This window comes from Strix aluco, chromosome 17 (genome assembly GCF_031877795.1).
Source record: "Strix aluco isolate bStrAlu1 chromosome 17, bStrAlu1.hap1, whole genome shotgun sequence".
NCBI classification, from domain to species: Eukaryota; Metazoa; Chordata; class Aves; order Strigiformes; family Strigidae; genus Strix; species Strix aluco.
The window spans coordinates 12,348,843-12,637,200 of record NC_133947.1 but is presented as its reverse complement, the minus strand read 5'-3'; positions in this window follow the sequence as shown (position 1 = coordinate 12,637,200).

Below are 288,358 nucleotides of genomic sequence, written 5' to 3'. Positions count from 1 at the left end.
CTAGCATTAAAGTGCCTTAAAAAGCATGGGGATTTGGCAAATCCATTTGGATGCCACAATTAGAGCCTAAATTCAAGGTGTAGCTGTGCTAAGATGACTCTCTCCGTAGCAGACCCTGCCATACACCTCTTCGTTGGGCATTCAAAAGCCATCAGTGAATACCAGCCTGTGGGAAACGGCTAAAAGCAATGGCAATACGTGACCTACAGTATTTCAGAGCTGGGACTAATTGTAAATGGCATTTTAAACGTTTTTTTAATGTTCTTTTCCTTCCTGTATGGGAGTTTTTATATTCTCTCACTGCCTTCTCTCCATCTGCAGAAAGTAAAATTTAGAAAAGGTTATTATAGCTGCTTTGTCACAATATGTAGTACTTGCATGGGCAAGTTGCAGATAGGGATAACATGGCATTGTTTGCTTCTGCTGCCACTTTGCCTAAGTGTGACTTCAAGACATTACTCGTAATTTCTATTGGTATTATAAATAATAGATCAGGTCCACAATTTATTTGCTAAAGGTTTCAACAGATGCAGTGTAATTAACAGACTGTAATCATTAGGTTTTGGAGAGAGGGCGACATATCAATTTTTTAACTGCTTTTCCACTTAGAAATACATCCAAGTGGTGATGCCTCCAGAGGGATATGCACATGGATGAATGTACTTTGTGCATGCCATTTTATATACATTCTCACTTTGCTTTCCAAGTATTAACATGTGTAAATCCCTTTGGCATGTGTAGATATGTGCAAGTGGGTTGTGCATCTGTAGCATTTATTTGCATATGGAAGAAAGCATATGTGAAATTGTGTGCACGGAGTTATGCTTGCACCAAAGTCCTTTGAACGTTTGACTTGTGTAGTATCTCTCCAAATCTGCAACTCAGTGATTGAGTTCCTTTTGCCTTAAAAATAAAGGCAGAGGTGACTTTGGGTGGAGTAATAATGATATTATTTTAGGAAATAAACCTTTGAGGCATATTGCCCAGTTATGTCTCCTTTAATCTAGTAACATGAAAACCACAGAGAGAGAGAAACCAGTTTTGGTGGTCAAATACAGGTGTAGCTCAGTTGGTACGGGTATTGAGCTGATACTCAAGCCTCCAGTAAGCACAACCCATTACCGCCGGGAGATTGTTCTTTCTACCCACAAAAGCATAACCCTGTGGCTGCAGCCACAACGTCTTTACTGTTGTAGGTCCTATCTGTTCGACGGACTTCTCCAATGAGTTGTATTTAGCTCACAGGGTCTTAGAGCAGGAGGGAGACTGTGGTGCTGTGATGCCCATTCCCCAGTCTCGTGCAGGTGGTTCAAGACAGTAATTGTAATAGCTGCTGGTGTTGTTAATACATGCATTTGAGTTTTGAGGGTGGTTGAAATATGAAAAAAGAGTTCTAGGGAGAATTACTTTTCCTCTACATTTTGGGAGGGCTTCTAATGTTTTGTCCTAACTTCTGCCAGTAAATTCTATTCTTTGTTCATGGAAGTAAAGATGATGGCAATATTTGAAAGCATTTCCTTGCAATGCCAGTTAAAACCTAAGAAATTTTACCAGGGAAGCAAGTGAGATCCTTGTGGCAAACTGTGAGGTTGTCTACCTCTAAACAGCTACCCTTGATTATTATTTTTTTTTTTTTTAAACAATAAGTAAATGAGAGTACTCCTGATTTCCCCCATGCAGGCAATCGTGCCCACATGGATTCCTTTTCTTCTTTTGGAGAAATCAAAGTTTCATTTTGTGTCTTTTAGCTGCTCTCATCCAGGTTTCCTAATGTTATATCACTTTATTTAGGGACAGTTTGGAAGACAGGAATCTGAACTGACTGCCTGATGCTTAAGAAGGTGAATAATGACTTGGAGAAGACCTTGTGCGTATCTTTTGATCTTTGGGCTTCAGACACCCCTTCACCCATAATTAACTTGTGTGTTGACTGATCACCTGAGTGATCAAGGGAGACTCAGTATGTCACTGGAAACCAGGAAACTATTACTCTATGGCAAAACAGCAATCAAGCCAACTCGTCTATGATACAAATCAGATACCTGCAAGAACAAGTCACGTAATGGCAAGCTGTACTGGAGATGGATGATATCCTAAATCATTATCTTCCATAGCATCAATTATGTGTACAGGGTGAGTAAGACCATGGTATCTTCATGATAAGCGCTGCATCCAGATAGCAACAGCAGCAGCAACAACAAAAATTAAAATTACAGCATGAATTTCAGGAGGGGCAGTGCACTGTACATGACTGGCCAATAAATCAAGACCATTGGTGGATTAGATGGAGTGGAATGTTAATGGTTATCATTCTGTTGTATAAAATGCACAGCTTAGGGGGTATATATCATTTAAAATATATATGAATTTGAAATCAGCCAAAATATATATCAGACATTTTTCTTCTTAGAATTATGCTATGTTTTTAAAGCATAAGTGCTTTTCAGGACAAATTTTAGCATGTTTTGCATTCAAATGAAACATCTACTATACGTGTGAAGCCCTTGCATACACTGCCTGTGAAAGTAGATGGAATTACTGGATTTATGGGTTCTTTTGCACATTCTGTCAAAATCAGCCTTTCTGCCTTATGCAGCACATGGAATAGGAAAGGCTTTCATTGCACAACTTTCCATAAGAGAGATAGTGTTTACTGTCTGACACATCGCAACGTGTAAACAAAGGCTCAAAATAAGTCTGTATTAAAATAAGGAACTCCAACTGGGAAGGGATTAAGTTAATAACATTTTCTGTAATCTCTTTATCAGCATTTGTGTGGCCAGTTTATTATGATAAACAGGAAAAAAAAATCATGTTTGAGATGGAAGTAAATTTCAGTCTGATATGAGTGATGTACCTCATAGCCAGTTATAATTAGAAGGGAGGCTCCTTACAGCACTGTTCCTCTATAAATCAAAGCAGATATTACCCCAACTTGTACAACAACTATGAAATATGCTATGAAATGTGAAACTCATGAAATAGGTTCTTTTGTTGCAATTTCTTTCTTGGAAAAGATCTAATTTGACACAGGTTCATGCCTTTTTTTTTTTTTTTTTTTTTCCCCAGGGGTTACTCTCAAAATAGGGTGAACAGCCCCAGTTCCCTAGAAAACTGTATTAAAATTTCCATTTAGTAATGACTGTTTTGTTTTTTATAATCACAATTTGTGCAAACTGAAGCATTGCATATTTTGGTACACAGCATTCTTTCTTGGAAGAGTTGTAGCATCACAGAATGGTTTGGGTTGGAAGGGCCATGGGCAGGGACACCTTCTACTAGTCCAGGTTGCCCAAAGCCCCATTCAGCCTGGCCTTGAACCCTGCCAGGGAGCGGGCAGGGGGCAGCCACAGCTTCTCTGGGCAACCTGTTCCAGTGCTTCACCACCCTCACAGCAAAGAATTTCTTCCTTATATCTAATCTAAATCTACCCTCTTTCAGTTTAAAACCGTTACCCCTCATCCTATCCCTGCACTCCCTGATGCAGAGTCCCTCCCCATCTTTCCTGTAGCCCCTTTAAGTACTGGGAGGCCACTATAAGTGTCCTTGGAGCCTTCTCTTCTCCAGGCTGAACACCCCCAACTCTCTCAGCCTGTCCTCATAAGGGAGGTGCTCCAGCCCCCTCATCACCTTTGTGTCTGCTTCTGGACCTGCTCAAGCAGGCCCATGTCCTTCTTATGCTGGGGGCCTGAGGGCTGGACACAGCACTGCAGGGGGGGTCTCACAAGAGAGGAGTAGAAGGGGAGAATCACCTCTCTCAGCCTGGTGGCCACACTTCCCTTGATGCAGCCTGGGATACCGTTGACTTTCTGGGCTGCGAGCGCACATTGCTGGCTCACAGTCAGTTTTCCATCCACTAATACCCCCAAGTCTTCTCCACAGGGCTGCTCTCAATCCATTCATCACCCAGCCTGTAATGGTCAGTCAAAAAACCCCAAACAGAACTTGTCTATATCACAAGTTTCATATTGAGCAAACTTTTACACTGAACAAGAAGTCAGAAATACAGGATGGTAACTAAATAGATGCGTATTTTCTTACCTCTCCTGACGGAGTCAGCTTTGACCTGGCCTGGTGCCCACCCACTTTATTCCAGATACAACCATGGAAAGCCCATAGGGGAGGCAGCCATAGGGAAGAAGGCCTTGCTGGCTTGATGCCTAAAAACAAAACAAAAAACAAATAGTAATATTCCTTGAGTCTTTTTCTTGTATTAAGGTCTAAGTCTTTTTCCTATGATACTTTATTATATTTTAAATAGAAAATGGATGGGTTTATTTCAGAAGTGTATTCTCTGAAAACCTATGAGCCTCTCAGGATTGTTGGTATGATAGGACTGTAGCTACCTATATTGATCCTAATTTAAAGCTGTAATTGCAAATAAAAACATCATTATGTCCCCCAGCTGCCTTAATTGAAAGGATTGATTCACAGGAGCAAAGCATGATAAGAACTTCTGCATGGGCCAGGTGCTTATGGACATTTTAACACTTTAATTTCAGCATGGCCTGGGTTTGTTCTTGGATGGAAGGATGTCATAGGCATTGGGGAGAAATCTTCACTCTTCTAATATCTGACCTCGTTTCTTAGGCTCCACTTGAAATAAGGCAGGGGACCTACCTAGGATTCTGTAAGCAGCAGGAGGATCACTGGCTTGGTGTCCCAGATGGCACAATTGTCTAGAGAAGCCACATGTATATCAACATGTCAAGGATATGTGCTCTAGTTGTGTGAAAGTACTAACATAAGAGGTTCCTATACGCGTAGGACGAATAATATTATGAGTGAATCAACTTTCTAGTCTGAAGTGGATTAATTATTTACATCTTCACAAACTGTTTTTCTTTCAATCATCTCCCCATAAATAGAATTTGGGACTTTTTAACCTTACAGTATGGTTTTCTCATGGTATAATGTAGAGTAAGATAATGTCAGTTAATTTTCTTCACAGCATCAAACTGCTGTGTTCCAGAATTACTCATTATATTCTGTAACATTTCAGGTTCAGGCCTGAGACCCATATGGTCTGCGAGATCACTGTCTACACCTTTTAACTGTATGAGATGATCCTGTTAGTCCATATGTCAGCCCCTTAGCTCTGGCTTACCCACTATCTCATGTCAAAACTTTTTTAGTCTAAACTGATATTACAGTTCATTAAATAGGTCCTTATAAATTGATTATAAATTAGCATAAACAGGAAGAGTATTTTGCAAAGTCCATATCTGAACAAATATATAAATGAATTTAGGCAAACCTGACTGAGGTGAACATAGCCCTGATACAAATGGATCAAGTGAGGGATGTCATAGTGATGTAGTGAGCTCTATGCAGGCTGGTGCTACAGGTATTGCAGCTGCAGAGCTTAATCCCTCTGCCCCTTTTAAATCCCTTTCTAAATATCCAGGAAGACTGAGAAGACAACCATGTTTCCCCTCCTCTCAGGGCAGCTTTTGTGAATGAATGTGTTCAGAGGATCTGAGGAGGAATAAAAGTAGAAGATTGTTCCATTGTAGTTTCTCCTTGCATCTGCCCACATTACAGGATTAGGGCATGCAAAGCGTATTAAGTATGCCAAGGTCTTTTATCGTGACTGGTCCTCAGAGAAGATGAACAAACACCTTTTCCTTAAAGGAAACGGTGGAAGCTTAAGATACTGAATTACTCTTTCAGAGTAGGAACCTGAAATAGAACAGAGGGCGCTCCTTGCACTGGCATTCTCTCAACCCACAAGAACATGACTAACTATTTGATAACAGCTCAGGGAGGTGAACACCCAAGACCTTCAAGGTACCAGAATGCTTTCAGGAATCTCAGCCCACGAGATTAGCTCTTCTTTAGCAACTCAGATTATTTTAGCTTCAGAGCCAAATAACTCTACTTATGGTACAGTATAACAAGCCAGTCATGTTTGCTTGATGTACTCAACTTGGAGGAGTAAATCTGTAGGGCAATAAATATTTTTATGTCTTAGATTAAGATCAGTAGGGGGGGAAAAAAGGTTTACCACTATGATTGACTTGAAACAAGAGTGACATGTCATTACTCAAGGGAACATATTCTGTCAGGCAGCATTCAAGTACGTGGGACAAACTTAACTCCTTTAAAAATAAATCAGTATTCTTTAAGAATTAAACAAACCTCTTGTTTATTAGATGAAATTATCAACTGTTTTGTCTTCCAGAGGTAAACAAAAGAGCTGAGGGAGTCTCAATCACTCACTCAGTCTTATGACCCTATGGTCACTGTCCAAAATACCAGTGGTAACGTTTCACACTGTAGAACTAAGAAGAAGAAAAGCAGATACTCAGCAGGGTTAGCCCAGTGTCTTTCCAAGTAATCCCTTATTTTTGCAAAACATTTCCATATGGGAAACTCAATCACTGAGCAGAAGCACTGAAAATAATGTGGCCAGTTCTTGGTGTAGATACTGATATTGGCTGTTGAATACCTAAAACAGTTGACAGGCTTTAGCAGTGCTGCTCTGCATGTCTAAATGTAAAACTGATGCCTGGGGCTGAAAATAATTCTATATTGTTAAACTCCAACCATAAAATAAGGATCACCATTTGGAAGGAAAGCAGATAGCTGGTATTAGCTCATGTGGTGAAGATGAGTAGCTAGAAGGGCTCTGAAGAACCATTGTAGGTATGAAACACCCTGAACTTTGTGAAAAATTGGTTCACAAGACAAATTTGCAGCATATACTTATTTATGTAATGGGCCTGAGATGTAACCCTGAATCTAAATCCTTTTCTGCTGGGCAAAGTTGGGATCTGGGTCTTCACTGACACTGCAGACAAGCCTATCTACAGTTAACCAATCCTAGAAAGCAAACAGACTTATTCTTAAGAAAAAGTCTCTCTTTCTTTTTTTAAGAGAAAATGTGTTGCAATAATACAGAACCATCATGCTCTCTCTGGTTACAGCTGAGTGGCACTACATCAGCAACAGAATATGTACAAATTAAACTGTAACAACGTACCAAGGAGAGGCACAGCCATATCATAAAAATTATCCACAGTACAATATGACTAATGTTGTGTGAAATGCATTCATTGGCAAAATGATGTCTAGGTGTATCTTAAGGAGTTATGCTGATGGAGATAATGGCTATAGAAGAGAGATAAAGCAAGGAGAGGCGAGTGAAAGACAAAAGGTTGCAGCAAGGGCAGCATGGCTGAGGAGGATGCTCAAGTAGGTGTGTTTGAATGGGGAAAGCTGTGTCCCTGTGGAATAGAGAAGGGTGTGATAAGAACTCAGTTGCACCTTTCCTACTCGCATGCCTGGCATGGAGGTGTGCTCACTGTTTCAAGCATGCACAGGTGTTCCTGTGTTCCTTCTCACCTCCTTTCACGTTGACTTTTTGCAGTCAAACATTTATCTAGAAGCACAAGCTGCATATGTGTTAAACATTCTCCAGTAGTGTTACTTATAGAAATGTCTTTTGTGTTCCTTTTCGAAGTACAAAAGCAAACAAAAATCCCAAAGAGAATGGACTGATATTTTATTTAGCATGTCTAAAACCAAGAAATCAGTTCAAACTTACCCAGAGAGGGGATGACTAGAGCAAACACTTCATTAAGGTGCATTCAGAAGTCATCAGCTCCTTCCTTAGTCTGAGAGTCTTTTTGAAGTGAGTAGATGTTTTGCCTGAAAAGGAACTTGGGTGTTGGTAAATTAATTTGATTTTCCTCTCTCTCTGTTTAACATAGATTTGGAAGAAATCTGTCCAGTGACCCATTGTGCCATCATGCTTATCCACAGATGTTTATCTAGTACATGAACATTTTGTTTTCAAAGGAACTTAGGGATTACCCAAGTAAGTCTTTTTTTATAGCTAAAATTCCATTTTCCAAAACAGCTGAGGTACTCAAGAGCTCACAGCTCACTGAGTGTCTCTTAAAAACCTCTCTAAGACTTTTTAAAATTGGAGCCCTGGACAGCAAAGTAGACCTGCCCAGAATAAAATCAATCCTTGTGCAGTCTGCTGCTGGAGTGCAGGGCCTGGTCTCTTATACAGTCAGAAACTCTCAAATTACTAGAAAAAGGAAGCGTTTTTATGATGTTCTTGAATAGTTTGCTACCTCATTGGTTACAAAGAGAAAGCTTATGCCAAAATCATGCAATGGTTCTTGTTTCTGATGTGTTGGAGCCATGCTGGCTAGTTTTTTCCTCATTTATCGGTATGTACAAGAATGGGAGGTAGACCCAGCCAAAAATGTTGGGATCCAACTATTTTCAACGTCCTAAGATATCCAGAGGTGGGAGCTCGTTTTGTCTCCTAACGAAGAAAGGGTCCCCTAGGAACAGGCAAAGCTCTCCATAGCTGTCAGGTGTGCCAGACTGAGTGTTTCTGTTGTGCTCCAGAGGCAAAGGAGGAGAGAGGGATGAGACAAATCTGCATTTTCAGCCCTAAGTCTGACTTGGATCTGGGGGTTCTTTGTGAACCTCATAAAGTTTTTTCTCCAACTGACCACCTCCACTTACCACTGAGCACATGCCAGGAATTACCTACTGAAGGAAGCTGCCAAAACTCGTGCAGCTGTGATAAGCCTGTGCTATTGAACGGCATAAAGCTCCCCACCAGTGCTGCTGTTTCCCCCGTGCAGGCAGGGCCCTGGCATGGCCAAACTGCAATATCCTGAGCTTGTAGCTCAGGCTCAGTGATTTTGCTCGCTCTTTGTGCTACAGTTTCCTGTTTTTACAGGTCCGTGATGGCTCTATGCAGAAGAATTTCTGTCTGCCCCTCTTCATTTAGAAAATAAACTTCAGCCATTTACTCTCGGCATGGGAAAGCACACTTCTTTGCTTTGACAGGAGTGTGTGCAGTAATACAGCAAGCTCAACCTTGAGAAGGGGGAGAGGCACTCTGGGAGCTGGGCTGTTTTATATCTCAGCTGATTCTCTTCTTTCTCTCTTCCGTATCCCCTTAATAGCTTGACAGGAGAAATATAGGGAAGATACAGCCATCTGATTAACAGTGCCGGGGGCTGGGGGGGCTGGGGGTGGATGACAGGGAAAGGGAGCGCAGTGTGGCTACCAGCCAAGTTCCAGCAAGAAACAGAATATCTGGCTTCCTCTAATCTCTAGAGGAAAATTAAGTTACAAAAACCTTTAGTGGAAACTTCGCATACGTTCAGTACCATTGCCATGCCTGACAGAAAAAAACTGATATATTATTTAGTTTATAGTTATAGAATTAAAGGCATAAGCTTTCCCACCAGGAACGAAGAAAAAATCCTCTTGAAAACCAAAGACAGAACCCCTTAAAAACCCCCAAACGTTTCATGATATCAGAGTTCTTGAGAAATTCTCCTTTCCGTGTTGATGGATGGTCATGTGTGAATTGTGCATCTGAACGTCTTGTGCTATGAGTAAGATGAATTTTTGCACTCGTCCAGAGAGCTGCTCTTGTTTTCCCAGCCGTTTGTGCCGCCTTCTGTGGGAGTGCAGTAGGGCAGGTGAGGATGGAGGTGGGGAGGAGGCTCTGAATTGCCCCAGGCAGACACCACTGGCCAAAGAAGTGGCTTAGGCTGCTCATGCCGCCAGAGAGCCAAGGCCATGACCTCAGATGAGTGCTCCTCATCTTGGCATTCATCAGAAATGTGCGTGTTACACAGAGAGAGCAATTTCTCCCCCTCTCCCATGTCTGTCATCAACGTGTTGATGAAAAATAGTGGAGTTTGATTTTTAAAAAATAGCATACGTGTTAAGTGAGCAACAAGTTGGGGCCTACAAGTATGAGATAAATCCCTGATTAAAATCAAGTAGCATACTTATTGAATGTTACATCTAAAGCAGTGGCAGTAACCATGATGAAAGTATTACTTACATGTTACTCAGTTTTATGAAAGGAAGAAAAAGAAGCTAGATGGTCTGGTTAGATCTTTCCTTCATTTAGTCTTATGTCAGCTTCATATGATACGTGTGAAGTGAGATTTCTTTCATGTCTGAAACACGGGCTAAGGGTCTGAAGTGGCATTGCATGGTTCAGCAGCCTGCGTTCCCCTGGCTGGCTGTGCTCTCCTCTTGCTGGTTGCTCAGGCTGGTAGGAAACTGGCTCTGTTTGCTCAGAGAGGAGAGTACAGATGCATTTTGCAATATTTCCTTCCACCTTGTTGCAGGCAAGCTTGCTCCCAACCTGCACGCTAGCAGGCCCTTTCTCACATGATTCATTCACCAGCCTCGTCTGAAGGGAACATTTTCCATGCAGGCGAACATAAGAGCCATGTTTACATGCCATTTCCCCTCTGAGAGCTTTATTTCTCTTCTGCCTCAGGGACATCAACACCAGCCAAAACTCAATATGGGGCTGAAATCATACACTGGCCGTCCCCGTCCCCGTCCATCCCTGCAGCAGGCAGCGAGGGTTGTGTTTGTGTAAGCGTGCATGTGTGTGTGCGCGCACACAAAACCAGATGTGTGCTGTCCAGAATAAATGAGGCTATTCAGAATGTCACAAAATGGACAATTTATGGCCAGTTTCAGCAATTAGTCAGATGTGAGGTGGGTCAGTATTAAAACCTTGCTGTTTTGTTTACTTTAAAAAAGCAACAGGGAGTTCCATCTGATGAGTGAAGATACTGAGAGAGGGTAATTAAAGAGAAACAGTCTTTGATGTTTGTCTTATTACAGTTTCTCCTCATTTTGTTGTGTTCCCTTTACACAGTCTTGAGTAACAGAGCCGCTGCTTTCTTTTCAGGAGGGTGGTGCGTGGGTGGCTGCACGGGCAGTTCTGTTGCAGGAATTCGTTACTCGCTTCCTGCCAGGCTCTTGCACCTTGCAGTGAATTAAGGTCTTTTGTACAGAAGTGCTGGCACCTAGCAGAGCTTCTAGGTGTCAGGCTATAGGACCATCCATTTGTGTGACTATTTTTGTTGTGCTAATGGGGGAAAAAATTCTCCTGAAAAATACTGATAGCTTCTAAAATAACCCCCTAGCCCAAGAGTAACTTAAACTCTATAAGTTAAACCTTGAGAGTGACCCATGCCCCATAGTTAACCACCTTATTTTAGTATAAATATACTGTTCCATTTGGATTAACTATTTTGTCTACTCAGGTCCCAGTTCTTCTGCTTCCAGCACTTGATTTTGTGCCACAGTCATAAGTTTATGGATTTCAAATACATTCTTAAAAACTCCTGAGCAACCCAAAGCTTTGGGCTCTATGGAAGCAGGCTCTAGCCTTTTTAACTGCAGGTTGTATGTGTACAGTAAACTTATTTGCATGATTTCTTATGTTTCCTGGTCCACGGCAGCCTTGCCTTACTGGTTGGCTGCACAGCATGGATTGGGAAACCCACTTTTTGTTTGCCACTTACTAGTTCTTCATCTAGTATGTCTGGGATGTAGGAGGGGGGACAGTCTTTTTTTTTTTTGTGGGTCACCATGATGGGTGGACCTTCTGAAGCAATATAAAAATCAGGGAAGCTTTTTCTGATTTGTGCATCGTGGGTGTGCTTGGTGAGGGTGGCTCTTGCTCATGGATGCTCTCTCGTGTGGGGGTTAGAGATAGAAAGTGGAATGGAATAGTGGGAGTTATTTAATGAAAGTGTTTTAATGAAACAAAAGATATTTAAATATGTGGTTTGTTTCACTGCAAATTTTTGGCAGTAGATGGGGCCCTTACTGTAATAAAATTCCATCAGGTTGGGAAGCCTTTTGGAGATGGTGCCCAGATGCAGTGTATTGGCACTGACTCCTGGAAGATCAGCTCTGACTTGACTCAGGCACTTTGTTGTTTCCATGTAACTGCCCAGAATGAAAAAAAAAAAGGGAGGGGGGAACCAATGTGCATACACCTCTGTACCCCCGTCTTTTCACTCCACTTTGTCTTAATGCTTTCTTTTACTGTCTTTCCAGAAAGCTGCGAACCCACATCTTCAATTTGCCCAGGCTCCCCGACTCTGGTCCTGCTGGCTACGGTCAGGACTGTGGGTGTGATCAAGGATGAACAGGAGGGGAAGTGCACCCCTGAAACTGGATGGGGACAGAACCAGAACCTCGCCTTCTGCCGCGACGCTGTGGATTTAGTGTTTCATTCATGCAAATGCACATTTCCTGGCAGTGCTGGGGCTGGCCTGGAATCCAGACCTGGTCTGCTCGAGGTAGAGCCATTATCCTAAAGTGCTTTTATTGATCTGTTGACTTTCTGTCTCCCTCCTTCTCTTCCTCTCTTCACCCTGCCAGCCTCCTAAAGACTCATATCTTGTCTCATACAACCAAGGTATTTTAAGGAGCGAACAATGATTTTGAAGTCAGATTAGACAAACTGTACTTGACCAGTGAAACCAGATATCCCCTGAATGACGTCTGAAGAAGGATCTGTCTACATTTACAAACAGTCCCTCTTTCTCTTCCCCTCTTACTTTTTTTTCACCTCTATGTATGTCCTGGTGATCTTGAAAAATCTGGAAAATATCAACAATTAATTTCAAGGCCAAGTACGTGTTCTTTGTAGCAGCCTGTTCCCCAGAGTGGCAATGCCATATTGTCATGCTTTATTTTTGGTTGGTTAAAGAGAACTATAGTAGTAAATCTATATATGTGCTGTGATATCCAGCAGTATTAAAGGGTGAGATTTAAAGAGAGGCCTGAAAGACTTAGTAGTTGGTGCCTGTAGAAAGCCAAAAAGAGCTGCGTGCCTTACTGGAAATTTCAGGCGGAACGTGTTAGAGTGCAGTATATTACAGTGACCCGAGCTACAAATCCATTTCAGCTGGAGATAAAGGGGGAAAGAATAATACTGGAGAAAATGTTTACAATCCTGTGTATTAACAAATACTAAGAGAGGGGTTTGAAGCTGGTTGATTTATTTTGGTTTGTTATTTTAGTGTTCGCAGTTTCTCAGGTTTCTGGAAAATTGCATTTCTTTCCTAATAACATTGCTCATTAACTAATTGATTAACGCATGGGCATTTAGTTAATGAAAAATATACAAGTAGATCCAGAACAGTTAAAAAAGGCTAAATTTGGTTGTAAGAGTGCTTTTAATTTTTAAAAATCTAAACTGCAAGGTCTTTCATAAAGCTGAAAACATCGCTATTCAGGAATGCAGTATTTGACAAATTTACCAGTAGATTATAGTCAAGTAAACATAAATATGCATAAATGCTTTATCAGGGAATAGGTCTCTAATTTTTAAATGAGGAGACAATATAAATAAAAACATATTTGAGTAAAACCAAGAGATTTACATTGAACTCTCTTGTTAGGCTGGATAGTACTTTATCCTGTGAGGAATGCCAGCAGAAATAGTGTGAGTGTTTTCACCAGAAAATATTAATGAGATTAAGGATAAAAACTTCTATAGCCACATTTATTCCGTATCCGATTTATTCATATCACCATTAGTTTTAGTTTTTCTGGAAATTGTTGGTAAAGAAGATAAATTAATGGCACTACTAATGAAAATGGTTGCCTGTGCACTCCTGAAACCCTCCTTTCAAGTATGTGCTATCACCCTTGCAAGCCAGGACCAGAAGCAGTTCTCTGTGATTTACGTGAGCAGTCGTGCAGCGCAGGTCATGGATCACGACTGGCACTTTGGTCAATAATCAATGTGAAGACTTTGCAAGCAGTCTGTGGGCTGAAATACGTCCATGTAAAGCATTTATCTAAGAAATTTGAATATAATCAAATGTGGAAAAAAAGCATCACAGTCTGTTTCTATATTGCTGGGGAAATGAAAAAAATTTTGGTGCTAAGTTTCTCAGACTGTGGGATGCCCTGTTATGCACTGAAGAAAATGGACCTTGATTGATTTGGGACTTCGTGTAATGAAAAGCAGTTAACAGTTCACTGCATTGCAGATGATTTAGCTAAATCTAATACTATGTCAGTAACAGTAAACTTTATTTTTGAAATCACAGGGAGGGAGAAGGGAATGGGAGTCCTGGGGAAAGAGGATCTTGAAAGATCGAGGCTTGGCAAACACCCCTTAGTCATTTACTTTCTTGGAGAAACTACAGCAGGACCACAGTTACATTTTGATGTGTGCTGAACTGCATTGCTTGGGAGTAAACCGCATCAACTTCGTGTCGTGCAGTGAGCTAGTAGATAAGAGCCAGAACTGTCTCTCCTTCCAGACAATAGTTCACTTTGATGCTGCTGCTGAAAAAAACATAATTCAGTATATTCCAAGCTAGACCCAAATTTGCATTTCTTTGTCAAAACCTGCACTTACAGATTTTGAGACAATATGTTTGGCCAGTTCTGTAGAAATCTTGATCAAAGCACTGGCTCAGCCTGTGAGATGCTCCTAACTTCTGCTGTAAGTAGACCGAGAAGTTTGTTTCTGTGTTTTGAAAACCTAATTGCTAAGTGAAAGTACCTGAGTAAACAGGTTTCAGGACCAGAAAAGGTTCATAATCATGCTTGTCCGGTAAGAGATCTTACAAAGGTGATGCTGATGTTAATTCTAACAAGTAAATATGTCTTTATACAGAGCAAGGTGAATTTGTGGACTTCCTTCCTGCAAGATGCTATCAGGACAAGCTTTGAATTTGGATGTTGGAAACAGATCAAGATGATTTTCTGAACATCAGTACACAAGTAAGTGCTGTAGGTAATTTGCAAGCTAGGGAAAGTGAGACAAAAATCACATTTCAAGACATTAAACGATGCCTGAGCAGAATTATGTAAAACTCTGTCTCCTCAGACAGCAACGCTGAATATTGACAAGTGTGTTTTGTGATGTGGCACTACCGAGCGTGAGCCAGCGCAGAGGCAGAAGCTCAGGCAGCTGAGCTGATCCTCTGTGGGAAATCCTGTATCGACAGCAGTACTCTTGTTGTAGTCTCTAGGGCATTACATAAAAGAAGTTTCCTACATATTAGAATGCAGCGTTTGGTATTTCCAATTACACAGGATTAAAGGCAGTCCCAGTGAAAAGGATTATGAACTGAGAGCTGCCTTGCTATTTTCAGTGAATATCTGCCAGCCAGGTGAGGCAGACAGCTATACGCCTGGTCTGTGGGACATAAGATAAAATAAGAGGAAGAAGGAAGAGAAATATTCTCCAGTAATTTGGGGGAAGGAGAGAGGCAGAAGAAGCCCCATGCACCTTCAAGCTCACACTGAATCTGATTGCCAGTGGAGCAGTTGTGAGCTGCTAGGTGCGAATCCCGCAAGAGCCCACTGTAATTAAGCATCCTGTAAGGTGAGGAGGGGTGTGAGCGCTGCAATAAGCTCATCAGCAGCATCTGCATCAACTCCTCACCCCCCTTGGATACCCTTTGGAAATCTTCAGCGTGTTTTGTGTTTGTTTCAGAGCCAGGAACAAATGCTGGCAAATGCAAAGGTGTTAAACGTTGGCCAACCTATCCCAACATGCCCTACCAAGGCACTGAAGGGAATATTACTCTAAGTGGATGATGAGCTCAGTTCAGAGACTGTTAAGTTAAAGCTTATTACCCTCATTAAGAGATGTGTGTAATGTGGTTTCAGGCTTCTGATATGGGAAAAACAACATTTTCCAAGTGTTTTGTTGTCCTGTCTCTTTTGTTTCTTCACAAAGTTTGGAGTTTGGGATTGCCTTTGTGAAGGCAGAGGCTGAGTCTCATGCAGTGTGCTTCGTCAAAACCAGGAGGGCTTTCCCTGTGAACAGAGGGAATATAAGGAGCAGGGTACAGAGATGTTCACGTGCCTCTGTGGGGAACCAGTCCTGCACCAAGAGCACTGGGACTAAACTGCAGAGCCATGCAGGGGTCCCTGCCCCATGCTCCCTGGAGCTCTGCGTGCTGGAGATCAGGTTTTGTTGCTCCCAGCAGGGTGTAAATGCAGAAAGCCGGCTTGGGTTTAGCTTTCCATGCAATTTAATAGGCCCTGTAGAACCAGCAGTGCCAGGGTGGGCGGTGCAGGATCAGGAAACAGTTTAGATTCACCAGATATTATTAGCTTGAACTCAGGACTGGCCCTGCAGGACTGGGCTAGTTCACACAAGACGACTTGAGTGTCTCTGCCATGTGCTCCTCATCATCTACATTATCTGTGTTTTTCCTTTATCTGGGGTACCACAGCTCCTCCCAATGATGGAGCATTGGCTCTCTAGTGAGCTTTAATCTCTAGCTGTCTTTGGAGGGTCAGGTCAGGAAAGGTTTGAGGTCCTCAGCCCTGACGTGAAGCCCTCCCTGCTTCAGACAGGGCTGCAATTGAAACCAGCTGATCCCAAGTCCCTTGCAAACATTTCCATTTCAAACCACTGAAGTTTTATGTCTTCCTAGTAAATTTTTTTCTTAAACCTCATAAATCTCATAAAGATCTGGAACAGCTAGTAAATTTGGCCTTTCAGATACACGTTTTCCAGTAAAGAGGATAATGATTGCTGTTTCTGATGCCACCTCCCCACCCCCTCAGCTGTAGGAGTTCACCTCTTGCTGGCTGACTGCTGCTTGCACGCAAATTGGACCATGCTAAGAAAGGCAACACATACAGGTCCTGTTTGCCTGGAGGATCAAGCTGTTGCTGGACCTCTGCTAGCTTTACCACTGCCCCTAGAGGTGACCCGAGCAAAATAATTTGTCCTCTTCACATCTCAGATCAGAGGAAATAGGTCGATGCGCGCCTGCGCAGGGGGTTGGGAATCTAGCTCAGTTCAAGCTGGACAGCATGCATTCCCAATGGGAAGCTGCAAAACTCCATGCTAGGGATCCTCCTCCCAACATCCCCACTGAACTCAGAACGTGAGAGGTCTGCACAGTCAGCAGGGCCACAGCCTCAGTGTCTCCTGCTCCCTGCCCTCTGTGCAAGTGTGCAGTACCCAGGAGGGCTGCAGGGCTGTGGTTGTCTCTAGTCCCAGGGATAATCCAGAGAGGAAGCTTTCTGCATCCTCACCAATGCACCAAAAGGCAAGCCTAGCCAAGTCTCTTAGGGTTGGATTTCCAGATAGGCTTGAAAGAACATGAACCCAAGGACAATATAAACCCAAGGCTTCTCAGACTTCCATTGAAAATACCAGGCAAAAGTGCTGAACGTATTTAGAAAAACATGCTATACAAATAGAAAATTGCAAGCATATTTTCCCCTTTATTTGTTGTCTCCCAAATCCAAACAAGCTTACTTCCTTTCCTGCAATGCTGCTTTTGATAATCTTGTGCCAAAGGAACTGAATCTGTTCTTATTGCTGTCAATAGCGAGATGCCTGTTGCTTTTAATGGTTCAGCTATTAAAACACTGCATCCCAGTTGTCTGGCTGTGAGCAATCCCAAGCTATTGCAGTGACAATATGGAACCTTTTTCCTCTCTGAATGTTTCTCTGCAAAGTTTGACCATTTTGGCTGGGGTAAAACATGTGTCTATCTGGGATCCTTTCCAAGGATGAGATTTTGACAGCTGTGCTCATGTTGGCAGAAATCCTGACATCTTGTGCTTCGTTGAAATAGCAGATTCTTAGTGGAGAGGGGTGGGAATCCGATTTCATAGATGAACACTTATGAATTGAAGACTGTGAGCCTGGCTTAGCTCTTTTCACTTGGGGGAAGAGGTTGAACCCATCCTCTGGGAACAGGGTGGAGACTTTCTTTCTTCCCATCTCCACCTGTGGGCACAGATGGCTGATGGGCAGTGGGGCTGATGGGAGCCCTCTGTGCCTCTGCCAACTTCGTGCAGCAGTTTGGGACATGCCTTGGATTGTGCCCATGAAAGTGGGTGTCAGCCTGTTTGGAGTACGTGACTAACGATTTTCATTTACATATTAGATGTTTAGGCATGAATCGTGGGTGGTGTTAGCGCACTTTCAATGAAAATCCACCTTTGTGGCCATGATCAAAGCTTGGCCTATTATTTACACTAGATAGCTTATGGAAAAACAAAGCCTTGGTGTAGTTTGAAATAGCCTGTTTTGGGGTTTTTATTATTACTATTATGATTATGATGATTGAGTGGTTTTTTGTTTGTTTTTCGCTGGGATCTCCATCTTGAACTGGAGAAATATTTCCCACAAAAGCTATAATTATTCAAAGCTGATATATTTCTGCAGTAACCTTCAATCTGATGAACTGTAATTTTTCTAACGAAAAATCACTTTATTTGGAGACTAGAATTCCTATTATCTTGACAAGTAAGGAATAGTGGCACAGAGAATTGTGTCATAAGGTCACCCAGGAGCTCCACAACAGAGCCAAGGATAAACTGGAACAGTTCCGGTGGAAGGATATCAAAAAGTTTTTGGAAGGTACTTTGCAAATATTATATTTATTTCAAACTTTCCAGTGGCCAGATAGTTCCTTTATATTTTACCAAGAAAAATAAAAAAATCATGAGGTTTTAAAACCATGTCAACAATAATTTTCCATTTCTGGTATTTCGCTGAAAAACAAGGGAAAATATGTTTTAAAACACAAACAAGATAGTAGTCAAACAACAATCCCCCAAAACAAAGCATACCTCCTGATTAAAACAATTCAAACAGTTTTGCTCAGGAAAGATTGTAGCTTAGGGTTAGACATACAAAATCAGACATTCACGGCTTGCACCCGTGGCAATGTCAGGTCTTACTTTAACTTTCAAGGAAAAACAGCTAAACTGGCTCACATTAGTATTTGCTGTGCATTAAGTGATGTATATAGACATTTACCACACATCAGCAAGCACTTGTGTAGCCTTTTCATGTGCTTAAGCCCTCAAGCTTATTTTAAGAGTTTGGGAGGCTGTAGGTCCCTGTTATGTGATAGATGAGTCAGATTTGAAGTGGTTAAATTCGGGACAGTCTCAGAACAAGAAATCGTGTATGCGCGGGGTGACTGCACGCTGTGCTGTGATGGCAGTCAGGCACGCAGGCGAGCTAGAGGTGAGCTCTGAGCATATATTATTTATCTGCACGTAACCCAGCCATGTCAGCTGAGTGGCCGGAAAAGTGACCAGTAACTACAAAATTATATGGGAAAAACTGTACCCTGTATACTTCGCTTATGGGAGATGAGGTTGAAGAGTATAATAAAGGACACTCTGTATTACACGGGACGTTTGGTGAGTGTGGCACTGACCGATGGCCTTAGAGGCCCTTTCAAAGTCATGCCTTAATGACAAACTCTCCCTTCCTCTCCCACTCATTTCTTGAAAACTAGGGCAAATATTAGCACATCTGTGAGTGTTGGGCTGCTGTGTTTAGAGTGCTTCTAGCACCCGTGTTAGCTTGATTAAAACTAACATGATCATTTGTACACTGAGAAATGCCAGTGTCATGTCTACCATAAATTAAACTGAAATTCCAACTTTAAGTTGTCTTATAGTTCTACAGCAGATCTGTTTACTCTGGAATAGCATAAGGCAGATGTCTTCATCTTTGCTGATTCTTAACAGGTCACAGGCATTGACTTTAAATAACTAAAAGCCTTTAAAATAATTTTAGAACGTGCTTTCCCCTCCTCTACAGACCTTAACCTTTGGTTGGCCTTAACCAAAAACACCCAGGATAATGTGATTCTAAAACAGACCATCATAAACCAAGCAGCAGCTTTAAATATATAGCATGATCATTACCTGAAACCAGTGAAGAGGTTGGAATAATTATTGCTCATGTTTACGCTTCTGTATCTCAGTGGGTTATATTCAATCCCTTAATGACGATGATTAAAAACATACTGAAAACATGTAGTAATTAGAGAGAGCACCTACCATGATTCTGAGAGCACAGAGCTAGCTTTGAAGTGGAACTGGACACAGTGACTGATGCCAAAACTTTGCGAGTGTTGGGAGCACTATGCAGCAGGTCGTTGGTAATTGTATGATAACGTCTGCGTTGACACATGCGATGTCTGCCTTCAGTACCAACCTTGTAATCACTTCTTGTACATCAGTGAGACTTCTGCAGCTTGCAGAAGGAGCGAGTTGATGGTGGGTGAAGGATCATGTAAAATGCTCCGGTTTTTAATTTATGTAAAGCCAAAGCCAAACTTTGGTTTGCTTCTCCGTGGGGGACTTTTTGGAGGGTGAGGCAGTGTTTAGGAAGAGGGAAGGAGGAGGAAGTTTGGGGTGACAGCAGAGAGCAGGCACTGGTTCAGGAGCTTTGCCCTGCCAAGGTTTCAGTGTGGGTTCTGACATGAAAGGGAGTTGTTAAGCAGTGAGCTGTAAACCTCATGTTTTAGGAGTGTTTCTGTGGGCGAGGGATAGGGGCATGTATTACAGAATGTATTCCTTTGTTTGTTTTTCCCATTTAAGCAAACAAAATACTCTTATTATAATAAGAAGGAGGAGGAATGATGAGGCTTGGGCCATAAAATCATGTTTGCTGGAAAAGTTGTCCTATTTTCCATTGCTTAATTTCAGCTGAAAAGGGAGGGCATGAAGGTTGGAGAGAACACAGCTACTTTCTTGGAAGTACTTTTATGAGTGCTAGAGACGAGCCCTCTCAGGAGGGAGCAATTTAGCAGTATGTAAAGAAGGCAAAGGTAGAAACAGGCACTCCCCAGCATTCCTTAGTGTTCCTTTGAGGCTCAGGGGGACTCGCTTTTGGTCAGTGTCCTTTAATTTACTACATCATATCTGTTGGTAATTTTCTCTGCAAACCCAAACTCAGCTTCTGTCCCCATGCTGATGCCGTGGAGACCCACCTGCTTACACGTGTCTCTCCCATTTCAGTGGTGTTCCTGTCCTCCCAATGCCCCCTTGCAGGTGACCGGCTGGCAGCTAATACTCAACGCACCTAAACCAAGGCTATTCCCCATAGTTCTGCTCTTTCTTAAGCATCATGGACAATATTATGATCCTGCCTGTCACTCGGACCCATGAATGTTATTTTTGACTCAGATGTGTCTCTTAGTTCATGCCTCCAAGTGGTGTCAAACTCTTGCCACTTGTTTCTGCATAACATCTCTAAAATACTGATGCTTTTGTCCCTCTCATGGCTCACACGCTTGCTCAGGCTGTCATTATCATGCTCCTCAGTCACTATTACAACATTGCTAATTCTGGCCTTGGCAAATCCTATCTCACCCTGTTCACGCGTGTTCTTTATGCTGCAAAAAAAGATCATTTGCCTCGCCTGCCTGTCACCCCTCTCACTGCATCTCCTTGCAAGTCTCTGCTCTTGATCATATCAAGCATAATCTGCTTGTCTTTGCTCCCAAGGTCTTTCATGGCCTTTTTCCACTCAATAAAGTATTTTTCTTTTGTGGCTAATATGTCGGTTTGGCCTCTGATCAGCCCGCTGTGCCATGCTCTATTGCCCAGTTTTTAAAATTTGAAAGCACCCTCACATGTTTTCCTGTGCTATTAAGGCAGCTTCATTACTGTCTTCCCAGTTTCTCTTTAAAACTCCTTTTCTGAGCTATAAAACCTTCACAGCCATGAAGTTGGTGTGCTGAGCATTGTGATCACCCTGCGAACTTTGGTGGTTTCCATGGAATCCCCTTGTCTGTAACATCATCTGTCAGCTTTTGGCATGGAGTGAAGACTCCCTGGTTCAAGAACCATCTGTTTGTGGTGACTTTACATGGTGCCTGTCACTGTGGGTTACTGTCCCATTGAGGGAATCCACAGGTGCTGTGGTAATACAAAATCATGACAATAATTTAAAAATTAAGCATTAATAGCACCATGTGTCTCGTCACTGGTCTGTTGTTACCCCAGTGACACTGAACAAGCACTGATCCTGGAGAAAGTTGACGCGTTTTACATCCTTCTGGAAAAATTTGGAGGAAAGGATTCCCCTCCCTACTCCATGCCTTTTGCACAGGGCCCTTTTACTGCTCCATTGTCCGTTAAATTCACAGAATCACAGAATCATCAAGGTTGGAAAAGACCCTGAAGATCCTCCAGTCCAACCATGAACCTCACAGTGACCATTCTCAACTCCACCAGATCCCTCAGCGCTGTGTCAACCCGACTCTTAAACCCCTCCAGGGATGGGGACTCCACCCCTGCCCTGGGCAGCCCATTCCAACGCCCAACAACCCCTTCTGGAAAGAAATACTTCCTAATATCCAGTCTAAACCTTCCCGGGCGCAACTTGAGGCCATTCCCTCTTGTCCTGTCACTTGTTACTTGATTAAAGAGGCTCATCCCCAGCTCTCTGCAAGCTCCTTTCAGGTAGTTGTAGAGGGTGATGAGGTCTCCCCTCAGCCTCCTCTTCTCCAGACTAAACCCCCCCCAGTTCCCACAGCTGCTTCTCATAAGACCTGTGCTCCAGACCCTGCACCAGCTCCGTTGCCCTTCTCTGGACACGCTCGAGTCATTCAATGTCCTTTTTGTAGTGAGGGGCCCAAAACTGAACCCAGTAATCGATGTATTGAAATTGAAGGTAAAAGGCTTAAAAAGCAGGATGGCAAGAGGTCGGACCAGCATTATGCAATTCCACTTGTGGGTCTTCTGCCACTCTGCTCAGAAATCGTCGTCAGTTAGTAGATAGTCTGGGGGACTTGAAGAAAATGACCTGGAGTTTATTTATGAGAAGAGACAGAGCAATGTCATCCACATCCGATTCCACTCCTTTATTCTTGTTGGGGTGTTCATTGAAGAAGCCTGTCGTTGTACGTGGAATCCACAGTTCCTCTCTGGTCCTGGCCCGTGCAGGATACGATCAGAAACATACTGGTAGGGCTTTGTAGCAGTGCTCTGCAGCTATACTTCAGCCCACAGTCCCCTGAAGCTGCCAGCCGCGTGAAACCAGTATGAACAATGGGCTTAAATCTATTTTCTATATAGAGTTTTGCCTGGGAAAAAAAATTGGATGCCAAAATATCAGGCTGCAAACTCTAACTGCCAAGCAGTTCTTTTTCCTGTGAGAAGAACTCTGGTGAAAACCAAAAAAATAATAATGCAACCCTGTGTCAGGAGCAAAGGTCGCTGCCTCTGCAGCAGCCAAGTGTGTAGCCCAAGGCCAGTCAACATCTTGAGCCTTCTACCGTGGCTTTGGGACCTTTTACAAAAGCTGGGCACGTTTCCAGCGCTGAGCTGTAAGAAGGACAGTTGACCCATGTTGCACCTGGGGCATCTCGGCCTTATTTCAGTTTCACATAAGGCTTTGTCTAGGTTTATTTTATTTAATGGGCTTTTTTTTTTTTTTTTTTTCTGGTTATACTGTCACAGGAAATTCTCACTGTTCTATTACTTTTTTCCTGTTGGAACTAGCCTTAAAATAAAAAGAATAAATAAATATATATACATATATATAAAAATATGCAGACAGGAAAGCTATTCAGATCTGCAGAGGCCTTGATAACGCTGCTGATGAGGTTGCCAGCTTTCCCTGAGTCTGAGCTGAACAATTCCCCACCACCTCCCCAACCTCTGGGAACTTACGCAGTGGTAGTTGTGAAGCTTCTAATTCTGACTACAGGTGTTTGGTTTGAAAGACTCCACATGCCATGTTGTAATCTCATTTAGGAAAAAGGTAATTAAATAAAAACACAGATATGTTACAGTCACAGGTCCTGAACATCTGAAATGCCCGTTGGTTTACAAAAAAGTAAAGAATAAATCTCTCTAAAGGAGGACTATCCTCTTGTTGTTTTTTTTGTTGGTTTTTTTTTTTTTTTTTTTTAAATATTATCCAGTATTAGTATTTTAAATTAAAACAGAAGGAGAGAGTTTCAAATGTCCACATCTGCTCTTAACCATCTCTTTACAGCAGGAACATAGCGTTTAAGAACAAACAAGATAGGAATGCCTAAACTCCCCTTATTCTGCTGCTCAGCATATCCAAATATTCCTACTAGTAATTACATGTTGCACATTCTGCTCCATCACTTAGTGTTTAGCACCACTTTCTTAAGGTACTGTAGATTATCAAAAACATTCTTGGGGAGCAAAGTAGTAGCTAAACCTGCTTGGCTTTGTCATAACAAATTGGATAGTCACTGGTCTTGCTCTTTTAAATCGTTAACTTGAAGTGTGTAAATGCCAGTATATTCTGGATAAGTTGCATGAAAAGATTATTTTAAAAAAGGTTAGGCAGCTTTAAAACGGACTGTTCCCTGTTCAATAGTAATGATGATAGTAGTAACGATAACAGTAAACTAACTACGGAATTCATCTGGTCTCAGTCCAGCAAAATATTTAATCCCATGCTTAACCTTTTAAGCATGTGTGCATTCCTGTTCATTAGATTTAAGCATATGCTTTAGCTCTTTGCTCTACTGCTGCTTGATTTCAGCATGTGCCGCTCCTGTTATTTGTTTGGGATGTGCTATTTCTGGTTTTGACTGGCCAGAATAAACCTTTGGAATTAGCAAATGCTGAAGAATGGCTAATATATTAATTATCTAGTGTAATTTTGGGGGGTTGCAACAACAGCTGAGTGGTGTTAGCCTGCTCATTTACTACATATTTTACAAGCTTGTTGGTCTCTCCTTGCCACTGTTTAACCCTTTTTCTGTAGTGCTGCCGGAGGGAAGGAGATACTCATCTCCTTGTCTGACAGGCAACTGCCACACAAAGGGGAGACTTTTGGCCTTGGAGGAAGAGTATGAAGGTACCAAGCCTGGTAATGTTACTGTGAATCTTTCCAGTAATGCTTGGGGGTTCTCTTAAAGCCCAAGCTCTTGTAATGTTGAAATTTCTTTGAATTCTCACTTCCAATATACAAAAATTAAACCCCAGCACATTTCTTCTTTATAGAGGGCCAAACCCACACACTTCTAGTCTTCATGGTGTAGTGGAAGAGAGCTTGAAACGTAATGTGGTTATGATGTTCTAGGGTCCAGAATCAAAAAGCAAATAAAAATTCCCCTACAATTCTTACTATTTTTTTCATGATTTTCAAGACAATTTCAAGCCTTCCTGAGACCTGACAGGTTTTGAGCACTTAGTGCTGGCAATTCTGTGAGCCCCTGAAGCCTAGCTTATGCGGAATCAGATTTTTATTGAACTTTTTAGAAAATTCATCCTTCCTTTCTGTGCCGAGAATTATAGAAACACCACATGAGCGAAGGTTGGTGTTTTAAACTCTGTACCATCTAAAACGATTGGCAAAGTATAGGAACTGCAACAAGTTTCATCATCTCAGGCCCCGTTTTGCAGCACGCACGCAGGAGCAGACCCTAATGCAGCACTCAGCGATTTGCGTGCGTGGCTCAGTGGGGCTGCGGGTCTGAGCTTCAGGCTGCCAGGGGGTTTCTTTCTCGAGGCTGCTGCATTGTCGGAGGAGAGATGCCACACGTCTGCATGTGCAGCTGTTTGAAAGCACCGTTGAGCAGGGGGAGCACAGATTCCCAGCAGGCCCCTGAGAGTACTGGCTTTGCAGTTGGACTCATTGGGTTATTATTAAATGCCTACAAAATACATGAGAATCCTGTCATTGTCTCAATTGCTCTTTGAATCAGGGGCTCTTAAACAGAGGATATGCTATTCTTCTTTTGTTCCACATTCCCATAATGCTTTTAAAAGAAAAGAAAAAAAAAAAAAACACAAAACCCCAAACCTGAAACGTGATGTCAGTTTTACCCTGCAAGCCAGAGGTGGAAGGGATGGTTAGCTGAGATTAAAGTCCTAGGTTTTGCAATTTTTTAATGTAAGTTGTGGCTGTATGTCAGTAACAATAAGCAAAGCAAAATGCACTAGCTAGACTGGTGTTCTATTCAATTGCCTGGGGCCCCAACTGAAATTTAATAAGCAAATGTAAGATTTTAGTGCTTTGGAATGGAAACTTTATGGTAACTTCTTTCTGCAGCCCCTTTTTAAGTGATGTATCACATGTATGGTTTGTGCAGTGCACCTTGGATGCTGAATCCAGTTGTGCTGTTGTACTGTCAGTCCTACACTTTCTCCCTAGGCGTGGTACCGTGCCTGGTGCTGCAGCGAGGTGGCAGACCAGACTGTATAAAGCTGTGGCCTTCCTCTCACAGGTTGGAGCCAGGTGAATCTTCAGGTCACAGAGCAAGCTAGTGATGCATACAATTATGGCTGGGATGTCTTCCCTGCAGCTCCCATTCACATGGGTTCTGATGCTAATGGCTAAGGCATGCGGGGGAATCTCTACTGGTGATTTTTTTTTTTTTTTTTTTTTTTTTGAGTCAGAGGTTACCAAATCATGTTCAGGGATGGCTTACGGAGCATAGATCCTGGTTTGGGGGATGGGAGAAAACAGTCATGACTTCTTCCAGTGCTGTTTGCTCTTGTTCTTGTGGTCATTCTTCAGCTTTCAAAACACAGAGGTCTTATATGGGATCCTCTGATTATTTTTTTTTTCAAGACACAAATTCATTTATTGCTCAAGGAGTTGCCTGTCAGGGCATGTTTGACTTACCAGTGAGGATGTAAAACCCTCTCATGGGAAATGAGGAAAAAAGGTCCTAATTTTAAGTATCCAGCGCCTCTGTTCCCTGCACAACATTAGGTGAGGATTGCATGCTCTCCTCTGTTGCCAGCTTAGTTTTTGCTGTATCTGATATTTACAGTTTCTTCATTATGCTAGTTCATGGAGACTTGTTGTAAGCTGTTCCTCTTCTCTCTCCAAGCATGAAAATCTAGTCTTGAGGGTTGCATTTAGAATCAGATTGTATCAGTAGCTGTTGTCAGGAACGCACTGAGATGGCAAAGGAAGCTTTACTCTTTCCCCAGCTCTCTGCCCCTCTTTCCCATTAGTACCAGCTGGTACAGCCCATTTTTTCTGGGATTTTCTGCATGTTACTCAATACCTCCAACATCCATTGCTGTCCTCAGCAGATGAGGAGGCTGAAAAACTCTCAAGAAGTGTTTCGCATCTTGAATTCAGTCTGACCAGGAGAAAAAAAAGATCCTCTTTACCTTGCACAACTGACTATTCCAACTTTATGTCCTAACAGCACGTGCAGATGGTGTGCAAATGGCCAGTCAAACATGGAGACCCCTCTCTAGGGAAACACATAAAAGCCAGACGTGGTTCTTATGCCTCTTGGGCATTTCTTGTGTGCTTTTCCTGGGGTAGGGCCCAAGATGAAGCTGTCTCACTGTGCATATTCAGCCACAGTTACAGCGGAGAGAAATGACATATACTCTGTTTCAAAACCCACGTCTCTGTATCGGTAAAGTCTTTAGAGTTCAGCCAGTGAAAGGTCCCCCATGATAATAAACCACCGTTCATTCCTCTTGCCTTCTCACGCGTGTGTTTATTTCTGTTTGCTCCTTTCTTTTTTGCAGATGGCAGATAAATCTTGTCAGTGCTTTTTTGGCTTTGCAGCTTTTTCTCAATCATCTTTCCTTTTGTATCTCTAGCAATGTGCGAATCTGATGGTTTTCTATTTCTGCTAAGCATATTTCTTTTCCATTCTGTCTCATTGTCTAATTCCTGTGCTTTTTCGCTGGGTGAAAGAAGAGACAAATTTCCAGTAGGCAAAAGGAAATGAACCCTTTTTAATCACTGCTATAAAATGTAATAGTTTTGTGCGAGTTCCTTGTCAAGGTTGGAAGACTGACCAATAGGTCCCTGAGAAGCATCTTTTGATGTGTCTGTTGAATCAATTGGAATTGTATTGCACGCGAGGAGAACAATACTGCATGAGCCCTTGAAGTGGAGCAAACACAGATGACATTTTTATTCATTCTCAGCCAGATTGCTTGGTATTGTGTCCTTTCTGTGAAAAATGACACTCTGGCAACAGGCCACTGACTGCAAAACAACTTGGCATGGGCCTCCTGTTTGTCTCAGCCTGAGCTGAGCATCACCAGAGATGCCAGACTGCTAGCCACAAGCTGAGAGTGTTAAAGCACCGTCTTTCTTTAATCAGCACCTCTCTGCCATTTTTGTTGGAAAATACTCAAGGGAGGAGGGATAGTTCCGAACTGTTTAGATCTTTGGTGGCATCAGCGATGGCACTTCGCTTTCCCCTTGGTAACAGCATGAGCTCTTCTGGCTCAGAATGACCAGCAAGCTTGGCGCAGTCTAGCCAACCCTAAACAAATAATTTTTCAGAGCTTCTGATTCAGTGCTTCCCATCTCCTTTCTCTTTTCTTGCATCTTAAGTGGAATTTTTGAAAGCCTTCAAGTGATTAGGAAGACAAATCTGATTGACTTCCAGTGTCATCTGAGCCACTATAGTTACTGCAGCAGGTACTGACATAGCCAAAACCCCATGGGATTCCCTCGGACTTTTCAGAGAGCAGCTCCACAGTTTGTCTGTGACTGGGAGCTTTCATGAGATGACTGGGTATGCTGTGGACAAATGACACTGAGCTGTGGGTTTTATTGTAGCTGGGGTCTTGACATCAAAACTGGCTGCAATACTGGGGCATTTCCACCGTTATCCAATAGTCCGTATCATAAATCATCTTTCCAAGGTCCCTGTTGGGTCTTTTTTTTAATGGCTTCTAAGAAAGTAGTTTAAATGGAGAAAGTGGAGGAAGATTATTTTCTTGAAAGCACAACAGTTTAACTATTAATTTTGTAGGATGCCCAGATATTTTATTCAAATTAAATGGGTTTTGTTCCATCCAAGTAAGAGTGTGGTAAGATACACAACTGCCACCACTGTGCACTAGGAGATACTGGACTGGAAAAACTGGATGTGAATTTCTGTTCTGCCTCCTGGAACCCGGCTCTCTCTGTGCCTACTGCTGTGGAGTGGGTATTTCCCTAACTAAATAGTTGCGTTTTCCTGAAGTAAGGACAGTATCTTTGCTTTTAGCTCTGATGCAGAGTGACATGTACAGTAGGAACTGTCATAATTCATGAAGTCAGTTTTGTTTCAATGTTAATAAGTCCTTAATCAAGTCGTTTGTTTCATCCAGGATGTCACATTTAGCAGTGGATTGTGAAATGCTTGAAAACTGGAATCGTAGGAGCATTGTTTAATGCTAAGTGTTATCCGCATCGTATCTGAAGCTGGAACATGCAGGAAAACATCCTTCACATTCTGCAACTAATACATCCGAGCTTTCAGGATCAATCGTGAGTTGGCTGGTTGCATACACTATTTCTCTCCGTTTATGTGTGGCATAATAATTTATGCTATATTTGGTAACTCATTCTCACATTGCTTATCTGTTACCTATTTTCCATTGCTGGTTCTTCTGCTTTATAAAATAGTACTGTGCAATATTGGACCAGTCACTTTAAATCAAGATTGGCACTTCAAGTCCAACAGAAAATAGCTGATATTTAAAACTGGTAGTCCTCATTCTAGTCTGTTTGTGATATGTAAGGAAAAATAAGAGGTTTGAGCCAAACAGCTGCTGGTGGGATTAAGTGGGAAGCTATCCAGAGAGACCAGGTTTATGATTATCATCTCCTGTTCTTGATGTTGTCTTCAAGAGAAACAGAGCTAAGGGCTAAAATTGTATCTTTAATATCTAGTTCCTGTAAGTCTTTTCCACTTGCAGAGAAGAAAAGGAAGCCATAGTTAACTCATGGCAAATATTGTCCCAATTCATTTTCCTTCTTTATTTAAATTACATTTAATGTTGTGCTGTTTTTTCTTATGAGCTTGTTTCTGTCTGCAAATAGCTATGTTACATACTGTCAGCAGTAATAAAAACCATACCTGTATATGCGACATATGTTGTTATACAGCAATGTCATTATGTACAAAATTTCTGTAGAGTGAAACATTGAAAAGTCATTTTTTTGCCTTAGGGAACTGTTTGCATTTATATTGTAAATCTGTCTTACTGTTGCGTCCTTCTTGTGAACAAGACCCCTTGTGGTAGGTACTATGAAGACACAGAAGGAGGAGTCCTGGTCATATCTGTGAGGAAATATTTTGGTTTGGGGTTTTTCCCAGTTTCTGTCCTGAAATACTCAGTAAAAAATGGTGTAAAAAAAGAATTATAAAATATTTTTTCAGGTTTTGTGTTTCCACAGGCTTGATCAAAATGAATCCTTCCCAGTTCCAACCAGTTGATCAAAAATACTAAATATTTTAAGGATCCATGTTTTCTGTGAAAATTTTATGTTCTCCCAAAAGCTGTTTTTCACTATAAAACATTTTATTTGAATTTAGTCCAAGTCTTAATGAGTACTGGAGCAATTGAAGTATCAGCTAGTATAAGGAGCCTTGGGAGCACAGGAGAAAGATAGGATCAGGGCTTAAGCTACTGAAATACCTTTTATGAGAAATAAAGATTTCACAAAACTTAGTTTCAAACAAAATAGTTGACATATGCTAAGCTCAAACTACTAAACAACTTCTACTGTCCTCTCCCACTAAACAAATAAAGATCTATGAAATATTCAAACTTGATATCTGCAGGAAGAAAGAAAACACTTTATTTCTATTTTAAAGTTTTTGGAAGGTGCTCAGATATTTATGATAACAGGGTCATAAAATGACATGGAAAGGTTAGTGGGAAAGGTGTGGTGGGAATTTTGAGTATGACTTTGTAAACTGTCACATTTGTTAAATCTTAAACTTCAGATTCTAGCCAGGTTGTTTGTTCATCTACATGTGTCGTAGTGTAGATACTGTTGGTTAGGAAACTCTTAAATCAATAAAGTGTTTATGTGTATGTCTAGATCATGCCTTCATATGCTGCAATCAATTAAATTCCTTTTATTTAATTCTTGTAACCATTACCCTTTAAAAAAAAAGAAAGAAAAAGCCTTTTAAATATTTTTCATTAACACATACTATTAAGTGGATAAGTGCCCTAAGTATATTTTAATTTAATTTAGATTTAACAGCAACATTTTTCCCATACTAATTAAATGCCAGTTTGTTATTAAGAAAATATTTATTGAAGTTGAACTTGGTGATAGATACATATCTATCACATCACTGTTAAACCTCATTAAATAGTGTTTTAATTGCAATTTGTTTTTAATTACCATTCATTAAGCATATTATTAAATCTAAATTGCATGCTTATGAAAGACGGGTTTGCCAATACAAGTGACTGAGGCCCTTAACTACTGCCTTACTTCTAGGTTCCCACAATTTGAGGTGTGTAGGGTAAAAGTTTGATCTGTTTGCATTATTTCTAGCAGTGTGCCCTCCCTCCCTCACCGTCTGTGTCTCCCATCTTTATTAAATAGAATTACTAGCATCTGAGCCACTCCACAGATATAAAAGAAGAATAAAGTGTGAAAAGTGGTGACAAAGCAGCTCTTTGGGCAAGGAAGCAGGGAGCCAGCAGGGAGAGAGCTGAAGCAAAGTGGGAACACAGTCAGGGAAAACAGGTTAAACAGGGCATTGAAACCAATTATCTAAATTAGAAGAAGTAGAGGATGGGGACTGGATGACTGAAGGATGCAGAGAGATATGGCTAATGATCTGCAGAGCTTTTTCTCTTTGGCTTATCCTGGCAAGTCTGGCCAGGGTCAGTCACCATTACCATCTGATGACAGCCTGGTGGCTTTTCAGCAAAAGGAGTTGCTGGTCTTAGTCTACGTGGTGCACAGCTGCCAGCATGGGCAGGCCTCGTCCCCGGGGTCAGGACAGAACCGTGCTGCTTGGTGGTTGTGCAATATCAGTTCACAAATAATAGTTACAGAGAAAGCCCAGTGCCTTCCAATTTTACTATTTTTTTTTCCAGAGGCAGTGCTGCCCCTGTTTAGAAGTGCCACTCAAATGAACAGCCTTATGGGATGCGTGAACTTGCTTTACTTAGTCATGTTTGCCAGATTTCTTAGTAGTAGTCCATGAACCTAAGGCAAGCTGAAAAATCCTGAAATAGAAGATTTTGCTTTCTAAGGATATCAGTTCTTTCAACAAGAAGACCCTATTGAGTTGTGTTTTTAAAGGCTGGATGGTTTTTTTAAATCTTAAAAGGCGTCCTTTGGAGCCTTTCATCCAGGAATGATGCCAGAAAGGAGGAAAGGCTGGGGAGAAGGCTGTGAGGGTGCTCTTCTGATGGAGAACAGCTCCACATAACCAGTTAACAAACTGGAGAGCTGTTCCCAAGGCAGATGGAGGGGTGGTAACAGATAAAAGCCTTACGGGGTGCAGTGTTGGCATCCTCTAGGGTGCCAGTGTCTGACCCTGTCAGTACTCAGGGAGGAATTAATGAGAATGGGGGCTTTTGGGGAATGCCATAGGGGTGAAAAGGCTGGTGTGATGGAAATAGCTGAAGTAGCCTGAGGTATTGCAGCATTCTCTGTGGGCTGGATAAAGAAACGCAGTAAGGCTTTGTGCATTGACACTCTTTGGCTCTGGTTCTCCTTGCATTGAGGATGGTTTTGTGCCAGGTTATCTCCATTGACTCCAATGGATTATCTCCAATTCACAGTGCAGTTTAAATCATATGCAGGACTTCTTTTCTCCTCTTTCCAATTCATGAATCTCTTTCAAAACCTTCTGTACCAGATGTTACAATTGTAAACAAATCATCCTGGCAAACGAAAGTATCTTCTCATATGTCTGTGTCACAGTAGGCGAGGTCCTAGTATTGGTGTCTCTATCTGCCTCTGGATCTTCTGCTCATAAAACATTAGTTATACAACGTTTTTTTTGGCAGATGGGTATCTTCTATGAAAAAGCCATTTCCATTCCAATACAACGGTGCTTTTATATGGACTGTTTCAGTCTGTGTTGCACAACTCTTTTGCACAATGATTCATTATGCTTCTTGATATGCTGAATCATGGGATGACACTTTGCCAGCTTCTTTGTATGCCAACAATAACTTGCTCATGTTTCAAAGATAGAGAAGGCTGCAGAAATCACTACAGTGCAGGGAGCCCGAACATTTGGCTGAGGGAAGTTCTCAGCAGGCTTTAAACTCCTCCGCATGGGTGGGGAAGTTACCTTTCAGCTCCTGCTGTCTTAGGATGGCTGTAGGAAATTGCATATGGCTTCCACTTGTCTTTACAAAGCTGGAGAAAGCCCAGATTCCAGCTCCCTCTAAACCGATAGCAACCAGCCACCTCTGCGCTGTGGCCCCTAAACTGAGAGAACATAAATCAGTCCACCTATCCGTGGAGCACCATGTGCGTTCAAAGGCTTTGACCTAGCAGAAATGTGGAACTGTGGAGAAGACTTTGGAAATATCACACAGATCCATCAGGTGACTGCTGTGGGATTTCCTCACACCGTCTCCAGAATGTTGATGTGAGGAGGCAGCTAAATTAAATCCTTTCCTACTCCAGTAGCCACAACAGTATGCGCTTCTCCAGTGTTCTTCCGTGACTCCTGGGTACACTGAGTGCTGGGTTACAGTACAGCTGCTTACTTTCCATAATTCAGGGGTTTGGTAATGATTTCTAACTTCTATTTTAAAAATTAATTTACTTTTTGTCAGTTATGCACAGGATTCTTGCAGAGTCAAATGACGCTTTCCCTTGGCCATTCTGGAGTTCTTTCTGATTTGTTTTTGTTAAGAGTTTCTAACTGTAACTATCTGATCACAGAGAATTCAGAATCAACTGAGTATATTCACAGCTGTTCTGAGAAAAGGGACGAGATTTTGTTATGAAAGGAATACATTACACTGCTTGAAAACAGAGTTTTTAAAGGATATACTGTTGTATTTTTAAAATGTATTCTTATTTGAATACTGTATTGTATTTCCCAACATACTTAAGTTTGTAGCACAGCATAGTGCTATGTACTTTATGCATTTTGGACAATCGTTTGAAAAGCCATTGGTTTTCCTATGAAGAATCCCAATGAAAAATTCTAGATTATGAAGGTGGTGTCCTAATAGACCTTAAGGGTGCATTTGCAAATCTGATTTTTAAGTGTAATTATTACAGCAATTTCATATACAAAAGTATCCACTATTTTTAGCTATTATTACCTGACTGGGACTTCTATAAGACAGGCAGCTTTAATGCCTTTTTTTCCACCCTGTGCCTGTTGCATGCTCATATTCCATGAGAATCTCTCCACGTACAGTTAGTCTTTGATGTGAGATATAATAAATACCAGATTTTAAAGAGCAGTATGTACATATTTATCTGACGTGTATGTATAGAAAAGGTCAAGGGACTGTTAGTGTTTGGATTCTGGGTCGTGGGTATGTGAAACATTCTTCATATGAATGCTATATTTTCTATAATATTTGTAGCTCTGTTTTGGTATTTCTAGTTAAGTGTCTCAGCAATTCTTAAGTGTCCTGCGTTATTTTCCCATTTATTTATGTGTTTATTAGTTTATGTCCTCATTCCTTGTGTGTCACCTTCTTGTCTTCTCACCTTGTCTCATGCCCAAGTGATTTTGCAGGGATACCTTGCCACAGAAATGGGTCAGACAAGTTACAGGAGCTGTAGATTGGTTGGATGGGGATCCACCTAGCAACACCACCACACTAATGCTGGATTGGGAAATTTGCCCTACAGGAGTTTGTCTTGATTAAAGGCTTCAGTCTGTCTTTGCAACACAAACATAGGAGCCCCCATGCTGCTCTCTGAAATTTACAGCGTATTTTCTTTTTACTCAAGCATATTGAAGCAGAACAGAAGAAAGGATCAAAGGTACCGTAATGTTTCTATAAACAAGTACTACTTAGTTTGGTTTTTTTTATCTTGGGTTTATTTTTTTCCAAACAAATCTTCTAGGCACATTAGGCTCAGATTTCATTTTATTGCCAAATCACCAGCTGGCAACAAAATCACATATGTCTGTGTAAATAAAGTAGATGAGAAGCTGAACAGGAGATTGGGAGATGATTCAAGCAGTCATATTGGCTTCTACACCTTAAAATTTGACTGGTTTATCTGTCTATTCAGCAATGTCCTGTACAGACCCCTTTTCAGCATGAAATTACCCCAAGCTGAGATTTTAGTCTGTGGTTTTCCTCCCTTCTAGTGAATTTACAGGAAAACAGATAATTCTCTGGGACTATAACCCAAAAATTCATTTTTTGTTTGCTCATCAAGTGATGACTAATCCGTTCCCTGTTACTCAAATATAGGTGTAACTCTTGTGATGACTGATATTATTATGAAGCATTTTCACTTTGAGGGCCAGATGATCCTTCCTTTGAAGGTAATACAATTTTGCAATTGGCTTGAGGGCTCTATTACTGCCTTTTTGGTATGTTTGGATTCACATGGCAATGAAACCTCAAAACTGTTTAATTTATCTGTAAGGTCACAGAATCACAGAATCATCTAGGTTGGAAAGGACCTTGAAGATCATCCAGTCCAACCATTAACATAACACTGACAGTTCCCAACTACACCAGATCCCTCAGCGCTATGTCGACCCGACTCTTAAACCCCTCCAGGGATGGGGACTCCACCACCTCCCTGGGCAGCCCATTCCAATGTCAGCGTTGCTGTATAGACCTTCTCCATTTTTAGATAGACAATGGCATGCTCATGTCAATTTGTAATCTTAAATCAAGTTTATTCATGCCACCCCATAGTCCCCAGGAAAAAAAAAGCCTGACCATTATTATTAGACAAACATATAAAAAAGTTAGTAATTGTCGTCTTGCTTCTAAAAGCAGATGAACTAGAATGTCTTTTCAGACCTGAGTGATAATGAGACAGAGTTTTCTCTATGCAGTCCTGAAAAATGTGTTCCTTTTGGCTATACTTATGCTCCTTTTGGGTCCCTGGTGAAAGAAAATTTGAGGTTTGGATAACTACTGAAGAACTGGGATATTTGATCATACTGGTTTATTCAAATATCTCTCATCCAGGGCAGATGTTCCTTGATAGAGCTGCGTAACAGGATTCCCTTTGTCAGAGCAGTGGCACAGAAACGCTGCAACAACTATCAAGGATCTGTTTGCAGGGACAATTTTGCCCTCAGTCAATAAACTCTGAAAGAGCTTAATTAATGAGTGGGGAAAGAGCTCCATTATCTAGGAGGTGGAGGGCAGAAATGAAAGGGGTTACGCAGTACATAGACTTTTTTTCTTGCTAGAACTTTTTAATCCTTGCCTTTTCCCTAACAGTGTCCTCTTAGGAGATTTCAATCCCAACTGACTTCTTGAAGCTCTCATCCCTACTACAAGTTATGCTTTTTCTGTCAAGGGCTCCAATTCTGCTCTTTCTTCCTAGTGTTTCCCTTTAGTTTGTAATGCAACCTGGACTGTAATGTGGGGGAGAGGGGCTTCAGTTTGGGAAATATCAGTGCATACTCACTAGCTGACTTTTTTCCTAAATTGGAAAGAACAGAGGATACTTCCTGCCCCACTCAAAATCATCTGTGTAGAAAGATAAAATGGGAGTTAACAAGGGTCAGGTTTATGACAGGGAAAGAAGGCTGCTAATGACCATTATCTATGCCACAGGTTTAACTTCATTACTTTTGCATTAAGTTCTTAATGCCCAAAGCAATAAGCAAACTGAGTCCTGTTGAACTATAGTAACCTAATCTTCTCTCCAAATGAAATAGAGGGGAAAGCAGAGTCATTTGACATGGCCTTTATTTCATCTTCTCTTTTCCCATCCCCCATTCACATGTTGGACATGTTGTGAGTTTCCCTTCCTTCTCACACACTTTTTCTTTTTTCTCTTTCCTTCCTTCCTGAGTTTTTCTGGCTGTCCAAACTGGTATTTGGTGCAGGATTTACTCTGATGAGAGGGTTTAGGCCTTCCATAATAGTGGGTCCATGGTTTGTCACATGGAGGAGTCTATGTTGATAATCTTTTAAACTACAGAATTGCGCAAATTATGTCCAAAATCAAAAGCTTTGAATTTCAGAGGTAAAACAAACTTGATCTGGCTATGATACCATGGGTCTCAGTAAGTCAGATCTAGGAGAGCACATTTCCTGGGTGTTTTGAAGTGTGATCACACTTTTGCAAGGTGAGTTGAAGGTTTTGGATGATTACATCTGGATGTGACTTGTGGGCATATGCCAGCCTTGACTCTAACCATTAGTTCATCTTCTGCTCATTCTCCAGTTACGACCCCTGCTGACATTTATGGCTCTGAACTTGCTCCACTAGATGTTCGAACAGTTTAGGTTTAGTGAGCAATGAACAAACACCAACAGAGAATGAAATGTAATTCATGATTTAGAATGAGATCAGCATTTCCGTTGTTTCAGCTCTTTTCCTACCCACCCTCAACTTTGTCAACTGAAAAATAATTAATGACCCTCTTCTGGTGTGACCTGCAGAGTTTTGATCTGTAGCTGGAAAAGGAGAAGGCATTGAGTAAGAAGAGGGAGCACAAATGGATTTCCTAATACATGCAATTCCCAGATCAACAGCCTCAGCTTTTGGCAAAGGATGAATTCAACAGTGCATCTTTCTTGGGTTGCCCAACAGAAAGAACCAGTGCTGGCAGGTAACTGGTGAATCTGTCCGATGTGTAAGAAATACATTACTGCTTATAGAAAAAGTGATAGGTGCCTGAGAAACATGATAGATTAGGTAGATAGAAGAAAATAATATAAACTATGGAGAGTTAAGCAATGAACGTGAAAACCTATGAAAAACCCTATCAGCAATGCACTGTAATATATTACCATAATCCAATATTATATGGTAACTTCCATATGAGAACCTTGCACTCTGAGTAATAAGTGCCGAAGGCTGTACATTTATCTTATGACCTGTTCCCTATTCAGAACAATCAGGGTTACCAGGTAGTTGGGACTCTGAGAAAATTGTCGCTCCTCGGTAATGTTTCATGCTGTGCAGCACAAAGGATTTTAGTTTCCTTGCCCCTTTCTGTCTTGGAAAGGACATATTGATGTTTTTTTTCTGTAACCAGAAAAGGTCTGTGAGTATTACAGCAAGGCTTGATATCTCAGTCTCTCAGCCATCATCTCTTTTAAGAAGTGGTGTCTGCTCTCTACACACTTGTCTGCCTCCTGACTGCTTGGCTTGACTCTATGGCTGCTTTTTTGGCTTGTACTGGTCACAGATTCTTCTTCAAATTGCTAACACCATCATCACTTTTCTCCTAAATGAGGTATTTCTTGTATTTTTAAAATGAGAGAGTTGAGTGAATTACAGGGCATGTCAATTCAAGCTGCTGGGAAAGCCACAAGTAGGGAGTGAATGGTGGATCCCACCCCAGGTATCTGTAAACGCAAGTAAATTAAATGGTCTCTATTGTGTCTTTGGTACTGACTTGCTGAGCTTTGCTTCCCTTCTGGGGGAGGGAAGGGAGTGTATTTCATTCCTGCACTGGGCTTTTTAAGATTGCTGACTATCAAACTCAAATGTCTCCCACTTTGATGAGTTTCTGGCCTTTCTTACTTCTCACTTTCTTCATGCTTTTTCCCACTGGTAACATCTCTGGATGTTTTTCAGCTTGCCTGAGTTTCACAGAGAACCCAAGTTTATTAAGATACCATTATTGAGTTCTGCAAGAAACAAACAAAACCAAAAAGCCTTCTACTCCAGTAAAATAACCCACCCTTTCCGTAAAAGAATTGAGAAGAGATGCATGCTTTTAAATTTTGTTTGTGGTCTCCTTTTAGACATGGGGAACAACTTCACTGGATGCCAGATTGGGTATTTAGCCACTAAATGCCTATTTTTTGAACAAATAAGCTGCCACAGTTCTGAAGTTCAGGGTGAAGAGGGCTTAGGGAGAAGCAACAGTATTTTCCAGGAGTACAGAGCGGATCAAGGGCCCCTGTGCAGTGAACTACATCTGATTCAACACAGCCTGCAAAATTAAATTTTGTTCAGCTTAAGCATTTAATTACTGCAGATGTTCAGGAGATACTCTGTGAAGCATCACCTACTGGGGCCCTTTGGACAGATGCTGTTTGCTTTGACACTCCATCTGTCACTTCGAAATTATCACTGAAGCTTTAACTAGCATAACCCTGCAGGGCTGGCATCAAGGCATGGCACATAAGAGGTTAAAAATAAGGTCAAGGATAGGGCATGCCAAGCATGCTAGAAGGTCAGTGAATGATGATTGCTGCTTCTTGCTCTCCACAATTTTCAGTGGAGAGCACTGTATGTATCCTTACACAAAGGCTTTTGTTTTTCTTTCTGGAAGATCTTCTAATACTGATGATATTGGCCCCATAGCTTGCTAGATCCTTATATTCAGAGTGTATTTTGGAGATGAGCAAGATACGGCAGCAAATAATAGGTATGGCTTAAACCAAATGAAAAACTCGGTTGTTTTATACCAGCAAATGGAGATGTAGTATTGGTATGGGTTTGGAACAGCACTGGGATCTACCAAAAGACAGCATAGATATTAATTGGCCTCAGAGAAGTATAGTGCCTTTGGAAGGCATTTTTTTGTTCATATTACCATTCCTCAGGTGTTTGTCCATGTGTCAGGATGAGGAATTATGGAGACAATGAACTAGGCTAGTAAATATGCCTTACCATGTATGTAAAATCTTGCTAAGCCAAGACCATTCTTGCTCCTACCATGTCTGAAAACCGTATCCACACTGACGCTGTAAATAGCCTTGGTGGTTGTGGTGCTGTAATGGAAGCGGCAGGATGCCTTGCTCTGCACTCTCTTGTTGATGGTGGCAGTCAATTCTTCCCCTGTACTGCAGTTCCCAGCCCTGTTAGTACCACATATTATAAAGCCAAAGGGTACAATAGGCCTGTGCATTTTGATTCATTGTATAACCTTCAGTTCTATATAAATCTCATTTCAAATACCTCCTAGAAATCTGATCATAAGATATTGAATTTATTAGCTCCATTTATAATCTCATAAGAGAAACGAAATAGGTTTGGTAGGCTGTGGTTTCATTAAACTCATGTTGACTGCTCATAGGTTTGTCCATTTCTGTGTTTTGAGGTTCACATGATTCCTTTGGTTAGCTTGTTTTCATCAGTCTCAGAATCTGAGTAATGTATCTGTTCATTGTATTAAAACATTGGCATGACTTCAGGTTTATTTTCTAGAATATTCCTCCTTCCAAGGCATGCTGAAAGCATTTGCTTCCCAGTTTGGGATCTCTTAAAATGGAATTGCTCAGGTCTATTGTCTTGAAAAATGTCTTCCTCTGACAGTAGTCTTATACGTTTCAGTGTTAGCTCTAAGCACATATTCCATTTTAAGATTCCTAATAAACTTCAAATTTACTCTATTTTATGTATTATTCTACCGGCTATATAATTTTTCCTTGCTTTTGCTAGGTTTCTGCAATTTGTTAGTGTAGGTGAGTTATTTGACCAGTACCATCTTTTCTCTTGACTATTGGGTTGTGGCATCTGGGGCTTTTAGGGAGATGTTCATAAACAATTCCCAGTTATGTTTGCTCAGTGAGACTTTTTCCCTCAACTGAATTGCCCATAACAGTTTCACAAAGCTGAAAGCTTTTCAGGGCACCAAGTATGTATCATTACCAATTTAGATAGTTTGATCTTGTTGTCTGTAACAAGAGTGATTGACTCATAATTAATTGTACTTATGTTACCACTGTTTGTTGGGTGATCAGTTCCTGTGTTTGTCAAGAGTAAGCTGGCAGAGGTTTTCCCCAGCCTGGTGACTTCTCTGCCACCTTGACAGGTTACAGCTAGGATATTTAGCAGTTCTAAGAGGGGTTAGCATTGACCTCTCATATGGGAGATCTTGAGGTAAGTAGATTATCTTTTCATCCTACACCTCATAAACAAACCGGTTTTGTATTAGTCACCCTGCTTTCTAACATGATGCTAGGGGATGTCAGCTAATATGCCATCTTGTTGCTTTGTCAGGGTCGTTAAGTAGAAAGCATTCAGGATAGCTTTTTTGTTTTTTAATTGTTAGTGACTTGGTTATTGGTAATGCCATCTTTCCCACTCCTCATTTTTTTCTAAGGCCTGGGCCCTGTCTAAGTAGATTATAACCATTGATTTAAACATTCAGTCGTGCTGATCATTCTACGAGTTTTAGTAATAGCAGCTAGGTCAAATAAGTGCTCATAAATGACTAATTCTATTTCTTCTTGTTTATTATCTGGGCTTTTGTCATTGGCATATAGTTAATTAAATAAATTCTTCCCATCCTCTCTTTGTATTCAGTGCCTTCCATAGTCTCCAATGGAAACCCACCAAGGGCAGGGTTTACTGATGCCGCTGTTCGTAGATGATGGTTGGGTGCTCTCCTCGCCTCCCTGGGGTCCTTCCCAGTGAGAGCTAAGCATTACAGCACAAGAAGCTGTTACCTCTGCTATTTCTGTCTTGCATCTGAACTGAGAGCTGAGGGCTGGACGTCAAGGGCTCCCTTTATGGCTTTTGTTTTGTCTTATAACATACAGTCCTGTCTCTGTCTCTCCGCTGTCCTGAATTGGCAGATTATTGTGCTTTGTCATTTTTTGGTCCCTACCCCATATTGAAAGAGATGTCTGACTTCCAAGGGATGTGCCTTGTGTCAGAAGATCAATTAGGCTTTATCAGTGTCCCTTCTGGAGCTTCTTTTTTCTTACATTCTGACTTACACTTCCATGTCTGATTTGTTACTGCTTGTCCTTTATATAGATTTTATTCCCTTCTTCATCTAAAGGAGAATATTTTTTCCTATTAAGTGATGGCTGCTGCTGCTCCTTATCCCAGGATTTAAATAGTCTAACATTTTTTCCCTCGTTTTACCACCACTAAATTCACACAATATAACAGAAAACCAAACCCATATACTGTCAGAGACACTCTCACAGTGTGGTGACCCTCTTTCTGTCACCTGCCAAATTTTTCATGCTCAACCTACAGCTGTGAAACTTTTTTTTCTCTCTTCTCTTCAAACAACAAAGTCCAAAGAACACTCCTCAGTTTGATGCCTGTCTCAATTTACAGAATATCCTTGGACAGAAATGACATTGATAACAGTGAGAGAAGAGTCTTCGTGAAAGCAGCAGCAGCAGCTTTTCATTGCCAGCTCCTCCAGTGGGTCTGAGCTAATAACAGCCATGCTGCAAACTTTAATTTGTATGAGTCTGTTCCAGAGCCTTCCTACTGACTTCAGGGGCATTGGATCGGGCTGTATAGTAGCTGCAGCTTTGCTTTATGACTCAGTATCACTGTCTTGGAACGGTCTCTGCCAGATCAGTCAGATTTTCCATTAAAACAGTCTCTGAAGAGAGAAATTATTCAGCTAGCTGCCTGCTAGCAGAAATGTCTGATTTTTCACTTGTGTGTTTTTCCTAAATAACTTTCTCCTCCACCATGAGAAACTTCTGGGTTTCAGGTGGGACAATTCTGTAAGTGTCTTATAGGGAGCTGATAATATCTGCTTGAATATTTATTAACTAACCATGCTTATTGTGTTTGAACGTTCCTTTTGTCCTTTCAATACTGTTCCATGTTGTTACCTGAAATGAGAGAAAACTTCCAGTTAATCTTCTGTGATAGCTGTTGTTACTGTGTGACTAATTGACCTGTGACTAAATAACTATAATAGTAAGATAATTTTAGCCTAACACCATAAAGATCAAAACTAAAACTATGACTTTGTAAAGCAGTGTTTGTTACGAGCTGACCATACACTCATTAGAGAAAAGGAGACAGTTTGCATTACGAAGCTATAATATATACCTGCCTTTTCCTGCATAAGTGACTTCCAAAGGTTGCTTTTTTTTGTCTTGTATTTTTTCTGAGGAAGAACGAGACCTGAGTTTTGTAGTCTGTGTTTTATTTTGGTTGTTGCTGGAAATGATTAAGGGTGTGAAGCCAATCTGCCCATGTAACACACTTACTGCCACTCTGACTCGGTTCCTTATCTGCTCTGGGACTTTAGTTGCTGATCCATCCATGTTACACTCAAGACAGTTCAGCCCCAGGAAGGAAGGGGATTAATTTCTCTTTATACAAATCAGTGTGTTGGTCACAATTGCTTTCCAGTCTCTTTCTCTAACAGGCAGGGAGATGTGCAGAGCTATAGAATGACTTTAGCCAAGTGGAGAAAGTGTGCATATGTCTGTGAGAGCAGTGGCTGGAGATACACAAATGCATAGAGAAGTTGTAGAAGAAGGCAACTGCAGCTAGAAATTCATAAGTCATCTCCTGAAATCCATCTGACTATCTTGCCCCCTAATGATAGGGAAAGATAGAAGATTTCTTGACTGAGCAAATATAGGTAGTGATAGAAGTGGACATATCTTCATGGGAGTCAGGATAACCCCTACTTGTCACCCCACTTTCACTTCAGAGATGGAGTTGTATCTGAACAAAGAAAAGTTGAGATGGATGGACTGAAGTCACAGAGCAAACCATGGCACGTCATGTTGAAGTCAGGACATGAGTGGAAAGAACTTTCCACATCTCAGTGCTCAGAAGAAGAAAAAAAGAAGTAAACAAAAAGTTATTAGCGGTTTGCAGTTTTGCTGCTGTCTGCTCCTCTTGTTGGTTTTGTTCCTCTCTGTTCTAGGAATTCTATAGTAGTGCTATGAGGAATAATCAATTAATGCTTAGAAAGCAATTATAATGATTCCCAGTTTACACATGAATAAACAGAACGCAGCTTAGGTGACTGAGTCACAATCATTTTCTGAGTCTGTTAGGGCATGGGCAGCAACAAAGAGCCGGCTCAGCACTTGTGCTCTAATTGCTGTTTTGCCAGAAAAGTTGGGCGGGAGATCAAGCAGGCAGAAATGAGTTATAAAGCTCTCTGAATGTAAATTGCTGTGCACTGTTTAAGAAAAAAATAAATAAAATCACTACATGTGGTGATTTCACAAGTATGACATAGCTAAGGGAAGACTTGCTTGATGTCTCACAGGATGACCGTGGGTCATACCAAGGACAGGATCCAGGCGTCGTGACTCTGGTGCTGTGCTTAAGACCATCTTTCCTCCCTCTGCAAACTTGATATTTTATTATGGAGTACTTTATCATATGAGTCCATATGTGATACTTTCTGGTGTGTTCAGTCTGAAACAAGGTTAATATAAAGCTGTCCTTTTTATGTGCATCATAGCGCATAACGTCTTGCTTTTATTGGAAGATTCACAGCTTCAGTTCAGATGCGTGGCCTGGTACTGTGATCGCTCATTGATGTTATTCACGGTTCTGTATGTCCACTGAGTCAGTGCCTGTGGTACTACACGTTCAGATAGGAGAGGATATGTTATAAGGATCACTCTTCTCTCCTCCAGGGATGAAGGTGTTACCATGATGTACAACCAGGTCAGGATGGAGTTCCCTCTTCATGTCTGGGGACATAATTTTGTTATTTGAGAACCCACAAAGCCCATATAACTGGAGAAGAACCAGCACAAGCCTTGCTATCCTGCTTCATATACTATCAGCCAAACGAGCAAGTCAGCTATTGAGTCCTCTGCGGTCATTTTATTTTTAGGGCTGATGCAGGAAGAAAACAGCTTGATCTGTAGGTTCTGCTTTGAGCTTCCAGTGCTGGCAGCAAAATGCAACATCTTCTGACATGCAGGCCGAGTTTAACCAGTGGAAAAAGCTGTATGGGCCAGTGAGTTGCCATATTTTGAGTGTTGCTGTTCAGAAGCACAGCACAGTTCCTTGTCTGTCACAGAGCTGATTTACTTTTGATCTCTTCAGTCTGTAGTTAACATTCCAGCTGTTTTTCTGTCTATTTATTTAATATCAGGCTTTTTCTCTCCATGCTTTTTCAGGTTTTTCATTTTTTGTTGTTTGTCTGAAATCCATCTTGGAGACACTTGTTGCCCTGTTCTCTGATCTGTTTTGAGCCTCTGCCAGCTGCTGCTGCCAGTGGATAAAATGACTGAGTCACCACTTTGTGAATTTTGCATTTGCTTGTGGGGTGGCAGAGCCAAGGCCATCATGAACAAATCAAGCAACCACAACAAAGGCCCAAAACACAAACACTGGGACTTAACCTCAAAGCATATGCTAGAGCCCCATGAGGTGACAGCCAGCAAAATGCATACCGAAGGACCTCAGTGCATTACTCAATCTCAGTCCTACTTTAACCACATCAGAGGCATACACCTCACACAGCTCTGGATCAGGGGAGAGAGCGGAAGGGAAAGGTAGCAGTGACCAAAGGACCTTTTTCCTCCTTTTAGAATGAATATATCAGAGCAAAGCACCAGATTGGGGGGGGGGGGGGGGGGGGTGTGAATAATGTGCAGGGTTATTGAACACCGCAAAGCTGCAGTTGGAGAAAGCAGCACTAAATGCATGAGAGAAGACCCAGCTTGACAGACTGGCTCCTTCTCTGCACTATCTTGTGTGGCTGTGGGCCCAAATGACTGTTTTGCCTTGCTTCAGCTGGGTCGGGCTGGTCGGGCAGCTCGCTTCTCTGGACGAGCACCATTTCCCTACAGCAGTGGCAACGTCCTGTCATCACACTGCTTCTGCTGGCTTGGCTTTGGTCTGCACCTACTCCCATGAAATTGTCCCATTGCTGACTTAGTCTCAGTGGTTGTGTTTCCTTGTTTTCCATGCTTTCTAAACATCCTGCTTGTTAGCCTAAGAAACATTATATCAGGAAAAAAACTGTCTGGCTGACCTGAAGGGCTGGTGGGTGTTTGGGTTCTTCACACCTCTGTCTGCTGGGACTAGAGCTTGCCAAAGCTAATTTATACCCTATGAGCCAGTAGTGATTAACTAAACACAGGGTTAATCAGTACAGTGATGCTGAAGCCAGTGGAGGTTTTGTTACTGGATTTTAGCTTGATCACAGTCAGCCCTATGCTGCCAGCAAAGGCATAGGGGTATTTAATATAGGTCGTATCAGGGCTCTGTGGCTACCTCCAGGTTTGGTCACTTTTGTTGATGGCACATTTTATTAGGGATAGACAGGGGAAAGGCTGAAATGCACTCATCCAATCTGCAAACAGAGGATCGACTGTATCAGTGTGTCATTTAAAATATCCTGGCCTGTTTGGCTTGTAATAGCCTTATACTAAAAAGGCTTTTCATTCTTTAGCCCTGATGCAAAGGGGAAATGGGTTCCTATTTGCATTGTCCCCGCAGTGTTTGTGTAATTAATGTACATGGGGGTTCTCCCTCCCCCACCCTCTCCCAAGGTAAAAAATGACCTTGTCAAAACTTAGATTACAAAATCTTAGTTACTAAGCAATGGGTAGGGCCCCACTGGGATGGCATCCTGGCTCCTGAAATGGTATGTATAGTAAAAACTAATAAAAATGGTGTCAGAGGCTCTCAGGCTTCCAAGTCCCCTGCTGTGTGACCCCCTGATCCCAATTTATTAGCTGAACCCAGGGAAGCAGACAAACCTCACTGGCTCCAGACTGTAGGCTCCACGAAAGGAAATAACGTGAGCTCCAGAGCAGCGACTCCAGAGCGGGAGGGAAGGAAGGAGGGAGGGAAATCCTCATGGAAAACAGGGGTTTGAGAGTAGGGCTGGAGGGAGATGCTGACAAGAGCCATCTGAGTAGGATAGGGAAGGGAAACTTGCTCTGTGATATCTCAGTACCTTGACATTCAGATGGTTTAAAACATGTCGTAGAGGAAGGGGGTGGGGAGAGCGGGGCTTGTAAGGAGGCAACCAGCCAAAGTTGTTTCCTTTCATGTGTTAGCAGCGTGCTTCAGTCTGAGATCACCTTGTGCTGGTGACGGAGGATTTAGCAGCTGGGGGTGGCAGATGGAGTGGCAAAGAATGTGCCCTGTGGGTCAGAGGGGGATGTGCCTTCCCCCTTCCTGCTCCCCAACTGCAAGAATTTTCTCTTCAAAGCATTAAAGGTGATGCAGCTCATCACGTTACTGCAAACCCCCTGGATTTCCTCTTTGGTGTATGGTACACACAGCAATTAAAGCATGTTGCACAAGAGGAGTGTGATTTTTCTTTTTTTTTTTTTTTTCCTTTTTCTGTTTTTTTCCTCTTGAAAAGCTGCCAAAGCAAAGTGATATTGATGAGGATGGCTCGCTTCGATTAGCGGAGACCGGCTAAGGAACAGTCACCTCCAGCCTGTTTCCCTCCCCCTCGTCTGCCTTGGACAAGAAACCTCAGTATTTTCTCTGCTTTCAGCAGTTGTCTGTCTGTTCTGCACTTCTAATCTATGCCCAAATCGAGCTTAAGTAGGGATAAGACGCGTAACAATAACTCTCCTTGTTTAATGCCAACCATTGCATTTGAAGTGCTTTGGCTTCCCAAGGGTGATGTTATCAGGAGAAGGCATTGCACTCTTTTAAAGGCATGATTATGCAGTAAAACAGCTAATGATGAAAATGAACGGATGAAGGCTGTGTGGAAGGTAAGCATACGGCAGCAGAGCAGGCCTTTCCCATTTGCCAAATCTTTATACATGTGTAATTTGCTATTTGGAAATGTATCTGGGGTTTCCTGAGGAGGGACTGGCCCGGTGTTTCTCCTACTCAGTGACCTTAATGTTTGCTTCTGACAGCAAACAAAAGGGCAGGCCTGTGGCTTTGGCTGCGTTAGTGTCGTCTGGCTTGTACAAAAAAGGGTTGTGATTATATTCCCGCTTACCTTGAGGTATCTTGGAGAAATACCTCTGGATGTAAGACCAGTACAGATGACAAATTTGGGGGCTGGAAAAACATGTGTGTACAGGCCGGTTTTCTCCTCCATGCTATTAGGAAATAGGCTGCAGCTCTATAAATCTGGGTTTTCCTGGCTCTGTTTTGTTTCTTTTTAAATCACTGCCAGGGCGATCAGTCTAAACAACCACACCATTTGTGTTTTCCGTAGTCGAACACAGGAATTTTTGAAGTGTTGTCTAAAGGAAAGAAATGTAACATACTCCTCCTCTCTTCCTCCTTAGCTATAATCAGTGCGAGTCTGACAGCTAGCAGAGGTCCTTGGTAGAGGATCAAGATGTACTTTTTCCCCTGGATACACACTGCAACCAAAGAGGGCCTAAACCTTCCTCCAGACTTGGCTCACACATTGCTGTTGATACGTAAAGGAACCTGAAATGCTGTTGGAGGTCTGCAGCTTGGTGTTTGCCTCGCTGCTGTGCAGTGAAATAGGTGTGAACCTTTTGAGGGAAAGGTGGGTGATGAAGGCTGCTTCCCCAGGAGCAGAGGCTGGGGATAAAGAGGAGCATGGCTGGAAATGGTGCTGCTTCCTAGGGCTGGGAGGTTCTACTCTTCCCAGGGAGGCTATGGCCCTGGACACTGTAGCTCCTACATCCATGTACTGTGTCCATATGACTGACAATAGAGGAGGAATTGGTACTAAAATAGGTCCCAAATGGTGCCAAACAGGTAGGCTTCCCTCCTGCACGGGCTTCAGTAAGAAGCAGCCTCAAACCTGAACTAATAACGTAGTCACCCTGCTTTAGGGCATGTGTTAGGCTTTCTGCTGCACGTGGATGCTGGTCTGGGGGTAGCTGCACAGTGCAGCCCTGTCCTACAAGTGCTTCCTGAGGTTTGGGAAGGGAAAGGCGGCTCCCTTGGATGAGTGCTATTGTGCGGTTTGGTTGTGGTGGAGCCTCAGTATCCACAATTTAAGGGCAACAGTCCTCTTGCCTCACTTGTGTGCTGAAGCAGTGTAGGGATGGAGAGTCTGAGTTCTCCTTATTTTCTTCATAACCTTGGACGAGTTGTGTTTACTGCATGGCCCTCGCCGTTTGTGGCTGAGGTATCATTTTTCTCAAGATAAGCTGAAATTCTGTGCATTGTTGGATGACTTTTATCTTGCCATCACAGACAGTGTGCACTTTAAGTGTGAAAGGAACTGCTTTGCTTTATAACTTGGATGTGAGGAAGGATTATTTTGCAAGAGGTCGTGGGAGAGTGAGAGAAGTTATGATCATGTTGTGCCCTCTGGAATATGCTGCGGGATGAAGATGTGGAGAGTGATATCTGCATTTTTCTTCCTTTCCCTTCTCTGCTGATGATTCAGAGCAGAAATGACCTGGGTCGTTCTATGTCAGGAAAGATGCTGGGCTGATCTGAAACAAAAGGAGAAAAAGCAAGTCACTGTTTCAAGTGCATTTGTGGTTCAGTTGAATGAAAGCCCAGTCTTGCCAACTCATGATTTGATCATCAGTGCCGCAATGCATAGTCCTTTCTTATAGCTCCAGGTCTTGAGTTATGGAAGGTCTTAAAATATAGTCTACCCAACCCCTCCTCTTTCCCCGTAGGTTTTATGATTTCAAAGAAAATATAGGAAACGTGACCTCAGTGTACCCTCAGGACTGAGGTAGTGGAAGGCAATGGATTAAAAACTGGCTCAGATTGTGAACTGAGAAGATGGTGATATACAGTTCATATAAAAAGCTGAAGAAAAAATGGGTTTTCAGTATTGCTATCTCAAACTTTGAACAATACAAGAGAAGTTCCAGTATTTGGGCTCTGAAAAGGAGCTTCAAGTCACCTATTTGTAGCTCCATGGATTGAGCTAAATGGGTGGGAGTTGAGTTTGCAGAAGTGTCACGGAGGTCTGCATTGCAGATGTGAAGGCAGGAGAGCAGCTTTTGTGAATTTTTACCAGCACTGTGGTCTTGGTCACATTTGTGTAAATCCAGAGGAATATGGTTGTCCTGTGTAAACCGATGATTTCTTCCTATATTGTGGACCAAACCAAAAAATGTGAAAGAGATCCTCTTGTGCCTGCCTCTGACTCAAAGTGGCAATAAGTTTCGGGTTTTTTCTCTCTTTTCCTACTTTTCTTGAAACTAAGGTTTGATTAAGGGGAAAAACGTTTAAATCTCTCTTCATAGTGGGACACTGAAGTGTTTTTACTGGGACCAAAGTATGCATACATGTTGGATGTTGATGTGCAGGGTGAATATCCCCACATAGAAAATGCATTAATCAATACACCAGTTAGTACTTTAAGAGAGCTGAAAGTTGCATATGAATTTGGAAGTATGGCAAATGGAGTCTGTCATACGATGCCAATGAACAAACTAATACTCCAATGTGAATGAAAAATCTCCTACTCCCATTCCTGACCTTGAGAACAGGCTTGGGAGCATGAAAGGTATTTTGTCTCTTCCTGCCATATCAGTTGGTCAAATAAAGAGATTTCCTTGGAAAGGAAAAAGATGATGTATTCTGTAGTCAGTAACTTATGGGCTGGTTTCTGGATGGTAGTGAAGGGCAAGGTTAGGTTAGACGATAGCAGGGATATTTGCCAGGGTACATTTGCTGACAGTGATTGGAGCTGTCAATGAGAATGACACCAGGGAGCATCCACCTATATGTTTAAAACATGCTCTGTGAATTCAGATGTGAAACAGGCCAGAGAAGATATAAAAGATGTGAAATGAGTATTGGAGCTTCTCCCAAAGGTGAGATTTTGGACACAACAACCTGTTTCTGTCAGTCAGTGTTAAAGTAAATAGGTTAGTAACTGGTTTAGCTTTTACCATTAATCCTGACTCTGATTTCCACTTAGGCATATTTATAAGTTTGCCATATAGTTCCAGAGGGACTGGTCAGAGGTGAATTTAGCAAAGCAAAAAAGAAATAAAATCAGTCAATCCACCCTAATTTCAGTGTAACCTGATGGATTATGCAGAAATGGTGGTGCTACTACAAAGCAAAGTAGCGCTGATCCCTCCTGCCTCATCCACATGTAAGATGGTGATTTGGGGCATGGGAGCAGCCGGGTGTTGTGCTCCCGGGACCACAGTAGCTTCCAAACTGCTGTGTTCCTGCGAGCGCTACAGAGCACGTGCTGCCTCGTGGATGGCAAAATACCCTCTTTTCGCTTTGGTGTGTGAGGCACAAAGTTTGAAGGGCTCTACACGACTCTGTAGAGTTTGCTTCTGCTGCATTTTTAATTTTAAATATAAATTTATCTGTTTTGAGAGAGTAACTTTTTTGGTTTAGTTGGCCAGGTTTTCTTAAACTGAGCCTAATTTATGAGAAGATCGGGAACCCCTGACCTATTCTGTGTTTCCTCTAGTTCAAACATAAGGGATAAAACCAAAGGGCAAAGCTGAGCTTGGGGAAGAGAGAATAGTGATTTCAGTGTAATCATGTTATCTACACAAACACTGCACTTCAGAGTCCCATCCAGAACCCACCACCTTTCTAAAGAGAGTGTGTCTGGGATGTAGAGAGCTGGAAAGATGAGAGAGGTAGAAAAGCCAAAACCAGGGCAAGAATAAATACTGGTTACTCAAAGCTTGAAGGGGAGGGAGCATCTAGTAATCAGACTATCGAGCCTTGAATCTATAAATAAAGGTACCATGTTCATTCCCTCTGGGAGCCCAGTGTCAAAACCACTTCTTTCCCCCTTGTCAGCCGGAGAGAGATAGACATGGTTTGTCTGAGTGAGAACAAAGTATGTGTCCCTTTCCCAGGGCTTGCCATAGCCGTGGAGATGTGGGTATGACAGGGAAAGGTGCATTTCAAATGGACCTTTTCAGGAGGTGAACTCATTGTCACTTAAAAGAGTCAGATGATTTACAGTGTCTGTTTATGGGCAAAAAGTAACATTTTTCACTATCTTCCTGCAGTATACTTAGGAGAGACATAATAGCCTGGTCATGTGCTAGAAAGAAATGACTCATTTCATATTGGGGCTAAGTGAAACTAATGTATTACTCATTTTTATGCAACTCTAGTAAATTGTACTTATTAAAAAGGGGGGGCGGGGTGGAGGAGGGACAATTACCTAAAGTCTAACCAATACATACTAGAAAATTAATTTAGAAATATGGTTGACCTCAGCTTCCTCATAATGAAAATCTGCTGACAAATCTTGTGATTTTGTTTCTCTTTTAAAGCAGCCCTTGGGGTTGCTCGTAGTTCAGATGTCAGGACCAGCTACTGATTCAAACCCTGGCTGGATGATTTTGCTGTTGTTCTTCCAAAGAAAGACTCCAGATTCAGTTGTCTTCTGGGCTTTCTGCACTGCTTGTTGCTACAGCACCTGAGTCCGACCCCATTGCTGAGCTCTGCTGGTGGTGTGTGAAAGAGCTTTGCAGGCTGCTGAACTGTGAGCACGGCTTTACCGGCTCTGAACGTGCTGGTTGCTCATTCTTCTTCTGATACTAAAATCCCAGGAGGTGTCCATGCACCAAGATAGGATGATCTCTGTCTCAGAGCCCCTCGATTTTTTTGCTGACTATCTTCTGCTTAGAGCAAATAATCCAAACCCCATTCTCATTCCCAGCACTATTTATCATTGAATTCTGATTAACTGAAGCCCCATATCCAGAGGAGCTAAGAAAATGACAGCAATTTTCAATTAGAATATCCAGAACAACCTTGTCACCTCTTTCATAATCATTGCTTTTATTTTCAAAGGTTAAATAAGATCATGTTTAACAGCACTGAGTGCCATTTTTCTTCAGCCATGCTTGCAGTGCGTATGTGTAGAAGCCCTACGCACCACTAAGCTGCGATTAAGATTGCAGAGAGGGCTCTCTGTTCTCTGGTGTCCCATTTTTCCATCAGTGATTTCCATTCATATCTGCTGAGTTCACAGAAAGGAAAGTCTGTGCTACCTGGGAGAAGCACGCTGCTGGGCACCTTACCCTCTTCCTCCCTTCCTCTCTGTGAAGTTTATGGAGTTAGGACGGAGCTGGTGACTTGGTCGCTAGTGAATGAAATACTGAGGCATCTCCTTTGCTCTCCGGCAGCTGCACCACAGGGTCACTGCTCTGGGAGCAATCAGACTTTATCTGATGTGGATTTTGGTGAGAGTTTAACTCAGGAAGGAACTGCGGAGAATAGATATGATATATCATAAAAGGGGATTGTTTTTATTTGTGCTTTTTTATGGGTTTTGTGTGTGTATGTGTGTTTATTTTCTAAATCGCTCTTCTGGACATTTCTTTTCACAAATGGAAAGAACGGACCCTGGGAGAAAGCAAAGCTACTAAAGTAATTGGAGTGATTTTGGCTGGTTTAAGGGGTAGGCAGACACTTCTCTGAAACTGGAGAGATCTAATCCTTGCCCTTCAGTCAAGTAAGCTGTAAAAAGCACTTATGCCTCTGGAAACAGGGACTGAAAGCAAACCTAAGCAAAGCCCACAGAGTCCTTCAGCTCAAGGGGTTTCAATAGACTTGTCTTAGTGACTGTGTAAGAGAGACTGGTTAGGAAGCACCTGGAAACTTATCTAATTTTTCCAGCTATTCCGGTTCATCTAATGAAAGATCTTATTTCTGTCTACAAACACTGTTGTGCTGAGGTCCTTAGACCCTCAGTGCTGAAGCAAAGCACTGCAAGAAAAATATTTACGAGACAAAATGGGAATATGGTTTCCTCCTGTTGTCAGTCCCAACTTTACCCCAGTTCTCAGAGGGTTATGAAATGTTGTGCTTTATTAGTGCTCGGGTAAAGATGGAAAAAGCGTTATTTTCTTTTTCAGATTTTTGTATTCACTTTGTCAGTTAAAACAAAGAAGCTGAGGTTTGCTGATAGGCAAACTATGACATGTTTTCAAAGGCCTTGGTGCATAGCATTGCGCTTTTGCTATACATTAAAAAAAAGTCAGATTTTCATTGTTGCATTTCTAATTAAAAGTTCATTGAAACGTAGAAGGTTTTATAGCAGAAAAAAAAAAAAAGAAAAAAAAGGATTAATAACCTACATGGCTTATAGCCACAGAAAGTAGCTGTGGAGACCTAGGCAAAGTGAAATTGGAATTCAACAAATTCACTGCTGCTTTATGAAAGTCACATCTATGAGTCAGCAGAAAAAGCTTCTCTCTCATCTAAAAATGTTCATCTTGGAGATGTTTGCAGCTGCGGCGTTTCCAAGGCCCGGCGAGGCGTGGCTGGCGTGAGGATGGGGCACAGCTCTGTCTGGCGGCCCCCATGGCGGGACTGGGACCAAGCATGTGGCTCCTCTTGACGCTTGCGGTGGAGCAATGCCCGTCGTGGCTGCGGGAGCTGCGGATGGAGCGCTCTGCCTCGTGTGCTCAGTGATTCACCAGGAGCTGGTCTGCACCAGCCCGGGGTTGGGGCTCATTCAGATGCCTGGCACGGACCGCGCTTACCCCCTCCCTCGTACGCATGAAGAGGGGCAGCCCTGCGGTCAGAGCAGTGGGTGACTGGGGTTCACATCAGTGGGATTTTGTGTTCTGGTTGTGGCTAAAGTTGCACCAAGCCTTTGATAAAAAAAAAAAATTATTATTTTTTTTTTTTTTTACACTGTGGAATTACTCCAGGCATCTGACTTACTCTGTCAGCCTTTCCTTGGCAAAGTGGCCTCACCTCCCCAGCACAGTGACTCAGGATGCTCGTCTTGCTGGCTAAGGCTTTCTCTCCCTTCTTTCATGTCACTGTACACCCTTTCCCTCCCTCCTAGCTGCTGCTCCCTAGCATTTTTAGCAGTGGAGCTTGTTGAGAAACACCACCATCTTCTTCAGTGTTGATCTGTCTTTGACATTTTCTGACCCACTCTTCTGAGATACGCTTCACTGATCAGAATCTCAAACAAGCTCCTTCACCTGCTAATGCAGTGTTAAAATGATCAGCGCTCAAATCCCCAAGATCTTTCCTTCTCTACAGAGGTTAAAGGGAATCATTTTTGAAAACTTTAGCTTTCTGCCAAGTTAAAGGGGAGGATATCAATGGGATCTGTGCAGTCCTTACACAGTGCTCTGGAGGTTGCTTTCCCAGCCTGCTGATAGCATCCAGGCTGCTGAATGCTTCCAGTGCTGTCTGAATGTGTCCCATCTGGAAAGGTTCAGGAAAAACCACGTGGGTGGGAAATGCAGGACTGCCTCAGGTAGGAGGTTTTGCAGGAAATTTTTGGCAAAGAAGCTGCTAGGTAGCCTGGGATCATGCACAGCTCTAGCACCCCTGGGATCTATAGGGGTATTTGGCTGCTGCAACGCGAGACCATAATGATTTACACCAAACCATGACGAAGCAAACAGAAAGAAATGAAGTGTGTAAAATGTTACCCTGCTTGGCAGCAGTGGCTTGGTAGGTGAAGTGCTGTGAAGACGTGCACTAGCACTAGAAGAACCTGGGAGGAGCTGATGGTGTCATCAGCGACCATCTGCAGAAATGCTTCTCTGACATTGCTGTCCCATGGTGGCCATGTGTCCTCCTGCATTGCTTTCAAGTGCCCAGGAGCTGGCTGTACAAGCAGGATTTTGCATGCACCCAGGAACCTGGGAGTGGAGAATTCACATATTTATCTTGAGTTACCAAATCTAGAGAAGGCTAATCTCTATTCAGTTAGGCATTGGGTTGTCACAGAGGTCTGAATAAAAAATCAAAACAAAACAAAAGAAAACGCATGAAGATACTTTACAGCAGTGAATTTTGGCTGTTGTTTGCCAGTCTTTGTAAGTAAATGGTTTTCCTTTGTTCTTAGACGCATGATGGAGCAGGCAGACCCCTTGAGTGATGTTAAGTGGGTGCTGGATTTCTGGGGTTTCTTCTTTGCCAGTAGTTTCTTTGTGTGGCCAATTTATTCTGCTTTTATTTGATAGCAGGAAGAGGTTTTATGTGTTGACATCAGAGTCTTTTTGCACTTTACAATACATGTCTGTTCACTGATTACATTTCTGAGAACATCAGAAATGCAGGGTTAACCACAAGCCATGCAGGTCAGCCCCATGGGGCTGCAGATGCCTGAGAAACAATTTCATTGACATTACAGGTAGATGCTATGTATTTTGTCATGTGGTGGAAAGGAGATGTCTGCTTATCCCAAACTGCAGGTGCAGGAGCTCAGAGAAACACAGTTCATGGGGCTGTACTGCTAATGTGAGTGTGTGTGCATTGTCCTGAGTGATCAGCTGGATCCTGTAGACTGGCTATAATCCAGGGTTAGTTGCAGTCGTGCTGGATGGAAAAGCATGTCCTGTGTACAGCAGTGCCATGTATAGGAATGTTGTCCTAAATGCATTCTTCTTGTTCTGGACATCTTTGATAGTGACAGTGGTGCTTCATGTTGACATAGTTCTGGCAATGGTGAATTTGATGTCAAATTGCTGTGCCTTACAGCTAAAAATGTTCTGCTTTGATCAGCAGCTAGTTGGTGATACTCAGTTGCTTCTGGTCCGGGCTGGCTGTGTGGCTGCTCTCCAGAGTTGATGCCATCTGAAAATACCAGACATGAACTTCCTATCCTTTCCCGTTCGCTTATTAGCAGCCTGGTATTGGGCATGGAGGAGGTCAGCTGGGTCCTGACAGTGGGTGCTGTGAGCCATGGGCAGTGTCCTGGGCATGAGCTCAGCCAAGGGGTCCTCCAGCAGCTCGGCTGTGCTGGGCAGGGACTTACTGAAGCCTGGCTGGTGCATCCCATGGCCCTGGAGATGAGCGTGGCTGTGTGTCACCCTGGTGTAGGTTGTGGCCCTCAGTGAAATCTTCAGCACTTTCTCTCCCCTGGTACATCAGCTGGGTGTCAGGCTGTGGTAGGGTGCTGATGCAGCCAGCCCGGTCTGGGTGCTGGACATAGCTGTGGGAAGAAGATCCCAATACAGGGCTGTGTCCCAGGACTCTGAGGTGTGAGATGAGGAGGGGTGTGAAAAGGCTGCAGGGTGGTGGGTGGACATCCCAGAAGCTTGTGGTCTGGATATAAGAAGGGACCTTCACTGGGGCAACCCATGGGAATGAGACAGGGTGCAGCATGGGGGTGTAGCCTAGGAGACGATGAGCTCATGTGCCTCTGTTGTAAGCCTCTTAAGGGCGATCTCCGCTAATCACAAATAGGCTGTAAAAAAAGAAGACGAAGAGCAGAGACTACATGCAGTTTAAGCTAGTCAATGGCAACAAAAATAGGGGGATTTATTTAAATTGAACTGCATTTGAGAGTCTATTTTAATCTAGTCCCTGTGCTCCATTCATCATTTTGCTGTCTGGGCATCGTTTTCAGGGCTGTTGACCCCTGAGCATGTAGATGTGTATGCAGAGCTGGGACTGCATTTCCACCATGTCTGTGCAGGCATTCGTGTTAAAACCAGGGGGGAACTCCTTAGGGGAAGGGAGCGAGGGGGACCAAGGAGCCCCACCAGCTGTGTTTGGAGTAATTCGTGTGCTCTCTTGGTGTATGGTGGGGTTGTGCCTGACTCCCAAATCCTCTCTTCTGTTCAGATGAAGGCTAGGTCTGGTCAGTAGAAGGTAGAGCAGGACACTTGAAGGCAGAAATCTGGTTTCTATTTCAGGCGGTGCCACTGCAACATGCTTTTTAAGAGGGCTGGTGGATTATGCGTTTCCCACAACCAAAGGGAAATGTACTCAAAAGGGAGTGTTAAAAAGCAGCCAAGGGAAAGAGGAAAGGGGTGATGTGATCTGATACTAGCTGACCTCTCTTGTATAGGCATATCTCCCCTTCTCTTGGGTACCATGAGAAACACACAACTCTCCACAGAACGGATGTTCTCTGAATATTCTCCCTCACACCCTTTTTTCCCTTCCTTTAGCCCTTGATCTGTTTAGAAATTCCCATTTCTTTGTCTCTCTGGTTTCCATAACCTCACTGACACTGAAGCAAAGAGGAAAACTTAGCGTTAGTGGCTTAGCAGTGGAAGTTCAGCTCAGTCCAGCTGTGGGCAGTTCAGTGTTCACTTTTTTTGTTTGTTTTTGTTTTTTTTTTTTTTCTTTTTCCACTACCATGTCCATTTCTGTAGAAGCAGCTGACACCTTAGTCACAAGATCAGAGTCACAGATCTACCAGAGCTCTTAATATCTAGTTGTATGTTCATGTGTGCATTTTCTTTTTCAGGGTAAGTACATATTTTGAGGATGGAATAACAGTTTGTCCAAGAATCAACAGTCCACAAGGAGCCAACTAGTCTAGCAGCCAAGGCTTGTGTTGTTTCCTTGAGGTTTTGGGGATGGGTTGCTTGCCTGTCCTCTTACATAAAAGCACAGCAAATTGTCAGAATAAACACATTTTTAAATATATGACACTATCAGTCAGAGCTTAAGAGAAGCTCATTGGCTGGAAAAGAGATCAAGGCAACCGGGAATTTGGATGACCTGACTGAGGCGTTTGGACTGAAGGGTTCTTTTTCATTCACTGGAGCTAGTAATTTTTTTTTCTTTTTTTTTTCTTTAGGTAATCAGCCAGGAAAGAAATAGAATATCCTCCTCCTTCCTCCAGGCAGTGAATCTGGAATCAGAATCCTATTGCGTTATTTTATAATTTTTTTTTTTGCTAAGGACAGATTGCTACTGGGTATGAGTCCTTGCCTCAGAGCATGCTGGAGAAGGAGTCAGCATGCAGCTCTACTGTCTGGGGTGGTTCATTGCTCACGGATTCACAAGCCAGTCGTTAATTTAAGTTAACTATGGTCATCTGGGGATGATACCTCCAGTTTTACAGTCTGGGTTAGGTCAGCTTTAATCAGCCCTGACCAAGGAGTGGGCTCTGGCAGGAATTACACTGAGCAGAAGAACAGCCTGGTGCATTACTTTTTGGGTGAGCTGCACTTCTTTACAGTTGGTTGGCCGTGTGGGGCGGAGAGGTCTCTGCAGCTGTTCTTTTTCAGGAGGTGCCATTAAGACTCTTTCAGGACCAATTCCTGCTCCCTGGGCATTGCTAGGTTTGCAGGTTTCCCTGTGATTACACCAAGGCTGGGGGAGAGGCAAGGTGGGACAGTTTGTTGAGTCATCTTTCCTACATATCCTCAGAGCAGCAGGGCACTGTCTGCAACATAGAAAAGAGTTGTCTATGAAATTTCATTAAATATACAGGCAGCGATTGTTATTGCAGAGCAAGGAGAGGAGATGGAAAGAGGCTGAGGTCCAGCTAGGAATTGGCTAGACTAGTTCTTGGATTGTTTTCCACGCTGTGGTTATCCTTATCTGCATCTGGAAACTGGAGTGTGTTGTATGTGTTTGTAAGAGCAAGCGGATGTGTGAAGTATTCTGGCAAAGTCAGAAATCTCATTTTCCCTTCAATATAATGCAGCCTGATTAGATTGTTATTGACATGCTGAGAACCTGCTAGGGTTGTTACATCTCTGTGGAAAGACATCTGTCTGTTCCTCTCCTCCCTTCTGCCTGGAAGGATTGCAGAGCTGGAAATGGGAAGAACCTTTCAGACTGCAAATCCAGCTGTGAAATAAATCTGTTGGGAAAGCACAGTGTGCCTGCCAGCTGACCAGCAGTTTGACAATGTATGTGGAACTGTAAGCCAATTAACAGCAGTCTGGAACAATTAGTAATTCCCTAACGGGGGGTGGGGGGGGTGGGGGGGGGGACGGGGAGGGGGGAAGAAAAAAAGTAACCCACAATAAAAACCTCAAAACAAAACTGCTGCAGTTTGCTGGATGTTTTTCACCCTGTAGATCATTGCTAACAAGAGTTACCGGCAGTGTTTGGGTGACCAGACTTGCCTGGCTGGGTTGCACCATGTCAGAAATGTGCAGTGTTGCGTGACCTTTTCTGTCTTTGATTGTTCAGACTAAAGCGGGCCGGTGTGCAGTGCCGAGGGGAGACTGGGCAGTACTGGATGGAGGTACCTGACCAAGCTGCTCCCACTGCAGTGTCTGCACTTGTGCAGTGTGGAACTCCACATGATTAATTTGGGCAGCTTGCTAGGTTAGCATGTCTATACTGCTCTTGGTACTCAAGCTTGCTCATTCTGGATTAGTTTAGGTATTTCTGCGTAGTGTTGCACAGTGGCTTCTAGTAAAACCAAGAGAGGGTATGGACTAACTGGTTTTAGGAACATTCTCCTTCCAAAAGATGGCTCTTGCTAACTTTGCACTACGAGGTGATCAGATAATGGCAATTCTCACATTGAAAATTTGCCTTTGCAAAATGTGGAGAGTGTCAGTCAAAATATCTGGGATGTTGCTGTCTTTGATCACAGTTGACCCAACCTCAAAAATCCTCATCCTGAAAGCTCTCTGAAGACGAATTTGTCTCCGAGAATGATTTTGGGTTGAGTAAAATTGCATGTTTCAGTGAAATTATATTTCTTCTCGCCAGCTTATTTATATTCATCATAATTGTCTCACTGTGATGCCTCCTATTCATTTGCTGGATCCACTTGTCTTGCATCTTGTTCTGACTCTCAGTGCTTTTTAGCGTAAGCCCGCCTTTCAAGAATATGCATGATTGGTACCATAGGAATAGTTTTCATGTGCTTGCAAGAAGTGCATTGCTAAGCAAAGTAAGCAAGGAAGCTAGGAGAAATGAGTTGAAAATGACTACATGAAGAAGAGGAAAGAATTAGAATAGATGGCAAGGAGTTAATCAAATAAACAAAGGTCCTTTTCTTTAAATATCTTGCCTTTTTTTTTAAATAACCTCAATCTTATAATGATTGCAGTGGCCAACCCTTGGTGCTTGGTGCTTTCTGTCTGATTAGAGCTGGGTTGTAGTGGCTGTGATGAGTTACCACAATAGTCTATTATTGGCATTGTTAACTAGTGTCCCTCATTAAATTAAACTGAAAGGGGCAGGGAAGGGAAATCTTTTCAAGGTGTTCCTCCGCTTGTAATTATTTAAACTTATCTTAAAGGATAAATTTATTTTGATTTATCAGAATGTCCTTGTCCTGAAAATAAAAGCTTTTCAGTTTTGGTGGGCTTTTTTCCTTCTTATATCAATTCATGCTTTGAAGAGAGTTAATTTACTATGCAGAGAATTTTTGAAGGTCATATTCAGTGCCATTAGCATTGTACAGAGGACCTCTGAGAATAGCTGTTTGGCTGCACAGGTATTTCTGTGGCCCTGTGTTGCTCTATGTACCAGATGCCATTTATCTACCAAAACAGTATGCACCTTTCTGTCTACTGTGTCTAGATGACTAGCGATGAAATTACTGTATATAGAAATACAAAGATATCAGAAGGGAGCTGTCAGTTTCTTCAGTCCTGGCTTGCAGATCTGTAAAGGTGGACAATTAGATGTGGGTGGTGAAGGAGCTTCAGGAGGGCTGGATCTTTGAAGGAAGTAATGCTTTGGTGAGTTTAGTAGAAATATGATCTGCTGGGCTTGTTTTGTCTTTCAGTCTGTGAAAATCTAGTGAGAAATTAAGTGACGTGTTTCTGCATTTGTTATAGAGGTTGAGTTTTCTTGAGGACACAGACCCGTAAGGTGGCAGCTCTGTCCAGTGATGGGGAAAAATAGTTTGCTTCCACATAACACAGAAGTAGAAACTATGCAAAAAACCACTTAAGGACTCTGACAGGTTTCTCCCAGGGCAATAGCTCTTGTCCTGGGAATTCTGTAGACCTTTTAGTACTACGTAAGTTTCCCTTCATGACCACAGGTCCTATAAATTGCACAGGAGAACAATGCAAAAATCTGGTTTTCTTCACAGGAGAAAAACTGTTGGGGAGAACACTTAGGTCAGTTCCAGTCCCTTACACTTTTGGCTATTATATGTGACATGGTTAAACCAGAAAATTCCCAGATTATCTATAAGCATGTGATGTAGGCAACAGAAGGTGCCAAATACTTGCTCACACCCTTGAAAGAAAGGAGATGTGAAAAAGAAAAAACAGGCTACAACTATGAGTGTAGAGTTACATTTGTGCACCATTTGAGTAAGAAAGTGTGATATAAGATCATCTAGTTCCTTTTTTAAGTCTGTTCTGACTTAATTTTGTGTTGAGTGCAGGTTTTCCCCTTCCATCGGACAAACACTGTTACATGTGCTCCACACTGATGAATGCCAGTTCTGCCACATGTTTCATGGGAAATGGCACATTAAGTTACTCTTCCTTGTAACTTTCCTTAAAAGCAAGTACAAACTATGTATCAGTCACCATAAATAAATAGAGAAAGCTCCAAGACTGGAACCATTGGTGTTCTTTAGAGGAGAAAGATGTTCTCCCAAGGTATCCTGCATCTGCCCGTGCCCCTTTCACATCTTGTTTTTATTTACAATTGTAAATAGAAGAATAGTCTGGTGCCACGCGTTGTATCAGTTTATTCAGTCTTTTGGCAGGGAGAGTTGAGTTATAAAACTTTCTTGTAGCACTTTACTGACTCTCACCACATTAATCTGTGATTACATTTGGGTGGTCAAAGACCCAGCACTACCAGGGTAAGGATGAGGAAAGAGGTAAGGGAGATGGTCAATATGCGCCTTATTTATCTAGCGCACAGATTGTTGTTATACAATGGTAATATACCCATTGAAAGCTCTGGTACACCAGTCTGAGGTTCCAATGCGGTATACTGAAGTATAGCAACTCAGTATGAGGGTTGCAGAGGCTCCCTGAGCAGATAGATTTTTCAGAATGTCGCCACAGTATTGGCTGTGAGTAGAGTTTGAACAGAGCAGGGACAAGTAGTAACTAAAAGTCTACCTGATGGAGAAAGGTTGCCAGTAGCAAACTGTGTGTACTGCAAGTCATGTCCTCACAGCAAAACCTGGGACTTCTAGATCTCATAGAATTTCAGAGCTGTTTCTTTCATGGGGTCTACTTGGGTTGCATTCATCTGGTTGTCATTTCAGGTTCTTGTACCTGCTCACAGTTTGTCTGCTCTGTTCCTGCTTGAGGGTCCCAGGCAGCAGCTTGTGCTTGCTCCTCAGATCTGGAATTGCCATCCAGCACGTGGTTGTCTTCACCTGGCCCAATGCATATGTACACATCTGCAGTGTGATAAGTGCTTGCCCCTGATCTGAGATCACAGCTATGACCATCACCTATTGCATGGGAATCTACGATGTTGGAATTTAAAATAGATAGATATGGGAAGATAGAGATAGATATGGAAATATCTGCTTAATAGTAGAGAAACACTGCTGTGGCATCTTGCGTTGCTGTTTTCCAGTCTGTTAGAGTTGTGTGAGGAAGCAGAAAGCTTGTCATTCTGTGGAGCTGGCGGTTTGGTACGCATCACCAACCACTTAGCCTCTTAAAATATGAAATGCTGCAAATGCTCCATCTGCACAAGTCATAACGCGATTGATCGGCAGGGCTGTTCTGAAGATGTTGAATGGAGCCAGATGAAGGTAATCTGAGATCCTCACTGTAAGCCTTTTGATTCAGAACCACATTTGATCGATGTTTACAGTTGATGTGTGGTGGAAATAGGTTTGAGAGGAATGCCGTAACTCTCATCAGACTGTGCTGTTCCACTATTGGCATTAGGTTGTGTGGTTGAGACTTACAGTCTTCTTGCATCAGCTATGCTGCTTCTAAATTAGCTGAAGGAGAAATCCAAGGAGAGTCTCTCTGACATTGTTCTGTTTTAAACAATGCACTCAAAATTATAAATATTCTTGACTCTTCCTGTTGTTTGACATGAAAATGACACAAGCCGCAAATGTGACATCTTGCAGTCTGTTGGTGGTGGGAGAAGAATCCCACCTCTGCTTGGCATTTTGTTGGATGTGGGAGCAATGGTGTACTTGTAGTCTGAGTAGCTTTATTTTTTATTTTATTTTAGGATCAAAAGTAAAATACCTACAGGATAACTTCGCTGTTGCAGAAACAGATAACCACAAAAAATTACAGCAGTTCAGAAACTGAAACAGCAGTTGTTTCTTAATAGTTGTAAATACTTGGGCAATACGTAGAAAACAAATCATTAGAGTTTCTTGAACTAGTCTTCTGCCTCAGAAATGACTGTATTCCCAACTGCTTTTCTGTCTGTTAAAAGAAATAATGTGGGCATATAATTTGAGCCCTGAGACTTAAAGGATGTAAGCATGTACCTGAAATTAGGCATGTGTATGTGTTTTGCTGAGTAAGGGTGCCCTGGTCAGGTATTTAAATTTTAAATGCATTGGGGCCTTCACTCATAAAGTAAGCAAATTTCAACCTAGACAGCAGTGAGAGGAATAAACATTAAGCTCAAAACAAACTGTTATCAAAGTAGCTCTTCAGTCTGTGTAGAATTGCACTTTAAGATGGGCAGAGCATCTTTAAAACCCTTTTGCAGTAGCTAAGAGCTTATATATTAGCTTTCATGAGAGACATTACAGATGACTGTGAATATTATATAAACAGTGGCCTGTTTGCAACAGTTTATAAACCTAAATATTTTATAAGAATATACTGAACATTTAACTCTCCTTGTATTTTTTATACAGCAGTAAAAACACCATTTTTATCAAAAGATGCTGGAAAACCTGACTAATAATGTGACACTTTGTTATAACCTAGGAGGAAAGCTCACTGGTCTAGAATTAATAAGGTGTGTATTCTGTACAGGAATTTCAACACTACATGGGGAAACAATTAACTTTGTCTTTGCTTGCTTTTGCATAAAGATGCATGTAATATAAAGATATATCAGAGAACATTCTCACATATCTCCATGGCTAAAGAGGTTTCAGTGGTTTCCAACTGGACATTGCTTGGAAAAAGAAAATACCATCTCCACCCGTGGTGTGATACATGCATGGCATTGCATGCCTTTGCCAAGTAGCATTCCCGAAGGAGGCAGGAAACAGCAAGTTTTATACCCAAACATTTTCTCCCAAAATATATGTACCAATTCCAAGGAGACCCAAAGCATACTTTGAGGAAGCTACAATGAGTTGCTTTAATCCAAAATTCCCAGATGGATTCCGGGAGGAGTAATTCCCCCAATGACTTGGCTGTACTCCCAAAGGCATTTCATTCCCATTTTCACACACAATATGGGCACGTAGGGGTAACACCTCGAAGGATGTATGTGCCCTACTGTAGCAGACCTCAAAGGCTCATCATCTCCTTAGCAGAATTAACTGTTCTGAGAAATCACCCAACCTGAACACAGGGAGGAGAGTTAATTCCAAGAAGGGGGGGAGAATTATTTACCTTCTACAATGGAAAGTTCTCAGCTTCAGCGTAGGAAATTTAAGAGCCACCTGTGTTCCCTACAGCTTGTCAGGACACTCTGTGGTGGGGCTTTTTGGGGAGAGAGTTCATGTGTTTAACAGGGAGCTACATTCCCAAGGTGGAGAAGTGTAAATCCATGAGAGAGTGAGATGTAGGACATAACCCTTGTTTTCCACGGTTTGTCTTAACATTTCCAGCAGGAATGCAACAGCTTTATCCCCTCCAAGCAGAGCAATTATGTACTGTAAGTAAAGGACCATGTAGGCTTCTGGGGGAATTTTAACATAGCGGGCCACGATTTTTCAGAGCTATCAGGCTTAGCAGCAGCTGAATAGAAGTTTTGAAAATCACAACTTGAAGGACTAGTTAGGAGGAGGAAGAGTTTCAAAGACTTAAGTCTTTTCAAAGCTGTACTTGTAAGGTCATAGTTTTAATTTTTTATGACTCTGTTGCTGATTAATTGTTCTGATTTTACTGATTGATTTAATTATTTTTATTGTTTTTATTGCCTAAATATCTTTATCAAGCTTGACCTTTAATGCATTCACTTGGCTTTCAATGGAAATACAGCTTCTAATTGTGTAGATATTTAAAAGGTTGTTCCTATCTATACTAGAAGAGTTGCCCATGAGTGTTACTCCATTAAAGATGGCAATGCCTTAAGAAAAAGCCTTCATTGGCAAGTGCTATGAGCCAAGTTAGGATGACACAGTGGTAGAAATGCTTGGCCCTCTCTAATTGTCACTGCTGACGAAGTGAATGTGTGTAACAGCAGGAGAAATGTTGCAGTTCTCCATGATTAGTATACCTGAAAGGTCTGTAGGTAAGGTCTTTTATTCTTTGTTTTCTCCAGAACACAGCAACCCATCTATGGGGCAATTCCATTTGCAAGGCTGAGTGCTTAATTTTCCACTCCAAAATTTGCATAACATTTGGTCACTTAGAGCAGAAGAATGTACAACATCTGAGATTTCCATTTTGAATTATTTAGGAATTTACCTCTACTCACTGAGTCCATAAAGCTATCCCTAAGTGACCCACCTAGCTGTGAAAGTGTTATCTACTTGCCCCCTAAAAGGAGACCACAATATTAGCTGCAAGGATCCAGAGTTACAGGATACTTGTACCTCTTAATTTTTCCAGGAATCATGGAACTGGCTTTGCTTAATGGAAGATCATGTGTGATGAAGGGGAAATTCCTTTCAGATCTGCACAGACATCAGGTCAAAAGTTTGTACTGGCCGAAAATATTATGACTAGGGTAGGCTGAAAAATGGTGGCCAAGAAAATGCATGCTCTGGAATAAATGATATGGTTGATATGGCCGGATCTCACACACATGTATGTCAGGATTAATTTCTTGGTGGCCCACAGTTATTTCAGCTTCACATTGGCATAACCAATGTCAAAAATAAGGTTAGCATTTGTGCCAGCTCCAAGTTGTGCAATTTTTTTGTGTGTCTGTGGTTTTCCTATAGCTTGAACAGGAGCATGGCTTCCTTAAAACGCAGAAATGTCAGAAAATCTATCACCAGTCTTGTCCCTATAACTTTAAGTGTTTTGCAGTGAGTTCTTTCCTATAATTGTATTTCTGTATTTCTATTTTGAATAATTCAGGAAGCCATCCAGCCTCCTTTGTTCCATGAGTATTTCAGGCCACCTGTAAGTCATGAGGCTTCAAAGGGTAAGAGAATTCTTCACCTCCCCCCTGCGCAAAGATTTTTTTTTTTTTAGCAAGGTTTATTGTATCTCTGTTTGACAGGTTGGAAGCTGAGACACTAAATGACTTGGCCAATGTCACACAGGAAATTTGGGGTGGAGCACCAAACATATGATTGCTGCTGGCTTCCAAGCCAGCTCTCAAACCACTGGACATCCTTCTTAATTTCCAGTCTTTCTGGCTCTGCTACCAACTTTCTGGTCCAATTCCTCAACCACATTGCACCTCTTTTCCCTTCTTTTATAAATAAAGCCAACCTTGCAAGGTAATGTACCCAAAGCAATCAACAGATACATAGTAATTTCCTTAGCCAGTTTCACTTCTCTTTCAGTTCACAACTTGTCCACCAACAAATTTGTTTCTTGCTTGGAGCACTTTACTGAATCATTTCTATTCAAAAGTATCTGTTAGCACTTTGCTAAGCCTCAGACAGAACATCTTTGATCCACCCATTTCAAGATTAGACGGATGACAGAACCCAAACTCTAGATCCAAAACCATCCATGTTTTGGAGGTATATTCAAAGCCCAAGCCTGCATTTGGCTCTCAACACGGTTACTTTGACCTGAATACCGTGTCCTGGGACATCTCTGTTTCTGGTACAAAATCTGGTGTTCCTATCTGTGTGAGAGCTCTTAGCCTTGATGAGTGCCTCAGTGTGCCTTCTGTGGGAAATGACACCTACTGATCCTCTCAAACTTCATTCAGATGGTGTTCACGTGCAGTGGGTTTTTTAATGGTTGGTTATTTATTACTTACCTGGAGGTCTAAAGAATTTGATGCTTTGACAGAAGTAACTGTGCAAGAAATCCCGATGTTGCCTGTTGTCACTGTGCTCTCCCTCTTGCCTGTGTTTCCCCATGGGGTGTGCAACTGCTTCCCACTTCCTAGAAATCAAATCACCACCGCTCCTCCCCATTTCTCTCCTGTCCCCACATGATGAGAACATTGTATGTTTTTCCCCCATGGATGGGAAAGCCAGAGCAAGCTTGGTACTGTGGTCTTTTGCACTAACAGCACGTCGGTGGCAATTCACTCTTTCCAGGGAATTGTTCTAGATTTATTCACCACAAAGCATCCAACCATAACAACTCAGTAATTTTAAGGCCTAAGGAAAAAATGTAACAAGATGTTCAAAAATTTTGGTTTGGGATAATTGGGAGTTGTTTATATCCTTGTGCTGCTGATTATGTTGTCATATACCACCATTACTGGTGTCCTCAGGAACAGGATTATCTTTGCTTGGAAAGAAAGCCTCTATTTTAACCACTTAAATGCTGGTTAATGTAGCTTATAAATGGGAGGGAAAATACTCCTCTGCTGTTACTGGATCTATCAGATGCTCAGAAATCATAGCTGTGAGGATTGAATAAACAGCTAGATGGATAAATGAAACATACTCACTGTAAGTTTTATGCTAAAACTATCAGGGCACTGCAATTTTTCTTCAAAGCATTTAGGGCAGAGTCTCCCCACTGCACAGCAGAATACAGCTCTTGCTCTTTCTGGGTTTGAAAATAACTTTCTGTGCATTCAGATCATACCAAGCTTTCCAAGCTGTATCTTCCTTCAGTTTTATACCCTCCAATTATTTCTGTATGAATCTGGAATTCAAATCTCTGGCTCATGGTTTTTCCCCTGGCTCACTGAAATGCCAGGGCTACCCATGAAGTCCGATGGATGCTTCTTGTAATTAAAGTGTGTTGTGTAAGATATGGGGCTTCACAGTAGTGCTTCTGCTCAGATTCTCTGTGACATCTGGAGCTGGTATTTCCTACTATCCAACTGGAAAGGATTGTACTGACCGGGCTGAGGCTAAATGCTCTTTACAGTACTTTGACAGTTAAAAAGTTTAAGTATAAATTATATTTGCATTCATAAGATTTTTTTAGATTTCCAGGGTGGTATATGAAAGCTTTCATGTGAGTTTTTTGGGGTTTGTTGTTTTGTTTTCTTGGTTGTGGGGTGTTTGCCTTTTTTTTTTTTTTAAAGGCCTTGTCAATAATATGAATAATAAGTTCTAATGTTTTGTACAAGCTTCCAGCCTCTCTGAGGTTTTCAGCAGTAATTTCGCTTTGATTTCACGAGAACTGGGACCTGGGAGGCAGCAAGCTAGATGCACTTTGTCAAGAGAAAGCATTGTCTGCATCCAGAATTTTTGTAACATCTAATTTAAAGTGCATCTTGAATTTTTTTTGGAAAAAAATTCTCAACAACTGTAGAGAGGAAAATGAGCCATTTCCTTAGCTTGAACCTGCATGAATTAGTGGTAAAGTGTTGATCTCTAAACTTGCAGTTTCTGAACCATAAAATCTGTTTATTTCACCCTATAAAAGAACATTTTAACTTATATGGCTATTTAAGTTTAAAAGCTATTAGAGAAGTGGGTGGGGAAAGGAAAAGAAGAAGCCTGAATCAGTAATTCAAGCTTGCAATACAATCTTCATCTGCTGCATAGCTTGCATAGAAATCCCCTTCATTGTGGATTTTCTGTGCTTGTAGCAGTCCCACCATTCAGGAAATATACAGTATATATTTCCAACACTATCCATTATTGTAGTGAAGTTTACAAAGCAACCCATTCCTTGTGTATTCCTGGTGATTGACAATAACTGGATATTCTTAAGTATGCATTTAAAGAAGGAAAAACATAACAAGAGCTGTCAGAAACTAGCATCTGCTGTGACTTTCCAAAGGGTGTTGGGGGGAACATCTTTATTAATACGCTTTTACTGCAGGAAGAGCAACAGCTCTGATGGAAAACCTACCTACCTACCTACTGTGGTTTCTCTTACACTTGAATTTCAGGGTTTTTGTGTTTCCCTACAGATTGAGTGTTCTGGGTCTAAAATCGGTCAATCAAGTACCCCCTTGGGTGGGCAGAACAAAGTTGTGTTGCCTTCGGGAGAGACCTGGCATGTGACGAGGAAGGACCACTTTGTGCGGGAGGCAGGGCAGGGATGGAGGAAGCCTGGGTCCTGCTGCAGCACCCTCCCTGCTATGCTGTGGCTTGTTGCATCCTGAAGAAAGCAAAGAAGGGCTTGTGCTGCTCCAAGTGTAAGGTGGGTGTTTGTCCATCCAGGGTGGAGCACAGGGAGGGAGGGCTTCTTGCACAGGCTCTGATGCTCATTCACACACGCACACACACACACACGGCCATTTGCAAGCAGCAGCCTTGCTATAGCAGTCACCGTCAGTGAAATGGAAGAGAGATTTTGATTCTCTCTCTGCAAAATTGATAGAAAATTGTCAAGGCTGTCAAGGCTTTAAGAGGCTCTGCTTCACTTGAGCTGTGCAGGCCCTTTCTATACTAACTATCCCTGAACTTGCACTACCTTGCTAAAAATAGTTCAAAGTGTAACCATGAGTTCCCTGAACTGTGATCCTACCAGTTCTGTATTATTCAACTCACCATTCCTTTGAAAGTATTCATCCTTCCCCTCGTAAAACTTAAATCAGCTCATTCCTTGGTCCAAGAGTTGACATCATTATGATGTTACATCCTATGTAATGGTGTGAGACCTGGAAAAGCATTCACAGCAAAACCACGCGGTGAATTGAATTTGCAGTGCCTCAGCCCTTGCTTGCGGTCTGATCTCCTTCCCGCCCTCCATGTTTACTTGTGCTTTTAAAACCTGTGAGGTTCATTGGAAGTACCCCACAGTAACACAGCAGCATGCAGCTGAGGATCTATCAAGGGTCTTTTTAATGTTCCCATTTTTCTTTCCATGACCCCATTTTTTTTACAGTGTTTGTGAGAGCAAAAGTGATTGTTTTACCAAATTAAGCTAGTTTTCTTGCCAGGAACAGTGGCTAGGATCTTGTTGACAGATTTGGAAAAGATTATTTTTTCAATACATTTTGAGTGAATTTTTTAAGGATGTCTGCCATATACTATTTCCAAACTCAGACCACATTTAACTGTTTAATATTATACAGTGACAGGGACAAATTAGCACCTTTCATTTTCCTATCAAAATTAACACATCCCAAGAAGACATTTCAAGAGCTAGAGATCTCTTATTTAGAAATAAATGTAGGAAACTACTCAAATATGTTGAATTGAAAATTTTGGCCCAAATAAAGTTTGAGAGTTTTGTTACTGATTTCAGAGGCCTCAGAATTTTCCCATTTTGATAACATGTGTTTAGAGTTACCTTTTCTCTTGTGTGTCTTTTATATGATGATTTTTTCTTCCTGATGGAAAGCTCTCTTCACAGTCTGCTCCGAACCCCCTATCTCATCCCTTTGATCGAGGGCTTCCTCACGGGCATGAGAGGGGTTTTTTGTTTGGGTTCCCTCCACACATTTTCATGCATAACTTGGGCTCTGGGTTTGTTTGTTCTTCCATCTTCCTCTGAAGCATCTGGAATTAGCCACAGCTAGAAATGGGCTAACAGGCAGGGTGCATAGATGCTTCTGGTGGTAGTGAGAAGCTCCTCAAGCTCCTGGCTGGTGTGAATTGCCCCCGGTCACATTAGCAGGGATCACTGTGATTTGCTTTATTTTTGTGCCTCTTTCTAGTGAAGGACACAGCTTTCCCTCAAGGCACTGGTGGTATTCAAGGCTTTTAGTCTTTCGTGCTAAAAGTCTGAAGTTTGTTATAAGGTATTGGAGGTTCCTGGATGACTTGTGTTCAGGTCGGTGTTGCAGTTGAAGTTCTGAGTTTAGCATCACGATTGCTGTGATGGCAGGGGTGAGATGATCCAGACAGTGCTTCTAGCTGTATGTTGCTATGGCGTTGGGGGATGTGATGTTGTATAGGACCATTTTTGCTGTCACATGGAATGACTCTTTTGATCATTTGTGCTCATTGAAGCTGCTATGTAACGTAGGTACATGAAGATTCATATTCCTTCTTCCAGTTTTGGCCCATACAGATACCTTGAGTTAACAGAAGAGAGAATGCGAACCCAAGTCAATATGTCTGTGTATTTCACTTTTCTGTCTGAGAATATTAAGGCCAGATTCTCATTTATACTAAGCCCATTTGCAATATTCTGGCAACATAAAGATGCCTTAGCAGGAATGTAAATTAAAGTCTCTTTATACTTTTAATAGTGTTTGTAGTTTCACTTGGCTGCAGTACAGGAATGACACATATCTATACAAATGGCATTTGCCATCCTGTTGATGGCTGCTGATATTCTCCGTGCCTCTACCCCCTAACTAACTAAATCATCAGTCTGCTGCAGTCCCAGCTTTCCAGACACCTTAAAATTTGCTGCTTTCTTGAAACATCTAAAACAGGATTTAAGATTAAAGTAATTTTTCTGTCCTTCCTTCACCACACAATGACACTGTATGTGTCTGCATGAATCTCTACTAAATGCCCAGTTCTGCAATTCCCAGCCAGATTATTCTCCCCATATATGTTGCTTAAACTGGGGAGAAATGTTCTTCATCTTAGTATGCTTGTACAGTGCAGAGCACCCTTTTTCAGATTAAGAAAAAGAAAATGTCTTGGAAGAAAACCTATATTATGGGGTCTTGGAGCAAGACCTCACATATTTTAATCATCCAAGCTTTTATGTGATCAGGTCCATTTTCATTTCTAACTGTTAAGACCTTGTGTACCAGTGCCTCATCTTTCAAATGGGTAGCATTGCCCTACCTAATCTTACAGGGATGCTGCAAGAATGAAGAATGTTCAAAAACCCAACAGTTTAAAGAGCAAAGAAATGAGGAACCTGAAGTACAAGGCTTGTAGAGAAGCCACATGTGAACTATATAGACTTATGAAAAAAATGTCAATATGAGCATATACTTAATATATTTCAGAGAAAATAATGCTTTTGTAATGTCTGAAAGCATGTATATATATTTTATTAGGTCCATGGTTGTATTCTGACTGTAAGGTCTTGTGCTAAATTACCGCATTACAACAGTGCAGGGCTCAGAAGAGTCACAAAAAAAAGCCTCCAAGAAGAATCCAGAATGAGTTTTTGTTTATTTGGACATTTTGTTTTGTTTTTTAAATAAATGTTTGGTAAGTGATGACTGCAAAGTGCATAGCCTTGAGACTACCATACAAAAAAATGTAATGCTGTTCTCCATGGAAATCTGGAGGTCTCCAGTGGTTTAAGTCTCCCATTCCTTCCTTTTCAAGGTCATGAGAACTTAGTCCAAAACCTGTTTGTGGTCTAGGACTGACTGGTAGCTTGTCAGAGTCCCAGTCCCTATTGATTTTAAATAGAGAAAATTAAACACAGAGAGAATGGAAGGAAAAGAAATGTCTCTAGCAAACTAAAATGGCAGTATTTGGAGCTGCCTAAGAAGACTGAGATCTTAAAATAACTTATGTAGGGGAAAAGTTTAAGGGTCTCAGTGCAGGTGAAATGGCATAAGACTTATGAAATGCAAATATTTATAAGATTCTGTAATTTAGTAAATGGATTCTTAAAAACTAAGAGATGAATAGCCTCCCTATGTATAATAAAGATGTGATGGCACTCTGCAAACCTTCAGAGAGCATAACATGTAGTGCAATAGCATTTCTGCAGAAAGCTCTTATCTCCTTTATACTCTTAAGTCCTCCCTATGTTCTTCCCGTAGATGGTGTGAGTCTTCACTGCAACGCCTTCTATCCAGACCAGCTGTTCGTTACATTTCTCTTTCCAAATCTCATCTGAAAGTATATTTTTCTGCATTTCTAGATTAAATATTCTTCCTGTGTTGATAGGTGACTCTGGAGGAATTTGAGTGACTGATAAGATAAAGCTACCCTTTTTGGGAGCAGCTTGCACAAGGAGCATTGTACAGTTGAATGGGGCTGTTAGAATTTAATCTGTCTGGTTCTGTCACCGAAGCTCAGCTGTCACGGGTTGTTTATTTATCACACTGCATTGCTATTTTCTGAAGAATAAAATATTCCAAACCCAAACAGACTCATAATTCAAGAAGAAAGAAGACCTCTGCTGAGTATCAGTTGCCCTCCATGCAGAAGAGGGGAGCCGCTTGTAAGATAGAGGCTTCTCCTGAGCCCTCATTAGTTCCTTGCTTACTGTGGTCTGGCAGTGCCCGGGCTGCCGAGCTTGAAGCCGATGACAGGGGAGATGATAAAGTGTCTGCTGAAGCTGTACATGGCTGCGGGTCACTGCCTCGAAATGTGAGAACAAAATGGGTCCGAGCGCTAATGACTTTCAGGTGTGCACGCCAGGGCCTGTCAGGGCAGTCAAGGAATTAGTGCTTGGCACAAGGCGCAGACCTCTTGGCTGCCAAGTTAAACATAAATGGGGCCTCGTGTAAATAAACAAGGGCAAAGTGAGCTTTTACTCACACTAGATTGTATATCAAGCTCGTAGACACGCATCGAGCCCATCGCATGCATGCACACGCAATGACCCCCTCCTAGGGCAATAAGGCAAGAGGGGATGTTAAAGCTGTGAAAGGCAGGGCTGAGGGGAGCTCCCCAGCAGCATTTCTCATTTACAGGCAAAGGGGACAAGGCCCCTGCCTTGCTAGAAGCTGTTAAATCTGCTTGAGCATTGCTCTTTTCTTTGCTTCCTTTCTCATGCAGATGGACCAGTGCTTACCTTGTAGGATATTACCTTCCTTACCTTGGAAATATTTCCCTGATCTCTCAGGGTGAGTCCCCTTCCAGCCCACCACCTCTCCTTTTATATATTCCCAGCCCTCTCCAATACACACCAAGATTAAATTTCTGCTTTAGCCTGGATTATGTTTTCCAGACCGATATATTATGCCACCTTCACACTCCCCTCCCTGCCCCATCTGGCTTCCATCCTACCCCCATAAAGATTATTAATATAGCCTGTTTCCCGACGATTTATTAGCAGGGGCCAAACTGGTGCCATTTCCCATTTTAGTAGAGCACTGAAAATAATCCTGAGGAGTGTGCCCAGCTATAAAAATGTACTTATACTGTCATATTTGCAGTTTCAAACATGCACCACTTGATAGTCTCAAAAGTGCTGTTTAATTGGGTTTTATGGGTTCTAATTAATTATACCATGTAAAAAAATGACTTGTCCCATTACAGCTCTCTGTGGTTTACTCTGAAGAGCAATGTAATCTAGAGATAAATTGTCTTTCTCTATCCCCCTTCCCCCCCTTTTCCCAGCAAGTTTCAGAAAGGTTTTATTCTCCTTAAATCCATGAAAGAGAAGCTGAGAGAAAGCTACATTTTCTTCAGGGGACACAACTTTCCCCAGTATCCATAAACAGCTTTAAGTGTGACTCGAAATGGTTCCACGTTCCTTCTGCTGAATCAGGCTGGTGAAATTATGAATAATCCTGCAACTTTCAAAAGTTCAGGACTGTGGTGGCTGTGATTTTGCAAAGACTTGAACATGTTTGCAGCTTTATATGCTGTGGATTATTTCCTCTGATTATACAGAGGCAAAGGAAGCTGAGCATGTGTGCAGGTTTTTTTGCTGGATGAAGGTCTAGACTGAGATTTCTCTCCACGACCCTCTATGAAAACAGTGTGTTAAAGGATCTGGCTGCCTTTATGGCATTTTGGTCTTACTAGCAGCAGAGGAAACCTCACAAGTTAACTTTCTATCCTGTCTTGCAGAATTATCAAGCCTGGATTATTCAAACAAATTTTGGGGCAGTGTTCTGACTTCTAAATGCTTCCTGGAATGACTCCATGAAAAAAGAGCAGCCAAACAGGTACACTCATGGTTGTTTAAAATACACTCTTATATTACATTCATCACTGCAATAAATTTGGTCTCATGAGGCAAAACATGAAATAGAGTAGAACTGAAGTAGACAAACATTGTATCTTATGGTCTGTGGCTTTATCTGGAAATTAGGGTGTCAGAGTACCAATTAATAAGAAAAGACATGGCAAAGAAACATCTTTAATTTGCCTTTTATGGGTAAATGCTGCTTATTTCAGAAATATCATGTCACGCTTCAAACAATGTAAAGCTTTTGTTTGTGACACATACCTCCAAAACTACACGCCCAGCCCTAGGAAGGAAACTTGGTGACCTGTCCCAGGTCACCACTATTACTTTTAGCACTAAAAGGTTATGATTCTTAATGTGTCTGCACAGATGAGTGTTCACTGGATCACAAAGTTTGTTAGTCATGCTTCATTAATTTGCTTATTTTATAAAATAAATAACCAGCCTGTCAGTTGCTGGAAACTTGGACCATCCTGGGTGTCCAGATCAGTCTCATGCTCTGGAGCAGGAGCAGTAAGAGCTGCCAAAAAAAGAAAAAAAGAACCACCACAGTCACACACATTACTCATCAATCTGAAAAGTGACAAGATTAATACTAAGAACTGTTTTTATAAAGTAATCCTCTCCTGTAGTAAAATTAGTTACATTTTAGTACATATATCTAGTTAGTTATGTTAACAGTAACTAAAGCCTGCAATGTTTTTATGGAATGAGTTAGTAAAACAGCCCAAACCTGAATAAACCTGAAAATCTCCATGCAGTGTTTGGGTAAGCCCAAACCAACCTCTGAATATCTTGGTGTTTGTACAGTGTTGATGTTTGCTTTTACATGGTTTTTACTGCCTCAGAAAGCCATTTATGGAGAGGTAACAATGTGAAACCTGCTCTTCTCATGCGATTTTCATCATCCAGAGATTTAAATAAGTGGGATCTGCTCTTTTCATGCTATTCTGTCCCCATAAATTACTCCTGGAGGCATTAAAAGGGCTTGTGAAAAACACAGTAATAAATACCCAAAGCAGAAATAGAAATGTTGCAAACTGCTCACGCTGCTGTGGCAGCAGCTCTGTTGTTAATTTATTGAGCAAAACTGATGAGGGACCTCAATACCTGTTCTAGTGCTGCTGTGTGTGGAGCCTCATTTTACACTGCTGAAACCGATGCTAAAAATCCCATTGACTTGTACAACAGTATTGTGATTGCTCGGGAGCTGACCGAGTTACTCTGATTTTTCCAGAGCAGCAGCAGAATAAGGAAGATGAAGGGAGAGAAGAAATACCAGCTGCAAAAGGATCTTCTAGCTCGTGTCACCTGCAATGGCTGCCTGCCCTGGGTGGCCTGTGCCTCCGGGCAGGAACGGAGAGGTTGTGTAACAGAGGCGAGCTCTGCCAGGTCCTTTCTCCTGACACATCCCAGACCACAAGTATGGCCCCTACATCTGAGGGAGAGAAGCAGCAGGGGCACGCCTGAGTCATGGCCCTCATGACAGGGGAATTCCTCGCTGGCTGCTGGCAGCTGTGGGGCTGAGTGGTTTCTACTGCCTGAGCATTATGGAAAGAGCCATTCTCAGCTGAGTATTTAATTCCGATTTCTCACCTCCCTTCAAAATAGAAGATCCTGACATAGGGGTTTTTTTTGATCGAACAGTTCTCATGCAGTTCTTCTGACTGATCTTTTGTGAACTAGGAGAAACCCAGGTTCACAGCAAGCCCCAGGGTATCCTTCAAAGGCATCTGAGTCAAGTTACGTTTTGCACTCAACTCATCCCCTTGATAAGAAAACACCAAAGAAAAATTATTAATCAGTGAAACAGCCAAACTGTCCAGCTTTCCATGGCATTTAATGCCTGGTTAGCCCAAACCCTGGTTTGACTCTTAAAATTACCCTGTGTCTGCCCACAAGTGCTGTTACCTGTGCTGGGAGCTGCGGGAGTGCTGGCTCCGCACGGCTGTGCCTGCCTGTTGCTGCATCTGTACAGGAAGCTCCGAACTGCTGCTCCTTGTTTCACAGGTTAGTGATGGTTCCTTTAGACTAAAAGAGATTGGAATTGTGTCTTTTTTCACAACTGTATGAAATGAGGCAGGCCTGTGGATGAGGGGAGAACAGGGCTCCGCTCCTCGCTTTGCTGTGTCTAAGTGAGAGAGGCAGTAAAAGTATCTGGAAAACAAAGACACTTTCCCTGGCATCACTGCACTGAAAATAACACTTAGCACATTTAGTAAGTTTTTTATTACAAAATTTGTATTCTACAAATTGGCATTTTCGAAATATCTGGTGATGTACCTGTAACTAGGATTGCTAGAAATTTTCCAGGCTTATTTCCCTGTAACTCTGTCAAACTCTGAACACTCACACTGAAATTTCCCATGTTGGTATCAGCTCTGGTTGATTTATTTAGAACAATTTAAACCCAACACAAATAAAATTTTGAGAGGAATTTGAAAGTTTGAGGCAAGGGTGTTCTCCTGATTCAGAATGAAATGAAATTATGAAATAACTGAATTTCCTGCATACTGGAAATGTGGAGTACTGCCTCTATGTATTCCTTCAGCAGCGAACATTACAAAATAGAAGTGGTCCCGATTCACGCAAGCATGTATAGCCTGATTCACTGAAACAGAAAGGCACAGGCAAAGTGCTGAACTGAGACCTGTGGGCAGATTCTGATCACTTCTAATTTCAGCTTGAAAACAGTAATCATCTGGTGTTAGTATTCCATGCCAGGTACCTTTTCCATTTTTTTTTTTAAATTTCAGCTGATGAGACTCAGGAACAAGAATATAAATATATATAAATTTATATTATTACACTTATAACATTTTAATCCTATATATTACGTTTATATAAATATATATGTAGGTTATATATTAAAAATTTGTAATATTTTATATATATATATATATATAATGGAGACAGTGTTCTCCTTGAAAAGCTTATTATTTAGAAAAGGGTGTCGGGAAATCATGAAATTAAGGTTTCCTGGCTAGTGTTTATTTGGCTTCCTTTTGTACATGTGTTTGGCGTAGTCTTTAATTACATGACCAGGTACTGTATTTAGCGGAGGACCCTGGTCTCATTTAGTTCAGAAGGTGGAGCAGCTCAGGAGGTGAGTCACGACTGGTTAGAGGAGGAAGCTGGTATCTGATGGACTTTTCCAGTATTTGGTATGGAGGCTGGGAGAAGTGTAGTAAGAGGCAGAGGACTGAGAAGAAAATGGAGGATCTTATGCCTAAGGCATCTGAACACTGCAAAACCCTCATCCAGTCTTAGAGAAGTCTATTTAAACTAAATTCTTCCCAACTGGCTATTAATTTTACTTTGTTTTCTGTGTTCCCAGTTGCAGAATACGTTGTCGGTGATATTTCTCCTGACATATGATGCTGTACGATGTTAAACATTCTGAGAAATCAATTCCCAGACATCTCAGTTTGGGTACCCAACGTTAGCAGAATGTTTTGACCTGAATCTCTTTGTGTTTCGGTTTCCCATCTGTTAAACAGGAATAATAATATCTGCTCCTCTTACAGGGTGTTGTTAGAAGAAATTAACGTTGTGAAGCACTCATATGCCATACTGATAAGAGCCCTAGAAAAACTCACAAGAAAATTGGCAATTGTGTCTTCCAAGCAGGTTTTGAGTAGTATGTGGTAAATAAGTCCTCAAGCCACGCTAAATAATGACCCTGTAACAAAATATTGAATATCTGCACTGTCCATCCTGAGGTAGAATCTGGTGGAAAACAAGACATAATGCTATGTTTAAAGGGTGACTCATAATGCAGATGAATAAGCTTTTATTGTTAACTTTAGTTCTGACATTTTGCTCCCTTGGTTTTGCAGATATAAATGGTGCAAGTGCAAAAGGATACCTGTGCCTAAAAAGAAACAAAATCTGAGTTCCAGAATGCTTGTTGTTCGAACAAATATGAAGGATCTTAATTCTTTTCTCTGTAGTTGAGATGCTTCTTGGTGCCTGGTGGGTTTTGGAGAGCAAGAGACGTTGCAGCTTATACTATTTGGGAAACAGTTTTCAAGAAAATGTTAAACTGTTGCTTGTTGCCTCTCCTTTGTTTTAAAAGATGGGAAAACCTTTCCAGCTGGGAAAGCTGGTAGTGGAAATAGTTTTTAAAATAGTACATAGATTCTTGCACACACCTGGACGGGCTCCTGCAAAATTTGCATGGGTTATTACAGTACATTCTGTTATTAACACTTCTTCCTACGGCTTGTGGAAGAGGAAACTCCTAGGTTCTGTAGCAATCAAGTATATAGCTTTCACAGAGCTAGACAGACTACTTATTAAAGACAAAAGAATATTTTGGCACAAGAACAAATGGGTATTAATTGGCTATGAATAAGTTCAGTCTGGGAAATAAATGAAGTTTTTTAGCCACCACAGCAACAGGATTCTTGAGTGGCTTCCCAGTGGAGGAAACATGGAGTTTCCTCGTTTCCCTCACATGGTGTCTGATGAAAATAAAGAAGGGTGTTGCAGATCTGAAGATCTGTATGAGAGCAGATTTGGTTTAAGAACCTAGGAAGTTTGTTTTTAGTCCCATATCTGCCATTTTCTATTCCTAAAAACAGCCCTTACAAGGCTAACATTTACCTTCCTCATTTCACACATGGAGAAACTGACTCCTAGAGGGATGAAAGGATAAATCTCCTCAATTTTGTTAATGAGGACTCATTAGCAGGGCAAGGAATCAGAAAGGCATCTTTCCAAATGAGACAGACCCTAGTTAAGAAAAAGTAAAGCACTCTGCCTGCTTGCACCCCTCTACAAACCCTTCCCTGCCCTCTGAAGGGTGGAGGACATCTGTGGAACCCAGGTCTAGCATCATGCAGTGATGGGGAGTTGTCTGTACCCCCGGTGTTTCTTCTCCTTTTATTCTCTGCTGTTTGCAAAGTAGGGCTGCATTGGCTTTGCTGATAAAGGATCCTTTGCGGACACAATAAGAGAGGAACAATTCCAGGCCACTTTGTAAGTCTCTGGGAACAAAACATAGTTGCCCCTGTACCTTATGAGTGGTGTAAAGCATGTCTGATTGCTTGGCCATCAGCAGGAGGCAGCTTAGGGTGAACCATTCCTGCTGGTTTGCCACTATTAAGATCCAGCAGTACCTTGATGTTTCCTCACTGGCAATAATTTGCAGGATTAAATACTTCAAGCCACTCTAAAATTAGTTCCAGGAGGCATTTTGTGCTTTCATTTCAGAGCTCTCATGAGCCTTTCCTACTTTGTAAGTCTGCTACAGCTAATTACCTGATGGTTACAGCTCTCTAGAAGATTTCAAGTATCTGTCTTTTCCACTAGTCAAAAGACCCAGGTGGGGTTACAGAGTAGGACTTGTACCAGGAGTGTTTGCCAAACACTGTAACTAGCTCAGACAGCTTCATGAGATGGGCAAATAAACCACTGCAGACAAAATTACCTTTGTCCAGTGTCTCCATCCAGGATTCAAAGCAAACTGATTTTTGAGCCTTTAAAGACATCTCAGAAACACATTGAAAGAAATGCTTTTATCTATTGAGCCCTCTACATCTGTCTGATCTATTAGAGAGGCTGCAGAATCGTAGCAGATACTTTCAGTGGGACCGCCTTCAGTGCTGTGGTTTAAGCAGGAATATTTCTTTCTTTATTTTGAAAACACCTGTAGTGCATGATGCTACTGTCTGTTCTATACAGATGTGTAGCTAAGAGAGCCAGAGGTAGGATAATTTGGGGAGAAGTGAGAAATGTTATCACATCAGCAAAAAAGCACAGCTCGAAGAAGCCTGGGGGCCCCCAGTCTGCAGAAATCCACTGGCAGTGGTATCCCCCCCTTGAAGATATAGTTCACTCTGCTTGCTGTTTCTGGCCACCTTTATTGGCCTGTGCTGTCAATGGCCATGCCATGATCCTGTCTATTTTCTTCCCACCCTTTCCTGGCCCCTTTGAGATGATTCACTTTCTGAATATATGCATGTGTCATTTATAAAAAGTCTTACTCTCCTGACCACAGCAGAAATCCAGAGGGGTTTGTTTCCTTACTTGTGATTTCACAGGCTGATTTTTTTTTTCACCTGGCACCATGCCCAAAACAAATGATATCCCTCTCATACTTCCCAGGGTCATCATTGCTCTTAGCATCTTTTAAAACCTGCTTACTCATTTCTTCTGAGGCATCAAGGCAGGCGCAGCTTCACCCACAAGTTCCCAGCCATGCTTTTTTGGGTTTAGTATTCATGTTGTTAAACCCATGGCAATTTGACACCCGTTGCATGCATCCCAGTACCAGTAACAAATATTTTTACTTTTTAAGCCATTGCTGAACAAATTGAAATTGTTCTCTCATTTACTCTGAATGAAAGATATTCATTACCTTCAGCTGGATATTCAGTGAAGCTGTCCACCACTGTTGTCCAGTGTTTCTTCTAGAAAAAAAAAAAGCTCACCAGCCATTGTTGTGAACCTCCAGCACAGTGTCACTGTGTAGCTGTAGTCATGTTTTTCAAATCTAGTGACCTAACATGAAACATTTAAGTTCTAAGTGCCAAGACCCTGATCCTAGTCCAATAGCAGGACTTAGTTGCTTCAACATGATTTTCAGTGTTTACACTTGGGCGTGATGTTTGAAAACTCTGTTCTAAGTCTGAGACCCAACTTCCTTTGAAGTCAATGAGAGTTTCAGCTTTGACTTCCACAGCAGAATGGTTGGGCTCTTTGTTCTTTTGTCTAATGTAGTTTGTAATAATTGCTATGATCCAAGTGATGGGCTGGATTTTCTAGCTTGTTTCCAAACTGTGCTCCTTCTGAGACAAGACACCTCTTCTGCCTCTCCCAAAACAAAATGCCAAAGGGGTATGGATAGAGGAAATCCGTTCAAACTGAGTAAACAGCTCATGAGGGTAGGCCAGCAGGATTCATTCATGCTCATTCAGCCCAGGCTGGCTGGTTTGATTCCAGTTGGAGCACTCTCTTCATTACAGGCCCCCTGGGGAATGTTAATCTGTACAGTATAAACATTTATAAACATCTACTAAATCATTACACTTCAGCTGCCCCATAAACACTCCCAAATGCTTTCCTTAGGCAGCATTGGTTGGGTAACGTGTGGCTTTTTGGAATGAGTTTATGGGTGTTTGGCACTGGTAGAAATATGGGGAGAGGGCATGGGAGGTTAAATAACATTGTTTAAGCTCCATGACTTACTTAGGGTAAAGACAGAAGCTGTTTGTGAAGGATTAGAATGGGACTAGCTGGTAGATGTTGAAGGGTTAAGACAGGTTGTAGAGGGGTTAAGACAGTCTTCCAGCTTTGTACACTGGATCTTTAGTGGTACCATTGACATGAACATCACAAAATGCACTTACCACTAGTCCACTTGATGTTTCTGGACGCAGGCAATACATCATTATTCATCTAGGACTGCAACACTAACTGCCTCTGAAAGAACTGCCTGGTGCAAGGAAAAAATGTAGACTTAACTTCTGAAAACTGAGCCAGAACTAATATAACCCACAGAATTGTAATCAGCCGGGCCACAGGTCCGGGGCTTGCTTGTATGCACTTATAAGACATGCAAGCATGTATATATTGGCAAAAATAAGCATGTTTATGAACCAAAATGAACATGTATATATATTTGCATCTGTGAAGTGTAAGTAATCAGGTTTGAATGCACACCTAGAAAAGCAAAACTTGTGTTTTGTGAAGTTGAACGTCTCAATTCTTGGATGTGATCTGTCTCCTTGCCTGAAGGTGCCAGCATGAATGAGCATTACCAGGACTGGGGTCAGAGTAACTCCATACCCAGCTTTAGAAGATGTGAATATAGAAGTGGTAAGTAAAAAACAAACAAATCACCCAACCCTCATGACTTAGTCTCAGATGGGTAAAAGATAATTCCCTCATTATTAATATTTTTGTTTGTTTGCAGAGGTTTTGAAAAGCTGGGAACTGATAGAGGTGTCATTAATTACCACAAGAATTGCAAGTAAGTAATGTAACCAGAGCAGAAGTTAAGCATGTTGTATGTGAGAGAGATGTGTTTACTGACAGTCTGATGAATAGATAACTTGATTTCGAAAAAGCATCTTAGGAAAAATTATTTAATTGACTATAATTATATCGCATCCTACACTTGAGCAAATATGCCTGTGTACTTAAATCTCCACTTGTGCATATCATAGGTATGCGGCTGGACCTAACAGAGGCCTCCTTTTCCATCTCCTCTTTCTCTTATATTTATAGCACACAGCCACTGCCTTCCAGCTATGACCACACCTATTTGTGAAATGAGGGCAGAGAAAACAGAAGGTTTGTTACTAAGTGGATCTGGATGCACAATACAGACAAGCCAGAGGGCAGAAATCCTCCCTGATAGACACGGAGCCATGGCTGCAGCTCTCCCGGCCCAGCCTCTTGATGCTGTTGTTGCCAAATTAACAGCAGGAGTGAAAACTTGCAAGTGCTTTAAAATCCTGTGCAACATCTCACTGCCCATCCCCCTAGGGCAGTGGGCTGTGAGGTCTCCAGACCGTAGTCCAGTCTGACGTGCCCTGCTTGGACACCAGCATCAGGCCAAAAGGCCGGGACCGGTGCACCTTGACCCTTGGTACCTTGCAGGAAAAGGGAAGAATGAAGATTGGTTTTACTACTCATGTTTACCAAAACCTCCTAAAATGTGAAATCAAACCAGACCCATTGTAGGCTAAAGGTGGCTTTACTATATCTGTGCTTTCCAGCTTGCAACTCTCCCTGTGTGTGTGTGCGTGTGTATATATGTAATCAGTAGTAGGTGGTGAATTTTCCACAGCTTTTTTGTGGTGTGTAATGAGGTGGGTAATTTAAAATCTGTTCTGTATGGTCAAGGATCCAGCTCACAAAAAGCATTATACATTATTAACTTCAATTGGTCTTTTAACATCCTTCTTAAAGGGTCAATAAATGAGTTTGCCTAGAGGTAAACCAGTTGTTATCATGTGTAGGGTTACGGTCACAGCTGGAGGGCACCAGCAGGGACAGGCTGTCTGTCTGCCTGTGTAGGAGACTTCAGTCTCTAGGGTCGGTGTTCTATTAATTTTACAGTACCTTAAATTCATATTGTAATTATGAGAAATAAGCAGAGAGAGAGAAAGATCTCCTTTTAATAGAAAATAGGTTTAAAAAAATCTGGAGCCTATTACCCTGCCAAATTCTAATTATATTACAGCTGGACTTTTATCTTGGTACACTGCAAGTAAATTCAGACTGAGGTAGCTTGGATATATGTTTCCCAACTTGACAATGGGAACCTGTGGAAAGGAGAAAGAAGAGAGCAGAGCAACCAGCGTGAAGCCTTGGGAGTGTCAGAGTCTGAGTTTTAGTTTTTAATCTTTAAATGCCTAGGCTGAAATTTGGTGACTTAATTCAAAAGCAAAAGTAAATGTAGTGGTCTCATACAAGCCCCTAGTGGACATCATTTATCCAGTTGAAAAGATCGCCATATGTTTTAACATGATGAGGTCTTTGATTAGAAATTAAAGCTTGGAATATCCTTAGTTAGGAGGACTGGTAGACAGGGAAACCTGTAAAAGTGAAGGCTGACGTACATCATCCCAGAGCTGTCTGGGATGAAATGTGATGCAATACAGCAATTGCATAGATGTGGGGAGTCCAAAGCTACAAAAATGGTAGAATTTACCTGTTGACTTAATGAGCATTAACTGAAATGTGCTTAAAGCCTGTTATTTGGGTACTTCAACTCTGGTTCAAAGTGTGTAGTAAGGGAAACTCCCATGATGTTGTTAATATAGACACTTTACCATTTATTTAAAAAACATTAACACGAGAGGACTGCAAACATCACTTTATAGAGTAAGTGAAGGGGGAAGGAACAGTGGAGAATTGAGACTGTAACTTCTATCAGAGCTTTACGAGTAGGACAATTTGAAGCACTGTCCTTGCAAGGTTAAGAGCCAGCATGTGGCAAATCCCTGTACACTCCCGAACAGCAGCTGCCTGTGCCATACTCCCAGCTAGCACATCCAGGATCCTGGGACCTGGCTCATCTGAGCCTTCCTTCTGCCATCCGTGTCATTTTGTCTCTTTCCTTTTCATAGAATCAACTGCTCCTGAAAAGGCAGCAGCCCAAGAATTGACATTCATTAGTATCAGTCTCTCTCGCCTGTCGATGTGGGCACTGTCCATTTTGAGGAGGACTAAACAGCAACTGCTTAGGAACAGTGTGCATCGGGCCCCTGCTTCAGTATGGATGTGAGAAGGTGTTACATATAAACCTCATGATCTTTTCTTCCAGCTGTGAGGAAGAGGAGGGGCTGTACTGCAGCATCACCGATCTCCGATCAGGGATGGGACACCTTCTGTTCACTCAGCACTTCTCAAGAGCTGTCCCAGAGCAGTCTCACAGTCTCTGGGGGAAAATGTGTTTCCTTTTGAGCTGCCCCTGCCCTCTGCTTCTCTTTCTTTCCAGTCTTTTGGGTTTCCCTCCACCAGCCTTGTCCTTGTGAGCTTCCTTCCCTCCAGGCATTCCCAACCCAGTGGACTGTAACCTCAGTCACAGTTTCAGGCTGTGTCGGCACCACGGCAAACCTCGCTGCACCACGGCAAACCTCACTGCACCACGGCAAACCTCACTGCACCACGGCAAACCTCACTGCACCACGGCAAACCTCGCTGCACCACGGCAATCCTCGCTGCACCATGGCAAACCTCGCTGCACCACTCACAGCTCTGCTGCCAAGGGGTGCATGGACTTTGCTTCCCAGCAGTGCTCCAAGGAATGGATGTACAGGCAGGAGTATCTGGAGACAGAGTTTTTCCCTTCAATGTAAATATCAGAAAAATGTTCACAGAAAGCACTTTTGCAATCCCAGGGGAGCATCTTTGCCCGTATAGCTGATTCTCAAGTTTTCCCCATCTAATTAAGGAGCCAGAACATGAGCTTTTTATCCAGAAAAGCCAGCTCCATTTTGCCAATCCTCTTTTCTCCAATCTTGCCTGCAAAGTGGGGACTGGGAGTGCCTTTTTGACAAATCACTTGAAATAGTAAATAGGCATATGGAAAATTAAAGATCATTCATGAACAACTAGAAACTGGGAAAAGAGGCAAGGTCAGCTAAAGAAAGCCTTATAATTTTGTTCCTGCTGAGGCGATAGATAAGTTGTATGTAGTCCTTAGGTTGACCCGATGCATAAAAACAAATCCTGCAGCCAGCTTTAGAGATAAGCACAGCTTTCGGAGTTCCCTGGACAGTGTTTTCCAACACTAATGTAACACTCCAACCCAGTGAATTCAAACAAATGAGCAAACTTGGCTGTGGAAAACAGTTTTGCTTCCTCCTTTCCTTGCAGCGTAAGTTTGGGCAAAGGGAAAACTTTACTCTTAAAAGTTTAATGCTATTAGGGTGATTTTGGTAAGTTACTGTGGATCTCAGCCTTTAACAAATATTATGCAGCAAAACATGAGCATGAGACCTTGTCTAACTTTACCCCTGCTTTTTTATGCCACTGCTTTTAGAAGTAGCCAGAATCGTGTTTGGTATGGCCACGTGAAAGATGAAAGTCTCTCAAAATTAGTCCCTTACAGACTAAGCTTATACCCATCACAAAATCTGAGATGTGCTTAGCCCAGAGTAGGTGGAATACTTATTGCAGGGAAGGGAATAACTGTACAATCTTCTGGCTTCTAGAAAGCTCCTTTCTCATGGCTGCAGTGGATGTGTTTTGGAGAGAGGGACAAGAGGGAAGAGACTATGAACAATGCTTTTGCCAAAGTAATATACATGTTTTAGCTTTTTCTAAAGGTGTTAATTCAGAACCATTCCTTAACAAGAAATTAGTAAAGGATTTTATCCGAAGGCTGCTTGTCAGTAGGAGTCTTGCCCATTGCCTGTACTAGGGTTTGGATTGGGCCCTAAATTCTACAGCTGTGCCTATTAATAATTAAGTAAAAAGGGTTGGCAAAGTTTTTCATCCACTGTAAACAAACATGTTTCCACTGTGAAGCACATTTAATGGAGTTTTGCAGCATTGGTCTCCCGGGCAAGCATATTAGTCTCTGCTTTCCCTCCCTGTCCTAATGGCCACAGCCAGGAGGGGGGCTGGGGTGGGGGCTGGTTTTTATCCACATTGAGTGGAGAGGCATAAATTGGCATTCCATATCATCATAAAAAAAATTCCCAGCAATTATTAAAAGATTCTTATCTCTTGCTCCCTACATGGATAATGAGATCCCTCTCTGCTGGACTGAGACAGCCTGTCTCTCAGCTCACTTAATGAAATGGACCCAAGTTTGCAAATTAGCATAGCCCTGACTCCAAACGTAACCTCTTGTTGTCTAGTTGTACATCAAGGCCCCTGGCTTATGTCTTTTCTTATTAACACCCCGTAATCATGTCAACCCTCTTTAGTTTTCATTTCCTGTTTCCTTTTACAAATTCACTTTTGAGTTTTGAACACACTGTTGGATGCCTTTGGATGAGCTGGGATTTTATTTTTGTCTCATTTTTAACATTATTGAAGTATAAGTTTATCTGTGGGTACTGGTGTGGATCTAGGGAATCTGTTTTCTGTTTCATATTTTTGCTGGTTGTTTGCCATGTGGTCTTAAAGCAACTTCTTTCGTATGTCTGTGCTCATTTTCCTTCCACTTTTTTACTTTTATATTTTAGACTGTAAGATCTTAGGGGCAGAGATTTTGTCTTGCCATATCTTTGGTCAGTGCCTTGCAGAGTGCATTTTTGTTTCTGTGAGGGTGTCTGTGTAAGAGATTATTAATAGTAAGGTACAGCAATATTGTACTCTAACAAACACAATATGCTAAAGACTTTCTAAGAAGCCAAGAAAGATGAACCCTTTGAAACTCTTTTTCCTTCTCTCTCCCCTGATGTGAAACTTCATTGTTGGACCTTTATAGTAATAAATCAAAGCAGCCAAAATAAGTGAATCATGATTTCTTTTGCCCATGCGTAGATGACCCAATCTGTCTTTGATAAGGCAGTGCCCTTCCACTTTATCCACTACCCTACTAATTATCCTTCACTTTCATGAGCACTAAAATCCACTCACACATTAGAATAAAAAAAGAAACAGGGAAGTGATTAGTTGTGTACAGATAAGAAGCAGCCCACAGTGTTAGCTGGGTAATAACGTTTTTCTAAGATTTCTTTTTTTTCAGCAATTCATTTTCTCTCACTTACATCCATTGCAGTAAAAAATACTTAGAGTTTGTAACACAAAAGATAACTCTTCAATGCAAAGCTTTAGTGTATGTCTTTAAAAGATTTATTCCTTTATCAAGTATTAATTTAAGAAGGGGTGCCTTGTAGGTAAGGCAATGACATCAGTGGTAGGCTACAGGGCAGCAGATTTATTAATTTAATAGGTTTATCCATTTTACAGCTTGGATAATCATATTTCACTAAACTGGTACACAAGAAGGCCTCAGCCCATCTGACAGCTTTATTCTTGTGTAAGTTAACAAGCACATTTTGTACTCATGACCTTGTGAATTGTAAAAGTGCGAGGAACTAGAGAGGAATGACAGACCAAATCCAAGAAACGTGTTAGCATTTCAGTTTTCCTGAGTGAGATTTATAAAGGGAGCAGTGAGGAATCTCAGCTGCAAAGATAACTTAAACATTTGTTAATTTATTTGGTTTAAGAAAATATGCAGAATTAAAAAAAAAATAATGGAATGTTAACTTTAAAAATATGGATCTAAGTTGTTTATCAAAGACATCAGTTTAACAATAGAATTGCTCCCCTGACAATAGAGGAGTTGTTCTTGATCTGGGACAACTAGAAGAGAATTGGGCTGGTTTTGTCTAAGGTAAATGTGCTTGGTGCATACTCATGTTTACACCTTGTGACACTGTGCTTGCTGTGGCCACTAAATTTCCTCTATAACTGTTTAAAGTTCTTGAAGCAGGCTAAGAAATAATGATGTTAAGCAAAAAATGGAGCTAGGCTTTTAAAAATGCCTAGTTAAACACCATTTTATAATTAAAAACCTCATGTATTCATGTGTCATTTTAAAGCATTTATTGTTTACGATATAGAAAAGAAAGAAAGCCTGCACTCCTTTAGGGTTTGAGGTTTTTTTCCTTATTGAAATTGTTCAGAGAAAAAGAAAATATTTTCCTATTTGTGCAAAAGCTTGCACTTAAAGGTGGACTTTTTTTAAAGACCATGTTTCACTTTCTTGTTGAAAAGATGACATATTCAGGGAGAAGATATTTCCTGTGCAAAATAACATTCATCTGAAACCTAACTTCTCCTCAGAAAATTTAACATAAAAGTAGGGGCTAGTCCTACTCTGTTCTTTTAATAAAAACAAAAGCTGAGCTACTTTACTAACTGCAGCTCTTCCAATAAAAGAGCAAATACCTTGGACCTCATCATAAAATGGTACATTTGGCAACACTGAAAGAACTGAAAGAATTGTAGACCTCAGGGATTTATTTTCATTTATATTCAAGCTCCCTTACGCTGTTCTTGACATGTGAAAAGGAATATTTTGTGCAAATCAGAATTAGGCCGTGAAGACAGGAATTTCGAAAGCTTGGGTATTAGTTGAACATGACAGGCTAGTACTGAGATACAATGTGCTCTTAATTTACTTTCCTCTATCTGCCTCACTTTCTGCACGTCACTCATTTTTGACAGCAGGCGATGACTGTTTAGCTCTCCTTAGCAGGTGTCAAGCGCTGTCTGTCCCTTTTGAACACGAAGTCAAACGCTTGCTCTGCAAGGCCCAGTGCTTGAGTATGTGCAGGAAATGCCACGCTGGGATGTGCAGGCGGAGAGCTGCCCGAGCCCAGAAGTTACAGGCAGCTTGACACACTCCCTTGCACGACCCAAGTGGGTCGCAGTGTTTGGGGAGCCGCAGTTTTGTCTGTAGGGCTTGTTTGGAAAACTTCATGTCCTTCTCCAGTCACGTGTACTTTCTGGTTCCTACACAGCAATAGTTAGTGTTTGGGTTTAAAATGTGGTAGGAGGATATTTATGTTTGCAAGAGAATTCATTTTTAAAGAAAGTATTATAAATCATGTTACATTTTCAGCTGCTATATTTACAACAACGTCTGAACTTTCACCCTAAAGTATACAAACAATTGTCATACAGGAAAAACATTTCTCTTCTAACTTACTGCTAGAAATTGAATGCTATTGCTTGGTCTGCACTAGAAAAAAAGGCATCATGTGAACCTCCTGTTTGGACCTTTTTAAATTTGCGTGACCTGAAATTCTTATTTTATCACACTGTTACCTGTATTCCCTGCAGGTCTGGCAGGACTGCTCTGAGAGACGTTCCTTGGCTTGGCGAAGGTTGGTTTCGTTGGGATCCTGTGCTCCTAAGAATTGTTTTGTTTCCCAGGCTGGAAGACTGTAAATTGGGGTAATGTTTCCAAAGCATTCTCGTTGTAAATGAACACCCCATTTCATTTCCTACCATATGAGGGACACAAAGAAGGTGGCCAGTGTGTTAGAGGATTCCATAACCCATCTTACCATAAAAATGGCAAAAAAGGAACTTCTTGTTACATGTGATAGCATGGTCCCATCAGGCTCCGTCAGCTTTGATCTTCCCGTTTCTCTTCTTCAAAAGGGGAGAACTTTGTTCACAGGAACACGCTCAATCACAGGGATGTTTTATGGTTGGCTGTGGATGTGTTACCGGTTGGGATCCCTAATTATTACCAATTTGCAGATTGCCTTGAATGTCTTATTAACATTCCTGTGGAATGATTGATCATAATCAAAAAATTAATCACCAATCAGCCCTGGCAATTAACATTAGCAAGTCTATTTGCATATATCTGATAATTTATGCTGCTGCTGGAAGAAGGGACTTTTGCTGAATATTATTGATTAGGGGAGAAGAGCCAGATGCTTCTATCATAGGGACATTAGGCTTTATTAGGTAGGCTAGTAATATGTAAGAAATTGAAGGGCATCCCTGCGGTCTGCTGTAACGTGGGCATCTTCAAGTGCCTAAAAGGAATTACTTAAATACATCTACTGAAATTTCTTAAATATTGAAAAGTGGGATATTGTGCTTTAAAGAAGCTTTGACTTTTGGCTTTTACTTACTGCAGACACTTTAAATATCCATTATGAGAAAAACGCCTGATAATATCAGCCTAGATTGTGAAATTTACATTATAAGAAGTTACTTAATAGATATAATTATTTGCTGTTATGAATAAAGAATTTGCAGGCTTGTGATTAATTTGACTAATTGTACTATTTAAACTATGAAGAATTGTATGACAAAGTCCAAAAAGTGGTTGACAATAGTCTACACTTTTCAGCCAGTAGATTTTTTTTTAATGACTTTATAAGCTTTCTTTTTTCTTTTTAAACTGATATTTTTATTAATGCATTTGTAAAGATAGGTTTATCATCGAAATCATCAACACTGATTTTGTATTCAAATTGTCTTGAACTTGCTTATAGTATAGCGCATCTGTTTAAAATGTTATGAGTCTGGTCACATTTTCTGATATTCATAATCTTTTTTGCACCATAGCCTTTGGTTTTGCTTCAGCACCCTTCTGTGTCTCTCATACCTGGTGCTGTAACTGCAGCTACATGAAAATGCACAGTCTGCTATCATAAATTCAGATTTGGCTCTCATTTATAGCTGCTTAAAGATTAGGAACTAATTCATTTAAGCCAATACACAAAGTGATAACAGTTTATCCTCTTTAGCCATTGTGGCCCTAAATGATAGCAGAATTAAATCTGTTTCCACTAACCAGAGATGGTCAACATTTTAAGTGGCAGAATTGTATTGAAAACAAAGGCCAACAAAACCAGGATTTCTTTCCCTAGCTTCTGAATTAAAAAGGTGAAAGAATTCAAAAGATGTTTTCATTTTAAAAATTTACATTCTTTTGATCAATTTTAATTTTCAATTGTAGCTCTGTTGCAAGCTAGACATCTTTGTAGTTCATATAGGATTTTACAAGAACATCTTGTATTGAATCTCTAAAACTCTGTGCTGATTTTAAAACTCAAAAGTGCTGTCTTTAAAATACATGAGTAAATCATGGAAAACTATTCTTAACCTAGCTAGATTGGTTTATTCTGTGGTCAGCTCTGTGCTTCTCTCAGTCTTTCTTGAACAAAGACTTTTTTTACTTATCTGTCAGTATACACTAATCTGTTTTGCAGGATTTGAATTCCTGTGTCCTTAATCTCATTAATATATTTCTCTGGGTCTTTTGACTTAATTTTCCTCCCATTAATGAATTCTGCAGTTGATTTGAAACGGGAACAGAATCAGACCCAGACCAGCTACAATGCAATAATCAGATCCCAATTCCAACACAATAATAGTATTAAAGAAGTCTGAAATGTTATTCCTTTTTTCTTTCGGTGAGTGATCTGAAAAGAAGAGGCTATCATCAAATCCCAACTATACGCTATTTGAGATCTTGGATTAACCAGTTATAACATCTGTGTTTTGCTGAAGTTAGTTGGTAACCATGAGATCTTGTCACTGCAAAGTTCAGAGGTTAATTGAAATCAGAGAGGCATAACCCATTCAATTGTCCCGTTAATTACGCCCAGCTCCCGTCTCCCTCCTCCACCCTCCCATAAACATCGGCCGCTGACCACTCACTGCCGACGGAGGGAGAAAGCTGCCACTGGCCTGCTGTCATGCAGCTTGATGGCTGGGAGATGTTTAACGGCTGAGTCACTGAAGCCGATAAAAAATGCCTGCAGTAGGGGAAAGGGGTATGTGCGTGCAAAGAGGGAGTTGGTGACATCCCCATACATCATCCCCCAGCCATAATGTTACCAGTTTTTGCTGAAAGCTGGTAATGCTTTGAGATTTATGGCAGGTGTGCTTTGCTGAGTGCATAGCTTTGGTTGGGAAAATTGGGGAGGCGTTGACTGGGATCTTGCAAGACCGGTAGGGGTTTCTGGCAGTGGTTTACAAGGATGGTCTTTATGCTGCAGGAGTTTGTATTGCATTGAACAAGTAATATAGTACATTTAAAATGTATAAATTCCCCTTCTTCTTTCACCAAACTCATATGAATAGTGGAATTTTGCTAGTAACTATTAATTATCAGATGTTTATTCTGATGGTAACTTTCTCCAGGGTTTCTGTAGTCAGCAGTTACACACTATTTACCCTACAGTAACCAGACAAACACAGCAGATTTCAGAATTGAAGGGACATTAAAATATTAAAATAGATCTGAATCTTGTAAACTATCCTGGCCTTGGGGGAAAAAAAATATATCTCCATTGCCTTCAGTGGGTGCTGGCTTAGGTAAGGAGAAAAGTCTTCCCACTTGGGGTAGTTTTGAAGTTTTGAACTTAAGGATGGAAAATAACTTTGAGATATGTAACTTAGAGCTAGGTGTACTATGGGTGTCTTAAAAACTAGGATACTCAGGTAATGAATCTAAAAATTGCACCTCACATGTTTATCCAAATTTACTGGATCTAAACCTAATCTTAACAAATATTAAGCATAGGCCTGCAAAATCCTTTCCTCCCTTTTCTTCTCACAGCCTTCCTCTTCCAACAAAAGCCTGACTCTCCCGCGCATTCCAGTCACCCTGGAGAGGAGACCCTGGTCCTTGAGCAGTTTCTGCTGTTGTGCATCTGTACGATTGTCAGTGCTGTGTCCCTTGGGAAACGCAGTCTGGAGTCAGGACCCTGCTGTCATGTGCTGCACAAACTCGAGACAAAAAACCACCCCTCGTCTTGAAGCTTTATTCCTTGATTTAATCTCTGTTGTCTTTAACCTAGGTTCAAGTGACTGTTTTCACTACATCCACCTGTGGGTAATAGCTGAGTGTCACAGCCTGAAATGAGGGCCTTGTTCCAATCACAAGAAAGTATATAAATCACCCAAATGATTCTTATGATTAATTCTCCAATATCTTGTTACTCATCCCCCAGAAATAACAATGTAGCAGTGCTAGTAGAACATTTTTTCTGTAAACATGTTAAAATGAAAAATCTTTGTATCTTCTTTCAAAAAGGCAAAAGCAAAACCCAAACTGTTGAAATCTTGTTAATGACAACTGAAAACTTTTTTGAATTTCACAGCTCTTATTAGTTTTCAAAAAACAAATAAAAAACTCTTAAAGATTCACTTGTCTTTATAGCCAACAGCAGCATTTTCTGTTTGTTTCTTTGTTTGAATAAAAAAATGATCGAAGTTACTTGGTTCAACTTTAACTCAAAATTATTATTTTGAAATGTGACTTTATTTTTGTTGAGCAACTAAAAATGATCATTTCTATTCTGTGTACACTTAGAGCTAATACTTCATAAAAGCTTCTCCTGTGATGGGGTGACAACATATATATACACTATACACAACCATGAAAGGTGTTTTCTGTGTAATTTATGTGCCCAAGCCATATACTGAGCCCATACACTACTGAGGAGGAGAGGCTAAATCAATCAAGAGTGATTTCCAGTGAACAGCCATATCACATCTACCACCCATTTGCTCTTGGCTGGCTGAGAAATGAAGCAATTTAAACCTATTGGGTCATGCTGAAATGGGGGCCAAAATCCTATCAATGTGCTGCACACAACTGAGCCTCATTTCATCTTCATTTCCAGAGGTCCATGGGCTGCAGCAGTTCCCCCGTAGTGCAGCAGTGTTTCTGGCATTGCGCACTGGGTTTATGGCTGCTGAGCTGATGCCAGAGATGGTGAAAACAACTTTCTGGTATGAATGGGGAGACTCTGGATTTGAACTTTATTGATCTGCAGAAAAATATGGAGGAAAACACAATTAGTCTTAAGTTATAATGTGGATATGAAGATAAGCTTGAGAAATCCAAGTTTGCTGTGGGATATGAGATGGAAAAATAAATGTTTTCTGTTCACTTGCTTAATGTTTCATACAATTTTGGAAATGTTCCACTGCCTGACCCTCATGTTTTCAGATTATTTCCACATCTGTCTCAAAGCTGTACCCTCCTCAAATGGACTAAGCAGCTCTTTTCTTAGTTAAAATAACAATAATAAAGTGTAAGAGCACACCAAGTGTGCTGAACATCCCCACAGCTTGCTCTCAGTGCAGAAGAGAGCACCTGGAAAGGCTCAGACGCTGGCCCAAGCTCGCAGGCAGAAGTAACACACGGCATGTGTTCGCTGTTGGGTTTTCCTGTTTCTTGTTGCTTCATATTAAACATGAAATTCCATATGGACCTTTTAATGGTTGCTTGGAAATTGGATGTCTGTCACCCCAGAGGGACATATTGGCATTCTGCACCTGATTGCATTTCTCCCTTCTCCCCCACAGGACGAGTCAAAGGTTATGGTTCAGAGGACAAGGAGTTTGTCGACAGCAGGTTCTCCTCCAGCTGAGAGGAGGCTTTTTTTCTTTAATAGCATGGGTAAGTTATGTGTGGATGTAAATAGTTGTTTGAGTTTGCATATGTGAATTTAGGAATGTGATCCAAAATAAACTGACAAGAACAAGAAAGTTGAGACTGACCCCAAAATAAGTTGTTCTCATCTTAAACATCATCAAGAGGAGTAAAGCAAAGCAAACAGAAATAAAGAAGCAGTTCAGAGCTAGGCATGAATTTCCATCCACATCTCCTTTGTTTGCTGCACCTGCTTAAAGAAAGAAAGAAAGGGTTTTTCTGAACTGTAACACTTCTGAGTATCTTTTTGAAAACTTCAGAAACGGAAATATTTTCAATGTCTCTTGCAATTTTGTTCTCTCCAGCATGATGCTACCGCAGTGCTATGCCGTCACCTGGCTGCGACACACAGCACTGACTTACCCACATGATCTGCAGTGGAGCCAGCTCACGAGTGTAAGAGACCACGTAGCGCTTCTCCACCCTATTTTGGTCCAAGTTCTGGAGCTGGTACCTCTGCACCACGTTTTGCTCTGCATACACACAAGCTGTCCTAAGGTGAGCCCATACCAGCTTCCCCAATGTGGTGTTATGGTGCTCTGGACTCCGTTACATTAATTACACATTTGTTAGTCGTTTGCAGCTTAGCAATGCTACTTTCTCCATGTCACAGTTGGGGAATTTAAGCAGGAGATGTCAAAGTCCAGATCCCCATCATGTAATTCTCCTAAGGGGCCTGGGCTTATCTGTGTCAGCAGGGTCACATGGGATGGTTTATAGCTAAATCTCACCTGAATCTTCCAAAATACACCACAGTGCCCTGGGATGCTCGGCCTTTCAATGCCGTGATAGTTACACAGAAGAAGTGGGTAGGAGACCGAGTGCCAACATCTACTATTGAATCTAAGCTGCTGAAGTATGACTCTGCAAGTTATTTCAATTGATCTACTCGCTTAAATTTAGTTAGGGAGACAGAAATCTGTTCTTGCATCTGGGTGATGTTGTGTGAAACAATGATGAGCAGTTAGCAGCAGTGTTTCCAGTTCCAAGTATTTAGAAATCATGAGTCAGGTTTTCCAAATCTCAGAAATAATGAAATACGTTTTTAAAAAGAATATTTCAGGATACGTCTTGTTTCTTCTTTCTCAACTTTTTGGGTGCAGTTGGTTTACTTGTGAAATATTTCAACAGAAATACATGGTTTCTAAGGTTGCTTTAAAAATGACACTCAGATTCTGACATATTTCTGTGTTCTAGATCTGGGCTTTAACAGCAAGACCAAACATTGCTAGTAAATTTATATGTGCTAATAAATGCCATCTCCTTGCCAAATTCATATCCCCCACAATATGCAAGGAGCATCAGAAGTGAAAAGTAAATTAAGTCTGTGACTGTTTCCTAGTTCTGTACTAGAGGTTGCACAAATTTAAAGGAAATGTAGATTATAACTAAATTCTGTTACATGGGTTTCATTCAAGGCAACTTTGCTGCTATCTGCTAGCCAGTAATGTCTACTTTAGCCATCAAATGTGATCACTAAAAATTCAAGATAGGTAAGAAATAATTACTATGTTAAGCTTTTAAAATTTGTCTTCTGCATTTCTATAGGGTTTACCATACTTTTTTTTCCTCTTTCTTACTTCTAAGTTTTCATAGTTTATTTTTAATATTGCTTCTTTGAATGGTGACAGCTAAAACTTTAAGAAATGAAAGTTGAGATTCATAACAATCACCTAATGGCTGAGACCAAGGCTGTAATGAAAGCATCAGTCATCTTCAGACCTGTGATATATTCACTAGAATTAATAAAATTGCTACAATTGGCAACGAAAGAGAGTTTGCCTTGTAATCAAGTTGCTCTGGCTGTATGTGATTTTATTCTAAGACTGTTGTTGGGTTCCCAAGGTCTTTAAAGACTGGTACCAAATTCTGATAGACTTTATATGGTTTTCCTTTTAAAATGTGCTCTTTATAATATATTTGCATGGTTGTTTTCACGCAGACAGGCCTAATCCAGCTCAAGCCTGGTGTTATACACAGACTCAGTCTTCATCTTGGAGCTGGTCCTCATTTGCCCAGAGGATTCCCCCATCACTGCGCTGTCCTCCACCCTGTGACATTCGTGTCCTACTTTCCAGCACATATATGCAGATGGGGTTCACTCCTCAGTGAAGGCAGATTGCTCTAGCTCTGTTGATGGCAAAAATAAGCTTCACTTGACTTCAGCTGTAGTTATAAAACTTTCCAGATACTGAAGACTTAGCTGCTTTTTGGGTATATGAGCTTCATGGAGTTTGCAGGAGTATGCCTGCTCCAAGGATCCATGTCAGTGTTTTTAGGAAGGTTTTTAAAAAAATGTGTATTCCAATTGTTACCCATAATTGAGATAATATTGCAAAAATCTGTGTAGCTTATTGACCTGACAGAGTGTAAACAGCTTATTGGAAGCCTCCCGATATGAAATATTCTTGTACACAAAGTGCATGGAGGGAATAAGCAATAAAATACCAGATGGATTTCCTTTGAAACGTAATGACTATCCAGGTGCAGACCCCACTTTTCATAGTCGAAGATTTCCATCATTTTAATAGGATTCTTTTAAGTTATAGTATCAGCATCTCCTGACCTGAACTATCGGTCAGTGCACTGCACATGTGGTACCGGTGAGAAAAGAGAGGGGTTCACCTCTCAGTCCTCTTTGGCCACTGACTTTTTTTCCTGAGAATCATGGTTGAGATGCCAATTGGTGCCCACTCTGGCAGTGACTTTATGGAGGGGGAGGGAGCTGTACTGGAACTCATTTGGTCCTTGTAGAGAGCCAAGCAAGAATCTTTCTTTTCTTTTTTTCCTCCTCTTTTCCTTGCAAAGGAGCAGAGCAATAAAATAATAATAATGAAGATGATGATGATGATTAAAAAAGGCATGACAAGTCTCCCCTCCCATTCTGACATGTTGAGTGCCAAAACTCAGATCAAATCTTCAAGGTGAAGTGAGAACGCAATGAAAACAGGGGCTTTATTATAAAGGCAGGGCTGTGAACTTTTTGACTCTCGCAGTGCTCCCGGATGTGCCTCTTTACACTGTACACAGCTGCTGAAGGCTTCCAGGGACTGTGGGTGGTGGGTGAGGAAAGGGGAAGAGGTGGTTTAGCTATGCACAATATTTCCCATAAGAAATAAAGCAATAGAGTCTCACCTCACTGCCTGTTTTTCCACATATATTGAGACGGGAATGTATTTATATAACCCTATTAAAAGGGAACACTCAGTAGCAAACTCAGTCTTTAAATAGCTACTGTTCTGCATACTCCAGTCTCCGAACTCCTCAATTTCAACTCACACCCACTTACATTCTTTTGACATATTCCTCAGGTTTTTTTGTGACTTTGGGGTCAAATCCAAAACTTATTGAAAGCAGTGGAAAGACACTCAGTGAATTCAGTGGAATTTGGATAATACTCTTAGAGCTCAGATACCATGGTGATAAATGCAATAAATTACATAGACAAAAGTTGCCCATTTTGGGCTAGCTCTACTTCTACAGAAACAAATTAAACTGCTGCTATTGACTGCCACAGAAGTCAGTTCTTCCCCTTCCCTGGTGGCATTTAATCAGCTCTCAAAACATTTTACAAATAAGGGGAATACCTTTATCTCCCACTTACAGGTGAATAAACTGAGGCACAGAGCCATGATTAAACCTGTGAGTCAGGCAGTGTAAAAGAGCTACAATTAGACCCAGATACCAGTTGCTGGACCACCCAGTGAAAAAAGAGAGTCTATTAGCTGCTAGCAGTCTCTTAGACTCTCCCAGTGCTACCAGGTCCTGCTGATGCCAACAGGAGTGGAGGGCAACCAACGCCCTCCTGTAAATTGTTGAGCATTATTAAGCCGAGTAGCCCTTCAGAAGCAGTTTGTTTTTACCACTAAGATTCATTATTTCATCCTTCCCCCCAAATATTCATATTTTCCCTTTGACTTCTGTTATTTTGATTCCATTTAGCAAATACATTCTTTGGTTTTTTTCCCTTGTGTCCCTCCAACCACCTTAGTTTGCCTTTTTTTTCCTTCTTTCCCTTAAAAACTTTTTTCCTCATTCAGTTCACTAAGTGGATTTACGACCCATTTAGGCAGCTTACAGTGGCATTGCTTTTACAGTTCAGAGGCAGTAGGACCATAAAAAGATTTACAGTTAGAGCAAGAGTTGGTTGCATGGAAGTTCGAGATCCAAATTAGACAAAGGGAGCAGGGCTGTGTGAGTGGCCAGTAAAAGAAGCTTGGAAATAAAAACAAATGAAACTGCTGTTAGAGGAGGAGGTTGGGGTGGGGGCAGAGAAGGAGGAGGAAAAGTTGCCTGTTAACTTCACGTTACTATTGCAACAGCTCTGTTAATGCTGTTATATAAAGCCCTTTTTCCTCCTTTTTTTCCTCTCTCAGTGTTTTTGTTGGCCAGATTTCCTTTGCAAACACAAATCTCAAACTGGAAAGCAGCAACTTCACACAGTAGTTGAGATTCCAAGGCAGATATTCCCAGGATGTTGGCAGCTGTTTTTGCTGCTGCTGCTGGGACTCCAGGATACAAACTCCAGAGACTAAATCCAAGTGGCTGAAGGAATGGGACTGGTCAGAGTGGAGGACTTCAGGTTGCATTGCATGAGGATAATCTGGCATTTGAAAGAAGCAAGAGACTGGGAAATAGATTTTATCCTCTCCCCTACTAGATTTTTCCTGCTGACTTCAAAAGAAACAAGACCAGGCTTGACCAAATCCATAACAAGCTGAGGCAAATGGGAGATTTGCCACTGACATTAAAGGAACGTGTCTGGTCACACAGAGAGACTATAGCTGGAGCCTGCAGAAGGCTGGGGGCTGCACTTCTGTGAGACTCAGACCATGTGCCATTCTGTCAGAGCTGTGGACGGAACCCCTGTTGGGAGGCAACGTGTCCTTTACGGGCAGCCTGAAAAGATGCCACTTCTGTTTGAATCTACAGGTGTGTCCGGCTGGATGGGTGCAGCCCCGTCCGCTCTGCTGGTGGGATGAGTTGGTTTTCATGCAGGCCAGCGCCAGTCTAGGTTCCATATATTCTGTATCGTGACCCTGCACCTGTGCTAATAGGCCTTTTTAAGGGATCTGAGCTTAACAGTTCCAGGAAGATGCCATGCTAATACAGCAACAGGGCTTGAAACTGGTTGGAGTGCAGGTGGAGCGAGCGCAGACAGTCTGCACTTACCCACAGAGAGGCTCCGTGCGAGTGCAGCATGAGAATGGCTCCAATGAGCCCAGGCTTGACTGTTTACTCCACTTTGCTGGGTTTTTATTATACTTATGTAAGTATACAGCGTGGCAGCAATCATAAATAAGCTGTACACATAAGAAAGCCAATACTTCCTAGTTTTGCTCTAAATGCCAATATTTTTTTTTAGACAGTTGAAAAGCACACTATGCTTTTGTTTTCCTTCTCGTTGCCGTTGTATTTTTTCTGCTGCTCCCGTTTCTAACCAACTTCCTGTTCAAAATATCGCCTTTCATTTCACATAGATACAGCACTTCATTTCCTGAAGTCTGTCACACAGTGATGCTATCCGACTGCCTTCTGGGCACCACTCGATGCCTGCATTTCAGCAGTGGGTGATGTGTCTATTAATTGCCTTATTCTTATTTTCTGTTGTCTAGACAGCAACACTCCTGTTCATTGTTCAGAGTAGCAGCAGCACAAGAGTTTTTATTTCCTAATTTCTTGTGTATTTTTTTGTGAGCTTCACTGGTGAAACTGGTGAAGCTCTTGACATTGCTGGGTCCCTTGGACCTTGTTTTCTTGGTGTCTTGGCTATCCTTTACTTGCTATATGCTCATAGCTCTCCAGTGAAATTAGTGTTACTGGTGGTGTAGAGGACACCGGGATCTTCTGGATGAAAAAACACTTCATAAAGATAGACTTTTAATCCTTGTTCTTTGCTCCCACACATTCTCAAATGGATGTTAACAGTCAGGTTTCACATTATCTATAAGAGGAAAAAAGCAATCACAATGCTTTCCCTACATCCCTTTTAGATCTAGTTCTTTCTCCTTCAGAAGAAAAATCTCCTAATATGAAGAGTGGTAATATTTTAGAAAGGTTTGGCTGGCGTTCTGCTTTCTAGGGGAAGAAGCAGCCAGCCTCAGAGAGAGGCTTCAGTCTAAAGCAGAAACAAAATATCACTCAGGCCTCTATTAAAATTTAAAAGCTAATTGACAATAGCCAGACAGACCTCTCTTATGCCTTTTCCCCCCCTCCTCCCTATGGCAATTCATGTATGCAGCCATCCCCTTGCAAGCCTTGGACATGTGAAGCACATGGTGCCGTGTTCTCTTCACGCATGTTTGCAGGGCCGGGCTCTGCAGCTCTGCAATATTTGCTGTCCTGCCAGCTGGCTCCCGTTCTAATTGCTGTTCCGTGTGGTGCTGTATAAACCTCAAGTGACCAGTCATTTGGGACACTGATGGATTTCTGTGGCTCCCACTGGAGATTTTCAACAGGACACTGAACTGTTACCAATTCTGCTGTGTCAGGGCTGTTCCTGTCTCCTCCTTTTTGCATCCCCCCCCGGCATTCGCTCTTGCTTTTGTCTTGTTCCCCTCTTTCTTTTTCAGTGAGAAGGGCCTTGAACTTCTGGTAGAGACTTGACATATGAGAGAAAGCATTCAAAAGGAGAAAAGACTATACTTTACGAGCGACGGTTAAAATATATTCTTGAAGTACTATTTTTTTCAAGTTGAATGTAGTCATGTGGACAATACAGCAATTTCCATGAAAAATTCTTAGAGTGGTAAAAGGCTTCACTTTTTTTGTGGAAAAAAGATTGCAAATGAATACAGTCTTTTTACAGACTTATCAGGTCTGTATTTTCAATCGATTTTTCTTCTCATTCCCTCCTTTTATTCTTTTCCTTTTTCTTCTATATTTATACAAGAAATAAATAATTTTAAAAAACAGCACACCATTAACTTTTGGACTTTATTATGATTCTATTAATTTTAAAATCAAATCAGTGTTTTCAACAAGTTGGCAAAGTGAATCAAGTTGGCAAAAGCATGAAAAACATTTTGGAAATATTTTCACAAAATGTCTACTATTCTTTACAGAAACAAGTATGCATTTCCCCGGGGAGGCAGAGCGAGCTTCTTTCTCTATGAAAAAAATCAGGATTTTGAAAGCTAAATTTTAATGACCATCTATGTCACAGGTCAATACAGGCAGGATCCGACGCGGGGTCTGAGATCATCAGAAAAGGTAAGCTAATTTTTCTGTTGTTGGAATTGTTTTAAGTCCTTGCCCCTTCTACTTATCACCTCTTTCAGAACTGAAAATGGACCACACACCATTGCAAAGGACTCAGTCACCCTCCCCACCACCGTCCTCCATCCCCAGCAGGTGCCCCTGTGCTGAGGCACAGCTGTGGTGCGGGAGGTGCTGCCATCCCCTCCAGCCCCATGCACACACATGCACAGGGCAAGTCCCGTGTCTGCAGCAAAGCTCAGGCTGTCCAAGTGAGCTGCGTATCAGAAACGACTTTTACTTAACCTAGGAGGCCCCCACATCCCCTTTAAGCTGTTTTTGACTGTGTCTTCGAGTCTGTAATGCGCTCCGTAAACAAATAACCTGTGTTTTTTTAACTGGGTCATTATGAGTTGAGTTGTACTTCAAGCACGGGACGTGGGGAGGAAGTGGTGGGACCAGGAGCAGAAGGGGAGACAGCGGCAGCCTCAGACCCAGAGGACTGCAAGGAAGGAAAATATGGATGGCTGCCAGAACAAATGCAGAGCCTTTTGGGAAACCGTTTCGAGGCCTCATGAAAAAGTCAGAGAACAAAGAGGTTAAGGAAGGCACAAATAATGTGAGACCTCCAGGAGAGCTGTTCGCTATGGACAGGTAGCTCCGGCGGGCATTTGCCTGTGCTTCCAGATGGCACATTGCCATCTTGCTCTGTTTATCACACCTGTGATGAGGTTGTCTGTGGACACTGAGGCCAGAGCCTCTGGACTTTTGCAGTCCAGAAGCATGAAGCATTACCGAAATGAGTGAAAAAAAAGGGAAAAAATACCATGAAAATAGCAGCAACTTTCTAAATCTCCATATGTGGTCTACCTTTTGGGGCTGGAATGAGGATCCTCAAAGGCATTTATGTGGCTAAAAGTCTGCGAGGCCTCGTCAAAGCACAATGTTGTGTTAGAGAGAGCAACATCTGGGAAAGTTCCTGTGCATGTTTCCACCCAGGTTGATCTGCAGGAGTTTATGGCCCTCTGGCTTGTTTATTAAATTTTACCTTTTGGTTTGAAATCATCACAGAAACTCATTGTGAGAAAAAAATGCACATCTCTGCCTCTGTTTGCTCAAAACTGAATCAAAAAAGCTTGTATTTTTACTCCTTGATTTCTCTAGGAATTTTAGTGTAATAAGTCCCTTTTTTATTCCACAAATCACTATGTTCAATGTTGTTTTGGAATAGTTCTTAGTAAACTGCGGTTTCAAAACCTGCAGGCGGCACCCAAGAGCACTGAATATGACTTCTCCAAGCTTTCTATTTTTATTGGCCAGATTCTGATCTCAGTCACGTTACGAAGCTTTGCTGGCTGATGGAGATGAGGATGTGATCCCACGTTTTAGCAAAATGAGGCTTCCCTGATTTACAGCTGAAAAAAATATAATCTGTCACAGCTTCTTTCTCCCTAGGGTTGATGACTTCATTTTGCTGTGTAGTGGTGTGTGGAAGGCTTTTGGGGTGCTTGCTTTAGGGGCAGGTATGGTAACAGAGGCCACTCGTCATGAGCTGGAGAACTGCAGAGCCTCACCCTCATTGACAGGAGCAAGAGAAATGGCTCATGAACATACCAAAGCAAAATGTGCAGTTAGAGGGATACAACAGTGATACAGTAGATAGGATATCCTGCCAAAATGCTGTCTAAGTACCCATTAATGGACATCTGAGTTTGCTAAATAATTAATGTGTCTGTTGTATTTTTTTCTTATAGATCTTTCAAGGAATTTAGTTTCTGTTCCTTTGCATTTAGTTTCTGTTCCCTGAAATGCTGCTTTTGAGCCTGTCTTGTCAAGCATTTATAGACATTGTCTGTAAAGCAGTTTTCTAATAGTAGCTCATGTCTGTTACAGCCAAAAAGCATTTATCCCCAAGCGTGTAACAAGATAGATACCTCTCTTTTTTCTCATGGTATAGTTTGGAAACTGAGGTGTAGACCACTGAAGTGGACTTGCCAAAGGTCTGTATAATAGGCAAGGACAAGTCTTGTTCTTCGACCAACACAAAGAAAAAATTTAAGTGATCTTTAAAAACTACTAAATGAACTGTGTGAATCCTAGCACTCAAAGAGTTCTAAATAATACTCTTTTGTCCATCCCCACCCATGAAAAATGGCTATTCTGTTGTTGTCTATACTGAAAATATCTGCATGTCACCCTGGCTTTGTACTCTCACTTTGCAAACTCACACAGTGCAGAAATCTAGTATAAATGATGGGCTGTGAAAATGCTGGTAAGAACAAGGCCCCCCCTGAACATAACTGGTCCTTCTCCAATTTTTCCTTGGTGTCTCTGTGGTTGGGCTGGCTGCCCCAAATGACTGGAAGAGGTTTTGTTCTTTGTTTCTCACAGCGCCTGAATACCTGTGGAGTTTTGCCACCTTTGTCCAAAATCCTGGCTATTGGTGTGAGGAGGATGTTGGCTGCAATACAGCAATTCATGTTATCTTCTTATCACCAGTTATTTTCCCTGAGTGCCAGTTGACCACTTTGGCTTCAGCTTGCAGTTCTCAAAGGGAAAGAAACCAACATAATCATAGTATTAGTGGCTAGATCAAACATATCCCAATGACCAGGGGAGTAAGCAGGGCTGAGCTTTTGGTTTGGCCTTTGCTGGAGGTTGGAGATGTTCACTAACTTCAGTTGCACAAGTGACTGTGGATCCAGGCAGAGCAGGCTGCACGTGCAGGGAGTTTGGAAGCAGACGCTGGGTATGGACCACCCCAGCCCTCACAGCGGGGGTACGGCACTGAGTGCTCTGCTCATAAAAATAGCAGGTAGGTCACAAACTAAGGTGTGAGCTTAGCTCCAGATGATGGTCAGTTCTCTGAAACCAACGCAAGCCTTTCAGCATATCCGCTTAGAACAAGGTGTTCTTCCTCTTCTGAAGCACAAAGGAAGGAAATGTATCTTCAGGAAATGTTTAATTTACCCGTGGATTGTCTGAAGCAAGGTTCGACAATACCCGGAAAAAAAATCCCCACAAAAATTAATATTAAAATAGGAGGGGTTATTGACAAAATGCATGATTTTTATGAACTAGAGAAAAGAAAATGTGCTGTGATGCTTTACACCAGTGGCTAAGAGTGCAACTGGGCGACCGTGGGGCAGCTGACGTGTGACCTGTGGACCCTGCGGCCGGGTGAGTCAGGAGGCAGCTCCCTGTCCCCATCCTCTCACCTCTTTGTACGTCTTAAAACAACCATTAGAAAACAGAACAAATGAGATACTTAGCAATATAAATGTTTACATGTTGAAAGGAGATATGCTACTTAACACCTAACCCAGAGGGGTAATTTAAACCCCCAAACCTGTAGGAAGCCTCCTTCTTTCTTCAGACCCAGGAGATGTGTTAGACACATTTCTGCTGAATACTGTGGCTCAGCTCCCCCTCCTTCTTTTCCACCCTTATTTTTCCTAGCCTTGGAGAGCTGTAGAGGAAATCTTGAAGGCAGCTGGTCTCTGGAAAATAAACCTATGAGATTTAATGCCTTAACTAAGAATGAAGGAGTTAAAAATGAAATAAAAGAAATATTTAATTTAGTTCTCTCAAACAGAGCTCTGCCCAGTCCCCTCCTTCCATGTACACACCCATCGACACCCTACCACAGAAAACAAGCCCCTCGGTCATTGCATAAGCCTGACCAGCATGTCCCTGCAGTCTGCCGCAGACCTATAACCTCCTGCTCCTCCAGGCTGGCTCCAGCGTGCTACACTGTGAGTCTGAGCTGACTGAAATAAGCATGGAGAGAGGCTTCCACAGAAACCTCTAAATGGTTTTAATGTCTTCCCACCATAGGATTCCCGGAATTAATTTGTGTCTGGCTTTTGAAATCAGGGATGCTGTGTTAAAGAAGATGGATGCCCCTAAGAAATATTGAAAAGAATGAAGGGATGACAGTGGTGGTTTATATAGCAAGCCTGGCCATGGATGCAGACTAGTAAATGTGGTTGGATGATTGAGATCAGATTTTTTTATTTTTTCCAGTGGCAACGCCCATGTAGTTTATTTATCTATTTTTCCCCCTTCACTTCAAGGCACCTAACAACACTCTATTTTATAAATCCCTGTGATTATAAATCTAGAGGATGGCATTCTTGGTTTCCTCAGAGGCCAGGAGTCTATACCCACAGGAGACGGATGGGAGAAGTAGCCAGCAAGCTTTCTATATTATTCACAGAATTGCAGGAACTGGTTTTGGTTTACACCGCATGGGGGAACGCAAAGTCTGCACAGAGCATCTCCATTTACTGCTTCCTCTGTGTGCAGCCAAGGCAAGATTACTTACACTCCCTCTGCACAATTACTGGGGAGGGAATAATGTCGTGCCTGCCCTGCAAAAGATGCAAAGCCACTGCTTTGCATCAACTGTTTCCATTATCCTGCTGGTAGGATACAGCCCCAAAAGATTAGAAGTGCTTCACATAACTGTGCAAAGCTGGTGTGGAAGTCCAGACTGGTTCAGCTCCTTTCTCCACTTCCACGTCTGTGCCTCGTCCCATCAGAATGGCTCCAATAACTGCACAAAAAAAGTTCCCCTTACTTTCTCTTGCAGGGCAGCAGTGGCTGATGAGACTTTGAGTCCCCCAAGATGTGGATAGCAAATAGAGATCATTGCTGCAGGATCAGTCAGGTTGTGCTGCAAAGTTAGGAAGTGTTTATCTGTAGTTTAGAAGATAATTTTTCGAAGTAGGGGATTTAGTTTACATTTTTTCATGGGCCACAAGGTCAGCTATGGAGTAAGAGCTGGATTTAGATTTAGAGTCATCTCTGAGCCTTGAAGAAAAAGAAAACAAAAAACAAACGGGCATGTTTGATTTTGGTGCTTTGCTTCATCTTCTTGCTGCCTTGGTAATGGGGCTGTTTGTGGTGTTGTGGGGGCAGCCCCACAAGATCTCTGATCCTTCCCTCCTCTTCCTATCATTCACCTCCTCCCCAGCCCTACCAGAGTCAAATATAAACTTTCTTAAAATGAACACAAGATTCATTCCACTTGACCAAGCCTGACTTCCCAGAAAATAAACAACGAGAGCAGAGCCAGCCAGGCCCCCTCTCCTGGAGCTGCCAGCCTCCAGAGAGGCGACGGATGGACCCAGAGGAATTGTGAGCCTTTTGCAATGAGAAGGGGGTGCCAAGGGGAAGCATCCCACCTAAGGGACTTCCCAGGGTCCACTGTAAAATAGCAATATCGCTAAATGCCTTAATTTTCACAGTTTTGATTTCTTTTTTTAGTCTCAGTTGTACCCTGGTTAACTGGACACAACTGTTTCCCTGCCCCGATAACGGATCCAAAGGAACCAGGTCAGTAGCACATATTAGTGCTATTGATAGAAGAAGGCTCTTCAGTGCTCAACACTTAAACTAATCTGAACAGGGCATTAGCCAATTCCCTTTTATGATAATTTTTATGGCTGCCCTTTGTTTTCTTTCTATTTAAATGAAAAAAAGAAAAAAAAAAAAAAACAAAAAAACAAACTACCATCACCAAAATGCTGTATGTTCATTAAAGAATGAGTAAAAAATAAAGAATAAAATATGCTGAACAGTTTTCCAACCCAATTTTGCCTTCGGAGTGGATTAAATTCATTTCTGCTATGCAGAAGTCACCTAGTGCTACACTGACTGCAACGTGCTAGGACCGTACCAGCTGGCCACAAAGGTGGTCTAGTGAGGGGACATTGGAAGGGCTTCAGTTCCCGCTCTCCAGGGCAATTCTCCCCGACACTGGACATCCCCTGGCCGCTGTGCCAAGTCTCATCTGCTGGGACGCTTTGTCCTTGGATGTCTGGTAGCGTGCTCAAGGCAGCGAAGCTCTGTGGTGCAGCTGCCCTAAAACCACAGGATCAGCCGTGACCTTTTGGACTTAGTCCATGCTTTTTTCTTAGACTCCCAACCCCATGGGTGTTCCTGGTGTAATTCCCTGGGAACAGCTGTGTTCAGGTGTTGCCTATGGCCCTAAAATGATTCTCTCTGAAAGAGCATGGGAAAGAAACAGCTGTAGACAAAATAATAAATACACCTGTATAAGACTCCTTGTCCTTACCAGGCAGTAGATGTTCTGGGACTTGGGTCAGAGTTACCTGATATGTCCCGGATCCCCTCTTCCTGCGCTCGTCACCTTCTCTAACTCATGATGTTTATCTGCTTTTCCTTTCCCAGGACAGGTATCTTTGATCTCGGCTGCCCTCACTGTAAAACAGTCTCTCTTGCAATGAAAGCATGAGCTTCTGATCCTCTCTAATCCTAAAACATCCTGTATGATTGTGTGAGTTTCTCAACTTTCTTCATCCTACCAGCAATATCTGGCTTGTTATTTAAAAAAAAAAAAAAAAGAGAGAGAGAGAGCCTGCCTTTACACTGCACCAAACCTGCTCTTTATGGAAAAAAATCTTAAACTAAGACAGCTGAAATGTTCCCTCCTGATGGTTAAGTGCAGTAAGCAGCAGTAGTCACACAGTGCTGAACTCAAACACCTTCTTCTGTGGGTCTTCTTGCTTTGTCTGTGCTGATATTCACAGGCAGCCTTAACAAGGACAAATGTAGTTAATGAAGGTCGGCCAACACTTCTGCAAATTACGTATGGGCTGCTAAGAATAACATTAAAAGTTTAAAAAATAAAAAACAAAGAAAAAGATTTATTTTCATGTTAGGTTTCAATTTGCTGCTATTTTTTCTTTACTATCTGCTGTTTTCCACTATAAGCATTATCTATTCAAGCCAGAACAGATTAAAGCTAATTGTTAGGCCCCTCTGTTTTTCCTTCTTACTGTTTTATCTCCTAAGCAACTTTATTTGGTACAAGACAAATAATCTGAATTCCTGAAGTCAGAAACAAGGAGTGGGAGTCCGGGAAACTGGCTGCTGATCTAATGCAGTTTTTGCAAGTGTGGTTATGGTTAGAAACTCTAAATATGGCACCGTGTTACTGTATACACGGTAACTGCGCCCTGTGTCAATGTCTGAGTCACAGTAGTGTAGTTTACTGACAAAAACATGTTTTACTACTCTCAGATGCAAGGAGTCAATAGAGCTGGGAGTGAATGAGCTGAGCTTGCTGCATCGAGTGTTAGCAACTGAGTGAGAGGGCTCAGGGCACACCCAGGTTTTGCTGTTGGTGAGAAGATATAAGCAGCAGAAGGGGCAGGATTTGGCAAGCAGATATTGAGCCAAGTGTTGTTTAAGTGAAAGGGAATGGTTTGTTCGTGTCAGATGAAGATGCCAGCGAGTGGGGATTCCTGCCTGGCCCTCCCTGGGAAGGGGGCTGTGCTGGCAGGAGCACACTCAGGAGAGCTGTGTGATGTCCATGGGAATGAACTGATTCTCCTTCTGTGAAACTATTTTAAAAGTTTTGTTTCCAGCACCATGCAGAACAGAAGTGTCTTTCCAAGCCTTGATGCTGTGAAACAGAATTGTCTCCCTGTGGCTCCTTCTCCCCCCGCTGCAGGACAGCCTCCTTTTGCCAGCAAATGGCCTGGCAAAAGCTTAATTTTTTTGACTTTTGAACTGAACTGACTTGATCTGATTGTTACTGGCAGAAACTAAATTAATATAATGTTTTGCTTTTAAGGGAGCCCCCTTTTTTTAAGTATTTAAATAATAAGTATCCACCAAGGAGACCAGCTGGCATTCCCATACTGTACGCATTCATCCTAACCTTTACTATTGACTGACTCACACAGCATGCATCTGCAAGAGTTATTAATGGAAAGTATTAAATAAATTTGGTTTAATATTTGGTAAATAGGAGGTGTCTTTTCTTTGTGCTTGAATGGTGTTTCAAATGTCTATGTTTGTGTTATTTATATTAATATATTTCATAGGCTGCTTAATAATAGTAGCAATTAAGATAATAACAATAAATACTAATAATACTGAGCCCTTCTGCTTTTCATCAAAGGAGGTCAAGACTCAAGGGTATACCTCTGGGGCTGGTATAATGTAGCTCTGATCTCCTTATGGTATTTCTTTTTGTAGAAAGCTAAGAGTATCATGCAAAGATCAGATCACCTGTACTTTGGCCTCTGGAATGTCTCTTAGGCATTATAAATGCCAGTAAGAAACACAAAATTGGAAGGAAAACAAACACCAGGACATTGAAAAATATACCACAAATACTGACCTGTTTGGGTTTTTTCTGATTTAGCAGAATGCTATTAATATTATAATTAAAGCTATTTTGTAGCCGGGGGGCTTGAACACCTGGCTTTTATTAGAGCTAGATCTATGGTGTATGGTGAAAAAAAAAAAAAAGAGGACAAGAGAGGAGATGACCCAAAGGAGAACACAAGAGGGCACAGTGGCACCTGTGGTGCACTTTTTGTTCCCTGGGTTTTTGAAATGTTGAGGGTAGGGTGAATTTAGGTCTCTATTTGCATGACATAAACAATTACAGTAACGTGGTTAATTAGTTGGAACAGTAAAAATGTAATTTTATCAACTTGGAGTGGATTGTTTACTAGAATTATTTTTTGGTTAGTTATGAGGGTCAAAGGTAAGAAATGATTACTGTATCATATAAGGTTAATATGGCAATAAGCCCCACTATAATCTTAGCAGAATTAACCTGGGCAGTCAGTAGGGAAGGTACCTATTGTGTTAAATAAGGTACAAAACACACATTCCAGGCAGGTGTTTTCTGCAGCTTTCCTCATCTGTTCCACTATCCTTCTACTATATTGTGCTAATGGAAACTAGTTCTGTGATTTCAGAAGCAAAGGATACGAATGCTGCTTTTCATTTTCTTTTCAAGGAAGACAGATGTTTCTGCAAAGCCTTTTGCATGTGACTGGTCAGAAATGACCCAAGCAAAACCAAGAAGTGTTAGCTGAACCTTCAGCAACCTCACCCTGCTGGACACTGCTGAATTGAGAGATTAGTGGTGACAATTTTCTTCTGAAAGAATTAGTGCTGTAAATAGATATTTGGAAGGAAGCGACACAGAAATAAGCAGAATCCTATCCCGGATATTAATCTGGAGTTCAGAGATCACAGTTTTCCTTAGATGTCTCACACAGGGTGCTTGTTTGAGGACTAGCCAGCCTCCCTGTACCATGGTCACTTGCCTGTGTTGGCTTTTGTGGAGGGACAACTGGGGTCAGAACCAATCCACCAGAGCACAGCTAGCGAAGGGTTGCAAACGGTCTGGTTTAGATTTGTTCAGTCATTGTTTCTGACTTTCACAGGAGGTTGCAGACTCCTTTACTATGGGAATTGTGGTTGAAACCTCTGAATGCTGTAATCCATGACATGACATTATTTCACAATTAAAAATGAACAAGCTCCTTTTTTTTTGCAAAGAAGTGCTCTCCTCAGGTCTCCCATACATAGTATTTGTAAGACACAACTTCTCCTCCCACCCAAAACAGCCTCCAGTGGTTTCTTACCCTCCCAGGAGTCACTCAAGCTGTTACTGTATATGGAGATGCAAAAGGAAGATGCACTACTACACTGCATGCAAAAAAAGTAAAGAAACAAGATCATTAACATCTTAATATCCTGTCCTGACATCTCACAAATTATTTTAGACTTCATAGCCAATGTAAACAGGTTTGTTTTCAACTCCCCTAATTGCCTGCTAATTGAGAGCAGATGCAGACCTTAACTTTCGTCAGATAAAGAACAGCCTCTTCTCTAGGGTTTCGCATCTATCATGAGGTCTCTGATGTATGCCTGTGAGCTTCCCTGGTTAGTGATGCTGAGGCAGAGAGGGATTGGAGCTGCTCCTCTTGAATTGCGCTTGAAACCTCAGTGAGACAGAAGGGAAGACAGAGCTATGGGACTCATCAGTAACATCATCATCATTATTGTTTCATTTTGTACTTCAGTGCACTTTCTGCAACAGCATAGGTTTCCTTCTGGGGGGGAGTTCTCCGAATTATAGATGGGTTTCTCGTTATGATAGAAATCACTGGGTTTATGAAAAATGCATTGCTGTCATATTCCATTATCTACTTCCTCCCATGCTGCAATCCTGTAGCTTGCAAGTCATTAGATTCTTTTTCAGAGTTCCTTTGAAATAATCCTTTCAAAAAACACTATTCATTGGGTATGACCCCGGAGAGATACTGTCTGGTACTAAAGCTCTCTTTTAGTTCTGTGAGGGAGACCTGTAACAACAAGATAAGTGCATGTATATTCCAAGTAAAGTCTGGAGTTTGCTGCCTCCCATTAAATGCAATTGGAGCTCACAGTTCAAATGGTAGAATTTTGCTTTGTAAATGTAGGAGAAAATGTCGTTCAGATATATAGGTAAATTTGCATTTGGTAGTGATTTAATGTTCCATGGTCTGTTTTAGTTCCAACTTAAATATTACATTAAAACCAGCAATAAAAATAAAAAATAAAAAAAAAAAAGCAAAAGCGTGCTAACTGCTGGGTTCAGAAAGAGTGGATATGATTTTGTTCTTGCTGTCAGTGTAGCAGTGAGCTGCCTTTTACTTTCGCCTCTTCATTTAGCAAGTCAGCAGCAGTAGTTAAATGATAGCCCTCCGGTCTTTCTTCAGGACTGTTTTTGCAAATGAAAGCAGGAACTTCAAATCCTTGTGTTTTTCATATCACTTGCAAGGTGTTTTGTGAATTTTAACATTTTTGCATCTATCTGTGAAAAGGCACAGGGCGTGTGAGTAATTCTCAGCGAGAAGTGCCCTTTGTGCAGGGAGGCTTCATGGGTTTATACCACTGGGTTCAGGAGGTCATAAAAGGATATTTAAAATAGAAGAAAACAGCCAAAAAATAGAAGAAACAGTTTGGAGGTTTGCGAATGATAAACGGGTAGAAAAAGAGAGGGAAGAGTTCATATCTAACCAATGTCATTCAGAAATAACCTAACGCACCTGGCATCTGGATTATGAAACATTATTCAGTCCCAGAACCACAAAACCTTCAGGTTTTCACTGTGATTTCTCCACGAAGCCCTTTTCCTCTCCCAGGGCTAGGTCCAGGCCTCCCTGTGAACACAGAGTCACCCCTGCCGACATTATCCCTCTCTGGAAAGTTGCCACAAACCTTGCAGAATAAAGTCCTGATCTAACAGCGATGCGAGCGGTTTAATAGGAGGGCAGGGGGGCTTGAAGTCAGTAGCACGAGGCATAACAGACTAAAGCAGCGGTCCATTAAATCAGCGCACTGGGGCCTAGGCATTTACAGTCACACAGTCAGATGTTTCCAGTAATTATTTCCCCATAGCATTTTTATTAGGTGCTCCATAAATAATACTCACTGCTGTGCTCTTCTCATGGTCTGTTATAAAAAGAGGGGGAGGAGAGAAGAGAAGGGGAATTTGCTTTACCTTCAGCTGGATTTTGAGGTAATTCTGTCTTCCGGTCCTCTTGAAGCAGATATGAGCTTGGAAAACATGGGCAAATTAGTTCCTTGCAGACCAAACGTCGTTCCCTAAAACCATCACTGAACCAACTTAACACAAGGCAAGTTTCTATTTCAGATTTAGCTTTGTCTCCTCGTCATGGATCCCATACAGACCTAGGATGGACAGGAAAGCAAGTGCTGGGATTGGAGTGGGATTTTTTTTTCTACGTACCCTTTGTTGTTAACATTTTTTTCTTTTTGGCAGTATTTACGTAGGTCAAATCCAGGGTCATCACATCAGCAAACAGCACTGCCTTCTCCTCTCTGGAAAGACTTTCCCAAGGCTCAACACTGTCACTGTGTGTTTCAACTGGTCCGTACATGCCGCACCTATTGACAAACGCTGGCTTTTCGATTGAGGCTACTGTGCAAAGGTTTTTTCCAGAAAATATCACTGCGTTGCCTGGGTTATAGTATTAACATGAAGCAATACAGCTTATTTCCTGGCACTAGGACTTGTGTTTTGCAAAGGGCTTTTACTCAGGTATTTGATTTTCAACATCAATTTTCTAGCCAAAGTAAGATTCCCCAAATAAACTGAAGGATCTGGGGACTTATTTTTTTAGTTATTGTACTGCGATATTGCAACCAACCCCAAGCAGAACTCAGAGGACCAACAGTAAAAGGAGGTGGAGTAAATATCATGGTTCAGATTTGCTACTACAAGGGTCACAAACTCTTCCACCTGTGTGTGCAAAACCTCTAAGCAGCAGCAGATGTGTATTTATATAGATCTATGCACAAGTGCAATACTTCTGTCTGAGCTGAAAATCTGTGCATCAAGCGTAGATGAGTACAGGAGGCACCGAAATTGTTAATAGCGGGGCAGAAACTAGAGCTTTAAAGAAAGATGGTGGTTTTGCTTATAGGAACTGTCAGTGTCTGCTCAGGTTTGGTGGCCTTGCTCCTTGGTTGTCTCCATGTTAGTATATGAGGGTACAGTGCTACATGGCTGTATTTCAACAAGAATGGAGTATTTTCATGTAGCTAACTTCCAGTGGACTAGAGCTATCTTAGCAACCCCGATTGCTGGCTGAAATATGAAGTATGGTCATTTGACCCATGACCCAAGGCTGGGGTCAGACCTAACGCGGCCCCCACACCTTGTCTGGAAGAGCCATGTGAGAGAAGCTTCCTACAGCTCTATTGGGAGCAGGTTACTGAAGCCTGTCACAGCTGAAAGATGCTCTGCTATTGGCCATCACTTTAGCAATGCCAGGGGATGTCGTGTCAGTAGGAAAAGACGAATCATCTGTTTCTCAGAAAATATTGTCTCCAGATAATTTCTCAGTTCCTTTTGTTCTCTGTTTCATTTTTGGACAGCTCAGGCTGGGGAAGTTGCAGCCTGAAATTAAATATGAACTCATTCAAGGTATATAAAAGTATGTATCTAATTTTTTGTATAGGAAGACTCAGTTCACTGAACCCAGGCCATTGGCATTTTATAATTTCCTCTTGCTCCAGCAGGTAAGGAATTAACCCATTGTTATTCCTCTCTAAAGGAACAGAGAAAAAGATATACTCTGCAAAGACCCTGATTTTTTTTAAAAAAAATAATCCATTGGGGTTTTAAAGAAATATTTTATTGGAACCATAAGGTTTCTTTTTTTGGGAGAGAGAAAATTTGAAATCCGGAGTTTATTTTTCCTTCAGTGTCTCTCCTAAGAACCAACAGGAATTGAGATATTTTTTTTTCTCTCTTGTGTTTGTGCCTACTTATTAAACACACATGTGTCCTGGATTCCTTGCGTAGGTGCAAAGAGGTTTGGAAAAAAAAAAAGAAAAAAAGGTGTAACCCAGTCCATTGACCTGTCTCTTTGCCCTTAGGACTCTTTCGAACAGCTGTGAGAAAAAGAAAAAGTGGGGGGGAGAGAGAAAAAAGGAGGCAGTTTAACAAGCCAAATCCAGATGTTCATTTCATACACACACCCTGAACAGCTTTTGAATGGTTTATTTCGTTTTCTGAAACCATTTTTCACCAGCCTGTTTTCTCAGCTGGGAAACTTCTGGTGTAGTGTTTTCAAAAAAATATTGCATTTGGCATTACAAGAAAACAGAGCCTTTAAGACATTAAAAGGACAATATCCTTGTTTGACTTGGCTGAGGGAAGCAGGGCTATAGGAATTTTAGATTTTTGTACCACCCAAAGAATAGGTAAAAGAAATTTTCCACTCTTAAACCCAGTTTACATGGGAATTTGAGAGTTGATCTAACTTGATTTTTTTTTTTTTTTCTTTTAAAGGCTACTCCAAGGACTTTGTGTTAGTGTAGTGGGACTTTATTAGCATGAAGGAATAAGCGAAGTGATAGCAATCAGTTCACATCTGGATTCTGATGAACCATGGTTCAAAACTCAAACTGATGCTGAATGAACCTTACTTTTGTTTTGCAAGGACCAGATCCTGATATGTTCGTTCACACCAGCATCTATACAATGTAGACAGACAAATTTGAAATTATTTAATACTGGCACAGTTTCTTTTTATTTACAGTAGAGGCACACTAGATAGTATGAACCACAATTCATATTGGCTGTGTGAATAGCACTGACAGCAGTGAGGATGGTGATTAGCTGACAGGACGGTGTCTACACTGAGTTTAGAGGCAGCCCAACAGCTGGCAGGTCATGAATGAAATTAGGGAAGATCAAGTGCAAACAAGATCTATCCTGCTATCACTTGGCTGATCAAAGGATATATTGCCCTTCAGAAAGCTCAGTTTAAAACCCCAAGTTTACTGAAGCAAGTGGGTGATTTGCAGTTTGCTGACCTTCACAACTTAGGTAAAAAACTATGTTTTTCACCTGTGAGATCCTGCAATTATTTTATTGGAGAGAGACTTTATTCAAATATCTCCATGTAAAGAAGGGTCTATAACTTTGCAAAAAGTTTGAGTAATGCTTTGGTGCTTCTTTTGTTCGCCCATTCTAAAGTTAAAAAAATTGCAGATATTCTTATCAGAAATGTCACCATCCTGTACAGACCTCAGACCCCATCAGCTATGAAATAAAAGCAGATTATAAGAATTATTAGTGAGAATTTGAAGACATATACTGTGGTAAAATTAAATAGCTGACAAAAAAAACAGTATTAAAAGATCCTAATTTATAGAACTGCAGAATGACTTAAACAAGTAAATAGAAATGTTTAAGGTATTAAAACGTCCCATGTCATGTTTTCCTTTCACTTTGCTACTGCTAAAATAAGAACAATTCATCAGGTCACTCTTGGCATTACAGAGCATTCAAGGATGTGCTATGTGTGTGCCTGTTGACCTCATCGCCCTCTACAACTACCTGAAAGGAGGTTGCAGAGAGCTGGGGATGAGCCTCTTTAACCAAGTAATAAGCAATAGGACAAGAGGGAATGGCCTCAAGTTGCGCCAGGGAAGGTTTAGACTAGATATTAGGAAGCATTTCTTTACAGAACGGGTTGTTGGGCGTTGGAATGGGCTGCCCAGGGAGGTGGTGGAGTCCCCATCCCTGGAGGTGTTCAAGAGGCGGGTTGACATAGCACTTAGTGATATGGTGTAGTTGGGAACTGTCAGTGCTGGGTTAACGGTTGGACTAGATGATCTTCAAGGTCCTTTCCAACCTAGATGATTCTGTTCTGTTCTGTTCTGTTTGTGCATATGTATAGGTGTGTACATCCTTAAGCCTTGGCAGTGCCTGGTAGTGGGAATATTGGCATTTCAGTGTCAGAACACCACCAAGCGGGCCATAAATACTTGGTCCTTGTACTAATATTCTTTTCAGACAGAAGAAACAAAAAATGTAAGAAAAATCTAATTAAGACTTAAAATGCATTAGGCAGATTATTTGGCCAGTACAGAACTAGAGTGGAAAGCTGCCAAGCAGTACTAGTAAGTTCTGTTGAGCAAATGTGTAGTCTTTTTAAAGCCACTGACTTGGTACACAGATTGAATAATCCTAGAGAAAGCATATATTGTCTGTCCATTTCAGGAGGTTGCAAATCTGTAATGTAAAACAGTGCCCTGATGTGTTTTTCCCTTTCCCTTTATCTGGTAGTATGCATTACATATATGTGTGTGTGTGTCTCTTTATTTGCATGCATACTTACATGTACATTATTATACATATCTATACAAAAGCATATATTAATTAGTTGATTAAACAGGACAGTCTGTTTGGGTGGATATCAATCCTAGAACCCAGGCAGCTTCACGTATGAATTCAGGTACTAAGACCTCCTAATATCTAAGCTCAGAGATAGATAGATCCAGGAACTTCTGCACAGATATTGTCAAGACTCTGTATTTGGAAATATTCTGTCAGTCAATGTATATACAATGCACTTAGATATTTGCCTTGGGAAATGTAATTTTAGAGATATCAGGCTATCAGCATGTACACATACCATTATATGCATCTCTGCTGGAAGAAGAGTCTTTAAGGTACCGTGGAGCTGGTGTCAGAGTTTCATTCTGTGCTTGCACAGCACATGGCAGCCTTGGCCTGTGGATGCGGCAGTTACGTGCTGCTGTAAGACAAAGTCAGTAAAGTTGATTCAGGAGCTGAGAAAAAAATGAGGAGGTAATGGCATTGTATGGGGGAATTTGGAACAATTCTGTCTTGTACTGTCAGCCTGGACCCTTCCAGTCATGTAAAGGGAAAAGAGTAAGTCTGGTGAAGTGTGAGGGCTCTTATCTCATTCTGTCTTTCAGCAAAGCAATGACCCATGCCACATGGCCTCCCAAAAATGCCTTCTTTGTTTAGCCAAGAATTACACCCTGTAAACATTCCCAATCACTGCATTGAAATAGTTGTGTTTATTATAACAGCCTGCCATAAACTTTGGTTCAACACTGTGTTCTCAGAGGGGTTAATACGTGCTCTGGGAACACTGTTATCAGTGGTGAGGAATCCCAGCAGTAGTCTCTGTGATCTTATTTGGTGCCACACAACACAGGAGAAGCTCAGTGTTGCCCACTGCACTCCATGCTCCATCTCCCTTGGATTTCCCTACCACTTCAACCCAGGTTTGCCTAATACTTTGCAAAGTATGGGGAAATATTTCCCATCAAAAAGATTGAGGTCAGGGGGAAATCATGATATCCATCTTTGTCACACCCTGGTAAATTCATTTTGATACTGCTAATTGTCACTGCAGGAAAGTTCTGTGTCATCGTTTGTTGTCCTCTCTACAGACTCTCTACTGCTATGACTCTGCCAGTGAGAGCAGATACATCATGTTTTAAGGGAATTTCTTTTGTCAATATTGTTGCACTGTTTTCTGGAGACATGTGCACTAAGCTAACAAAGCTGGTTTTTGTCCACAGAGTGGATCCATGCCCCTGGCTTAGTGACAGCAAGGAAGGGAGTGAGATTTATTCACTTCCTGAGATGACAGAGCATGGGACAGTGCGGAACTGGTCCCAGTCACCCATAAATGATGCTGTGTGTTTGTGTAGCTTCTAGCTCAACACTGCCTTCTTCCACACAGGAGAGCTGTGGCCTGTTTGTCATAGATGGTAAAGATGATGATGCTCACAGAGAATCAAAAGTCCTGCCATGAAGGCACAAATGACAGGTGGTGCAGACATGCAACAACACTTTATACTCTCTTCTGGTTTGTAAGAGTAAAATAAAAAGTTTTCATTTAGAGGAGGACATTAGGGTTGTAGGAGGTGGGGATTTCTGAAAGTGATTTTCTACATCACTGCAAAAAATATAATTGGTATTCTCAGAGTCATGGACTAGTTAAGACTGGAACTGGCATTTGCAGATCATCTGGCCCCTGCTTAAAAGAGGGCCAACTTCAAAGATAGCTAAGGTTTCTCAGGGCCATGTTCTGTCAAGTTTTAAAAGTCTGAAAGGTTAGGTGTTTTACCATCTTTCTGTGCAACCTGTTCCAGAACTTAACTCTCCTCCTTTCAATTTATTTTTTAATGAAGTTGGAATTTGTCTTGCTGCAACATGTGATCACTGTCTCTTATCCTTTCACTGTGCGTGTCTGAGAAAAGTTGGACTCTATCTTCTTTGTAGCCATCTATCAGTTAGTAAAAAGCACCAATTAGATCCCCTTCTCTAACCTTTCTCTTCTCCAGGCTGAACAAATTCACCTCCCACAGCCTCTCCTTGTGTGTTCAGCTATCTTGGTATAGCCCACTGCTGGACTAGGTCTAGTTTGTTGATATCGTTCTTGCGCTGTGAGGAGAGAAAAAGGTCCAAAAGTGTAACTGGGTTTTAGTTGTGGTTAATATTTTGTATTAACTCTCTACTCTGTTGACATCGGATGCTCAAGCCTTGGCCATAACTGCAGTAGAATGGCGTACCTGCTCAGCCTTCTTGGAAGAGCCTGTTTCCTGAATACACTGTACCCAGGTCATCCTGTCCCATTCATTTGGCTCTCTGAGATAGCAATACAGTTAATTGCCTTTTTTCCCATTGCTGAACTGACTGGATCATCCTGGAGATGCTGAATATTTTTTCTTCTTTGACAAAGTGCATACGCTTCTATGGATTTTTACAAAGGAGCTAGAAACATCTAGGAAAAAGCAGAAGGAGTGGAAAGCCCTCCATTTCTTTTTCTATGAATAATTTAGTGCCAAGTTAACTGAAACAATTGAAAAGGAGATTTTTGGTGCCTAGCTTCATTAAACCCTCTATCCCCAAATGTATTCTCTGTCAGTGTCAGCATCCAGCACTTCATCTTGTCCCAGTCACAGCAAAGGCCTTGTGAAAATAAAATGCAGGGGAAGGGAGAGGAAAAGCAGATTATTGTTGCCATTATGCATGTCTCTGTATGCACATGTGCTCTATAAACTTACAGTGAGGGGAAAAATAAGGATCTATATGAAAAGAAGGAATGAAATCCCAAACCACATCAACCTTCCAAACCGTGTACTCCTTACGTGGGTACAAGCCATGCTCCATTGCATTGAAGAGCATTGTGCCACACTCCAACCCCCTTCTCTGGAGCATGGGTTTTAATCAGAGTATTATGTTCTTGTCCACTAAGCTTTTACTAGCACAATGATTGGGACCTCCTTCACTTGGCAGTGGTTTCTGTCAGCGATCTGTCTTCTGCAGCTATTTCCGTGGGAAGGCCCTCCATCTGGTGCTTGGCAGGGAGGGGAACTTTCCTCTCAAATGTTTTCTCTCTCTCTCTCTTGCCCTGTTTAAGGTATACCCTTTGGAAATCTTCAACTTCCAAGATTTATTTTTGCACAGGGTACATACTTTGTTTTACGTGGTCTGGCTTTCTTTTAACAAAACGCCACCCCCGTGCCCTGCTTATCCTGGCAGAGGGAGAAGAATGCTGTTTGCTTTAACATTACCTTCGGTCTCAGTATGCAACAGGTCAAAAGATGTGACAAGTACACATGCTAATCCCTTTCCCTTTCAGTTAATAGAATAACACAGATGGGAAAGTTTACATTGGGATCTGACACTCGCTCCAAGCTGAAGTTAAGAAGGAGACGGGGTTGGACATTGCTGTTCAGATCAGAGCGGTTACTACACAAACTCACCTTCCCGCTCAGCATCAAGTTGCTCCCGTCATCCTAAACCCCATTTGCTCTGCTAAGAATGTTCCTCTTTGCCTTTTACTCTCCTTTTGAGACTAGTAGGTAGAGTTGGATAAGACTTTTAAAGCTTTTGTAGAATGAAATATTCCCCCAAAATAAATGATGTTCAAGTGAAAAATGTCAGCATTTTCCAGTGAAACACCACCATTTGTTTTGAAATGGTGACTTTTTAAACATTTGGCATTTCTGAGCATTGAAATATCACATAAGAAAATAATTCATGCTAAAACCAGATACTTTCTTAGAAATATTAATTTGATTTCAGTAAAACCCCATACCAGTTTTGTCTTGTATAATCACTCTTTGTGTTTCATTTGATTCTGTTTTCTGTTTCTTTGTAGCCTCCAGAATATGTCCTCTGACATTCTGCATGAGACAGCCCATTTGTAAGCTTGCATGCCTGAAGATTTGCCACTTAGGTTATTCCTGCAGGAAACACACAGAAGATTAAGACCTAGGATTATGCCTATGAAGGGAAAAGCTGCAGTGATGACTAACTGAAAGGGCTGATCCATCACACACCAAACACTACTTTCTTCACACCAAGTATGTACCACTTCACAGCACCTTTCGTGAGAACCTTTAGCCAGCTCCCCATGAGGGACCAAGTTTCTGGTTACTGGGAACTCCTTAAAATTAAGATTTTGAGGGTATCTCTGTAATGAGATGAATATCTAAGATCTATTCTTAGATAGACATAAGCCTCAGAGTGTAAATCTAAACATGGAGAAATTGTATTTTTTGCAACTGTTTTTTTAAAAATCCTGATTCTGTAAACAAATATATATGTTAATGAAAATAAGATTAGAAATGCAATTTAAAACATAATAAGTTTTACTGAAAAAGACATGTATTTGCACTGAACTTACTAGCAATGAAAATACTTAATTTGTATTAGAAACTGTGCCTGTGAGGTTTGCATAACCACAATATATTGTTCATGGGAAGCACTCAGTTAGTGACCTGCTTTCTAATTTGAGAACTAACATTTGTGTTTGAGAATCACTGCCTATCTTTTTAATCTAGTTTCTTTCAAATGTGCAGTTTCAGAACTGCTTTTTCACATTGCTTCAGATGCTTCTCCATTAATTTCACAGCAGATAGAGTGTGTACCTCTTTCAGCCTGCTACCTACTGATACACATGATAACTCCCTAATGCTTGATTCAGAAATCAAGATCTCAGATTCAAAATTCAAGATCTCCATCTCCATCCAGGCAACAGCTGTTAGGCTCATTCATGCTGCACAGGCCATGCAGAGGAGAGAAAAGTGCTCAGTTCAAAGAACAAAGACAAAGGGTCCTTCTATAGCAATGCAGAGATGCTTCCCCAGAGGGAGCACGAGGAAGACCAGCTTAAACTAGATGCTTGTATTTTAGTGACTAGGATGAGGTGAGAGAGATCCTGCAATCGAGACTGGTCCACAGAGTGGCTTAGATACACAGGCCAAGATTCAGGACATCTCAGATTGGGCAGTTTTCTGAGGTTTTAACATTGGGAGTCATGTTGATCTTTCTGGTTGATGCATGAGATGGACATCTTCGGGGGAGCTGAGTGTCCCACAAAAGCTCTGATCTGACTTCTGGAGGTGCCTTTCTTCCTCCTTTGTAGAAAATCCTGAAACAGCATCATTTTGACTATCACTGTAGTGATTAAATGTTGGTCAGGTGAGTCCAGGTCATGATTCCTACATAGGGACCAACATTCCCATTGGTTCTGGTGGAAGTTCAGGCTCCTTATTTGGGGCACGGCACCTAAATGCTTTTGTCATCCTGACCTTTGCTTCCTGTTGTAATTTCACTTCTGACTTCTTGACTAAGGCTTCTAGCAAGGGAGAGCAATTAGCGCCCATCACAAGGAAAGCTTTTGCAACATGGGTGACTGCCCACAAGAAACACAGTTGAGACCACCAACTGCTTTATTTGTTTTTGTTCCAATTTCTGCTGATTGAGAAGCTCATGAGATACATCTCATTTTCCTGGAGGTCCCCAGGGAAGCAGTGGTCAGACAATCCTTTTCTAGACTGCTCTGGGCAATGCTGGTGGTATAGCACTGCTGGCACTGCACTTAGGTCGCTGTGCTGGTAGGTCTCTTAGCACATGCAGTTACATAAATATTAAAGTGTGCCTAAATGAGGTCTGATTCAATGCAACAGGCAACTTCTTTCAGCCACCAAACTATTGTTAGATAGTAAACACTTTAATTTACTGTTACTCAGAGTCTGATTTGAACAAGTTACCTAGAAGAAAATGGCTTAGTTTCTGAGCTACAAGTTGTGAAGGATTAAACAAAAATATTGCATAATGGGGATGGTGCTAGAGGTGCTCCATTATGGGTGTGAGACAGTGTCCTGGCCTTTTTCAAAATAGCTCCCTACACACTGTCATGCCAGAAGGAGGTTTTCAGATCTGTGTCTGTCTGCAGACCTATGTTTTAAAATTTCAGATGTCTTTCCATTTCTCTGCACTAGGTTATGCCCACAGGTATCGCCCAGTGCAGTAAGTAGCATCTAAACTGCATCATCCTTTGGCTAATTTGAGCAGGAAGTTCGATATCCCTTGGAATCACACTCCTCCCTGCTTCCTCCAGTTTGAGGGAGGCCAGTAATTTGCTCGTGGCCATTTAACCTCAGGAGGCCTTTTCGCCTTCCCGTCTCCTACCCCACACAGCCTAAGATGCTCTTGCCAGCAAGCTGAGCTGAGGCTTGCCTCATTTCCTCCTCTGTAATTCCACTCTTTACTTGGAAGAGAAAGGCGGTGAATAGATTAAACTTACTCCTTCCTCTGTGGCCAGTCTATCAGTCCTTCCTCTGTATGGGAACATAGACAAAGTCACACTGAGTTCTACTAGTAATTCAGACAGAGACAGGGCCTTCACTTGAACTGGACCTTGCATATGAATATCTGAAAGAATTCAAAAATTACACTTCTGCTGTGTAAATAAAATATGCCAGCACATCCATCTTACAAACCATCCGTGCTATACTTAGAACTTGCCTCTATTGATGTTATCTGGAGTATTCCCACCAAGTCTAGTTTGAGCTGGATGATCTTAGAAATAATTTTTTGACAGTCATTTATAGTTCTTTGTCAATTTCTTTAATTCAACCTACTTTCATATAAGAAAGACCTTTGCTTCCTACGGGAGTAGGTACAGCACAGACCTGATCCCTGTAAGCTCACAAGCCAGAAACAGTTACAAGATCATGTCCACAACAAGTAGTAAAATCTTGTTTTATAAAAATGCCTCATCTATCCAGAAGAAGTGTTTTCATAATGGGGCTAAGGCACAGCATGAATGCCAGTTCATTTAAAGCATACAATTAAATACGTGTGTGTGTGTGTGTAGATTATAAAACTGTTTGGGAAGAACAGCTAGAAGATAAATATCCAATGAGTTATTTGTATGTTAAGATAGCCTATGTATATTCTCATTCCAGAGATCATGTGACTGATCAAACCAAATTTATAACAAAACATTCAAAATATAGGTTATTTTTGGACCAAGAGAATCAAGTTTTCCCCTGTCATGATGTCTACAAAAGGAGCTGGCAATGCCAGGGAACATGATGTGCTGAGACTATTGCTTATCATAGTTGTTGCATAGATCTCTTTTATTTCTTGTTTGTCTCTGTCTCTCTCTTGTCCTACATTTAGATATTAGGCTTCTTGGGCAGAGCGTGATTTAGCATTCATTGTTACAACAGTCATTATTCCAAAGGAGCTCATAATTTGGGGCCGAATGATGATGATGACAGATGTTGAATGTAAGTCACAAAAGAAAGCTCCACAGCCGAGCTTGAATTTAAAAATGCAACATTATGAAAGGTTTATGAGAAAGCACAAATTTTGCAGAGTCATGTTTAGTTCCTCTTTCAGTCTCTGATGTGTGACAGCCTGAGGTGTTCCAGGGAAGAGGTGGCCACATGCATCTAGCAGAGTTTCCTCCTGGTGATACCTCCGAGTACTTAGCCATCTCTGGACATGGCAGAGAACATTAGGTCATGTTCATATTTCATGTGACTTGCCTATGAATCATATCTCATTCTGTCACCAGAGCATCCCATCTTATTACTTGCTTTCTGAGAGTTTAGTTGACTAAGGTTTTCTCTCCTAGGTTTCTTTTCCTAAGCGTACTTCTCTTTCCCCTCACCTCATGCCAGTCCTGCCTTACTCCTTGGCACCATTGTGATATGGATGTTCGTTTCAATGCCATTTGCAGAGTCTAAGTGTGCCGTTTGAACATAATCCTAGACGAAGGAGAGAAGGAGGTAGGTTAGAGTGGCACCATTCCTGGAAGACCAGCAGGAGATGGAAGATGTCCATAAATTCAAGGCTGGTTTTGGGCAGCCTAAATTCTACCTATGTTCTCGTGCCTAGCATTGTCCACAAGATATTCTGGACCTTCGGGGTTGCCAAACCAATAGGAAACCAAAGCTGAACTAGGAGAATTAGATGGAATACAGCTGTTGGAGGCCACATGAGTCTGTGTCCGTCACAGTCACGGAGCTTACTGGCAAAGCTATGTGAATAGTGGACTATTTTTGTTTTCTGACAATTCTGAAAACACACAGCAAAAATATTTGTAAAGAACTTCTGAGTGTATTCAAAACAATCTGTCCTTTAAAAAGTGTGTGAACTGAAAAGCTGTCAGCCTTCCTTCTTGGGTCAAATGAGAAGTTTCATTTCATTTTTGTTCATTTAATTGTTTTTGTTACTTTAATTTTCCTTAAGCTTTAAATAAAAGCCCCACAAAATGTGAAGTAAGTTTAAAATTATTAATGAAAAATGCAGATATTTCCTTTTGAAAATTTGAAAACTGAACATTTAAATGTTTTTGAACTGGTTTTATTGTTTGAGATGGTTATTTTAAACCACTAGATCTTGCAGAAGCTAGCACAGAGCTGCAGAATATTTTCGTTGATCAGAAAGTAGATTTTGGCAAAATCTTTGCTATAACACTTTGACCAGCTCTAGGCATCAATCTTGCTCCTTCTTCCTCACTGAATAAACTCTAAGACGCTACCAAAGACAGTACATGGCTTCACTTAAGGGAGTGGCTGTAATGTTGTTTGGTCCTAACATGACTACAAGTAGGAAAAAGGTATCATCTCTGTTGCTCAGACTTTTTGACTTTCTAAGGGTTTATAATCTAAAACTGTCCATACTACTGCCAGAAAGGCAGTCAGAAGGAAACACAGATGTCATTGAAAAGGGAGTCTGTATACTACAAATAACATAGGACTGTGTGCTTCATATTTCTGCATGGGAATGTTTTGTCTCAGGCAGCATTGACCAAATTGCTCATCTGTGGGTTTATACTGACTCAGGTGCTCTCTGCAGTAAGGAACACATATTTGCATGAAACAGAAAAAGGTGTCTGCCCATCCATTCCCAAAGAAAGAAATAAAAGTCCCTCCTACTTGCAGAATGTATATTCATCTGTTGATCCTCCTTGCAGATGGAGAAAGGCAGTTAAAGCGGTGGAAGCAAGGTTAATGCTTGGACCTTTACTTGGAAATAGGCCAGTAAAAAAGAAATAAATGACCACAAAGAGTGGAAGATGATAAATTAAAATTTCTTTAGAACATGGAGGCTGCTGGTACTTCTCCAGGAACTCAGGGTCAAGTCCAGGTTCATGCTCACTATCAGGTTGTACTTCACAGTGTAAGTCACAAACTCATATGGAGAAGTGATTCACTGAAATAATTTGCCATTTGCCTAGGATCACCTACAGATGTCACAGGACATCCAAGAATCCAAAATTATTTCTTTAATAAGAGGGCAGTGGCACTGAATCGCAATGAGACATGTTTTGTGCATGTGATTCTCATGTGCAGTTCATATGCTATTTGTTGAAACTATGAAATATGGTAAAAATGGACCTGTGAGTCTGGAAAGCAGAAAGTCAATACCTGACATAGCTCAGTTGTGCCTTTCACATGAGAGAACTTAAATGGTTGTGGTGCATCTGTGGTGCATCTTAGCACCCAATGCACTACTTATTTTTGCCACTTCACACAAAACTGTGGAGTTTTCCTTTTCCAGACTGTGGAAATCTTCTCTTGGAAAGTATGGTTCCAAGTAGTTTAAGGGTAGAGCTGCTTTAACACCTTTTCCACCCTTTTTTCCTGCCTAAGGTGTTTTATCTTACCTTGGTATCCTAAAGGTCCTGATACTATGATCTTTTCGCTTATACTTACCATAGGATGTAAACTTGCATCATGATGTGATAGTATTTGGCAAATGGTGACTTGTAATGGTGAAATTTGAGTAAATAAAAAAAAAAAATCTGGGCAAGATTCAGCTTTAGGAGAGCAGAGCTGTCTCTGCAGTGGTTATAGTGACAAATGTAAAACATTTGTACAAAGGGAATATATTAGTTACCAGCTGTTGTTAGAAGCCTTTCACATTATTTAATGACCAGAATAGGCTTTAGGCAGCCAAGCAGGGGACTGTATGGCCCCTAAGTGCCTCTTACAGCCTTGTAAAACCAGGGCATGATCTTACCCTCTCTTATCTCTAATGCTACTTACGAAACAAAACATACCGGTATTTGGCTTGCTAACCATACATGCAAACCACTGCAGAGCTTGAGGGTGTTTCATTAGAACTCCATTAAAAATGAACAATCAAAATTTTAAAAAAATAATCAGAATTGACAGAGCAAAGCATGACAATGTGAAACCTACCCAGTCTCTTTTGCCTTTCCTGCGAGTATGAGCGTACGTTGCTTTTAATTTGTGACTCTTGCAACTATTAGGAGTGGTAGAATACTTTTATTTATTTATCTATTTATTTAAACAGAGTTTTAAAACCCTGCACAAATCTGGGCACAGGCTTGTGAAAGAGAACTAGCAAAGCCTCAGCATGGTGGTGTTTTGTTCTGCTTTTAGATGCAATTTTATCCATTGCTGCAGCTGGCTGTTCCTCTTTTAACAGCCAGGCTCTTCAGACCATATGCTTAGGATAGCTTATAAATTGCCAGGCTAGATACAGATGATTGTGTCTGGCAGAATGTCTTTATGGTATTGGTGGTAAAGGAAAAGCATACGTAATGCTATTGAATGCTGGTGGCAATATGATACCTGGCTGGTGCCTTGTGCCATCTATGATCCAAGCTACCGTGTGTCTGAAGTGACAGTCTGCTTGATACTGGTTTTAAACTATTTTCCCTAAGAAGTGGCAAGCCTGATAGATATCTAAAACAAACTTTAAGAGAATTTAAGACAGATGAACTCTGCAGCATTTTTTTTGACTTGAGATAATTAGGGCTCGGGCTGATTAATCTGAAATCACCTCTGATCTGTGCTAGTACCAGTTGCTAGTGAGATATTTTACATGTAGCTGCCAAAGAAAGGTCAATAAAAGGGTGACAAAAAGGAAAATAGACAGTTGCTTAGCTGTATTGGAAGATCAACATGGAGTTTTGAGGGTCTATTCTCATCAGGAAGAAGGTGAAATGCAAGTGAGATATTCTACATGGTGTCATTCAGAGATCTCAGGGAAGCAAGTGGCAGTAAACTGAAGCCATGAGGGAACCAAGTTCAGAGCAATGGTTTGATACAGTATCCATGTTCATCACAGAGAACTTCAGCCTTGCTCATTCAACATCCTCAAACTAATAAAAAAGTTTCCTGACTCAATAACCACCACTTTCACACACCACTCTGTCTCAGCCACACGGAAAATCATAGTCAGACAGAAGGGCCAATATTCTGAAAACATTTAAAATTAGCTTTTTTCACCCAAGCTGTCTTTGGAAAGCAGGTAGCTATTAATGTTCATAAACATCTGAAGTGTTGGGATCTTAGCAGGGAGTGTCTGAAACCATTTTCTTTTTAGCCATCTTTCTTTTACCAAGAGGAGTTGAGAAGTCAAGATCTCAAAATACTTGGCAAACATCTTAAGCATCTTTTGGCATATTCTAATTTAATCACGTTGAAAAACTTTGTTTTATCTTTAGTCTCTAAGGTGTTACTTGTTTATGTATAAGTAAATTCCCATTTTGAAATGAAAAGTTGGTTGTACTAGGAAAAAAATCTAGGGATTATGGTGCCTAACTCTGTTAGTGCTGTATGTAACTGCACTTGGCCTTTTTAATTACTGCTTCCCTTGGTTAGGAGGCCTGTTGCTGGGGGAAGACGCAGAGTATGCCATGTGCTGTCACCTGTCTCCTCCGGTGGTGGGACAGGGACTCGTGCTGGTGACCAAACACGCCAGCTTTGTACAGCATTGGTGATGAAGTGAAGGGATCGTGTGCTGCTGGCTCCGAAGTGAAAACAATCACTCTGAAACTCAGAGCTTCCTTAGAAATGTAAAAAAATGGGGTGGGAGCATAAGTTAATTGTGCTTTTACACACTGTTATACTTGTCACTGTGCCAGACTCTACATTTCTTCCAAGGGTGAAATGAAAACTCCAAATTCATGTGGTTATGAAACAATTTCAGTATGAGTACTCAGCGAAGAATTATAAAGTGGGAAAGACACAGTCCTGTGTCACAGCTGGTTGAGAAGGGTCTGAATTGATCAAGGCTTCTTCCAGCTTGGAGGAGCCTTTTGGTGTGTATTGAAACCACTCTGCCTCTGTATGTTGAATGTATAGAACGTACTATAGAAAAGCTGATTTGTTATGACATTTCTTTGATTAGGAGATGAGGCAACTGGCAGAAGGCATCACCGTCATTTCAAGAAATCTCATTTTTCTGCAATTGGAGATTTAGGAAATTAATCTGGTTTGCCCTGATTTACACCAGAATAAATTCATACATTGGAAACTGGGCATGGCAAGAAATTATTGGCACTGCAGAGGACTCCTAGAGAAATAATGATCGCAGTGGGAGACTTGATGAACAAGGACCAAACACCATTTTCTGTCCTAGTAATGAAGCCTGAGGTACCTGAAGGCCTTTGTAAGCTAAGATGGGGTCAGCCCCACTTTGTTTTAGTCCTGAGACCGAGTGATTGCAACACCATTTTAAAATCATGTTATTAACCCTTGTGATTTCATCCTGGACCACATGTACTTCATAGAGACAGTAATTGCAGGTGAGTCCTGATTTGCATCACCGTGAAAGGAGAACCAGTCTCAAATGAGTATCTCATTTGACAAATAGCATTTTGCTTATTTTTGTTATTAGAGATGAGTCAAGGGGGAAAAAATGCAGAAGGAGAGGGTCAAAACACCCCGAGGCTAAATCTAAACTGGAGCAAATCCATATTAAAAACTTGAGTGTGCCTAAAATTAGCACATGCAAATCCACTCTTTAGATGCATAAACTCAAATCCTTAAAGACGTGTCGTAGCCTAACTCTCACTTGGGTGCTTAACTCCCATTGATAACACCATGTGCTAATTCAGGCACCCAGGTTTCCGTGTAATGTTCTTACTATGAAGAACAGTTGGTCTTGAGAGAAAACATTTACATAGATGACAGCTATTTTCAGGAAAATGAAAAGTACTGGGTGAAAAAGGAGGTTTTGACATTGTGTGAAATATGGGGTTTACACACAGTAGTTTTCGCTGTGTGTATATAAATGGGTGATTTACCATATATTGATTCACACACCATTTGTAAGCATGTAATTTATTTATTTATAGAGATGTATGGAAACCATGGTTTGAAAAGCAGTTTGCATAACATCTGGTATGTCAACAATGTAACCTTTCAATTTACTTGTTGGTGAAAATGTCAATATAATGAACCTGAACTCAGCATTGGTTTACACAAATTTCCTGGCAGACAAAGCAGTAATGATTTGCATGTCAGTGTAAGTGACATGTGCCCTCCAGTTTTGAGTAGTTTACACAGCTAAGAGGTATAAAAAGGGTAGAGCACATGGCTGGTTCCTTACGTACTTACGCTGGCAGTACAAATTGTGTGTATTTGTGCAGTGTGAAACATTTCGTCTCGTTCTGATTTCCAATTTTTCAAAAGTGGCCTTTGATTTTTCACTGAAACTGCTTTTTTTTTTTTTTTTTTTTTTTGATACATAGAAAAAAATATAAGAGTAAAATTGTAGACCTGAAGGTGATTTTAGATCCTGGTAGCACATAATCCATAAGCCTTCCCTGGGTGTACTTGTTTCAATTACTTTTACAAGTTATGTGTTTTCTACAAAGATATTTTACTGGGATGCGGTAGAGGAATCTAGTGGATTCTTGATGGCTCTTAATAATATGCCAGCAGGAATGACAACAATAATATGTTGTTTACACCTTTTATATTACTGCCCATACAAGATAGGTCACATAAATCACATAGCATTTTTTTCACTCTGTAACTCATTGCCTGACAGTTTTGAAGTAGGAAAGTAATAAATGTTGTTGATACTGAATAGCAAAAAACCTCATTTAAGCATAGAATCAAAGTCCATTGATGGCATCAGGTGTTCCTCCTTGATTTTAGGGAGTTCAGGCCTGCACAGAGAAGTCGTTGCCCAGTTCCTCTCACTAAACTGTGTGAAAAGGCAGGAGACCCGGTCTTAGGAAAGTGCCTTCAAACACATCTGTGAGCCTTGAGTTTCTGTACGTGCTGGGACCCAGGCGGTGGGCTGAGAGGCTGGACGGTGCCAGCGGGACACCGCCCGGGGCCCTACTTCGCTGCCCTGCCATCTGCCTTTGGAGGGGAAGGGCACAGGGCTGATAGGGCAGGTTATCTCCTTCCTCCTCTCTGCCTTCCTCTCCTCCCCTGGCTCCCCACCTCAAAAGATCTGCTTTGTGGTTTGGATTTTAATCAAGTTACCAAAAACAGGTGGAGGAGGGAAGGAGACAGTTACTTAACCACTTTGCGCGTGATTTTTTTTTCCCTTTTTTTTTCTTTTTTTTTTTTTTGTTTTGTTTTGTTTTAAAGAACCAGATGCTATCTGTTTCCCATTGTTCTGCCCACGCTATCCGGTTTGGATCTGATTTGGGTGGTGTATGTCTGTATGTGTGAAGGAGAGGATCACAGGGAAAGCTTTGTGCATCTGTTATAATCTGATAGTTTTAAAAAAATTAAAACTATATAAGACTCCACACTCACAGCTAAAAAAATGAAATTTCACCAGGTTTTCCAGATCTTTCATTTTTTGTGGATTTCTAGTATCTAGACTGAATACCCAGACTGAACCAATGCAAATCATTTTTAAGAGCTTCTGAATTTTTTTAATCATTCTATTCTACTCGTTACATATATTTTTCTACTTGTCCAGCATTAATATTTCTTTTATATGGTTGAAAAATTTTTGTAAGGTGATATTTTCCTTCTAATCCAGTTGTCCAAACTCCATCGTGGTAGTATGGAGCACAAGCAGTGGCCCTGGGTGAGGTGCATGCCCCAGCCCCACAGTTCCTGGGTGGGAGGAGATGCTGGAGCAGAGCTCCTCTGTGTCTCCCTCTAACCCTGTTTCCACTTAAGGGAAATACAGGCCAGAAACGATCTGCAGTGATATCCAACAGATCCTGACTGTGGTGCCCAGCATGCAAGACGCACAGTGAAGCACCCTTTCTCTGCAATCTAGGCAGATTCTGCGATACTTTCAGATTTCCCAGGATTTTTTAAAAATTTCTTCAAAAATAACATTAACTGTTTGTACAACACTTCTGATTATAACTCTATTTAAGCGAACTTTTTTTTTAATGCATGTCATGCTTTAAGGAAGTGCTTTTTTAGCCTGGACCTTTTTAGCAAAATGAACAAATTCAGTCTTGTCTGGCAGATAAGACATATCATGCACCTGAAACTGTGTATGAGAGAGCCTCTCTAAAGTTTATGGGCAAATAGCAGGTGGGATAAGGCAATGCAGGACAGGATAAGACTGATGAGAAATACATGTATTTGTAGAGAGGTAATACATAAAAATCACTGGTTGTGCAAAGGAAATCTATCTAAGGACCTTATTGGCTGATCTTTTGGGAGTTTATTTTAATGTACCTAAACAATAATATCAAGATATCTGAATGGCACAGAAGTTTATTTACTTATTTATTTACTGCTTAGCATGGGACTCTGGATGAGTTTTCCCTCCAGCTGTGTCGACTCAGCACCCCGTCTAACCGGGGCTCTGTGTGACATTACATACGACACAGAGCATTATTGAGAGTCCTGGGCACACTTCCCACCGCATTAAAATCAAATCGAGTTCTCACAGGTCATGTTGCTGGCCTAGCTGGTACAGTCCTATAAAGGTCTTTTCCCTTTTCCCTCTTTTGTTGGGCACTCGTTCTTTTTCTTCATCTGGATTTGAAAGTGAGGACAAGACTGAGTTGAAGCCTTAATCCCATTTAGTTTCTTTGCTGTGTAGCCAAAATCTGCTCGACTCTCTTTCCCTCTACTGTTATTTTTCGTGTAATGTTAACTTTCTCTGCTTTTTGTTTACACAGATGGAGGCAACACGGTTGACTGTGAAAACAAAAGTACATAACTGCATCTACAAGACTTCAGCACATACAAGCAACCTCTTTTCTGTGACTTCTGGTTTCTCAGCTTTAGACTAAATTTTAGCTTCTTGACTTCAGACTCCTGGAAGGATGTGAAGCCCTTGAGTACCCACTTGACCACTCTTCTTCAGATTAATGCTTGTTTATCTTTCCTGCTTTTTCATGCTCTGGACTATTAACAAAGCCAGAAAGTGCTTCTCAGGCTGCAAAACACCATCATATCGGCTAAGCCTCCTTCTAATGCGCAGACAGCAGTCATCTGTGTGTGCACACAAGTTGGCTTTTTGATGGATACTGAGCCCAGTATTCAGAGGCTGCAAAGAGCTCAGTAGCACATTCTCATCCGTGGAGAACAGAGCTCCCTGCTTTTATATTTTCAGAAATGCATGAGGGCTGAAAGCAGAGCTACTGATTAATGTGCATTTGGAGGGAAAGGCCTAGCAGCCACCTCCAAATGCCCTGGGAGGCTTCTTTCACTTGTGCTATGAATGAAAGAGCAGTGACTAGAGGAGAGTTTGACTTGACTGGAAATGAGTTGGGGAAGAGAATAACAAAAAAAAAAAAAAAAAGCACAGAGCAACAGTTAGTTCAGAGGAGGGGCTCATACAGGGTTGAGTTTCATTTTAAAGTTCTGATTTATCTGAGCTGAGCATGGCACCAGCTGAAATTCAGAACGAAACTAGGACACAAACTTAATTGCAAAACCAGCTGAAACCACAGGATGCAGTCACAGAAAATTCTCACTTGTTTGAGGCTGGCATACGGTTTCACTCTGAGCTTCAGCAGGAGGTTTTGGGGGCCCCAAAACAGACTTGAGGAGTTAAAATTCAGTTGCTTTCCCAAATTCAACCTGGATAGCAGAAGTATTGATGGGGGTGATTAGAGAGCACCTACAGGAGTAGGAGTGATGACTGGCTGGCACATTGCTGTTCCACCTAACAGTGAGATTTGTAGGGGATATGTTGTAACTGCTGGTGTAAACAGATATGGTCATCCTAAAATACCTCTATTCAATGCCATGACAATGAGTGACACAGAAAAGCCAAAGGTCAACAGCTGTTTCTCTTGCAAAAAAAATGAACCAGGGAGCTTAGACCTACTGAGACTGGCCAGCCGCAGCTCTTGTGCTGTTCTAATTGTCAAGTGTTGATGGCCGATTCCTGGAAATAACCAGGGAGAGAGAGAGGTCTGTGCCTAACATGAACAGACTTGTGGTTGCATTGAAAAAGCCAAAACAACAGCTTAAAGCGAGTCATTCCAGCAGTATCGCTCCCTCGCCTGTCACTGTCTTTCTGCTGCTCCCTAAGAGGATATCTTCTGCTACAGACATTTATCCCACTTTGGATTTCACTCCTCCTGCCACTATACTGGTTTTGACTGTAAAAGCAGACTTTGTCTGACTCACAGGAGCCTGAAGTGTACTTTTTCCTGTACTAGAAGCAGACAGGGATCCTGTGGGATGGGGTCAGGCTCAGGGAGGTGTTGCACAGAGGGACTCCTTGGCATGGGTGCTCACCCTGAGCTATTGGGGAGTCCCTCCACCTTGCTGCGACTCCCTCATTGTCTTAGGGGAAAAAACATGCAGGGGAGAAGCTGCAGAGTTTTTGTGTTTTCGTGGTATTTCGGAAAGTCAAAAATTTCTGAGGTTGAGAGACATATTGCCTTCAACTCTAAACTGTGCTTTCCTTCGGTATACTGAAGGGCATGTGATTTTCAGGAGGTCCAATCCTGTGCGCACTGGGGGAAGCTGAGGGTCTGATGCAAAGCCTGGTTATATCAGGAAAATGGTTGCTGCTGCGGTGAATGGGGTTTTGGGTCGCAGAGAGGTGAATCCTGCTGCTGGGATAGGCGAACTGTTGAAACATGCAGGTTTTTCTGGTGCCTTTGGCATTTGGAGTTAATGGGTGTGAAACCAGACTTTTCACTTCTGCTTTTCACATCCATGTTTAGTGTGATGCACGTATGGTGTGGAGTTTCGCAATCGATAGATTTCCCCATCAGTTTTGGTTTGGTTCTCTGATTTTTATAAGGGATGTATGGGATAGCACTTCTGGGCAAAACATACAGTAGTATATCAGGGGAGGGAAATCCAAGAAAAATAGTATCTGAATGCTATTTGTCTCACAAGCAAGCACATGTAGGCGTTTATTATTTCTGAAGGCTCTTTTGTCAATTGGACATTGAACAATCATGACATCTGTTGCAAGTTATTGTCCCCCAGAGTCGTTTCACACAGTTTGGAGTTTGCTTTTTTAAATCCACCACAAATAAAGCCCAGAATTATCTCCCTGTCCCCACAGAGGCAAGTGGGAACCTCCTGGGAAAATGCTGCAGATTCCAAGGAGGTGGAGAGGTTTAGCAGAAGGGGATGTTTGGGTCCTCTCTGCCCTACCATGGGTTGAGCAGTGAAAGCCCCAATTCACACTGTGAGAGGGAACCCCACTGAGGTCCACAGGAGATGAGACAGTGATCATGTCATTAAAACAAAAACAAAACTGAGCGCAAACACTGACCTGCAGCTCCAAACCTTCTGAACCATCATCCTGGGCTGCATCAGGGATCCTTGTGTTGGTGTTCACAGGTTTGCACATTGTTGACACCTCCCATACTGCTGCTGGGAGCTGGGGAGGCCACAGCCAAGTTGGCTTTCCCTTTCAGCCCGTCCGCCTTTATCAGGGAAGAAATACTGTCTGTTTGTTTAGGTGAGATATTAGTCTGCCCCTGGAGCTCCAGGTCACTGTAAATGTAACACAAGCCCTATTTCCTGTTAGAAAAGGGGAAAAAATATGCCTGTGAATTGTCTCTGATGTGCTGCCAATTGTCAGAGAAGATTCAATTTGGTGGAGAATTACTGTGCTCTTAAAGAGCTGCACTAGTGACAGAGATTTAGGGCAGCTACTCCTGCCAGAAATGGGAGATTTGTCTTTGATTTCCATAAAGCCAGAATTGCAACTGGTAGGAAGTTGCCCCTCCACTTTGCTCAAGGAAAAGTGAATGGCTTGGAGGGGAGGTTGAAGCAGTGGTTCAGGTTAATGGGACCATTGTGGGGCATGAAGGGGATGCCTGCACATGGCTGAAGGGCAGAGCCTTCAAGGAGGACTCTACAGCAATGTGGGGTAAGGCTGGTAGGTGCTGAGGCAAATCTTTCTGTCACCGTTCCACTGTGATAAAGGAGAAGTGACATTTTCTTGCCACCTAGCCAAAAAACCAGACCAAGAGATTCAAGAAATTGCTGTGTGTGTATGTGATGCACACATGTGTTGCCTGCTAATCCAATAAAGCAAATATGTGACCTGTGGAATGATCCAAAACTGCTACAATAAATAGTGCTATAGATCACTCATTTATTTTGCTTTCTTCTACATTTCCTATATCAAGGCCAATTTCAGCTGTTATCCAAGCAGAGTATGTCTTCCACAAATGCAGTGATGTATGGACACATAAACTAGATTCACCCATTTGGTCTCTCTTATGATAGAAAAAAACCCACAAAACCCCCCAAAACTGACAATGAAATGGCTTTCCCTTATTTTTCATTATGTTTATTGCAAAGAGTAATATTTCAACTTAGGCCTGGGTAAAGGTCCAATGCACTTAGGTAAAGCTGATGTTGACAGAGTAGGCCAAGTAACATCTTTATTTTCAGAAACATTCATCCTCCAAAGTTTTCTGTGGCAAAGAAATTTAAAAAAAAAATAAAATCTGTGTCCCATGAAATTGATAACTGGATATCAAACAGGCACTTCACAGCCTGGCATTCTCGGTGTGCCCATGTGCCAGTGCTGAACCTTCCACAAAAGAGACCATCTTTTTCATGTTAGCCTTAGTGGCAGAGTAATTTTTAAATAAAATCTGTATAATCCATAAAAAAACCCTAAAGAGATTTAATTTTTATTTAGCTTACTACTGCAACAAACAATAGCTTGCTCAACGGTTGGAAGGAGACCAGAAGAAATTCAGAAAAGCAATTTTGAAGAAGGCAGAGGATATAAGGCATGTTCTTTTGCTATTTGGTCTTCTCTTCCAGTTGTTATTACAGAGCTGGTGGGGTGTGATTCAGCCAGTGCCCAACACTTTTTTTTTCTCCCAGCACTTTCAGGTAGAAGGCACACTTTAAATGCTATCTCTCAATCTATGGGCATTCACCCTGGTAATGTCTGAGTATCTCTCTGAATCAGCTAGGGCACGCCTAGCATCAGCAAAATTATCCTCCCTGCGGTCCTTTGAAATAGGGTAAACTCCTCCTGCGCTACAGTCCAGGCTTCCAGGCAACGCCGTGGAGATGTAACATGTTCTCTGCAGCCGTTTTTAAAATTCATCAAGGTTTTTCCCAGAGCGCTGGAGCTCGGCAGTGGGTAAGTCTGAGCCAATCGGCCGCTGGATTGCAGTGTGGTGGTACAAAGTGCCCATGCACGCTTCCATGGCCACCCCGTGGGGATGTTCCTGGCCCTTCATCTTTGCCCAAAAGTGCCTTGTTCTGTAGAAAGCACAGAAACTGCTCCTAGTATAACTATGCATTTCTGTTCTTCCTCCACTGTGCCTCTGTGTTTCAGTAATGCTGTTGCAGAAAAAAAAAAAAAATCAAAATGCATCATCTTATTTCATCAAATGCTGCTTAACAGAGATGTGGGGTCGAAAGTCAGTGCTGCAACCTGAACTGTATGTCTGCAAGGCTTGTGGCTTCTCCATTAGCCTCTGCAATCACAGTGTTGTGCCAGTCTCCCTCCCTCACTGTCTCTGTCCCCCTCTCAAACATTTGCCATCCCCATCCTTGGCTTTTGACAGAGCTGATTAGCTGATGATTTCTCTCTTGTTCCTTAGTCTTTTGCTGGCTGCCTCCTGAACACCTGCTGCATTAGCTTCTTCATGCTTTCCCTTATTGCATCTCTGCTGCAGTGAAATATATATATGTGTGTGTATACATAGTTTATGTACTTAATACTAACATTGAAAGAAACAAGTGATTGAGCATCAGTTTTGCACTAAATGAAAGTAGGAGTGTATTAACAAGAAAGCAAAATGTTGGGAAAGGCTCTTCTTTCCACCTCCCTTTGCCTGTGTTCTGGAATCTCCTTTAGAGATGGCTCTTTCTTTCCAGTCACCCTAAACCCTATTAATCCCTTTTTTATTTTAGTCAGTTGAAAAATATGCCATTATTGTTCGAGGATGTTTGAGATCTGTTTTGAAAGGGTAAAATGGACTTAATCTGCTTCTTGTGTGATAAATACATTTTAAGCTTCCTGGTCTGTCTGTACTGAAGATGTCAAAATATAATGCTTTGAAATCAATGTAAGTGATAGGTCTTTTAATACACTTTCTAGCCTAACACTCTAAAATACTTCCTACATTTATAAATATATATTCACAGAAAACCAGTACTGTTTAGGACATAGGTGGGCGTATCTGAAATACCCAGGGAAAAAGTGTCTGCTACTACAGTGTCATGAACTGTTGGGAAAAATAACTGTTACTCACCAAATCTAGGATCCAGTTCCTGGGAAAAAGATAATTTCTCCTGAAAACACCTGCAGGGTAAAGTTTATTCCCCTTCTGTCAGTCTGAGTAACAAAGTAAGGATGCTATAATAAATGATGGCAGGGCTGAAAAAGATGTAAGAGGATGGAAAAGAAATCATTAATCCACAGCACCAACTCTGCTGTGTCTGACAATAGCCAGCAGATACCGGACTGCCAGCACATCACTTTTATCCACAGGTTTATCTCCTCATGTGCACTGTTTGTTTTGCTTGGGTTTTTTGTTTTGGTTTTGTTGTTTTTTTTTTTTTCCCCTCCAGCAGCTCTGAATCTTGTCCCTTTTGTGAAAAGACTAGTACACAGAAGTACCCATCTTGTCATCTGCTCTGATCTTGTCATCTTTATCTCTTGCAAAAGTGTTTCCTAAAACCCTGCCTCTGCTCCCTCCCCGATGGCGATCCACTGCAGCTCCATAGGTAGCCCATGGAAAACAGCTCAGCAAGGTTACCACAACGTCACACTGAAAGTAGCCAGCAATTCTTTTCAGTTTATTATTCGTGCTATTAAGTATGAGCTGGAAATTTGTATTGTTGTATAACCAGATGTCAGTTCCTTCGATTTCTACAAAGCAACTCTTTTTCTCCCCTTCCCCCTCTTTTGCTGGCTATCCAGAGAAATGAAAAGCCCACGACATCAATTCATGCTCCTGACAAGATGAGCATTGTCAGGAATATACAAGCTGTGGTTTTTCCTTTCTGCATCCTGAAAGTGAAGAAAAAAGACCTTTGATGTATCCAAAGTTCTGTTATTCTTTTTTCGTCTTTGAGCTAATAAAAGGTATCATTATATTATCACACTTGTGTCCCTTCCATGTTTATCCTGGCCCATATTCTGCTCTGCAACAACAAGAACATAAAACATCCCATGAGAAACCCTAGGTTAAGTTTATTTGACTTTTTTTTTTTTTTTTTTAACCTATGTTGTAATCAGGATTGTTTTGCTAACTTAGTTCACCGAGGTAGTTTTTGGTAAAGGCTAAGATTTGCTTAAGTGGCCAGAAAGAAAATACATATGACTGGTTTATGCCTTGCCACCCTGAATTGTAATGTTTTGTTTATTATGACTGTGGGCATGTTTTATTGGTGAGTGGAGAGGTCACAGCCTTGCATTTAGAACCTGTATTTGTGCTTTACGGGTTCTGGGATTTGAAACCACAAGCAGTCACTGAACTTTTTGGCTGCCTTAGGTAACTGTGACCAAGTGGCCAGACCAGGTCCTCTTCTCTGTGGTCAGTCTGCCGGGAGCAAAAGTGTGACATTGGCCTGTGACCAGAGGTCTCCGAAAGAGCAGATTAGAAAGATGAGGCTGAAATAGCCCCATCATAGTGTACTCTGCTCTCTTCTCGTCACATTCCCAGCCTCTTGCCCTTTTTAATGTTCTTAAATTCTGAGCTTTCTAGTCAATCTTTTCTTTTGGAAATAAATGTGTTTGGAAATAAATATATGTTCATACCCCACCTAGAAAATACTTCAAAGATACACCCAATTTCTGTAGTGGTGGATCCCATTAAACAACTCAATAGAAAAGAGTCTTAATTCTACAGATGGAAAAATGAGTTTGGGATGTGTCCAGTGCTTTGTATTTCCAACGAAATCAGTGGTGGAACAAAGGTGCCTTCACTTCTAGAGGCTTTTCTAGCCTCAGACTGCTCAGTGAGAACAGTAGCATTGCCAGGTAATACCTGGAGATGTGTCAAGCTTGGAAAGATTTGAGGCAGATTTGCTTTAAATCCGTTCAAACAAAGGGGTAAAATTTCTCATTTAAAGCATTCAGTGAAGTGAGGCATGTTAAGGTGTATGAAGAACAGCCATGCGCTAATTGTTGTGCTGTTTGATTTAAAAGCAGAGCAATTACAGTACAACACAAACATGTATTTAGTGCAATCAGTGGAATTGCAACATTCCACCCTGGTTGCTAAATGTTCAGGAGTTTTACTGCCATATATTTCATGTATGGCCTGTGTCAGGGGTATTCCAAATGAGCTTGGTGTGAAGTTCTTCACATACGTTGTGTGTCCATGGCAGATGCCAAATTCAAAGCAGCGTCTAAGGATAAATGAATCCTCATTAATCTAATGGCTTGTACCTATTTTACAGTGGGGAAAACTGAGGCTCAGATAATTCATTGGCCGCATTATGCTGCTCAACCCACAGCAGCTCCCAGGCTGATGATTTTCTGCCACTCGCTCCTAAATTCTATTTATCTGATGATATTTTATGTCACTAATACTAATGGTAACGATGCTGGTGTAGCCATTCCCTCCCAAAACAAACATTACAGTGAAGCTACTACAACAAACAATCCCTGTTGACCAACATTAACTGGTGAATCTCCTTTAAATATTTCTAAGTTCAGCAAGTTCAGTTTCATCCCTCTGTTGGAAGACTCTTTCTGTTAAACACATTTTTTTTCCAGGCCTTGGTGGGATGGGTAAAAGAACTTCATTAGTCTGTAAAATCACCCTGGGTAGATCCTGGTTCAGTTCTCACCTCCAGTTATTTTGTTCTAGGTAGTGTGGAATAAGCTACTGAGGATCAGCCCTTTGACCTCGGTCTTTTTTTTCTTGAAGAGAATAAACGAAGTGAAATTGTCCTGCCTAAACAAAATGATCTCTTCAAATTAATACATTGTAACTACAATGAAAATACACAATCTCTTGCCAAGATGTGTATTTTTTCTTCTATTCTCTGTGTTTTCTGATGTTATTTTTGTCATGGCCATTTACTAAATGTATATACATTCTTCCTATTTACTCCAGTATCCAGATTCAAAATTTCTTGTGGTTTCCCCAGAATTAAACAAATATTCATAGCTCAGCCCTCAGAGAAAAGATACAGCTGAAAGCCACCTGAGAGAAGAGATCACCCCCCCTGGCTCCATAAGGGCAGGTATTGACAGGCTGTCAGTGCTGGACTAACTGGAGAGGTGTGGGGACTGATGAGGAGAACAATGAGCCCTCCGAATGGTATTTACAGATTTTTGGTGCTAATAACTTTAGTACTGGTTTCACAAGTGCGTTAAAAATGAAAACCAAACGGTGTATAGTCATATGGAAAAGTAAGCAGCAACGTATAAATGAATGAAGCAAATATGGTTAAAGGCATGATGCTGGCCCAGTCTGTGGACTTCAGAGGAGGGAAGAGACTAACTAGAGGGGAGCAGGCATACAAGCTGTTATCTCCTGAAAAGATACTTGGGATGCAAAGGAAATATGGTGTAGTACTGTGTAACAGCGAAAGCTTTTTTTGTACAGATTGGAATATTTTTACATTTGCTCCAGTTCTCTCTGCTTGATAATGGTCGTTTGCCCATCAGCCCGCAATGGGAAAGCTCTTTCCACCAGTCAGTGTACATTGGCAGTGATTCTGCTTTCCGCTCTGAGAACAACCGACTCTGCTACCAGCAGAAGCTGTGAGAGTTTAGCTTTGTTTGTTTTCCTTACCCCCCTAAGAGGAGGTTGTTCCCGAAAATGCTTATAACCGATTCTCACTTCAGGTATACGTTCCTCCCGTGGGTTTGCAAGCTGTGGTCTGTGGAGTATGAATAGCACATGAAATCATTCCTGCTGATACCCACAATGAAACATTAGAAAATCATGCAACGACTGGCATCTCAGTGGAGAAGGGTAAATGTACAGCATTGCCCTTTCTTTATCAAACCAAGCCCTAGAGTTCAGCTCTGGCAATTGTGTGTTTGCAGACCAATCATCACTGGGGACTTTCCCCCCACTTATTTGTGAATATTTATTTATTCCATCTTTTGCTGATTCCATTTTGGGCCTGATCCTCAAGCGCCAGCTGGCATGGTTGTGCAATCAGTTCTGTCATGTCCAAAAGTGCGTGTGCTTCATGGCAAAGCAACCACTAACTCTGGTCTCAGCTGAACTCTCTTGTTTCTCCTTGCTGCAAGGCAATGCTCTCAGATGGGGCGGGGTGAGGGGTGGGGGGGGAGTGCAAGGGATGACAGTTTGCTGGTCTGGAAGGGGACCAAGCGCTCGTCCCCTTCGGTAAGCTGGCTTGCACATTAAGTGGAAACTTTCATTATTTACCAAGCGGTCAAAATGATTTTGCTATTGACAGAGGCTTCATTATGTCAGCCATTCCATTCTTTGAAAACATGGGCAAATCAGAGAAAGAGTGGTGGCAGGGAGGGGGAAATTCCATTTCTTCCTAAATTGAGTGGAAACATCTTCAGGAAAATTAAAGAAAAACCCGAGAGAAGGAGAAGAGCAAAAGAAATAACTGTAGCCAAAGCCACTTTCCTTTTTCTTTTTCAATCTCCCTTCCAACATGCTCCTGGTAAAATCATTACAAAGGCCGTTTATTTTTAAAATTGAAAGATTGGGGAGAGTCATAATGAGATATTATGTGTAAAAGTTGCACATAAATTTCCTTCTGTCATATTTTGGGCTTGCCTAACGCATCCCCTTGGCAGGCCTGAGGGAAGCTGATCACTTTAGTATAGATTGTGTGTGCTTCAATAATATTGCCCAAGGACAGAGCTACTGGGTGGCTGAGTTGGCTACATGCTGATTTAAAAATTAGCTGGGCTTTTATTGGCCACACTAAATTGCTCTCAAAAATAAAAAAAAAAAGAAAAGAAAATGAAAAAAGTTTTGTACCAGAATGAAGAAGCATGTTTGGAGCAAGACTCTTCTCCTCTCCTTTGTCTTTCAGGGAATGCAATGTTTTTACTCACTGGAGAGCTTTTCCTTCTTTCTCACCTTTATGGAGAGCCATGGAAGAAAGGCGATGTGATTGCGGTGTGTAATATAGAGAAAAGTCCTATGTTGAGTGTTTGGTGTCTGGAGTTTTTCCTTATGGGTCACCCTACACGGATCTGAAGGATGTGGAATTGAACAATACAATGTTATGCTACAGCCTGGTCTTGGTCTCAGGTCAGAGGGATTTGTCTTCCTTTTTTAAGTGTAAGGACACAGATGCCATGAATTTATTACAGAAGAGTCCTAAAATATTTTTGTTACTGTATTTGTGATTAGGTGAGTTTGAAATTTACTGTCAGTCTGGGATCTATGTCCGTTCTCTGAGTCGTGGACTTGTCCTGAAGGCCATGGGAATTTTGCCCATTTTTTCTGCTGAATTTGGTGGGCCATGCTTAAGATTTTATTTCTTTCTTCATATTTTGTCTTCACTGTCCCCAGTTCTCTCTTTCTGAGGTTTTAGTGCTTCCAGGATCTCAGCTGAGGGATCTCCACAGCTGCCAAGAGCTGGGACATTTCCTTTTCCTTTCCTTTCTTGGTCTAAACCAGAAACTGCTCTTCAAGGAGGCAAAGACCATCAAAGAGCATAAGAATAAATAGTAATTCATAGCAGTCTTTACTAATATGCTTAATTTAGAGCTCTGGAGTCCAAGTCCTAGCCACATCTCCTCTGTATTTCATTTTTTATGAAGGACTTGACCTATTTACTCACTTTTTGACCTAGCAGGCTAAGAAATATAAGATGGAAAAGACATGACCAAAATGAGAGGTTTAAATAAATAGTTTTTAGTGTGGGAGAAGGCCAAATTCATTGTAACTGTAAACATGTTTTTTTGACATGAGCCAAATCTGAGTACCCTTATACTTTGGGCAAACCTAAGTGAATCTGAGCTTCACATCTAGTCTGTGTCTCAGTCCTGTGCCAAACGAAAACTTGAAGTGGAACTTGGAAAGCCAATACTTTAGCTCAATTGATTTAGACAATCATGCTCCAAACCAAACCTCCCAAGCTTGTCCTATTGGGAGTTATAGTTAATTAAATTAAGATTTCAGTCTTCTTCACCGGTATCTTCATCTCTGGGTAGCAGCCCTGGGCAAGGTTGAAAGTGAAACTTGCTTCCTTTGCTTCGAGGCAGCTTTGTCTAAAATCAGCTCCAGAATCAAAAGCACCATGTGCAGCTATTAAACCTCTCACCACAAGCTGCTCTGCCAGCATTTCTGAATACCCAGTTCCTACAGGTAACCCGGCACGCTTTCATCTTGTGTGAATTGTAAAAGAAGGCATCAGGGTTTATTAAAGAGTTTGTGTTGCTAACGTGTCATACATCACGCCATTAATTAAGAGAAATTCCTTTTTCCCCAGTTGGGTGGCTACATAATGCTGCCAGCGTGTATATATTATCCGTGTCTCCCCACCCTGGCCTAACCCAAACGCTGCATGGCTGATTGTACCCCAGAGAAGCTCCAGCCTCTTCAGGTAATTTGATTGCTGAGTCTCCAAAACCAAGGAATTAAAGAAACCTCTGCGCTGGGCTCTGCTCCCCTTGTAATTAGTACCAGAGCGAGCGGAGCGAAGTGGGGTGCGGCGTGTACATGTGTTCCCAATCACAGCCCACACAATGAAAATGTTTTCTTTCTGGGACAATCTGCAGAAACCTCACAGGGCTCTGGGGCTTTTATATATATATGTGCATGTAATAATAATAATTATCCTCATTAGAAAGTTAACTCCAAAGCTCTGAGACGTGCTTGAAAAATTGGTGGGAGAGCTGGATGATGCGCCAAAGAATCCCAGCCCACGCACGACCTCTCGCATCGCCCCGGGTGCTGGGGCAGCTGAGCAGCGGGGCAGCGCTCCGGCCGGGGCCAGCCCGTGCCTCCGGCGCTGCTGTGTGCAGCACGAGGCCGACGTTTGCCTGCTGCAGCTGGGGCTGGATGGATAAGATGGGTACGTCCTTTGTCCATCTGTTTTCCCACTGTGCGCAGCACATGGAAACCGGTTGCTTTTGTAACATTTTTCCACCTAGCTTTGATCCCACAGCAGTCACAGAGGTTTTTATTTATCCAGGGTGGTCAAAGAAGCAGCTTGCATTCACCTCACAGCCCCCCAAATTTCTGTGCTTCTCACCAATGCTCCCCCTCCAAGTTCCTGAGGATCAGGGACACATAATGGGATGCTGGACTGTTATTTTACAGAGGGTAACAATATTATCCCTCAGACTGAGCTGTAGGGTATAATTAGAGCTGTTCAGGAATTTTGTCATTAAAAGTCTTTTGGTTGGAAAATGCCAATTCTTTGAAACAAACTTTTTGGAGTAAAGGGGAAGGTTTCTTGTGTCAAAGAGGGACAAACTCTGGAATAACCACTAGCCCTGGGTAAAGGAGAGCTGTGTTCAAGTCCCAGCTCAGTGAAAGTGCAGGTTATTTATATATAAAAAACCCAGCATTGTAAAACAGCAGTGAAGGATTCTGTCCTCACCCAGTACACAGGCAAACTGTAAAACAAGGATTTCAGAGATCTGCCCTGTCTGAGCAGGGATTCTTGATTTTTTCCTATTTCTCAGGAAGCATAACCAAGTTTAAGGACTTGTGTGTGGCTCTCAAAAATGGGAACATTTCTTTAAAAGGTAATATTGAAAAGCTGTGCAGGAAGGGATAACCTTCAGAGGTGCTCTTGCTGCAGTAACCTCACTGCTGGTGAGTGCAGGGCAGTTGTTAGGGGGACACCTGAATCTCTCCAGTCACAGGCAGACCTAGATACCAAAACCTTCTTATAAGTAATTAATTAACAGTCTTGCATTAGTAACTCAGTTAGTAATGACACTAACACAAATCCCACACACCACTAACTAACAATAACAATTTACTCCATCATGAAGATAAAACGGTTCCATTGGATGTGGGATGCCTGACCTAATAAGCCATTAGCCTACATCCCACAAATAATATCTCGCAGGCGAGCATCACTTCAGTACCCAGCACTCATTGCAATTACCCAATCCTGCCTGAATATGGCACTCCCAGGAGTAACTCCAGCATGCCAGGAACAGCATAGCTGCAGATAACCTATAGAAATATTACTCTCTAGGTCACAAAATATGTCCTGGGCTGGACAGGGAAGGAAGGTGCTCAGAAAGCTGTTTGGAAGGCAAGTCAGGTCTCCAACCTCTGTGCCTTATAGGATATAACAAATTAACCAGAGCAGGCAACCATGCAACATACTTCATTACATTTGCTGAGCTCACCTCCTGATCTATATATGAACAAAAAGGCTTTTTTTTTAATAAAGAATTTTGCTGCTGCTCAAGGACTTTGGTTTCTTACATGACTGCTGCTTCAGTGAAAACTACCCAATTCTCTGGGAAAGGCTGGCTTTGAGTACTCAGATTTGAAGGAATTCTGGAACAAATTACTGAAGTGGGACTTTTCAACATTTTCATAAAGAAAGCTGTGTTTCTCATTTGAAGGTGACTATGATTTGAAATTTGAATAGTGGGGTTTTTTTAGGTATTCTGAAATAGCAATGTTCTGAGTTTTTCAATATCTCTATTGACTTGATATCATTATGGTATGTATCATTTACAGTTATTATTCTAAAAGGAAAATATTTGAGATAATTCCTTTTAAAAAAAAAAATCTGTTGAGAGAAGTGAGTCAGAAATTTCAAAAAGTCTTGAATGTAAGCAAATCTTTTCTGTCTTTCAAGTACCATTTGCTTGAATGCCATTTAATGTTGGTTTTACATTTGTCTGAGTTTCCTCTGTTTTTAAGATTTTTAGTTTGCATTAAAAAAAAAAAAAAAAAAAAAAAAAAAAAGCTTGGATATCCATGTGGTGGCCACTGAGGACTTGCACTACTGGCAAACATTGCTAGGAGCTGCAGATCCAAGAAACCAAGCATAGGAAATCTAATCCTAGGAACTCAGTTTCAGGGGAAGTCCAGAAATTGGAAGAGAGGGAGGAGATCCATGAGTCACTATTGCTGGGGCCTGGGCATTTTGTGTCAAGGGGTATGGGAAATGAATGTCAGGGTTTAGGGCACTGTAGCAGAGAAAACAGCCACTAGTGATTACAGGAATGAGTGTACCAGCACAGAGAGAAGAAACAACAAGAAGGATGTTTTTTGTTATTGATAAGAGTTTGTGTTGGTGCTGTACTTCCCAGAGGAAAAGGAGGCTGGACTAACCCACCATGAGATCAAACAGCAATGCCTGCTTTAATGGTTTTTTTCCCTTCTAACGTCTGTTTATTAGGAACTCATTTAAAATAATGAAATATGGGATGTCAGTTTATTCAGGCTGAATTTTAGCATAGACTTCTGTGTATGAGGAGCATTGCTTCTGAGCTAAAATCATGTATGAACTCTGCAAACCCTTTGGCTTCTTTTTGTAAACTTTCCCGGATAAAAAAGGTTTCATTTTTAGGAATGGCCTCTTCTTTCTCTGTTCATTTTCAGGTACTCTTTGTGATCTGTTGCCAGGTCATTAGTTGACTAGTGTGGGAGTTTCCTTATGATGTTTAGGAAGCAAAGGACAGACCTTCTGAAAAGACACCCATAAACATACCAATTACCTACATGTCAGCTTTTAGAAAAGTTTTCACACTAAGCTTGTTTTGACTCACATAGATCTTTGCTCTAGATTTTAGTCAGAAACAAATTCAGTAGATTTGAGTTTAGCCTGAAATGAATACCTGAAGCAACACACAGGTTCTGACTCTGAATCTCAGTCTGTAGCTGATATTTGTGGCTGAGTCCACCATATCTCAAGAATAAATTGCAATTCAAACCTGAATATCCTCTTAGTATACACAAAGCTAGTACGAACTTTTTTGCAATAAACACTCAATTCTTGGTTTATTCTAATATTTTTTTAAACTTGGAAACAAAATCATCTTGAGTTGCATTTTCACAGACGTAAAAAATGAGACATTACATACATCCAACTATATTTTCAGAAGTGCTTGTGCGTTTGACCACCTTATTTTGTGAGGACTTTTGCAGGAAAGGCTGTGCAGATGGCCAGATCTGCAGTGCATAGACACTTTGGGAACATATTAACTGCTACTGAGCATGTGGATTAGGTGCACTTTTTGTGTGCACAATTAACCACTCCAAAATTTTGACGACAAAGGAATCATTATGTTCCTGAAAATGTTTATTGTATAAATATTGTCCTTTCTGGTTCAGTAGTGTATTATTCTCATTCCTTTTGTACAGCCATAAAACTATCCCTGCTCTTGCTTTTCCAAACTGGTGTAACTGGCATGTGGAATGCAACAGCTGGTTAACTCTGCAATGATCCAAGAGCAGCAGAAGACAGGGAGTGCAAAGGGGGCTGTCTTCTTCTGCCAAGTGTAGGACTAAGCAGCTGCTTTGTATTTTCACATGAACAAAAATGTTTTCTTAACTGCTTCACTGCCAAGGTGCAGGGTATATAATGGGGTATGGTTGTTGGTCCACAGGGTTACCCGGCTTCAAGAGGCTTAGAGATTCTCCTTTTGTTCGAAGTAGTGGCTGACAGCATCTAGAACAAATGCTCCTGTCACAGGAGGAATGATTGTAGGACAGTATTCAAACAACTTTATTTTCTCTCTACTGCATTAAGCATGCCCATATGTGCAAAAATCTCCCCTTAAAAGGACTTTCTTAGGATTGCAAATGCTGAAGAGCTGGGGCATGCCGATGGAAAAATATGCTTTCTGATCACCTTTAATTGTATAAAATAATAGAATTATAAAAGGATGTGGCGGAGGAGACCTTAAGATGTCATCTAGTTCTCCCTGACTCAAGGCAGGATTGGCTCTATCATCTAACAGTTGTCAAACCTGTTCTTTAATGTCTCAAGTTCTCCTGAATTTTTCAAAAGAATTGTGGCTTTTTGGGATCCTAGGGAGGGTGCATTAAACCTGTCCAGAACTGAAGATCTGCATCTTATTATGAAGATGGGAAGGTGAATGAGGAAACTACTGTTAATTAAAAGAAAAGTGAGATTCCTATGTTTAGAGTAAGAGTATCAGAAGTACTGAGAAGAGAGAATTTGACTCTTCAAAGGAAATACAGCCTGGAGAAACTGAGATAAGAATTACAAGGGCAGAAGTTGAACCCTGTGTAGTATATTTGCATCCAATGTTGCTCCTACTTTGCTGATGCAAGGGTAATTAGGAAGAGACTAATGAAGAGTCTTAAGATCTTGTGTCTGATGTGTACTCATGTACAAATAAAAGAGGTGGTGTAGAGGAGGTGCAGTTGCAATCTCAAAAAGAGGTTCTGGAGGAAGTGGAAAAGATGCACTGCAAATATTCATGCTCCAGGCTCCGACTAGAAATGGAACAAAGTTCATGGGACCGAGAAGTGCCAGAAACCAGCCCACGGGTAAGGTTCTGGAGAGCCAGCTTGTGTGGTCCGTGGGTGTGGTAGAAATGCTGACCTGTTGGCAACTCTCCTCCTTAGAAGCTGGAAAAGCTGGGACATGGGTCTCTGATGGGACACAGCACTGGCGCCTTGGATAGCATGGAGCACAAGCCCGTGGTCACTGTACTCGTGAAATTCAGTAGTAAATTAAATATGTCTAATTGGACTGTGAAATATCTTGTGTGTAACTTAGTGTGTCTGTGAGGTTGGGTGCTGACAGCAAGCTCTACAAAGTCAGAAGACTGCAGATGGGAAGGAAACATTTGCTTACAATATGATGTGAGGAAATGGGACAGCCTTCACCCCTGCGGGCATGCAGCAGGGAACCATGAAACACCAGGTTTCAAGCTGAGTATTTGCATTTATCTCCCAAACTTTGCTGTGTGCAGTCTGATGTGCAGGGCAAGACCTGCTGAATTCTGGACAGACAAGGCAATTAGAGAATGATCCAGTTGCAATGCTGAATGCCTGTGCCTTGTCTTCTGTTTATTCATAACCTTCTGTTTAAAGTAATCTTTGAGTTTAACTTGCTAAACAAACCTTTCTTATTCATAGGTCTTCTGTTTTGAAGGATGGAGGGGGAGTGAAACAAGGTGAGACTGACAAACAGGGTGAACTGTTTTGGGGAAGACAGTGACTCTCTTTATAGAGATAGCAGCTTCTTGAGGAATATGGACCCAGAAATATGTTTAGGGAAACCCAGGGATGGAGACCATTTGCAGCCAGACCGGAATGGGTCAGTGTGGGGACTAGCAAGGCCAAGTGCCAAGTCTAGGAAACAGCTACTTCCATCAGGCCTACACCAGAAGAAAAGAAAGCAGAGAGTAGAGGAATGCTCTCAGTGGACCAAAGCTTCACATCAGTGCCCAGTGAGTGGGCTACAGGGCATTGCCAAGAGCATCAGGGAGGACAAAACCATGGGACCCAGGCTCCTTTGCTTTGTTATGGTTGCAAAGCACTTAGTGAATGCGGGCGTGAACTGCAGGAGGTGAGAAGTGGGTCTCGTGGAGGAGGCAGCAGGATGCACTCCTGGACCTGCCTGTGCCATGGAGCCCTGGAGCAGGGCTGAGGAAATGGGCTGATCACAGCTTTCCCATGGCATAAGGCACCGTGGCTCCTAGTTTTCTGCAGGTCTAATAGGTGTGCTGTGGTCTGTGTCACAGGGGTGCTGGGCCCTCACATGCCTGGAGGTGTTGGAGCAGGGCCTTGAACCTAAGAACCGTCATGTAACTTCAACTCTGAAAACAATGTGTCTCCATTGTCTCATCTCGGGCACACCGAACTCACAGTGACTTATCCTAGTCTTCATGCCTCAGGATCTCATCTTTTCCCATCTTCATCAGACTGCTCTGAAGAAACATCCATGGGTATCTGAGAAGCGTTTGGATGCTGTCATGATGAGCCTATTGAAAAATCCATGAGGAAATGAATAATTCTGCACTTGATGAAGGGTTTGAAAGATGTGCCGTACAAAGTGTGTGGAGCCCTGTGTTTAGGCATGGGAAACAGAATATGGAGTAGCTGCTCCTTCAGAGAGCAGCATCTGACCTATATCCTGGAAGAGTTGAGAGGGCTTTGGAGAAAACCGGTGTATGACCAGGTAATGAATGCTGTGTTGCAGCTCACATGCACCAGCAGCCTGCTATGGCCAGCCAGGACCACTCCTCTGCTACCCACCTCCTCTTTACCTGCGACACCGAGGCTGCAGAGACTGGAGCAGCCGGTGTCTAGTCAAAGGGATTACCAGCAGAGCAAAAGCCGAGGCAACCTTGGCTTAATCAGGAAAAAGAAATTTCAAAAGGAAATTATTTTTTTTCATAACATTAAGTAAAAAATCCTAGTGGAGGGCCTGTTTGCTCTCTCATATTCTTTTCTTGCTGTGTCTTAGATGTGGAGATGTAACTCCAAAAGAGCCTGATCTTACAAACATTTGGAAATCCTGGACAATGTGATTTCCAGAAGTTGGTGTAGGGGTTTCTGTTGAAAACTGCAGGAGCTGTGTGTTCAAACACACCAGTTCTGGATCATTCAATTCTCACAGCTCTGTTATGCTCTGAGGAACAAAAATATTTTTTTTTTATATTACCCATAGAAGTTGAACTGCTTTCTCATCTCCTGACATGCCAATACTGCTGTCAGAAGTAGTACTCAGAATGTCCCAGTTTTCAGAAAAATGGTAAAGTATGTGTTTAGCTTTAGGTATACCAAGAAGCTTCTCTGAGATCTTCACTGCCATATACTTAAGGTTAAGCGCAAACTGAGCATCACCAAACAAGGGGAGTCAGCATGGGTTTGGGTAAACTTAAACAATTAGCTTTGAAGCTTTGGTGAATCTTAAGATGTTTGTTTGTTAGAATTTGGCCCTCAAATTAAATGACAGCTCCAAGCATCCCCCACAGTAGGGAGGACTTATCACATCCAGATCAGGTCCTGACTCGACTATGCTATAGAGCTTATATTTTAGAAATCTGATGGGTGGAAGAGCTAGCTTTTTAGACAGAGTTTTGGATAATCAGTGCAAATGAGTCTCAGTTATGTATCATGAACTTATTTTATGACATGGCTTCAGGAAAAAGAGGGGGGAAATGATACTTGAAACATAAATTTTTTAAAACAAATTTCAGTTTTAAGAAAACCTAGATAAATTATGAGTTGATTCTCCTTCAGCCATTATTTACTAGACATTTTTAGAGATTATCTATTTATTTATTGCCCTCTGAGACCACTAGAGAGGAAGGAAAATGCAGTTAGTCCATCACTTCCCCAGATAAAGAGAGATGCAAACTCTTAATAAAGTATCGATGGCACCCCAAGGGGACAAAAAGAGATTTGCATCCCAGTGGCCCAGCTGACAGACCACATAAGTTACTGCAGCAGCAGCGAGGTCCTGTCAGAGAAATGAGCATGATGAGAGAAGAGGGAGCAAAACATGATTTGTACTGGCATGCAGTGAACAAGCTAAGCTGTGTAAAAATGAATACATGAAATTAAAAGGATTAATGGGACAAGTTAGTGCAGGGTAGCAGGGAAAGTCCCCTGTCTAGGCACTTCTGCCAGGTTCCACCCAGACAGGTTATTTTTTTTAAATCTTCTTTCTTTTGTAAGTGAAATTTCATCTGGAGAGTGCCTCATGAACAAAATTCAATTCCTCCCCCCAGGTCCACCTGGATAAGTCCTTTGAGCTTTTAAAATTTTCTTTTATTTAAAAAATCATGATGGTTTTCACAAAAGCCTGAAATGCTGGCTTGGTATGAGGAAGGCTAATGGCATGTTAGCCATCAGAAATCATCCAGTGAGTTCATTTGCATCGAATGCTCCTCTTAACCTCATGTTGTAAATCACTTTTAAATAGCCGTGCCGCTTCACCCCAGGGCTGGCTGCTGTTCAGGACTGAGCAGAATAGTTTCTGCTTGTGCTGTGAAAGCCTTTGAAATCACTTCTGATAAAGATGTATAGATGTAAAGTTTTTACTATTTAATTCACAAAGCAGGGCCTAAATATTTTTCTACCATAACATTTTGTTATGGAGCATGGTCTGCTCTTTTCAAGCCTGTCCACTCCCACCTCTGAAGTGAACCAAAACTATGTGTATATCTGCAGCGTTTGTCCCATTAGGTGGTTGGGTTTTTTTTTTTTAGTACTATACCTGGTTTTCATCTTGCAAAAGGCAATTACAACATTCACAAGACGACAGTCATTTCATGCAACAGAAGGCTGACTAATTGAGGTAAAGGGATGATATTTGGGAATGAAAAACAAAGCTGTGACATGTAAAATTACATATAAAGTAAGCTTTTTTTTTTTTTCCCCTCATAAAATTCTCAACAAGTGAACTCCAGATGTCAGCATTTAAACATTGTCAGGTATTGCTTGTATTACTGTAGCATCTACAGAGCCACGGGGGAATCACAGGTGTTGCACGCTCCTAACCTGAGGGGTACAGTGTGCATTGAAGAGTTTATGGTTTTAGGTAGACAAGTCAGAAAAAGTGAAGACCAGGAAATGTTGGCACTATTTTGATTCAGTTTCTTTCTCCCTTTAACAATAACTGCATCAAGTTGCAGCTGATTTAGATTAATCAGAATTTAAGATGATGTAGAGATTGGTGCCATGGGAAAAAAAAAATAATAATGAAAAAGACAGAAAACAAACCTCGAAGTCTACAGATGCAATGACAATCTACTCATACTGACTCAGGCTTTCTACTGAGTAGGTAGATAGAGGCCAGAATAAGCCTGGGCAGCTTCAGTGGTCAGTTGTTGTCATTGTTTCTTGGTAGACTGAAGCTACATGGACAGGTCTGCACCTCAGTACTGCTGCTGTTGCACTAGTGGCTTCTTCCAGGAGAAACACCGTTGTCCTCCAGGTCACTTCTTAATCATATCAGCTGTATTCAGTCCTCAACAAGCTGTTGCTGCCTGTGTGTAGCTGTAATAGTTTGGGTTACATCGCCTTGAAAGGTGAAGTAGCTTCTCGGCTTATCTGGGGAAGAGGCCATGTCAAGGTGTTGCTGCTGGCCATGAGAAGGCGCTGACAAACACATTTGATCTTTTTGTGGATTATTTTGCATCTGTTAACCCTGACTTATCATTTTCCTTGTTCTAGAAGAAAACTTAAGTCTGATTTGGAGGTCTTACTGCTCCTTGTGTCTTCAAAACAGACCAGTTTGTATTACTAATTGAACAGCTTGAAGATTATAAGCCATTCCTTTTATTCCTGGAGTCTCGTCCCAGGAGGCATTAGCATGAAACCTTGGATAGATCCATTGGGAATGTTAGTTTTTTTCTACTTGATACGACGAGGTTTTGTTCAGTAATGCAAGGCCTTCCTCCCCCGCTTACCACTGCTTTTCTTCATGCCCGTATGTCCTGGTGGGGGCACATACAAGCAAGGCCTTATATACCACCACTGGAAAACAGGGTAGCCAACACTAATCCCTCACTTCTGTGAGAATAGAACCATTTGTCTGAATGCAAAAATATACCTGTAAGTGAGTTATCAAACATAGCAAATGTTAAACCAAGAGCCTTGCTGCTTAGAAGAATTAAAACTAAGTTGGACTTGGCCAAAAGGGTAATGAGAGTCAGAGCTGGAAGAGAAAAAGAAGTATACTTAAAAAATAGTGTTTTGCTTAGATTGTTGAATTGTGGGCAAGGGAATGAAAAAGGGGACAGGGTTGTTGCTAGGAGTTCTGCTGTGACAGGGAATGTATGTGTAGAAACATCTGGTATGTTTGGTCCTAACACTCCAGGTCTTTTACCATATCCTGCCCAGCACTGCTGAAGTAAACCAGGTGTAAGTGGTTTCAACAGAACAGCCAAAACCACATCTTACTCAGAGAAATTGTGTCTTGAACATGAAGGCTTTGTTCTCTAGGGCCAGAGCTCCTCTATCCCCACTGGTAGTCCGTGAAAGTGTTTACAGAGGCCAGCAGCCCAAAGAAATTGAATTCAGGATCTTGAAAGCTTCGGCCTTCGCAAAATAAACCTTCAAAGGAGATTCAGAACTATGAGCAACAAAATACTTTGTATTCTCATCCACGGCAGCCCCCTCCATTCCTGTCTCATGTTTATTTAACAATTTAAAAAATATATCCATTGCTTTGAGCTCAGGGGATTGATATTTTTAAGGTTTGTGGGGTTTTTTTTCATGTACATTTCCCATAATATTCTATATTTTCTTTTTTCTTTTGTTATTTTACTTTAACCATCATTTGCTCTTGTTGGCAATTACAGCTCTAGCTTTTTCCTTATGTTGGTAACACGATAGGTGAGGTGAGGAAATGCTGATGGCAAAAGCTCCTATACTCCTCCTCTTTACCTGAGTGATCCAGATTGATGCCTCTTCTCCACACGGGAGGTTTGGCTTAAAATAGATCCAAAAGGCCATATTTTCAAATATCAGCTCTTAACGTTGTTTCTGCAGTGTCTGTTCCCTGTGCTGTTAGCACTGATATGATATGAGCCTCACAGAGAGCATAGTCAGGAGGCTTTTTAAGTTTCATTACAAAAGAAATAAACCCCAAATCCCTAGGATCTACTTAATTGCCCCAAAAACTGGACAAACACCAGAGCTAATTTGAACTATTTGCTCAAAATGACTCTTGTGAGTTTAGTTCCTTGCTTGCTTACTGGGTAGTTCAGAAATCAAACCAAATAAATGGAGCAGACCTACAATTCTGGAAAAAATTGTGAGGATTTTTTGCTGCATCCAGGTAGTTGGATTTGATTATTGTTGTCTGATGAGACTGATTGCCAATATCGCATTATGTGGTTTCTATTCCCTCTTTGTGTGGCTGAAGCATTTCAAATGGGGGGAAAAAAGCAGAACCCAAAAGCAATTAAAAACAAACAAAAAAATCCGTAATGACCTTCTTACGCATATTTTTAAAGGGAGTTCAAGCCTGCTTTTCTAACTGTATCTCCTGTCTAACAAACTATATTATTTCTGCTATAGGCATTTTCTCTTTTTTTTAAATGAATACATAATAGAAAAGCCCTTGCCTCACTTGAGTTTTCTTCCATGCCCATGAATGCTTACAGTCAGCCATAAACACCAGACCAGAGCACCTGAAAAGTGGAAGCCAAGAGAAAAAAAAAAAGCCGATTCATATATTATCTAACTGCTTCTCATGTTCGGATGTCAGTCAGGCCACACTGGAGATGGTTCTCAGCAGCTTCCCAACTACATGTAAAGGACAATGAAGCTTTTAGCCAACATATCTTCAGCACTTAACCCACTTTTTTCATTCAACAAAAACTAGCTGCTGATCACGTGTTAATAATGTAGCTCTGTGTGTTAGCTATGCAGGTTTTCAATCTGTAACAGTCCCAGCAGGGGAGAGCATCTTCTGTACCTGAGAGCATCTTCTGGCATTTCTCAGTGCAGATGTTGTTGCCTTTGCCAAGGCAGCAGGTTTCACAGGAAGGCAAGGCAATGGTGAAAGACCACATCTCACCAACTGCTTCTTTTGGATGAGGACACAAAGGCCTCCAGTGGAGAATTAGCAAATAATTAGATAATTATTTGAGGGAGATGATGTACATTGCGTCAGCTGAGAGGGGACTAGTAACATTTGAAGCACTTGTGCACAAGGACACATGGGGACACATCAAGAGACTAACAACAGCCCTGTGCACAAGGCAGTGGTGTAGCCTGGACACGTGCTTGGCACACACACCCCCACCCACACACACACTCAAAAGGCTGGTGGATTCTGCAGGACCAAGCACTGCACACCTGAACTGTAGCAGAATTTATCCCTGCTGACTGGCAAGGAGGAGAAGCCCATGCCACAAAGGTCCTATTTTCAGATCTCACTCCATCTTTAATGGCCTGACAGTAGGAGGACCCACACAGATAAAACCCTCTGTGGCTTAACTTTACTTTTCTCAGCACAACTACTTTATCAGGACTACAAGACAAGACTACCTGAAAAAAAAAAAACCATGTTAGAAACACGTGAAGGGAAAAAAGAGAAAGACTCTCTACTCATCAACGTAGTTCTTATTGCTTACAATCCCCTTCTCTACCTCCTTGAAACTAACTTTACATGGAAACTGTGCAGGTTTGCCTCGTGAGGAGAAGACGTCATGCACCTTGCAGCTGAACATGTGGTTGGGAGGCTCCTTGCTACAGAATGTCCGGGGGTCTCCTGCAGGGCTGAATGTATCACACGGGGCAACTGATTTTCCAACCAGTTCAGCATGCCATTGCTTGTGCAAAACACGTGTCCAGCCACCAGGCTTGCATAAATTGGCTGTAAATAGTTAATTAAATGCATTTGTACCCCACCACCTGATTTGCATGCAGAATTGTCAAAACAGCGTGCTAAGATTAGATACAATGTACTCCCCGAACACAATTGTGCCACTGAAACAGTCTGAAAATCTGGCGCATTGAGTTAAATTTTCACATTGTGCCTTCTTGTGTAATAACAATAATCTCCTCTGCCTTGGAGTATAATCGCAATAAAGAGCTTTTTGTGATTCATTCAGTGTTTATTCACTCAGTAAACAGCCCTTTATTGCTTTTTATACTACAAAGCAAATGAGATTATTGCTTAAATTGTCCGGTAGCGACTAGCTTCTGTCCTCTGGCTTGCTTGTTCAGTTTGTTTTTGTGTTGTGGTTTTGGAAAAGAAAACTTGTTTAAAATTAGCTCCCCAATAAATCACAGTAACAATGAAGTGAGAGTTTCTGCAGTGTGACAGATTTGTAGCTTTTTATGTTTGTAATGATGATGATATGTTTTCTAGCTTATTTATTCCCTTCTGCCTTTATTCTCTCAAACTCTGAAGTCTGCTGCAGTGAAGAAAACCCTAAATGTTGGAATTTGAGAAAGGGGAACCTGCAGTCCTTGGACTGCACAGATGCCTCTATGGTATTCCCAGGATGGAAAGGTGCAGGAAAGAAGCAAAGAAAGTAAACAGGCAGGAGTCTGATGCTCAGAGTCGAGAGACATCAACTCTAATTCATGTCCTATGCTGCTCCTAAAAGCTTGAGTGATTTCCTTCCCTTGTCCATGCCTATATAATAAGGTGGTGATGTTATCTCCTCTGGAAAGTGCCCCAAGATCTTTGCATGGTTCGCAATAAACATTTTTGTTATTCAATGACTCTCCAAGTAGTTCCCAAGAGCAGCTGTTCTTAACACACCATCTCCCCATGAAGGTGTGTGGTGGAGCAGCTCTGCAAGTCTCAAAGTAGAAGGACTGGGAACACTGTAGTGTTCATTATGGAGAAGAACAAGCTAGATGTAGCCAACATTTGTACATTCACTCCTTTCCTGAGTGTGCAAATGGAGTGGCCCATAATTATTCCTCATCACAAGGCCAAGTGGTGTATCCACCAAGAGAACAGGAAAGACTATTTCTCTCAGGCCATAACAAGTAAATGGAATTTCTTATTTCAGTCCTGCCAACTTTCAGACGTTAGCAAAGCATTTCACTGATAATTATTGATCTTCTGCGTTTATAGAAAGCTAGGACCGAGTACAATTCAGTATTCAGGAGATGCCAATTTTCTATGAATACCTGAGAATGACTTGGTCATTTTCCATTTCTGTAATTGCCTCTGTATTGCTTGGGCATGAATTGCATTCTTTAAAATCCACCTAGAAATGGAACATGGGCAAGGAATTTATGCCTGAATTTCTTTCTTCTTACTGAAGCCAGGCACATTGCTTTCAGTTTGGGCACTTCAGGTATTAATGTCCAACTTCATTTACTCACATCTAGTGTCACTTTCCACACTCAAATGGATACCTTAAACTAATTGATCAAGAATTGCAAACTGGGGCTCTCGACCTGTTACATATGCAACTGGGTAGGTATTTTCTCTAATGGACTCTACATTTTCTGCAAGAGTCTTTGCATTTAGCTAGTCTTGACAGCTTTTGAGTGACCGTATTTGTCCTTTGGGTAATAGTGTTTCCTAGATTTAGCTCTTTTTCCTTTTCTGTGTTGTTACATTCAGTTGTCTTATTAGTTTATAACACCTATTTTTATCCTAACCTAGGCAGTGACATGGTTCTTGAAATCTGGAGATTTGTCTGAAAATCTCCAGGGGTTCCTCTTTGGGATGCTACAGTGTAAAAGCTATCCTGACCCTGGGCAAAAAAAAAAAAAAATCTTTAAACAACCCATATTTCTTTGATACTAAAATAATAATTAATAGTCAACCACTGCATAACATCATCTGCATGTATATTAAAGGGGAGATTTCAGAGTCAGTACTGACAATGAAGCAGTGTCCTCCCTTACGGAGCGAGGCAGGCAGACATCAACTTGTCAGGGAGGCCATTGAATATCTCCTCTCAGTTCATCTCATGCCAGTGGCTCTCGCAGAGATGATGACTCAGAGCAATGCTCCATGCTTTCCGGGTCTGCATTGAAAGTGCACTGGAAATAACGTGCTCCCTTGCAGGCAGTGTGTGCACCATCCCTGCCCCCCGTGCCTGCAGCAAGACATCTCCCTGTGAGACTTCTGCCAGTTCTGGCACTGGCTCCTGTATGGATTTGACATGTTTGGTTTCACTGGGTAGGAATACACCCTGCTTCATAGTTTCCATGCATAAGAAACTTGCTAAGTGCATGGCCTCATCTATGATTAGATTTTCGTTTCACAGGGCAAGAGTGATTTATGAAGCATATTTTCATGTGGTAACCAGAAAATGTTTCCATTTAATGATTGGACAGTGTACTTTCCTTTATCAAACCTGCTTGAAAACCTTTTATTGTTTTAAGAATACATTCTCACAGGAGATTTGTTGCTTTAACCACATTTCATTTTGAAGGGGCTCTGCTCTGGTTTGCTAAAGCTTTCAGGTTGCTGGATGAAACATGTGGTTTGTTGGAACAAGGTGAGGAAACATGAGCTGATGGTCAATGTGCCAAGCAAGAACTTTCAAGTGTTTCTTCAATTAGCAGCCCTGACAGTGGGTTTTGGGTGTCTTTGAGCAAGTCACTTTGCCTCCAAGCATGTCGGCTCCCCATCTAAAAAAGGACAACTGTCCTATTCATTTTCCCTTGCAGTCCCTCAGGTTGTCCATCTCTTTAGACTCTTCATCAGAGGCTCTGGTTCTCACTGACACTTGCTGGGTGCCCAGCACAGTGAGGGTATGCAATCCTGGCTGTCACAGAATATCAATTAAACATTCAAATAAATCATGTCATGGAAATATTAATTAATCATTGCTCCAGAAAAGAACTTGCCACTGATGTTCTCTGTGGGCCCTCGGTATAGCCTTGCAGCTGCTGGAAATGCACTGTCTTTTCGAACATGGCCCATGGACATGATTAAAAGAACTGCCTCAGATCATCCCAACTTTCTCACTATTAAACAGCAGCTACTGCTCCTTCTCTTTTTGATTTTCTTTTCTTATTCTTTTTTTTTGAACCTGGCAGCCTTAGTCAATAAGCCATAAGCGCCTAGCTAAGAAGAACTGCTGTCATCAGACAAAAAGGCCTCCAAGTCCACATCCCTAACAACCTATTTTAATAACAAGAGCAATAACGGGATTTATTATGCATGCGGCTTTCTGCAATCATTTCTGAAGAGAAAATTAGTTTGAAGCCTCAGGCGACAGTTGAACTCTCAGAGGCGCCTAAAATAAAATAAGGAGGGGGGGAAGGGAGGGGGCTGAAAAAATAATAACTGGGGAAAAAAAGTGTGATGGGAAAAGTTATTGGAGCAAGCGTGCTAGTAAACTTTATCTGTGACTTGCTCTTGTCCTCCGGAGGGAGAGCGTGGTGGCGGGGGGCCGTGCGGGTTTGGCGGGCTCCATGGCCAGGCTGCGGTGCCACAGGGGCTGGTGGAGCATGGCCCCGGCGCCTCGATGCACCCCACCAGCGGGGCGGTGATAAATTTCAGAGGGGCTCTGTGCCGAGGAGTAAATCTCAGCTCAGCCAGGGGGTTGAAAGGAAAATAAAAATAAATTAAAAAAAAAGAAAAAAGAACAATGGCCGGGTGAGTGGCTGGAGGCAGGAGGTGTAAGAGCTGCTGGCTGCAGGTGAGGGGCAGGAGCAATTCCAGCACTCACGTAATGTCCTGAACAGTGTGGGTGTCTGCCCCAGGGACCCACTGCCACTGCAGCCACACCTGCCCCTTCACAACCATAAAAAAATTGCCTCTCTTCCCAACCAGCTTCAGGTCTGCCTTGAAACAGAGTTTAGGTACTGGCACCAGCCTGCTCTGAGAGACCAGCAGCAACCTCTGCTGAATGCAGGGAGAGGGGATAAGTTTGGGAATGGGAGGAGGATACTGTTCCAATTCACACCAACGATCCTGTGCTTTTCTCTAACCAAGGGGAGGTCAAGCTACAAACACTGCTGAATGCCTCCCCCAGCTTGTGCCTGCAGAGTCTGTGCCCAGACCTCTCCTCCCTCCTTGGCCTGGTCCTGTGGCACACAAAGGGATGTGAAGAGCTGGAGGCAGATGATTTTTGATAACTGGGATAGGCTGAGATACCCAGAAATTACTTCATCAGCATGATGCTGGGAGCTGCCTCCCAAGGGGTGCCCCATGCAGCCCAGCATGAGCAGGGTGGTGTCTGTCTCCAGCAGGGATCCAGGGAAAATCGCAGTATTTCAGGGACAAGGCTGCCTTTTCACCTGCCCAGCAGATGACTTTCCTGTCACAGGGCAAACCAGCACTGATGGATTCAAGTGTTGCAGAAGACCCAGGGGCCAGGTGCCATGATACCAAACCATCCCCTCTCCCTCCTAACACCCAGGGTAGGTTTGCTTTCCCCTGCTCCTTCCTCTGCATTCCCATTTCAAACAAGCCCTTGACAGAGAAGCGGGACTTGAGGCTGATCAGTGCTCAACTGTTCCTTCTAAAATTAAAGCAACAGCAAGGGAAAAGAGTGTGTTTGTATATATGTGTGTCTGTCACCATCAGAGAAAGACAAAGCCAATTACTTCTGTATATGTAGAACTAAGTGCTGTCTTTTTTCTTTTAAATTTTCATGCTTTTTTTTTTCCCCTTCCTGAGGCAATGCATGAACTTAACTGCTGGAAATAGCGTGGACCCAGCTGACTGAGACCAATAATCTCAAACCTGCTATTAGATGCTCCTTGCTTTTTCGGCTCTGGTTTGAGGACACATTACTTTACTTCAGCTCTGGAGTTTGAGGCCGCCCCTTTTGAACTGTAAGGGGTGGCCAAAGAAAACAACATGTGGTTATTGTTTAAAAAGTCATCATACCAAAAAAGTATATGATCACTTAAAGACAACATCAGAGAGCAGGGTCTTCTGCTGGCTTCATCCAGGGCCTTGGCTAACCAAATAATTCCATAGTGATATTTATGGCTTGTATATAAAAAAGAAAATGGTCTGAAATCCTGTGGCTGTTTGGTACCCGCGTCTTTAATGTCTAACTGCTTATTCATTCTAAAAAGTGGGATTTAATAAGACAGTTATTGTATGTTATTTAAATACCGATTGATTATTAAAAACATATTTATTTATAACTACAAATTATAAAGTACTTGGGGAAGTGCAGCCAATCAAATCAGTAGACTGCCTGATGAATATCCTTTTCTAACCCCATCATTTTATATATAGAAAAGAGGTTGACTTATGCAGCGGGAATAAAACTAACTTAACTGCCTTTATGGGTCATTTCTTTCTTTGATGAATACTTGTAACTCCCTTTAACGGTAATAGGACCTTTGCTTTCCAACCGAGCAGAAAATAAACAGACCTCACTGTAGGGGCTCTATTGCCTTTTGGGGGGCTCTGAGCAAGGTTAAGCAGAGGCAGATGAAATGTTCTCTGCTTTAATAAAGCATGCCTAAAATATTCCTCAGTAAGATCCTCTTTTCCTATTTCCTGACAAATGCTGCCCAGAGGGTCCTGGTTGCACTGATGCCCGCCAGCAAAGCAAAACACTGTGCTGAGGAGTCAAACCCCATTTCACAGTGGCAGAATCCCACTTCTTGGAAGTCGCACCAGAAGGCTGGACTGGTAATGAATAGATCTTCTCTAAACTTTTTTCACAACAATCTTTTAAGATTTTTCTCTCTTTCATTCACACATACATTCCTGGTCTTCTTTGGTGGCTTTTGCATCTGAGAGAATAAAGGTGTGTTGAAAGCAAAAAGACATGAGGAGTGCTCATCCCATCCTTCCTTTCCCTTTTGGTTTGGTTCTTTTTTTCCCCAGTTTGTTTTATCTTTTTTTTCCCTCCCTGGTTAAATTATATGATTAATGAAGTCTTGGAAAAAAAAAGGTAGCTCTCCTGACTCCTTTTCCAAATGCAAAGTGCAGCTGCTGTTACAGATACAGGTTCTGCGACTCCAGCAAGCTTTCACAGCACAGCAGGCCTGACTCGCAGCCAAAAACCAGAAAATCTGATATGGTATTTATGTCTCTGTTTAGAGAAATTAACCCAAAACAAGGTGGTAGCTGAGAAAAAAGACAATGAGAGACGGGAGAGGAAAGCTGTCCTTTAGGAAAAAAAAGTAAAAAGGAAGACTATTAAGGTAGGCTCTCAAATAAATGACAAACACTTTAAAATCCTGTATCTTGGTGGCTTTACGAATTAACTTTGCAAAGAAAATGGCTTGCTTTTCCTTTGTGAGTCTCTTTGTCTGAGGGTTACACACTGAGGTGTCATATCACCAGTAGGTATCAATCAGCACGACTCCCTTGAAATCAATGTAACTACAGCCACTTACCCAAGATCCAGGTCCAGGAAAAACAGATACATCCCCGGGTGGTGTGTTAAAGCCAGGGAAAGCACCAGACCCTACTGCACCAACGTGCTTTTCTTTCCACAGGTCTCTCTTTTTAACTTATGTGTTCTTTTAACTTACTGATGTTATTTTCTAAAATATATTTTGATTCACTATTACAAATTATTTGCAATTAACAAATGTGTTGATTAAATCGCTGTTTAATTGTATCTTTCCCCCTTTCAATGTAGGAAAAAAAATCCATTCCTAAACAAGAGAAGATCTTTAAAAAGATCTTCATTATATTTCAATAGCAATCTTGCTTTTGTTGAAAGAAAATACTTCTGTTTATTAATTAAGAGGAATTTGCTTAACTTAGTTCCACTGAACAAACACTTTGTTTTGCCTCATGAGGCCAAATACTTTGAATTTTCATTTGCTACGGGGTGAAACCCTGCTGTTACTGAACTGAGTGCTGTATAACTCAAAGCAAAAGCAATAGTGGGCCAAGTCTTGCAGTTTTTACAGACACCTCTGTAACCCTCCAAGTATTTCTGAGATACACCAGTATCTGAACTCTGGATGAATCATTTATTATGAATATGTAGCCTTTTAAACGTCCTTTTCCCTGCCCACAGTTAGTGAAAAATAATCTGTTATCTTCTTGCCGTTTGCTCAAAATTTCATGCTAACAAATTTCAGTCTGGCCAAAACCCCATTTTTTTTCCCAAGTTGTTGATGTTTATAGAGCATAATATGAAATTGGCAGTATAGACCATTAATGTCATTTCCCACCTGTGCCACTGCACTGAAGTGCTACAAGGAAAGCTCTGAAGAGCCCTTTGCAGAGGTCTCACTGCAGGTCTAAACTTTTTTGGAGTGGGATGAGCCAGAGGATGTCAGCCCAAAAACTAGTTCAAGTATCAGCTTGGGATTTTCCCTGCAATGAAGAGAGTGGTTTCTGCCCAAGTCCGTGATGATTTGATTGCTTTTGTCCACATTTTGCTGAGAGAGGCTGGTGTAAGAGTGGGCTGGAGCAGAGGCTGGCTCCTCATCATGCTAGTAATGTTGTAGCTTTAACAGATCCCCTGAATAAAAATAGTTCACACTGTGCCAGGAAGCAGAGCCTTAGTTTCAGCAGGGCTGTTGCTCTTGAAATACAAGGTCCCAGTTTGAACGGGGTTTGGACCTTGACCCAGGCCCCTGAGTCTAGCGAGGCTGAACTTCAGCAGTGCTGGAGGAGGGCAGGATTTAGAGCTGGATCTGGATTTTATAATCTCTGGTTTAACTTCAGGCTTGCATGTGAAAGAGGGTCTAGACTGATTTATATTGTACCTCTGTGAGTCTCAGCATTGCGTTGTGGGGGGCTCTGCACAGGCACAGTGTGCACAGCCAGTTGATGCTCCAGACGGTTTGCAGTCCAGGCAAAGCCACCTGACTGCCAGGGCAGACATTCAGATGTGTGCTTTTGGACAACTACCCTGCACTTAAATACCATTTACACTTATTAATGGCATCACAGTGACATCTGGTACAGTAACTCTGGAGGATTATGTGAAATGAAGGGTGAAATAACTTCACCAAAAGGCAAACGCTGAAGCATTCCCTTTTGTGTATTGAACATTCCTGTAGGCTCTGTACTTGCTCTTTTCAGACAATGCTTTCTTGCCTGGCTGGATTATTGTATATCACCTCTCTAACCTGCTGTATTAATTTCCATTGACTGTGAAAAGAACTTGTCAAATAAGGAGGAAAAAGGAGGGGGAGTCTTTTAATCCATAAGGCACAGTTCTTAAAAGCACCTTGTTGTGTAGTAGCTGCACACAAGTGAAGAATTTGTCAAGAATACAGGGCTGCTGCTAATTGTCTGAATAAATTACAGCTTTGGAGCCTGGAAGCCACAAATCATGTCATTGTAGCACTAAGCCGTTCCTTTATGGAATTGGTCTTTTACAACCTGGAAAAAAACTTTTTAGAAGACTGCCCTGCGGGAAAAATTAGAGAGAGAGGGAGAGAGAGAAAATGCGTGTGTGCATGTGTGTGTGTGTGTGTGTACATGGGGATGTGAACACAGTAGCTCTGCAGGCTCCCAGCAGCTGTCTCTGAGAGCAGGGCTCCCAATCTGCTCGCCTTTTACGCCAATACCAGCCGAGTCATGTGAAGCGGCAAGACCACAGGTGAAGCACCTTGAAGTGATGGAGAAATGAGCAGGATTAAGAGAATTTTTCTTGCTGAGGAAGGGTGACTGGTGGTCACTTCTGCAGTACAGATGTCAGCTCATTCCTCCTTGGACAATTAGGGCAAGCCAGCCTTAAAAGAAAATACTAAATAGAAAGCACATAGTACAGATTCATGTGACATTCACTGTGTTGCAGAAGAATTGCACAAAGCACCTATTGATTATTTTACCCGTTAAGATATAGTTTTTTTTCACAACTGTGGAGCAACAGGTACATGTCACCCTCGTAGTTCAGGCACCTGTCCATTTCTGATTTTTCTTACCAACTTTAGCTATGGTAAAAGAAAAAGGAATACAGGATTTTTTTTTTTTCATTTTCTTCTGAAGTACCTGGTTTCAGACTGCGGGCTGAGTCCTGCTCTCGCTGTTGTCATTTGAAAGACTCCTACTGAGTTCAGCAGTCTTTGGATGGAGGTGAGTCCCTGTGCAGTAATCCAGTGTGGCACAATCTTTAAAGGGGAGCTTAGCTCTGTGTAGAGAATGACTCTTTGAGATAATTCCCATACTGTGAACTAGACAATAAAGTGGAAAGTGCTCTCCAGAATTTCCTTAAGGCAACCTGAAGCTGTGCTCAGGCTTTTTCCCAGTTTATTAGCAGTGTTTGGCAAAGTACTTCAGGCTTCTTTGCAGACCACAGTAATTGGTTACCAGACACTAGAGAACAAGCTGCCTGATAAAATTCAAAGTCTGTAATGAGGCAGACAGGCATGATAACACACTAATAAATCACAGCTGTTAGGGTATATTCCTGGGATGGCTGGCAGAGGGGTTTCAATCAGAAGTCAAGAAGAACCTGTAGCTCCATGCCATACTCCCCTTCATGGTCAAATCTCACCCTGGATCCTCTCCAAGTGTCAGCTCAAATGCAGCAGTGAGGCCCACGCTAAAGACAAGGTAACTACAGATGAAATGCCAGACAGGAGATGTGCTCTGACTTGTTCTTCAGAGGTTGCACTAGAAAAAAATAATAATTTTTATACACTTCAGGAAGTTTAGTTCCTAGACAAACTATCCATTGGTGCATTATGTGAATAATTAAGTGCAAGTCCTGGTAGCTGCCTGGGATCACTCTCTGATCACAACTCAAAAGTGACATGGATAAACACGTAACACTTATTCCATAAGTTGATAAAAAGCTCAGCAAAGATGATGAAAAAGTCTCAATGTCATCAGGGGCTCCAAATCCTGCAGCACCTGCTTGGGACAAGCAGTGTGGGGACAGACGTGTTTTGCATCAATAGGGGAAAGAGCTGCTTTCACCCACCACATGACCCCTTCCCTTTCTTAGTCATCTCCAGGGGCAGGCTAGTCCATGTGCCTAAGATAGTTAATGAGAAGAAAGCCTTTCTTCCACCAAAACTCCAGCAAATCAATAGCTTTAATGCATAACTACTTTTTTAGTCATTTATCTTTTAACTTGGACATGTCCTGTTCTTCAGGACATGCCCTGCTGTGCCAAAACTCTTTCTAAAGCATTAGCCCTGTCCCAAAATCTGTCACATCATACCAGATTACTCCATCATTGCTTGTTTATAAAGTTTTTTCCACCTTCCTTAGAAAAATTGGGTAGGCAAAATGCTGACATAAATGAGCTAGCATGAAGAGCAAGTGAGACAGTTTTGTCAGAGAGGCAGATGGCTGGATCCAAAAGTACCAGCCTCATATACAGGGGTCACAAATTCAAGCTCCGTATTTGGGTTCTGTGGCTTGCCTTTCAAAGTGTGGAAAATTCTCTATTTGAGAATGATCTGCAGGCACTTACAGACACGTTAGGATGTGCAGTGCAGAGCAGTCCCTGGAGAACTGGGGTGCCAATAGACTGGTTCACTGGAATTACAGGAGGAGTTGAGCCCAGACTCTGATGATGCCAATATTGTTTAATGTTCTGTATTATGGATTTACCAGAAGGTGAATGATAGTCTGTTCAATTTCTCATGTGTTTTCTTTGGTGTTCAATGTTTTCTTGATGCTTATCATCACAGTTGTAACACAAGGTATGGTAGACTAGATATAACCATGAATTTGAAGAAAAATGTACCAAGGGCTACACCGCCCTGTGACTAGGTGACTACATCCCCATCTTTATTCCTCCCCAGATTGCCACTGGATCTGGACTTGCTTCTTCTGCATGGAATTTTTGCTCTGGGATGTAACCATACCTTTATCTCTGGTTTCAGTTTGGTGCAAAGCAAATTAATTCTTTTGGCAGATTTTTCACCTGTCAGTGGGGGTTCTTATGGTACATTATCAATGCTCCTCACCCTGATGATGCATAACACTAATTCATCATTAGAGCAAGAGTGTGCTCTGATGATGGATTAAAATAATTTATCATAAGAGCAAGGGGCTATAATGTAACACCGTCAAAAGATGGCACCATGCGGAGACAAACAGATCAACGAGGAAATTCAGTAATGCTCATCGAATCAAGTGGATCTGCTGCCAAGAGGCTCTTCTGCAGCAAAAGTTTGGCAACCTGCAAAAATATCATTATTCTCCTTGCTGAAACAACTCCTTGCAGTAATGGCAGTGAACTAAGGATTTTCTTTTTTGAACAACAAAGGGAGCCTTCCACTGCTAGCCACCCCCTTTTTGGGACTAAATATTCCAAGTACAATTAAAGATCTTTTTTGCAATATGCAAGTCTTAATTTTTAAGGCCATTCACAAAATGAAATGCAAATATAACAGCTATTTAAACCATCAATCCAAAGTAGGTTTGCTGCAGCATGGTTAAGTGACTGAGAAAGAGGATTTAAAACTCAGGAGATGTGGTTATAGTCTTAGCTTTGTTTTGGAAGCACTACATCTGTAATTCAGCACTTCATTCCTGCCTAGTGCACATTTGCTTAACTGTAGCCATATGTTTACGTGGATTCTTCAGAACTCTGTTAAAATAAGGATTAACTGAAACACCTATTTAAATGCCTTCCTGGACATAAGTTTATGGAATCTGGACTAAAAGCAAACATTGTACAAAAGGCTTAAGAAAAATTTAAAAGTTTCTATTTCATTGTCCATGGACAACCATATTTTGAGTTGCCTCTAAGAAATGGATTGTCAAAGGTCCTCTGTCAGGTGAAATGCAATAGAAAATGGATCTGCTGAAAGAACACATCTGATAATTCAAAGAGTTATAGAATAAATCAGGTTGGAAGGGGCCTCAGGATGTCATTCACTATATTTCTGTCTGGAAACCAAATAGTATATGGAGAAATATATAAAAAAAAACCAAACCAAAAAAACCCAGAGTGATCTTAAATTTTCCCCATGATTCCAGAGTACATGCATCTAACGAAGGAGGCACTCCATAGGATGAATAAAAGTACCTCTGTGCAACATTGATTTTCCACAGCCTGACTGACAGTGGTTGCCAGTCTTCCTATTACTGTAATTGCTGGCTAAATGAACTATAATTGTATTAAGTGGTAACTCTGAAATATGTATGTACTGTAAAAAGGAGCTGAAGCATTGCAGGCATAAAAATTTGATTTGCAATATTTGGAATAGGTTTGGGGGGCTGGGGTTTGGCTATACAAAAACTGGTGCAAGAAAGTGCATTAACTCAGAGGGGTCTAGTTTTGTGAGGGGGTATGTGGAAGGGGAATGTCTTGCTGCGAGGATTACAGCCCTTGGGGTCTGAGTGCCTGCTGCAGCTGGTACAGTAAGTCTGGTGCCTGCATCACTGCTATGAATGTAGGGATGCCAGCAGGCACCAATTTAAGCAAGCCCACACTTCGTCACCTGTTTAATAAATAGAGGGGCAGGCTGCTCTGCAGGAGCAGTCGGGCAGGCTCAGCAAAGCATTTTCACTTGCAAATACCATAGCACAGTGTATGATGTGCGACTTGCCCTGGGTTTCATAAACAAAAATTACTGGCAGTATATCTTTAAGAAAACAGAGAAACCATCCATGGCAGTTTGTGTTACAGAAGCACATCTTGGTGCCCATCAAGAGCACTGTGTGGGCAGTGAAAGGAGGTGCCACAAGCAAGGCGGCTTCCATAGGAAATTCTTTGGGTCAATGCTGTTGTTGCATGCTATTTGCACAGAGCCCACGCTTTCTGGCCTCAGTTCACTGCTTCACTCACTAAAAATTGTTCCTTCCTTACGTAATATAGAACAAAATTATGGTGGATTACATCGTACTTAAGACTCTGCTGCCTTTTTCTGTTTCCTTTGACTGTTAGTTGTCACTCTTCTTAATAATGAAAGAATTACAGTAGTTTCAATATGACTTTTCATCTTGATATGAAAACTAATGATAGTAATATTTTTAAAAGTCAAACCAAACTGTTTTCACTTATCCAAACCAATTGCTGCAGCATTTTGGTTTGCTAAAATTTGACATTTCAGAATCATATTTTGTTCTAATTTCAGATAGGAAAATTGTTTCCTTCCTGGGCAATTTAGGATATATTTGGGAATATTTGTGGATGCTGCGCTTTGGAATGTGACTGAAAAGAGTATTAGCGAGGCTGAAAACATAACAGAAAATGATCAAAATGCTGCCCATGAAAATTCTGTTGTGAAACCCCATAAAATGGAAATAATATTCTCATGAAAAGTTTTCTGAGTAAAACCCCATAAAATGTCATCTCTCCTTTCTGTTAGCCTGATGCAATAGTGGGTAACCACATTCTTGCCCAGGAGGATTTGCTGCCAGTTTTTGCAACAATACTGCAACAATACGTGTTATTTCCAGGGTGGAAAGACAAATGGACCTTTGTGGAGAAATGCAGCAGAATTCCAGCGACCAAAGGGCAGCCTTGCCATTGTTTTCAGTGCTCTTGGCTGAGTCCTTAACACAGTTGCTGAAAATGTTACAGTAACATTATTGTAAGCAGCAGGGAAATAATCTACCCTCACAATCTTGCATGCAGTTCCTATTTCAGCAGCAGCAAGTTGATTGCTTGGCGGGGGAAATACCCTGCTCTTTCCCTGACTGGGGAAACTGGGAAGAGCTCTCTGCACCACTCAGTGCAAGAGGGTTCACCAGGTCTGCGCTGCCCGCGCAGGAGCATCCAGGACAGGGGCTGACCCGAGGCTGAGGCATGCTCGCTTTGCAGCCAAAGCATTCTTAAGACATGGCAGTGCTGTGCCTGGGAAACAGCCCATTATGACCACTGAAGCAAAGATGCCAATTAAAGCAGTCCTCGGGGCGACCTCAGCCTCCCTGGCAAATGTCAGCCCAGCGCCAGGAGCTGCTGGGCTAATGGAGAGAAAAATGGACCAGCCTGCTGACTTCGGTGTGAGTTGCACTTGGGTATTTGAAGGGTTTGCAGGAGCTGAGATTATCCCCAGAGGCTACTGTAATAAAGACATTTCCTCATTGTCTTAAAAACTCTGCTTTACCTGAATGTGGTAGAAAATTTATTTCACCATGCTCGTCTGCACTGGGACACTCAGGGATGTTAAAATGACTTTGCTAATCCACCGCAGGGATTGTGCAGGATCCAATGCTGATCCCTCAGCAGGAGAGAAGCTGGACATGCTTTCCCATTTGTACATCGAGTTTATTTATCCAAACTTCCTGCCCAGGCAATGGTACACATGCAACTTGCTTCGATGGATGGATGGATGGATGGATGGATGGATGGATGGATGGATGGATTTTCAAGAGGAACAAAATTCTCAAAATTAACTATAAGAAAGGATTTTAAGTGCTGTCCCTCCCTTCCTCCCTTCCCCCTACCTCCTCTTAGTGTTTAATTGAGTCATCTGTAAGCATTTTGGTAGGTCAGGAATGCAATTAAATAGCCTGTCTATCGTAAAATATTTGAGCAGTAATACCTGATAAAATCATCATTATCTTGGAGTAATTGACCACATCAGATAATTAAGGTTCCTGAGGCAAAGCTTCACCCCCAAAGGAAGTTCAGTGATATTAGAGCAGGGCTGTGGTAGTCAAGTCTATGTTAGTGTTTCCATTATAAATCTTGTATTTTAGAGCTGTGTAATTCTATCAGTAAAACGGCTGTAGTCTGAGAGTGTATTCATGATTTGATCTTTTTTTTTTAATAACAGAGTAAGGAATATACGAAGTATTTTGGTCTAAAAGACTGCAAAAATCCTGCTGAAAAATGAAGTTTGAATAAGACTTCACTTAAAAATAGAAAAAAAACCCCAGAATGACAAGATTACATTCTATCTACAGCCTGGTGAATCTGCAGCCTGAGAAGGGTAAAACAATTAGCTCAGCAGCTCTCCAGTGTTGTGAATGCTTTCATAGTTTGAGAGCAAAGATAATTCTGCCCTTGATTTCTTTGTAGTTCTAAGTATATACATTCAAGATATATTTTTCCCAAGCAAAATCAGAAGAAACTGTAAGAAGTAAAGCAGAACACAGCAGGAGCCTCTGTTGAAGTGGGACAAGTATTTCTGTGTCTCTTAGACATGATGTAAGCAATAGCTTTGTCACAGAATTAGTGACAAATGAGACATATCCTAAACTTCACTTTAAATCCAGAGGTGCCATGCTGGATCAAAGCAAGGTCCATCTACCCTAGTGTTTGCTTCTGACAGTGGTTCATACTGGATGCCTGGGAGAGACTTTATGAGGAGGGCACATGTGGAATGATAACTTCTTAGCCTCTGGTAATCAACAATTTAGGGGTTTCTTCTGCTATATGATACCTTTGGGTCAGAAGGTTTCTTGTAAATAACCACCACTTATGTCTCAGTCTCTGCTTTCAAACTCAAAGAGGTGGAAAAGCACAGAGTGCTGGAATTTGAAGACTGTCATGTCCTCTCCTTTGCACATCTGTACTGCTAAGTAAAAACATCAAGGAGTAAGCTCAAAGCCTGGGTCATCATGGTCCTCACAAGTTAGTTGCTATCTCACAGCCTGGCTTGCATTTGGCCCATTGCAAGACCAATAAGCTCTAACCTTCAGTGAGGGTATAAGACCAGCAGTTCCCCTTGGCCTCAGGATTAGGACTTTGCTCCCTGGCTCTTTTCTGTTTAGCAGGATAGTTAGAGCAGCCATGACCTCATTAACATCTGAGCTCTTCACTTTTAGTGATTGCATCTATTCTTTGACTTACTCTTAGAGGGTAAGGAAGGAATTTGTACCTCATTTAAAGGGAGGCAAGAATGATGCAGATACCAACATCTTTGACATATGTAGGGAGTTTGCTATTTAGTATTGCAGACTCCAGTTGACTTAGGAACTCCAGCTCTGATCAAATCAAGATCAGACTTAACTTTCTACATGAGTTAAGAAGAATAACGCCCAAGTATATTGAAAAGATGAGGGATGGGAGTAAGTAGCCTGTCCCAGGGCTTGCAGAGGGTTTGCTCAGGTCACGTGCCAAAGAGAAATCCCATTGACTGCTGAACCTTTTTTCATTCCCAATATCCATCTCTGTTTGCCCAGACAAAGGGCCAAGCCATTCCTCTGTGACTTAAAATAGCTTTCTATTACTAGATGTTGTGAGTGCAGAGCAGGATGTGTATATTGAAGCCTTTACATTTTCATGCAATCATTGGTGTTGTTGCTATTTTGTGCTTTGCGCAATTTCTTTTCTCTGGAGACACTCTCAAACCTCTTTGATTTTTTTATCTCAGTACCCTACAGGATTTTTTTTTTTTTTTGCTGCATTTGCATTCTGATTTTTTTTTCTGAAAAATGTCTTAATGAAAAATACATACCAGAATGCTCCATGTGAGTAGCCTCCAATGCTGAAGATCAATAACAGTTTATTTGATCACTGACAGCAAATGCTCTTTCAATTAAGCAGGTCACATAAATAACTTTCTGGTTCCAACATTATTTGGAAAGGTTGAGTGTGAAATAAATGTGATTGGGTTGGTGGTAGAAGTCCCTCCAAAGGATTGAAGTAAAAAGCCACCTAAGTACTGGGATGTTGATTCTTGCTTTATCAGGACAGTCCAAGACAGCTAAACTCAGTTTAGAAATCTCTTCAGAGTATACTTTTGTACAGATTTTTAGCACTTTGCTATTTTTAAGAAGGATGAAAGTTTCCTAAGAAAAACTCTTTATCTGGCATTTTTATTGGTTGTTCCAGATACAAACACAATATAACACACCCCAAAATTAAAATGTGTGTGTGTGCATGTGTCTTTACCCCACTTTCTTTACATATCTCCAAAAATATCCCATTGTGCCTCTGGACACTGTGTAATCCCTATGGGTTTCTCTCATTCTTATGGCCACACTCATCTGTGTCTCCTAGCATGGGAAAAGGTTTATACTTACAGCAACGTAACCTCTCTGCATTAACTATAGACACAAGCTGACGTTAAAAATGCCAGGCCAGGTCCAGGCATGGTATGAAGTCATAGTTCACTGAAATCAAACTGTCTTGTGATAAGTGAGGATAGCATCCTTATAACAAAAAGATACAGAACAACACATGGAAAATACACTGAAAAAGGTGGAAAGCTACAAACAACACTTCATCATTGAAAGCTTGGAAAAATAAAGTCTGCACACAAGAAAAATACAAAAAAATCTGTATTTCTCAGCAGGGACCTGAACCAAACAGTGGGGATTAATGATCTTTAGGAGTGTCCAATATTCAAATCAAAATCTAGAGTAAACTTTTGCAGTTATCCTTAATTCACAAATATTATAGGCCCAAAACTTGATCAAAGCCCTTTTGGATATTTGATTGTACACAAAGCAGTAGGAATGGTCCTTTCATTTGAGGCTGGCTCTGCAAATGGTGCTGTTGTCCTTTCCCCTTTAATTTTTTCAATACCTGGTTTCTGTGGAACAAGTTGTGGGGGGAGAAACAGATATTGCAGCTGCTGAGAAAAAGATCAGAGGCACCAACTTTGTTTAAAAATTCCACAATCAATTTAGGAAAAAAACAGTAAAACCCCAGGAAACTCCCCAACTTCACTAAGAAGTCCTCAGTTCAAAGATAGCTGTACCAGGAGGAATCCACAGGATCTGCCTGTCAATAGGTTTCTTAGAGGAAGAAACGTTGGGTGGTTTTTTTTTTTTTTTCTTTCTCTGCCATTGAGAAACAACTTTATAACTGCAGAACAAGGTAAAACTACTAACAGTGGCTGGTGGGAGAGCAAGATCAGGGAGGAAGGGAGTTCATGTCCTGAGGATGACTCATCTCTGTGAACTGCTGCTAAAGGTTAGATGAAAATAACAATATTCCATATCTTAGGGTTCATATCTGCAGGGTCTGAGCAACCCTCGGTTGCACAAGCCAGCTTACTGTGCTTTGGACCCTGAACTCTTGCTTGTTGTAAAATGACTTTAATGTCATCCCAATAAGTGTTAAATGGCCTTAAATCTTCAAAGTCAATACACTTACAGGTACAGAGCAGCAGATTTCCAAAGCAGTCCCTGAAAAAGCTCCATGAGATATCTGAACTGATAAATTCATGCGACTTGCTTTTATTTTCTTACTTCTTAAAAAAAGTACCCCTCAGTATTAGAGCATCTACAGATTTAAATTTCCTAAATCACTGTGCTGGGGCATGGAGCTTGGCTGCCTTAACCACAGGGACTAGGGCAAACTCCAGTCTGTGCAGCCTTATGCAGCCACACTAGGGTGAAGTGAAGGTCCAGCATGCCCAGTGCTCGCTCACACACTGCGGAGGAAAGGCTGCAAGAACAAAGCAATTGGTGAGTGTTCATCTCCTCAGCATATCCTCCCTGCTTCTAGTCATCTGCAGCTAGCAACAATAATGTTTAATAGTCCTTGCTGCTTTTGTCCTCCAGGATTTAAACTGCTTTCTGAACCAGTTGGTAGTTTTGGCTTGTGCAATGTCCTATGGACATGAGTTCCACCCTTCAATTATACACTGCATGAACCAAAACTTTTTTTTTTTTTTTCATTTTAGCTCTTACATTATGAGTAACAGTGAGTAATCCAGCTATGACTACGATTCATTACTATCTCAGGATTGCTTGGAATATGAGGAAACCAGCTTTGAATCCTCTTTGAGTGCCACTTATCCCAAAAGGCTTTTATTGTTCATGAAAAACCAATGCTGAATGGCAACGCACAGAGACAACACTTAACTTTCCGGCACAGAAGTGTGATCGTCTTTGCACAAATGCATGTGGGATGAGTGTTGAATAGAAGCAAAATGAGCATGCAAATAACCTCATGCACCAACTGGTGTTTCAATGCCTGCAGAGCTGGGTGTTCACACAGGATCTTGCTTGCATGCTTGTCTCTGGGTAGTCTGAACGCTGAAACTGGCTCAGTGCCAAAGTACATATTCACTTTTGCACATGCACTTAAGAAAAAAACCCTTCCCAAGGATCAGACTGATGTGTTGAATAGTGCACCTGGCCATGAGTCAAGAGGCACAAGATTGACTCAAAGCTCAGTTCCTTATGGAAGCTCTGTTCGCCTCAGTTTCCCTTCTTCCTATCTGCTATTTTTTTCTAGTTAGACTGTAAATTGTTTTGAGCTGGTGTAATGTCTCTTTATGTGTTCAGCACTACAGGGATGAGATCTCAGCAGGGAAAGAGACACACTATCCTAATCCAAATCATAATAATGACAATTGTATTCAATTGATGGCCTTTTCTGGAATTTCCCTATCACTAACTTTTATACTACCCATCACAGCTGCAAAATCCTAAAGTGACAGCACCTATTGCCCTGCCATTATTATGCATAATAATAATTTAACTAAAATAGCAACAGAAAATGTGCATTACACAAAATGAATTTAAATTGATTTTTCTTCTTTCTCAAAGCTTATTACTAATTGGTATTTTTAGAGCAGAGATTCATTTTCATACACTAAAATTAATGGGCCATATCAGCGGGTGTGAATCAGGATAGCTCCATTGAATTCAATGGGTCCTATATCATTTACTCCAGCAGAGAATCTCACCTACTATTCCAAAGAGCATTTTTTTTTTTGTAACTCACAAAGTAATTGCATTTTCAGTCTTACGTCCTGATCCTGCAAATAATTGTGCAAGACATTAACTTTATGTAGATAAGAAGCACTGTTGATGTCACTGCAGATACTCTTATGAAGGATGTTACGGTTTTGCAGGATCAGACCTTCAAATGCAAATGAAACCATTGCAAAATCTAATAGGTTCACAGTAATATTTTACAAATGGCAGCACCTAATATGTAGTTTGTCCTAATACCTAAAATTTCTGCAAATTATGTTGTACAGTAAAATGGCAGATATTAGATTATTTAGGTTGCTTAATACTTTTTATTAATTACAAAAGAATCTCCCATTTTTTTCTCCTGGAAAATCTGTATCCTACATTGTCTGCACCAAGTCTTTGAAAGTCAGCAGGGGGATAACCTTTGGATTAAAGATGTGCTTTCTTCCCTAGCCCTCAAGAAATTCCAACTATAGTTTTGCTGAGATAAAGTGTTTTGAAATAGCCAATTCGTTTCTTGCTAGAAAATTTGGCAATGAGTACTGATTGAAATAGGAATTTAGAAGACTTGCTTTCTTCTCCCCCCATTTCCAAGAAAAAAATCCTTTGCTGCTGGGTGTCCTGGATCTCAAATGTGATGTGTGTTAGCTGATGTGCAAACAGTGCAAGGTTAAATGCTGATGATGGTGCACAAAGGATGGGGTTCCCTCAAGTTCTTTACACAACAGGAAAACAACCCTTTTAAGAAATGAAAAGGAAAAATTTTAGGTTACAAAATTAAGCAACCAAGATTTAAGAATTATTATATTTTCAGGATCCTATATTACATGGTCAGTTTAACAACAACCCTACACACAGAGTCTTCAGTACCAGGATCACACACCCTCCTCCTTCTTACCACTGATGAAATACTGTGTGTGTACGATGCGCACAATTAACATGGTATGGGCTTGAGTTTACCATGGAGATAACACTTTTTTTTCCCAGTTTTTCTATGTAATATATACATTACCATGTACTTTGAGGTTTTTTCTGCTTTGAGGCAAATTGAGTTTGACATTTATACAAGAAGCAATAAAACTGATGCAGTCAAAGTATATTCCTAAAACAAGTTCAGTAATGTCTCTTCCAAACTACGTTTGAGTTAGTGGAATAAATGCCTTTTCATGTTTGCAGTTGAAGTACCGGCCAATTCTGCCAAATGGTTTTTGGAAAATTGCCTTCAGAATTGACTTTCCCTGGGGAAGATTTGCTTCTATGGAAAGCAGAGATACTGGGAGAATTTGAAAGAGAGAGAAAGCAAAAGGGAAGGCAGAGGGAATAGGTTAAAGGCTAACTTTAAACAGGTGGCTTTCATTTCTCTTTGCCCAAATTGTTCTATAATTTCTTACCCTAAAACTTTCTGGTTAACTACAGCAAATTTCATTTTAGTGAGAGCAGTTCCATGCTAATCCAGCGTTGCTATTACCTCAAGTCAGATTGGGTGTTTCTCTCTCTCTCTGGGCTTCCCATTTCCCAAGAGCAAACACAACTTTGGGAGTCTTGTATTTCTAATTCAGCTTATCCATCTGGGAGTCCTGCATAATTTTGGATCCCATGGATTTTCTCGCTCTCAGTTAAGAAGGGGAAAGGTGTGGACTTTTTTCATCAAGCAATTGGTGTTAGCTGATTTGAATAGAGATGCCAGTTTGGACTCCCCATTAGTCACCCTATTTCCCTCCCCCATCTAAAAATGTGCACAATGGGTGCCCTTTTCTTCAGTTTGCGTAATCTCTTTTGCTACCTGAAGAAGAATATCCACACAGGTTAATGCAATAGCTATTGAAGTATGGTTTAGTTCACATATAGCTCTTCTGGGCTACTTTACAAGTTGGCAAGCTTTGGGAATCGGCAAGCAGTCATCGCACAGGGAGGAATCTGCTCTATTTCGTATGTGTTAAATGATATTTCCTAGTCCATCTATGGATGACCTGACAGAAGGAAACATATTGCAAATGTATGTGTCATATATGATCAACCCCAATAAATATCTTTTGTAATACATAGCATTTTCCATCTTGCATTTTGGAGGTGACACGTAAGCAGAATAATTTTGCACATACTGCAACTTTCTGGTGCTCCAGTTTGGCTCTCTGAGGCACAGATCATCTATAGCAACATGAAGTCTTCAAGTCGATGGGCAGAGCTACAGAAAAAAAGGTTCCAGTGAGGATTTCTAATGTCAGTGTTTGCACCATAATTTCTGCTCTGTTGTACTGGGACCATCCCTGAACAGGCATGTTCATATTGCCCAGCTGTAGTATCTGCTCTGTATCGTTTGCCACTTGCTGTTCCTGAATACCCAGAGGCCTCTGTGACTTTAGCCCCAAACTCCTTGAGATTCCCTCCAAGGTGATGAGGCACAGCCACCTTCTGCCATTCAGACCATGTGAAGGGGACTGCACCCAACCTTGAGACTCTGACCTGTTACACTTGACATCTTGGGTTTGTGATGGCACCCATGAAACTGATATGAGCAGCTAGGAAAGGAGGAGGGAGTTTATTTTTAGGTTGCACCAGGAAAACAGCTGCGGCATTTTCTCTGTGGCAGAAGAGCTCTCATAGGACAGAAGGAGGCCTGTCTTACTGCCTCAAAATTTTTCCCTCTGAAGAGTTTTAACCTTTCAAGACTCCCCCTGTGCAAACCTCCAGCTCATGTGCGCTGATGAACGTAACTCTAGAGCGTCGTGGAGGAAACCAGAACTATTTTTATTTTTGGTTGAGTAAACCTTTAGCATTTAACAGTCAGGTGTTTATTTCACTTCCCAAACTGCCTCCGGCTCCAGTAATGCTTAGCATGATCCTTTTCTTAGGGAGGGGGAGAAACAAGCGGATTGAGTTAAATGTTCTCAAAATGGAGAGGCCTGAGGAATCACAAACTTGTATCCACTGCCACACATCCCACCTCGGCCCCCCTTCCTTGCTTCAGCCCTCCTTGGAAGGAACCTGACAGGAAATATTTTAGAGGTAGAGAATTTTCAATGAAAATATTATTTCTCCATCTGCCCACTTTTCCGCCCTCGCAGGTTGTATGGCTAAGTGACATTTAGGAATGTGTATCCTGCAGGCCTCTTGGTCGCTTGTCTTCTCACATGTTGCTTTCCCATCAGAAGCACATCAAGACACCAGGTCATCCTGCCTTCCGACTGTCACAGGAGACTTTTAACCTTTTGGAGCATGTCTGGGCTTTTCAGAGTCATTTCTAACCTCAATGGCTCCTGTAAATGAAGGAGGCTGACCCCCTTTCCATGAGCTTGCCCTCAGCCTTCCTGGGAGGCACAGGGAGGGTGGGGTCCACCACTGCTTCAGAGTTCTGGGATAAAAAACCAACAACCGTGAAACCTTCAGAAAGTTGGCTGATACTGCATGCACAGAGCTATTCAAACCAGATGCTTGCATGCCTTCCTGCCCACGCTACCTTACCCACATTGATCTGTTCCTAGCCTAACAGGAAGCTTCAGTTTTTTGTACCTTGAGCCATTTTCAACAAAAGCCATACCAGGAGAGGGACACACACGTGCTGCGATGACCTACAAGAGGCTGCAGTCAGAAAGAGACGTGCTCCTTCATCCAAAGGCTGCCATGTTGCACTTTTTCCTTGGGCGGGCTAAATTTATTCCAGCTGGTTAGGAAGTGTTAAGGCAACATGGCTTGACAACTAGCGTGTGTCTAAGAGGAAAGAGGAAAAAACACTGAGGTTAATTTGTGCTGGGGATTAACATTGGGGGAAAAATATCTGGACACATTTCAGCTGTCCCACCATTCCCTTTTTGAACTGATTTTTTAAAAAGTAATTTCTAGCCTGTGTCTGTCTTGTTCCTCCGTATGTTTCTCTGGTCAAAAGAACTCCATGTTCTGCCTTAAATCTCCTGCGTCTAAGTCCCTCATTCCTAAATCTTTGTTTTAAAACTACTGTTAATTTACTCCCACTCAAATCTCACCAGTGGTTCTAACTGGGACATTGTAATTCTAACTCATCCCGCCCATGACAACATAGGCTTCTTGGAGCAGCAGTCACAAGCAAAGGTGTAGCAGATGTGGGAGGAACTCCTTGACCAGAACCCAAGTGAGTCCATTTAGCCTTGGCAAGAGGAAGGTCAGGTCCAGAAGTATTATTTGCTTTGGTGTTATTGGAGTAAGGATGAAAGTCAAAGTCAGAGGTTTAAAAAGCGCTTCACTGCAGCAACCAGGTTTCTTCTGAAGCTGAACATCTCAACCCATACATCAGCAAGTGGGTTAATTTTTGAAGAGTTCTGAACATGCCCTGAAGTTAGTGAAATCTGCAGTGTTCAGCTATCAACTGTAAATCTGAAGCTCAGGGCCCAGCAAACCAAGCATGCCAAAGGATCCTAGTGAGGCAGAGAATCTGGGCTACCATTTTGATAGGCTCCAGGAAAGCAGGAACTATTCATCCTAGACTTGCTAAACAGTAATCACTTTGCCAATGTTTCTGTTTATTTTTACTTTAACTGTGATTGCACTTCTTAGCCATTTATTCCCACCTCTCCCCAGGTCCCTTGGCAATTACTGTCTTACAGATAGAGTCTGGTCATACTCACACTTGACAAAATCAAATGATGTGAAAACTGCTAATAGACAACATTGCAAAACATTTAAAAAGTTCCTATCCCCAAGTTCCCAAGTAATTATATATAAGGCTCAAATCCACAGCCTTATATTAACATAATTCCATGGGGTCTCATTGGTCAGATAAACCAGTAAGATCATAGTCAATCTTTCATACCCAGAGGTTATATTTCCGTGATACTTTTTCATCAGCAGTGAATCCAATGCTTCTTGTGCCTATCCTGGCTGTGTGATGCAGCTGCTGTGCTGTACACTGGACTACTGAAATTATTCTGGGTAGAAAGAGCTAAGGAAATGGTTGGTTGTTTGTACCCCACAGGCTGACGTAGCAGCACAAGGAAGCAGAAAGATCTGTGGCAGAGGGGTGGGACCAAACGAGGGGTCCTGGGGGAGCTTCTGATCCCACGTCATCCACATCTGTGCCATGGTACTTTGACATTGTGCCTGGCTCTTTCACACCCAGAATACATTAGCCAGTGCAATTAAAGATAGAGGAAAGACACATGCTAACAATTTTCTTATTGCAAACTTATCAGGTTTTTATTTATTACTTTCTATTCCCTGTGAAATGTGGTTACTCATTGGCAAAAGTTTGAAGCTTGGTGGCTTTTTATAATGAGTAAGGAGGAAAAAAAATCCTTTTGGTTTGTTACACAAGTTCATCAGAAAGGTGATCAACCACATTAGCACATACACCCCCCATCCCTTCCCATACCTATGCATTAGCTCACAGCTGTGTAGATATCGGCTTTGAGAGCTGAATAATCCATTAATCTCCATGTGGAAAATCAATAAATTGAAAATAATTAGCTGGGTATGAGAAGAAGCAAAGAATCAGACAGCTGTTATTTAAAGCATGACTTAGGCATGTAGAAACAAGGTATAACAAGACATGCAGGGAGCAGAGAAGGGAGGGGAAAAGGACGGGAAGATATGAAAGAAAGAAGAGAGTGGTGAAATCCAAAGGCGCTGAAATGTCTGTTTGTATATAACCCATTCTAAGTAACTCCATACAAGCGGTATTCTGCTGTGAGGACTGTGGAAGTATCTGAAAGGCTTTTGGAAAATGCAACTCACTGGATGAAACCGCTCACTGACAAGGCTGGAAGGGCTCCAACAGTCACCAGCAATGGAAAAAGGGAACAAAATTCCAGCCACAGTCACAGGCATTGTCAAGATTTTATTCATCTCCGAGTAGGTAGAGAGCAGGGTCTTCAATGAGAGTCAGAGAAACAGCAGCAGGACGGACACAGGAATGGGCCATAGTTACCCTGTACAGTCATGGCAATAGAAATGCCGAATAGGTCAGGCAGAATATGGCCCTCTCCTCCCTCCTGCTTCATGTCACACTGACTTGGTGACAACTGCTGAATAAAAACACTCTCTGAGAGAAACAAATGAAGTGAACGAGAAGAATGTGCCTCACCAGTGGGTAGACAAAAACAACTTAACAGCACGCTGAGACAGATCAGCAATGTACCAAACTGTTCATAGCTCAGCTATGACAGATGGTCTTATGAAGGGATATTCCAGCTGAGCTCAAGTGCATTATTTTTAGGCTGGGATTGAACACCCATGTCCCTGTCCAAACCAAGGATTCTAGGTTCAGTTTTGAGTTCTGAAGCACCAGAAATTTTGCATTTTATTTATGGTGGAAGCTTCATTATGACAACAAGTATACAGGATCTGAACTAGAAAACTGCTAGACAAGCTACAGATGCTAGAAGAAATCAACACAGAGAAAATTCCTTGTGGAGATAGAGACTGTTTACAGGGAGAGGGTAAAGCAGAAGCACTACAAGCTATGCCCAGGTGTACTGTTCTGGGAAGGATGCTTGTTAACTGCACTAAAACATTTCATTTGTTCAGAAGAAAAAAGTATCTCCCCTTCCTTGCAAGTTGCTGATCAAAGCATGAAGCAGCTGCCCAAGTCTGAAACAAGATCTTTGAGGGGCATTAAACACTTTATGTGCCTCATTAGCATTTAATCCAAACTTACCTTCCCTAGGAAAGCCTACCAAGACCTCTGCCAGTCCACCTGAGATAGTATAGTAGTGATGAAGCTCTGCCCCTTGCTAAGGAGATTCCTATAGCCACCCACCACCATTTCTGCGTGTGGAGAGGCATAACATGTAAGGGGATTCCTCATTTCTATGTTTAATTAAGTAGCAAATATGACAACTGGTGTAAAATTATAGAGAATGAAGGATGGAAGAGACATCTACTTACAAAGCTGCTCAAGACTCAGAATGCTTCTAGGTAGAAACTAGATACAAATAGGCCTTATACCTTTCCCTCCTTTTAGCTTTGAGCACTGATTAGCAAGTGCTATCACATGCAGTCTCATTAACCTGATTAGATTGTCAGAAAAGGATCCACCCAGCGCTGGGATAACCTTAGAACTGTGCTTGAGGAAAAGCACTAGAAACAATTATCTGAAAGCTAGTGGCTCTAGCCTAAACAGTGAAGGGAACCAAGTTTTCATGTCCCGGTGTTGACATATCCCTGATCGGTAGAGGAGGATGGACTTTAATGCAAATTTTCTTGTTAAGTAGGAGTTGCTTTATTTATCTACATGCTCTGCATTCTCTGCTTGTTCTTCTGTCTTAATCTCACTTTCACTAACTGCTCAAAGCCTGGCATTTTGCTTCCACAGAAGCTTCAATCCTCTGAAAATCAGTCTAATTCTTGTAGATCTCTACAAGCATCATAATAGCTAGGACTGTGAGGCAATCACAGAGGAGCTTAATTCCTTCTATTCAATCTAATGAAAAGCTTTCTAAATACAATTAGTAGCTTCTTGTTACTCTACACTATCAACTTCTCTTTCAAGACTTAATGACATATCTATGTCATTTCTCCTGATTTACAGGAATATTCTTGGAGCCTTATCAAAATGTGTTCACTATGGGGCAAAAGTCAGATTTACAATTCTTCAAGTGCAAAACTCATAACTTTACATGTAGCCTAATGATGGGGGAGAGAGAGGCTGCAGTGGCATAGTTCAGATCCAATTTCAAATTCAGAGATGTTGGGATGTTTGTTTTCAACCACTGCAGCCACCCAGACAAGGAAAGGATTTAAATTCCAGGTTGTGGGTTAATGCTTATTCTGGGACTGTTTGGGCTGTTTTAGCTAGTTAGTGAGAGGAAAGAAAGGTGTTTCATCTTTCCCACTTTCTAAAGACAGTGTTTCCCAGGATTTTTCATTTTATTAGGTAGGATGACAATTCCTTCTGCCTCTCTTTTGATATTCAAAGCTAATATATTTGCCCTTCTCAACTCAAAAGTCTGTATGTCTACACTTATGTTAAGAGAAGAGATAAAAAGTTGAATAGTTCTACTCTGAAAAGGCTGCTTTTAATAGTTTGGATAGAGCTATTTGACTAACTACAGAGAATGGGACAAAAAAAAAAGGGTTACAATAGGAAACAAAAGGAATTGTCAGGGAAGAAGAGGATAAAAAGGCCAGCTGAATTTTAAGGACCAAGGCTATGTTAGTTCTCCACTTGGATTCTGTGCTGTAGGAAATCAGTGAAAATGCAAAAAGAAATCCAACAGGCTCCAGAGAGTAAATAAACCCAACTGTGATATGTGAACCTCATCAAACATAAAAAACAAGGACTAAGAAAGAGGGGGTTGCAATAAGGACTAGGATGACTCAGACAAGTGTAAGAATGTCAGCAAAGGCTGTATCAGGTTGAGGAGGAATTCTAGCCAACTCCAGTCATCTAAAAAACTGTCTCTCAGCCCTCATCTCCACCTGAAGAGAGGCTGCTCTGGGGGCCAAAGCAAGTCTGGGGTTGGGAAGGGTTCAGCGTCTCTGCTTGGAGCAATAACTATGTTCAGGATTATCCTTTTCCTGTGTTTTTATTTCACTGTCACTTCAAGCCACTGAACACAAATAAAATACAATTAAACTACATGAAAAAATCCTGGGTAGGAGCAAAACACCAGACTTCTGCTTCTCAAAGCAGCAAACTCCCCCAATACAGTTTCATCTGGGTGACAAAGCCCAGGATGTGCTGAAAAGTGCTTCTTGGTAGTGCAAGTCCGGACAGCTTTGCCAAGCCTGGGGAGCATCAACCGCTCTCCCAGAGCAAGCCAAAGCCCAGCAGTTTCTCAAACAGCAGCCGGTGTCAAGCTGTTACTGAATGTACCCTTCTCCTGTGCTCCAGCCCCTGGGCAGCAGCACGGCTGCATGTAGAGTCTTGTGGTGGAGGGAAGAGAGAGACGAGAGAGCTCCCAGACTGACAAGCAGGTTTTGCGGTTTTGTTTAAGATGCTGAATCAGAGTTTCACCTGGAGGGGAGGCAGAGGGGGATGGATCATGGTTGGCAGGTGTCTGCAGGAATACTCCGATTCGCCTATCTCTGAGGCTGGCAGACAGCACTGCTTGGCTGGTGCGGTTGTTTCTGCCACTCCAAAGGCGGTTAACGTCATTGTCAGACGTGAACGTGCTGGTTCTTGTCGTGTGGCCCTACCAACAAGAGAAGGCTCCTTTGAATAAATCTGCAGCAATTTGAAGAGATAATGAAATTCAGCATCCACCCAGGCTGCTAAGCATACTGAATTATGAAAGGTTCAGAGTTGCCAGACTGTCCTCTTTGCCCCCAAGAGCAGCTTCTCACATTGACTGCACTTATTGCACAGTGTAGGCCCTAGCAATCACTTTGGGGGGGGTGAGCAGTTGCTCTGTATAACCACAAATGGTACAAACACAAGCAGCAGGTCTTGATCGTTGAACGTGCGGTTGAACACTCAAATCTGCTACCAGCTCAGAAACAGCTGTGCCACAATCACAGAAAATACTAAACATCCAAAATGGGGATGGGTCAGGTTTTCATCAGAAGTACATTGATATTCTCCCCACTGCAGTGAGCACCGGAAAACTTCTCAACATTTGGAAGCACATTGATTATTGACTCCAATGAGCTGTTCTGTAATTTTCTGCCTTTGCCACAGATCATTCTTGTCCATCCGGTCTTGTTGCACGGATGATGTACCTGTGCTTCCCAAGCTGCGCTGCTGGGCTGGAGCACTAGATGGTGTGCAACTGTGCTGGTGCAGAAGAAGTCAAATCAGGAACGGGCTGAGAAGAGGAAGTGGAAATAAGATGTTTTAGCTCAAGTAGAAGAAGCAGAACAGTAGCAATGCCTTCAGGTCAAGATTAGGTGCATAAGCAGAGCTGTTGGGGAAAGCTTTCATAGCTCCCAGTGACCATATTATGCCAAGTTTAAACCAATCTTTTTGTGCCCTCACTTCCCTGTTTATTAAAATTCACCAGGAAGATAAATAGTTACTTCATTACCATCTGTTTTTATTCTGCTAGATAATGTAATCAAGACTATTCCATACACAAGAAGTATTGCTAACTAAATATCATCCAAAACACAACCTACGTATTTTTGAAAGTCACCAGTATTTGTTGACATTCAAGACTGAAGCAGCTGGATCAAGACAGGGCAAGTTAAAAACCAGGCATTTCTCTGCCCCTTCACTACTGCCTGAAAAATTCCATGAAAGGGTTTTTTTTTATTAAAAAAAAAAAAAAAAAAAAAAAAAGTGGTTGCTGAAATGGAAATTTCTTTTCTGGATTTTCTTTGAGAAACTGCAGTTCTTGGTTTAAGGATAATTTATTTTCCATGTTTGGTTTCAGGAAACTAAAAAAGAAGAAAGGAAGAAAATAAATGTTTGCATGTGGGAGAAGACGCTTTTTTTAGTGTAATCTTTTCTCCCTTCAAAAAAGAAAGCATAAAAATATCGCTGCAAATCATTTTTACATTGGCTGAAATTTTCATTAGAAACTAACAAGCACATAAATGAACATGCTATCAATCAAGTTCAGTGACTTGCCCAAAGCCACAAGGACAAAACAACAAAGTGAAGCACCGAGTACTTAGATCCAAGCCCCATGCTATGCTCTGGCCACTGGGCCTTGCAGATTGCAATTAGCAACAAGAAGACAAGATCCACCAAAGATAAGTGGGCCCAGCCAGTCTCCTACTCTGCTAAGTTTGCCTCAAAGTGGTTATGTGGGTGGTGCAGAATTTGTCAAACAAGATGTTCACAAAGATCTCCCTAAGCACAGCCGAGAAAAAAATGAAGACAACCTTACCATGAAGTGACACATAATTCAGCTGAAGTGAAACATACTGATGCAACAGCAGAGAATAACTCATTCCCCTTAAGCAAAACTCATCCAAAAAGCTAATAATGAAAACTTGAGGACTCCAGACCATTATTTTTACTTTCCAGGCCAGCAGCAGGGATAGCTTATGTGGTTAGAAGCTAACTTCTGAGTTTTATTCTTGTTTCCACCACTAACTGTGTGATCTTGCAGCGTCACCATTCTGGGCCTCAGTTTACTTATCAGTGTAATGTGGATATAGGTTGATTACAGAATATTTAACTGATATGTGCAAAATATTCTGAATAAATATGAATGGGGATGGATGATGAGGTAGCTGCCAGTGAGCTTTTTGGAACCTGCTTTCTTTCTGTGGTTTAGAAGAGGGTAAAAGAGGGAAACATCCAACACGTGCATATTTAGACTGGGAGGAAAGGAAAGAAAGAAAAGAAAGGAGAGTGATTTATGCTGCCGTAAAAAGCCAGCTTTCTTTGTGCCTGGTGGCTGCAGCTCCTGGAGCAAGGCTTTCGGCAACACAAAGGGTTGTACCAGCACCAGTCAAGGAACTGGGTAGGCCTGGGGTGGAGCTGTTTGAACTTGCACTGCTGCCAAAAAATGGTGCTAAAACTACAAATGTAGCATGGTTACCTTCTCTAGCCAGGCCTCTGTGGATGTAAATCACACATTCTTAGGAAGCCAGGGCAATTTATACCCAGTGAGAGTGCATCCCTGGATGCCACATAAACTACCCTTCAGGGTAGTCCCTCAAGGACTGCATCATGTCATCTGATCAGTTCTCAGCTGATGGCTTCCATGGTAAAAACTTAAGAGCTCCCTCCATTCATTATAGGGAAACTGAACTGAACCCATGCTTCTCTATCTGTTGTCCAGAGAGATTCTTGAAATCATAAGGTATCACATATGCTTCAAGCTTCTGCAAGAAAAAAGAGAGAATACACCTGCAGATATATGGGATGCAGAGCTCATGTTTGCTGGTGACAGTGATTATGACTCAGAAATCATGGTAAAGAGGTCATTGTCTTAACAATGTCCCATTTTTACATGCACACTGGTCTGTAGTTTGGGAATGGAATACAAATGCAACTCTTTCTTGGAAGGTCATTGAATTGAGCTCTACTGACCCAACCAGCTACTACTGGCTTGTAGAAACACCGTGGACAGCAATATTTATGATGATTACCCTGACAGGCTGAGTAATTGCTTTGCAGTTAAAATGCTAAAAGCAATGGAGCTGGATTTTCAAAATAAGTATTTCATCAGAGCTTCCTAAATAAAATAATTGTGGGAAGTAACTGGAAAATGGAGCTGGTGGCTGGATTTGTGTTAATATATATGCATGTATATATATGTACACAGATAGTTCTGCATACTTGTAAAAGTAGTGTAGATCAGGAAAGGGAAGAAAGCAATCTCTTTAGACAGAAGGATTCCACAAATCTTCCTGAATGTGTCTATTGCTACTAATGCCACTACAACCATTATGTCAGTGGTAGTACTTATATACATAAACGTATTTTCAGGGACCTGAAATGTGAAAATCAGGAGTTATACATGGTATAGGGTACTCAGTGTAGTCTATAGCATGAACCTACAGCTTTGAATATTTACTTTTAGAGTTACATGAATAGCAAAAGTGAAGGAATTTGTTTCCTCAAACATTTGGGTCTACAGTAAGAATCCATACTTTTCAATCAGTCCTTATTGGGTATGTCGCACACATTATTGCTGCACTTTTTATCCTGAAAGAATTCTTACATCCAGTCTACTTCTACCAGTTACTAGAAGTTTGCATTGTGGAATTAAGCAGGTGAACTAGTACAGTGGCTCATCTCATAATCTTCTAAACACTTCTGTTGTGAGGACAAGACCTTGTAAGGACCATTTTTACACACTTGTGCTGTATATGAATCCCTACTTATGAGATACCAAGTTATCTTTGCTTCAGCTCCTAAGTGAGATTCAGATCTGCTCAGTTTTCAAATGAGCTGAGGCATTTAAAAAACAGAGAATGTAGGGCAAGTGTTGATTTGAAACCAATTCATGAAGTTGAATTCTTTGGTTAATGGATTTTCAAGATAGTTAGATACAGAAGTTTCTAAATTGGCATGGTCAGATAGACACAACTGCATGTGCAACAGTGGAAAAGGCATGAGTAAGTACTAAGATGTGGAAACTACTTTTAGGGCAGGTGTGTGGCCAATGCACATATGTGTTGACATGAATGCTTTCATGAAAATGTGATTCTCAAGACCCAGCCAGTTTGAATAATCAATAACCATCTTCATATTCGACCACCTCTTTAATGCAATGCCTAGGAATTTACCACAAGCTTTTATAATGCAAACCCATAGCTAAATCCTGTTCGATCATACTACACTGGAAACGGCCCTCCAAGGAGCACTTCTTTTTCATAAAGGGATTTCCTTCAGTGCTGGTTCATAGACCACTCTTCACTGTGCTTTAGAGTCACCATCCCGCCCCCCCCCCCCCCCCCCCTTCTCAGCTGCTACAGCATCATATATATAATCAGTGCACAGGAAATAAAACATTGTCTAAATTTCGGGACAAGCACTACTTTTGTGTATTCATGAATACCACAAAACCACTAAGTAGTCAAGTTAAACATAGATACTCTGGACACAAAAATGTGAGCTGGATTATATGTGTTTTGGGGGTTATTTTGGCAGGTTTTGGATTTGAGAGTAACCTAGGCTACTGAAGTCTGTTATGCCAAGTTCTTCTCTGATCCCTGGCTTCGAATGTCATGCCCAGCTTCCTGGGCACTTAAAGGACACAGAGGAGAAACATTCCTCTGATTTGGCAGAAACCTGTTTTATCAAAGCCAATAGAGGTGGGGGAGAAGGTAGAGTTTTCCAAATTTGGGTCCAGAGGGACCTGGCAAATCTGCTGTGCTCTCAGAGATGCAAATATAGAAACTTCCATGGGTGGTGAGTAAATGGGACAAGAGCTCAGGATGACTTCATCCTTTTTTCCCATTATTACAAGGTATTCTGTAATAGCACTTGCAGACTATAACCAAGACTGGGACCTGCTGTGCTAGCACTTGTATGGACAAGCAAATAGACACTGTGCTTGCCCCGAAAGGTTTAGTCTGAGATCTTGAAAGCAAGATGATTTCGGCCTTAAGGATGGTATGACAAAGAGCAGCAAAAGAGGGAAGCGAAGTGACTTGCTCAATGTCAGGAATGCTTTGGAAGTCTTCTTCTGCCTGTTCTGCCAGTTTAGACACTCATGGGCTGTCCCAGATAAACACCACTGCAAAGTGGAAGTCACTTAGTGGAGTTAGAAGCAGAAGCTGCTATGTTCATTTGTAGCCCACAGAGTTCCTAGATATCAGCTACAGTTCTTTATCATTCAGAATTTTAGCTCTTTGGGGTTTGATTTTATTTACTATCTCTCTGGTTTCCCACCACACCCCTGTGAAGGAATCAGACATTTGGAAAATTGTAAACTAAGCAGCAATAGTTGCTCCACATCCTGGAAGTGATTTTTGATGTATCTGCGTATTTTTCAGTTTCTCTCTCTGTCTGTATCATGATATCTGGGAGCATTTGCAAATCAGTTAAAAACATCATATCATATCAGATATGAATAAATACGTTCCTTCACACCCATCCCCATCCACGCTCCAGGCTTTCACTTCCCTAGGCAGATTTTTCAGGAGGAATCTGAGTGAATAGCTAGCCTTGCTGGATGCTTTGAAGGGCAATACAGATTAACCTTGCCAAACCATTAGGGAAAGCAAGGTGTTGCTTAAACTGAAGGTCCTGATTAGGAAACGCCTTCATCCACAAAGTTGTATGTCAACCCCACCCGCACACACAGAAAGTTCAGATCACTTAGATGCAAGATTGCAGTTGATCTTAACATCTGTAAAGATGAAAGGAGCTGCAGCATCCAAGCCATTCTGGGCTTCATTTGGAGAGATCCAAACTGTGAATTTGGATTCCATTGCAACTGGAAACAAACTGGTAACCAGTTCAGCCTGCCAAGCAATGCAGCAATTAATGAATGCTCCCATAACCTCCCTGCTAGGTTATTCCAGCAACACAGTTTGCTCTGTGTTTAGTTTGCTAGGGTTTCTTTCTGGAAACTTAAACAGCACCAGCTTGATGCAGCCCCAGTCCAGAGACCTGGGGAAAATAAATTACACCACTGAGCTGCCACTAACAGGTGATACTTCCTGAGTTGCAAACATCAACTTAATGTGTTTCAACCAGAAAAAAACTTTAGGTGCTAGAGAGTGGAGGGAGACACAGAAGAAGCCTTGGAAAACCATCCATTTATATATGACCCTTTTCTGTTATGTAGAACATCCCTTCTCTCCTTGCCTTGACCAGAAGCTGAAACCCAAGTGTCTCATGGTGGATAGAAGGGGCATCCCCAGACATACTGAGACAGAAACAGGACTTGGCCCCTTCTGCTCTTGGCTACTGGGTCCTGGCAAAGCACCTGCTCTGTCAAGGAGCTCTTCTTTGCCTGGAGCTCCCAGGCTGAGCTGGGAGTCACCTTTTTGCCATCACCACCACCAGGCTTCCTACACATAATTTATGCATCCAGACCAAGTGGGATTCTCAAATTCCCATTGACTGAGTTCCCAAATGGTCTACAGTGATTATTTCACTGAGATGAAACACTGCAGTTAAATTCCGTCTTATAATATTCTTTGTTCCTTTAATGTTCAGTCCACTTCTTGAATGACAACACTGTCTGGTCACCACGACATAATCTCTAGACTTCTCATGCCTGGACATCCCTTGACATTCCCTATAACATGTGACTCACATATATTCATCTTACTTACAGACTGTAGGACACGGTGTTCTCTCTAATCCTGAAATTCTTGACTCAGTACATGCTGAAGTTAGCAGCTAATTCTGGTTCGCACTTCTGAGGGACACTGAGAAATGAAAAGCCAAAATACTGAGGACCTCACTGCAGCGCACCAAGGGGGTTCCACTGACTGTAAATTTCTTAACAGAAAAATGTCTGTTGTTCTGGGCAGGCCATCAGGAAAGGAAAAGAAAAAACATCTCCTCCTCTTCTCATCCCACTCACTTCTATGAAGGGATTTGGTCTGTATTTTTTGAGGTCCTGAAGGATTTAGAAACCTTTTTCTTTATTATAGTTTTGGACTGAGAATTTCCCTTGATTCCTCTCTATTTGTTTCAACAGAATTCTTCCTGTTTACATAAATTAAAGATCTAGCCCCTGGTTTCCAACCCAACCAAGGAGGACTCAAGTACAGTGAGACAGATTGTCCTCTCAGGATTTCTAGCTGTGTAGAGAATCCAAAGTGCCAGAAATCTTGTGGGAAGGACTGTTTTCAGGGAAATTCCACCCCATAGTTTCCATACATGTCATATAAGTAATGTCACCCCAGACTATAAACCCTCTGAAATCAGCCTGCTGCATTCAACACTTCTGGTTATAAAATAATATTATATATTTTATATATCTTTTTCCTTCTGCTTTAAACTACTTCACTTAAAATTAAATTGTGACACCAGCATTTCTCATTCCCTCTGGAAGTGTGGAAGGACAGGGTTCATCTGAAATGTGCCATCCTTAGCTGGTGAAAAAAGTGCCACTGAAACCAGCTGTAGTGGTGTAGGTATAGCCAAACGACACATTAGGTGCTTAAAGGGCATGCTGTGGAGCTAAAGCCCTGACACATTAACTGATGCGGAGGAGCAGGAAGCTGAAGACTGAGATTCCTTTCTGGATCCATCCTCACTGCAAGCTCTGAGCAGTCGGTGGTAATTTTGATCAGATGAAATCCTCCTATCAGGAAGAAAGGCAACGTATGCCGGTACTTTAATTTCATTTCAATTTGCTTTAGCAGAGATTTATAATTATTATAAGGAACGATTTTATAATGTAATTCTGTGTTGTCAGAGTAGGTTAGCTTTATGACCTGCTTTAAAAAATAAATGCAGCTTTAATTAAAACAAAACCAAAGAGAGGAGTACAGTCTTGTACCAACATGTTGCTGTCAGCACCCTGCTAACTGTCTGAATTGAACTGTAAGCCTCTGTTCAAAGATACCAGTGCCAAAAACAAAGCTCATGGCACATTTAAAGGTACCTCTGGCTTATTTTTAGTATGTATCTCAACTTTGTATTGCTGGAGGTTTTCTAATAACATTTATGATGATTGTCAAAAATCAGACACTAACGAGTAGCAACCTTTAGTAGGCTGTCAACTTTCACGGAAGCATAGCTGGATGCATCAATAAACTGGACTCTCTTTTTGCTTAGCAGCAGCGTATTTCCATTACCTGAAATGGAGTCACATTTGGTTTAACCTAGTACGAGATCAGAATCAGACTCATTAAATTTAGCCTTCAAGCTGCCATCTTTCATGAGGTAAGATGATTTTGCTTCTACATAATGGATGTCACAGAGCTCATCTTCAGTACATGCTCACACCACTTGTAATTTTCTGTATTTGCATTACCTGACATGTGAGACAATATTAATGCTATATCACACTGAAGTCTCTGACATCAGCAAATAGAGCCACCATGCAAACCAGAGGCTTTCTAGCATGCATGCACCACACATAGCCCTGTTTTTACCCTTGTGTCTCCTTCACAAGGTCAGTGATGTTAAGATGACATATTAAACCATTTTAGTATCATTTTAGCGGAATTCTTCATGTCTTAGTGTTCATGATACATCAAGATCTGAAGGGCTGTTGCATGGCTGATGCTACGTGGCTTGGTTAGGTCAATATGTGATATTCTGGGGGGTAAAATCTGACTCCCTAGAAGTCAATGGAGATTTTGATTTCACTAATGTTAGTTTTAATATTAATATTTCCATTAATTTCCTTCTCATTAACTTCAGGTGTCGAGAATTATCTAGTCCATAAACTGCATTTTGGGATGGGTATTAATTTTTGAATTATTTTTACTCTGTCTTGTTAAAATGATCCGGTAAGTGGATGAAAATGCAATGATGGAATTAATTCTGGGTCCCTGGTAAACAGTATACACCCGGCACAAACAGGTGGCAGTTTCTAGGTGAATAGCAAGATGCAGAAACAAGCAGGTGTGAGCCAGATTGCATCCTTTGCCTCCAACCCCCTCTGTGCAATATGTTTACCGGGGTGCTGAGATCCATACAAGAGTCCACTACCATTGAATTCTCCAATGGGGGAACTCAAGGAAGGAGTCTGCAGTAGCTGTCAATATTAGAGAATTGAGGCCATGTGTGGGAATGTCTTCTGTCTTGGTGTCAGATGGGTGACATTCACTTCTGTGCCAGATCAGAGCTTGATTTTCAGTCTCATGCCCTAAAGGTTTTGTTCCATCAGAGAGCTGGTAAATCATTCCTTCTAAACACTTTAATACATTTCTAGTCTTGGCAATTTATGAGACATCAAATTGGTGAATACCCTAAGAACCTTTTCAGAAAATGCATAGTAATTTATAAAATGTATTTGTTACCATTTCTCTCTCTGATTAGTGCATGCCTGGTCATAGGGCCAGGTTTAGAAAAGTGTTCCTCTTTTTAAAGGCCAAATTTTCGAGAGATCTCAGCGTAGTGTTTGACTCCCTTGTGTTGCTTGTGGCTTTGGGCACCTCTTGGACAGAGGCCATCTTTCTGTTCTGTGTTACTCTGTCAAGCACTGATTCACAACTATATTTCAGGCAGTATCACGCAGTAAATAATAATGAACATTAGCAACCGTGCATATCACCTGAGGCACTAAAACTTGTCAGGAGAGATACAAAGTTTGATCTAATAACTCCTGAAACATTGCTCAAACACGTTTTTTTTTAACACTACATGCCTATGATAAGTTTGTAGATGTGAAATCCCATCAGGATCTATTTGGGATGGCTTTGCACTGCAACTATGGAGAGTGTCTCTATGAGTACATGCTTGTGCAGAGCACACGTCACATCTGACACAGCAGTGTGCCTGGTGTTCCTCTCACTCTCATTAGTTTATTAAAACCTCCAGAAAAAAAGATCTAGTGTATCACAGGAGTCATTGCCTGGCAATAAGCTTTGCTCTGGAAGACTTGATAAATGTCTAAGCCATAAGACATTAAACTTCATCATGCACCATGCTTGTTAATGTTACCTTGGACTAGAGGGAATATTGTCATGGATGAGGGGGAAGGTTCCTGATCCTGCTGTTTGAGTAACAGTTGAGACACAGTTCCCCAGATAAGACTATACTCCTTTTTCTCACCACATATAAATGCATTTTCCCTTCCTCCCTTCTCAGGTTTTAGGGTATGTAAGAGCTCACTGGAACTATGATGCTGGATTGACCTTAATATAACTGCATGTGTAATAGCTGAATAATTATTTTCTCACTTGGTTCCTCTAGCAGAATAGCTCAATAGCAATACAGTGGCTTAGCCTGCTCTCATCAGTTCCTTGGAAACTGTGGTCAGTTGTTCAATTCTGGAGCTTCAAGTGACGCTTTTACTCTTGGGTCACAGACCTGTACAATTGTCCCCTATCAAACAGTAAACAACAAAATAAACTCAGTTTTGTTCTAGTCCTCGTGGAAATGTCTGGCACATATACAATAAAAGAGAATCCCTAGATCTCATATTAGAAGTAGTGCAAAAAAGCAGTTTGAAGCTCAGTCTCCATGTTGATTTACACTGGATTCAATTTTCTGTAAACTACTAAAAAATGATGACATTATTTCCAAAGGCGTGGGGAGTCTTCCTCTCATTGCAGTCAGTCAGAGCTACGTTGGCTCAACGGTGAACAGACGTGGGAATTGTGTTGGGAGAAGGAGGAGGAAAAAGCCTTTTGGTGTCCTATAAACATTGTTCCTACACTTGGGGTTTTTGGAACTTTTTTTAAAAAGTGAAAGTAGTTGAATTGCCTACACTTAAAAATCTCAGACAGCTAAACTCCTTTCAGTTAAGTAAAATCACTATAACAATGTCTTTGCATTTGGAAAGATAAAAGGAAGAAAACGAAGTACTTATATTTTCCCTGTTCAAATTTAAGTGAAACAAAATGTCTTCCTATTATCCCATTGGACAAATCTAACCCGAGGTATCGAAGAAATTCTCCCCGAGAGCTCAATGCTTCTGTCTGTAATGAAATACAAAGGAAAACAACTGCTAACACAAGTAGACTTTGTACTGCGTGAACGACTTTTCCTGTATTAGCAAAGCAGACTACTAATATGATATGATGGGACATTACTAATGCAACAGAGTGTAGCTAATGCAAACAAAGTATGTTGGAGTGCCTAGTTGAACTGAATAGACAATTTGTTTGTCTGGGACCCAGATTCTGAAAATCAAAGTAAATCCCACAGAAATAAATCTTACAGATAATTCAATAAACAAGCCAAGCCCATCAGATGCGCCGAGTCGTTTATGGGCACTGGAGGTACAGATAGATCCAGGAACCTAATTCCCACACTGAGTTTTGAAGGGAGTTGGGTGCTTGGCTGTCCTTGGCACTTTGTAAAATCTCTTCTTGTATAAATAATAAATGATGATAATTTGCATTGACATAATAACTAAGTGTATGTGATTATCAGTAAAGGCTGTTCAAGTCTTCGAGAGGGTTTCTGTCATTGAATTCAAGGCTGTGTGTTCATAGCAAGTTCATCCCTGAGAAATAGCTAGTTATAATGTTCTCTTAAAAGAGTAGCAGTGATTTTTTTTTGCCTCCTACCCCTTCCTCCCACTCTCAGCTCTTAATAATGATATTGTCTACTGGAAATGTATAGGTTTGAGCAAACTAGAGAATCCTATCCTTAGTTTCAGCTGAGGATAATATCTCCCACAGCAAAGGGTCTGCTTAGGCTTTGATGCATTTCACTCAAAAGACCGTCTATTAAATTGAATACTTGTGTACTCTCCCGCAACCTTGAGGGCTGTGTGTTTCAGTGGGAGCTGCTTTGCAGCCAGTAGCAACTAGTCGCAATTTGTTATTAAAACTGCAGCTCCCCACTGCTTGCTGCTGCTGACTACCATGAGGCTGGAGTCTGCTCAAGAAACGCAGAGAAAGCAGAAACTGAAAATATTCCCAAGCTCACCTTTTAATGAAGGCATATGGCATTCAGGATATTGTTATTCATATAGTAATTGGCAACAGTGTACACATATTTATGGTATCGCTCATCATGCTTAGGAAATTTTGGAATTGCTCCATTTTAATGGGCCATAAACACCTACCTGAAGTAAAAGTATATAGCAAATACAAAGAAACATGAATAATTCTTTATAATTAAATGAATAGATTTATGTACACACACACATAGCCATCAGGCAAGGCAAAATTTTTTTTTCATAATTATTACTGAACTAGAGAGCAAACTGAGCCTAAATTGCTCTAAATCCAAATTAGTGAACTTGATTTGTAACTGTCAAGTGAAAAATCAAATGCAAGGTCCTGAGACCTTTCCTAGGTATTTGGGGCTGCATATGAACTGGAAAGAAACAAGATGAATGAGACTGTCTGCAATTAGCTGCAGAACTTGATTCAAACATTTGCAGTAAAATTGGGGCTTGACAAAAAGCATCAACTCAGGGAGACTGGAAAAAAACACCACTTTATAGTCCTCTTTGTACTGAGATATGAAAAAGAGGGGTTTTTTGAGGGTTTTTTTTTTAGTGCAATGAGTATCTGGAGTTTTATCTGTGTACTGGTCCCTACAGAGAGATGCGAGTGTGTCATTTTTACCCTTACTAAGGAAACCTTCTGCTCTAATCTGTAATTGTAGAATTAAAGTTCTGCTTCTGTAGGTATAGAGCTATCCATATGGATATTCTAGTTCCATTTTTGTTTCAGATTATTTTTTTTTTTAATTCAGTTGACTTATTTAAACTAGAAATAAGAGCTTTTACGCCAAAGTAAAAGTTTCACATGGAAAGATAAGGAACAACAGTAGTTTAAACCCACAGATTTAAATTTCTGCTACTGAGAAGTTTCATCAGTTTGAGAGTAGGCTTGCTGAAAAGAAAGAGCCTGCTTAGAGGTGGGCATAAAAACAAATTTCATGTGCCAGCATTGGAGTCTGTGTCCATAAGGATTGAAAGGGTACATATTTCAAACCATTAAAATAAAAAAGTATATTTCTGTTTGTTTGAAATTCACCAAAACTCACCTAATTATTCACACACAGACATTTAGGATGTATTTTCAGGAGGGTGCTCAGCTGAGCACTCAGCATCACCCATGTTCTCTATATAGGAGTTAAATACCTCAATACTGATTTTGAAAATGATCTGCAGATGCAGACCTTGTAATTCTCATACTTAGTGTTTAAAAATGGGTGTCTGAGACTCTTCTCCCTCTTCTCCCACAACCAGAAATTGCAGTGCTTCTGTCCCAGCTTAATATTTGAAATATAATGCTTGCAAAGACCACCCCAGTGAGGCTGGATTTTGTATTTCTCTATTGGAACCACAACTCCCCTTTATCTTCCTGCTTCGACATCTGGTGTTGCAGGTAGGATACTTTGGCTCACAGCATCTGGGCTGAGAAATGTTTTCTCTCCTTGGAGTCCCAGGTACTTCAGAAAAATCCTTCAGAAACCATTTATCAGACTCAATGCTGGAATGTTCAGTAAAATTAACAGTGAACGGCCTTCTTTCCCTTCCTGCACAGTTGTCCCAGACTCATTCCAGCAGAGCGGTTGTTAACAAACTGGTGAACTGCTGGGGCTCTGCTGATGTTTGCTATTCTGAATCAGGGATAGTCAACTCCATTCATACCAATTTGGAAATGACTTTAGGCATTGTTCAAAACTAAAATGGGATTTGTTTGGAAGTTTAAAAATCTCTCACGCAATTATTTCTTCTGGTAACTGACTCTCAGCATCCATACTCATGCCTCTTCACTGGTAAAAAAAGAAAATGAAGGGGTTTATCCATAATGTGCTGGCTGGCAGCTCAGAAGATCTGTTTCAGTCTCTGACTCTGTCATGAATCTCAGTCATCATCTTGGCAAGTTCTGTCATCTCCCCGCAAAACTGGAGCGATGTTACTTCATTTCCTGCTTTTTAAGATGTTGTATTCATCTAGGCTAGAAGCTTTTTTTGAGAAGGGTTGCATTTGGAGGATTGGATACAACCTGCCACAGTGTAGCCTCATTAACATCACGGAATTCTCAGATGACACGATAATATTCATAAAAGTAAGTAATGGAGGTAACAGAGAGATATCAAGTAAAGGGGTGATCCTGCAACATTTCTGTCCTCAGACTGAAACCATAAATTTCATAAATCTCATGAAACAACTTGCTCTCCAGAGTTTACTACTTGAACTTTTTGAAATAGTTGTATTTCAATTGTTTGGCTAAGGTTGGAGAAATATCCAAACTTTTGGGTGCTGAGTGGAAACCTCCAAACTTTCTGAGGTTTCTCTATCATTGACATAAACCATGGTCTGTGGCTTTCAACAATAACAGTTGTGCTGATTTTAGCAATTCAAATCCAGATGCAGCAACTGAGCTTGGCAAAACAGATGAGCCACAGACCACGTCTATCTACTGAATGTGCAGTCGTTTTTGGTAACTGATTATCTACACCATCATGGACAACCAAATTCTCATATGGCTTCTCTGATCTGCAGGAGCAATGTCAGTATCATGACAGTCTACAATGGACACAAACAATCTGAAAGTTTTTTGCTTTGGAGTACCTTACTTGCATAGCTAGCCAGACAGACTTCAACATGTAGCTGAGTGTGCTTTTGCAGGTTTTATGGGCGTAAATTCTCTGCTCGGAAAGGACACCTCACTTTAAAATTAAACCTGCCAGAGGGGAAATGAGCATCTTCCAAAAATGCATGTTGGAAAGCAGTTCGTAGAGTAATGGCAAGTGCAATGTTTTAAAGCTATGCAAGTATCTAGGCTCACCTGGATGTAACACTTTCTTCTTCGAGGTGAGACACTACATCTGCCGGGATTGTGTGCAGACCACTGTCAGCCTCTACTGGCAGGTGCCAGAGTTGCCCAGCAAAGCGGCAAAGCCCTGATTCTCCTCTTGTCCAAGTGTCAGGAATCAGCAGCAGGTCTGTTTGGAAGGGCCAAGTAGACAGTACGTCTCATCGGAACATCTGTGACCGCCTACAGTCTTCGGATGTGAGATGATATTGAGGCCTGCAAGGGAAGGTATAATAATAATAGACTTAACAGAAGCTTTGATTCAGCTTTATGAACAAGAGAGAGGCAATTCACACCGCTTACCCAGAAGCAACGCTCACACCAGGGTGTTGGAGGGACATATTCAATTAGAAGTATCACTTCACAAGGGAAAATTCTATCCAGAGTGAGATATGAAATGTGAAATTTCAGTGGGAGCTGCATTTTCTTTGGGGGAGTTCAATTGGGAGTTTGTTTTGGTAGCCAAGCTCCTAAATGGAAAGATAACTTCACCCGTAAATCTCAAGTGATTTCTGCCAATTCATAACAATTTACACCTACAGGGCATCAGCAAATTAAGTCCAACTACATCACTGTCATGCAAAGAAGTATTGGGCACACTGGAGCATGGAAAGACTGACTTACGGAATGACATATGTTAAGGAAAAGAAATAAAATTCAAGAGTCCCAACTCTCAGTCGCCTGCTGTAATCACTGCACCTTGTTTTTTAATACTCTTCCACTGCTGGAAATAAATTAATTATTTATGTTCTGCCTGACCATTTTTCTCTTTCCTTTTTTAGCATTTTATGCCTCGGCTTTAATTCATTCCCAGTATTTTTTCCATTTTAGTTTCTAGCAATAACATTATTAAATTTCATGTCTGCTTCCGTTTTTATTTCCATCTTTCACCAAAAAGATATAAAGTGAAATGAATCCAAATGAGAGAGCTTTTCTCTTCAAACTGCTCTCAGTATCATCGTTTCCTTAATTAAGTAATTGAAGCTCTCCCAACACACACAACGTCATTCAATCTACTGCGGTCTCTCGTATATGCTGGCACTTAGATTTGTTCCTATAGGGGACTGTTTTTCCAGTCCATCAGTCTCTTCTGCATCTTTCGTCTAATAACCTCTCAGGCCTGTTCCTCCTGGTACCCCACGGCACACATGCAACATGGCTTTAAACAAGATTACTTTAGTATTATTCATAAGGCGCTCTATCCTGGGACTCACAGGGCACCAATCTTGATGGATCTGACTTCCTCATATTTTTGACTGAACTGTTATATTCTTTGCTTTAGTTTTGTGTTTGTGCCCTTAGTTTATTCCTCTGAAGCGAAAGGTTTTACATTATTAATTACTAAATTCCTCCTTTTACATCTTACTCTGTCCAAACCTCTTTTGCCACCTCTTTGTTGAGCAGTTGCTGTCTTCCCTGGGTTCTGGAATGACATTTTTCTATGTTAGAAATACTGGCCAGAAGAGTTTCCAGACCAGAAATACATTTTCAGAGGATGAACAACATAAATCCCATGATAAAATTTGGCAAATTCTCATCCTCATGACAAAATCACCAGGAAAACCTCATAATAGCTGTAGGCCTTACTGATTCAGATAGATCCTCAACACATCCAGTATTATGTAGCAATGGCTGTAGTTGTTGGGAGTAACAGGAAATTCTTTTCTGTTGAAAGTTTCTCAATGGAAAATTGTGATTCTGTTTCACTATATTGTTCAGGAAAAGGGTCCCCTCAGGATTCTAGATGACATTTTTCCTGGGGTTAGAAGGGAAGGAAGAGCAGCTAATGCTCTATTTTCCTTCTCTTCTGTGGACATTGGATCCATCTCTTCACTTCTCACTTCACTGCCATCCTTGCAGTGCCAAATCTAGTTAAGAGTGAGGGAGTTATTGTCAATTGTTCTCTTCCCTGTGAATTTCAGATGATAAAGGAGGACATCATGCTGCAGCTGTATCTCAAGCTTGGGAAGAGGTGTGAAGAAGCCCAGAAGGCAGAGAATGGGACTATACTGTGGATATAGTGGTGGTAGAGCTCAGCAGTGGCTGGAACTGATTTGAATTAGAGTTAAGTGCACAGGTGGGAGTGTAGGAAATGAAATGAGTGTACTCAGACTTGAGGTTTGAGGAGAAACAGCTAGTGAGAATTGTGTTTGTATGGAGGAGATGTTATATGCAAAAGCACTAAACAGGGTTTCAGGCTTAAAATCTCATGACACACCAAATGGCACAATATAATTTTTCAGACCACTTAATCTCACAGCCTTAGCATAAAGATCCTGAAGTCTAACATCCAAATTCATTTTTCTGTGAGCATCCTTACTACTTCTCACTGAAGTCTTCATTCTCCTGAATAGACCTAGCTCTGACTCTGTATCTGAATTATTTCTGTTCCATAATTTTTTCAGCTTATAGTTGTGACAACCTGAGGGTGAGAAGAGGATCCAGATCCACTGGATCAGAAGAACTAAGTCCAAATGTAATTAATAAGTGTGGGGGTTGTGACATTAGCAGGAATTCACTCCACTCTTCTCGTGCTGAGAGTTTTGCAGAATGGATCTGTGTGACGTCTTTTGTAGGCTGAGCATCCATAAACCCAGCCTGTGACAGTTCAGCTCATCACACATCTGGTGAATGAGTGGCCTCCCAGCTTACGGCCACTAAAGCAGAGGAATTTCATCATCGATCTGGAAAAGCACTTGAGACAATGGGAGTAACAGGGCAATAAAGATTGTAATATATCACCAGACTCAGCTGCTGGCTTGTATAGATCAGAGCTGCATTAAGATCATTACAGCCTGCCTGCAACTGATCTAAAGAGACTAAACCATCTCTAGGAAGGGAAAGAGCTGCTGATAAAGAAATAGAACCAAGCTAACTAATGAAAAAAAAAAAAAAGTATCAACATGACGATATTTATTTTGCCAGCCTGGACAAATGCCTTTGAATTCCCACTCTGCTGTAAGCGTCTGTCAGTGAAACACTTGCACTAGTTAAAGCAAATTATTAACCCCACCTTGCCCCCACAGAAACATCCAGATTCTAAAATCATAACTTACACTTAAAAGAAAGAGAAAGGCAACCAGAAAACAGGAAAGAATAAAGAACTCCAGGAATCTACCTCCTACATAAGTCCATACATTAGCAGGATGCTTAAGCTGGCCTCTTCCTGGAAGCGTGAAGGCAAGCACCACTGTCTTCACCAGGCTCTCCTGTGCTGAGAGCTGGAGAGGTGCTTTCATGTCCTGTTTGCTCTGCACAACCTGGTGAGAGTACGGCATACATCCCAGGCTGGTTGGACCCTGTGGTGAGGTCTGCATGGCTGTTGCCCTTCAGCCAGAACCTTCCCAGGTATATTTCAGGTGTCCTGCAGGATCACAACCCTGCAGTCAGGGGTTTTGGGACTGATCCCCTGATGCATAGTCAGAAAAAGTAGACCTTTGATGCATTCTGAACTGAAAAAAGTAAGTAGAGGAGTAAACCCCACCAGCCTAAATCTGCCTACATTTTACTGCTGTGGAAATATAACCATTTCTACCAGCTGAGGATTGGCCCAGCAAGTATTTAGCTTTTCAGGGCACATGTTTGTCCCCTGGGCATTTTCTTCTTTTCATGTCCCTGCAGATCACCTGGATTGTCTGAAGCTTTTCCTGTGTAGCAGATCCACCGATAACCTGTAAAGGAGCCAAACTAGGAGCAAGAGTGATTGCAAAAACCCAGTCACACATGGCGACTCCTTGTCTCTGTAGACAACTCTAAGAATCAATTCCCTTTTCTGGCCCCTAATCTTTCAATGCCTGTAAAGAAATTTGATGCAATTGTCACCTTCTTATGGAAGAAAGAGGTGGATTTCACAAAATCTCCATTAATAGAGGAGGAAAAAGGAGGGACTTTCATTCATGTGTCCCCATGCTCCCCCACATCACTTCCATTTGCTATGGGTTTTCCAGCACCCATAAAATGCTTATAACATTCATACACTTAAACAGTTCCTTACAGTGTATTGAGCCAGGTGTGCTAAGCTATTGAAATGCATTTTTATCAGCAGGCAAGGTCTTCTAGTCAAACTGGAGAAGCCTTAATCCTCCTAAATAGAGCGAAACCTCCCTGCAGATAAAAGACTTGCCTGGCTTGTTCCAGAGGGAGTTGGTGACATGGCTGCACCCTCTCCCCCTTTCTCCCTTAGGAAAATATTGCCCTACGGGAAGAGTGGAGAGGGACGATCAAAGGGAGCTGCAGTTTAGTTGCCTGCTTCCAGCAACAGAAAGGCTAACCCATCATTACCAGGCTGCAGTGCTATTAGAGGTGAATTGTGAGTGGAAGGGATGCACACTTAGAATCTTTGGCAGACGGAGGAATTGGGGCTATGCCACTGTGTAGGAGAGATCTGGGCTTGGGAGGGGACCTTGTTTCTTCCCACTCCTTTGGCAAGGTAAAACCCAGGTGTGTCCCTGGGAATCCCTAGCTTTTTAACTCACTTAAGAGTATTAATGAGTGGATGGTGGTTTTCACCTGTGCAACTCATAGGTAACTCTAGACTGGATTTCCCACTGCATTTTGCCTCTACAAAACCTCTCACTCTTTCTCCTTATCTCCCCCTCCCTGGAAAACAAAAAGCAAGTCTCCTCTTAGAGGAACCTTCAAGAGTTGCTGATTTGTTTTGAATTTTTTTTTTTCCTCTGGCTTTGGAGTATGGGGAGGGAGGAGGGCAAAAGGGCAAACCTGAAGTTTTAAAGCAGGGCTAGAAAAGTAAAATGATTATCCAAAAAATGCACGTAGCAGTGCTGGAGTGGGAGCAGGCTGTGCAAGTTCTGCACTTTCTCCTCTGAGTAAGTGTTGGCTGCCTTGGGACGGGGTCCAGCTAATTATCAACTTGCAGGAGGTTGAGTAAATAGTCTTAGTGGCACGTTGGATGGTGTTGGCAAAAGCATATTTTTCAGCTGGCTCTTTAAGACAAGCTAAATTGAGATTTTTCTGTTCAACAGCTTGCCCTCATGAGCTTGAATGTATCCATGTTACCCGTTCTTTTACTGCAGAGTTGGCGACTTACAGGTTTCCAGCATGGATTTGTGTTGTTGGTCCCAAGGACCGGACACAGGGAGCCAAACACAAGCTGTGGAGCAAACAGGGATTAATTAGTTACTGATCCTGCGGCCCACTGGGATGGGAAAGGCTGGATGGACATGGAGAGGGTGCAGGAAGGGGATTTACATTCACCCTGGGGATGAATCTGCCTCTGGGATACATATATTGAGGGTGGCCAGAGTTTGAAAATGTAATTGTTGGGTAAAGACCATGCATAGCCCTGGGTGGCACTATGGTTCCCTGTAGAAACGGGGCAGACTGCAGTGCCCACTACCAAGTCCAAGCTAAATGGAGTCGACAACCCTCTGCCATCCCCTGTAATAGGTTGAATCATGCATTTCTCAAGGAGAAATCCAGTTCTTCTGGGTGCAACCAAGCAGGACACGGGGCCATGGTTTCTCTGACCCCTTTGGGTAGCCCAGCATTCCTATTGCATCCAGGCGGGAGCCAGTCTTGCATGCGAAGACAAGGAATGGGGTTGAGGAATGGCCTTTTGGGAAGCCTTCTGGTGTCTCTAGCCCTCCAGACCACAGTCAGAAACAACCAGACTTTTGCTTGGCAAAAATTCATCATCTACCCATTAACATTTTATCCATCTGATGGTTTGACTGACTTTTATCCACCTTGCTACACAGGAAACTGTATAATTTTTGCTTTTTAATCCCTCAGACTGGAAGCTCCAAACAGGGAATTTCGAAGCAGGCAAGAGGTTATTAATAATAAATAAAAGCAACCTCTTACATGGATGCAGCACCTCTCATAGAAAGAAATAGATCCCAAGGTGTTATACAGACATGTTTCTGCTTTTAGGAATCACTCCCATATGGATTTACAGCAGGGACATTTTGTCCTCTACCAAAGCAAAATCACGTTGTGCATCATTGAAAGCAGCTGTCTCAGGGGTTGCATGTAAATGATATTGGCCAGAATTAGCAACTAATAGTGACTATGACTTATTTTGCATATTTTTATGAGCATGCTTTAATCTCACCTAATACTTAGAGACTCTGAGTTTCTGTTTGTCGTGATGAGCTCTATGTCTAAAACTTGGTTTGAGCCCAGATTCCACTTTTATTGAAGCACTCCAACATGGACAACCTTTTAGCCTTCACTGGTGAGACCAATATTTGCTTTCTGATACACTGAATTTACATACTTTTTCTTTTTATGTGTGTGTGTGTGTGTGTTATGATGAGAAGTTTTAAAACAAATGGAGTTATCCCCAGCTGCTAAGTTCTGACATGCACTTTAAACAAGTAAACCCAGGGATGTGGCAGGCTATGAAGGAAGGGAGAGCAAAATTGGCTTATATGTTGCGCTATCACGGAATTATCATCTGCTATCACACAGTTTACCATTAGACCCAGCTGCTGCCAACCTGACCGGTGCATTTCTTCAAGCTAAGCTAACAAAGCACTTATTTGTTATCCAGGGAACTACCTCTAATAGACTTCCAGTGAAATAATATTTGCTTTCCAACCCTACTTTGAATCTCACTCACTTTGTTAAAAAGATTGCCTCTGGCTGTCTCTGCTGGTCTAATCTAATAGTTTCTAGTTTGTACAAGCAAAGCGCTTTCAGCCAACTATATAAATAACTTAAAGAGAAGAAGACACTTTTACAGCGCTCTGTGCCGGGTGCTATAGAACATGACAGATTAGTAAATGACGCCTCAGTGGAGCTCATATGGGAACCTCTGTCAGTTGAATATGAGCAATTACAATATTGTATTTGGGCTGAAAGGGTTGTCTGTCTTCTTACAAAAAGGCTAACAAGAAAAATAATTCCTGTCTTACTTCTCTTGTGCATGAAACTGATCTAAGTGGCTCTAGCCCCTTTTCCCCTCCCATTGCTGTCGCAGCAGCAGGAGGGGAGAGGAGGGAAAAAGCGAGCAAGGAGAGAAAAGAGAGTTATTTTCTTTCTGTTTTCACTTTTGGTTTGAATTGAAAATGAAGAAAGAATAATATTAGGAGACGGGGCTCCCTGGGGTTTGAGAGGGGACATTATATCATTATATCAAAGAGTACTTTCTGCCACCCGCCTCTTTTACTCCAGCAGTCCAGTGTGCTTCTTAAAGAGCGAGTGCCCCATGCCTGCTGGAGCAGCTTGATTTATCTCAGCTCACCTGCTAAGATCACCAAGGGCCTAGAGTTTCAAAGAGTTGCCCAAGGTTTACCCGTGATATTCCCACTGTTGTTTTTTTAAAATAGAAATGCTGAGGCTGAGCATCATGCGACAGAAAATATACCATACAAGCGGTGATTTCCAAAGGAAAAATTTTCACATCCCGTTGAAATTTCCTTGAGGCTCTTTTGAAACTGCCTGTAGGACTAGAGGGCCGATACCACATGTGCTCCTCTGGGATCAGTGAACTTACACCAAGGAATCTGCCTTTGTGGTAGTTTGATATGGGATTTTACAAACATCTACATCTAAAACCATTTCTTTTGGTTTGGGTTTTTTTTTTTTTTCCCTCTTCTTTCTTTTTCTTTTCTTTTTTTTCTTTTCTTTATTTTAATGAAGAACCACTCCAGTACCTGGGATTTCTTTTCTTCTCCTCTGTGTTTTTCTCACCACAGCCAGTTACTGTGGTTCTTTTCAGGCCTGTGAATAATTGCATGCAACTACAAGAACATGAATGTACACCAGCAGAAAATTATGTTCCTAATAAATGAGGTCCTCCTACTACAGAGAGGAAAACAGTGTCATTCCACCTCCATCCTGCTATTAAAGCAGTGTGTGCAAAGTCCTATGCCTTCTCTCTTTAAGAGACCTGGTCAACTGGGGGCTGATGGGGTCCATCTGTCAGAGAAGGGGAAGAGCACCTTTGGCCATAGGCTTGCCAAGCTCGTGAAGAGGGCTTTAAACTAAAGCTGCCGGGCCAGGGAAACCTCAATCCATCCCACTCCTACCAGTCTGATGCCAGTGCCAGCAACAGATGCCCAGAGCCTGGAGAGGGATCACAGGTCAGCAGGAGAGCACCTGAAGGGCAGCACAAAGGAATTCCAGCCACTCCAGCCAGTAAGTCGGCTTCATCAGGGCCCAGCTTAACTGCCTCTATGCAAACGCACGTAGCATGGGGAATAAACAAGAGGAGCTGGAGACGTGCGCACACCTGCAGGGCTACGATCTTCTTGGCATCACGGAAACGTGGTGGGATGGCTCCTATGGCTGGAGTGTGGGAATGGAAGGATGCAGGCTCTTTAGGAAGGACAGGCAGGGGAGACGAGGAGGGGGGTCACCCTCTATGTCAGTGACCAGCTGGAGTGCAGGGACCTCTTCTTGGGGATGGATGAGGAGCTGACTGAGAGCTTATGGGTCAGGATTAAAGGGAGGGCAGGGAGAGGAGATGTTATAGTGGGGTCTGCTACAGGCCATCTGCCAGGAAGACCGAGTGGATGAAGCCCTCGATAGACCCACAGGAGCAGCCTCATGTTCACAAGCCCAAGTCCTCATGGGGAACGTCAGCCACCCCAATATCTGTTGGGACAACATGACACAAGCAATCCAGGAGGTTCCTGGAATGAGCTGATGATAAAGTCTTTCTCCAAGTGATAAAGGAGCCAACGAGGAGAGGTGCTGTGCTGGACCTTGTTCTCACCAACAAGGAGGACCTGGTGGGGAGTGTGAAGGTCAAGGGCAGCCTTGGCTGCAGTGACCGTGAAATGTGGAGTTCAAGATCCTTAGGGCAGCGAGGAGGGCACACAGCAAACTCACTACCCTGGACTTCAGGAGAGCAGACTGGCCTCTTCAGGGATCTGCTTGGTAAGGTAGCATGGGATAAAGCCCTGGAGGGAAGAGGAGCCCAAGAAAGCTGGTTAACATTCAAGGATCACATCCTCCAAGCTCAGGAACGATGCATCCCAACAAAGAGGAAGTCAGGTAAGAACCCCAGGAGGCCTGCACAGATGAACAAGGAGCTCCTGGACAAGCTCAGGTGCAAAAAGAAAGCCTACAGAGGGTGGAAGCAAGGACAAGCACCCTGAGAGGAATACAGAGAGACTGTCCAAGCAGTCAGGGATCAAGCTCGGAAAGCTAAAGCCCTGATAAAATTGAATATGGCCAAGGATGTCAAGGGCAACAAGAAAAGCTTCTATAGGTACATCGGCAATAAAAGTAAGACTAGGGAAAATGTGGGCCCTCTCCAGAAGGAAATGGCAGAGCCGGTTACCTGGGATATGGAGAAGGCTGACATATTCAACGACATTTTTGCCTCAGTCTTCACTGTCAAGTGCTCCAGCCACACCGCCCAAGTCACAGAAGGCAAAGACAGGGACTGGGAGAGTGAAGAACTGCCTACGGTAGGAGAAGATCAGGTTCAAGACCATCTAAGGAACCTGAAGGTGCACAAGTCCATGGGACCTGATGAGTTGCATCTGCAGGTCCTGAGGGAACTGGCAGATGAAGTGGCTCAGCCACTATCCATCAGATTTGAGAAGTCATGGCAGTCCGGTGAAGTTCCTGCTGACTGAAAAAGGGGGAACATAACCCCCCATTTTTAAAAAGGGAAAAAAGGAAGACCCAGGGAACTACAGGCCAGTCAGTCTCACCTCTGTGTCTGGCAACATCATGGAGCAGATCCTCCTGGAAACTCTGCTAGGGCACATGGAAAATAAGGAGGTGATTGGTGACAGCCAACAGGGCTTCACTAAGAGCCAATGGTGCCTGACAAATTTGGTGGCCTTCTACGATGGGGTTACAGTGCTGGTGGATAAGGGGAGAGCAGCTGATGTCATCTACCTGGACTTGTGCAAAGCTTCTGACACTGTCCCACACAACATCCTTGTTGTCTCTAAATTGGAGCGACATGGATTTGATGGATGGACCACTCGGTGGATGAGGAATTGGCTGTATAGTTGCACTCAAAGAGTTGCAGTCAACGGCTCAATGTCCAAGTGAAGAGCAGTGACCAGTGGCATCCTTAGGAGTCGGGGTTGGGACCGGCACTGTTTAACATCTTGGTTGGAGACATGGACAGTGGGACTCAGGCACCCTCAGCAAGTTCACAGACGACACTGAGCTGTGTGGTGTGGTCAACATGCTGGAGGGAAGGGATGTGCCATCCAGAGGGGCCTGAACAGGCTGGAGAGGTGGGTCTGTGCAAACCTCATGGAATTCAACAAGGCCAAGTGCAAGGCCCTGCACATGGGTCAAATCAATCCCAAGCACAAAGACAGGCTGGGACATGAGTGGATTGAGAGCAGCCCTGCAGAGAAGGACTTGGGGATATTGGTTGACAAGAAGCTCATCATGATCCAGCAATGTGCACTTGCAGCCCAAAAATCCAACCGTGTCCTGGGCTGCATCAAAAGAAGTGTGACCAGCAGGTTGAGGGAGGAGATTCTGTGCCTCTACTCCACTCTCCTGAGAACCCACCTGCAGTGCTGTGTTCAGCTCTGGGGCCCTCAACATAGAAGGACATGAATGTGTTAGAGCAGGTCCAGAGGAAGGCCATAAAGATGATCAGGGGGCTGGAGCACCTCTCCTATGAAGACAGGCTGAGAGATTTGGGATTGTTCAGCCTGGAGAAGAGAAGGTTCCAGAGAGAGTCTTCCAGTACCTAAAGGGGGCTACATGAAAGCTGGGGAGGGACTCTTGATCAGGGAGTGTAGTGACAGGACAAGTGGTAATGGTTTTAAACTGAAAGAGGGTAGATTTAGATTAGATATGAGGAAGAAATTCTTTACTGTGAGGCTGGTGAGACATTGGAACAGGTTGCCCAGAGAAGCTGTGGCTGCCCCCTCACTGGAAGGGTTCAAGGCCAGGTTGGATGGAGATTTGAGCAACCTGGTCTAGTGGAAGGTGTCCCTGCCCATGGCAGAGGGGTTGGGACTAGATGAGCTGTAAGGTCACTTCCAACCCAAACAATTGTATGATTCTCTCTACAATTCTATGATTCTATGTCACAGGCCCTGTTCACAGCTTATGGACATGATTGCAATCCCTGTGAGATCAGAGGTGCTGCGATCAGTTACAAATTGCCAGCTCCTGGCACTTGGGAGGTGTTTAACAGGATTTTGATATCTGATTTCCTCTTCATTTTGCTTTGTTTGATCCCAGATGATTTAATCACAGATTATCTTTTGCCAGATAGAAAGTACCTGTGTAATGAAGTAGCAGTACTGAATGTAATATTACCTCCTGAAAAGTAAAGCCTGGATGGAAAATGAAAGAACTTGTCATGGAATGAATAGTACAGCAGTTCTGAATCAAAAGGCCTGGGCTCCATTCACAGATTTGGCCACCAAGTTACTGTTTGATCTTGGACGTGAAATTTCATCTCTCTTTGGTCTGTTTAAACTGTGAGCTCTGCGGGGCAGGGCTCATCACTCCGTGGCTGTGCAGTATGCAGAACATGGAAAATATTTGTCTTTTAGATTGCATTTGGCTTTGTATTTAAAAAAAAATAAATGCAACCTCTTTTTTTTATATGAAAAAGTACAAAATGTCTTCCCCAGGTTTTCAGAACGTGGTCACTCGCATCTTCAGTTCTAAAACCAGAGCTGGTAAGTCTTTGTGTTTTTAAAATGCTGATTTCAATTTTGACTACTTTTATTTCAGCCTTGGGCACCGTATTCTCAAACATAGGTGAATGCAGTTTTTTAAAACTCTGAAAAACACATTTTAGAAAGGAAAGTTTGTGGGAAGTCTCCCTGTTCCTGTGGGAGGTAAAAAAGGCAGAATTTAGCAGCCTCAGCAGATTTAGGATTGTGCTGAAGGGATCAATCTGTTTCAGACTGGATGCTTTAAACACTTTGCAGTTAGTGGAGTGGAGCACTGGTAGCAAGATAGGGAGTGCCAGGGCTTAACAACAACAATGCAATGTCCAATGAGTTCATGAGCACAGTGTCAGCAGTGCCACAAGCAATGGCAGGGGCAGCATCTGAGTATCCTAGGCATATGTTTCCCCTGAAGCCTTCATAAAATGAGTGCTTAGACCCACAAACTCTTACAGGGTTGAGCAGAGCCAGATCTTGTACTTATTATGCAGAAATTATCTTTTAGCTCTACCTAGTCACAGAGATCCACAGAGATATATTGATCACAGAATCACAGAATCATTCAGGTTGGAAGAGACCCTTGGGATCATCGAGTCCAACCACCAGCCCTACTCTACAAAGTTCTCCCCTACACCATATCCCCTGTGATATCCCTTGATGCCTGTGTCCACTAATTTTGGTTAGCGTTATGCTCCTAAATAGATCTATGGATCTGAGCCTCTGACCACTGGCTTCTGTGCCTTAATATCTTAGTATCTTTTCCCCATCTTCTCTTTTCCTAGGCTACAAGAATTAAGGAAAAGCATTCCACCACCATCCCCCAACTTTCCCAGTCCTCAGCAGGGAGAGGTGCCCCTCTGAGCTCTCATCTGATTATCTCCCACTGAAGTCCAGGCCAGCTGTTTGCCTGCCCAAAGCTCAGCCCATGCACTGCTCCTTGGAGGACCAGCCATGGAACAATTCAACCTGTAAGACCTGTATTTCTCAAACTCAGGGTGGGATGAGAATTAGTGTCTATATATCTTTCATGTCCTTAATTGTAAAGTTGTTAACCTTGCGTTAGTGCTTGAATACTCCTGTGATGGGCACTAGAGATAAACATCTGAGAGCCAGACATTGAAATAACATTGTGAACATTTTTTTTTAACCCAGAGAGCTATTATTGACAGGGTGTCAGCTGCTGATGAAGGGCCCTGAAATATTTTATGGGATGTGACAGCTAATAAAACAGGTTGTTGTTTTTAATTGTTTGACAGGTAGCAGTGAATTGTGAACAGATGTGAACTGGGTGCAGAGGAGTCTGTAGGTTTCCCTGAATTTTTTCCATGTTTCACTGCCACCACCAACACTGAACATGAAAAATATTAAGTCTCCTAATTTTCACCCTGTGCCTTGCTGCCTTGGTCATGTTTGAAAATTGCACCATGCAACCAGAAGTGCTCTGCAGAATTCCTGGGTCCCAATCAGCCAAGGCAGGGAAAGTTGATTTCAGTACAGGGGGTTCTTTGCAAACCAGGTCATACTTTTCTACAAAAGTTTTCCAAATGATCCTGTCGCAGCTGATCTGCCAATTGCACAGATGGTGTGCCTCTGCTGCACTGAAGACCACTCAGAAATGTCCTTATGAGACTGCCCAAGCTAAAAAAGCATCTGTATTGCAGGGTGGATGTGCATGCACACTGCATGGCAAGAAGGGAAATCTGGGTCTTCACATCCTGCTGTGCAAAGCTGTGTTTTCCAGAGCTGCTTTGGGTACAAAACTTATTCTCGGTTTCAGCCCTGTGCCTTGGCTCCTTCAGCCTGCTGCATAATTAGGTCCTAACACTTTCTGAGGCGCAATGTACTTTTGGGAGGCTCCAAAGAGCTTATTATATATCTGTTTAAGAGACCCAGAGGGACTGTGCAGGGCTTGCATTGTCTGAAATGAAGGATGTCTCATCAGGTTACATCTTTTAGCTCCTATCTGTATAAGCATGCTGATAAGTGGTGCTTTTTCTTCCTCCATCCCCCCGCTCCCTTTCTCTCTAATATAATCTTTGCCAGATCTAGTCAAAGCAGAATAGCTGCAGGGGATTCATTAATCCTAGTCTGGAACTAACCACCACCACCACCACCAAATCATAAAAATAAAAATTTAAAGCACCTCAGTTTATTATTCTTATACTCTCTGTCCAGCCTTTTCTTCCTGCTCCCAGGGTACGTTCCCCCCGCGCTGGGATCCCTCCAGTTGTTCCATCCTCTCCCCAGTCTTCTGTTAAACAGTTATCAATTCCTGAGGGAGACTTGGGATAAAATGACACTCCTCCCATGTGCCGAAAGCTGCCAGGGTTGTGTACACTGGCACAAGTACAACAGAAACTAAGCCTTGGCCTCAAGCAATGTAACACCCAGATAAACAAGTCTGCCAGAAAGAGGCCGAGCAGAGGCTCTGCGCTCGCAGCGCTCTGGGAGAGGCTGATCCAAACGCTGGTGAGCTTCAGATAGCTGCAAGACAGGGTGTATCCAGGAAACCCAGGCTGCTCCATGGTGTTACATCCCTCCTGGCAGCAGTCCAGTGCATCCCCCACGGCCACCCTCCTCACACCACACTTGCCAGCCGAAGAGGTGTTCCCAACTCATATAGAGCAAAAGACACTGGCAGCGCCTCAGTGCAGACCCGGGCAGGGGAATCCTCCTGCTCTGTTGCATCGATGTATTTGGCCATGGCAACATGCTCAATGTGGGGAGAGGGGAATTGCTGGCTTGCCCCAAGCCTTGGCTGAAGGTTTGGCATGGCTGGGTGCACCTTGGGGATGGTGGAGGCAGACCCCAGCTGTGCCCACAGTTCAGATGCAAGAAACAACAACAAAAAATTTGTTCTTTCCTCTACTACCTGAGAGTATTGCTGCCTTTCTTAGCATTGGGCTCCTGCAGCACTGCCTGACTCCTGCCACAAAGCCTCTTTCCAGCTCCTGAGCACTGACACCAGGCAGGAAAGCCCTTCCTGCAAGGGGAGCGAGCGGAAGAGAGCTGGGCTGGCAGAGCATCCTCCAGAGGAGAAACAGGCTCTTTGTGTTTAAATCAAGATGACCTGTCTGTGGGGGATGTGGAAGCTCCTCCAGTCCCTGTCTCCTGATTTACCTACTGTAAAACAAATTGGTTTTGAGAAGAATTGTGATCTCTAGATGCCTGAGCACTGGACTTCCATGAATGGGCGCAGACAGGGCCAGAAGAAGATGGCCCCCATCTTCTCCCCATCCTTCACTGAGGTGCTCAGGCTGCTATCCACTTGCTTTCCCATGGCCTTTGGAAAGACTTGCAAGGATCCTGTGCCCAGGGAATGAAGATCACAAGCCCTCCAGAAGTGACAGGCACTCTCCAACTCCAGTCCTCCCCCCTCCCTGAGCCTGCCTGGGGAACCTGCAGTCACCCATCAAGGGTAGTTCTGCTTGTTCTGGGAGGGAAAGCTGAGTTGGTCTGTGTCGTAATCCCACCTTCCACCTGCACAGAACAGTTATTGCAACTAGAGCCACAGAGCTGCTCACACATTACACACAGCCCAGCTGTGGCTGCTGCTATCCACTGTTGGGCTGTACTTTATCAGGGTTTAGATGGATTAAAGGTGTAATGAGTACAGGCTGCTTTAGGCACGCACTCCTGCCTTTCAGGTGTTACAGAGAGCTACAGAGAGGCAGGAGGGGCCACAAGCTTCTGCAATACCATCACCCACCCTTCTTCCACCAAACATGCCAGCGGTGGAAAGTGGTGAAGATAATACCCTGAAGGGTGGCTCCATTAGTACCAAGGCACTCTCTGAAATCGGGGTTATCCTCTCCTACCATCAGAATTGATCTGCTTTATGGGAAGTCATGAGCAGCAATGAGCTTGTAAGGCTCTGTCTGCAGGTAACCTCTGTGACTGAGGAATACACAGAGTGGAGCATGTTTGCTAGCTAAACTGGACTGCTTTCAGTGAGGAGCGAAAGTGCATCCAATTAAAAATACTCAATCAGTGTAGAGGCATATGCAAAAAACCCAGCAAAGACAAATCTTGTTTGCAGTGAAGAGACTGGCAATCTTAACATAAGGAGAAGTACAGGCCATGTGGTGCCTTGTACACCATATATGTTCAAGGGAATAATTTTGCAAAGTGTGCAGGATCTCTGTTTGTAGCCCCCATTGCAGAAAACTGCAATTTCATTATGAAGCCTATCAGCAATACATAGTAACTGGAAACCACCAAGCCAGTTTTTCTATGAAGTTTTTTCTTGTATCTTCAAACTGGAGAGGATGCCTGAGTATTAAGCTGGGAAGGGCACTTTAAATCAGAAAGAATGGTACACACCAGCTTAACTTCATTTGGGGGGATTTAGGACTAACAAATGGCTCAGGAAAAAAGTTTCCACAAAATTAGACTCTGATTTCATCAGCTGAGGGACGGAACACCATCAGCTCTGCCGCAAACTCTGGCTGGAGCAATCAGATGCTGCAGATATGAGACGGAGGCAAGCTGCTGTGAAACTGAGGGATAATTGATACCTAATAAGTTTAAGTGCTATCAGTGGTATTGTTAAATATAGTTAAATGCAGTTTATCCACCTCTAATTCAGTATTGATCCACTTCTCCTGTACACCAAGGAGGCTGAGTGTACTTGACTTTTAGTGCATCACTTCAGCATCACTAACTGCTCTGGAACCAGTGGGACCTTTTGGAAACTGTGGTTGACCTCAGCAATATCCACTCCGATTAGCTTAATGCAAGTCCTGTGATAACTGCAGTTTCATTATAAAGCTCCAGCTCCTTAAGTCATGCAACCACGTGAAGAACTCTTTTTCCCCTTCTTTCTTTAAACATTTATAACCTCCAGCATGACACTGAAAAAGGCTCAAAACTCTCAGCCCTAAAATCTCAGGACCTAAAATTCAAATCGAAAGGCTTCGATAATTATTATTCTCTAAACCTACAGGCTTTCAGTGAAACTCATTGCCTTTTTGCAGCCTGACTCACGCTACCCAATTGCCCGAGGCTGGCAGTATTGCTTCCTCCTCCCTCCCCAGTGCGGCGATTGAGGCGTCGAAGCTGCGGCGGAGGCTCAGCTGCACCGCTCACTTCTCGCCAGGCTGGGGATCCTGCAGTTAAAGCTGGACCAGGCAGCGCAGGTGATTACTCATTGCAAATGGTTTGCAGTTTTCACTGCCAGGGCTTTGTCTGTCAGTTAGCCACGGCAGCAGAGAAGAGCCGGCTTCACATTGGCAATGGACCGAGCTGTCCCTGTTTCTGCTCTGCGTGCTTTGAAGTCCTGCCAACCCCCCTTGATGCAGATTCTGTTGGGGGGATGTGTCAGACTGGTCAGGCTGCAGACACCTCCTCAAAGGACAACATCATGGTCATGGCTTCGTCATACGCTCATGCCTTCCTGGCTTCACCTTGGAAGCTGCGTACCAAACTGAAGCAGAGACCGAACAGAAAATGTGTAAGGGATCAATCCTACAGCACGCCCGGCACCCTCCTCTTCCTGCTGCCTCCCACTCTCAGCACCCTGCAGGATCAGGCGCTTTCTTATGAACTGTCAAGTCATTATCATCTTTCCCTGTTTGGCATTTAACATGTCTTGGCAAAAGATTAATGAATTGACTGGCTTTCAACAGGTTTTATGAAGCAAGACAAGAGCATGCCAGCACAGACAGAATATTAAACACGTTCAGCAGGGAAGCCTCGCATGCCTGTTGTGTGTCTGTGCAGCCAGTGTGTGTATGTAGGCACGAAGGGCTCTGAGGGAACCGTTGGCTCAGAATGGCAAGCAAGGGGGAAAATTGCAATAAAAGCAACATGTGGCCTTTAGCTTACTGCCTTACCTCAGATGAACCTTCATTAAAACTGCTCTGAGGCTGCTGATTTCACACTGACCCCCCTCCCCGAAGATGATCATCGTATATATTCACACGATGGAAACATATTATTTAGGGATTCAGGGGTTTTAAAACATCGTTCGTATTTCTGTGGTTATTTCACCCCGGTGTAAGTGCCCTCCCAGCCATGCCATTGGCTTTTGGGTGCACAGTCTCGCTTTGTCACCTGCTGCAGCAGGCAGAGCTGTCTGCACATGCAAGGGGCGAGAGAACAGTGAGAGGTGCCTGGGTGATTTATACAGGAATAATTCAGCCAAAGAGTTCTGGTGACTTCAGAAACCACCAGAGCAGAGACTTCCCAAAACCAGATTTCATGCCATGTAACATGTCTTTTGGTTGTTTTGTTTTTAAAATATATGGATTGAGTGTTGATTTAGGTCTTTAAAACAAATGAACCGTTTTATTCAAGTAATAGCTGCGTTAGCAGTGACTGAAACTATTGCAGTGCTTATTTGCACATGAGGGTAAAATAATGGAATTTCAGGCCTGATGAGATCAACCCAAAATGCTGCTGAGTGTTAGAGAAATTTCAGTCTTGGACCTACTTTGAACTCCACAACACACATGCCAGACTCAGACTTTTAATCCTCTTTAGTAATCAGAAATATGTGGCACAGCACATCTGCTTTTGGAGGGTTTAAAGACAGAAAGCCATAGGCTTTTATTCTGATGTTAGAAGGTCCTGACACTGAGAAGTGCTGAAAGGTGCAAGGAATTTCTGATTCTCATGGATGTGAATGGGAAATAAATTTGGTCAGCATCTCACAGGTTTAGACTTATTAAGACAATGGTAATGATGTGATGGTTTACTAATTGTTGCCTCTCCCCATATAATACTGTATGGCTATTTTTTGAATAGAAGTTACCAGTGCCAGATCCTCAGCTGGACTAGATCCATGGGAAACTAAGGGTGAGATTATATACCATGTCTCTAAGGCCATGTGGAATCTGTAAACCTCTCTGGATCCTTGGCCTAGTCCTGAAATACCTGCTTAAAGTAACCAAGAAAAGTAGTTCACAGTCAGGAGCTCCTTTGGAAAATACCTGGGGGAACCCCTGGATCAGAAAAGGCAATAGCCACTGCTCTAAGAGGGGTACCCAAAGGTGCAGGAGCTCTCCTGACACTTGTGATGATAACCCATATGAGTTAGCTGTTGCAACGTTGGGATGGCGTGCTGTGGGTTCATGGTGTGACACGCAGCCCTTCTCCTTGCACACCCTTTGCTCCAGGGCTTGCGAGGGCACCACTGGCCACCAGAGCAACGCTGCCTTTCTCCAGCTGCGGCAGGGGCAGAGCCTTAGCAGCTACACAGAGGATCTGCAAACTTAGAATAACGTCAGGTCTCTTATCCAGCACAGAGAGACAAAAGGGAAATGGCAGAGATCTCATCCCATGTTCTTCCTTAACAGACTGCATGGAGATTTATGACACGTGGCATGTTATGCAGGTAAACGTTTCCACTCACATTTACTGCACAGTGAAGTTATCACACACCACCATTCCTGCCAGCAACCCATATGACAGGGAGAGTAGAGGAGGTCCTTTTCAGGTGGCAACAGTCTGTGCTAAAAGTTAGAGGCATCCTATTTCTTCTGGTACTAGTTATAATGTGTGACACTATGATTTGAAGCTAGACTTGCTATTTGTTGTTGTTCCTATCTGGCCGTGCTCCTGAGGTCAGCTGTATGGTATTGAATCCAGCATAAACACAGTTAGCACTGGGGATCCTCCCTGGCAGTCTCAGGGATACCTGTAAGTTGATGCAGAGCATAAAAGACACTTTTCCCCTCCACAGGGGTTGTCCTGGAATGAGACTGTATCACCATGTGAGGGTCCCCTCTCTCCCTTTTTGCAGACAGGTACAGGACTGCAGGCTGCCACATGGATATTCAAATGATACATATACATACAAACCACTATGTTTCCTTGCACAGGGTTCAGCTGACAGTCATTTTGCAAGTGGTTTTCTTTGATACGACATCATGATCAGCATGTTCTGACTGGAACAGTGACATCGTTCCACACCTTGAACCACCCACATGTATATCACCACAGCCTCACCAGATGCAATATCCTTGTTTAAGCAGGAGTTTCCCAGGAGAAAAAAAAAAAAAAGAAAGAAAGAAACAACTGACTGAACCTACTTAGGGAGCTTGCAACACCATGTTTTCTGTTGTGTCTTTGACATTTTATGCCATTATGGCTGTGGCCATGAAGTGAAGCCTTTAATGGCATAGAAGTAATGAATACAAGGCACGCTGGGCAGGCATTACGAACAACTTCCACCAGTGGGAAGGATGAATGACATGAGTTATAGCTTTTGTAATGTCCTGTTTTTTCCAGGTACCAATTCCCCACAATCATCCTAAACCTGTATTTGTTACATATATGCATTAGTGCACCAGTAGTTTTCATGCTGATACCAGCATGGGGGTGCACTTACACATGGTTGAGAATTTGGATTAAGATGTTTTCTTCTAGAGTTCTGAGTTGAGAGATGTTGTCTTCTAGAGTTCCACACTCAGATGGATTGAGATGTTGTCTTCTAGAGTTCCATGCTCAGATGGATTGAGATGTTGTCTTCTAGAGTTCCACACTCAGAAATAGAAGACACAGTACGTTGCAGCTTGGATTTTTTTTTTTTTTTTTTTTTCATCAGCATGCTTCCTTGAGAGTCTTTAGCAGAAGGACTGGCACTCAAAGCTTGCACACGCCAGCAGGTTGTGATGACCACATCTCTCTATAACATCAAAGCACTCTTTCGATACCCGGGAAGATTGGATTCTCTGCCCAGGGGGAAAATGTGCAGGTATTTATTTGCATGAAAAATCCCCTCCACGCATTTTTGTATGAGCAAATGATGGGACAATGCTTCACATCACCTGCCTTCAAAAATATTCGCTTTGTATGCCACTGTCCACTCTTCAGGAAGCGGGTGTGAGCCCCCCCCCAGCCACCCCTGCTCCCTGCCACTGCCATGCTTTGTGCCTGGCGCTGCCCAGTGCTCACCGCCACTAGGAACACACAGAAGGTGTCACTACGCAACAAGTGAAATGGGCATTTATTTGCCAAGCAGAAGCAGGGGGGGAAGAGATGTAATTCTCCAGTTTACACACACACACACACACATCTGCAGTGTGTCAATATTTCAAAAGCACAGTTTAAGGGCACATGTGATATCTGCTGCAAAACGAATGGCTGTTCTCAGCCAAGAAGGCTGAGCAAATCTGCGCAAGTGACAGATTTATAGGCCACTGAATTAACGGACAAACCAACACTTTAAGTACAACTCAGGTACTTTGCATGGAGCAGTTCTATACCCTGATTCACACCTATCCACGCAGGGTTAACTCACTAAGAGTAAACAAGATCCCTTCAGTGCAGGAGTTCACAGGCTCATCACACCAGCCTCACTTTTTTACCAAGTTGGGCTGTGAGACTCTTACTGTCTGTAACTTTCCATGCCTATCAAGCCCCACACCTGACAGAAGTTTCCTGGGCATGCCCCACACCCCCATCTCCCCATCAGATCTTGTAGCATTAATGCTTAAGAGACAACAACGGCTGTTATCATATATTGCCCCAATGGCCTATTTTGTCTTAGGAAGAGTCATGGTCACCAGCCACCCCAGGGAAGAGGCAGGAAACCATTTCAGGCAAGGGGAGTTTCTTCCTCAGCCGTGCCAGCTCTCTGTAGCATCCTCAATGAAAAAAGGTGCTTGCTGTTCAAGTATGCTGCTTAAAAAAAGAGGATACTTGTAGTTGTGAAGTCTCCACAGATTTATGTTAAGCTGATTCACTTTACTCCCTGCTGAAATGTAAATGATCATCCTGAAAGATGCTGTAAAACCTCTGTGCAAAGCAAGATCTGAGACAATTTCTAAAGTTTCTGAGAAACCAAACTCTAGGGTGGGGAGGGGATTGTAGCCAAAGGACTTGTTGGACTAATTTCAAGAATATTCCTTGAAAACACAAGAAGGAGCAGGAGTGTACGAGTGTGTGTGTGTACACATACATATACATCTCTTTCCTTTCCTTCCAACCGCTTTTCCTGTTCATCCCCTCCCTTAATTGAGATTTTTTAGCTCCAACAGTGGATCACAGCAGTAATTATTTTCTTGATCTCTTGCCACACACTCTCTTTCATCTAAACTATTTCACCCACTCACTTTCGTGCAACTAAATGAGACACAGCAAACACGTGAGTAGTGCATTCACATAGCAGAGGGAATAGGAAAATTCAAATTGGGGCAGCAGGGCTGTCTCCAGGCTTGCAGGACTCCATGGAAAGTAGCTTTTGGGCCTTACACAGTTTCTTCTCCAATTATAATTTATTTTTCCCCTGTTCAAAAGCCTGTGTTTCCAGCCCTCATCATGCCAGAACCCTTCATGGCACTTAGAAATGAATGCAGATACTCTGTTCAAATTACTGGGAGAAGATCAGAAGAACTCCTGACCTCTAGAGTTTGGTATAGACATCTCCTGGCATTTTCCTTGCTTTAACCTGAGTAATCTGTCCAAAATAACTGCCATTGATTCATTTCTGTTTTCAGCAAAACAGAGGTTTGGTTCTTTCTGGTGGAAAAATATTTAGTCAGAAATATTTTGACTTTATTTCCAAACTGTGAAGCGCTTGCTAGTTCCTTTCTGTAATTATTATGCATTTTTTATGTGTCAGGGAGAACACTGAAATGAAAGGGATGCACTGCTCTTGGCAAACCTGATCTTCTTTCCCCATTGTTTCTTTTCCGTAGCTGAGGGTGGAATATATCATTTTGTTCAAGAAGGGAAAATTCCTGCTATTTTCAGTGCTGCGAACACTGGGAGTTTGATGACATACAATCACTGTTCTTGCCAATGCAATGGGACACCGGTTCAGCTGTATTTTTGGCTCAGTCCTGTGCTTTCTAGGAACCACTTCACAGCACCACCACCACTGATTAGGAGTATGAGGGAAGGGGACAGATCCTCCTGTTGCAACACCCTATCCCTTTTTTACACCTGCACTGAAGCTGACTTTTGAAAAAGCTATAAAACAGAACACAACATGTCAGGGAGTGCATTACCAATGCATACAGAGAAACTGCAAACCTCCTTCATAGGGGGGGTGGTTGCAGAGATCCTCTTTGTGCTGTGCTTCAGCTCTGTGGCTTTGCTCATGCATGCTGAAGTTGGCACCCTGGTTCTCTGGCTCCTGACACCTGTGCATACGAACACTTGTGCTTGTTCTCCAAGGAGGTTAACACCTGCATCGTGCTCAGACATCCCCACTCGCCCTTTCAAAACCCCTCTAGGGGTCATCTATAGTTGTTAAATGTTTTTCTTCCTCTGTTCCACTTTGTGTCCCCTGTGAGTGGCAACGACAGAAGACAGAATTTGATATTCAGAGCGTCTGCTTTTCAGCTGTGGCTTTCTTAAATGTGAATGATAGCAAGCAAAATATCCATTTCTACAAAGCTGCTACCAGACTTCACGAGCAGCAACTCTATGAAAATGTGGGAAGTTTTCACCAGGAGTAGTCCTTTAATGGCAGTTACCCAATGCTATCTGTAATGAGAAAGCAACAGGTCTGAGACTTGGTGTTAGGCTGATATCTGTTAACATCTTCCTCTTTATCTGGAGGTATTTTTGCTACCTGCGTAAAAAAACCCATCCTGAATAGGTGCACATTATTAAAAAAAAAAAAAAAGACAATTCAGAGCATGAAAATGCCTTCAACTTCATACAAATATGGTTAGAAGTGTCACTCATGGACTCAGGAGTTGTCACTCTTGTCATTCTTCTGGATGATCTTTTAGTTTCTTTTATTTTATTCAATAGTAGGCTTGTCCAAATGGAGTCCACAGGAAAATTATGCCTGGGAATTTAAAGATTCTCAGGGAATGCTGTGGGAGGGAATTTAAGGTAGGTAGCTTAAGCCACAATTGACTAGTGAACTCAGAATTAGAACGTTTCAAATTTTCTTTAATATCGTAAATTGACTTTTATAGAACCATAAACAGCAGATCAGACAGTACTGGCAGGTGTGCCATGGGTACTGCTGACAATCTGCACAGTCATGAGAGCTTGTAGGAACTGCTTCCTGCAAAACGACTGAAGTTAGGATGGCAAAACCAGGTGAAGATCCAGACTCACAACCAACATCACTTTGGCACTGACATCCTGGCATCGCTGAAGTAACATAATTGGCCTTCAGTGGTGTTATAGTGTTACTAAACAGGTTATTAAGCAAAAAGGGAAATTAGCTCTACTATTAAAAAGCTTTTTTGTGATGATAGAACCATTTTGTACATTAGTATTACCTTGCTAGGAAAGTAAACCACTTTCCTTAACAATACAAACCCACCAGTAACAAAACTGAGCAAAAATAAGAGCCAAGAGGCAATGGTTATTTCATCCTGTGTGGTTCCCCCACTTCCAAATCAAGTCAGCAATATAAGACTGTTTCTCAAGCTGCAGAAAAGATGTTTGCAATGTTTCTAAAAAAAAAAATAAATCTCTAAATATGAATTTCTTGGGATGAATTAAACTGATCCAGTGCCATGGTAGCCCAGGTGATCTTTTGCAAAACTCTTCACTGAAAAAAATCGACATCTGCCCTACACATTGAGGTGCAAGAGCAGGCAGGAGGACTTACTCCACTGAAAAAAAAGTCATCTTTCCTGAGTGCATATGCTTAACCCAGGCTGAAGCCATCTGTTCAGAAGAGTGTGTCATCTTACAGTGCGCAAGTGAGTGTGTGTATATAGGAGTGTGTGTTTTTTGCTCCCTGACCTAGAATCATGCTGTTATATAAACCCTGGGATTATCAATAACCTCACATTACAAACCAGCTCCTGTTCAACTCATTAAAGGATTGTGTCTCTGCCTGTTCTGACTCATTTAGCCTCTTTGGCATTCTTTCTGTTAATGAAGATAGCAATTCATTACTCTGCCCTAGCTGAAACACCCAGAGGTTAACTCAGTTTTCCCTTTTGAAACGATTCTTTTACAATGCTATTGCAGCAGTTCCTTCTGCCCTGGCAAAACAGGCGTCAGACCAGCCAGCAGCAAAATATTCCAACCTCAAATACTTGCTTCTGAAATTACGGCTAGATGTATCTGAAGTACCCAGACCTGGATTAAACCAGCAAACTTCCACCACTCTCCGCCCAAGCTCTGTTCCCTCGCTTTATCACGTTCAACATTACATCACCGCCTTGCAATGAAACATATAATCAAAAACCCAGAAGCTGACTCTCTCTAGGGGTTTTGGAAGAACCAGTTTTTAGGGAGAAGAAACTGAGATGTGACCTTGTTTCTTTAAGCTGTTGCCATATTGAGCAAAACAACTCTTCTGTAAGTTGGTTCATAACACTGCCCTTTTTGTTGTTTAACCAGTTCTACAATTTGACCAGGCCAATGGGATCAGCAAAAATCCTTCAAGAATTATTCATTGGAAATCCAGGAATTTGCTGTTCTGATTCTTCTGGCTCTCAGCTCTGGTGCAACCTGCTGTCTTGCATAGAGGTATGCTCTGCTTCCCTCCTAGAAACTCATCCTACACAATCCACTGCGAATGCTGAAAATCTGTTTTACAGACTGAAAGGGTCATGTCATCTCTTATCTTTTTTTCTTAATGGTCTTAGTGGGCTTTGACTCTAGACCCGAAGAAGTCAGTCAAACTTGAAGGTGTAAAATTCCTCAGTGTTGGTCAGTGCCCCATGAATTTAAATCCCAAGGTAGCCAGGATATATTTAAAGATGTTTCCAGTCAGAAGGTAATGTCTCTGTACAGCCAGTATCACCTGAAAACATGCCAGAGAAGTTTTGAGGGAAAAGCATTTTACTGGCTGAATAATCATGGCTCTAAACAGGTGAATTTCCAGGTCACTTTGTAAAGGAACAACCTGGACAAAACCACAGTAAAGAAAAAAGAACTGAACCAAATCCTCCAGAAATCACCCAAGGTTACAGAGCACCATGCCTGGAACTTAAGCAAAACAAAACAAAGGGGGAAAAAAATAGAACAGAAGAAACAAAAAGAAATTAAAAATAGGGGGCAGTTAATTCTTTTTCTTAACAAAGCTACAGGACTGCAGGCAAAACCAAGGAAAATTATGTTGCTCTTCCTGTGGAAAAATTATGAAATTCAGATTGAGAAAGTGTTCTGATCCGTCTGAGGTTGGCATTTTAATGGGGCTGGCTTCTCCAAGGCAGCCTATTACAGCCCCATTCAATAGTTCTAACCATTGTGGAAAAATGCCATGTGCCAACAGCTATTTTCCACAATTTTCTTCAGAAAATCTGAAAGAAATGCAGAAAATTGATTTGCAGCCCTGGCAGAGAGATAGAGAAACAGTAGCACAAGGCTGCAGGCCAGTAATTTATGTTTCGAATGTCACTGAGTGCTTTGCCTATAATTTCAAGGGAGAATGATAATAATTAAAAGAACAAACTCTCCAGTCGTTTCTTATGAGGGAAAAAGCTGAATGTAGTAAGTGTAGGGATTTCTTTAAGTGCTTAACTTTTCCAGTGGAGTTTCAAAAATTAAATATAGTAATAATATCTGTCATCCAAAATTATCCCAACAAGCTTTCCAATGTAGACAGGGGAAGCACTTCAGCCACCACTAAAATGCAGCCACTGCTCGGATGAAACGTGGCAGCTGTTTAACAACAGGCAGCCCTCCATGGCCCTTTCAGCCCACAGACGTGGACCAGTGGCTGAATGGTCCCCTGGGACATGTGGAAGCTGCCAAGCTGCCAGTGCTGTTGCTGGGACGACAGGGAGGACTCGGTCTGTCCAGCACTGTGAAGGGTGGTGAAGAGACACCCGAGCCAGAGATGACCGAAGGTCCTGCACCTCGGATAGTCAAGTGGACATGACAACTTCTGACAGAACTTGCTCATTTGGATTAGCCTGGGGTCCCTTGCATGGTGCAGTGTTGCACCATTAAATGAGTTTTTCATGAGGAAGCAGTTTGTAGTAAATCTGAACATAGAGCCAGCACAGAGACAAGAATGCAAGGCAGAGTGTTATCAGAGCAATCAGCTCTATTTCCAGCTTAAAGTTCATGAGATGACCTCTCTACACAACGTTGGCTCCAATTTAATGCCAGCGGTGGTTGCTTGCAGTGTATATTCACTATGCAGTGGTTACATATGGGGTACTTATTTGGGTCTACACCAAGCCCAAGCCTCTCCTGTGATGGTTCTGTAGCTAGCTGGGATACCGATTGAATACCAAGTTCAGTTCAACTCAAGTTGAAAGCTACTTGCTTAGCTGTAGAGAAACAGGGAAAGAATCACAGCAGCTGAAACCAGTCCTCTAGTACTCTTCCTATCTACAGGCTCTTTGGCAGGGGACACAATACCAAACTGCAAACTATAGTTGCCATAGCTAGATTTCCACAGGAGTCTCCCATGGGAATCTCTGAACAAATGCCTGAATTCACCTCCATCCTGTGTTTGAATAAAACTAAGTGTGCACACTCCTGTGTGCATGGCCCAGGAGGATGATTGTTCACCCTGTAAATACAATGTACTTTCCTATCAGTGGGAGCAGAAACCCAAATAGCAACTGAAATTGCAAAGGGCACATATGAGCCGCACAAGCATTTCCACTTACCCTTCAGTAAAGTTAATAGAAATTAAGTGTATACACCAAAGAGCAAACTTTCTCTATTCTGCAAATAAGGATCATTTCCTCTACAAATTATTTCATTTGCCAATGGCTTTAATCTATACAGAAAAAAATGCACTTGTAACTTTCCACATCCATTCTGACAGCCATAGGGACATTTCTCAAGGCATTTATTACATCCGCTGTGAAAAAAAAAGACTTACAAGTAGTAATTAATATACTTCGGAAGTATATATTAAGGTGATCTTAAAAGGAGAGCAAAAACTAAACATTGTATTTATGAAAACAATGAAATAAATAAATAGAAGAGAGAACAAATTAAAAATTCTGGGCTGAGGAGGTATTTCAGTTCTATTTTAGGACTATATTTTGTCTAGATTGTTTCAAACAAAGTAAATCACAGAATCTTTATGGATACAGGCAACATCATTGCAGAGATAAATGGCTTTCAGATATCAGTTTCTGACTGGGTAAACATTTACCCTTTGACTATTGACCCTTTGTCCACAAATCATAATATTTACTGAAATACAAAGGAGATGTATGTATTGCTACATATGTTCACCTTTTTGCAGCAGAAAATCCTCCTGACAGTGTCTCTTATTGATTATGAACAGGACTTGAATTAGGACAGAGTCTAGTAAATTTGTGTATCAGTGCTGCCCCCAAATGCTCTTTCTTCCTCCAGAATATCAATCTTCATTAAAAATAAAAATAATTTTATACCTCTTCTAATACATATAAGATTAGATATTCCTATAGGAGGAAAACTTTGGAAAAGTGTTTGACTGTGAATGACATAATCTACGCCTGCCTGAGTTCGAAGAGAGCCTGAAGAAAGGTATGAATAACAAAGTCCTGTATTCATCTCAGTCAGGTATTAACTCATTTTGCTTCTTAGCAACACATGTAAAAAAGCAGAGAGTGATCTCACAAATTGCTGTGCTAACTTGTTAGAAATTCCCACTGGAAAAATTCAGAAGGAAAACGATCCCCAGGGATCACACTTTGAAGTTCCCAGCAGCTTCCCTGGATACATTTAGTGGTGTGGTGGGGTAACAGCAGCAAAAAACCCCAGAGGAATGCAAAACTCATGGAAAAAGATATCTGGATGTCCCTTCTATGCGTTACTAGGGTGGAGGTGTGCTTTTCTGAACACAATAATCCCATCTCAAGGCATAAATACTTGGTAAAAAGTAGATGAACCTACCTAGGCCAAGGCCTTTTGCTCATTCTTGGAACTGGTACACTCCTGAGAAGTGGCCTTTAGTACTAGTTTTCAATTGCACCAACACAATTGCACACGTTGCTGATTTAACTGAGAGCAGAATTTGACCCTCAAACCTTGTTAGCTCCACGCAATGTCAGAGGTGCTTTGACCACTAGACCTCTGTTCCAAGCCCTATTATGGTATATTATCATATAATAAATATGTGATTAATGATTACTAAGCATCACCTAATGAAAGGTTTTCTTGCTTTTTCTATTTATATCACTGTATAATTTGAACCTTGGATAATTAAATGCTACATAAAATATTCCAATACTAACGATCTTGGGAGCATCTTTTTGAACACTTGGCAACCTGGTAATGTTTTGTCATTAACAAGCATGCCCTAATGTGACATTCCACTTCAGCAGCCTCTCTGAGAAGGTCTTTTTTTTCCATTGCAGCAAGGAGATGAAGACTGAGTTATCCAGAAGAAGCAGGTGTTGCAGCGTTGCTCCCTGTGGAGGTTATTTCAATACCCAGACGTCATTAGCACTGAGATACAGTACGTTGTAGTACAGTAAATGCGTCACGTTGCACTGGCTTCCATGGTACTCTAGTGCATCCTGCCATGTATCATTGCAGGTTTCTGTCAGCAAAGGTTGTTTGAAAGGGAGGGACTAGTCACTGTAAGCAGGAACTGCAAAGCAAAGGGGAAGGTTGTAATCTTTTTGTCCCCCCTTTTACAGACACTATCTTCTTTGCACACACTTGGCATTGAAATAGAAGAAAAATACTGCAAATTCAGGAATCACTGGGTCCAGTTTAGTATAACTGTATAAACAGCAATATTAGCCAAAAAAGCCATTGTAAGTAATACTGAGTTACAACAATGTCTGATGGTGCACCAGTGCTCCAGTGGTTTCACCAGGGAAGGATTTAGCCCTGCTGTCGCATTGCCCTGTGCCTGGCTAACGGTACCATTTCTGAGTAGGTAACACCTTACCGGGGAGGAGGTGGATGGGACATGGAGGTAGGTGTCTGCGCAACCTCTATCTTGCCATGCGAGAGAGGCTATACTAATTCTGGGGACATGCAAGTCCCTTAAGCAACTTGTTCCCAGGAAACCTGCCCCCGTTGTACAGCACAGGTGCCCACCTTAGGATGACAGGATAATTCCGGTTCAAAAGGACCTCAGGAAGGTCTGCTAGATCAGACAAGGTTATCGAGGGCTTTATCAAGTCATCACAGCTTCCCTGGGCAACCTGCTCCACTGCCAGTCTGTCCTCCTGGAATAAAAAAGTCCTGGTGGAGGCCCCTTGTTATGGTGCCAGTAAGCGTGCAGAGCAAGTGGAAATTACACCCCCACTGAGTATAAGGTGATGTAGCAAGGAAAGCAATTAGCACTGGCATGCAAGATAAAACAGGGGTGAATTAGAGGGGTTTGTCTACACCACTGTCTTGGATTGCACCTAACACAGAGGTAACCTGTTCTAGCTGATCCCCGAGCTCATTAGCTGAGTGGACGCTCATCATTTTGGCTGCAGCCCCTGCTGCTTAAGATTTGACTGGTTTGGTTAGAATAACTTTGGTTATTCAACTCCCTCTGTCAAGCTGCCTCCTCCTTCATCACATAAGTTAATTCCACTCATTTTTATACCCCTGAATAGCATCATTTAATGTCTCAGCTGGAATGAACTGTGAAGTCTCTCCATTGAATTAAGCTGAGTTTCTGTAGCTTTGCATGAAGTCTGGATTGATTTAGTAAAATCTGATGTCAGCAACACATGAGGTACTGGATAGTCTTACTGTGCATGACGGGGTAGGAAGGTACTTTTAATACAGCAAGGAAGAAAATAAAAACTTCTGTATGTGGAAGTAAAACCAGGTAGAAACGGGTACTCTTAATGAAGCAGTTCAGAACAAGATGCTGCTTCAGCTCTGTAATGGTAAATCCAAAGTAAGAGGAGGCCCCTGCAGACCCCCAGTGAGCTGATGGAGCAATCTGAAGTTACTCCAATCAACATCTGTTTCAGTGGGAGCAGAACTTGCCTGGGTGTTGTTAGTACGAGTCACAAGTTTACACAGCATGAAGTGTTTCAATTTCATAATGAGGTTTGCATTTGAATGCGGGTCTCTGGGAATACAAGAAGATAATTTTATCTAAACCGATTTATTCACCCCTAACAATTTTACCCAGCAGGTCTCAGATGCTGAGTGGAGATTCACTAGTGGCTCTGCCTGTGTATTCACAGGAGATGCCTTTTTTAATTCCTTAGCAATTTCTTTGTTACTGGAGGATGAGAATGAAAGGCTGGCTGAATGAAGGGAGGCATGACCCCTGTGTCTTAATAAAATAAAATCCTCTGGGGTTGGCCCAGAGGTTATGCTTCCATTGCCATGGGAGAGACCTGGATTAATTCCTGCTCCGGTCCTTTGCTCTGAGGACCAGCAGCAGCAGCGCGGAGTGTTGCAGAGGTTTTGGGCGACGATACTCAGCAATGACCTTTCTGATTGATTGGAGGGCAGTGTGGATGAGCCCTGGGGGGACGCAGCCCTCCTCAGCTGGGCAGCATCACTGGAAGGGAGTGGGGACAGATGACAGCCCAGAAAAAGGATGAGGATTCAAGGCTGTTTTGGGGGCACAGGAGTTGTCCTCAGGTTTAAAAAACAAAAAGCATATAAAGTGACACACCCCACTGCCATAGTTAGGCAAGATGTGGGAAATTCAACAACATATTATTTGCTGGAAAGAAAACGTACTTTTTTTTTTTTAAATGTGGCTCTCAGTGAAAACCACGTTTATAAAATTTCAAACAATGTATGTTTTGTGGTTGTTGGGACTGAGCACAGCACTCCTCACGGAGCTTTAAATCATTTCATATGAATGCAAAAGCTCTCTCTGCTTTGCTGAATCGAGAGATCTCCAAAAAAGCCCGAATGTGAAAAGAAAAGTAACAGCTGAAAATTCCAGCCAGCGGGTTCGAGTTTTCCAAGGCCTGTTTGCTTTGGCCTGCCTCTGCCATTCCTTTCTTTCTTTCTTTAGAAGTGTGAAACTGGTTGGTCGCTGGTATTTGTTCTGCGGTCTGCGCTAACTGTTCCATCTGTGTAAACTCCAACTTGCCAGCCTGAGAGTTTAACAACACTTTCCCTTCAGCTGGAAGGAAAATGAAAGTCCCGTTAAGTGGCACTTTGAAGCTTTGCAAAACACACCACGTTGAGTTTGAACATAGAGCGGGAAGGTCTGCTCCTGCCCAGGGCTGCTTCTTGCCATCAGCACAGGATCAGCCCCGTGCTGGAGCCGGCACTGGGGTTTGGGGGCTGTTCACTCAAAGCACCTTGTGGCATGATTGAAAGTGCATTAGCAAATTAAACAGCTGAACCCTACAGAAACACAAGGAGAGCCACGTAGCCAAGTCACCTACGTCTGTACTAGTGGTATCTCTTTGTCACTTGTTACCAAGACTGATCTATGAAAGTATCCAGGTTCTAAAATGATCTCTTAGGCAGCCAAGTAGGAATTAAATGACTAAATATCTTAGTGGGTCTGGTTTCTAGCTAGTGTCACACATTAGAATTGCTGGTTTTCTTGTCCCGGATGTCCAGCTTAGTCTTAAAGTGAGTCCAGTTTCCCTCTGATCAACCAGTTCAGCTGTGCCCAGCATGATCAAATCTTTAATTGCCTCTGATTTTTAGGATTGATAATATTTCTATGTTGGTATTGTCATTCCAGGTCACTACTATAATTGATATTTTATGTCTGTGGATTGCCAAGCTGTGATTTAAATCTGAGTCTAGTTTCCAACCAACCTTTGTATTGTTGACCAAGTCTTGGGGAGTGTGGGCTGAGGAGCATCCAGCTCCAGCATGCCGTTGGTGTGATGGAAGATGGACTCACTCTGCCATGTCAGATTGACCTTGATGGAGGATTGATCCCACCCTGGCAGGGCTCTGATGGCACCTCTCTGTTGTTGGGCTAGTTCTAATCTAGAGTTAAGTCTGGCTCAGTTCTTGTTTAAAGATAAAATATAAAAAAAAAATCCCTGATAAACTCTGCCTCAATGAAAACGCTCTCAGACTTTTATTTACACAGAAAAGACGACTGAAATGCTGTTTTGCCTCCCATTTTCACACTGCTGTTCTTCTGACTCATGGTGTGTATTTGTCCTTCCTAGGGTTCATCAGCCCTGCCTAGATCATACTTCAGAGCCCCAGGGATATGGCCTTCTCCCCTTCCTCTTTTTTCATGTTGTTTTCTTTTGTTTCCTGACTGTGTGCTTAGCAAGGGTATCTTTTCAAAGCTGTGTATAGGTTTTAGCTGCCTGAATCCTGTTATGGCTAACAGAGAAGCTGTTCTGCTAATATGCAAGTAATACTTTGAAAATGTGTAGTAAAATTCAAGATCAGCATAGAAGAGGAGTATATCAGCTCAGAAAAACTCATTGATGCTGAGAAAGCAGAATTCATCAGATTCTTCTAAAATAATGTTTCTGAACATTCATATGAACTCCCGACAGCTGCTGAGTTCAATCATATTTACTCCTAATCAAAAAATATACTGTTATTTTTTCATAGAAAATTTAGAGGAGGGGAGAGGGGATTGCAAGTGTTTTAAAGAAAAATACAAGTAACACTGGAAGTAAATGTATTTTTGAAGATGACTTTCAATAAATAACCAACTTACTGAAAAATGCGTTTTCCTGAAATTCAAACCAAAAAATCAATCGCTGAACATTTTTCAGATTTGGCTTTCCCCTGCTGCCTTTTTCTGTTTAAGAACTGATTCTTTTCAGATACTTTTTACTTTGGATGCAACGTATTATTTCTGTTGAAAATAAATTTCTATTGAAAAGTCCAACCAGCTTTTCTCTGTGAGGATTCAGGAGATCTCTTCAAGAACTGTTAGCAAAATGTTCTGTCATGTAGTCTCTGCTGTAGGTAACTGGAGATATTTGTTCTCTGAAGAAATCTCCATTGCATAACACAGACACCTTTCATTTTTTCTGCACTTGAGCTCAAAAGCCTGTACCTGCCAACTTACTTTGACCAAAGAAAGGTCAGCTGTACATTTGCATAAAATCGAATATATTTGCATAAATCAAGCTGCAACTTCCTATATTACATTGATCATGAATGCATATTCTGTTTTTCATGGTGACAAGGGATGAGAGGCAGCAACCACCAGTTATAAGAGTGCCTATCTTAAGATCAATCTTGCATTGAAGTGAAGAGAGATCAATCTCTGAGTCTACCTAAAATGCTCACAGATGCCAATGAGACCACAGTAGACAGTCACTTCTGCTTCTGATCGGCTCACCAGAGGAGGAGAGACTATTTTTCCCCCATGTTTTAACCTGTTCTGCTGTGCAGAGCTCTACTGAACTCATGGAAGCAAACCTGTAGGTGTTCAAAGGTCCACATAGGCTGAGAATTCAGATTAAACTATCCAAAACTAGGCTTTGCCAAGATCATCAGTAAATTAATGCACTTGAGATTTTTATACAATAAGTTTTAGTTCATTTAAGTTTACCCAAGGTGGGAGGGTTGTGATACATTTAGATCCAATTTTTTGTCTGATTTGATGAAAGTGGCAGAGAAAATTGAGACTCTCCTGACTTTAGGAACTTAAGCCTTCAAATTAATTTCAAATTCCAGGAAATATCTAATAAAACCACTGCAGCTGGCACTGTTCAAATTGCCAATATATTCAAAAGCAATTTGGAAGTGCCAAAGTGATGACGTGCCAGGCCAGCCTCTGCTACTGCTCTGAACCCACAGTGGCACCAAGTCCTGTGCTGGAAGGCCAAGGGGCCAGGTCACCCGCTCTCCGTGCTGACCTCTGGCAAAGCTTTTTCTTAACAAACCACCTAAGCAGCTCCAGACTGGCCCTTTAGATAAGATGTGTCATTCCTTTCACCCTTAAATCCATCTAAATGTGAGATTTACAAAAGGATTGCTCTTAAAAACAGACTCCTGCAAGGGAACCTTTTTCTTTTGGTTTGAAGAGGAATCATTTCATTTCTTATCACAACCAAAAATTGCTTTCAACCACTGCACCCAGGCTGTGCAAGTCAGGCAGGCAGGATTAGCTCTTTGCAGCATACCTCTTTTTAAACTACACAGAGAATTGTAGTGTCTGGGCCTTTCAGTGGCTTCCTCCCTGCAGTGGCTTTCTGTGTATGCCACCATGGGGGAGTTAGCAAATGGCATGACTAACAGTGTGAAACGTTTTGATTTACCTGAATGCCGACCAGTTAGCTCTGAGAGAAACAAATGCTGTCAGCTCCACTACTCTCAGTAAAAATTAGATTGCTTATCCAACCCCCTTTGCTTTGATCTGCCCTTTTGGGGCATTGCTGCTGCCCACACTCACAAGCAAAACATACAGCAGAGTCAATAGCATCAAAAACATCTAGGAGCACAGTTCACCAACCCTGTGCACTAAAACAGAACACAAAAAGGTGTCTAGCTGAGCTTCATACTAACCCCCAGCACACCACAAGTTAATGCACTGCTCATATCTAATTAAGCACACAAGGTGGGATCCCCAGGCAGGTGATCAGAATCATGAGGCACCAGAAAATGGTAAGAGGAATCACCTGGAAACCAGCAAAGATTTACTGAGAGGGAAGAGTTTAGTTTCTTTTTTTTTTTTTTCCCTCTCCTCTCACCTCACTTGTGCCTCTGCTTTCTTTTTAGACCCCTGTTTACGTTAAAAACTAGTTGTTATTCACTTTGGTGTGTGCATGCTAAATCACAGGAGTTACCAGGGCAAAGGGCCTTCCTTTGAAGTCAGCAGCCAGATGCTTTAGGACACCCTCTCAGACTTGGTGGTGGTGGTAAGTGTGGAGCTCTCCCTTGTGCCTGGGTGCGGTGGGACAGCTGGGGCTGCCCTCTCTGCTGGTGCTTTCTGGCTCCGCTCGAGCACACGTGGGTTTGTAGGCAATCTGCTGTGGAGCTGCTCTGTGGGCAGCTTTACCAGGCACGGCTTGATGGAAGGTTTTGCAGAACTATAGGACCACGATGATGCTGACATGATGAAAGCAAAAGCAGCTCTTGGCCTGGGTACAGAAGCTGCCTATTACCTGCAACTGCAGTGGGCTTCAGGGGATACTCAGTGGCCAGCAGCTCAGCTTGCAGAGCTGTAGAGCATGGGCTGCTCTACAGGAGGAGAGCAGATACTGCGTGTGCCGTGGTCTGAGCTTCCTCTCATTCTGGAGCAAACTGGGAGAGATCTTACCAAGTCCATGGAGAACTTGGCTCCTAGGTTCTAGAAATGCTGCTCCAGCAGGAGTAAGCTGGTGTATCTGCACCTGCATGAAATAGTCTTGAGATCTAACCATCCACCACAAATTAAGCAATAATGCTGTAAGAAAGTGATAGGTCATAAACTCAAACCTTTAGTGCTATCAACCAGATTAATTTCTGCTCCAGTATTCAAAAAGAGTTTTTGGAAGGATGAGATAATGACATGGAAATTGCAGCTGGCCTGAGCATAGCACAGTGAAATCTCTGTCAGTACTAGCTGAGAGCATGACACATTTAAACCAAATCAACAGTGTATTTATTTTATTATAATCTTGTAATGGCAACAATGACCTCAGTGTGGGGTCTTTTCTGACCACTAGAGATTAGCTGAGGTTAACAGTCCCCAGGATGCTGAGCTCTCCAAGGCAGTGATGAAGATGTAGACCTTTTTAAAAGGATTCATTACTGGCTGCTAAAGTCTCCATGTAACAGCTCCATAAGATCTAGGCATTGTCTGCATGGTTTTTCATAAGCCAGGTCCTGCCCTCCACCACCCCATGCATTGCGTCTTAGCCAAAACTGCTTTCTTATGGCATTTTTAGCAGTGTGTCTGCTCTCGTTGCAAGTTTGCTTCCTCTGTGGTTTTGTAGCATGTTGCCTTCCATGCTGGTAGGGCCAACATAAGGGGAAGTAGGTGGAGAAATGCCACTCCTGTTCCTCTGTCAAAAGCAGAGGAGAACTCTGCCTTCTATCTTTAGCTTGGGGGAAGCAGCATTCCCTCCTGCTTCCCTTTCCTGTGCCGCTGTGCAGCCAGGGCTCCCCGGCTGTTCAATCCGTCTCAGCTGGATGAAGGGAGGAGTTGGTGGCTGTTAGTCAGCTTGGAGACACTTAGTGCTTCTCCTTCTGCATGCCTGCCCTTGCCCTACTGAGTTTCAGGGCTTTTGCACCACAGCGCATGGAATAAGAATCAGGCCAGGGGAAGTGCACATAAAATGAAAACAATTTTAAAAAATCTGCCTTTGCAGAATAATTAAAAATAAGAAGCTGTTTGAAAAGTGTTAGGGTTTTGAAAGTATCACGAATATTTTGGCACCTCTGCTGTCCATAGCACATTGTCCTGGTGTATTTCGTGAGTTGCTATGTGATGTTTTAGCTGCTGGCTAGATAATTATCAGATAAATATCCTATAATGCAGAAACATCAAGTCATTATCAGACCCTGGAAGAAAAAAGTAAAATCAAACTAAGTACAAAATAAAGCAATATCCTACAAACAAGTGATCTGTCTGATACCATTCTTCTGCTGGAGGCATCCCCATTAAGTTCCAGTGACAGCAGATGAAAGGCAGGACGCAGAGAGGCCTCTAGGAAGTCTTCTTCGAGCGTGTGCTAAAGTTGCTTTTAACTACAATTACAAAGTCAATTAGAAAGTCATTTCAGCACTAATGAAACAACGAATGATTGATACTTAATGGTCTTGGCAGGGAATCCAGCCCAGTAAATACAGCTGAACAAAAAAAGGCAATTCAAAGTTACAAGACATCAAAAGTTTAGGTTTTTTGTGTGTGTGTGTATACACATGTATGTGAATGCATATATGGTTTCCAAAATCAAAGCATTTCAGTTTGGGGTTGCAAATGAATATCTTTGACAAGAGCTAAATTCATAGTCCCAGCCATTCCCATGTAATCCGTCATATGCTCAGTCTGGCAAATCTGGTTCCAGGTCCCAGGCTGGATTCGAAGCACTTCACTGTCCAGATCAGGTGTTGGGTGGTCATTTCTCCTCATCTCCAGGTAGCAATGTGCTTTGTGAAGAAGTAGAGGTGAAGAAAGCATAAATCCATATATATATTATAGCTTGATAGATTACATTTCTCTAAAATATACACACATATAGATATATATATGTTTCTAAATGTCTCTGCCTTGAAGAGGCAATAGGTCAATGCACTATCCTGTTCTCTTTCTTGTGTCTTCTATTGCTCTTTCTGGGATTAAAAGCAATATTGATGATGTGGTGTCTTGGTCTACAGATCTAATCCCAGATGAGATTAGAAATCCTCTCTGCAGTTGGAAGAGAATCCTATGGGGGGGATTTGGACTAAATCCAGCTGCTGAGATAGAGAGAGAGGTTTCTGAGCTTTCTCCAAACAGAAAATCTCAAATTTCAATCCTTGGAGTAGCCAAGTTTTTCCTTCACCATGGTACAGCAGCGCGGAGCTGGGTGACTGCAGGGCACTCCAAGTGTGAGAGAGGCCATTGCCCAAAGCTGATGCAACACAGAAGAATTAAAACATCTGTAGGGAAAATGCTGCAGTACAAACTATTTGAGCAAAAGCTCTTTAATGTCCACGCACAGATCCAGTTTAAAACTTAGAGCAGAGCTGTTTGTGTGTTATGTCATGGAGGTTTGATTAGCAAGAGAAATTTCCTTAGTTTTCCTGTAATTCTAGTGAAACTTGATTGCAGCAAGGAAACCTTTTTGCAAGGAAAATGAAAGTCCTGAGGTCTCCATTTCCAGTGAAAAATGTCAAAGGTCGGTTCATGGTGATAGTTACATCACTGTAAGTGCAGGATAACTCCACTAGACATGATAAAGCTCCTTCTTCTCATGCAGCCTGTGGTGTGCTCAACCCAGCTATGGAGCTTCTCTAGCATTTTCTTTGCCATGATTGCGTGAAGATGCCAGGATCAGAGGCTCTGGGCATGCACACAGACACTGTCTGAAAGAGTTTTACCTACTTGTTTTAACCATGCTTTATACTTCCCATCTGAGGATTTCAGTGTGCTTTAAAGGTACATTCATGGTGCCTAATCATCTCTGAGGCAACCACTTCCTTGGGATCTTGGGCTCAGAAAAGTGACACATCTCTGACCTGCGTGGGTGCCATTGCTGCCCAACCTGTGCTCTGTCCATCAGTTCTGTGTCTTGTACCTCCTCTCTCTGTGCAATTATGTGGAAAGCTGCAATTTAACTGCGAAAGAATAGCAGTGTACAGAGCAAGTGGCCAGATTGAAACATTTACTTAAGGCTGTTTGCTTATAGCATCCTTTCACTCGCCATAAGACCTTCTTTTGTTTTAAGCCAGGCATATGAGGGCTGCATCTTAGAGATGTTACAGGCTTAAGCTGCCCTGAGAACACACCACCTTCCTTACTCCCGGGACCCATGAGATGGGTTTTTCTCATAATGCGTTTGGTCTGCCTCTAGAGAGGCTGCTGTAAAATGATTGCTGAACCCATCTCCAGTTCACTCCTGCTAATTAAACACCTCTGGTTCAGTGCTTGCTCACTCTTTTTTTTTTTTTTCTTTTTTTTTTTTTTTTTTGGCTAGTTCCAGGAGGATATTATTTTTAGCTCCAGAGGGTTAAAGGGGAGGGGGTTGTGCCAGAATCAGGTTGTTAGGAGATGGGGAGAGAGGAAAAAATGCTGGGGGTGGGGGGAGATCTGCAATGATTAAAATTCCATCTAATAATAAGACAGAAAGCTCTGGTGCACAGGCCCAGCCTAAATTAAGCTCCTGAATTAGAAGCGCTTTCCAAAATTCCTCTCTAGACAATTTAATTAGGCGACAGGTATTTCCGGAGTCACACGGTGGTTCCACTTGGCAGTAAATAAAGACTCCAAGAATTTTTACCCTAGAATCCAATGAAGAAAACAAAACAAAACCTTCAGCAGGAGACAGAGTGGCGTGTTGTGAAATTGGCCCGGCTCCGTGCACTGTGGGCATGCTCTGCCTGTAGCCATCTACCCCCTCCCTCCCCGTCTCACCCCCTGCCCAACTCTGGTAATAAATGGTGTACCAGCACAATCCTGATTAGGGGGCCAGGAGGTTAATCTCTAGGTCGCTATCTGATAAAGTCCGTATCCAGGCACTGTGTTCCACAGCCTATTCATAATCTTGGGGTTTACTATTATTTAGTGTCGGCGTTGGATTGAGGTGTACAGTCTGCAGTCCTGGCACAAACGATGTGATCCATCTAAGTCAGCTTTGCTCTCTTCTTATGCTGTTCACCTCTGTCAGGCCCTCACCCCTCCCTCTCTGGTGCAGTGATTAAGGATGCAGGATCCCCAGCCCCTCGCTGACAATGCTGAGCACTGAGGAGAGGTGATGCTGTCATCAGTCTGGAGGAAGGAAGAAAGAGGGACTCTAACCAAGACAAAATCCTTTTGTTTCCCTAAACCATCAAACCCTTTATTCCTCATTTATAATTAATAAATAATAATAATAAAAATAAATAATAAAGTCGGTTGTTTCCTTTTATGGTGTAAATGATCTTTGTAAAACATGAAAGCAAGACTTACACTCCCTCCTCCAAAAAAATCTACCCAGACATTGCTCTGCTGAAGAATGCATAGGTGACAAAACAAAGGGATGCATTACTTTTACCTGAAAGACATCACTGGTTTTATTTTTGACACAAGGACAAGTGTAACAACATGGGCCATGTACTGATGGGAAAAATTGGAATTTCCAGAATTCCCAGAAAATATTCCTTCCAGCCACCCTGGTTTTCTCATCATCTTCTTTCTACTGGCTGGTCTTGTATTAATTCTTCCTTAATTCCACTCCCAAACATTAGATGCTGCCTTAACATTGTCTTGGAAATGATACATGTGTGAAAATATTCTTCAGATTTCCTTGGGGTGAAAAAGAGAGAAATTAAAAACAACATGGCAACAGAATGTCTGAGTTGTAGGCACCCAACTCCCATGGAATATCAGTCTGTGTGACCTCATTAAGTGACTTCAGAAGTCCCTGCTGAAGGGTAATGTCCTCACCAGTAGCCTTTCCAATATCAAGGGCTGGATGGACACACAGGCTGAGCAACCCTAAATTCAGATTAAGCACCCAGAATGAGTGGAAATTTGGAAAATTCTTAAGGATTTTTAGTGTGTGAATCAACTCAATGCTCATGGGAAGAGTCCTTGTTTCTCATGTGGGTGTTCTAACCTTTAGCAAATACAGTCTCTAGTAACTACCAGCTGTTGCCAGGAAGAATTGCCTAATGCTTCGGGAAATGGCATGGGTTTGCATTCCTTGAGCCAGGCATCCTGGCCTCTGAGCAGTCCTCCGCCTTTCTTCTTGAGTGGATGTCCACATTAGGAGGATATTGGGGATAAAGCATCAATTTTTGCATCAGGCTGGAAGAACAGAGTATTTCAATTGATCATTGTTTGTAGAGAACTTTGAAATTATTCAAATGTATCTGTGTTCCCGTCTAACATATAATAATGATTTCATTTAAATCAGAAGGGATTCTTCTAGTTGCAGGAGTTATTACCCCATGTTAATTAAATATCTATTGATTTCTAAAACAAAGGAAAACACTCATACTTATTGAGATTTTACGGTGATATTCAATATAATGTGGATCTATTGTATGGTTTAATCCTCTGCAAATTTGCATTTAATGAAGGACAGTTAATATCTAGCAAAAGACTAATCAAGAAAATGTAATCAGATGGCAAAAGAATAATTGGAAATGGCAAAAAGGTGAATTGATAGTTTAAAATCAGACTGGACAAAGCTCTTGCCACTGAATTCAAAGGCAGTTTGGTCATTTAATTCATCTGGAGCAGTTCCAGTTCCACACCTCTGTGCAGAAAACCACTTTGTGCTGCTAGTGGGGTGTTATGGGCACCCTGATTGTGCTACTATGGAATGAAGCTTATTTCAGCTGCTTACAATGATATAACAGCTCCTTTGTACAACCTGCAGCTTGGCACCTAGCTCTCCCAGTGCTTTGTATGAAGCTAGCTCATCCGACACATTAAGGGAGTCTCTAGCCTGAGGCAGATAGCCAAGAACAAGTCACTGCCTTACTGAACTTGACTTTCTTCTATAAGTCTACCAGTCTACCATATAGACCTTAATATATGTAGACTTTCTCTGAGGCTTTTTTTTGCACCCAAAAGTAATGTCAAATTGGAGGTCAGTTTAAAAATATCATTAGGAACATCAAGTCCTTTTCATATGACAGACATTTTTTTTCTCTTTGGCCAATACACAATTGGAAATAGTAAAAAAATAAATTTATTTGTAATCTAACTTGTTTTTGGTTTAGTCCACAAGGGAAACATTGAAGTGTCATGTATTGATACAGCTAAGACATTTTAAAGCACTATTTGGAACAGTTACTAAGTCTGAGAGTCAAGACTGGAAAGCATTAGCCCAGAAACTCTGTTTAATACGAACTTGATGATATGTGCTGCAAAATTATTGCTTAAAAAAAAAAAAAAAAAAGAAAAATAGAAAAAAAAAAAAAAGAGGAAGAAAAGAAGAAAAAAAACCTTCTCAGCTCTCACTTAGCTGAATTACAGCTTCCAAATTGTTCCCCCACATTGACCATATGCACTGCTCTTTGTCCAAGTGTTGGGTTTCCCATGGTGCTGCCAATCTGGAAAGTAAAATATTAAGGCATGTAAAAAACAATGAATCCTGCCCATTAATTGTTTACTTTTTCACTTGGTTCCTGCCTAGCACGACATCTTCCATCTGAGAAAGCCATTAGCACTGGGAAGACGGGCACTGAATAAGAGTTTTGCTGGAAATGGGACATGTTTGCTTTCTTTGGAAGGTGAAAGTAGTGGAAGAAATAGAATTTGACAATAGGGTGAAACTGCAAAAAAATGGGGGTGGGAGGTGGATTTGTAAAAGAGAAAGCATGTGTTTCTTACCACAAAGATTTCTGCTTGGATTTTCATGCATATACATGCCCCTGCATCTTAACAGCTACTTTGAAATACCTCTGTCCTGGTAATAATGCTATGGATTCACACACTCTGAGCTTTTTTCCATATGACTCTATCATATTGTTTGTGTTGCTAAATTTGGCCTTAATGTAAAGTTGAGAAGAATAGTCCTGCAGTGAGCAGAAAGCCCCAGAGGCTCTCCCGTGCCAGCAGGTGATGTGCAGCCTGTCCCACACAGCTCTGCCAGAGACCCTCAGCCTTGCTCTTCCATGCTTTTCCTGATATTTCAATCTAATTCTGGTCCTATATTTCAGATTAGGCCAGAATCACATCTGCTTAGAACTTGGTGATGCTGCAAAAGATGAAATAACACTGCAGACTTCATTCAGATGTCAGATAGATTTGCATGATCTATACTCACACTTTTTCCCTGCGTTGTGCTATGCAAATATTTGAAGCAATCAACTTTCACTTGCACAAAACCTGGTAAATGATGAACTTCAAGTGGCTGCATTCAAAAGTCTCTTGGGTTATCCTCATTTTGGAAGAGTCTCAGGAGATGGAAACCTGGAATAAATTGTCTTTCGGTCAGGGCCTGGGCAAGGAGGATTTGGGGACCGTTTTTCTTATATTGTGTCAAGAATCATACCCCAAATAAAAAGGACTAGAAGGAAACTCATGAGATTGTCTAGAACATGGACTGGCCACAAAGTGGGATTAATTCAATGGGTGTCTTTCCTGACAGATGGTTATTTAACCTGTTCGTAACGGTCTCCAACAGTGGAGATTCAGCATCTAAACATTTCCATGCGCTGCAGAACAGGAGCGCCCTGTCCCTCCCGTGACCTCAGGTTGTGCACTCATCTGTCCAAGTTTTTGAAATAGGCACAGACTTTAGGCACAGCCCTGGGGGAATGGGTGGAGTGTAAAATTCCTCAGCTGGGGACTGAGATGACACTTTGTCTCAGTCTCTCCTTCAGTCACAATTATTGTGTTCCTTTTTTTTTTCCACCAGGAGGTGAAAAATTTACTGTTGGCTTACAGTAAGAGCGCAGCAGAATCCTTTCCACTGCAGCTGAGAACACACTGGTAAGACAGCACAAAGGTAAATCCAAGATTTTTCTGTACCCTGTAGGTTCCTTCTGTTATGCTCAGTTTCCATGCTGCATTTTTTAAAGATTCAGGACTAGGTAGAACATACAAAGATAAAAGGGACTTTCTGACTCTCTGCTGTAGGCCACTGTCTGAGATAGACAAGGAAAAAGTTAAATATAGTCTTTGCACCCAGCCAACAAATCTCAGAATGACTGATTTTTCCTCTAGGATTCTCCAAGTTTAAAACTTCCTTAAGCTGTTTACGAGATCCTACTCCCTTAGTATCTGTACCCCTGGTGAATTCTGATTTTCTTCCTGACTCGCAAGATCTATAGTTGTCACTTATAGAGGAGAAATGATACTCGGTGATCCATGTGACCAAGTCATTTACTAAATCAGACCATATTTTGAATACTGAACAGCATGTCCTCCAAGAGAATTGTTTGTAATCAGTCAATATTATTTATTTTTAAAGGGCAAAAGATGCCATTGAGTAAATTTGAATAAGAAATAAATTTGGAGAAATTGTAATCAGTCTGTGAACATCTTGCAAGCAAAGAGAAAAAGAAACAGGCTAAATTAATTGATTAAATTATTTGCGGCAAGTGCCTCTCTCTGTTCTGATTCTCTTCTCAGTCCCTTCAGTATTTTGGTAGCATACCTCAAGCCTGACCTGAATCAAACTCTGCTATTCCAATCAGAGCTCTTTCTTTAGTGGAGATTGCCAGTCATACTCCATTAAGTGATGGGTTTGCACTGTCGGCAAATGATCATTAAGGGAGCAGGCTGATAACATAAATCTCATTTTCACTTGCAAACAAAGTCAGGTCTTTAGGTGCAATAGAGACTGATGTATTTGCTCTCTGCCTTGCTTTTTTTGGCTTCCCACCCCCCAAACGGCGATACAGATTTCAGGAAGGTGTTTACCACATGCAGTAAGTCAGTAAGTCTCTAGTTTTCCACCTACTGAAGAAGCGCAAGTAACATCTGATCGGCTGTAGCTTCATGTTCAGGGATGACCCTGCTACGCAGGGAGATTCCTGAGGATAATAACAGATGGGGGCTTCCATCTGCACCAGAATAGCACTAAAGGTTGGAAGACTTGTTGATCTCAGCATGGAACCTCCCACACTGCAAAGCATTCACCAAGATGCTCACCAGACTGAAGTGTACGTGCCAGAGACCTCATCCACTGAAATAGCTTCCTGATCCTTCCATGCTTTTGAGCTCAGCTTAACTGCCAGGAATCCCCAGGAAGGAAGGAAGGAAGGAAAGCAGAATATCCTCTTGCTCCTCCATACCCCCTCGTATTACAACTCAGCACTCTGCTTTGATGCTTTGCTCTAAGAAATCCTTGGCCCGCAGCTAGAAGATATCAGGAGACAGTCATGGCACTCATTCTCCCTTTCAGCTCTGCTGGATGAGGCTCTGGAGCTTTCTGATTCCTGCCTCTTGCAACTGGAAGCTGAAATTTCCAGTATAAGAGTGCCTGGCCACGGCAGCAAGGAGCTGAACTGTGCAAATGCCTGTGCTAGCACAGCAGTCCGTACTCATGCTGCTTTGTTTGGTCCATAGACCCTGAGGACTCAGCACGTGTGTGAACAGAGTTTGCATCACTGCATATTGGATGGGGGAGATACGAGGAAACGTGGAGGAAAAGGTTAAAAAGAAAATGCTGAAAGGAGTATGATGCTGGCATTTCTGACCCCAACATCGGCACACAGAGGGCAGCAGCAATATTGTTATAAAAGAACAAAGCAACATCTAGTACGGCTTTTACCCAGCAGGGAGGGAAGCTGCCAGGGAAAATGAAGAGAAGAGGGTGAATCTGGGATTTCAAATACAAAATGAAGAATGAGGCCAGTTCATACAGACAAGGTGCTCTGCAAGTGCCTTTCTACTTACCTCCTGTTGGCTGTGGTGAGCAGGGAAGGGAGCAGCAGTAAGTCTGCTATAATCTGCAGGGGTGGCTTGATTTGGTTCGTTGAGCTAGTGAACCTCAGAAAGAGTGAATTATAGGCAGTTTTGTGTAAACCACTTCAGGTGAAGAAGGAGGTGGTTGTGATTGATGCCAAGAACTTACTGAGCTGAGGTGAAAAGTGTTTGCGTATTTCAATGTAGCGTGACATATAAGCCCTTCCAGTTACAAGGTGCTAGCTAGCATAACCCTAGCACAAGGGTTGCCTTTTCATAATGCTAACCTGTGATGATGAAGGTTTCAACCTGATGTAAAGTCTCTTACCTGAATTTTTCATTCTTTTTCCCAGCAGGGCTCTGTTCCTCACTCTTGAAATGCAAAAATGGTGGTAAAAAGCCATAGTCTGTCTTCACCTCAGTATAAACTTGACATTTACTGCAAAAGACTGTTCAGCATGGCTTTTCCAAATCATGCTTCTTCAAAGCTCTCTGCACCTACCCCTAAGCACATTAGCAGTCCCACTGACTTGCACAGCTGTGCTTTCCAGGTCCTTCCCCAGCTGCTGAGCTACAGGCAGAGGTAGGTTGCTCTTCAGTCAGGACAAAACTCGGGCATTCCCAGTAGTACTCTTTCACTGGGAAGGAAACTAACAGAGCTTGGTGGAAAAATAACATGCCCAGAAAAGGAACCTGCCCTTTTTTTTATTGTGAAAACAAGAAAGCTGTGGATTTTTTTCATCATCATAACACAAAAACAGCTGATGTTGGGACTTTGAATACGCAGACCAAGGGGCAGAGGGTACTACTGCAAAGGAGGAATGGCTCACGGAGGCAGAGCTGAAAGCCACATTAGCAGAGCTGCTACAACATACACTCTCTTACTATCAGGTTACTATTTCCCAAATAGTAAGTTTTCCTTCTAGCATGTCATTTGAAGACTAAAGACTGTAATACAGAAGGTCACAAAACAGTAAAGAGAAAAATGTAGAACTACATCATGGACGTCCCTACACCAGGCATTCTGGTTAACTGTGATTAGGTAATGAATCCAGTGTGATATATGCTGAATTCTCAAATTTACAGACTTCTGTTAACCCATGGGAGAGGCAAGTGTTTCAACATGCTTTAGCAATGAGTCTGAAAGATGAAATTCAGCTCCAGCCTGGAGTGCAGAAGTCAAATTCCCTTGGATGCCAAGCGTCCTCTGTGGATGCAGCTCCTAGCACCACTTTTAGACATACATCAAAAAAAAAAAAAAAAAAAAAAAAAATTAGACAATTAGATATTTCTCCCTCTCAAACAGAAACTGCTTTGTCTTTGATGCAAATAGAGATTCACTTCCTCAAACACGCTGTGTTTATACTCTTTATGACAATAACTCAACTTTCACAAGACACTGATTCACAAGCCTTGGTCAGTGGTCTCCTAAATACAGGCTTAACACATTTGAGAATTATAGCTTTTCCATCAGGTTCCCAGTATAAGCTAGGAGAAGCGCAGGTTATAAAACAAGCAACATGTCATCATGTTAGTTTCTGACAGGAAACATTTCTTATGACAACTTCCAGTCTTTCTTTGAACTATTATTAAAATAATCATATCTGACCAATGATATCACATATTACTTGTTGCCCTGAAAGCATACTGGTGCTTCAGAGACATACTGAACTATATTTGCCTATGTAGCAGTTATAGATAATGTAAAGACTTTTTTTTTTGTAAGTCTTTTTGTTCAAGCTCTTTGCACTTTCATTTTGTCACTTGTTTGTTTGTTTGTTTTGTAGATATAAATGCAGTTGGCATTGGCCAAGCTCTACTTATGGTGATGTAGAGAACAATAAAGTCATATTGTGTCCTGAGAGGACTGAGCCAGTAGGCAGAAAGAAGCTTCATCATTGTTCATTTGAGGATCTTATCCTAGGGAAGGTAGTTCTAGTTTGCTGAGAAATTTTCTTCAGGGTAAGTAAATGGATAAACACAAATTGGGTTTCATTGTATCTTTGGACCTTATGCCTGCCTCACTGATACTTGAATATTAATTTTCACTCCGTTGATGGCTGGGGTGTCTGCTGCTCCTATCAGTCGTGAAGACTCGTGCAACTGCAAAAGCAATAACGAACAAAGCTTTTGAGTACAGAATATTAAAACATGGATTTTTCACTCCTCTACAAAGGCATCTATAGTAATCATGCACAAAATTAAGCATGTCATAATTTAAGATTGCTATTGGATATCAATGCCTCTCTTAAAAGTGTATCTGTCCCCAAAAGGGGAAAATCTATTTATTTGATCTCATATGATATTTCCATTGTACTCTGTAGAGCAGCACTGGTGGAACTCATGCATATGACTAAAATCAGCTTCACTGGCAAAGTATTTAATATAAATATAGTGTTTCTAAAATCAGAATTGTCCTTAAGGAAAGGAAAAAGAAAAGCATTTTATGATAACAATCAAGGTGAAAAAACTTTTTCTTCAAATTTGATCTGGAGATTTTGAATACATGAATGTGTGAATGGAGAACAAGATTCCCTCACAGACTAATCGGAGCTAGAGGTCATGCCATAAGTTATTGGAAAGGTAATTTTTTCTAGAGATGTAATATGGTTTTGAATTTGACCTATGACTTCTCAGTTGTTACCCATGACCCCAAATAATCCAACTTCAGCTTCTTGAAGGCTATTAGGAGTTGAAGGTCATGCCATATGCTTCCACATTTCCAAGGTAAAGTGTTAGGCCAAATTATAAGCCACTCAGAAAATCTGTAGAAAATAACCTGGTGAACAAAGCATTTCTTTAGGTTTCCCATCTAATAGGATGTGATTTCAGATTAACCTGTGGTTGAACAAGCCTCTAGCAGATTCTGCTTCCTTATGTTTCACTGAAAAGAAGGAAGAGATTCTAATTAGCTACTAAATTTTATAATTTTTAAAAGTCAGATATTTGTTTATTAAGGAAAACCTGTTACTGTGATCTGTGCTCATACAAATACCCAGATTTTTGTATTTTTCATGTTATTTAGGAACATGAAAAAAAACCTGCACTCTAAATACCTAAACTGTAAATGTTTACACCTTCATCTGAACTAGTTGTCTAAGTTCTCCTACAGACTATTGAGAATAGTCAACAGTTCCAAAGCACAGTTCACTTCATCTCAATGTGCTTGACAAAAATTGGTCATTAATCATGATTTAGAAATCCCTACTCCTCTCTATTGACTCAATCATGGATGACTGGATCACACACAGTTGTCCACACTAGAGTTGTCTGGAGTCAGGTGAGATGAGTCCCTCCCTAGGTTTCTAGAGATCCATGCCAAAGACAGATCTCTTCTCCAGGGGAAGCTAATTCAAAGCTTGATGAAATTAATGTTTCCCTCAACTTCCAAGGGAAGTCTGGGACAGGAAGGTTGTCAAATGCTCACTTTCTTTCTCTCCTCTGTTAGCTGTATATATTGTGATTCTCTTCAGCAGTTTCTTTGTAAAGACGTTGGCCTCTTCTCAGCATTTGCTGCCTTGCTGATCTAATAATTTACATAATAATTTCTTTCCTAAAGAGCACTGAAGAATATCTGCATTGAATGTTCATGGTAAATTACAGTGGTTGACAATGGAACTTTTAAGATTGTAGTTCTGAAGGTAACTGTTGCAGATCTGCATATGCTAAAGCTGCACTCAGGCCACAGGTTGGGTCAGGTAAGAGCAGCACTGTGTCCAACTCCAGCTCCTTGTTCTTGTGAACCCAGAGTGATCCCATGAGCAGCACAGCTACCAGCAGTTACACTGGCATGCCTGAAGGCCCAGTTTGGCATCTATACAAACATAAGTATTTGCTGTTTTTCAAGTAAGTTTCAACTAGGTGAGACTGAACCGTATTATTGGGAGTGACTGAAACACAAAAAAATAAACAGGACCTTCAAAACAGAAAACAATTTGATATTCTGTTAAATGAAAAGTTGGAAAACTAAAATGTCTTTTCTAAAAACAAAGTTCCTCTAAAAGTCTCAGAAATATACACATTCAAAATTGCTAAATTTTCAAAATCTTCAACATCATAGCCTTTGAATGTTGTTTTCTGTTCCCTGGGATTTATCAAACTTCTTTTGTCTCTTCCACATTCTCCATTCAATTAGCTTCTTTTATCACACTTCCCAAAAGCCCCAATACTTAGTTTAATAAAAGCAACAATTACTTCCATCTATATCTCCTCCAGGCAAGACCCTTCAAATATACCACTTTTTCTGAAACTCTACTATCTGGTAACTAAAAATGCACTTGAGTCGAAACTGTGCCCGTCCCTCCATGTGACTTCTGACGAACTGAGACGAGTGAACAGAGATGTGAAACTTCGAGGAAAGGGGAAAAACAGAGGCAGTTTAAATGCTGAATGAGTGGGTCATGTTGCCTCATTCTTGCTCATTTGTTACCATCTGATGACTCAGCATCACAAGGGGAACAATGACTCTGCAATTCGTGTAAACCCTGTCTAGTAATTCTTTCCACGTCTCAAGTGGTGGGTTTTTTCTTCTAAAGCAGATAAAACTAATTTGACATCTAACTTTGAATCTTGCTTATGTACTGCCCGCAGTTTGTGTTTTTCTTCTACAATGTGGAATGATAGAATATACCAAAATGTGGACATCTTTTTTTCTGGATGCTCTGCAAAAAAATCCCAAACCAAACCCTGTAAAAATTAATTCTTTACCTCAAAGAGTTTGCAGTGTAAGACAAATGCAACAAGCCATACCATGCTGCAGAATAGTTTTGTGTTGTGTTGCTGGAAGCTTTTTTCCATAGAGAAAAAAAAAATGAACACTCCTGGGAAAGTCAAGCCAGTTTAAATACATGGTGCAGATCGCACATGACAACTGCTATGGTTTCTTGTAACTCTTGCTAGTGCAGAGAGCACAGTCAGCAGAAACGGTGTATGAACAGAATACCCTTACCCTTAGCTTCAAAGTTGAACAACCTCTGAAGTGCATTACTCAGTTGTGTCTTATGAATTTTTTTTTATTGTAGTATTAGTTTTGATCATTGCCAGCAATATCATCTGTAGGATGTGACTGATACAGAGCTTGGAAATGTTGCAGGCTTCCGTTGCGAGGTAGCTTGGAGAATGTGCTTCTGCACATGCCTTGCGGTCAGTGCTGCTAACAAAATATCTCTGCAGAGATGTTTTCAAGTCATTTGAAGTCAAAAAGTTCAACAACAGGACATCCCCTAAAACAGAACCAAGTAATGTGCTTACTGTAGGCTGTTCCATCAGCTTCTGATACTATTATTTTATTTCCTTACAGCCTGCCTTTCTCTAAAGGACTTGACATTTTTCTGTGCAAAACTCCTTTCACACCCACCATATGAGCTCCTTCAGGGAGATACATCTGTTCTCTTGTAAGACATGTTCTTCTGTGGGCTGCTGACCCACCAAACTAGGAAAATCTAGGTGGTCCTTTCATAGAAGGAGGATACATCTGAGCTAATATGTTCTTGAGCAAAACAGAGGATAAGTGGGAACTTTTATTTCTGAGGAAAATGAAACCAAGAGCTCTCTCAAGCAGCATTGCACTAAAATAGGAAGAGAAGGTTCTTCTACCCTAATCCCTTGGGTGCTTTTGAGGTTAGTCTCTATTCACTACTAGATTTCCCTTCAGAAGGTGTCCTATTTTGCCTCAACTGTAAGATAAAATAGGATGTCTAGCAGTTGTTTTCTGTTTCTGCAGATGTGCCCTCAGTATTCAAGGCCTCATTTTGAATTTGAGTCCAAATCCCTGAGTGATAAGAACAAGGTTAGAAGCTTACGGGAAGTTATTTTGCTTAACTAGTCTTGTTACACCAACTGCTATGAGTAGATGGACAACACTAAGATAGTAAGGAGTGTCAGCTGTGCCAGACTGCAATGCTTCTAACCAAAAGTCCAGCTTCTATTAGTACTAAAACAGTCGGGGACACAGGCGTGAACCCAGGAGGGTGTCTCTGAGTGTGATGGTGCCATTTTGGTCAACACTGGGGATTCAGAGCCATACGTACACCAAAACCAGTGTATCTGCTGTGCAGTGGGATCTGGCTGTTAAAACCTTAAACAAACAGAAGAATCTGAGGGCTCTCTGTTGGGGAGTAAAGAGAATAGTGGGAAAATGCCAAGAGATTATTAGCTTAGCCAAAGATTACACATTTGCACTAGTAATTAAAGTATTTTGCATTGGATGCAGGCTTTGGCAAGTACCTCTGACAAAAGATTTCACACATGCATGCGTGCATGCAAGTACACAAGATCTTTCTCACTCACACACACACACACACACAGAGGCAAACAGAAAGAATGAAATAAGCCATTAAGAAATATTTCCGCATAATGCAATTATTACAGCTGTATAATTGAATGGGGAAACCATTGATCTGTAGTAGAAAGGAAATTGCTCTTTTCATTGTGTTCCTATGAATATGTGAACATTAATCTCAATCTATAATCAACGTTCATTTCAAATCTGATTGCGTACCACTAAACACCCGTAGCTATGCTAACATTATGTTAATACGGTTCAACATCATAGCTCCCAGCTTCACAGCACAAATATTTTTCTTTGGCAATCAATAGTAATTTTAGCTGAGTGGATGGAAGTCACGTTTTAATGGTAATCTTTCCTCCAAGCCTCCAAGAGGAAACTCGACTGGTACCTTAACACGGCTGCAATGCATTGCATGTAATCAGATAAATTAACCTAAAAGAGAGAGAGAGAAAACACAGATCAGAAATAAAAAGCGGCGCCAAGAAGCTCTACATTTTCCTGATAGATTAAAGTGCTCATTACCATGAGAGAGAGAGTGGATTTCAAGAGGGGGAACTGAATTCCCTTGGCTTTGAGCCGTGGCTGTAGAGGCGGCAGGTCACAGTACGCTCAGCACAGCCGGGGGATGACTCTGAGGAGGGGGAAGCAAGGCAATTCAGCAAGGGCTGCCCTGGAATCTGCTTCCAAGAGCCTGGCTGGCCTCAGGGCACCAGTGTTTGTCCAAGGAGTCTCAGTTTTAATGCTGCAGTGCACTGCAGGCTTCCTGCGGGACCTGGGGTAAATCACTTATTCTACTTGTGCTTTGCTTCCCTGGTTTTGTAAAAAGGATATAATAGTGCTTTGCTGTCTCCTGGGGATGCTGTGAAGATTTTGGGATGATCAGTTCCTGGGAATGGGAACTACAGAGCTATGCTGCATTAGTTAGATCTCTCTTGGCTTTGGCTAGAGGTAAAGCTCAGGATCTTTTACGCTGCTACTATGTTGTATCAAACTGCTTTATTTCCTTAATTATATCTATTTTTAGGTATTTACAAAGCCTTTTTTTTTTTTTTTTTTTTTTTTATGGGCTGGCCCAAACTGCTGGACTGAGTTCCTTAAAATCTCCTTTCTTTCTAAAATAGAAAAAAACAGTGGTCATTATAAAATCTAGACAAAAATTACTAGGTACAGACCAGAGCCATCTTCACAGTCACCAGTAGTTCCATAAGTTATTACCTCCATAAAGACATTCACACATAAGAACATAAGGATAGAAAAACATCTGTACTAATTTGGACCAAGGCCTGCTTAGCCAGATATCCTCTGCTTTAAAGTGCCCGGATAGCAGGAGTCCATGGGAGCACAGAACTGATCAGACATAAAGAGATCTAGTGGCTCAGGTGCTTCTTGGACTATATATGTTATCTTTACACACAATAAAGGGTTTTGTTTGTTGGGTTATATTTTTAAATATTTTTTTTCTTTTTTTTCTAATTGGTGGTTATGTATTTCTAAGAAACCCCAAGGGGTGTTTTTTGTCCAAGATGTTTTCCAACCCGTTTTTGAACACTTTCAAGCCTTTTGTACCTTCATCTTCCTCTTGCAAGAACTTCCTCAGCTCTGCCATGTGCAGGAGTGAATTGCGCTGAGTTCTAGTGATCTTAAACAAGATTTTTCAATAGCAAATATAGACTGTGGGTTGCCTTGGTAGTACTTATTTTGTTTCACATTATTTTTATTCCCTACCTTGAGGCAGCTTTTAAAGAACCTGATCTGTAAATCTGTTATCTGTAAATCTACTTCTTCTTTGAAGTCTGGTCCCTCCTAGGTTCCTTGACAGATTTAGGTGTCTTGACTTGTGTACCCCAAAAGAGTCTCCAAACAGTGAGTCACTTAAAAAATCTTATCTGTGTTATTTCACTTAGTGTTGGATAAATTCCCAGTGTCCCATTAAGACAGGGTTACCTACAGAGGTGTTCTCTATGGGAGGCAATCTTCTTAGTTGTTACACCAGGGACCTGACCAGGGTCTAGCAGAGGTCCTTGGGGCTTTGTTCCAAAGGCTTGCTTTAGTGGACATGTTTTAGGGAAACAGGATCCTCCTGAATGACTTCTGTGTCTAATTTTGCAGATCTTCGTAGGAGTTTTTCCTATTTCCTAGCTCCCCCAAAGGTATGAGCTTCCAGCATCCTGCTCAGACTTACCAGTGAGGAAACCAAAAGCAGAAAGACAAGCTCTGAAATGTGTACAGGTTCCACATGAACAGGCTCCTTTTGTAAGAGTACCAATTTTCCCTGCTTTGGGCCGAATCAGAAATCCCTCAAAGTATTTCATCCTTGCGATTTCACCATTTTGACTTTTCACTCTGTGTAAAACCAGAAATTCTGAGCAGTGCCAACTTTACTGTCACTATTGTTTCAAAGCATTCTTAGTTCTGTTTCATGTCCATTCTCTGGTCCCTCCTTTTACATCCCTTGGTTTTCTACATAAGAAATGTTTAACCACTTGGTAAGCTTGTTACCAAAGGTGTTCAGCCAGACTGCATTTGGTTAAATAGTGCTTTTCCACTGCCTGGGTGGGAAGTGTGTTGGAATATGGGATTTAAATCCATCTTGGGTAACTTGGCTATATCTAAGGTAGGTCCTTAAAAACAATATTATTTCAAAATTAACAGAACATACTTGCATGTGCATAACAAGTGAGGTTACAGCAAAAGCAGGCCCTTCCCTCCTCTAAGCTGAGCCAGAGTTTCAACTGGCCTCTGGCTTTCCCCAAGATCAGGAAGATGAAAATTTGACTGCGAGCCAACTCTCTCCCTCCTCCTATTTGATTTCTGTGCCCAAGCCATTGTGGACCTGACCCCAGGACCTCCTGGCTCTAAAAATGGATATTGTACTGCTCAAGTGGCTCCAGTAAAGTGCAGAATTGGAAATGCAGTGTTTGTAGTTGTAACGATTTGCAGAACAGATGGGTCTTTGGAAACAGGCTGCCATCACCTCAGTGGCTTCTCTGTGTGGTCCAAAGAAAAAAAACAGTATCTCCTACTTGCTGCAGATTATTTAAGTCTTCTAGCTAATGGGCTAAATTCCCACTGATGTAAACTGGATTAACTCCACTGAAGTCAATGGAGCTGAGTTGTTTCACATGCGGTCTTAGGATTTATTCCATTATCTTTGAGCATGGATAGAATAAAAATTGTAGCATTACAATTAAAGTCCCTCATATGCTGTGGATGATAATCCATGCCATTCCTTGCCCCTTTGGAGCCAAGTAAAGTTGTCTCAAGATTATGAGCCTTAGATGTTTAGAACAATTTTGAATGGATCAGAGGTTATAGCCTCTGCTTTTTAACATTCTGCTTTTATTTGCAGGCTATGAAGTGTAATAGTTCACCATTTTGGTTTAAGTATCACAATAAAAGTCAGTGAGATGGAACAGGCAATAAGCAGCCGTTTTACATCAGTGCTGCTGAGACGGAGTGCTTAAGTCTTCATTAACCTACGGAGGAAGGAGTTACAGAAAAGATACTTGAAATAAAATACCGGGGATGAGGCTCAGATCTCTTCTGGATCTGCACAGGCAGGCACATCAGAATGCTGGTCACCGGTGTGACTGTCTCTTCATGTCTGTGCTGTCATGCAAAAAGTGGGAGGGTGAGGACACCCCACATTGGTGTGGCAGGGGCAGGGGTGGCCAGCTGTGTCACTGCTGATGGACACCAGGAACTGAAGTGAGTGTATGCCAGACAGGCTGTACTGCAGGGCTTTAATAACTCAGGGATGGCATTTCTGTAGGGTGCATTTGTAGCATCTCTTTGTTCTTCATTAGGCCCTCTATTAGAATTACGAGACTGCTGGGTCTCCTTTTGACACATGGTCCATGTGTTTCTACATATAGTCCAGCAGAAGGTGGGGAATACAGTGGTAGGTGGACAAATTTCAGATTTCTAGGTACCAAGACAGCACAAAAGTATGGCTATGTCAGTTAGTTCAAGGCATGCTGCTAATACTTCTGAAATATGTATTATTTCTCTACTTTCCAAATATTTAGAGCTTTCATAATGTATATTCAATAAACTTACAAAATTCTGCTTTAACAATTCATAGAAAATAATGTTTAGTAAGAGCCAACAGCTGAGGAACTGAATATGAATCTAAGATTTATTTGAGGTCCAGGTGAAATTGTCTCATATTCAGCAATAGTACATCTTGTCACCACTGGAAACATGGCCATGTTTTGACTGCACTTGATGATACAAGAGGTAGGCCAGCTGTGAAATAGTAATAAATAAATAAATAAATAAGTCTCCCTCCCATCCCCTGGGCAAGTTCCACTGCCAAGAACACAGTGTGACACTCCTGACAGCCGGCTGCAATCTGGACTGAAATCCTTTTCCTTCAGACTGAGGTGGAAAAACCTGTGGCCCAGTTTTCTGGGCTAGTGTGTGGATAACTGGCACAGAAAGTTACTGCAGGGCTGTGGCCGGTCATCACATAGGGCTGTTGGACGGCATGTTCCCCAGTGCGTCCCTGGAGGAGCCTTGCTTCCCTCCCCTTGGCTCAGTGGGTTGTGTCTGTACCGCTAGTCCTAACCAGTGATGGAGAAAAGGAGTGACTTATGTGTCACCTTGGGGAATGCAATCAATCGCAGTGAATTGTGTCTCCTGTGAGCAAGTGTGGGGGAGTCAAAGGCAAAATGTAGCTCAAAGACTATATTTTGAAGCCAGGAGGACCTGTGTCCCACGAGAGGAAACGGAAAGCTCCTGGACTTATCAACAAATACATTTTTAGAATCATAGAATGGTTTGGGTTGGAAAGAAGCTTTAAAGGTCATCTAGTCTAACCCTCCCCGCAATGAGCAGGGACATCTTCAACTAGATCAGGTTGCTCACAGAGTCCCATCCAACCTGACCTTGATTGTTTCCATCAGATGGCCCAATGGGCCCCAATGGGGCATCTACCACCTCTTTGGACAACCTGTGCCTGTGTTTCACCACTCTCATCATAAAAAATTTATTCCTTCTATCTAGTCTGAATCTACCCTTTAGTGTAAAACCATTACCCCTTGGCCTGTTGCTACAGGCCCTACTAAAATGACTGTCCCCATCTTTCTTCTAAGCCCTCTTTATGTACTGAAAGGCAGCAATAAGGTTTCCCTGGAGCCTTCTTTTCTCCAGGCTGAACACCCCCAACTCTCTCAGCCTGCCCTCATAAGGGAGGTGCCCCAGCCCCCTGATCATCTTTGTGGCCTCCTCTGGACTCTCTTCAACAGGTTCATGACTTTCTTGTACTTCATCTGCTCTCCGCTGGGACATAGTTGATGGTGCCCTATGTTAGACTTCAGACTCATTTTACGAAGGAGAAATCACACTTTCCCTACATCCCAGAATCAGGACAGCCCAGCTTAGATGAAGGTATTGCTGCTTTCCCTCCCCCTGCACCAACCTCCTCCCTGGTCCCAAAAGTGCAGCATCCCTGTCCTGGGCCTTATGCAACGTACATTTTTGCTGCTTCTTTGAAAGGTCTCCTTGAGATTGCCTCTATTTACTTTTCAGGATAATGAAGATTGTTTCCCTTGCCTGGGGGAAACACAAAGTAGAAATGCTGAAAATTTACTCTTCTGGCTTATTGCTTAAAAGAGGTTTTGCTGTTTGGGGGCAGAATTTACTGTGCCATGCATGTATCTCCTCCTTGTCCTGGGTTTTGCAACATATGAGTACTTCCAACATCTTTTGCAATCTCTGCAGGATTTCTTTGTCTGCTGGGTTTCTGTTTGAAACCCAGTACAACTATTACAAACTTTCCAAAACACAGTCTCTGCCTATGTTTGTGATTCACCTTCCCCCCATTCTCATCCTAAATTTGCTCTTTTTCCAGGCATGTTAAACACCTCCTCCTGAATGCTGAACAGAGAATGATAACGTACATTTTTGTTTCCTAAGATAAAACTTGGAAGAAACAATACACAAGGAAAATATCTCAAAGTAGTCAGATATACTTGTCCACTTCATTATTTAAAAAAATTAACCAGCTGTAGGGTGAAAGACAGGGTTTAGAGTCTGTTCAGTTTTCAGCTTTGTTACAGGCTTCTTAAGTCACTTATGTGGAGAAATTCAAATATATCTACTTGATATTTAAAGTCCTTGTTTTCTGTGGTGTTACACAGAAGATGGCTGGTTACAAGTAATTTTGCTTTCAATTGAAATTAGACCTAGTATTCTTCCAGGGCACATCTGCTTTGTCAATCTATGTTGCCAAGTAGAGATTCATAGCTAGGTGTAAATGAAGTGGAAGCAATATTTTCACATCAGTGTACATGAACCTGGGCTACTTACCTATACAGGCTGGCCACGCTGTACGGATATTCAAATCATGGCTTCAAGTCCCTCATCTTATGCAAGGGCAGAAAAGTACTTTATCTGAATGACAAAACCAATATATTAACGATAAGGAAGTTTCAGGATAAATACTCTGAAAACTATGACACATTTTGATGCTACCACGGTGAATATAATAAGTAACCAAGACAAATGGATGGTTAGGAATAAATAATAAGTAAATAAAAGTAGACAAGTAAGTGCTTCGTAAAGCTCTGCTGTTTCTTCAGAGAACAATGAGCATTCTTGGTGTCCTAAGATTAGTAGGTTGTGTGTGATTTAATGGCTACCAAAATTCATGTGAGAAATTAAACAAATCACAAAGGTCTTACTTAATTTTGTTTTTGTATTTTTAGGCCTCTGAATTCCTGTGTGTGTTCTTGCCCTGAGAGGCAAGGACATGCTAAAGCTGTGCTGGACTGGGCATGGTTTTGAGCACAGACTAAATGAAGCACTTTCAACTATCCAGCTAGTGACTCGGTGTAAATCTTATATACTACTTGAAGATAACATCTAAAACAGAAGTGCTTTTTTTCCCTCTCTTTTTCTCCATGGCTGCTGTTGTCCTACGAGAAAGGGCTCTCTGTGTATTTAAATGTTGATGAACTCTTGAGTAAAGAATCAAAACAAAAGGAAAAAAAATAGTCTCCAGTAGTGTGTGGACAGTGAGGGATTCTCTGCTTTTGCCCTTATTTTTTTTCCTTCAAAGAGCAGTAAATCTGCATGATCTCTCTCCTTGTCCACCGACTCTGCTAGAGGCAAGTGAGCAGACACATGTACAAATATTCAACCCTAGAGAGAGAGGAAAAATGCTGAAATAATCCCTATCTACATCCCACCCCCCATTTACTCTCTCCCCTCTCCACAGAGCTGTGCCAGTGCCAAGACGTGTCAGCACATGCAGGGGTTTTATCTGATGCCTTTTTAGATCCCTGTTATTTGCTTGCAGGACTTAAACAAATGAGAATTTTATAACGGGCTGATCAAGGATGAATAAAAACCTCCTGTTATTCCCATCTCAATTTTCTGAATAGCAGCATCCATTTCTATCCATCAGGCTTTGGAAAGGGGACACTGTCTCTCTCAGAATCTTTTTTCTTTCCCCCTATTTTATTCTCCAGCTAAAAAAAGGATAAAATCCATAAGAAGCGTGTAGTGATACCAGATTAGCACCAGCCAGTTTGTGCCTTTGAGTTCTCCTGCAGGGGTGATGGCACATCGCATTCACCAGGAGTCCGGGTAATATCACTGGGATGTTGCATTTATCCCACCCAGTTACGTGGCTGAGATATCCATGTGCTCCTGTCTGCTCTCAGGGGCATTGGCTGCACAAATCTGAGGCAAACACGGTGCAGGAGTGACGCATCTGGTACAAACCACATCTATAACTACAAGAATTATAATGTAAATAGAAACAAACAGCGACTGAATGAACTTTTAAAATCTTCAGGAACAGATTTTAGAGGACTGGGTTTGTGTCACTTTGTTGTTTGTTTCTGTGACAAGGTTACACATTCTCTCTGTGTGTCAAAGGGATTTTTTCATTGCCTTTTAAAGAAGTGTATGTTCAAACAACATTAGGATGTTCTTCTGCATAACCCTATTTGATTTTTCTGTATGAAGTGGAATGAAAGGCACTGTGTCACACAGAGACTTAAAAGAGCTTAAGAATTGGCATCCTAACATCATGTTAGATATCTACAGGCCATCAAGACCTCACCTAAATGTGTATTTAGTCAGAAATTCTAAAGCTGCTTCAATTTTTGGCATTTAGCACCTAAGGACCTGGTGGTTGAGTCTCAGTGGTGGATTTGAACACACAGCAAGACTGATACAGGGGTGACTCCATATGGTGTCTAATGTAGTGATACAGAAATGAAAAATCCCTTACAAGCTGCTGTGTATACATTGTGTACATTTTAATCACGTTAGATGGTCTGTGCAGTGAGCACAGCCAGAATATCCTTAATATTTCTCTATGAGAGAGCTCCTGTGCCTTTAACTGCATGTGACAGTTCCTTAGCTGCCGTGCCCCTCACCAGAGGTTCATTTCCTTCCCTTGGGACATCACTCAGAGTAATTGTCCCTAGTAATAATCAATAAATCCAAATTATCTTGAATAATGCTGGATTTATTTAACACAATGTAACAAATAGAAAACCAGAAGGAAAATCCATGTAAATACAATTTAAGGAGAACAGACTTGTCTGAGACTATAGACTATGTAGTAAGCACTCCAGCTGGCCAAGATACTTTACAACACTGTGCAGAGACCAGGTCGTTAACTCTTTATATTTAGGAAAATACATTTTTGATCTGGGAAGACAGCAAGCTGCATAGGACCTTCTTTTCTAAAAGACCTTCTCTTAAAAACAATTGCTTAGCTTTCTGTCTTATTAACCTGCCCAGTAACTAAGAAGTACTAGAGATGGATGCAGTTCTTTAAGTGGAAAGTCTTTTTGGATAATGTCACTCTGGAACTTCTCATCGAAATGCCTTAAAGGTTTTTTCTTTTTCTTCCCTCAGATGAGAGGCCATCAGAATATTCTCTGAAGTCATCTGTTGGCCCTTTAGCCTTTGGACTTCAATGACACTAGGATCAAATTCAGGCAAAAAATTTTTACAACAGATTTCCTTCCCATAGTTTAGAAAATAAAATGCCATTCTTGTTTTTCCATCAGCTGTTTTTTATTTCCCTGTTCCTAGAAGACAGCTTCTCAGAGGCTGTGATTTCAAAATGCTGTTTTCCTGGGTCCGCTGGCTTCCAGTGCTTCTTCTCTATTTCTGTGGTGACTGAAATTTCTCCTAGAACAACACTTCTGAGGCTCTCTTTCTCCAGCTGCTTAAAAGTTTACACCCACAGTTTAACTATACTCTTTGGTCTTTGCCTCCACCACTGAACACATGTTCATAATGGTGCAAGTGGGATTGCCCTACCCCCCGGACCACTCCTTCAGTTGCTCTTCCCCCTGAATGTCCCTTTATTTAGCAATATATGATTCTTCTCTATTAAGTGCAGTGAGAGCCATCATTGAGAAACTTAAAAGGGCTTTCAGGGGGAGGTTTTGGCACATTTCTACTTTCTTTCATTCTTTCATGGATTAGGTATTTAGAGGCTAATTTTCAAAGTTTTCCATGTAAGATGATAGTGCTGTGATGCCATCCTCCAAGCAACCTCTGTTGGAGTCCCAGAGATCAATTGCTATGTAGAGGGCTTTGAAATTTTGATAGCTACTTAGATAGAAAGGAGGCTTCCAACTTTGTTGGTTTAAATGTGAATATTTTTTGTTATAGCTTACTGTAGTGTTCAAGCAAGTAACTTCATCAACTTTGGGAAACTGATTTTATTTTATGTGCTTGTGCCTCCAAGTTGAGGTCCCAGGTGAATTCTGCACTAAGGTTTCAGTGCACACTGCAGGCTTTCCCTTTCCTCTGAAAACTTTTAGGACCTTAATAACTTTGAGAATCATGCCTCTGCCAAATACACTTAAAATTAGCCAACTGTTTCAAAAGTTTAGTGTGCTTATGCACATGCCCAAAGCATGAGTGTGTAAACCTTATTCCCTCAGAGAACAGAGCTAAAAGGAAATTGGCCACTATAATGGAAATTGATAAACATATTCAACATTTTTTAACAGAGAAAATCAAGACTGTTCTTATCATGTTCTTGCTTTTTTACAAAAAATTGTAGTGACACACATCCTCATGTTTGTTTATGTCACTGAATGCGAGATTGTGATAAGTGAAAAAGTATGCAGTGATGAAGTATACCCCAAAATAGCTGTGGATGCAGATACTTCCCCCTCTGAAAACCTTGTTTGACCAGATTATTGTGCACTTCTCAATGTGTGTATTTAGAATTTGTGGGCAGTTTTAGCATGCACACAATTCTCTACAGACACATTCCTTCTCACGCCTGACCTCCGTTTTACATGATTTTAAGCTGTTTTCCTCTTAATGTGAAGCTATTCCCAGTGCATTTCAACAACATATTTAGCATGCCATTAATTTTTTTTTCTTCAAATCTCATTCCATCTGATAGCCTGGCAGCTCTGACTATAACCAGTTTCCTTCTCATTACCAGTCCTTTAAAAGAGAGGAAGAAGACATCTTCAGGATTTCATTACCTTTCTTCTTTTCCATTGCAAATTTCCTATTTCATCCAAAAAATGCAGAGATTGTTGCTCACAGTATGCATCCCACTGACAGAGAGAAATAACAAAACCATAATGCTCAAATTGAATCAAATGCTATCGTTGTATTGCAGATAATTGAGCATATTTTTAGATTCCTCCTCTGTGGAGTTATTTTGTTTTTCTGTTGAGTCATCCTCTGTGCAGGTTTTTTTCTTTGGAGGCAGGGGGCATCTGGGGAGCAGTTGGCCGTAACAGTGGTCCTAAAACCAGAGAAACTAACTGGACTCAAAGATTTGCAGAACATGACCAATTGTCTCAGAAAAAGTGATCTTCCCTCACTATATACATAAGTGCCCCAGATTCAGCAGACAGTTGAGGGTATGGCTCAAAGACCATTAACTTCTCAGAGATGGAGTTTCAGCAAGTGCTTCACTTCCACGACCACGTGGTTCTGCATCATGGATGTGCACAAAGCTCTGCTGAGCAGGACTGGGCTTAAGACTGGGCCTTGGATTTCTACAATTTGCATTATTTCCGCATTTTCTTTTCAGTCTCTGATACTTCAGCCTGGCACATTCAGTTCCCCAATGGCCTGCAACAGCTCAGTTTCTGAAGCATTAAGCACACGAATGTTACCAGAAGTCTAACACAGCCTTTGCTGCTTAGGTTGTGCAAGGAAGGTCTGGTCCCGTATCTACCCCCATATTCTGGTGAGTGTTAGTATCAGCAGAGACTTCAACAATCAGTTTTGTTTCTTCTTTTCCTTCCCCAAGAAGGTGCAGTTTGGCTTGTTGGCTTCCTTTCTATCTTTTCATAGAGTGGCCCTTGGAAGCGGAGTCAGAAGTGAAGTCTCATGGTACTAGATACAACTGAGCTGTGTTCAGTTCTGTATCTTCCACAGAAGAGGTTGAATCATCGAAATCAAACTTGTCTGAGTGAAAGAGTAAGTTTCAGTTTAAATTTTTCATTTTTAGGTGTTTTACAAGGATTTGCTTTAATTGCCAAAATCTCCCTCCTGGCTTATTTTTTAAATGAAAAGATTCTGACTTTTGTTCCAAAGCGATTCTTTGTGTTTTTAAAATTGCCTCTCATTTTTAGCAGAAAATTTTACATGTTCATTGGCCAGATCCTGCATTAGGGGAGACTTCCGTTTAGAAAAGTATTCAAAGAGAGTTGTTTTTATATAGTCATCTTAGTTTTGGATAGGAAAATATTTCAAAGCCCAAAATCTGATGGCATGGAAAATGCTTTCCTTCCACTTCACTTTTTTGAATAACTGCCTGTGTTGAAATAGTATTCTGCTTCTTTTTCTTTTTGCCAGTACCCATCAATAATTCATTACATTATTAGGAAATGGATAAAGCTAGAATAAATCATTTAATATAGTATTTTCCAAATTCATATCAGTGTGAGCTTGAGTGTGTGGGATACAGAAGGTGATTACCATTTTCATCAAGTAAAAGAAGCAAATGAACTGTACAAAATACTCAGTAAATTATATATCCTTGGAAATGCAGCTTTCTGGCTCCCTGGACATGGCACAACTCTGATCACTAAAAACCATACACATACAGACCCAAACACTGTTTGATCCGGCTGTGTATGACTGGGCTGTGAATTGCTAAAGCATTTAGAGATTGTCCAGGAGCGATAGCTGCTTTTCTCCTGAAATATTAAGTGCTTCCTCTGACATTTTACATCACCATCTAAAGCAAGCTGATTTCTGCCCCCCAACACCATTCAACTCACAGATATGGAGCAGTTTTTTTAATAGAGCTCCTGGCTGGATCTTCAACGTGAAACTGCACCTCTTTAAGTCCCATAGTCAGCAATGTTGATCAGCTACGTAAAAGCTGTGCACGTGCTGAAATGCTTTGCTGACGGGGAAATGCAGGCTTAAACAGTTTACAACCTGCGGAGACCTAAACTGGGACCTGAACTTGAAAACCACTATAATATCCCCTCTCACAGTTAATTTCCCCACCTTTCAGTCTCCACGAAGGAAGACCACAAAATCTCCCAAACATGCAGACTCTGCCCAGAAATCTGATCAGACCACAGCCAGCACTCCTGGACATCGCCTGGAGCAGGGAGCAGCAAGGGGTGCCTTCGTGGGCACTTAAGCATTGCAGAGGGAACTAAGCTGAGAGTGGGTAGTTAAAGAGGTCAAGTTTAATTGCTATAAAGTAGGGCTAAGGGAAGGAGGGGTTTAGTTAGCTTCTCTACTGGAGCTAATCAGAAAAGCAGACACTGACTCAGCTTATTTAAAACTGCCTTAGGAACATGTGGGCTGCAGGGCAGACATGCCCCTTTAAAACATTTTGGCCATGGAAGTCCATTCCAGTTTGATTTATGGGAATGTGGAACAGGTAGTTGTGTGACAAAGCAAACTGTATTCCTTCCATGCTCTTTCCCCGGCTCATACATTATGCTAATGGTATTAATAAAGATTAATGTAAGCTTGAAGGAATTAGGAAGGCATCCTGCATGTCAGCCCTTCAGCAAAGCCATGTCTTACATTTATCACGTTTACAAGTCTTCCTCATCAAAAAAAAAAAAAAGAAAAAGAAACCCAAAAACCCTCCTGCAAGCTCAGAGCTGGTGGCAGAAGAGTTCTCAAGCTAAAAGGAGGTGGAGGACCCCAAAGAGAAGCAGAGAAGAGGGGGGCAGCTCAGCCCTGCTCCAGGGGCTAACGTTGTTTGGGTGAGGAGCCAGCAGGGTTGGCTCAGCCCTGCTGCCAGTGCCATGCTCTGACATGTGTTCCAGCTGGCAACGGGAGCTGCAGAAACGCTGTCTTCTTGCTCAGCAGATCTGCTCTTAATTACCTGCCTGTAAATCAGGACTCATTTCATAAGTCTGTGGAGCTGGACAGCATGCAGGCTACAGTACCTGTAAGCTGAACTTCTCCTCTGTGTGTATGCACGTTTCAACTACTATTACAATCACCTTTTCTCACATTTTGCTTCCTGATCCAGAACTAAAATAGTCTTGAGACAATAAGCTGGGTTCAAATACAATTCATACCACAAACAAGAGCTTTTCAGGTGTAGCAACAGGGCAAAGACACCAGCTCCCAGCTGCAGCATGGGGCCAGATGCTGCTCCGCAGTTCCCAGTGCTGAGGTATCAAAATGAGTAGGAATGCAATGGTGTGGTAGTCTGCATATGTGAGAAATATGAATGAGAAGAGTTTTTTTGTGAATGGAAATAAAAATAAACCCTAAACCTGATAAGCACACATTTTTAAAGGCCCTTGACAAGTTTGAGCTCTAGACATTAGAAGTCCCTGGCAAAATTGGCTTGTATGAGACAAGTCAGAGATGCTGATTCTAGCCGAAAACTCAAGTGCTGGCTGCGTTGGGCACCTTATGTTCTCTTTACGTTTTTTTGCAGGGTTGTAGGATGAAGTATTTTATTTCAGAAGAATGTGAGGGCCCTGTTTTGGTGCCGTTATAAATGTGTTCAGATCAGAAAATTACTTTCTTCTCCATTATATTCTGAACCCTCTCAAAAGCAACCCATGCAACTTTTGATTCCAGAGTTTATCTAACTATATCCCCTCTTTGGCTTCCGTAAGGGATGAGTGACTGGCTGGCTATCACAAAAAAACCCGACCCTCTTCCATCACTGTCTTAATTTCTAATTTACATCCATTGGCACCTCCAGTTATGTTCCTACTTTTTGACTCCTAAGAGGGAAGCTTTTCATACATTCATCGTTAAGCAGAATGAGCCAGTCCATCAAACACAGGAGCGCTTAGGGTAGGGAGGAGCAAGATCTAAGTCCATATCTTTGGGTTCTAATTTCAGTTCGATGATGTTAGAAAAGATCATCCTCTGTGAAACAAGGTCAACGCAACAGTAGCAGCCTGGCTGCAGAGCACTCCCATATGCCCAGCTATTAATCATCCCATTTCTGAAGTTGTACCAACCAGCTTAACTCTGGAAATATCATTAAGAAGTAGCTAAGTGTTAAATTGCCAGGAATTTCCAGATTCAAGAGGAAAAGGGAAGAGAAATGAAAAGAGCAACCTTCTTTTTTTAAAAAAGTCTTTTTTTTTGTACTCCAGCCAGAAGGAATTAGGGCAATTGTTCACTTGCAAATACTATGGAGATTAATGAGGTCCGGAGGCAGAGCCATGAGAAAATAGAAATGTAAAAAAGCAAAGTTTCCAAAAATACAGCCACCACGATACCATAGGGATGGATCAGTTTGAATGTTTCATCTCATAGCCTGACTGGGCAGGCTGCCTTACGTTCTTAGGTTATTAAAATCCTGAAGCCTTTTTTTCACCCTCCTAGGCCAACCCGTGTGCAAATGCATCTCATGCTCACAGACTTGCTTGTCTCTACCCAAAGAGTCACAGGTCCTAACTCTGCCAAATGTTTAAGGATACATTTAAACTCATCTAAATGTTTTAGGCTGTTATATTTGCATTTCTTTGGTGAGCTCGCTTTGAATTAACTTGTGTAGCACGGATGAAGTGTTTTCTCAGTTTTATGAGAGAGGGAGGGAGCACTGGGAGGCTGTGGTGATTAAACTGGGGACTCAAGTGCTGCACGTCAGGAAGCCCAGATCTGCATCTAACTGAGGTATGCTGTGAACCCAGCAGAATGTGCAGGGACCCTTAACTCATCCTACTGCGAACACACATTCTTCAGTTAGATGCTTACAATTGATTGGCATGTCTGAAACTCCAAAGGGTGAAGTCCTTCTCATCTTTTTTCCAAGGTCAAAAGGAAATTTCCACTTGACTGTAACTTGCAAATGCCAAGATTGCACCCTCAAACTTTATTCCTGCCTGTGTTGGGAAGTGCAGAGAGTGTTCAGCTACACGTCACATCCCAGCTCCCCAAGGCATGACGTGAGGATTAAAAGCTGTCTTGCAAATGACTTGTGCCACACTCTTGCTTGCAAAGTGCTTTCACAGCAACAGAGATGATGTGGAAAAGAAAACAGTAGTGATATACCTGCTCATCATCACCTATCCGGGAAGGCGTGAGAGATCTTTCAACCTGTATACTTGTACACAAAATACAGCCCTGACTGAAATGTTAGGAGGCAATTACTGCCCACTTGAAGTTGCCAGTTACTTAAGAGGCTGTTATGTCAAGACATTGGTACAAGAATATCTGTAAAAGGGTTACACAGATTGTGGGTCCAGCTTTCTTACATACCCATGGTCATTATACCTTCTTGGTCCTAAAGTTGTGTGTGGAGAAGGAATGGGGAGAGGGGCTTAGAAAATCATAATTTCATTTATGCCTTGTATCTTTTGGATGTTGTTTTAAACAGTTCTTATTTTGATAGTAAATCCAAGACAGGCCTTATTAGAATGGGAAATACTGTTTAAAAGCATTGCTTTAAACCACTAGATGTGGTCTGAAGCTTGCTGTGTTAACAAAGCATAGAGAGGAAAACTCATGGGGCAGCTACTGAAAAATTTCAATACTCAATGCATGGGACAGTTAAATTTAAAGCAGCTTAAATGACTCCTATGTTTTACCTGCTGTTGCTGCCACACGCAGATCTTGTCACTTTAAATCTTCATTTGGCAATTTTCTGTTCCGTAACTGTAGGGTATATACTTGGATCCACAGAAGTATAATATTCTGACAGCTGTTTCCTTTGCTAGCAGTTTATTTAAGCACATTATTTGGTGCAATTTAGACCTCATTCAGAACTGCTTCAAAAACTTAAAAAGACTCATTTCTCCCCCCACTTGTCTGTCTGTCTGATACCACTCAAGTCTTCAGAGCTTCCAGTTCACAGTATCATTTCAGCCATAGTTAATCAAACTCAGAGAGGAAAGTCATATGCTTTCAGGCTAGATTTAACCTTTATATGGGTGCCAGAAAATCTTTGGACATAGAAAGAAATAAGAAGAAAATACTTCTGCTGAGAATAGCAGGAGTGTATTGCTTTCATTTATAAGGGCTGCTCCAGAACTTGGATTATATGGAGCAAATTAACTGATTTGAATGAAATATGATTTGGGTTTAAAATTCTATGGGAAATGTTTTTTCTTTACGCACTAGCCCTTGGAGTCAGACACGTGCTCTCAGAGCTGCAGATATCCTCAGGTAGCTGACTCCTGTTGAAAACAGTGAGAATTGAATTCCTCATTACAGCAAGTAAGGAGGTTTTTTTGGATTGAAATTATTTTACAGGAGCAGATGGAAAGAGAGGGGTTATCTACAAGGAATTGCAGAGGTTTGTGTGATGGTAGAGATGGCAGAGGTGTCCCCTGCTTTGCTGTATTTTCTGCCCAAGTGCTGGGAGGCAGCATAGTGCCTAATGCTGGCTCCTGAGATGATGCAGCACCCAAAAGCGGGGAAGTCAGTGCTGGCTTCAGGTGGGTATCGTAGATGCATGTGCAATTTGATGGCTTCCACGGGAGTTAGGTCAAACAAAGAGCCAACTCAGTCTGGACTCATGCCCAAAGTTTCCTGAGGCCTGAATAAGCATCATGTCTCGTTTGTTGCTTGAGCCTCTCTACTGTGCTGGGAGCTGACGGGAGCTTTTCCAGCGGCAGCAGACAGGGAATCATGGCAATGAAATCATTTTGCAAGCTGTGCTGAAGAAGGGTCATACCACATTTCCAAACCCTTCACCCCAGAGCACTAAATGAGACAGAGAAGTCTAGGTCTATGTCTTGAAATCAGAGTTTCTGACCTGGTTCCTGCACCCTGGCAAAAGGCAGAAGCCGTGCGTCTCGCCACACACCCCTCCTGCCCCCGCTGACCCAGCTGGCTGCACCGCCTGCGCCAGCCCTCCTGCCCCAACCTGCGTGTGCCGCAGGAGGGGCTGACATCAGTCTTACTAATGTGGCTCAGCAGCCAGAGATATCAATCTCCCAGAAGTAATTAAATTAACCAGATTTACGCAGGCATTCACCACATACTTTGGATTTTCCAGAGGGCTGCCAAGATGTGGGGTTGAGCCGCACGGCAGGAGGGATGGAACAGGGACAGGAGGCTGGAGGTGGCTGTCCCGAGCAGAGCATGGAGGAGATGTCTCTGCCCGCTGCCTCAAAGCCCTGCTTCTTCCCGGCAGCTGGCAAAGGGCTGTGGTGTTTCTGGAGGGGCCCTGCCCCGCTGCAAATCTCTAGACAATCTTTGACTGGCGAACAGGTCTTTCCAGGTTAGGGCTGCTCCTACCCTCCCTGTGCTATCAGGCTGCATCTGATGTGGGAACTCTTCCTGAGTTAGAAACTAATTTGTAGTGGGCAGCAGAGTGTTTGGTGGTTAGAGAAGGGAGAGTAGAGAGACATCCCTGCATCCACCAGCTGATCCAGACATTTCAGCCGGCCGTCGCAGCTCAGCCCAGCAGATTAAACCAGCTGATCTGCTGCTAATATCTGAACTAGCTTATTTTAAAGTGAGTTTAAGTAGATCTAATCTACAGTTCAGTCACAGTACACCATGTGTGCTCAGTCATTTATTCAGTGCCACATCTTTTTTTTTGTAGTAATTTAACCAGACCCGCTTGCCATAAAGAGACTAATTGCCTGGATGAGGTGCGTGAGATTTAGCCAATGCTTCAAGTATCTGGGCAAGTCATTTTAAAAGCCCAATGACTCAGTTTATCCATCTGTGTAATGGGGCATTCCCTTTGTCTCAGTGTTGTTGAAAGACATAATAAGATCTAGTAGAGACGTTGGGCTGCAGGTATTAAGCGTCTCTCAGGGCTTGGTCATTAGGTCTTGATGAAGCCAACCTTGTTCATGAAAGGAGAGGCAGAAACTTTCAAGAGTCCAGCAGGACTTCTCAGATGAGGAAGTGCTTTCAGCTGGAGAATTTGCTTTGTGAAGCGCTTTGATGCTCTTTGGATAGAAGCAGCTATAACATGAAAATTCTTGCCCTTGCCTATTTTAATGAAATATAACCAAGTTTGTTTAGAGAGTTTTACTTCAAAATGTCCTTTTGTGTCTGAGGAAAGCAAAGTGGCTTTGTCAGCTTTGCTTGTGAGGTAACAAAAGTATTAAGTTTGAAATGGAGCTGCAAAGGAGCAGTCTTTTAATTTAGTGGCATTTGGTACTATTCAATAAAAGTTTCACCAGACTAGCAGCAGCTATTGTTGGTCTCAGAGTGAATTTTTGGTGCAGATTTCTCCAACCTTGGAGAAAAAAGACACTGAAGAATAAAGTTCATGAAAATCAAGGCCAAAAATTCCCCTTACATATCTCTGCTCTCACAACTGTACAAATGCAAAGCAAGTGGGCAGTGGATGATTGCCCTGAAGATCTCAGTTCTCGCATGGACAACTCTGGTCAAACTCTGTCCATATGTTTCTTCAGTCTGTTTCTATTTTGCCTGCTTATACAGCAAGCATTACAGTGAAGGTCTGCTTTGTCTTGCTCATTTTACATAGCTTTCCATAATGCCTGGCCCAGTTAGCTCTGGCCTTGTTTGGAAGTGCTTGTCCTACTGCAGCACTAATTTTCACCATGATGTTAGATCAGATGGTTTCAAAGGACTAGAGGGTGCTGTCAAATAAGTGGGCACCAGCTTGGTCCCTCAGCCAGAATTTTTGGGATCACTGAACACCTCTGCTTTTAGTGCCCTTGTGGGATAATATTTTTACCCTCATACTTGCCAGGTATGAGACAAAGACAGTTTTCACAGGGGAAAAAAAATGCAACACTGGCCTGTCAGCTACTGAACAACACAGCTTAATAAAGGACAAGAAAAACCCATCTTCCTGGTATTTTTGTCCATTCACCCAGTTCCCCACCTGGCAGTAGATGTGTTCAGTTTGCAAATGTCACTTTGTCATAACACGTTTTCCTTTGCTGTCTACTAAAATTTTATGCAATGACATTGTGGACTAAAGTTTCAAAGTCCTGAGGGCCAGTTCCAGTCTCACATAAGATGCTACCCAGTCTTTTCTGAATATTTCAATTCAGAGTCTTGAACAATTCAGCACACGTTGTCTGCAAAGAGGGGAAGAAAGTAAGCAGCACTTTACATCATTGACACTCACCTACTAACTGTGATGAAAAAGTTCATTCTTTCAGCATCCGAAAGAGTATGATATAGCCTGGCTGCACCTGTTGGATTGTCTCTTTCCCTACTGCATGTCCACATATTGTGAAAGCAAATAAGCATGCGTGTCCGCTTTCTTTCCCCGTTAGCCTCTTCATTTCTTTCATCTTCCAATCTCTTCAGTTCAGGTGTATCAGCAGGTTAGCACGCAGTGACTTAATGACAAATGAGCCCTCTTCTTTGCCTAAGCTGTCTCCATATCCCCTGTGCTTCTGTGGTTGCTGGAACACAGTTCAGGATCCATTGCAAATTGTTTATTCTATATTGCACTATCAGGCACCATTTTGTATGGCCAGGATTAATCTGCTGCCCAGGCAGAGCAGTGGAGAGGAAAACAAATACTCAGCTTCTGAATAGAAAGGTGACTGGAAGAGAGATTGTGCGAGTTCACTGAGTGTTACTGTTACAAAACATCTGTGCTGTTTTACAGTATTGTGCAGATAACCAGAAAGAAATTACTCTCCCAGAATGATGGGAGAGAATATACAAGATATTTCTATATCTCTGAGACTCAGGACGTTGTATCTCAACCACTGATATATCTTTGGGGATTTCCCTTTCTGACCACAATATCAAAGTTAAAAATAGAACAGAAAAATGCCTCTTTTTAAAAGAGATCTATTTTGCAGGTTGAGAGAAAAACATTGAAAAATCCCAGATCATTCTGCCAAGCCTATGAATTACAAAAAACAGACATGCTGGCTCAAGAAAATCCTTATTTGCCAAATGCTCACCTTTATCTTTTCTTTCTTGCAGGTGTCAAGCTGTGGTGAGCTTAGCAGACACCACTGCTTTTCTTGGAGGCTGATACCTTTCCTGAGAGACATCTTTACTCAAGAGACAGCTGGAAACAAATGTGTCCTGTGTCTTTTCTGTCATAACTCATCTTTCCAGGAAGGCTTATGGGAGGACTCCATGCTATGACTATTTTCCTGTTTAAGGCAGGGGTAAGTACCATCCAGGGCTAAGGTCTTTCAACTTCTCCAAGACCCTGCAAAAGTCTTCTTCTGAGGGGCTATTTCCCTCTTCATCCTGAGCATAGAGACTCTCTCCTTCTCTCAGGCTGCCTGTTGGCTGTGCCCTGGTGCTGAAGGGGACCTGTTCCTTATTTCAGATGGACCAGAGTTGGACCTCTGCCTTGCCTTCTGTAATATGTGACTACCACAAGCACCAGACTTTGTTCACTCATGTTAGATTGAGAAGGATGGTTATGGGCAGTTGGGGTTCTGCAGGTAAAGAGCAGCTTTCAGCAGTACCTATTTTTACATTTGTACCTGAGTGTCTTTCAAGATCCCATCCTACAGGTGTCTCAATTGGCTCCTGGTTACTGTGCCTCTCTTTTCTCCTAATCTGGGCTTCTTTTGCCCAAGATTTCTGCTCTGGGATATGCTGATTGACATAGTTACCTGGCTTACACATCCCCTCTGTTCTGCTGCATTATGTTCTCTGGCAGGGACTGCTGATGCAAGCAATTTCAGAGTGGGACCCTCTACAAGAAGAAATCTTGCACTTAAAAATCCCCTGTTAACAACATTCAAAATATGATCCGTTAATCAAAAGCATATTGCTAAAAATACTCCCAGTGCTTCTTGTGTTAATTCCAATAAAGAATAAACTTCCATGGCAATCTGCAAGTCGAGTGAGTTTTCAGAAAAAATATACACAAAGAAAAGAAAATCTATAACTTTTAAGTAATTTAATCGAAAGGATACATTTACAACTTGCCAAGTATATTTTGGGAATGTTGTTAAACTAATGAATTCTGAGGAAAGACACCGTTTAGATTCACATGATAATAAGCACAGAGACATCCCTTGTTGATCTCAATTTCTTCCCACTGGGAGCCTTATTAAGCCTGGTAGTGAGTCTTAGAAAGTTTTTGCTAGGAATGGGCTGTTAAGACCAAAGGAATATGATGCCATTAGAGGTGGAAATGGGCAAAATATTGGTGATAAGCAAGAATATTTTGAGTAAGTTGGGAAATCTTGAAAAGACAAAGCTCCTTTTGAAGGGCAAATCAGAGGAATCCTTAGCATTAAAATAGTCTTTGTCTCAAGTTTTGTTTAGCCAGTCTAATAAATAGAGAAATCATATAACTTTAGTGACCAATCACATGGTTCAGTGGAGAGCTCCTGAGCAGAGTCCTGCTGTGATCATGTCACAACCAACTGTGCATAATTTGTTTGCACTGTTTCCTTACTGGAGAAATACTCAAGAAAGGAGAAATCATTTTTAAAAATAAATAAATAAATAAGATCATGATACATTCATTAAAATCTGTGAGCAGGAAAAAAAAGAAGATATATTCCTCTATAAGAAAAAGTTCATAATGAATAATTCAACTTGCTATACTAGTTACTGCAAGTCCTGCCCTGGTTAGCCAGGCTGCAGAATGCTGAGTTAATGAAGGTTACTGCTCTGACAGGGGTGGAGAAAGAGTATGATTTCAGTAAACTTACAAATATATCTCTCTATATTTTAAACTTCATTAAGTGCAGTTAATAAAACTGAAAAATCACATCCTTAGCGCAGTATGTGAGTGCTCCCATTAATTCAACTGTTGTTTCTTATGTTTAGAGTTAAACAAATGCTTTTATCGATTTGCTAAGTCTAGTCTTTGCTCCTTGGACTGGAAGTTACCTTTGCATACATACTGCCCAAGCAGTCAAGAAGCGATAAAGGAAAAACCCCTGAAATTAGTAAGATCTTGACCGGAGTGTCTGCATAATACTCATAATAACAACCTTTTCGTCATCAAAGAGATTCTCACTGAAGCCTGGGAGGGTGTAATTTTCTCAGGGGCCATTCTGCATGTGATGCACAATGCTGTCTCATCAAATAATCAAGTGCTATGCTGCTGCTGGGATGTGTCAAGTTACACAAAGAAAATTATGCTTTTTGTATGTCCATAAAGTAAGAGTTCAGGGGGGCTTTTTAGCATGGGAAGCATTAAAAAAAAAAAAAAAAAAAAAAAAGGAAGAAATATTTTCCATCTCCAAATGTACCGCTAGAGAAGAAAAAATCCTCTTCCTTTCTCCTTAAATAACAATGATCACAAGCAGAAGGAGATCGTTGTGAAAAGAAAAGAAAAGAAAAGAAAAGAAAAGAAAAGAAAAGAAAAGAAAAGAAAAGAAAAGAAAAGAAAAGAAAAGAAAAGAAAAGAAAAGAAAAGAAAAGAAAAGAAAAGAAAAGAAAAGAAAAGAAAAGAAAAGAAAAGAAAAGAAAAGAAAAGAAAAGAAGAACTTAAATGCACAACTCCAAACCAGACAAAGGGTAATTACAAGTTAGACATGACATAGGTTAAATGGTTTCTGCTTTTAAGGAAAACAAGACTAAGGAAAGCTATATAGAATATATTCTATCTATAATAGAATATATATAGATGTATATTCTATTATATATATCTTATATATAATATATAAGAATAGCAGTATGGCTATTTCTTTCACCCACCCAATCTCATCGTAACTCCAAGCAAGGAGTGGCACAGAGGCATCACAGTTTGGCATTGTGACCCCAGTTGAGCAAACTGCCAGAACAAGTGCTTGTGTCCCATTAGCACAGTGTGCTAAATGTTCAATACGAGCTTGGAGTGCTTTGCTGAACTTGAGGATTTTGACTATTCTGTGCAGTGTTTGTTTAGAGCTGGATATTTTTAATACTGTTAGTTATTTACAGTTAGAAAGAGGTTTGCACCAGTAAAATGCAGTTATAGCTGTATGCATGCTAATCCAGTCCCTACTAACGTCACTCTCAATTTATTCTGTTTTTCACTTTAATATGAACAATATTCCATTTATTGCTTTTATCTTCAGACAGATTTGAGCTCTTGGGTTAGGGAACCTGCATGTCATTTCTACAGTTATTTGCATGTTATAAGCATTTAGGTGGAATTCAAGAAGTGTTCAGCTCCATACCAGCTCTACTCTGCTGGAGACAGTGGAAGTTTTATCACTGGTAGTTGGGTGGGAGAAGTGGGGTCGATCTTGGTGCTTCAGAAAATCTCCTCCACCAGGGCAAATAACTCAGCAAGTATGTTTTACTTTTGGCCTTGTTAAGTTAATGGGAGTTTTACTGTTGACTGAATCCAGGATTAGATGTTTGTATTTTTAGAGATCTCAGATCTAGCTCATGTTCTCTTTAGGGAGAGTCTCTTTACTGTAAAATCTGTAACTCTGGTGTGTGTCCGATCATCTTAATCTGCTGAGAAGCAGAGTTTACTGCAGCCTGTGGCTTGAGAACCTGTCTCTTAAGGTCAAATCAGAGGTCACTTTTCCAACTGCTAGTTGAAAAATCACTACAGCTGGGCAAATATTGCAAAAAGCATTTATCTAAGAGAGGCCACGTGTTTGCTTCACTGATACTCGCTTTCTGCAAACATTCGCGTAAGCAACCTTTTGTTTGCACAGTAAAACAAAGTATTGCAAAGACCATACGCTAACTATGTTCACTTGGCTGATCTGAAAGGTCCTTCAAAGATCTGGACTGCAAAGCTTACATATGAACTAACAGAATAAAAATATTCAATTATCATGTAACTTCCTTGACTATTAGAAATGTTAAAGAAAATCTCAAAGTATTGCAGGATTTATGGTAGAATTATGACAGCTGATAACTAGATTTAACATCTCTATGCTTTTTGATCTTTGTAAAATGGAGATAATGCTTCCTTAATGCAAAAAGGCTGAATACAAGGATGAAATAATTTAAAACTTTGAGGTTCTCAGCTTTTGAACTGGCAAGGACTATGTAATATGTAGACAGATTGAAATGTTGATCAGTTAATGGACACATCAGTTAATGGATAAGTTAATAGAATAAAAGAGAGAAATTTTGAAAGACGTTGGGTTTGCCACTAATAGATTGCAGTGCTTATGTCCAGAAGAGCAGACAGCCCGCTCACTGTACAACACTCACAATCACAGCTTCATCCTACCCCCAGAAACATGTATCCCCCTCTACCTGTGGGGTGTTTTCTATCACCTCACATCCTATTCTTAATCACTGTTTTACAGAAAAGAAATAATCCCAGCTGTCCTTTCCCCATCTCTTTATATTTTGAGCCATTCTTGTATTTTCTACAATTCGCATTGTGAAGGGATGAGTGTCCGTTAACCTGCCTATCTTTAACTCTGTCTCCACACATGTGGTCTCCCTCCCTCTTCTTCTCTTAGTTTTGTGTCCTCTGACGATGTGCACACTTCACTTCCCATCCCCCTCTCCAGTGGGTCACTGATGCATGAACAAGCCCCCACCTCTGCTCCCTGCGGTACTCCACTTCTCACCTCTCACCGTTACCCCATCTGTATCCATTTATCACCACTTTCCAACTTGTCTAACCTCAGTTACCGAGTCATTCTTTTTTGTAGCCAATTGAGAATTTCACTATCAATGCCAGACTTATTAACCCCAAGTCTTTTATGCAGTATTGTATGGAAAAAAAAAAAAAAAAAAAAAAAAGCCTTGTGGAAGTCTAAGTCAATTATGTCTGCTGCTTCAGCCCTGTCAGCTCTCATCGTCACCTCCGCTCCAAGGAGTTAATCATATTTGCTGAGGATGACCTACTCTTCGTAAATGGATTCTGCTGACTGCCCTTGCTTAGCTTGCCATTGCAAGAGCCTGTGTGGCATCTATAATCTTTCCCAATACTAGGGGATATAGTATAACAATTCTCTAATTTTGTCATTCCTCCAGCCAACTGCCCCCTTATACCATTACTTTTCTCACCAATGGGAATTTGAGAGTGGTTTTCCCCTAAAGGCCTCTACCAAAATGACAGTCCCTATAATAGGTACAAACACCCAGAGCAAGGTGATGGTTGATGAGCTGCTTAACTCCAGAAAGAGTTGAGAGAATTTTCAGGCACCCGGACCGAGAGAGAAGATGCTCAGCCATGTCCCTGCCGCAGGTCAGGAGCAGAGATGGGAACAGAGCTGAGTTTTCTGATGTCCTTGGGCCTTGCTGTGGCTCTGACTATTTTTATCTGGGAAAAAACCCCAGCAGTCTCTTTGCAATGGTGTCCTCCAATACACAAGCAAAAGGTACACAGCTACATGTATATCATTCGGGTATTTCTGTTAACAAAGGCTAATCAAGCAGCAGATTGGAAAAGCAGAACTGACACATGTGATGAATGTACGATGGGGCAGAGGGTGATCGTATGTAATGAAATATGTCAATTCAAGTCATAATAAAAACAATGAACTGAAGACCTGACAGGGAGGGTGGAATCCATCTCATCTTGTGTGAGCTGTCTGTGCCCACAGGCTGGGCTGTGCCTGGCATCAGGAGAAGGAGACACACGTCCCCAGAGGATGACCCACCACCCATCACACGCACCGAGCTTAAGGTGACCTGTCCTCCAAAAGAGAAAGACATTTCTCTTTTGATAAAGAAGAAGCTTTGGTGGCTGATTTTTAGACTTCTAATGTTAGGAGGTGCTAGAGAGGCTTTTCTAATTATGGGGTTTGTTGTTGTTAAATGCTCCTTTGCCTTTCTAAGACTATCTAAAGTACCCCTTCTCCTCTACCCCATAGCACCATGCAGGACACGATATGATCCCCAAGGCTTCTCAAGAGAAGAAGAAAACAGGGTTGCCTATGGGTTATGATAATAACACTGGGGAAGCTGCTAGACTGAGCCTTATACTCTTACTCCCATGTTACCTGTAGTCCCAGCCTGTGGACTGAGGACATTGCCTTGGGAACAAGGGAATCCCTGCTCCTACAGCATCCAGCAAACACACAATCAACTGCACCACAACTCTCACAATCAGTGTCTCTTAAGTATAACAGAATACCTGCAGCTTGGAGTGTCATGCTGAAAAGAGCTGAGGTTATTTGCTGTATAGATAGACACCATGTAAAGGTTATTTTTTTAGACTACAGTGTAAAAGGTGTTGGGTTTTTAGTTATTATCTATGGTTATTTTTTAGAACTGCGGTCTACATCCAGGTTACAGTACAGTCAGCAGTAACAGCAGTTTGAAAATTCCTGCAGTTCGAGGGAAACTGAGCTTAACCCAAAGAAAAAAAAAAAAAAGAAAGAAATCAGTCCTAAACATAATCCCTGCAGAATAGGTTTGCACATCTTTGTCTTCAAGGAAAAGCATTTTTATATCAAAACAGTCATTTTGACAAAAAGGACTGTAAAGTGACACTTCTTGCTAGTTAGCCATGAAATTGTCCTTAATAAGTGCAGATATTTCAAGTACCACATAAATGTCACTCCACTAGCACAACTTCTCTTGTATATCTGGACCTGAATCTAACTGTTGCATTATGTGAGGAGCAGCATAATAATTGGATTCTCATTGTAAAATGAGGAAAGATTCACCGTAATTCACAGTATCAGGTCCAAATGAGAAATACTATAATTTTATTGAAAATGGCATGGATCCACCTATTCCATGTTAACTAAGAACCTGAGACCTGACCAAATCTTCACAGGGTATGTGAATCTGGTCTTCAGTTTCTCTATATCTATTTATACAAACTGGGAGGTTTTGTGTGAGAAAAGTTTGTGTTGGTTTTGGTATATACTCAAATACATCTTTTCCCCACTCCTAGTAATTGACTTCTAAATAAAACCTTTTTTTCTTTTTCTTCTTTCTCCTCCTCATTTCTCCATCTGTGTGTAGTTAAACGTAGAAGCCATATGAAGTCTGTGTTGCCTTCCTTGTGTTTTCACAGCAGATTGTTATTGTAAGGGAAGCTTCCATGAAGAGCCGGAGACCACGCACTGCATTAGCATCTGAGCAGGCAGTGTAAAAAATCAGATCTGATTCTGCCTGTGGAAGATAAATGAGCCAGAGTCCCCAATGCCCAAGATTTGGTCATCTCTTTATGAGTTCTGAAGTACCTATTAGCAGCTTTGATGAGTGCTAGGGGAGATGAAGTCTACCTTGAACAATGTTAGAAAGCTGAATCAAATCACTCGAAATCTCCCAGAGGGAGAAACAGCCTGAAGTGGTTATAGACACTGTATCCTTTTCCTCTATTGCCTATAAGGTTTATATGAACACTCTGATGGTGGAGGAAAAAGTAAGCATTTTTTTCAGCAAAATCTCCCAAGAATTTACTCCTATATATAATAGCTACTTCTCCAGCAATTTTATGTATGTAGTTAGTCAGTTTTGCTGAAGCTTTTATCCCTGCTCTGTGTCGTTTCTTCCACAAAGAGATGCCACCTGCTAAGATGAAGCAGGTGAAAATGAACTTTCCATTGCACGTGCTCCTTGGTTCTGCCAAGGCCTGTTCAAGGCGGCCCTAAGGAAATATTTCAGGATGCATTTCCAAAGCACTACACGATCAAGGAATGTGGATCCTGGGCTAGCATGTGGGTTGCCAGACACAGGAGAGTATGGCCACGCAGTTAAAACTTAGTTAATGTGATTTCACAAGTCACCGTGTGTCGGTGGAACCACAGTAACTGCTTTTGGATTTGCCTTTAGCAAACCAAGATTGCTTAAAATACCTTCAGGCTTTCAGCAGGGAGCCTGTTTATTCCTAGTTAGAAATGAACTTTTCTTCACTGATAATGGATCCTAGAATCCATTTGCACAACTGCACAAATTTCTCTGTGTCAGGCGCTTTAGAATTGGAGTCCGGCACTTCTAAAGTTTGTTGGGGTTTTGCATCTCTTTTTGGCATCAGAAACCCATAACCTGAGTTCCTATATAATTTTACCAGGTGTTGGCAGTGGTGGCTGTGGCAGAGAAGTGACAACGTGGAGGCAGGGCCAGTCACCCTGCACCCTGCCTTAGGCTGCATATGGTCTTGGTAGGGCTGACACCTCTCCAGCATTTGGTGTTGGGGGACCCCTTGCTCAGACTACTCACGTCTTCACTGCAGCACTGGGAGGCTGCAGGAAGTAATAAGATCCCCTGGGCTCTAACCCACAGACTGTGTGGGAGAGAGGAAGAACTGCTGTATCCTTTTTGGGGGGAGAAATGGAGCCACAGCAGTCCTACCACCTGAGCACTGCCACAGCAGAAGCCTATGGTGCAGCCAGTATTTTACAGTCCCAGAAATTAAAGTGGGACCAGAGAAAAGGGATTCCTTTCTTCTGCAAGCACTTGTCCCCATGGCTGTCCCCATGCTTAGTTTGACAGAAAGGCAAAAATGAGTGAGCTGGGAGGAGCTGACGTGTTTACAGTTGCTGAAGATGTGGAGTACACTGGTATCCATGCACTAACTCTCTGTTTGTATCAGGGTGCTCCAAATGCAGTCAGTTTACTGACAGATAATAACCCTCTCATCCCCTAGTATTACAACTTTCATAGTCACTCAAGGCCTTTCTTTAAAATCGTTGTCTGGGAGGATGAACTGAGATCCAGTTGAATGCAGTTCATCTTGGTTTTAATGCATTCAGTGGATGCTCTCAAGCAGATTTTGATGCCAGACATCTGTGCTGCTTGCACACACCCAGAAAAGGCTTGTTATGCCATAGAAGAGTTTAGAGCAGGATTATTTGTGCCTGATACTGATGGTTGGTAGCAACTCCTGAAGCCTTGAACATTGCATAGCATCAGAGGATGTCACTGTCAGTGTTTTGTTCACTGCAGGGAACTATGTAAATAATGTTCAGCCTAATTTAGACGAAAAATTAGTTGGATTTGCAGTGAGAGTGACTTTTCTGTAACAGCCAGTGAAGTCGTGCTCCAGGCAGAGGTGAGAAGATCCTATCCGGGGCTGTGTGTGGTGACTGTGGGGCTTGGGAGGAAAACTGTTGTACCTAATGGGCAGTCATAGAGTTGGTGATAGCAGCACCATGCAGCGGATCACGTGCCAGCAGGTCAGACCCTGCTTTATACCTCTGTAGTCAGGACTCTTCATCTGGGGAGATTTTTCTGCGTTTTTTTGCCAGATGCAGGATAGTCCTTCGTCTAAAAGCTATCACACTAAATCCCTCAGAGTGTCTTTGGGCTTCTCCATTGCTTGGTGTTTTCATAACAGGTGCTTGCTTGTGCTCTCCCTCTGGGCCAGTGTGGGATGTGTGACAAGTAAGTGCTGACACTGTAATACTGTGAGTCTATTTTGATCTGAAGAAAAAGAATCAGCCAATATAAAGAGATTTCAGCATCAGAAGACACCAGCTTTGCCTCTGTCCTTTTTCCCTAATTGTGTGGAGCAAATGGCCAGCACTGAGTTGAACTTTAAGACCAGACCAAGAACTTCAGGGATATAAAATTATTTGATTTGAAAACTTATGATTCTTACAGCTCTGCTTCCACTATGGGAACAAAAGAACTTCAGAAGCACAGGGGGAAGCCAGAAAAGCTTAGTTAAGCCCTAATGATTGCTGAAGGAAACCAGTAAAACTAAAAGAGGAAACAAGTCCCAGTATAAACCTACCCACCCGTTCCCACCTGATGAGGTTACTCTGTGGGCTGTGGTTTTGAATGCCTATGATTCTCTGAGACCCCCGCCTGCCCCCACCCCCACAGGGACACGGTGATGGAGGTTTTGCTGTCTTTTGCAGGGCAGAGGGACCGCTCAGCAGGAAATGAACTTTCCCACTAGGTATTAGCCAGGGAGAAAAACTGATCAGTTTCCCCCAACTGGGGCAATGCAAAGCAAATAATGCAAACACCCAAAACCATTCAAAATCAGGGTCCTTCCGTGGCACCTGCTGACTGCACAGGATGTCTCTCTGCACTGGGGCCTCAGCTCTTTACTCACATGACAGGACTTTTGAGGCTGTGTCAGACAGTCGCTGGTGAAACTCAGAACAGGGATGTAGCAATGGAGAGCAGAAGTAACTCTGCCACTGTGAAAGGAGATACAGACCGATGGGAGTCAGCTACACAAGCAGAAGGTATTAGGTCCTCTCCAGTTGGAGTAGAACCTATCCAGTTGGAGAAGTGTGACCCCTTTTCTGGAGTGTATTGTTAATTAGCAGCTAGAGCAATCAAGGATTGTTATACTCGCCCCAGGACCAGATGGCCTTATCATGATGCAAAGAAATCTGAAGGTGATCAATTATACACTGTGTTACCTGCCCCCAGTGATGCCCCATCCACTGCTCAGTACACACCACAGGCTGGAATCTCACTTCTTCTGGGGGCTGATGGATAGCTTGCTATAGGGTTCTCTCCTTTTTCTTTCTTTGTCTGCATATGACTGAAGAGTGATGAAGGCAAGAAAGTCCTGTAGAGACTAATCTAAATGTGTACTACAATGGAGAGTGAGAGAGGGAAAAGGTTTATGGGCTGCAGTGGCAGATATCTAATCCTCTACAGAATTTTTCCATAGAAAAGCCACATGGGCTCCCTAAACTTTTGAGCTGCCTCAAACAGCTTTTATTAGATCTCCTTTGACTGCTTGGCTCATGTGTATTCCAGATGTTGGTCTCTTGAAGGATAGAGGTTCCTAATTCTCAAGCCTGGTGTTGTGGGGTCCTACCATCCACTGCTTTGCATATTTTGCTGTTGCCTTGAGTTTCTCAGCACTGCTGCTGGGATTTTCATTAAACTCTATGCTCTACATGTCTCTTCACAGAGTATCTTTCTTTTTCAAAGAGGCTCTTTTTAGAAGACATCTTCTGTACCTTCTTCATGGAAGCACATAACTTTTGACTGTCTTTTCCATACCATGCTTATCACAGTATTTAGGCTCCCTGCAGGACAGAGCAGTGATAAGTAGCCGTTGCTCAACACCCAGCAGTAAACCTTTCCAAGATCACAGTATAATAACGAGTCCAGGTAGATCCCATTCATCCTGTGTTATTGTAACTCTTCACAGTGTTATCCAAGCCTTGTTATCAGTAAGATAATGCTGCAGATTTTGCAGGGAGACGGTGCCTTAGGCATGATGCCAGCAGCAAGAGGATTTTAGTAAAGTAAAGAAGTAAGGATCAAATACTGTTCTCAACTGCTCTAAATAAGAGTTACAGTCCTCTGGGCTTCTCAGACACAGGTAACTGAATGCCCCAACAGCCTTTTACACCTCGGTCTCCCCAGGAAAGGAGAATTAGTGGAACAAATGCAACTTATCTGACATACGAAGAGGGAGCTTCAGGGAAATTATTTCTCTGCTGCATTATTAAGGGTATAAATGCTTGTACTTGCTTACCAATATTAACAAAAGCCCTGAAGAACAGGGTTTTGTGTTGCATTAAAAATGTTGCTTTCCTTTTTTTTCCCCTTCCATCTCTCACTCTTTCTCCCCTCTCTCTTTCCTTCTTTGTATTTTATTTTTGGTCCGCTCTGTCTCATTTTAGTTGATAAACAGAAAAGGCAACAGTGCTAGAACAGTCAGTGCATTGTCAAGGGGCCTGCCTTAATCCCCTGAAGTCCCCGAGGAATAGTAGGGCTGTGTTAAGTGGGCTTCAAAAGCAGAAGGTGAAATGAGGTGTGATAGGAAACCAGCTCTTACTAACTGGTTCACTTCAGGCTAGCTTTAAATAAATTGCAGCTCTGAGCTGCTTGGACGTTGACAAGAGGGCTGTGATATTTGTGGCTGCACTACAGAGAATTTCAGCCTTTTAAAGCAGGAATGGGGTGAACCTTAAAGAACTTAAAGCTGTGAAATTGTAAGGCAAAAACAAAACAAGCCTCTCAGTGTGGAGACTCCCTGGGCTTGTTCCTGGATTGCTTCTCTCATAGACAAGCTTTACCTGGTTCTTAAGAAAACGCATTCCTTGTTATTTTTGCTTGGTTTTGGGAGTGGCTGAGCTCTCTGGCAGCAGCTTTGAGAAGTGCCATAGATGGATTTTTCGGAAGAACTCAGGATAATGGGAACTGAGTTATGGAAAAATTGCTATTTAGCATCAATTTGGCAGTCACTAGCAGCTGAATCTCTGAAAAAAAAATAATATCCAAACCCCACATTTGGTGCTGTGAAGTGAAATCTAAGTCTTGATGTGCAAATTCCAAAGCAGAATGTGAACTGGTTAAGGGTTCACTTAAGTCTCCTCATCACCTAGCATTACCACCATAGATGTTTATAGGTATAAAACTGCACCCAGTTTATCTGAGCCACTAATTGTGGAAGACCGGGGTGGAGACCTGATGAGAGCTGTGGCCTGATTTTTTGTCCATTCGGACTAAGTCAAATCACAAGTGCAGCTTATTCCCAGCAGACTCCTAACAGCATTGATCAGTCTCCTACTTTTCAGGTTTTTATTCACAGTTTGAGTATTATATTCTCTCTTGCTCCCAGCTGTTTTTCCATCCTTAATCACCACCAATAGAGATGCAGATTGCTATTGATGTTGGTATAATAGCTGGTCCACTGATATAAATCAACATAGAGAGCAATGGGATAATGTAGATTTATATCAGTATGCTATAGTATGCTTTTAAAGGCAAAGTCTTGAAAAGCTGAGGTGACTGTTCAGAGTCTTAATTCATAAACAGTCGCTACATGTGAGGAGGCCTAGAATGGAGAACATAGTTTTATTTGGTTAAATAATGTTTAAGTTTACAGATCTGGCAGCTGGAATACCTTCATTTTTAATAAACTTGACTTAGAGACATGTTGATGGAGGTGAAAAGCTGTCCTCCTCTTAGGTAAAGATGACTGACTTGCCAGTCAGCTGGGTGAGAAGCATCTTACATTACATTTTCCTGGCTCTGCTTGGAGGAATACGGAGGGTGGGGAATCCTTGAGAGCAGCTACACCCTCATCTGCTCCAAGAAGGTCAGCAGGAGCAGGTCTATCTGCACCTTTTATACAAATGAAACTTGACCCTCAGTTTTCATCAGCATTTGTTTAGGATGAAGTAATATAATCCCCAAGGAAAGGGTACCAGCAAAGAGTTTGAATGGTTGTGGAAACAACCTAAATTGCTACCTCAGCTTGGAAGGGGAGAATATGGTTTTAGCTGTAAGATTGCTTTTCATTGTTCGGATAACATAAAGGGGCCTTAAAGTGAATACCATCATCACTTATGCCTGCTCAAAGACTGATTTGCTCTCAAAATGGTAAATAAGCTGGTTTGGGTGATTGAAAATCCAGTTTCTACATAGTGAGGAGCACTATGTCATTTGTATACACTCATTTCTCCAACCACAACCTTTCTTCAGTTTGGCTGTCCCTTTAGAGAGGAGAAAAGGCCACTCCAAGTCAGCAGTGGTCAGACTAAACCCCAGCAAACACAGAGCCTGGGCATGAGAGGAAGGCCAAAGAGTAAAGCAGTGCACTAAGTAAACACTATGGAAAAAATGCAAACCTCACAGTGGGCATTCCCACTGGATTTTCACTAGATGTGGTGCTGCGTACAGTACATCCTCTGCACTTCCCATCATGGCTCGCCTCTCTCACATACAGGCCTTTGTTAGCAAGGCCATGACTCAAAGCGAGGTAAAGCCACAAGAGGGTTCAGAGACCAGCAGGAGTTAGTGAAAACAGGGGGAACCAGCAAACCACGCACCAGTAGGCAAGAAAAGCTGCCTTCTGCATGGTCAGACACCATGGAAAGCTCAGCATTCTGGGGCAGGTCTCCTTTCTCCTGCAAGGCTGGCCTTTTTCCACCGCTGCTCTTCACACATCCCTGCTTTACTGCCTGGCTGTGCTGTGGGAAGGTTGCTGGGAGGTGTGAATACAGCTTGTTCAGCAGCACCCACTCTACCATTCCTGAGCAAGATGGGGCAGGCAGACAGCCGGCCGGCAGAGCTGGCTGAAAGGACAAAGCCAAGTTTAGTCATGTGCCACTTGCGGTTCCTCAGAGGTTCGTGAGCTTTAGGGAGCACAGGCAGCATCAGCCAGCTCCTGGCCACCATCCTTTCCATGAGGCTCTCTCCTAAGGAAAGGGCAGGTTGCCAGTAAAGTCAGCACAATCGGTCTGGCATGCCCAGGAGGTGCTGCACGTACCATGTGTGAGCAAACAGACTGCATGTCAGTGATGCACTGAACCAGGCCACAGGAGAGATGTGCAGAAAAGCCAGACTGGTGGGGAAGCAAGGTCCATATCCTCCAACCCAGGCGCTGCAGACAAAGTGGCCACCACAAGAGGTTTATGCTACCAGTGCCCAGAAGCTCTCTCATATGCACTGACTGATGCCTGTCAGTGCCTTAGCTGTGTTGAGAGAAAGTGCCCAGGTGACAGCTATCACTCCCTACTCATAGATAGCAACACTTCATTACTTGACTCCATCTCTTCAGATTTTAGCTTAATTTATAGGAAAAAGAAGTCATTCCACTTTCAAGCATTTTTGACAGAAAAATAAAGAAACAGAACAGGTTACCCTCCAAGACTGGAAGGCACCACCTCAAAATATCCTAATTAAAAAGTAACTTCAAATGTTAAAGAAAAGTTTCAGCTTTGATCCTGTTCTTCGGGAGAGAGGAAGGGAATATATACTATATCTATATCTATCTATTGATATATCTCCATGGATATATAGATATATTTTGTGAATGTATCAAAGATGCAACTAAACAACTGCTTGTTGCTGAATCTGCAGCTTAAAGGAGAAATGTAGGCTGTGGTAACGTTGCCCAGTTCAGACCCACAGCACTGCCCTACTGGGATGAGCAAACCAAAGGAGATCAGAGCTGCAGTCAAATGCTGTCAGGGGAGGGGACAGCTAAGGGATGGGCCATGATTCTGCAAGTTGTAGTCATGCCCTGCTCTGTTCCTGGGGAAATGTAACTGTATGTCATCCCAGTCAGGTAAATTTGCAAGGTACAACCAATCCCAAAGGTCCCAAGGCCGTCCACGTCCCAAAGCTGCACCCTGTTCATTGTCTGCCTTTAAAATGCTGAGTAAGTCCTGGTGCCGCCAGAGTGTCCATGTTAATGACAAAGAAAAGCAAAGTCACAGAGCTGTTAGACCCCACTGTGTTATCAATGAGGATGTATTCTTCCTGCCTGCATGCTGCCAGGTGTCCTTCCTGCCAGCTGGCATATCTCTGTCCACCAGGGATGGCCTTGCAATTATGCAATGGGTATATCTGCTTGCCGGCCCAGCTGAAAGCTCCTAAGACAGTAGTTGACCAAGACAGGAGTAGCAAAACTGTGTATCTCACGTAGAGCCCTTGGTGAAGTTCCCATTGATTTTGTGCTAACTGTTCCAAGTTTTCAGTATATTATAAAAAAATGAAACAAGAAATAACTCTTAGGGTGGATGGATGGATATCCAATATGACAAATGCCCTGTTGACAT